The sequence below is a fragment of the Scardinius erythrophthalmus genome, assembly GCF_964197995.2.
Source record: "Scardinius erythrophthalmus genome assembly, chromosome: 23".
NCBI lineage: Eukaryota > Metazoa > Chordata > Actinopteri > Cypriniformes > Leuciscidae > Scardinius > Scardinius erythrophthalmus.
The window spans coordinates 9746994-10035351 of record NC_138243.1 but is presented as its reverse complement, the minus strand read 5'-3'; the positions used below and the strand labels follow the sequence as shown (position 1 = coordinate 10035351).

At 38.4% G+C, this 288358-nt stretch overlaps 16 protein-coding genes across 27 annotated transcripts in view; 11 read left to right on the top strand and 5 right to left on the bottom strand.

Moving 5' to 3' along the window:
• LOC308683260 (fish-egg lectin-like) overlaps positions 1-1873 on the top strand; it is a 2306-nt gene extending 433 nt beyond the window's left edge. Inside the window, exons 3-6 of the mRNA XM_081353619.1 lie at positions 127-354; positions 477-688; positions 894-1018; positions 1116-1873. Of these exons, the coding sequence (XP_081209745.1) occupies positions 127-354; positions 477-688; positions 894-1018; positions 1116-1260 (710 nt within the window). The 3' untranslated portion in view covers positions 1261-1873. The remainder of the gene's footprint in view (positions 1-126; positions 355-476; positions 689-893; positions 1019-1115) is intronic.
• A 4092-nt stretch (positions 1874-5965) lies between these two features.
• On the top strand, positions 5966-8452 carry LOC308683759 (fish-egg lectin-like). Of its 2 annotated transcripts, none has more exons than XM_081354469.1 (6): positions 5966-6398; positions 6495-6556; positions 6701-6928; positions 7052-7263; positions 7488-7612; positions 7710-8452. In XM_081354469.1, exons 2-6 carry the CDS (start codon positions 6499-6501, stop codon positions 7852-7854), a joined length of 768 nt encoding a protein of 255 aa, XP_081210595.1. In that variant the 5' UTR covers positions 5966-6398; positions 6495-6498; the 3' UTR covers positions 7855-8452. The 2 variants fall into 2 exon arrangements, with proteins under 2 accessions (XP_081210595.1, XP_081210594.1); XM_081354468.1 differs by having other exon boundaries at positions 6268-6398; positions 7693-8406.
• Positions 8453-12570: 4118 nt separating this feature from the next.
• LOC308683618 (fish-egg lectin-like) lies at positions 12571-14593 on the top strand. Its single transcript, XM_081354148.1, has 6 exons — positions 12571-13046; positions 13144-13205; positions 13346-13573; positions 13693-13904; positions 14089-14213; positions 14316-14593. The coding sequence occupies exons 2-6, from the start codon at positions 13148-13150 to the stop codon at positions 14458-14460; spliced, it is 768 nt and encodes a 255-aa protein (XP_081210274.1). The 5' UTR covers positions 12571-13046; positions 13144-13147; the 3' UTR covers positions 14461-14593.
• A 29963-nt stretch (positions 14594-44556) lies between these two features.
• Positions 44557-46244, top strand: LOC308683617 (fish-egg lectin-like). Its single transcript, XM_081354147.1, has 6 exons — positions 44557-44691; positions 44789-44850; positions 44984-45211; positions 45332-45543; positions 45735-45862; positions 45960-46244. The coding sequence occupies exons 2-6, from the start codon at positions 44793-44795 to the stop codon at positions 46102-46104; spliced, it is 771 nt and encodes a 256-aa protein (XP_081210273.1). The 5' UTR covers positions 44557-44691; positions 44789-44792; the 3' UTR covers positions 46105-46244.
• Positions 46245-51105: 4861 nt separating this feature from the next.
• On the top strand, positions 51106-52883 carry LOC308683758 (fish-egg lectin-like). The gene is made up of 6 exons (XM_081354467.1): positions 51106-51241; positions 51338-51399; positions 51536-51763; positions 51884-52095; positions 52309-52433; positions 52536-52883. The coding sequence occupies exons 2-6, from the start codon at positions 51342-51344 to the stop codon at positions 52678-52680; spliced, it is 768 nt and encodes a 255-aa protein (XP_081210593.1). The 5' UTR covers positions 51106-51241; positions 51338-51341; the 3' UTR covers positions 52681-52883.
• Positions 52884-73778: 20895 nt separating this feature from the next.
• Positions 73779-76305, top strand: sub1a (SUB1 regulator of transcription a). Its single transcript, XM_081354177.1, has 5 exons — positions 73779-73959; positions 74422-74491; positions 75183-75302; positions 75408-75516; positions 75816-76305. The coding sequence occupies exons 2-5, from the start codon at positions 74423-74425 to the stop codon at positions 75893-75895; spliced, it is 378 nt and encodes a 125-aa protein (XP_081210303.1). The 5' UTR covers positions 73779-73959; position 74422; the 3' UTR covers positions 75896-76305.
• Positions 76306-79191: 2886 nt separating this feature from the next.
• On the top strand, positions 79192-93597 carry pstpip2 (proline-serine-threonine phosphatase interacting protein 2). Of its 2 annotated transcripts, none has more exons than XM_081354246.1 (15): positions 79192-79348; positions 80006-80106; positions 81107-81181; positions 81852-81886; positions 81963-82069; positions 84312-84374; positions 85425-85523; positions 88376-88421; positions 90045-90124; positions 90342-90440; positions 90518-90614; positions 92079-92151; positions 92275-92309; positions 92403-92473; positions 92631-93597. In XM_081354246.1, exons 1-14 carry the CDS (start codon positions 79316-79318, stop codon positions 92456-92458), a joined length of 999 nt encoding a protein of 332 aa, XP_081210372.1. In that variant the 5' UTR covers positions 79192-79315; the 3' UTR covers positions 92459-92473; positions 92631-93597. The 2 variants fall into 2 exon arrangements, with proteins under 2 accessions (XP_081210372.1, XP_081210373.1); XM_081354247.1 differs by having other exon boundaries at positions 79215-79348; positions 81969-82069; positions 92631-93340.
• Positions 93274-98719, bottom strand: mcidas (multiciliate differentiation and DNA synthesis associated cell cycle protein). 2 transcript variants are annotated; one of them, XM_081354248.1, is made up of 5 exons: positions 98488-98719; positions 98346-98412; positions 98047-98117; positions 96575-96685; positions 93274-95981 (listed from the first exon to the last, which is right to left on the bottom strand). In XM_081354248.1, the coding sequence occupies exons 1-5, from the start codon at positions 98524-98526 to the stop codon at positions 95325-95327; spliced, it is 945 nt and encodes a 314-aa protein (XP_081210374.1). In that variant the 5' UTR covers positions 98527-98719; the 3' UTR covers positions 93274-95324. The 2 variants fall into 2 exon arrangements, with proteins under 2 accessions (XP_081210374.1, XP_081210375.1); XM_081354249.1 differs by having other exon boundaries at positions 98346-98409; positions 98488-98528.
• Positions 98720-103943: 5224 nt separating this feature from the next.
• Positions 103944-121534, bottom strand: dhx29 (DEAH (Asp-Glu-Ala-His) box polypeptide 29). The gene is made up of 28 exons (XM_081353793.1): positions 120950-121534; positions 120289-120472; positions 119944-120017; positions 119119-119232; positions 118882-119011; positions 118652-118791; positions 117602-117742; positions 117393-117519; positions 116739-116894; positions 115747-115918; positions 115541-115661; positions 114855-115457; positions 113476-113619; positions 113218-113394; positions 112957-113097; positions 112078-112222; positions 111762-111882; positions 111041-111125; positions 110504-110592; positions 110287-110415; positions 109473-109547; positions 108507-108732; positions 108176-108312; positions 108002-108092; positions 105979-106296; positions 104477-104608; positions 104227-104323; positions 103944-104110 (listed from the first exon to the last, which is right to left on the bottom strand). Exons 2-28 carry the CDS (start codon positions 120446-120448, stop codon positions 104055-104057), a joined length of 4101 nt encoding a protein of 1366 aa, XP_081209919.1. The 5' UTR covers positions 120449-120472; positions 120950-121534; the 3' UTR covers positions 103944-104054.
• Positions 120970-160536, top strand: mtrex (Mtr4 exosome RNA helicase). Of its 2 annotated transcripts, XM_081353794.1 has the most exons (27): positions 120970-121123; positions 121458-121595; positions 123553-123619; positions 123698-123760; positions 123843-123955; positions 126500-126674; positions 126754-126844; positions 126971-127095; positions 128908-129006; positions 129349-129466; positions 131129-131260; positions 133460-133539; positions 142584-142694; positions 143622-143723; positions 144975-145100; positions 146643-146793; positions 147086-147258; positions 147426-147494; positions 149325-149453; positions 150550-150660; positions 151284-151472; positions 154684-154847; positions 155017-155122; positions 156666-156722; positions 157198-157360; positions 158694-158799; positions 160236-160536. In XM_081353794.1, exons 1-27 carry the CDS (start codon positions 121026-121028, stop codon positions 160249-160251), a joined length of 3072 nt encoding a protein of 1023 aa, XP_081209920.1. In that variant the 5' UTR covers positions 120970-121025; the 3' UTR covers positions 160252-160536. The 2 variants fall into 2 exon arrangements, with proteins under 2 accessions (XP_081209920.1, XP_081209921.1); XM_081353795.1 differs by lacking the exons at positions 154684-154847; positions 155017-155122; positions 156666-156722; ... (1 more) ...; positions 158694-158799; positions 160236-160536 and adding an exon at positions 152356-152520.
• Positions 160392-175794, bottom strand: plpp1a (phospholipid phosphatase 1a). Of its 2 annotated transcripts, none has more exons than XM_081353796.1 (6): positions 175379-175794; positions 172850-173004; positions 166354-166634; positions 163874-163931; positions 162241-162417; positions 160392-160894 (listed from the first exon to the last, which is right to left on the bottom strand). In XM_081353796.1, exons 1-6 carry the CDS (start codon positions 175434-175436, stop codon positions 160775-160777), a joined length of 849 nt encoding a protein of 282 aa, XP_081209922.1. In that variant the 5' UTR covers positions 175437-175794; the 3' UTR covers positions 160392-160774. The 2 variants fall into 2 exon arrangements, with proteins under 2 accessions (XP_081209922.1, XP_081209923.1); XM_081353797.1 differs by lacking the exon at positions 172850-173004 and adding an exon at positions 169522-169673 and having other exon boundaries at positions 175379-175790.
• Positions 175795-184659: 8865 nt separating this feature from the next.
• Positions 184660-222493, bottom strand: csgalnact1a (chondroitin sulfate N-acetylgalactosaminyltransferase 1a). 4 transcript variants are annotated; one of them, XM_081354726.1, is made up of 9 exons: positions 221470-222493; positions 208855-210308; positions 205759-205845; positions 205090-205306; positions 201465-201566; positions 193036-193214; positions 192657-192751; positions 188824-188905; positions 184660-186518 (listed from the first exon to the last, which is right to left on the bottom strand). In XM_081354726.1, the coding sequence occupies exons 2-9, from the start codon at positions 209630-209632 to the stop codon at positions 186229-186231; spliced, it is 1830 nt and encodes a 609-aa protein (XP_081210852.1). In that variant the 5' UTR covers positions 209633-210308; positions 221470-222493; the 3' UTR covers positions 184660-186228. The 4 variants fall into 4 exon arrangements, with proteins under 4 accessions (XP_081210852.1, XP_081210853.1, XP_081210855.1 ...); XM_081354727.1 differs by lacking the exon at positions 205759-205845 and having other exon boundaries at positions 221470-222453; XM_081354729.1 differs by lacking the exon at positions 205759-205845 and having other exon boundaries at positions 222331-222441.
• hvcn1 (hydrogen voltage-gated channel 1) lies at positions 215547-234298 on the top strand. 3 transcript variants are annotated; one of them, XM_081354732.1, is made up of 6 exons: positions 215547-215630; positions 225894-226101; positions 226178-226282; positions 226416-226647; positions 233653-233765; positions 233838-234298. In XM_081354732.1, the coding sequence occupies exons 2-6, from the start codon at positions 225922-225924 to the stop codon at positions 233892-233894; spliced, it is 687 nt and encodes a 228-aa protein (XP_081210858.1). In that variant the 5' UTR covers positions 215547-215630; positions 225894-225921; the 3' UTR covers positions 233895-234298. The 3 variants fall into 3 exon arrangements, with proteins under 3 accessions (XP_081210858.1, XP_081210857.1, XP_081210856.1); XM_081354731.1 differs by lacking the exon at positions 215547-215630 and adding an exon at positions 222759-223020; XM_081354730.1 differs by lacking the exon at positions 215547-215630 and adding an exon at positions 224965-225086.
• An 86-nt stretch (positions 234299-234384) lies between these two features.
• tctn1 (tectonic family member 1) lies at positions 234385-240719 on the bottom strand. The gene is made up of 14 exons (XM_081354622.1): positions 240351-240719; positions 240157-240274; positions 239239-239372; positions 238910-239061; positions 238393-238495; positions 237339-237451; positions 237245-237265; positions 237030-237167; positions 236816-236935; positions 236633-236721; positions 235917-236054; positions 235617-235770; positions 235279-235410; positions 234385-234718 (listed from the first exon to the last, which is right to left on the bottom strand). The coding sequence occupies exons 1-14, from the start codon at positions 240691-240693 to the stop codon at positions 234572-234574; spliced, it is 1902 nt and encodes a 633-aa protein (XP_081210748.1). The 5' UTR covers positions 240694-240719; the 3' UTR covers positions 234385-234571.
• Positions 240720-241321: 602 nt separating this feature from the next.
• pptc7b (protein phosphatase targeting COQ7 b) lies at positions 241322-262869 on the top strand. The gene is made up of 6 exons (XM_081354623.1): positions 241322-241964; positions 247343-247522; positions 255958-256156; positions 258755-258878; positions 259533-259662; positions 259776-262869. The coding sequence occupies exons 1-6, from the start codon at positions 241763-241765 to the stop codon at positions 259832-259834; spliced, it is 894 nt and encodes a 297-aa protein (XP_081210749.1). The 5' UTR covers positions 241322-241762; the 3' UTR covers positions 259835-262869.
• Positions 262870-267797: 4928 nt separating this feature from the next.
• tbc1d10ab (TBC1 domain family, member 10Ab) lies at positions 267798-287945 on the top strand. 2 transcript variants are annotated; one of them, XM_081353854.1, is made up of 10 exons: positions 267800-267959; positions 268327-268689; positions 275838-275934; positions 276673-276780; positions 277574-277680; positions 277761-277875; positions 278801-278866; positions 281994-282183; positions 283413-283567; positions 284329-287945. In XM_081353854.1, the coding sequence occupies exons 2-10, from the start codon at positions 268496-268498 to the stop codon at positions 284743-284745; spliced, it is 1449 nt and encodes a 482-aa protein (XP_081209980.1). In that variant the 5' UTR covers positions 267800-267959; positions 268327-268495; the 3' UTR covers positions 284746-287945. The 2 variants fall into 2 exon arrangements, with proteins under 2 accessions (XP_081209979.1, XP_081209980.1); XM_081353853.1 differs by having other exon boundaries at positions 267798-268689.
• Positions 287946-288358: the final 413 nt, after the last annotated feature.

The window sequence follows — 288358 nt, the reverse complement described above, 5'->3', positions numbered from 1 at the left end:
TGATAACATCAATATATTATAAATCCATTTTAAAAAACACATTTTTTGATTGGTGTTTTATATAACAGTATGTAATTCATCTGTGAAAGTGTCTATTTGTACTCATTTTGCTCCATGTTCTCACAGCTTTAAACTGTGAAGTGAAGAATGGCACACTGAAGCAGATCGACGCTGGATCTGGTTTAGTGGTTGGAGTGAATGATCAAAATGAAGCGTTTATCCTAAATCGTAATGTCTTCTTAAAGCTTGACATGTCTCTAAAGCACTTCAGTGTTGGTCCTGCTGGTCTGCTCGGGGTGGATGCAGCTGACAAGATCTTCAAGGTGCAGGGTGGCAGCTTTGTGCAGATTCCAGGTGAAAAGAGAAATTACAGAGACCAATACATGCTTAATCTGTCATTAAAATTTATTTTAAGACATTATCTTATTGTTATTCTTAAATTAATCTTTCATCCAACCTGTTGATTGTATTGTTAGGCCTTCTCAAACAGGTGGATGCTGGAGGTGATCAGATCACTTCAGGTGTCAACGTGAATGATGATATATTCTGCTTAAATATGGATGTTAATAACAACTGGCCATCCAGCACTATTTCTTGGGTTACAATTAATGGAAAGCTGAAGTATTTCAGCTGTGGCCCGTACAGCTGTTGGGGAGTGAACAGCGCTGACCAAATCTACATCTTGAAGGTGATGTCATAATGTTAAATACAAAGGCATGAGTTCAAGTTTAAATACACCAGGTTTAACAAACTAGACCTCACACACACGTTTGGGTTTTTTTTTTGTTTTTTTTTTTGACATAACTAAAGAAACTGGTGTGGAAGCAGCAAACAGTTATTTCATGTGACTTTATTATGGTTGACTGGTTTGTGTCTCTTTGGGTCTGGTGCAGGATGTGTCTAGTAATTCCTGTTCTGGGTCCGGCTTTGTGAATATTCCTGGACTTCTGTCCATGATTGAAGTAGCAACTGATGGCAGTGTCTTCGGTGTCAACTCTCAAGGGAACTTGTACCAAAGGTGAACAGAATCTTCATATTAAACACTATGAACAAAAGTGATTATTAATTTTCTGATATAAATCAAATGCTACATTAAAGAAATGATGATTTTGCAGAACTGGTGTCACTCAATCCAACCCCGCTGGCACAGACTGGATCTCGATGGTTGCCTGTCCCAATGGCCACAAGCATGTGAGCTTTGACCTGGGATTACTGTGGGTCGTCTGTGTTGACGGCTCCATCCGTAGATGTACTTTATAGTCTGTTATGAGTCACCGCAGCAACAGAGGAGCCCGATCATTAACAGAAACCTCAAAGTAATCAGTCACTATTAACAAATCTAAAAGTTTGATTAATCTCTCCTCTCGTGAATCAATAAAAAGCATTATGCTAGCATCTTATCAATGTTTCTTTGTGTATAATTTTGTTCAGTGGATCTCCAACTGAGAAAAAAAAGCACTGTTTCTTGTGTCTGATTAGAAAACATGTTTGTCTATCATTTCTAGTTTATCACACTTTTAAAAGTTGCAGGAAGTTATTAGTGACAGATCTAAGGATTCAAACTAGCAACTTGTGTTTGTGCAGCATCAACAGAGCAAAAGTTAATCTGTTTAACTTCATTTATGTTGTTTCTATATCTGTCACATTCATATACGTACACTAATGTAGCAATTTGTATATTAATGGCTGTAACAGTTTGTTGTTGTGGGAAGGAGGTGGGAACTGGTGACCATTTAAAATGTTCAATAATAAAATAAACAAATACAAAAGTAAAGGCAGCTGCACGTCACGGATGACTGCTGCCACATATTATAAAACTAACATTAAGTCCAGGCCTGGCCTCTCTTGTCCTTCACTGTCATTGCTCCTCTGTGAGAGATACAAGACCGGCGCGTCACTCATCAGTAATCCCGCCACCGGCCTTGTGCCGTTCTCTCACGACCCTCTGCCTTGTCCTGCTTGACACAGTGGCTTTATTTTTTTTTCATAAATATTTGCGATTTGTTTAATCTTAAAGGCAGGGGAAGCAGGTGACAAAGTGAAAATATTTCTTAATTCTCATTTGTACACAATCAGCAAATGTTATTAGACTATACCAAAGCAAAAGCAGTGGAAGATTACGGCTTCACAACATCATTCTGTGATGTTAAAAACCTTATTTGTCACATACATATACAGAGTTACCAAAAAGACTTTTTAACAAAAATGTTAAATTACAACATTTATAAAAAAAATTTTTAAATGTTTCACAAACTAACAAAATACCAAAGAATTAACATTTGCAAAATTCTGCAATTTAAAATAAGTAAAAAAAAAAAAAAAAGAAGCTGTTTGATGACAACTTTCAAAATGACTGACCCGAACTAAACAAATGCAATTTTTTTTTTTTTTTTTACACTTTTAAAAACCTTATTCGTCATTGACCCGCACATACTCGGACTCCTTTATAATTGTGCTTGATACAATCAATCTATTAAATGCCCGACCAGAGAGGAAAACATTGTGGATCACTGTTATACTACATTAAGTAGAGCTTATCACGCTGTGCCACGAGCTGCATTAGGACAGTCTGATCACGTCATGGTCCATCTGATTCCTGCATACAGACAGAAATGAAGACTCTCCAAACCGCTTGTGAAGACATCAAAGTAGTGGACCAGAGAAGCTGTTGAGGAACTTCAGGCATACTTGGACTGTACTGATTGGGATGTATTCAGAACTGCTACCAACAATCTGGATGAATACACAGAGGCTTTAACCACCCTGCTTTGGAGAAGAGAAGATGAGTATCCTTAACTGAACAGAGCTGCTCACACTTACATGTTCAGTTAAACTAAAAAGAGAAAAAGACATGATTGTTAGGAAACCAGTTACAATTTTTAAAGTTATACTTTATAGATATTTTAAGAAAGAAATCATTTACCTGAGAGTATGTTGACAGTCTGTTACTACGTGCAAAGAACCTTTAAAGAACCATCTTTTTTAGAATGCACTTAGCATTATTGTACTTTTTTCATTTTGTGTTGCAGCCGCGAAAACCTTTGTGAACTTAGTGGAGAAGCCTTAGTCTCACTTAGTCGAGATGCAAGTCTCACCTCTCAGAATCATCCTAATCTACATGTCTTTCCCACTTCCCCCACTCTCTCTCTTTTATGCTATGATCACCTGAAATTCACCCAAAAATTGATATGGTTTGATGTGAATAATTATCATACAGTATTATACATGTTTGTTATCATTTGAAGTGTCTCAGTGCAACTGGTACAAATGTCTCATTCCCAAAGAAGTAAACCAAAAGGTAAATATAGCTGCAAGCAGCAATTACCGGGGCCAAGTAGAATAAGACGACAAGACATGCCAGCATTGCTGAAAGTGTCAGACCAACTGCAACAATGAGCAATTAAAGACATTTAAAGAGGATTTTAGGCGAAATGGCTGAATAATCATAAAAACAGTAATTAAAAATATTATTTAATATGATTATCACTTTCGACCAATTGGTGGCGCAGTTACAAAACTGATGTGATGTGGTCAGAGTGAAGTAACAATGACACATACAAAGTTTGGTGTCAATATATCAAGGCATTGCAGAGATAAAGCCTGAATAATGCTTTTGGCATCATGCCTCAACTTTGCAGCTGCGGTATATGAAAACAGTTTTGTCTATCGACACGAAATCCATAACTTTTAGTCAGCACAGTCTGGAGATGATACGATTCGATTTTGGTGGAAATCAGACAAACGGTCTAGGAGGAGTTCGAAAAAGTATGCATTGAATGAAAATCAAGATGGCGGACAGGAAGTTAGGCCATATAAGGAAAACTTGGTATCTATATTATCGGCTTGAACAAAGGAATCTATTAAGAACAGTGTCATAACGATAGGCAGATTTATTCAAAAGTTATTAGCAGTTTGGGGAATTTTGTTATAACTTTTGACCACAAGATGGCGCTGGTCCGAAACTTCTCATGCTCCTTCAGGGCATCGTGCTGATGACCCATACCAAGTTTCGTAACAATCCGTTCATGCGTTCTTAAAATACAGCATTTTAGCACAAAATTCAAAATGTCTGACAGCCAAAATGTTCTGGGATGGACTGGGCCACAAGCACTGACTCCTGGATGGTTCTGGCGGTAGGCTCAAAGGAAATTAACATTTGAACTCACTCTCGTGAAGGTAGCATCACCATTCGAGACGCAAGTCTCACCTCAGAATCATCCTAATCTACATGTCTTTCCCACTTCCCCCACTCTCTCTCTTTCATGCTGAGATCACCTGAAATTCACCCAAAAATCGATATGGTTTGATGTGAATAATTATCATACAGTATTATACATGTTTGTTATCATTTGAAATGTCTCAGTGCGACTGGTACAAATGTCTCATTCCCAAAGAAGTAAACCAAAAGGTAATAAGTTATTAAGAGTTTTAAGGATAACTTGTACACAAAAGAGGGTGTGTCTTCCAGGCAAATGGCATTCTGTTCCCAAAAGGTGTAAACTCTGAATGCAAATTGCCATTGTTAGCAGATGTTTCCATGTGAAAGAAGTTTGTCTATATAATGAAATGCAGCAAAAGGCTCAGGGCGATTCATGCATTTCATAATGTCAAGGTTTATTCCAGAGTATTTTGATGCACTTTTATGATGGATAGAGGCACTTTTATGATGGATAGACGCACTTTTATGATGGATAGAGGCACTTCAAAAAATATACCCATTGACTGTCATTATAAAGCTTGGAAGAGCCAGGATATTTTTTAATATAACTCTGATTGTATTCTTCTGAAAGAAGAAAGTCATATACAACTAGGATGACGTCAGGGTGAGTAAATCATGGGCTAATTTTCATTTCTGGGTGAACTATCCCTAGGACCATAGACATAAAACACAATAGGACTACCAAATTGCATATCACAGTTTTTGGCAAGTAAATCACGTGATGTGAGACATCCTATTGACCCTGTTCACATTTCTGGGTTTCTCAGAAGTGGAAGGCATCATAGTTGGGTAAACTTCTATAGCAGTGAAGGAAAGACTACATTAAATATATTTTTTTGTGTTCCAATTTATTCAAATAGCAAAAGAAAAACGCCACAACAGCGTTTTCACAACTTTCAAAAAGAGTAAAAAAAATAGATAATGGCAGTCGGAAGAGAGAAAGTTGTCAACTTTGTCACAGCCGCGCTATTAGAAACACCCTCACAGCAGTGTTAACTAGTTTGTGTAATATAATACAAATATAGTGTTATATGCGTAATTATCTTTTATTATGACAGTATGTGGCAACATGTAGCCTATGTTAAAAGAGCATCTTCTGTACTAAACAATGACATTGCAATATTCTAGACTCTTTCATGTATCTAACGCCACACTTACTCTCACACTACAGAAGACTGTACATTTTGTTTGTATTTTTGTATTTTCAAATTACACAAATTACTTGTATTTTAATTAAATACTTTTTTCACAGCAGTATTTTGTATTTTATTTAAATACATTTGATGAGTATGTATTTGTAATTTCTAATTAAATACTTTTTTACTTACTATACGTTTATCCAGACAACACCTGATAGACCTACCCCAACCCCGCCCCTAAACCTACAGTCACTGGGGTTACGACCAACCAAGAGCGGTTGTGGTCACGTGTAGTCAGGTGTGGTCCGGATAACCATATAGTACCCTTTTTGATGTATTTGTGCCCATCTCTGCACTCACATTTAATGATGAACATATATCATTAAAACCTTTTCATTTATGGAGTCAGATGAAATAACGAGTTAATGCATATGACAGAGTTCACCAGTCTCGGTCCTGGAGGGCCGCTGTCCTGCAGAGTATAGCTGCAACCCCAATTACACACACCTGAACCATATAATCAAGGTCTCACTAAGCATACTAGAAACTTTCAAACAGGTGTGTTGGAGCTGGTTGGAGCTAAACTCTGCAGGACAGCGGCCCTCCAGGACCGAGATTGGTGAACCTTGGCATATGAGAAAACCCTGGCATATTTCACCTAATCAAAATACTTTGCCACAAGGAAAGACAGTAACACACAAAAAACCTTCACCCGCTGATCAGATGCCTCCATTGGGCCAATTGAGCCAGGTTTACATGTCCAAACGAGAACCTACAAGAGATTAAACTAAGATGGGGGTATAAATACACTGTGCAAACAAAGGAACTAAACTAGGTGCAGGTGACAGCAATATGTAACTATAGAAACAAACGGCATAATTAGGCAACGTATCAGCCCCCAGTCTAATCAGGCAACATATTTCAGCTATTTAAATGACCTCTCAACAGCATTTGTCAACATTGGATGCAAATGTCTAGTACCTGTATCACAGAAGAGAAAAATCCACACTGACAGCTGAATTCGGGTCTATCAAGAGAAGGTTGTCTTCATTTATTTAATGTTAATTGAATATTCATTATGTTTTATCCTTACTTATATTGAACTCCCTTATATAAATGATTTATGTTATGAACAGAGCAATGAAGGTTTTTCAGAGCGTCCTGCTACTCTTCAGCTGCCAGTTCCTTCCTACTCTGGGTAAGCTATAATGTGATTTAATAACATCAATATATTATAAATCCATTTTAAAAAACACATTTTTTGATTGGTGTTTTATATAACAGTATGTAATTTATTTGTGAAAGTGTCTATTTGTACTCATTTTGCTCCATGTTTTCACAGCTTTAAACTGTGAAGTGAAGAATGGCACACTGAAGCAGATCGACGCTGGATCTGGTTTAGTGGTTGGAGTGAATGATCAAAATGAAGCGTTTATCCTAAATCGTAATGTCTTCTTAAAGCTTGACATGTCTCTAAAGCACTTCAGTGTTGGTCCTGCTGGTCTGCTCGGGGTGGATGCAGCTGACAAGATCTTCAAGGTGCAGGGTGGCAGCTTTGTGCAGATTCCAGGTGAAAAGAGAAATTACAGAGACCAATACATGCTTAATCTGTCATTAAAATTTGTTTTTAAGACATTATCTTATTGTTATTCTTAAATTAATCTTTCATCCAACCTGTTGATTGTACTGTTAGGCCTTCTCAAACAGGTGGATGCTGGAGGTGATCAGATCACTTCAGGTGTCAACGTGAATGATGATATATTCTGCTTAAATATGGATGTTAATAACAACTGGCCATCCAGCACTATTTCTTGGGTTACAATTAATGGAAAGCTGAAGTATTTCAGCTGTGGCCCGTACAGCTGTTGGGGAGTGAACAGCGCTGACCAAATCTACATCTTGAAGGTAATGTCATAATGTTAAATACAAAGGCATGAGTTCAAGTTTAAATACACCAGGTTTTTAACAAACTAGACCTCACACACACGTTTGGGGTTTTTTTTTTTTTTTTTTTTTTTTTTTTTTTTTTTTCTGACATAACTAAAGAAACTGGTGTGGAAGCAGCAAACAGTTATTTCATGTGACTTTATTATGGTTGACTGGTTTGTGTCTCTTTGGGTCTGGTGCAGGATGTGTCTAGTAATTCCTGTTCTGGGTCTGGCTTTGTGTATATTCCTGGACTTCTGTCCATGATTGAAGTAGCAACTGATGGCAGTGTCTTCGGTGTCAACTCTCAAGGGAACTTGTACCAAAGGTGACCAGAACCTTCATATTAAACACTATGAACAAAAGTGATTATTAATTTTCTGATATAACTCAAATGCTACATTAAAGAAATGATGATTGTGCAGAACTGGTGTCACTCAATCCAACCCCGCTGGCACAGACTGGATCTCGATGGTTGCCTGTCCCAATGGCCACAAGCATGCGAGCTTTGACCTGGGATTACTGTGGGTCGTCTGTGTTGACGGCTCCATCCGTAGATGTACTTTATAGTCTGTTATGAGTCACCGCAGCAACAGAGGAGCCCAATCATTAACAGAAACCTCAACGTAATCAGTCATTATTAACAAATCTAAAAGTTTGATTACTCTCTCCTCTCGTGAATCAATAAAAAGCATTATGATAGCACCTTATCAATGTTTCTTTGTGTATAATTTTGTTCAGTGGATCTCCAACTGAGAAAAAAAGCACTGTTTCTTGTGTCTGATTAGAAAACATGTTTGTCTATCATTTCTAGTTTATCACACTTTTAAAAGTTGCAGGAAGTTATTAGTGACAGATCTAAGGATTCAAACTAGCAACTTGTGTTTGTGCAGCATCAACAGAGCAAAAGTTAATCTGTTTAACTTCATTTATGTTGTTTCTATATCTGTCACATTCATATACGTACACTAATGTAGCAATTTGTATATTAATGGCTGTAACAGTTTGTTGTTGTGGGAAGGAGGTGGGAACTGGTGACCATTTAAAATGTTCAATAATAAAATAAACAAATACAAAAGTAAAGGCAGCTGCACGTCACGGATGACTGCTGCCACATATTATAAAACTAACATTAAGTCCAGGCCTGGCCTCTCTTGTCCTTCACTGTCATTGCTCCTCTGTGAGAGATACAAGACCGGCGCGTCACTCATCAGTAATCCCGCCACCGGCCTTGTGCCGTTCTCTCACGACCCTCTGCCTTGTCCTGCTTGACACAGTGGCTTTATTTTTTTTTCATAAATATTTGCGATTTGTTTAATCTTAAAGGCAGGGGAAGCAGGTGACAAAGTGAAAATATTTCTTAATTCTCATTTGTACACAATCAGCAAATGTTATTAGACTATACCAAAGCAAAAGCAGTGGAAGATTACGGCTTCACAACATCATTCTGTGATGTTAAAAACCTTATTTGTCACATACATATACAGAGTTACCAAAAAGACTTTTTAACAAAAATGTTAAATTACAACATTTATAACAATTTTTTTTAAATGTTTCACAAACTAACAAAATACCAAAGAATTAACATTTGCAAAATTCTGCAATTTAAAATAAGTAAAAAAAAAAAGAAGCTGTTTGATGACAACTTTCAAAATGACTGACCCGAACTAAACAAATGCAATTTTATTTATTTTTTTTACACTTTTAAAAACCTTATTCGTCATTGACCCGCACATACTCGGACTCCTTTATAATTGTGTTTGATACAAACAATCTATTAAATGCCCGACCAGAGAGGAAAACATTGTGGATCACTGTTATACTACATTAAGTAGAGCTTATCACGCTGTGCCACGAGCTGCATTAGGACAGTCTGATCACGTCATGGTCCATCTGATCCCTGCATACAGACAGAAATGAAGACTCTCCAAACCGCTTGTGAAGACATCAAAGTAGTGGACCAGAGAAGCTGTTGAGGAACTTCAGGCATACTTGGACTGTACTGATTGGGATGTATTCAGAACTGCTACCAACAATCTGGATGAATACACAGAGGCTTTAACCACCCTGCTTTGGAGAAGAGAAGATGAGTATCCTTAACTGAACAGAGCTGCTCACACTTACATGTTCAGTTAAACTAAAAAGAGAAAAAGACATGATTGTTAGGAAACCAGTTACAATTTTTAAAGTTATACTTTATAAATATTTTAATAAAGAAATCATTTACCTGAGAGTATGTTGACAGTCTGTTACTACGTGCAAAGAACCTTTAAAGAACCATCTTTTTTAGAATGCACTTAGCATTATTGTACTTTTTTCATTTTGTGTTGCAGCCGCGAAAACCTTTGTGAACTTAGTGGAGAAGCCTTAGTCTCACTTAGTCGAGATGCAAGTCTCACCTCTCAGAATCATCCTAATCTACATGTCTTTCCCACTTCCCCCACTCTCTCTCTTTTATGCTATGATCACCTGAAATTCACCCAAAAATTGATATGGTTTGATGTGAATAATTATCATACAGTATTATACATGTTTGTTATCATTTGAAGTGTCTCAGTGCAACTGGTACAAATGTCTCATTCCCAAAGAAGTAAACCAAAAGGTAAATATAGCTGCAAGCAGCAATTACCGGGGCCAAGTAGAATAAGACGACAAGACATGCCAGCATTGCTGAAAGTGTCAGACCAACTGCAACAATGAGCAATTAAAGACATTTAAAGAGGATTTTAGGCGAAATGGCTGAAAAATCATAAAAACAGTAATTAAAAATATTATTTAATATGATTATCACTTTCGACCAATAGGTGGCGCAGTTACAAAACTGATGTGATGTGGTCAGAGTGAAGTAACAATGACACATACAAAGTTTGGTGTCAATATGTCAAGGCATTGCAGAGATAAAGCCTGAATAATGCTTTTGGCATCATGCCTCAACTTTGCTGCTGCGGTATATGAAAACAGTTTTGTCTATCGACACGAAATCCCTAACTTTTAGTCAGCACAGTCTGGAGATGATACGATTCGATTTTGGTGGAAATCAGACAAACGGTCTAGGAGGAGTTCGAAAAAGTATGCATTGAATGAAAATCAAGATGGCGGACAGGAAGTTAGGCCATATAAGGAAAACTTGGTATCTATATTATCGGCTTGAACAAAGGAATCTATTAAGAACAGTGTCATAACGATAGGCAGATTTATTCAAAAGTTATTAGCAGTTTGGGGAATTTTGTTATAACTTTTGACCACAAGATGGCGCTGGTCCGAAACTTCTCATGCTCCTTCAGGGCACCGTGCTGATGACCCATACCAAGTTTCGTAACAATCCGTTCATGCGTTCTTAAAATACAGCATTTTAGCACAAAATTCAAAATGTCTGACAGCCAAAATGTTCTGGGATGGACTGGGCCACAAGCATTGACTCCCGGATGGATCTGGCGGTAGGCTCAAAGGAAATTAACATTTGAACTCACTCTCGTGAAGGTAGCATCACCATTCGAGACGCAAGTCTCACCTCAGAATCATCCTAATCTACATGTCTTTCCCACTTCCCCCACTCTCTCTCTTTCATGCTGAGATCACCTGAAATTCACCCAAAAATTGATATGGTTTGATGTGAATAATTATCATACAGTATTATACATGTTTGTTATCATTTGAAATGTCTCAGTGCGACTGGTACAAATGTCTCATTCCCAAAGAAGTAAACCAAAAGGTAATAAGTTATTAAGAGTTTTAAGGATAACTTGTACACAAAAGAGGGTGTGTCTTCCAGGCAAATGGCATTCTGTTCCCAAAAGGTGTAAACTCTGAATGCAAATTGCCATTGTTAGCAGATGTTTCCATGTGAAAGAAGTTTGTCTATATAATGAAATGCAGCAAAAGGCTCAGGGCGATTCATGCATTTCATAATGTCAAGGTTTATTCCAGAGTATTTTGATGCACTTTTATGATGGATAGAGGCACTTTTATGATGGATAGACGCACTTTTATGATGGATAGAGGCAATTTTATGATGGATAGATGCACTTTTATGATGGATAGAAACACTTTTATGATGGATAGAGGCACTTCAAAAAATATACCCATTGACTGTCATTATAAAGCTTGGAAGAGCCAGGATATTTTTTAATATAACTCTGATTGTATTCTTCTGAAAGAAGAAAGTCATATACAACTAGGATGACGTCAGGGTGAGTAAATCATGGGCTAATTTTCATTTCTGGGTGAACTATCCCTAGGACCATAGACATAAAACACAATAGGACTACCAAATTGCATATCACAGTTTTTGGCAAGTAAATCACGTGATGTGACACATCCTATTGACCCTGTTCACATTTCTGGGTTTCTCAGAAGTGGAAGGCATCATAGTTGGGTAAACTTCTATAGCAGTGAAGGAAAGACTACATTAAATATATTTTTTTGTGTTCCAATTTATTCAAATAGCAAAAGAAAAACGCCACAACAGCGTTTTCACAACTTTCAAAAAGAGTAAAAAAAATAGATAATGGCAGTCGGAAGAGAGAAAGTTGTCAACTTTGTCACAGCCGCGCTATTAGAAACACCCTCACAGCAGTGTTAACTAGTTTGTGTAATATAATACAAATATAGTGTTATATGCGTAATCTTTTATTATGACAGTATGTGGCAACATGTAGCCTATGTTAAAAGAGCATCTTCTGTACTAAACAATGACATTGCAATATTCTAGACTCTTTCATGTATCTAACGCCACACTTACTCTCACACTACAGAAGACTGTACATTTTGTTTGTATTTTTGTATTTTCAAATTACACAAATTACTTGTATTTTAATTAAATACTTTTTTTCACAGCAGTATTTTGTATTTTATTTAAATACATTTGATGAGTATGTATTTGTAATTTCTAATTAAATACTTTTTTACTTACTATACGTTTATCCAGACAACACCTGATAGACCTACCCCAACCCCGCCCCTAAACCTACCGTCACTGGGGTTACGACCAACCAAGAGCGGTTGTGGTCACGTGTAGTCAGGTGTGGTCCGGATAACCATATAGTACCCTTTTTGATGTATTTGTGCCCATCTCTGCACTCACATTTAATGATGAACATATCATTAAAACCTTTTCATTTATGGAGTCAGATGAAATAAGGAGTTAATGCATATGACAGGGTTCACCAGTCTCGGTCCTGAAGGGCCGCTGTCCTGCAGAGTTTAGCTCCAACCCCAATTACACACACCTGAACCATATAATCAAGGTCTCACTAAGCATACTAGAAACTTTCAAACAGGTGTGTTGGAGCTGGTTGGAGCTAAACTCTGCAGGACAGCGGCCCTCCAGGACCGAGATTGGTGAACCTTGGCATATGAGAAAACCCTGGCATATTTCACCTAATCAAAATACTTTGCCACGAGGAAAGACAGTAACGCGCAAAAACCTTCACCCGCTGATCAGATGCCTCCATTGGGCCGATTGAGCCAGGTTTACATGTCCAAACGAGAACCTACAAGAGATTAAACTAAGCTGCAGGGGTATAAATACACTGTGCAAACAAAGGAACTAAACTAGGTGCAGGTGACAGCAATATGTAACTATAGAAACAAACGGCATAATTAGGCAACGTATCAGCCCCCAGTCTAATCAGGCAACATATTTCAGCTATTTAAATGACCCCTCAACAGCATTTGTCAACATTGGATGTAAATTTCTAGTACTTGTATTGCAGAAGAGAAGAATCCACACTGACTGCTGAATTTTGGTCTATCAAGAGAAGGTTGTCTTCATTTATTTAATGTTAATTTAATATTCATTATGTTTTATCCTTACTCATATTGAACTCGCTTATATAAATGATTTATGGTTATGAACAGAGCAATGAAGGTTTTTCAGAGCGTCCTGCTACTCTTCAGCTGCCAGTTCCTTCCCACATTGGGTAAGCTAATGTGATTTAATAACATCAATATATTATATATCCATTTAAAAAAAAACATTTTTAATGGTGTTTTATATAACAGTATGTAATTCATCTGTGAAAGTGTCTATTTGTACTCATTTTGCACCATGTTTTCACAGCTTTAAACTGTGAAGTGAAGAATGGCACACTGAAGCAGATTGATGCTGGATCTGGTTTAGTGGTTGGAGTGAATGATCAAAATGAAGCGTTTGTCCTAAATCGTAATGTCTTCATGAAGCTTGACATGTCTCTAAAGCACTTCAGTGTTGGTCCTGCTGGTCTGCTCGGGGTGGATGCAGCTGACAAGATCTTCAAGGTGCAGGGTAGCAGCTTTGTGCAGATTCCAGGTGAAAAGAGAAATTACAGAAATCAATACATGCTTAATCGGTTATTAATTGTTTTAAGACATTATCTTATTGTTATTCTCAAATTAATCTTTCATCCAACCTGTTGATTGTATTGTTAGGCCTTCTCAAACAGGTGGATGCTGGAGGTGATCAGATCACTTCAGGTGTCAACGTGAATGATAACATCTTCTGCTTAAATATGGATGTTAATAACAACTGGCCATCCAGCAATATTTCTTGGGTTACAATTAATGGAAAGCTGAAGTATTACAGCTGTGGCCCGTACAGCTGTTGGGGAGTGAACAGCGCTGACCAAATCTACATCTTGAAGGTGATCTCATAATGTTAAATACAAGGGCATGAGTTCAAGTTTAAATACACCAGGTTTAACAAACTAGACCTCACACACACGTTTAATTTTTCTGACATAACTAAAGAAACTGGTGTGGAAGCAGCAAACGCAGTTGTGACTTTATTATGGTTGACTGGTTTGTGTCTCTTTGGGTCTGGTGCAGGATGTGTCTAGTAATTCCTGTTCTGGGTCCGGCTTTGTGAATATTCCTGGACTTCTGTCCATGATTGAAGTAGCAACTGATGGCGTTGTCTTTGGTGTCAACTCTCAAGGGAACTTGTACCAAAGGTAAATAGAAACTTCATCATATTAGACATTGTATGAACAAAGGGATTTATTAATTTTCTGATATAAATCAAATGCTACATTAAAGAAATTATGATTTTGCAGAACTGGTGTCACTCAATCCAACCCCGCTGGCACAGACTGGATCCCGATGGTTGCCTGTCCCAATGGCCACAAGCATGCGAGCTTTGACCTGGGATTACTGTGGGTCGTCTGTGTTGACGGCTCCATCCGTAGATGTACTTTATAGTCTGTTATGAGTCACCGCAGCAACAGAGGAGCCCAATCATTAACAGAAACCTCAAAGTAATCAGTCATTATTAACAAATCTAAAAGTTTGATAAATCTCTTCTCTTGAATCAATAAAAAGCATTATGAAAGCATCTATGATAGCAACTGTTTCTTTTGTGTATCATTTTGTTCAGTGGTTCTCCAACTGAGGAAAAAAAGCACGTTATGTCTGATTAGAAAACATGTTTTTGTCTATCACACTTTTAAAAGTTGCAGGAAGTTATTAGTGAAGGATCTAAGGATTCAAACTAGCAACTTGTGTTTGTGCAGCTTCAACAGAGCAAACATTCATCTTTAACTTCATTGTTGTTTCTATATGTCACATTTCTATATACATACACTCAGTGTTGGTCAAGTTACTTGGAAAAGGTAATTAGTTACTGATTACTTCTCCAAGAAAGTAATCCAGTTACTTTACTGATTACTTATTTTTCAAAAGTAATTAGTTACTTTACTAGTTGCTTTTCAAAAACATGATGCATGAAATGAATACACTATAAAGCAATAGACCTTTCTGCTTAATTCTATTCTTTCTGCGTATTCCATCTAAAACTGAATCAAATGAAACTTTTTTTTTAAACTTGTTTTAGTTTCAGTATTTTAACTTTATGCACATTGCATCAATGACTCGCTCATTAAGATGGTCGCCTGCTGCCTCCTACTGGCGGTTTATAAATATTTCTATGCACAAATAATATTTCTTAGTATATTCAAAAAATATTTTAAGACTCATTACATTATTTAATGCAGTTTATTTGATTGGTAACAGCCCTTTAGCATCTTATTATTCTATTGTAATTTATTGATCAAATTTAAGAATTTTAAATGAAAGATCAAGCAAACGATTAGGGGAAAAATGCCCTTTATAAAGGTTAAAATATAAATATGCCGATTTATATATGTTAAAGCTGACTGAACTGATGAGAATACTGATTCGGAATAAATTAAAAAAAATTTCCTGTTCTAACAAATGTTTTTACTCAGACAAGTGAATGACCGAAGGACAAATGAAAAGGCTTAAATGTTGAGCCCTCGTATATATTTTTTTATTATTATTCATTTATTTACCCATAAACCTGTCTTTAGGAAGCCATAAGTTACAGTGGCAAGAATAACTTAGTGAAGCCTTTGGGGGTGGTGGACAGGGTTTAAATTAAGACAGGAGTTTGCCTTAATCTAGTTGATCATGCATTTCTTTTCTTTTTTTTTCCACAGCTGATGTGTGCAGTTTTTTTTTTATTGCTTGCATTAAAATAATTTTCTCTTGTTTTTTAATTGCAGTCTTTTTCTTCTGCCATTCATGCTTATCAGCTCCATGCAATCTTAAGCTTTTCTTGGTTCAGCTGCACACAGTCTGAAAAGGTTTTTTGGCAGTTTGCTAAAATAAAAGAGCCATTCTAAGAGCTGTTGACTTTTCTACCTTGGGAAAGAACGTTAAACGAACAACTTAAAAAGGCATGACAAATCATGACATAAGACTGACATCAACGTACCAATGCATTATCCCTCATGAACAAATAACGTCTGATGTTTGCACGTGCATACCAGTTTACCATTACGACATCGTTCATGAATAAACATGACGTCTGAACATGTGACGCGTCAAAATTCACGCGTTTCGTTTAAAGACTTTTGAACGCGATCGCTTGTACGGTGTACATTTTAGGACATCGTCAGACCTCAGTCATACAATGACAAGGCGTCATGCCTCAGACTAAAAGGCTTCAGTCACAGGACAAAACGGCATCGTGCCTCAGAATGAAAGGCTTCAGGTCTCAGGAAAAACTACGTCAGGTGTCAGGTCTGGTGCAATTAGACATCGGACAAAACGGACTCAGATTAAAAGTTATCAGACAAAAAGACATCAGCCGAAAAGTTATCAGACAAAAAGACATCAGACGAAACGGACTCAGGTTAAAAGTTATCAGACAAAAAGACATCAGCCGAAAAGTTATCAGACAAAAAGACATCAGACGAAACTGACTCAGGTTAAAAGTTATCAGACAAAAAGACATCAGACGAAAAGTTATCAGACAAAAAGACATCAGACGAAATGGACTCAGATTAAAAGTTATCAGACAAAAAGACATCAGCCGAAAAGTTAACAGACAAAAAGACATCAGACTAAACGGACTCAGGTGGAGTGTGACGTGTCGCGCTGCCCCGCCCCATATGACGTCACGGGGTTCATAACAAGCAAACTGGTGTGGAACGGTAGATGATGGCAGATGGAGGTAAGTCGCTCCTGAATTCATTTTAACGATAACTTTAACTTGTTACTACAGTTTGCCAACGTACAAGCTAACGTTAGCTAATTGCAATATTACAAACTTTTAAACGTGCACACAATACTCATGAAATGCATGTTCTCCTGTGTGTACAACTGAATTAGTTTAGCATTTAATTAAAATCGTTAAAATTAAATATATCAGGAGCGACTTACCTCCATCTGCCATCATCTACCGTTCCACACCAATTGTTATGAACCGCGTGACGTCATATGGGGCGGGGCAACGCGACACGTCACACTCCACCTGAGTCCGTTTAGTCTGATAACTTTTATTCTGAGTCCGTTTCGTCTGATAACTTTTATTCTGAGTCCGTTTCGTCTGATGCCTTTTTGTCTGATAACTTTTAATCTGAGTCCGTTTCGTCTGATGCCTTTTTGTCTGATAACTTTTAATCTGAGTCCGTTTCGGCTGATGCCTTTTTGTCTGATAACTTTTAATCTGAGGCCGTTTCGTCTGATGTCTTTTTGTCTGATAACTTTTTGGCTGATGTCTTTTTTGTCTGATAACTTTTAATCTGAGTCCGTTTCGGCTGATGTCTTTTTGTCTGATAACTTTTTGGCTGATGTCTTTTTGTCTGATAACTTTTAATCTGAGTCCGTTTTGTCCGATGTCTAATTGCACCAGACCTGACACCTGACGTAGTTTTTCCTGAGACCTGAAGCCTTTCAGTCTGAGGCACGATGCCGTTTTGTCCTGTGACTGAAGTCTTTTAGTCTGAGGCATGACGCCTTGTCATTGTATGACTGAGGTCTGACGATGTACTAAAATGTACACCGTACGCTTGCCATAATGTTTACCACTGACTTCGCGGCGCTCATGTCATTGTCACTCACGAGTCACGGCTCACGTCGCGAGACAGTCTTGCAGAATAACGCAGTAACGCAGCCTGCTTACGGGGAAGTAACAGTAATCTAATTACTGTTTTTGCAATTGTAATCCCTTACTTTACTCTTACTTGAAAAAAGTAATTGGATTACAGTAACGCGTTACTGCCCATCAGTGCATACACTAATGTAGCAATTTGTATATTAATGGCTGTAACACAGTTCGTTGTTGTGGGAAGGAGGTGGGAACCGGCGAACATTTAAAGACTTAATAATAAAATAAACAAATATAAAAGTAAAGGCAGCTGCACCTCACGGACGACTGCTGCCACATATAATAAAACTAACATAAAAGTCCAGGCCTGGCCTCTCTTGTCCTTCACTGTCATTGCTCCTCCTTTTATGCTTCTGCTCCTCTGTGAGAGATACCGGTGCGTCGCTCATCAGTAATCCCGCCACCGGCCTGGTGCCGTTCTCTCACGACCCTCTGCCTCGTCCTGCTCGTCACAATGGCTTTATTTTTATTTATTTTCGTTTTTCATAAATATTTTATATTTGTTTAATCTTAAAGGCAGGGGAAGCGCGGAAGCAGGTGACGAAGTGAAAATATTTCTTAATTCTCATTTGTACACAATCAGCAAATGTTGTTAGACTACGCAAAAGCAGTGGAAGATTACGGCTTCACAACATCATTCTGTGGTGTTAAAAACCTTATTTGTCACATACATATACAGAGTTACCAAAAAGACTTTTTAACAAAAATGTTAAATTACAACATTTTTAACAAATTTTTTTAAAATGTTTAACAAACTAACAAAATACCAAAGAATTAATATTTGCAAAATTCTGAAATTTAAAATAAGTAAAAAAAAAAAAAAAGCTGTTTGATTACAAGTCGGTGATCCTAACTAAACAAATGCAATTTTTTTTTTACACTTTTAAAAACCTTATTCGTCATTGACCCGCATATACGCGGACTTGAAGGATTACAAATTTAAAAATCTATTTCAGATATGCTTCCTTACATAACATCACGGTGAAGAATACTGATGTGACCAGTGGTTAATTGAAACAACACAGGATACAAAAATTACTTTTGGGGCTTTATTCTGGCTGCTGCCTCTATGAAGGACAGCGGTCGAAAGGAGCAAATATTTATAAACAAAAATAATACAATTTAAATGATAAAGTCTTTGATTTCTTGGGTGTACTTATTTGGTATTAAAGACAATTGGTAAAACAGATGAAATACGGTAAAGGCTAATAGTCAAATGAAAGACTACATTAGTCTACCATCAACTTCAGTTATCTACACACACTTTAACATGCACATTACATCTAAACATTCACGCTGGACTTTGAATAAGGCAAACAAAACTGAATTAACATTTATTACAACACATACCCAGTCCTTGCACGTGTCCCACGTGTTATCAAACCAGATCCAGCTCGCACATACACTCACAGGCGTCCGTAAAAGACGATCTCACCAAACGTTAATTGGGTGTATATGACCAAAACCAGGAGCTCTCGTATGTTATCACTCTCGCTCTTCGCTGAAACTAGCACATACACATTACACGAGGCAATGCCGTAAACGAGTGTCGCAACACCATCTCTTAAAGGACCCATGACCAATTTATGCCTAGTGTCATATTTTGTTATAATCATCCCACTTGGCTACATTCTCCCCTGCTAAATGTCATTGTCCTCGATGACTAATACATATTCTTCACTTCTTTGACAGCTTCTCTAAAGAACACACTGCCTAAACTGGTTAACACCTGAGAAAAGACTTCAGGGCTAAGTGACACTGCATTACATGCTGATCTCGGCTCATTAAAGGGGTTCGAGTGCAGACCAGCATTGGCCCTTTTTGTTCTCCTAGGCATTGGTACAGGCCTTCTTGGTACTGGTTTATCCACTTCTAGAGCACAGCTAATGTCAGGAGAAATCTGCTCAGGCACAGAATCTTTTTGTTCAGTGCTAGTTGAAACAAAGCTGGATTGATCTACCAGTGATTCGTCTTCTTCCGCTGAACTTCCATTTGGTGTTGTCTCTTGAAAACTGGGGTAAGTGACTTCCTCTAACACAACAAAATCAGGATCAGAATGCACTTCAACCAGTTCAGAAACTTTTTTAGGCTGTGGTGTTGAAGGAGGATGGTTCTCCATCACTTCTGGCTCAGGAGTATAAATGACACAGGGTCGCAAGTCAGCTCTATGCACTCTCTTTATAGGGCCACCCTCAAGAGGCTCAACGGTGTGTGTGGTACCTTGCACATCTATGACCTTGTATACGGTAGGACCCCATGAATCCTGTATCTTATTCCTACTCAAAGGTCGGTGACGCAGATACACCTGCTGACCAACACTGATCACAGGACAATACACCTTGTCATTCAGAGGGGCTAACCTCTCAGCGGCCTTGTGTTCAGCATATTCTCTTGCCTTTTTGTGTGCTTCCTTCAATCTCTCCTGATGAACCACTAACCAGTCTTGTTTTCTGTCCACAGGTTGTTCATGACCTAGCAGGGTATCGACTGGAAGATGTGGATGGACTCCGAAAAGTAAGTAGTATGGTGAGTATCCAGTGGTCGCATGTGGCGTGACATTGTATGCATAAACCAACTCAGCAAGGTGTTCTGGCCAGCGTCTTTTCTTTTCAGGGGGAAGCGTGCGTAGCAAATCATGGAGCGTTCTATTAAAATGCTCGCACTGAGCATTACCCTGAGGTCGGTAGGGTGTAGTGCGGGTTTTCTTCACACCATACATTTTACACAGCTCAGCAATCACTTCGCTCTCAAAATTTCTTCCCTGATCAGAATGCAATCTTTCAGGTACGCCATACTTCATGAACCATTCCCTCAACAAGAGTTTAGCGGTAGTCTCAGCTTTCTGATCTCTAGTTGGGAATGTTTGTGTGAATTTTGTGAAGACGTCGGTCACGATTAACACACTTTCCCGACCATCAGAGGAGGGTTCAAGCACAGTAAAATCCACTGCCACTACTTCAAGGGGTCTGGACGCTAGAAAGGGCTTCATTGGAGCATGTATCCTGGGCTGTGGCATTTTTGTTAGGATGCATCTCTGACACTTTTTGATCCATTGCTCCACATCATTGTACATTCCCACCCAGAAGCATCGCGGTCTCAACAGACTAATGGTGGGCTCAATCCCCTGATGTCCCATGTTTTCATGCACACTTTAGAGGACAGGTTCTTTTAAACACTCAGGTAGGAGTAACTGTTCAATTTAACCTTGATGTTGATCCTTCACAATGCGATAAAGCAACCCATCTTGTTCCTGGATACTTTTCCACTGCTTTATTAGAGATAAGGTAGACTTCGAAAGCCGAGATCTTTCAGAGTGGGAGGGCTTTTCTTGCATTCCCAGAAGGTTTTGAAAGAACTGATGGTAGGATCGTTCTTCTGGAAATCTACCAGCTCTTCTACTTTATAGCCCGGCATGGTATGCGTACTTCCCTGGTTGTCATTGCCTGTATTTTCTCCACAATCCAAGGCACGAATTTGTCTGACCCTGCGACAGTTCTCACCAGCAATCACTAAGTCAGGCTCCAGGACTGTCCCTTTGTTGACTACATTACAAATAGCAACACAGTTGTCATACTCGTCGGGAATGGTAAGCTCCCCTGCTGAAGGGTGTCTAGACAGAGCATCAGCTACTGCATTGTGTCGGCCAGGGCGATATTTCACCTCAAAGTCAAAAACTGCTAGTTGGGCGACCCACCTTTGTTCAATTGCACTGAGCTTGGCTGTTTTAAGATGGCACAGAGGGTTGTTATCTGTGATAACTACAAATTTGGAGCCCAGCAGATAACCACGAAACTTTTCCGAGATGGCCCATTTAAGGGCCAACAGCTCCAGTTTCATGCTGCTGTAGTTTCGGTCATTTCTTTCTGCATTACGAAGTCTCCTACTAGCGAATGCAATGACTCTCTTAGACTCACCCTGCTGCTGGTGTAGTATTGCTCCCAGACCTTCATTACTCGCATCAGTCTCTAAGATAAACGGGAGACTAAAGTCTGCATAACCCAGCACAGGAGCAGAGGTGAGTTTCTCTTTCAGGAGCTCAAATGCTGACTGGCACTCAGATGACCACAAAGCACTAAAATCCTTCCTCGCACTGCCAAACTGGGAAATACACAGATTCACTAAATCATGAAGGGGTCCAGCAATCCTAGAAAAACCCTCGATGAACTTTCTGTAGTAGCTACAGAACGAGCGTAATTCCTTCACAGTGTTGGGGACTTTCCATTGCTTTACCGCCTCAATTTTCCCTGGATCGGTAGCAACACCTTTTGCTGAGATTCGATGACCTAACAAAGTAACTTCTTGCTGCAGGAAGTGGCACTTTTCAGGCTTTACTTTAAGGCCGGTTTCCTTCAACCTCTTAAAGACTATTTCCAATCTCTGCAAATGCTCTGGAAAAGTGGCAGAGTACACCAGTATATCATCTAAATACACTAGCATGATCTGAAAGATTAGGTCACCCATTGTAGTCTGCATCAGGCGTTGAATCGTTGATGGCCCATTACACACCCCAAAAGGCATACGGGAGTACTCAAAAATCCCAAAGGGAGTTGTAAATGCAGTCTTATGCCTGTCACGCTCGTTAACAGCAACCTGATGGTATCCACTCGCCAGGTCAATTGAAGAGAAGAATGTTGCTCCTTGAAGAGTATCAAAACTCTCATCTATCCTGGGTAAAGGGAATGCATCTCGGCGGGTCTTAGCGTTGAGCTGTCTGTAATCGACACATAGCCTGAGGCTGCCATCCGTCTTCCTCACTAGCACAATAGGGGAAGCATAAGCACTGGTGCTTTCTTGAATCACTCCCTTCTTGAGAAGCCTACTGATGTGTTCTCGAACTTCTCTGTACTGTGTGGGTGGGATACGCCTATAAGGCTGTGTAACTGGGACATCATCAGCCACATGGATTTCATGTTTCACCTTATCGGTAAAACCAAGGTCTTCATCTTCGAGTGCAAACACATCAGAGTACTGCATTAACAAATCACTCAGCGCTGCCTGCTGCTCAATGGTGCCACCAATATGAAGCTTACTGAGGAACTCTTTTGTGCTGTTCTCCAATACCTGACTGCTTTTGGCATTAACCGTGATCTCCTCCATATCAGCTGAAACACGCTGGAATTTCACCTCATACGTCTCATTTAACTTCATACTCTCAACATGCGTTAAAGTCCCGAGCCTGGTTCGGGCCTGTAACCAGATGTATTCTGAGGAAAGATTCACCACTTGCACAGGAAACAACGATGTCTCTGACGACACCAGAGAAGGGACAACAATGAGTCCACCCGGTAATGGTGTGTTCATGAGCTCCAACAGGAAATCAGATGAACCATCATGAAGCACATCTTTCACACCTTTGGCCATCACGGTGGCAACTGAAGAAGCAGGTATGTGGATCATGTCTTTTCCAGCTACCCGTACTGCTATTCTCTTCTCTTGGCTATGGGCACTGTGCAACTGTTGAAATGCTTCTCTCCAATCTGATTGCAATTTCCCACCAAGTGTGGTATCAAACTCTGCATGGACCAGTTGCTTGCATCTGCTGATAATGTTCATGCCAATTAGTGCTGGTACTAGAGAGGAGTTCTGTGTGTCTCTGACAACCAGGAAGCCACATTCTAGAAGGACATTACCCATGGTTTTGACTTCCAACTCCAGGTAACCAAGATAAGGTATGTCCAAACCATTAGCTGCAGTCAGCTTCAACCAGCCTGCTGTTGAAAGTATATCTTTATCTTCACCAGACAGGTGTTCCCTGAAGAAACTCTCTGAAATAGTGCTGACTTGGCTCCCTGTGTCCAGTAGACAAGCAACGCTCACTCCATTGATACTGAGGTTAGCAACAGGACATTTTCCCACAGCACGCTCGAGTAGTCTGTCACGGCTAGTATCCATGTTAGTTGAGCCAATGGACTGCCCCCGAACTGCCTGGCTCACAGCAAACGAGGGTGGGCATTTCCCGGCGGTACAGAGGTAGTAGCATTCTCTGCGACAGCCTGCCTGTTTTTCCTCACGCACCTCCTAGCGATGTGTCCTACACCATTGCAACGGAAACATATTGGTTGGCCATCTTCTGTGAACCTTGGTTGCACCTTGGGTCTAGTTTGGTTTATAGGTTCTGACTTGCTGCCCTGTGCTGTGAGTTTCTCAACTGCTCTTGTAAGCTCCCCTATAGCCTTTCCTTGTTCTGCTACAATTTTCAAAACGTCTTCCAGATTAACTGGTTTTGTTTCAGGTACATTAATAGCAGCACACTGAGCTTCAGGGGTCTCAGAAACAACATTTCGACTGCTGACCACTTTCGTGACACGAGGCTTTGGATCTTCTAAAAACCACATGAGGGCTTCGTCACGCACATCAATAAGTGTGGACTCTGGTTTGTCTCTTACAAGCTTCCGAAGTTCTCTTCTGAGGCTAGCATCTCTAATGCCCTCAATGAATTGGTCCCGAATAGCTGAACTCACGTTTGCCATTGCATTTGGTGACTGTTTCAGGATGGAGTTCTGAATCTGTGACAATGCATGCGAGTACGCACGGATATCTTCACCTTCCATTTGTTTACGACTATAGAAGGTCTGCAATAGCTGAGATATGCTGCGCTTTTCTCGAAAAGCTGCTCTCAGATAGTCAAAAAGGTCACATGTTTCGTCTGGCTCATTCCCCATTCGTAATCTGACCTCCTCTAAAGCTGCACCTCTTCGGACCAGTAGCACCCTCTCAACTTCTTCAATAAACTCGTCAACATTTCTCCCATCTTTGCTTAAATCACCACTAAATGGTTGTATCTGACGTTCTCTAGGTACATAAATATAAGACCTGGATTGCTCTTTGCTCAGATTAGCAATGGCTGCTCTAGTCTCTTCATGTTTACGGCTAAGTTCTTTAATTTGTCCCTGAATGTCATGCATACTACTTCCTGCACCCTGTGCATCATCATGCTCATGTGTAACTGAAGCATCATCATCTGACTGTGACATTTTTCAAATGTACAAATTAACTCAGCTGTACAGGACAAAAACAGTTGACAGAGCAAAACCAGTCTCTTAATCAGTTTGTCACTCTTTTGGAAGCAAAATGATATGTTTTCAATTCTTTGGATACTTCTGTATCTCTCTTAGACTGTCTCTGGATAGGTGTCTCCGCACACAGCACTCTGTGGATTCCGGTGGAAATAAAGCACTCTTCCTCTCTCCTCCAGCAGTATCGTCACCACCAAGTCACCTCCAACCGACTTCTGTTCACTGGACTACTGCCTGGACCCCAGAAGACAGCCTCCACTCCGCGTTCCACAGAAACCTATCTTCACCTCTACCGTATTTCAAACCGAATAAATTTTTTTTTACCTATAAGCTCCCAACAGCCAGATACCCCACTCCTGGTACCAAATTATGTGACCAGTGGTTAATTGAAACAACACAGGATACAAAAATTACTTTTGGGGCTTTATTCTGGCTGCTGCCTCTATGAAGGACAGCGGTCGAAAGGAGCAAATATTTATAAACAAAAATAATACAATTTAAATGATAAAGTCTTTGATTTCTTGGGTGTACTTATTTGGTATTAAAGACAATTGGTAAAACAGATTGGATTAAATCAAAATGAAATGAAATGCATTGGAAGAATGAAATGCTCCAATTGAGTATAGTACAAAATAACAGCAATGAAATACGGTAAAGGCTAATAGTCAAATGAAAGACTACATTAGTCTACCATCAACTTCAGTTATTTACACACACTTTAAATAAAGAGAAATGAATTACACTGTTCAAACAGCATTCAATAAGTTTCAATAGCTCTTAAACAGATATTAAATGTCTCAAGAACCCACTGTTTTTAACATGCACATTACATCTAAACATTCACGCTGGACTTTGAATAAGGCAAACAAAACTGAATTAACATTTATTACAACACATACCCAGTCCTTGCACGTGTCCCACGTGTTATCAAACCAGATCCAGCTCGCACATACACTCACAGGCGTCCGTAAAAGACAATCTCACCAAACCTTAATTGGGTGTATATGACCAAAACCAGGAGCTCTCGTATGTTATCACTCTCTCTCTTCGCTGAAACTAGCACATACCAGAGAATGTCTAATAGGAAGAGAATTGGCACTCTCTGCTTATTTCCGGTTTCTGGACTGGCTGCAGTAACACGTCTCTGTCCATGCGGGGGCGCTCGCAGGCTAGTGCAGAATGAATGGAGGTCTATGGCGAAAAACCCTCAAAATCCACTTTTCTCAGGATATAATTTTTTGTCTAGTAATTTGAATGTTGTATTAGAAAGGAGATGCAAAGAAATTACACATTGCTGGGTGTTAGATTTTTTTTCTGACGTCATTAGCAGAATGCTAGCGTGTTATGGGCAACAACAACTCAACCTGTAAGAAATTGAAAAGAAATAAGTACTCGTTCATTCAACTTTCGACCTATAACCCATGTTGAACTTGCAAAATCTACAATAAAATCTGAGATTTCTCAACGGTAATCGGGTGAAAGAGACACATTTAGCCGTCTAGCCCCATAGACTCCCATTCAGTCTGTACTCGCCCGCGATCACCTCCAGTGGAATTCTAATGGAACTGCAACCAACCATCTATACAATGGGGCTAATAGGAAGTGCCAAGGCTCTCCGTAGACGGGCTCTGCACATACACATTACACGAGGCAATGCCGTAAACGAGTGTCGCAACACCATCTCTTAAAGCACCCACGACCAATTTATGCCTAGTGTCATATTTTGTTATAATCATCCCACTTGGCTACATTGATTTTAGCATTTGAGGTTTTAATTTAGATTCCAATATAAACTGAGAAAGTTTAGCAGCGGTTATGATGATTATATCAAGAGATTCCTGCCAGTCCTGTTCTCTAAATGAGTCAATTGCTGGGACTCTCACCCTCACCCTTTGTCTTTATGCATTTCCTGACCATTAAGTTCAATGTACAGCTGTGCTTTTGTCTCTGTGATCATGTGAAGGTATGGGTGATACTGTCAGGCTGATTGGATCATTTGAATGATAGTGTTATGCTGATTGGGTCTGTTTCTATTGAGCAAGCCAGATAACCTGCCAAACTGGTTTTCACTTGATAGAATCAAATCATCCATATGCTTTGTCTTGATTTGTCTCCACCTCCAAAAGTCCCTCCTCCTAAAATGCCTATAAGATACCATGCAAAGTTAAGTTGGTTAGATTGTTGGACTGCAGCCACGCTCAATAAAGAAGAACTTCTGTTTGAACGCGATCCCAACGTCTCCTGGTCTGCTTTGAAGAAGGAAAAAGTTCCCAACAGACTCCTTTATAATTGTGCTTGATACAAACAATCTATTAAATGCCCGACCAGAGAGGAAAACATTGTGGATCACTGTTATACTACAGTAAGTAGAGCTTATCACGCTGTGTCACGAGCTGCATTAGGACGGTCTGATCACGTCATGGTCCATTTAATCCCTGCATACGGACAGAAATTGAGGGTGTATTCACACCTGCCTTGTTTGGTTCGATTGAATCGAACTCAAGTTCGTTTCCCCCCTTGGTGCGGACCTTTTGGGCAGGTGTGAATACAGCAATCGAACTCGGGTGCGGACCAAACAATCGAACCGAGACCCAGCTGAAGAGGTGGTCTCGGTACGGTTCCAAACGAACTCTGGTACGGTTCGTTTACGGTGTGAACATGAACCGACCCAACTGCAGAAAACTGCGCCTTTTTATTTGACTGCTCTTATGAGGATACTTAACAAAACGGACATTTTGGCATAATGCTGTGCATGTGTTATTGTTCGTTCAAGCGCGAAAGAGAAAGAGAATTCTGGCGCGCTGTCTAGTGCACGCGATACTGTTGCGCGTCTTTCTGCGAGCCGTGTGTGCATTCACAGACAGAGCGTTCTCTTTTGTCTTACCGCGCTTAAATAGTTTAAAAGCACGTTCTCTCCGCCGGAACCGTACTTGCAGCACATCGTCGTCTTCTCAAAATCTAATTACAACATCGTATAGATGACATTTTGTCATATGCTCAATAGTTTCTTAATATTGCGTTTGTAGGGAATAACACCAAATCAGTAAAAGAACAAATATTGCATTACGAAATATCTCCATGCTGAGCCTGTTTTTGCACTTCCTGCTTTTCCCTGCTTGAGAATTCTTTTTTTATTATTTCTTTATTTAAAAGGGACAGCGCACATTAATCAACATGAGGACAAAGTCCAAAATGTAAATGTGCCAGATTTAGCCATACAGGCTCATTTTCATCTGCAGTCTCTAGGTTGATGGTTAAGAGAAAACAATAAATACACTACAACAATACAATAAATGCATATCAATAAGAAAGCCTTAGATATAGATAAGTAAGAATAACACCACTATTCCCGATCAGGACAACTGGCAGGTTGATGGAAAAAAAAAAAAAAAAAAAATCCTGTCCAATGAATGGACGACCTTAGCACACGTGTGGTTTTGTTTACAAATTTTGGTTCACTTGCAAAAAGAGCAGTGTGAAAGCGAACCGTACCAAACAAAAAAAATCAACATTGCATTTGGTCCGGACCAAAGCAAGTGAACTATCGGACTTTCCTGGTGTGAATACACCCTAAGACTCTCCAAACCGCTTGTGAAGACATCAAAGTAGTGGACCAGAGAAGCTGTTGAGGAACTTCAGGCATACTTGGACTGTACTGACTGGGATGTATTCAGAAGTGCTACCAACAATCTGGATGAATACACAGAGGCTTTAACCACCCTGCTTTGGAGAAGAGAAGATGAGTATCCTTAACTGAACAGAGCTGCTCACACTTAAAACTTGCCCCAGTTCAGTTAAACTAAAAAGAGAAAAAGACATGATTGTTGGGAAACCAGTTAAATTTTTTAAAAAGTTATACTATATAGACATTTTAAGAAAGAAATCATTTACCTGTTGAGAGTATGTTGACAGTCTGTGTAGTTGTAGCTGAGCCCCAGAACATCAGTAATGAGGTGACTGACAGTTACAGATTTGAAAAACAAAAAGGCGGGAATAAAGAACCCTAAACTCGAACACAAAGAACCATTAATTTCATCACATAAAGGCTTCTTCAGGACGATACAGTTCTAAATAGAACTGTTACTATGTGTAAAGAACCTTTAAAGAACCATCTTTTTTTAGAGTGCACTTAGCATCAGTGTACTTTTTTAATTTTGTGTTGCAGCCGCGAAAACCTTTGTGAACTTAGTGGAGAAGCCTGAGGTGGAGCCGGAGAGCGGGAGAGCTTGACCACTGGAGGAGGAATGACTCTGGGTGGAAGCGGATAGTCCATATAGTCGGACAGGACCGGCAGAGAAGGAGAGATTTCGAGGGTGAAGAAAAGGGTGAGACATGGATCTGCAGACTACAAATCAATCAGACAGTAATCCGTTCCTGGTTCTGGGATGGACTGGGCCACAAGCACTGACTCCCGGATGGATCTGGCGGTAGGCTCTAGGGGACGGAAATGGTGACTGGCTCAGGCTCCGGGATGGACATGGTGGCTGGCTCTGGCTACATAGCGGGAGTGTGCTCTGGCTTGGGGTCCGTGGCTGGCACGGGGCAGATGTCCTTTTCCTCTTCTGCCTCCCTAACAGACGGTGAAGGGTGATAGCTGTAAGACTGGAAAAACTGGAAGAACTGGAAGAGAGGGCTACTCTCTGAGAGAACAAAGGAAATTAACATTTGAACTCACTCTCGTGAAGATAGCATCACCATTCGAGACGCAAGTCTCACCTCAGAATCATCCTAATCTACAGTACATGTCTTTCCCACTTCCCCCACTCTCTCTCTTTCATGCTGAGATCACCTGAAATTCACCCAAAAATCGATATGGTTTGATGTTGTGGTGATGTAATCAGCCATCATAGGGTTAATTCCCAAATATGGTGTGCCGCGAGTATAAAAAGATGCGACAGACATCTAGGCAAGCGTGCTATTCCGGGTCCGGGAAGTGACGTCATTTTGGGGTGCCGGTTTAGGTTCAGGAGGTAAGGGCTTTTGGTGGCAAGTGCATTTTTAATGTTTGGTTCAGGAAGGGTAATTTGGGACTCGCTTAACTTGCAGTGTGGCTGAGGAGAATGTGGAGTGAACACATCATTGCGAGCCTTTTATTAGCACGTCCTCGAGTGCACTGCGTGGCGTGAGTTATTTACTGCAGGTATGTGATGTATTTTTCTTATGCCTTAGCTAACGAGATGATCACCTCCTAAACCTAATCTTATATTTTAATAGTGGTATGAGGCGTAGAAGTGTTGCAGCAGGCTTTGCAGATTGTGGAAGCATTGAAGACGCTGTCGGCTCGTGCTACTTTCTGTAACCCTTATCTGTGTGTGACGCTGAACGACTCAGGATGGATTGGATGGTGTTTCACTCACAAGTCGCTGTGTTCGCCACCCTTCCGTCTCTTGTTCGAACTGTGCAGTTTCTGTGAACTTGTATGTGAATTCTAACTCGACAGTGTGACGGTCTCCATCCGATGGAGGACGACGTCTAAGCTGATCAAAATACGCGTTGAGCGTACAGCCTGCCAGGATACATCTAAATTGGGGCTGTGACAGTGTTCCTCGACGGGTGGACTGAGGATGGGGGGGGGGGGTAACCTTACAGCGACGAAGGTCTATGTGTGTCACCCTTATATTTTTATATTATTAGGAGTGTTTGGTTTGGTTTTTGTTTTGTTTGTGTTGAATTGATTTTCTGTTTGTGATTTTGGATATGTGTTTGTCAAGAAATGGGGGAATGACCCATTATCGCCCGCTATCGTGCTGATCATGGTCCACGAGCATCAGCTGGTTGGCTGGTATCGCAACTGAGAAAGACAGGCCTCTATGCTGTGATTATACGCTTCATTGACAGAGTTTTATGTGGAATGTGTATGTGGTTTTTTTTGTGTTTTTGTTTATTGTTTTTATATTGATTGTTCTTGTCTTTTCCCTTCAGAATCTGGGGTACCCGTGGTTCCTGAAGTCTTCTAGGTGTGGTGGTGGTGGTTTGACTGACAGTATGCAGTGTTCACAACGGGTGGAGTGTTGTGAGGGCACAAGTGGTTGCTGTGTTGATCTGATAGTCAGGACAAATCCCCCAGGTTCTGAAGTGGTAGGCGTGTGTGTATGTGTGATGTTTGACCTATCTGACTCTACGATTTATTACTGAAGATCGTGTTGTATTTTATTAAATGTTGTAGCATCTGGACCAAGCGGACACACACAAATTATTCATTTATTTAATGAATATTCCAGCAAACTCACTGTGAAACTTTCACCAAAAAGTAACATCCCAAAGGAAGCCAACACACTGGCAGGATGGTGTCTTGTTACAGGGAACACAGAGAGTTTTACAATCAGATAAGGTTTTATGGGTGTTAAAGAATGTGGTCACATGCAAGAAAGAGAGAGACAATGGGGAGACAGAAACAAACTTCCATGCAGACTTCGCTGAATTATCCAGAAACGAACTGATATAGAATGAAAGTGCATCCCAGAAACTGTGTGAATGAGTGTGATGTTTTGTGTACTATTATGTATATACTTTGATATATATTTGATGATACAACCAAAACGGGACTCTCACCTAATTCTCGCTGAGAAGGAGAGATAAACCCTATTAATCATATGTATCCTATGGATAACCTCTTGAGAAATGTGTAGACATGTATCTAATTCTCCCACCTCATGATTTTCAGACTTTGTTGCATACTATGGTTTACCAAAATCAGATGTGTGGCGTATTTGGTCTCTATAAATTCCAATCTGCGTCCCCAATTTGTTAATTTACATTACATTTTGCTAACTTTGTGACGCATTAGAATTATAAGAATCTGGAAGATTCTTTTCTTAAACCCCCAATGAAGGTACACGTTGCAAGTGAGCATGCTTAAGACAAAGGCTTGTAAATCCTGGTGACAGAGGAAACTCCCGCCAGAAATTCTACCCTTCTCATTGGGTGAACCAGCCTGCATAGGGCTGTCCTTTGTCAAGCTTTAAAAAGGCCTTTTCACAAGATCCGGCCCTCTTAGCTCTTGTCCTCGGACCTAAACTGCAGCTCCAAGTGAAACCTGTGTGGGGGGGGACCCCTTTCCTCCCCCACTGGGCCCAGCAGGCCTCTGCAGGCCGAGTCAGACTGCCTTTCTGAAATCCAACCAAGAAGGAAACGGACAACTCTTGCCTTAAGGATGCCGTGCGGTCCAGCGTGGCCTCAACAGGCCCAGGGCAGGAGGCTTCGAAGCATCCAGGACATGTGCTCACTCCAGCATCAAGGACAACCTCAGGAGTTCAGTGACGTCATTCAACACGGACAAAGTCCCTCGCAACTCTCACCATGTGCTCTTTGTGTCCTGCCGGCCCAGAAGGTTTAGGCCACAATCTGCACTCCAGCCATGAGAACAGCGACAATACCAGTTCATCCTATCTTCTTCATCCAACGGAGAAACAACGATTGCAACTTGCACCATGACTTTTGACACTCAAGGGCCCAACGACGAATTCAATCTTCAACCACTTCAAGAACTGACCATGCAAGTACAGTATATCAATTTAATGAGGTGTTCTGAAAATGATCAGCTGATGGTTCTTTTCATACTAAAATAGATCTTGCTCCATAGTTCTATTTCCTGTTTCCGGTTCCATAACACTCACCACTTGACCTATGCATGTATGTATGGATGAATGTATGTATGTTTGTTTGTTTTGTTTAGTTTAGTCATGTTTGTGATTTAGTTAATAAAACTTGTGCACAATTATGCATTTGGTTTCTGATTCTCTGTTTGCATACAAAGTCCCTTTTACGGTCTTGATCCTGTTACATGCTTTAAGTGCTGTACACGCTAAAGAATAATTATTTTTCAGTGACCATGAAAGATACACTTTTCTTAGAATAAATTAATAATCAAAGAGTTCTTTGGAACTGATAAATTGATTGTAATAATAATTTAGCTTACCTCAAAATTAATCTAATTAACTGACCCAAATATTAATAATTAATCATAATTGGTAATTATGGATTATTATTAATATTTCCCCTTTTAGTTAATGTCCTTACAATGTTGTTTTTTGAATAAACTGTTTTGTACTATCATCGTTGTCTGTTATCTGACTCAGCCACTACGTATCTGCGTGCTTTGTGTACCCGAACAATCTGTGGGTTCCCGGACTATTTCCGGGTGGCGTAGTCGGACTTAACCTAAAATTGCAAACTGCCACAATGTGAATAATTTTCATACAGTATTATACATGTTTGTTATCATTTGAAATGTCTCAGTGCGACTGGTACAAATGTCTCATTCCCAAAGAAGTAAACCAAAAGGTAATAAGTTATTAAGAGTTTTAGGGATAACTTGTACACAAAAGAGGGTGTGTCTTCCAGGCAAATGGCATTCTGTTCCCAAAAGGTGTAAACTCTGAATGCAAATTGCCATTGTTAGCAGATGTTTCCATGTGAAAGAAGTTTCTGTCTATATAATGAAATGCAGCAAAAGGCTCAGGGCGATTCATGCATTTCCTAATGTCAAGGTTCGCATCTTCTCTCTTTATTCCAGAGCATTTGATGTTTTGTATCTATTATCTTTGTACTGATTATTAAATTGACATTATACATTTACCTGACATACAGTGCTATGCATAAGTTTAGACACCCATACTAAAGTTGACTAAAAAGAGGAATAAAAAATCATCTTTTGGAAACTGAACTTAATGCCTTAATTTAAAAAATTAGGAAAAATCCAACCTTTAAGGACACCAATTTTCTTTGTGAATGAATAATGTATAGTGAATAAATAAATGTTCTTTCTTAAAATACAGGGTGCATAAGTTTGGACACCCCTATGTTAAATTCCCATAGAGGCAGGCAGATTTTTATTTTTAAGTATTTTTTTTTTTTTTTAGGATACTATGTATCCTGATAAAGTTCCCTTGGCCTTTGGAATTAAAATAGCCCCACATCATCACATAGCCTTCACCATACCTAGAGATTGGCATGGTTTTATTTTAGTTAGCCTAATAGCTAGTTTGATTTGCATTGAGAGATGATCTTATGGAAAGTACCCCATGCCAATCTCTATTTTAATTCCAAAGGCCAAGGGAACTTTATCAGGATGCATGGTATCCTAAAAAATAGATAAAAAAAATACTTAAAAATAAAAATCTGCCTGCCTCTATGGGAATTTAACATAGGGGTGTACACACTTATGCACCCTGTATTTTAAGGAAGAACATTTATTTATTTACGATACATTATTCATTCACAAAGAAAATTGGTGTCCTTAAAGGTTGGATTTTTCCTAATTTTTTTAATTAAGGCATTAAGTTCAATTTCCAAAAGATGATTTTTTATTCCTCTTTTTAGTCAACTTTAGTATGGGTGTCTAAACTTATGCAAGCACTGTAAATTGTAAACATTTAATTTTTATTCTAACGGACTGTGACATTTTCAGGAAAGAGTTAAAAAGAATAGTCAAACATTCCCATATGGAAAAGGTTTGCTAAAAACACCTGTGATTCTTATATGTTCCAACAGAATATTGTAAGGGACATATATGCTGCAAAAACCATATAAATTGCATAATATTAATGTATTTTTAATCATACTATGTCATATATGTCCTACATACAACTAAAGCCATATAGATTTTCATGATGTAAAAACATAGGGAAATAATGCTAATTTAATATGAATGTCCAGCATGGACGTGTATAAAACACAGTGCAGTTTACCAATAAGGCTGTACTTAACTCATGCATGTTCTTATCTCGTCCCAAGTCGAGCCCTATGCCTGTAGTTATATACTGTATAACCAGCCTTAGATGAAACACAACATCTAAACTACACACACAAGCACACATTTTAATTACAAAATTATTTATTGTATTCTAAAAGATACAGTTGCATATTTCACATATCACTAGTTTTCATTTTAAATCCTGCATCACCAGATTTCATTTTCATGTGTGACAATTTCTCTAAACTTTATCACAGTACTATTGTATACAATTCTTAACCTACTACTCTCAACCTACACTTAGCCTACAGGTTAATAATAATTGCTATTCTTAACCTACAAACATAAAACTTTCCTAAATGTCGAAGTGATTCTTATGCTTATCACTCTAAAAAATAAGTCAGTTGCTTAGGCACAGTAATAATTGACTTTATTAACTTAAATGCAGGGTTGGCAGTTTTTTTTTTCAAAAAATTTTTTTTCCAAATTTGTTTAAACTTTCTTTATATACCAATACATAATTAAAATATAAGTACTCTGAAAAAGAGAGTATAAAATCGAGTGTCTTCTCAGGGCTGCAATAAACAGCTATTCGGAACGAATGAAATGATTGGCTGGGCGACTGTCACTCTCCCCCGCTACCATGGCTACCACCCCTGCTGCTACAGGAGCTGCCCACATGCGCGCACCTGTTTGACTCGAGGAGGCGAAGAGGCACGGAAGCTAGGATGAATCACAATTATGGCAGAGAAAGAGCAGTCAAAATTCCCAGTACCTGCATATACAGTCAGCGAAGGCAAACAAGGCAAAAAAAGGAACTAGTAAGGTAGAAAGGAAGGCTACTTGTCACCTGAGTGTAGCGTTAGTCCTCATCAGAGCCAACAGTGCTTTCATCGTGGAAGCTCTTACATGCAAAACACCGTATATGTTATGAATCTTACACGAAATTCACCTTCATCACAGTGTAACTGATGGTAATGGGAAAACGTGTATCAATGCAACCTGTTTTTAGCTTTGCCTTATGTTACTAGCTCGTTACCGAATCAAACTCAATATATTTTAAACTTTACCAGTATCGATATGCTAGCTTGATAGTGAATACTAACAGCCATGTTAGTTGTTTATATTCATAATGATAAAGTTAGGTATTTTATTACATGTGATTCTGACATGATCATGCACTGCGCTCCTCTCCGCTCGGCGCTGGCAAACGCGTCCTCCAGCTGAGCGGTCGGCATCGCGCGTTCATGTGTTTTGGGGGCGTGGCTTTGGAAGTAGCCCAGAAGGGAGGGGGTGGGAGTGAATGGAAATAAGTAGCTGTGTTTATTGCAGCCCTGCGAGGACTACAGACACTCGATTTTTATACTCTCTTGTTCAGAGTACTTACATTTTAATTATGTATTGGTATATAAAGACAGTTTAAACAAATTTGGGGAAAAGTTTTTTAGAAAAATCCTGCCTACCCTGCCTTTAATAAAATCTCTGAATACTTGATAGTTTGAGTTGAACATACCGAAATAATTGACTAAAGCTCTAACAATTAATTTTGTCTGAAATTTACAGTTATATTTAAGTTTGAAGTTTTTCACTAAAATAATTTAGTATTTGACTAACCAATTATTTATTTAAAATGCACTTAGCTAATATATTTGTGAAATTTCCATCACAATAGGCTATTTGAGAATGGATAATTAAACTGATCTGTTTCAAGAACCACATATATTACTTAAATAAAATCAATATTATTAATATTTAACACGCATAAGAAATTAAGTTTACTCAATTAAAACAATGCACCCCTCCCCCACCCTCTGACGTGACGACAGTTCAACGGTTGAGTGAGCGCGCGCTGTTTGAACTCTCTCCAGTCCAGAACAGTTCTCCTCTCCTCTTCTCAGCGTCGCAGAATTGGTGCATTTCCTCTGTGAAATTCAAGTGTGTGTATGTTTTATTTTATCTGTATAATCATTAATGTGCTTTAAATCATTTTATTTAATGCGAAAGAACATACAGAGACGCAATGTTACTCACCTTAAACGAGTTAAATGAGTGTTGATTCGCGCCTGTCTTTTCGCACGATTGTAACGCCTTGCATAAAAAACACACGACTATATTCCTAAAGATAATTAATAAAACTAATTTGGATGATAAAATGTCCTCAGAACTGTGCACTGTTTGTTTATTGGCAGGTTATGGAGTCAGTCGCGTTGCAGCATTTTTCGGCTGAGTGACGCAGGACGGCGGTCTAAAGTTACTGTGCGTTCACACCGGACGCGAATAGCGCGTCAAATTCACGCCTGCCGCATCTAGTTATACGCTTGACCACTTTGTGTGCATTCGCGCGCCAAGAGCGAAATTTACGCGTGTAAAATCAAAAGTTTGAAGCGAAATTTACTCGTGTCAGAGACGAAAGTTTCGAAACCTGTTGGCGGCCATCTTTTTTGATGTTTATCGAGCATTAGCATTAGCATTAATCGAGAGAGTCACCGCTCGTATATGCTCTGGAGAGCAGAAACAGCTGCTTAGGGGACATCGTCGCTGTACTCGGGTCCACCAAACCCTCCGGAGGGTTTCAGGAGTTTCACAATTTGCTCCAGGAGGTAGGTTTGGTGGACCTAACGGTGAGGACGCTGACGAGGACAGCGTAGGCCGTATAAGCCTCGGCCTCGAGTGGTGGTCGCTGCCTGACGAGCCCGCGCTGTACAGCCCGGCACGAGGTTCACCCTCGCCCGCACCCACCTAATCTGTCATTTATTTTTGTTTTGATAATAAATGGAGCCAGCCTCCAAAAGTGAAACCTGTCCTGTGATTTTTTTTAAAACTTTTTATACACTAAATTGTGTTTGTTGTCTTTACATTAGATTAATAAAGTTTCATATAATCTAGAATAGATATGGAATAAATAGCATTCAATAAAAAATGAGTATTTCTCATATTGAAATCGAGTTTTTATGTGAAAGATTTGCTTTGTTGTGCATTTTAGTCATTTTAGTGGTGGCTAACCCTAACCCTAACCCAAACATAAAATAACTTTATAAACTGTCAGTTCACCACGTGACAGCAGCAAGCAGGCTCCTGATTGTTTAACGCGGCGCGAATTGACTCAGAAGTTCAGATTTTTCAACTCGTGCGGCAGACGCGAATTCGCGTCAAATGCGTGAATGCACAAAAAGCACTAATAAAATCATTCACGCGTAACGCGCTTAACGCGCCAGACGCTCAATTCGCGCCATTCGCGCGAACTTGACGCGCGAATGAGGCGAATTCGCGTCTACCATGCCGCGTTAAACGCCTCATTCGCGCCGCAGGAATTTTTTACGCGCGTAACGCGTCTTTGCATTGACTTAACATTGAAATCACTCGCGCCTGACGCGCTATTCGCGTCCGATGTTAACGCACCATTAGAGGTTCCCCCGCAGAGGCGAGTCCATCTCTGGCACGGGAACCAGCCAATAGGTTGGTTTCACGTGACGTCACACTGCTGCATCGCGAGAACGTGAAATTCAGATGAGGGGCAGGAAGTGAAATAGCCGAGGTGAAAGTGAAAAAATGCCAATGTTTTATGTAGTTTACGGCTGCTCCAATCGTTCTAATCGAGAAAAGGGAAAGGGTTTTTATAGAGTACCGAAGATTGTCACTCATAAAGGTGAGAAATGTAAAAAGCTCACAGAACAACGCCGTAAAAAGTGGATTTTTAACGTAAGTTATGTGCGTCCTAATAATCACGTGACTGAAACCCAGCTATAGCGTCTGGCTGCAGACTTGCACTTGCACTCTCAGACTTGCACTCTCAGACCTGCACGCTCAGACACCAGTGCTTCCTCTGCCTGTGACGTCACTTGCAATCGACACAAATTAACCGGAAATATGTTTCCAGCAGTAAATATTATTTTTATTTTTTTCAGGAAATTAAAAAAACGGTTTATTTTTGGAATTATTAAACATTGTATCGTTAAAGTTGGTATCGTTATATAGGCTACTTGTGATCGATATTCTGATGTAGAAATTACGATTGTGTCAACCAAGTAATGTCCTATCTCCCATCTTTCGCATTAGATGTTTGTGTGAAAAACTGTCAAAATAACAATTGTAAGTCCAAAATATTGCTGTGTCTCTTTTATTTTAATATTTTAGATTAATCATTAAAATGCTGTCAATTTCACAATCTAAATTCAGTATATGAGTCCATTTGTGTTGGATTTGCCATACAGGTGTTGATTTTTTAACGGCCACTGGTAGAGTCACCGATTGGTAAAACCCCATGCACTAATTTCTATTTTTTTAATTATTAAAATAAAATTTTGTTCTTTGCCTGAATGTGCAGACTCATGCAAATTCAAAGACCTCATCCTTAAATATTGATATTCTGCAATTCTGTAAATAAAATGAAATAAAATAGCCTATAAAACAAACAAATCGATGTAGTGAAGAAGACTCTTCGTCTGCTTTTCGCTTCAGCATGTCAATCGGAGTATCAGCCAGTAAAACAGTGGGAGATCTTGAGGCTGGCGCGACGCAACAAGCGCGCTCAATTATGGACAAAAAGAGCGAATAAAATGTAAGATAAGATGGCAAATAAGAGCAGTGTTTTAATGTCTGTTTGCACATGTACAATCGGAGTGTCTGGTAGATGTAAACAGTGAGAGATCTTGTGGCAGGTGCGACGCTATAGTGGCCGGAGCGACACTTAGTAGCCAAGAAACGCTCTCCATTACGGGCAAAATTAGTGAATAAAATATAAGATAATATGACAAAAAGGTAAATAAGAGCAGGATTGCACTGTCTGTGTGCTCTCGTGAATCAATCGGAGTGTCTAGTAGATGAAAACAGTGAGAGATCTTGTGGCAGGTGCGACTCTAAGGTGCCGAGACTGGTTATATCCGTGACTGGCCGAGTGGCAGGCGCATATAACGGTGACTGGTCGAGTGGCAGGCGCATATATCCGTGACTGGTCGAGTGGCAGGCGCATATAACGGTGACTGGTCGAGTGGCAGGCGCGGTGACAGGCACATATATCCGTGACTGGTCGAGTGGCAGGCGCATTTAACGGTGAAGGGTCGAGTGGCAGCTGCCTCTAGCGGTGACAGGTTGAGTGACAGGTGGAGTGGCAGCTCCCCCTGCCACGCAGAGATTTTACCCCTACTGCAAATCTGTGCTGGTTTGTATTGGCCGCCTCCAGTTTTCCGTTTGTTTTGCCTCCAGCTAGCGCCGTGACGTAACTGTGACGTCGGCGCAAAAGGGGTCTATACTGTTGTGTAACAACATTAACACAACATTTCCCCAAAATTATGTTTAATCGGAAATACGAGCAGGGAGATACGAGGTTACGCTGTCATTGATTAGAATACGGACACAGACGTCGCTGCTGCCAGCAGTGTTCATCAAAGTCTGCGGTCACTTTGAGCCTTTTGACGAGATAAGGCTTCAATAGTTAACCTAAGCTAACGACTGTGGTTACATACATCTTCCTAAACTCCATTTTGAAGGTGTAAGAGCTATAAGTGAAGCAGAACAAAAAACGATGAGGTAACTCTAATAGGCGGAAATTAGCCTAATCTGCATGCAAACTTACCTTCGTGGCTCACGGGCTTCCTTCTGCACCGAAGCATTACAGCTATCGATTTTTAACAAAACATGCCTACTCAAATGTATCTAACCTAACTATTTTCACTCGTTATTGTCTAAAAAACATACAGAGTTATCCAAAGATATGCTTACTTGGCGCCAGTAACTTAGACAGCCCTTTTTTCTCCCATAAATTAAAACCTTGCTACTTGGGGTATTTTACATAACTTACACGGTGCCAACTTCGAGTCAGTAAAATAATAATAAAAACAATAATTTAATGCTGGTATCCAAAACATTTAATTCAATTCAAGTATTATATTAGATACATTTTAAAACTTCATATAAACTTATAATAAGCCTAGCAATAATAAGCCTAGTAATAAGGAGACATTTAAAATATATCAATAACTGATATCATAGTTTAACACAGATAAATCAGAGTTAAGGCTTGCTTTACGTGTTGCTCGACGAGGATTTCTTTAATCGTTGCGACTTTCAATCCTGAGGAGACAAAATGCCGTGAGGCTCATGCCACAGAGTGAAGAAGAGGTGGAGTTACGAGGATTCTCTTCTCAGACAGTTGAAGTGTCCAATGGAGTTAAGAGATTTGCTCTCTAGCTATTTTCAACACTTTAGATTGGTTAATAATTTGTAAAAATAACAGAACCACGTGGGGACTGACCAATAGCATCGATTTGTAAAAAAAAAAAAAAAAATTAAATTGACAAAATTTGGACATAAGAGGTTTCCGCCCGACAGCGACGATATATATTTATTTATATGTATATTCCTATGGTATAGAAACGATTTTTGAACGACACTGGGAGCTGTTCTCAATCCGACACGAATCACTATGCGTCGATTGCAAGTGACATCACTTGCAGAGGAAGCGCTGGTGTCTGAGAGTGCAAGCAGAGCCCGTCTACGGAGAGCCTTCCCACTCCCTATTAAGTCCTATTGTACCAAATTTTGGTTGTAGTTCCACCGGAGTTCCACTGGGGGCGATCGCCCATAAGTACAAAATGAATGGGAGTCTATGGGGCTAGACGGCTAAATTTGTGTCTTTCATCCGATTGCCATTAAGAAATCTCAGATTTGATTGTAGGTTTTCTCTGGTCGTACGATGTGTATGACGTCATTGACACTTTAAAAGGCTTTTTAAAGCAAATGTGACTCTAAAAATCTAACACCCAGCAATGTGTAATTTCTTTGCATCTCCTTTCGAATACAACATTCAAATTACTAGACAAAAAATTATATCCTGAGAAAAGTGGATTTTGATGGGTATAGCGCCATAGACCTCCATTCATTCTGCACTCGTCCTGTGAGCGCCCTCATATGGAGCCAGAGTGGAACTGCAACCAGTTCAGAAGCCGGAAGTTTACTGAGAGTGAAACTTCTCCCCTTATTAGACATTCTCTGGTGCAAGTCTGAGAGTGCAAGTGCAGCCGGTGCTGCGTTCCAGTCCAAAATTGTCATGCCCTTCACTTGCTAACTTCCCTCCGTCTCGTTCACTCGGATGTACGTCATTGCTTACGTTGCACGAGTGCCCACTACTGGCGGAAACTCTAATGGGCTGAACTGGAACGTCCTAAGCCCTTGATCACTTGGAATCAGCTGTGGAGTTGATTTATTATTTACATTTTTTTTCCCTTTAAGAATTTGTTTAATGCAGCATCCAAATGTTTATATGTGTGTATGGGTTGTTTTAAATAAAAAAAAATCGAATTAATATATCATAGAGTTGTCTGTTGTGGTGGTGATTAGACGAGATCTGTGGTGACGTCACAATCGTACTGCATTGTGGGCAGTCCCGGGTCCAGGACAAACTACTTGGGGGGGCTTTTACAATTTTTAGGTGGGCTTGCGTGACGACGGGGGGGTGGGGGGGTGGGGGGTTAATAAGACGTGCGCGAAATGTGATTGGAAATATTTCGTGGGGATATCGCGGCGAAATGTGATTGTTGTCCATCATTCTGCGCAATTGTTGAAAAAGAAAAACGTCACGTCGCAACATTTGACATATTTGCGTTTTAAACTATGAAGGCGAGCACTTTGAGCGAAGGTGAGTTATGTCGGTGGAGAAGTACTATCAAATCCCATTCAATTTTTCACTATAGAAAGTGAAACTAAAAACTGACCAATGAGAGCTGAATCTACTTAACATGTGCTGATAACGTATAGGCCTAACCTTAATTTATTTTCTTAATATTTCTCTTGTGGCCCATGGTGAAAAAAATGAGAATTATTTCATGTTAAACACGTTGTTTTTTAAATGAGGACTAATATAACATCTTCATCGCTGCGCGTCGGTTATGCAGTGATGCGCTATATGAGATTATTGCGGGGCTAATTAATTGTAGCCTAATATTGATTTGATAATAAAAGTAGCCTAATAATTAACAGACCTTATGTTTGATTGTGTATATGCACATTAATTCTGGATGTGCTGGCGCTCGTTCTATGTGTGCAATGCATTTTAACCTCGGGGCTAGTAGATAGGCAATTAAGGTCATGCATTGCGTACTTTGGGTGTCACGGTCTTCGGATTTTCCTCTCACATGTGTGTGAAAAGACGTTTAATAGCCTAAAGTAAAGAACAGTTCAGGCAGTTCTCGTTTATTGTTATCTTATTCATAAAGTGTTTAGGCGAACCCTGCACGAACGCTCAGTCACATAATCATCATTCAGATCACCGCAAGGGGGGCTTGAGATCATCTTAGGGGGGGCTAAGCCCCCCCAAGCCCCCCCTTGACGCCGGGCCTGATTGTGGGACATATAGGTGCCTGAAGTGTACATTTGAAGTAGACTCGCTCCCTCGGTCAAAATCGAGGGAACAAGGGCCTGTCCATATAAACTTCCCTCGTCCACTTCACGAAGTGGAACGCACTTCAAAATGGCGGCAGGGATTCCCCCGAGGGGAAGTGCTTAGGGAAGTTCGCAAGTGCGTGTCTAAAAGTGGACTGGAACGCAGCATGGGTCTGCAGCCAGACCCTTCTTGAACCAGCGCTGATCTGGTGGATATTGGATAACAGACCGGTTGATTACACTTGAATTACTTGAATGTTTAGGCCTAAATGTTTCATTTTTACTTCGAAAATGTTTGTTACATGAGTTTAAATGTAGGCAATATTGTAGGCTATACATGTTAAAAATAGTATAAAATAACTTATTATAAATAACTGAATTGCTGTAGGCTACTCATGACAATAAAGGCCAATGTTATGTATTTATACCAGTTGTTGTATGGAATATTTTTACAAAGGTTTAGAGGAAATAAAAAAGTTAATATTACTCGCATATAAACACAGTAAATATTACTCATAAATATTTGTTTTTAAATGTTTCCCCCCCAATTATTTCAATTTTATTTGTTAATGTACCAAATGCAGTTACTCAGATCTATTTAATTTGTTTTACTTACATTTACTCAGGTAATGCAGTGTATGTAATTGATTCCACTGCTTAAAAATGTAATCAATATTCTAAGTGTAAAAATGTTTCACCAAAAAAAATGAGTAAATCATATTAAAAGTTTTTAGAGTACATCACCACCTCAGTTCGTCACATATACAAAAATATATTCCAGTCAATTTTCAACATTTTAATCACTGTTCTAGAAACATATTTGACTCAACTTTGTTCATTTGCAATAATATGTTATGATTTGTTCACAAACAACAGGCCCAGACAGTTCACAATTAATGTAAATACACGGTCTTACAATGTCATTGCTTTTCAACTGCTCTTTCAAATTCTGTAGGAAAATTAATAGTCTTCATAAAGATCAGTGATATTCTGACAATAATCCCCGAACCGGCTTCTGCACTGTACAATTTCAAATTTGCCAACTGCATATAAGTGAATCAGATGTTGGTCATCAAAACATGAAATCTGTATGAAACACATAAACAAATGACACAAAATGTGTATAAATTCTATATGACTTTAATTTGACTAGCATATGATTCAATATAAGAACTTTAAATGATTTATTTATGAATATCAGTTATTTTCTACTAATACCATACACATTACTTTTGTCATGTAAATATAATACTTTTTACAGTATTCATATATAATGCAAAAATCCCCTACAAGTTCTATGTATGCTATTTAGTATGAAATGGGCCATAATCGGTCTGATTTTGTATATGACATGTATTGGCCTTATATGAAACACAGCAGATAATTCTGGCCGATTTAAGTAAGGAAGATATATGGCTGCTGTATATGAAGCATGCAGGTTTTTTTCATATGGGTTCGCTCACATTTAATGATGAACATATATCATTAAAACATTTTCATTTATGGAGTCAGATTAAATAACGAGTTAATGCATATGAGAAAAAGTATTTCATTTAATCAATATACTTTGCCACAAGGAAAGACAGTAACGCACAAAAACCTTCACCCGCTGACCAGATGCCTCCATTGGGCCGATTGAACCGGGTTTACACGTCCAAACAAGTACCTACAAGAGATTGAACTAAGTTGGGGGTATAAATACACTGGGCAAACAAAGGAACTAAACTAGGTGCAGGTGACAGCAATATGTAACTATAGAAACAAACGGCATAATCAGGCAACATATCAGCCCCCAGTCTAATCAGGCAACATATTTCGGCTATTTAAATGACCTCTCAACAGCATTTGTCAACATTGGATGCAAATGTCTAGTACCTGTATCACAGAAGAGAAGAATCCACACTGACTGCTGAATTCTGGTCTATCAAGAGAAGGTTGTCTTCATTTAATTAATGTTAATTTAATATTCATTATGTTTTATCCTTACTCATATTGAACTCGCTTATATAAATGATTTATGGTTATGAACAGAGCAATGAAGGTTTTTCAGAGCGTCCTGCTACTCTTCAGCTGCCAGTTCCTTCCCACTCTGGGTAAGCTAATGTGATTTAATAACATCAATATATTATAAATCACTTAAAGACTCTTGATGGTGTTTTATATAACAGTATGTAATTCATTTGTGAAAGTGTCTATTTGTACTCATTTTGCTCCATGTTTTCACAGCTTTAAACTGTGAAGTGATGAGTGGCTCCCTGAAGCAGATAGATGCTGGATCTGGTTTAGTGGTTGGAGTGAATGATCAAAATGAAGCGTTTGTCCTAAATATTAATGCCTTCAGAAAGACTGGCACATCTCTAAAGCACTTCAGTGTTGGTCCTGCTGGTCTGCTCGGGGTGGATGCAGCTGACAAGATCTTCAAGGTGCAGGGTAGCAGCTTTGTGCAGATTCCAGGTGAAAAGAGAAATTACAGAAATCAATACATGCTTAATCGTTCATTAATTTGTTTTAAGACATTATCTTATTAATTTGAGAATAATTATCTTTCATCCAACCTGTTGATTGTACTGTTAGGCCTTCTCAAACAGGTGGATGCTGGAGGTGATCAGATCATTTCCGGTGTCAATGTGAATGATGACATCTTCTGCTTAAATATGGATGCTAATAACAAATGGCCATCCAGCAGTATTCCTTGGGTTTCAATTAATGGAAAGCTGAAGTATTACAGCTGTGGCCCGTACAGCTGTTGGGGAGTGAACAGCGCTGACCAAATCTACATCTTGAAGGTAATGTCATAATGTTAAATACAAGGGCATGAGTTCAAGTTTAAATACACCAGGTTTTTAACAAACTAGACCTCACACACACGTTTGATTTTCTGACATAACTAAAGAAACTGGTGTGGAAGCAGCAAACCGTTATTTCATGTAACTTTTATTATGGTTGACTGGTTTGTGTCTCTTTGGGTCTGGTGCAGGATGTGTCTAGTAATTCCTGTTCCGGGTCCGGCAAATTTGTGAATATTCCTGGACTTCTGTCCATGATTGAAGTAGCAACTGATGGCAGTGTCTTTGGTGTCAACTCTCAAGGGAACTTGTACCAAAGGTGACCAGAACCTTCATATTAAACACTATGAACAAAAGTGATTATTAATTTTCTGATATAAATCAAATGCTACATTAAAGAGATTATGATTTTGCAGAACTGGCGTCACTCGATCCAACCCCGCTGGCACAGACTGGATCTCGATGGTTGCCTGTCCCAATGGCCACAAGCATGCGAGCTTTGACCTGGGCTTTCTGTGGGTCGTCTGTGTTGACGGCTCCATCCGTAGATGTACTTTATAGTCTGTTATGAGTCACCGCAGCAACAGAGGAGCCCAATCATTAACAGAAACCTCAAAGTAATCAGTCATTATTAACAAATCTAAAAGTTTGATTAATCTCTCCTCTCGTGAATCAATAAAAAGCATTATGATAGCACCTTATCTGTTTCTTTTGTGTATCATTTTATTCAGTGGTTCTCCAACTGAGAAAAAAAGCACTTTGTTTCTTATGTCTGATTAGAAAACATGTTTTTGTCTAAGTTTATTACACTTTTAAAAGTTGCAGGAAGTTATTAGTGAAGGATCTAAGGATTCAAACTAGCAACTTGTTTTGTGCAGCTTCAACAGAGCAAACATTCATCTGTTTAACTTCTGTTGTTTCTGTCACATTCATTTCTATAAACATACACTAATGTAGCAATTTGTATATTAATGGCTGTAACCCAGTTTGTTGTTGTGGGAAGGAGGTGGAAACTGGCGAACATTTTAAAGACTTTTAATAATAAAAAGAACAAATCTAAAAGTAAAGGCAGCTGCACCTCACGGACGACTGCTGCCACATAAAATAAAACTAACATAAAAGTCCAGGCCTGGCCTCTCTTGTCCTTCACTGTCATTGCTCCTCCTTTTATGCTTCTGCTCCTCTGTGAGAGATACAAGACCGGCACGTCGCTCATCAGTAATCCCGCCACCGGCCTTGTGCCGTTCTCTCACAGCCCTCGGCCTTGTCCTGCTCGACACAATGGCTTTATATATATTTTTTTTTTAAATTCATAAATATTTTATATTTGTTTAAGCTTAAAGGCAGGGGAAGCGCAGAAGCACGTGACGAAGTGAAAATATTTCTTAATACTCATTTGTACACAATCAGCAAATGTTATTAGACTATGCAAAAGCAGTGGAAGATTACAGCTTCACAACATCATTCTGTGGTGTTAAAAACCTTATTTGTCACATACATATACAGAGTTACCAAAAAGACTTTTTAATAAAAATGTTAAAGGAGAACTCCGGTCAATTTTAACATTGAGCTCATTTTTTTGTAAATTTGGAGTGCTGTCAGTACAGAGAACAACGTCAAAAATCGGTGTTGCCTACACCGTGTTATCCTCTTTTTAAAATTTGCACCCTGTTGACTTCAATGGGGCAAGTTTTAAACCTGCTTTTAGCCTCTTAACATCCTTGATGTGTCATTACAAGTGCCCAGCCATGTGAGTGGTTCCTTTAGAGTTAACACGGGTGAATCTGACTGCAGTAGATGTGAAAGATATGAATAAAAGTGATGTTAATTCAGCCAGCGCACATACCTGTATTTTCTTCCTGTTTTCGGTCAAAGTCCACAGTAGTCGATTGTCGAGTTCACGCGCATAGGTTATCGCGCATGAACTCGACAATCGACTACTGTGGACTTCGACTGAAAACAGGAAGAAAATACAGGTATGTGCGCTGGCTGAATTAACATCACTTTTATTCATATCTTTCAAATTTTAAATCAATTGCTGGACATCGTAGTGTTATTGTACATACATCTGATTTATGATTTAGCATTGTGTTAGCCCCCATCTATGGCCCCATCTACCCAATGTAATATTGACATTGTATGCAGACATGCACCAGCCTGATCCACTGCCATATAAGCTTTACCCACCAAATCCGAAGTTGTTCTACACAGCTTGGTGTGTAATGTCGGGGCCTTCATGGACGATTGTTCCTCAGAGAGGTAGATCACAAGCATCTCTTCCACCCATAAATGTGTTCATTAAGCCCCATAATTGACTATTAGTTAGACACTTGAGGGCTGGAAAAAAAATAGCAGAAAATAGCAGAAAACAGTTCGCTCCAAGACCTTGACACCTTGGTGCCCAGCTAACTTAAATTTAATTGGGCAACGGCATGAGTAACAACCTCCACTAGCTCCTCATAGGCCGGAGAGGGAGGTGGCGAGTCTCTGGTCTTCCCTGCCTCGATGCTGAGCACATCCACCTCCTTAGAGCTGGATACATCAGCACCGGGCCTTCCCTCGGGGCAGAAGAAACCACAATTTTTAAAGTTATACTTTATGGACATTTTAAGAAAGAAATCATTTACCTGTTGAGAGTCTGTTGTCAGTTTGTGTAGTTGTAGCTGAGCTCCAGAACATAAGTAATGAGGTGACTGACAGTTACAGATTTGAAAAACAAAAAGGCGGGAATAAAGAACCCTAAACTCGAACACAAAGAACCATTAACTTCATCACATAAAGGCTTCTTCAGGACGATACAGTTCTAAATAGAACTGTTACTATGTGTAAAGAACCTTTAAAGAACCATCTTTTTTTAGAGTGCACTTAGCATCAGTGTACTTTTTTCATTTTGTGTTGCAGCCGTGAAAACCTTTGTGAACTTAGTGGAGAAGCCTGAGGTGGAGCCGGAGAGCTGGAGAGCTTGACCACTGGAGGAGGGAGGACTCTGGGCGGAAGCGGATAGTCTATATAGTCGGACAGGACCGGCAGAGAAGGAGAGATTTCGAGGGTGAAGAAAAGGGTGAGACATGGATCTGCAGACTACAAATCAATCAGACAGTAATCCGTTCCTGGTTCTGGGATGGACTGGGCCACAAGCACTGACTCTCGGATGGATCTGGCGGTAGGCTCTAAGGGACAGAAATGGTGACTGGCTCAGGCTCCGGGATGGACATGGTGGCTGGCTCTGACTCCATAGCGGGAGTGTGCTGTGGCTTGGGGTCCGTGGCTGGCACGGGGCAGATGTCCTTTTCCTCTTCTGCCTCCCTAACAGACGGTGAAGGGTGATAGCTGTGTAACGTCCCCTTCCTGTCAATGGGAATTTTTATGGGTGACGCCCAAGTTCTTTAATATAATGGGTTTAGTTTAATTTGTGCTGCTATCTATTTTACTCCAAACCAAAAGGAAAAATTAAATGTAATTCACCACAATACAAAGAATTAACTCCAAATTAAATGTAATTAATTAAATTGAATTATCTGTCAATATTGGGTAAACAAACAAACAAAAAAAACTAAAAAATAATATATAGCCTACTGTGTTATTCTTTTCAATAAAACTTCTGTCAAGACAAAAAAATTTGTCCTTTTCTCTTTCAAATGAAATTCACATGTGAATCAACAATCAATAAAATCAAGGAGACAAATAAAAGTTTTCAAACAAATAGATAACCTCCTAAGCCGGCAAATAATTCTTTAAATACCCCTTAGTTTCTGTTGCAGGCCTGTTCCGCTGCTTGGGTTCGTAGAGGCCAAAAACACACACGGCCGCTTCACTCAATTGAGCCACAAATAAAATAAAACAAAATAGGTACCTTTGCTGAAGATTTGGATCTATTAAATCACGATCGGTCACAGTCCATCGGGCTCCTAATCGGAATCCATCTCACCGTCGCGAGACGCACTCAACAGCCGTCAGCAGTGCACCATTCATCCAGCGGCTCGGACGCTTACCAACGCGGTATCTCGCTCCGTTCAGCAGTTCACGGGACTCCAGTCACCAAAGTCTCCGAAATAACATCCGTTGCCGTTCTCCTTCACAATGAACGCGACCATAGACGGTTCACGCCGAATGTACTGGCTCGCCGCCAGTGGTTCGTGCGTGTATGCCTGTGACGCACTTTTAAATAAACTCGAACTTCGCTGTCACGCTTGGCCAGCAGTAACTCAGTTCAAAGTCCACTCTAATATCCTTGAGATGAACTATAATACATACATTTTTTCACACAATTTACACTTTCCAGAGAATTGTCTCGCCGACATCTCACATCTGTCTTCCTTCCTATCTCGTGCATTCTCTGCCTCCCTTTCCGCTTCTCGTCCCGCCCCTCCTCATATCTGATAGGTTATTATTCACAAAGTACCCAATCACATTATAAAGAAAGAAAAATAACAGGCCCTTAGGTTATCTCTAAACACATTTTTCCACAGTACATTTAAACCAAACTTTATACATTTTTGTATACAACTTTGTAGAAAACTATTTAGATCTAAAACCTCTAACAGATTCCCACCTGGGCTACAGCTGTAAGACTGGAAAAACTGGAAGAACTGGAAGAGAGGGCTACTCTCTGAGAGAACAAAGGAAATTAACATTTGAAATCACTCTCGTGAAGGTAGCATCACCATTCGAGACGCAAGTCTCACCTCAGAATAATCTTAATCTACATGTCTTTCCCACTCTCTCTCTTTCATGCTGAGATCACCTGAAATTCACCCAAAAATCGATATGGTTTGATGTGAATAATTATCATACAGTATTATACATGTTTGTTATCATTTGAAATGCCTCAGTGCGACTGGTACAAATGTCTCATTCCCAAAGAAGTAAACCAAAAGGTAATAAGTTATTAAGAGTTTTAGGGATAACTTGTACACAAAAGAGGGTGTGTCTTCCAGGCAAATGGCATTCTGTTCTCAAAAGGTGTAAACTCTGAATGCAAATTGCCATTGTTAGCAGATGTTTCCATGTGAAAGAAGTTTCTGTCTATATAATGAAATGCAGCAAAAGGCTCAGGGCGATTCATTTATTTCCTAATGTCAAGGTTCGCATCTTCTCTCTTTATTCCAGAGCATTTGATGTTTTGTATCTATTATCTTTGAACTGATTATGAAATTGGCATTATACATTTACCTGACATAAATTGTAAACATTTGATTTTTATTCTAACGGACTGTGACATTATTTTCAGGAAAGAGTTAAAAAGAATAGTCAAACATTCGCTCACATTTAATGATGAACATATATCATTAAAACCTTTTCATTTAAAAATGAAAATGTATTTCATTTAATCAAAATACTTTGCCACAAGGAAAGACAGTAACACACAAAAAACCTTCACCTGCTGACCAGATGCCTCCATTGGGCCAATTGAGCCAGGTTTACATGTCCAAACAACAACCTACAAGAGATTGAACTAAGTATAACACTGTGCAAACAAAGGAACTAAACTAGGTGCAGGTGACAGCAATATGTAACTATAGAAACAAACGGCATAATTAGGCAACATATCAGCCCCCAGTCTAATCAGGCAACATATTTCAGCTATTTAAATGACCCCTCAACAGCGTTTGTCAACATTGGATGCAGATTTCTAATACTTGTATTGCAGAAAAGAAGAATCCACACTGACTGCTGAATTCTGGTCTATCAATAGAAGGTTGTCTTCCTTTAATTAATGTTAATTTAATATTCATTATGTTTTATCCTTACTCCTATTGAACTCACATATTTAAATGATTTATGTTATGAACAGAGCAATGAAGGTTTTTCAGAGCGTCCTGCTACTCTTCAGCTGCCAGTTCCTTCCCACTCTGGGTAAGCTAATGTGATTTGATAACATCAATATATTATAAATCATTAAAAAACTTTTTTTGATGGTGTTTTATATAACAGTATATAATTCATTTGTGAAAGTGTCTATTTGTACTCATTTTGCTCCATGTTTTCACAGCTTTAAACTGTGAAGTGATGAGTGGCTCCCTGAAGCAGATAGATGCTGGATATGGTTTAGTGGTTGGAGTGAATGATCAAAATGAAGCGTTTGTCCTAAATATTAATGCCTTCAGAAAGATTTGCACATCTCTAAAGCACTTCAGTGTTGGTCCTGCTGGTCTGCTCGGGGTGGATGCAGCTGACAAGATCTTCAAGGTGCAGGGTAGCAGCTTTGTGCAGATTCCAGGTGAAAAGAGAAATTACAGAGACCAATACATGCTTAATCTGTCATTCATTTGTTTTAAGACATTATCTTATTGTTATTCTCAAATTAATCTTTCATCCAACCTGTTGATTGTACTGTTAGGCCTTCTCAAACAGGTGGATGCTGGAGGTGATCAGATCATTTCAGGTGTCAATGTGAACGATAATATATTCTGCTTAAATATGGATGCTAATAACAAATGGCCATCCAGCAGTATTCCTTGGGTTTCAATTAATGGAAAGCTAAAGTATTACAGCTGTGGCCCGTACAGCTGTTGGGGAGTGAACAGCGCTGACCAAATCTACATCTTGAAGGTAATGTCATAATGTTAAATACAAGGGCATGAGTTCAAGTTTAAATACACCAGGTTTTTAACAAACTAGACCTTACACACACGTTTGGTTTTTTTTTTTTTTTTTTTTTCTCTGACATAACTAAATAAAGAAACTGGTGTGGAAGCAGCAAACCTTTATTTCATGTGACTTTATTATGGTTGACTGGTTTGTGTCTCTTTGGGTCTGGTGCAGGATGTGTCTAGTAATTCCTGTTCTGGGTCCGGCTTTGTGAATATTCCTGGACTTCTGTCCATGATTGAAGTAGCAACTGATGGCAGTGTCTTTGGTGTCAACTCTCAAGGGAACTTGTACCAAAGGTGACCAGAACCTTCATCATATTAAACGCTGTATGAACAAAAGTGATTATTAATTTTCTGATATAAATCAAATGCTACATTAAAGAAATTATGATTTTGCAGAACTGGTGTCACTCGATCCAACCCCGCTGGCACAGACTGGATCTCGATGGTTGCCTGTCCCAATGGCCACAAGCATGCGAGCTTTGACCTGGGCTTTCTGTGGGTCGTCTGTGTTGACGGCTCCATCCGTAGATGTACTTTATAGTCTGTTATGAGTCACTGCAGCAACAGAGGAGCCCAATCATTAACAGAAACCTCAAAGTAATCTGTCATTATTAACAAATCTAAAAGTTTGATTAATCTCTCCTCTCTTGAATCAATAAAGCATTATAATGGCATCTTATCAATGTTTGTGTATCATTTTGTTCAGTGGTTCTCCAACTGAGAAAGCATTTTATTTCTTGTCTGATTAGAAAACATGTTTTGTCTATAATTTCTATAGTTTATCATACTTTTAAAAGTTGCAGGAAGTTATTATTGAAAGATCTAAGGACTAACATTTAAAGACTTAATAATAAAATAAACAAATACAAAAGTAAAGGCAGCTGCACGTCACGGACGACTGCTGCCACATATAATAAAACATAAGAGTCCAGGCCTGGCCTCTCTCGTCCTTCACTGTCATTGCTCCTCCTTTTATGCTTCTGCTCCTCTGTGAGAGATACAAGACCAGTGCGTCACTCATCAGTAATCCCGCCACCGGCCTTGTGCCGTTCTCTCACAGCCCTCGGCCTCGTCCTGCTCGACACAATGGCTTTATCGTTTTTATTTAAATTTTTCATAAATATTTGATATTTGTTTAATCTTAAAGGCAGGGGAAGCGCGGAAGCAGGTGACGAAGTGAAAATATTTCTTAATTCTCATTTGTACACAATCAGCAAATGTTATTAGACTATACCAAAGCAAAAGCAGTGGAAGATTACGGCTTCACAACATCATTCTGTGGTGTTAAAAACCTTATTTGTCACATACATATACAGAGTTACCAAATTAACTTTTTAACAAAAATGTAAACAAATTCCAACATTTAAAAAAAAAAATTAAAAATGTAAAAAAAAAAAAAAAAGCTGTTTGATTACAACTTTCAAAATGACTGACCCTAACTAAACAAATGCAGCTGTTTAAAAGCTTGATTATGTTAAGATTGATTTGAAATGGTCCCCTCACAGATCCATCTGCAGACTGAATCACAGAGATGACATTATCACTCTGATGCAGTCATTCCAGCACCAATTTTTAAACTGTCACGGCACGGGCGCTCTGTAGTTGATTCTGAAGTGGCATAGAATGATCGATTTACAAGAGACTTTAATGAAACAAAGAATATACAGGAGTAACTCTTCAGATATAATGTTGACAAACCCCAAACTGAGAAAACTTTCTTATTTGAAAACTAATTTACACAATTTAACAATGCTGTCATGGAAGCAGACAAAAACAATGATGTAGGGGATCCAAGTGCAGAACTAGAAGGCGGGCCTGGGCCGTGGAGCAGTGGCGGGCCTGGATGGTCTAGAAATGGTGGGCCTGGATGATGGAGCAGTGGTGGGCCTGGATCGTGGAGCAATGGTGCTTGTATCTCTCTATTAGTGTTACTCGACCTTAGTGCTGCATTTGACACTATCTTCCACAACATTCTTTTAAATAGACTTGAAAATTATGTTGCATTAGTGGAATTGCATTGGCATAGTTTAAATATCTGACCGTTATCAGTTTGTAGCAGTAAACGAAGAGATGTCATATCGATCAAGGCTCAGTACTAGGACTGTTGCTGTTCGCTCTGTACATGCTACCCTTGGGTGATATCATTAGGAAGCATGGCATTAGTTTTCACTGTTATGCTGAGGATACTCAGCTGTATATTTCTTCTTGCCCTGACAAAACTTACCACTTGACAAAATTAACAGAATGCATGGCTAATATAAAAACCTGGATGACTCGTAATTTCCTACTTAATTCTGAAACAACAGAGATTCTAATTATTGGACCAAAAACCTCCGCACGTAATAACCTTGAATACTGTCTAACACTTGATGGCTGCTCTGTTAAGTCTTCGTCGTCGGTTAGGAACCTGGGTGTGCTCTTAGATTCCAATCTTTCATTTGAAAGTCACGTTTCTAGTATCTGTAAAACCGCATTCTTTCATCTTAAAATATATATCTGGAACTTCCTGTGACGTCATGGTTGTGGCGGCAGCCTGATTTTTAAGCTCCCTGAGGAGAATTTGTAAAAACTAGCCAAACCTTAATTATAAACCTTATTTTTTGCAAAAAACACTCACAATAATCAATCGAAATGGCCTGCAATCAAAAAGATACGGATAAGAAGGGTAAAGCGTCGAAAAAAGATTAACAACCGAACCAAAAGGACGAGGGAGGAGAAGAGCACATGGCGGCAGTGCTAGCCGAGCTGCGAATACTAAGAAAGGAGCACGCTGAAGCCTCTAAAGACACTAAAGACTCCTTAGCAAGAGTAGAAGCCGCACTGGCCGAAGTAGACGAAAGGATGACGAAATTAGAACAGCGTGTGACTGAATACGAACAGAGGCTGAGTGATGAAGAAGATAAATCGCAAAGAAACGAGCGAGCCCTTCATTACTTGCTACAAAGAGATGCCAGCTTGTCTGCAAAATGTGAAGACCTTGAGTCCAGAGCAAGACGGAATAACGTAGCATATACGGCGTGAAAGAAGACGAGGAAACCAACAAAGATATGCTGAGTTTCGTAAATGATCTCATTCGAACCTCACTGACATTACCAGAAGAGCTCAACTTAAATGTAGAGAGAGCACACCGCTCACTGACTATGAAACCGAAAGACGCAGCGAGCCCCCCGAGATCCATTATCGTTAGATTTCTGGACTACAGAATCAAAGAAACGGTAATCCAAGAAGCATGGAAACACCGCGGAGGAGTGCCATATAACAGACAGAGGATTTTCTTTGACCAGGACTACACGTCAGACATCCAGAAGAAACGCAAGCAAGTAAGAGACGTGATGAAATTGCTTAAGGAGAAGAACATCAAAGCTCAATCGCCATTTCCTGCCAAGCTGAAAATTCACCTGAAATCTGGAACGAAGACCTTCACGACCCTCGCAGACGCGGCCGCAACGCTCGGAGAGTTGGGTATCCAGGTTCAATTGAACAAACGTGAGACACTACAGGCGGAACTTTTGAAAAACAAATGGACCGAGACTTCAACGTCAAACAGAGCGAATTCAATGACCACCGCGGACTTGAAGAGCATTCTCCATGGTGGCCATCGATAAACAAATGAAACATTACTGAACTGTGAGTAAGTGATTTAAAAAAAAAAAAAAAAAAAAAAAAAAAAAGATTTACCCTGTAACACATGTTTGGCTAGTTTTATTATTTAAAGATAGCTAGCTAATAGGAAAGGAAGGGTTCTCCTCAGTTGAGCGGTTTTTATTTATTTTTTTCTCTCTTCTATTCTTTATTTTACTTTTTTATTTTTTCCGTCGGAGTTTACATTAGGCCATATTACAGGCAACTTATCGTGTAAGCTATACGTTAGTTGCAACAGCACTGTGTGCACATCCCCAGAGAGACCGGTCACAACTCTCTGTCCTTGTTGAGACTGTGTTTATGCTTGTTAGAACAGTCGGGTTTTTGGAAGTTTTTTTTTTTTTTTTTTTTTTTTTCTTCTTGTTGTATTTGTGAGTTCTTGTTCTCCACAATGGTGGAAGTTATATGTTATTCTTACAATTAAGCAGTCACATAAGATGCTTTGTAAACACGGGTATGGGTCTACATTTGGAAATTTAATGTCTACTATAAAGGTAAAAATCATGGGATACTGTTATCCACATGGATAAACTGATTGTAGTAAGCTATAATGTCCATGGATTAAACCATCCTATCAAAAGGAAGAAAATATTCAATCAGCTCAAAAAAATTCAATGCTCAATTGCATTATTACAAGAAACCCACTTATCAGAGAGTGAGCATATAAAATTAAGAAGAGAATGGGTTAATTTAGTATATAGTGCCTCAAATGGGAAAAAAAGAGGGGTGGCTATTTTAATCAACAGAAACTTGGCCTTTAATGCAGAGAAGGTGATACAGGATAAATCAGGTCGTTATGTCATGGTGGTTGGGACTGCTGGAGGAAACAAGGTATCCATACTAAATGTATATGCCCCGAACGAGTATGATCCAATGTTCTTTAGAGAGATCGCTAACATCATTGCAGGCAATGCAAAAGGGGTATTAATAATAGGAGGGGACTTCAATGCAGTGCAGGATGGGAAACTGGATAGGATGCCCACTGAGAAGGGATCTCAGTGCTCCAAAACAAAAAACTTAAATAACTTTATGTCTGAATTGGGTCTTACCGACCCATGGAGAGCTAAAAACCCAAAAGGGAAAGATTTCAGTTTCTTCTCTAATGTCCACAATAGTTACTCAAGGATTGATTTTTTCTGTCTCCCCCAACAATACATGCATAAAGTAACAGACTGTTTCATTGAACCTATAACTCTGAGTGATCATGCACCTATTGTGCTGAAAGTAGATCTAGGCATGCACTCTTTTTTCAGATATTGGAGGTTAAACGTATCACTGCTGAATAACTCTGAAATAGTAGAAGAGTTAAGCAAAACCATAAAAGAATATTTTGAGATCAATGATAATGGTGAAGTTAATCCTTCAATTCTGTGGGAGGGAGCAAAAGCAGTTATGAGAGTAAAAATAATACAGATATCATCAAAAATAAAAAGACAGCGACTTAAGGAACAACTAAATTTGGAAAATAAAATAAAGCTTTTAGAGATACAACACAAAACCACAAGATTGAGCAACATTGCTACAGAACTTAAGGAGACAAGAAAAGCCTTAGACAAACTCCTGTCATATAAAGCGGAAGGGGCTTTAAGATTTTCTAAACAGAGATATTACGAGATGGGGAATAAAGCTAGCCGCCTTCTAGCATTTCAACTTCGTAAAGCTCAAGCTAATCGTACTGTATGCAAGGTTTGTCATCCTACACTGAGTAGAACGGTATCTCAACCCAAAGAGGTAGCAGATGCCTTTGCATCATTCTACCAAAACTTATACAAAGAACCAAGATTACAAACATCAGGAAAGGATACTGATACTTTCCTCACTGGTTTAAATCTCCCCACATTATCAGAAGAAACATCTAAACAGATGATAACACCAATTACAGAAACAGAAATAAGAGAGGCTATAAAAAGATTGAAAAGCAACAAATCTCCAGGAGTCGATGGGCTTCCTGGAGAATTTTACAAATGCTTCATAAAAGACCTTGCGCCCATACTAACCAAGGTGTTTAGATACTCCCTCTCTAAGAACAACCCTCCGGAGACATGGTCACAGGCTATTATATCTGTGATTCATAAAGAAGGGAAAGACCCAACACTCTGTGAAGGATATAGACCCATAAGCCTGATATGCAATGATCAGAAAATACTGACAAGTATTTTAGCACATAGAGTTCAAAAACATATTACTACTCTGATTAAGCCAGATCAAACATGATTTATTCCTAACAGACAGGGTGCCAACAATATAAGAAGAACCCTAAACATAATTACTTGTGCTAAAAGAGACAAACAAACATCAATGTTAATAAGCTTTGATGCACAGAAAGCATTCGACACTGTAAATTGGGACTTTTTATACAAAACGCTATCAGTAATGGGATTCCACCCAAAATTTGTTGATTGGGTCAGAGTTATTTACAGAAATCCAAAATCTCGTGTCAGGGTAAACGGATGCTGTTCTGAGTTCTTTGATCTACAGAGGGGGGTGAGGCAAGGGGACTGTCTTAGCCCTCTGCTCTTTACTATAAATATTGAACCCTTGGCAGCATCTATAAGACAGAATGAGGAAATAAAAGGCATAAAAGACATGGGAAATAAGGAGCACAAGGTATCTCTTTATGCAGACGATATCCTGACCTATATAAGGGATCCAGTGCTTTCTGTCCCTGCACTGCTAGACACCTTAAAAAAATATGGAGAACTCTCTGGTTATCAAATCAACCAATCTAAGTCTGAGGCAATGATGCTAGTTGGACATTGGCCAACCCATTTATCAGAAAGACTTGATTTCCACTGGTCGCAAGGATTTAGATATTTGGGAATTATCATAACGACAGACCTATCAAAACTGTTTAAAGCCAATTACGGTAAATTGTTGGGCAACATAAAAGCGGACCTTACTAGATGGGAAATTCTTCCACTCTCCCTGATAGGAAGAATAGAAACTATAAGAATGAACATTTTACCAAGGTTGCTCTTTCTCTTCCAATCACTACCTTTATATGTTCCTGCCTCCACCTTTACTACATTAGATAAATGGCTATCCAAATTTATTTGGCAAGGAAAGCGACCCAGACTTAAATTTAAAAGACTATTTTGCCCAAAGAAAAATGGAGGCCTGGACTTGACTAGCTTTAAAACATACTATTGGGCAGCCCAACTGAGATCAATGGTTGCGTGGATGTCCCAAGACACTGACACTATATGGGTTGGAATGGAGCAGAGTAAATGCCCAAATTTCCCATTAGATTCAATCCCATTCCTAAACCAAGACGTATGGGGGAAAAATAAGATTACTAATGTATGGAGTAAAAACACCTTAAAAATATGGTCAATTGTGAGGAAAAAACTACAACTTCCCATGACTATTTCCAGAGCTATAAGGATAGCAAACAATTGTGAGTTCTCCCCAGCTAGGCTGGACAAGGGTTTCCTGAAATGGACAGAAAGGGGTCTAGTGGTTTTGGACCAACTGTTTGACGTAGCAGCCTTGAAATCATTTGAACAGCTCAAAGAGAAATATGATTTACCAAAACAAGATTTTTTTAGGTATTTACAAATTAGACATTACCTCCAAAATCATCAAGAACAGGAAAGGCTCTGCTCTCTACCAACAAAAATAGAGTGCTTCTTCATATCAATAACAGAAGGAATAGTGAAGTCAAAATTCATTTCACATATTTACAAAATATTGCAGGAAGAATTTAAAGGAAATAATTTAGATATTAAAGAAAAATGGGAATTAGAAATGAACACAATAATTACAGATAAGCAGTGGGAAACTTCATGCAGTCAAGGACACAGGGTAACCAGTAGTCCTAACTGGAAGGAATTTGGATGGAAAATTAAAATGAGATATTTTAGAACTCCATTCATAACATCAAAATGGAGTAACAATTCAGACGACTGTTGGAGGGGTTGTGGCTTGGTGGGAGATCACACTCATATATTTTGGGACTGCCCAAAGATAACAGAATATTGGCAAAATGTACAAAAAGAAATAAAAAAATGTCTTTGTATTGATCTACCTCTTGAACCATCATACTTTGTGCTGGGGATACTGCCAGCTGACCTTGAAGAGAATAACCAAACATGTTTGCTGAGAATCCTTCTTTTAATAGCGAATAAGGTAATCACAGCCTCCTGGCTGAAGCCACACCCTCCAACGGTTGCACAATGGAGGGAAAGAATCCAAGATGTTTATAACATGGAGCATACAACAGCATACTTGTAACACTCCCCTAAGCAACTAAGAGGAGCTTACACTGTAAAAGGAGAACCGTCGTCCCGTTGGAATAAATCAAAAAGAATGGAGGAGTAATAAACACAAAATAAGACAAATCGAATAGCAAAAAAAAAAATAACCAAAGTGTATTTATAAGACAACAGTATAAACCCAGTAAACCAATTTCACACTCGTGAATAAAGGTTCGTGTGTGTGTGTGTGTGTGTGTGGGTGTGTGTGTGTGTGTGTGTGTGTGTGTGTGTGGAAGTCACTCAGTCCAGCGTGTACTATGTACAAAGTCAGATCAGCCTCACCGGCAAGGATGGTAAATCCGTGAGCAGAATCTGTGTGTCTCCAGCTGTTTAAAGTCCCCTGGTTGAGTAATCCACACTCCAAAGATCGGATATACTCCACAAAGGATCGGCAATCCAAGCTCCCAAAACAGCCAGGCAAAAAAACAGGTAATCCACATACGACCGTGTCCGTATCGAGAATGAATGAGCGCGCTCCCGATCGCCGGTATGCCGGTCCTATATATTTAAAAACACCCTCTCAGTTCCTGTTTGGGTGACGTGTAATCACGTGACAACCCATCTCGCTCGGAACGCATCTCGCGAGACGGGAGATCCAGACCAACAACACATACAGGTTAGGGAGACAATACAGACAAAAGAGAAAGCATATAAAACAAAATGATCAACCAATCACTCAAAGGTCGATCTACTATAAATATACTTCCCCTTATGTGGCCACGCTACATAGATCCCCCCCCCCAGCCATCGGCATCGGAGGAGATCGTCCGAACCAGCGCTTCAGGTTAACCACATTTACAATGTCTGTTTTAGGTGGGTCACCCCAACGAACTGTGTAATTTATTGGCCCCATTTTTTCCATTATTTCAGCTGGTCCCTCCCACTTGGGCGCTAGCTTAGCAGAGAATTTATTAGAGGCAGAAGAGAGAGGATGAGTTTTTATCCAGACTAGATTGCCCGGCTGAAACTGCGCATCTTTCCGATGGGAATTGTAATATCTAGCTTGTCTGGCTTGCTGCACACCCACTCTTTGCTTTACTTCCTCTGCAATGATGTTTTGTCGTTCCAGTAGATTGTACGAGGTTTGGTCTGGTGTGGGGGGTTTGAGGATTAACCTCTCCAGCGGTCCGAGAAGCTGTCTGCCAAGCATCAACTCTGCCGGTGTTCTACCGGTGGTTTCTTGGTGTGCAGTATTAATAGCAAATCTTAACTCAGGTAACCACTGGTCCCAGGCTTGATGGTATTGTCCCACATATGATGCAATCATAGTTTTTAATGTCCGGTTTATTCTCTCTGTCAGGTTTGTCTGAGGGTGATAACTGGTGGTGAGTTTTTGGATACTTCCCCAGGTCTTGCATAACTCAGCCAGTATGTGGGAGGTGAATTGTGCTCCCCTGTCTGATATCAGGTATTTGGGAACCCCCCAACGAGTGAAAACTTCTTCCCTTAGAATTTTAACAATCTTCTGTGTCTTGCTATCCCTAAGGGGGAACATCTCTACCCATTTGGTGTAGTAATCTACAATCACTAGGAGGTATGTGTGCTGTTTCTTACTGCTGGGGAAGGGTCCCATCAAATCCATGCCCAATGTATGCCCTGGTTCTGTCACTTGGGTATACTGTAAAAAACCACTGGGTTTAGTGTTGTCGTGTTTATACTTTTGACAGATATTGCATTCCTTGACGTACTGCCAGACGTCTTTGCGGACAGTCGGCCACCAAGCCACCTCCAAGAGTCTCAATAGTGTTTTTAGTCGCCCCAGATGTCCTCCTAGGGGGTTGTCATGAAAGTAGTGTAGGAAGCCTGGAATTAATACCTGAGGAACAACCAATTGGAATTTGTCTCCGTTGTTCTTTAACGGTACCCGACGATACAACACTCCCTGTTGGACCTCGAAGGTAATCTGTTGGTCTTGTACCTTTCTGACTTTGGGGTCTGACTTCAGGTGAGCAACAGTGCTGTCAGTACTTTGTGCTAGTGAAATTTCTGCTAGGGTGTGGGGTATGTCTGATGAGCACCTCGTCGTTGTTATGGTCATACAATGAGCGTCTTCTCTCTCCTCAGGTTCACAGACTCTAGACAAGGCATCTGGACCTAGGTTGAGACATCCTTTCCTATGGTGTACTTGGAAGTTGAATTGCTGCAACCTAAGAGTCCATCGGGTTAGTCGTGAGGAAGTTTTGGGACTATTGAAAGCCCATGTTAAAGCAGCATGATCGCTGTAAATGTCAAACTGACTCCCTTCAAGGTAATGCCTCCATTTTTCCACCGCCCAGACCACTGCCAAACACTCTTTTTCTGAGGTAGAGTAATTTAATTCTGCTCCTCTTAAGGTCCTAGAAGCATAAGCTATTACTCTTTCCCCTTCCGGTGTTTGTTGGGTGAGAATGGCTCCTAACCCTACATCACTGGCATCCGTATGCACCTGAAAAGATTGGTTGAGGTCAGGCTGCGTCAATACCGGAGGGTCTTGTAGCACTTGTTTGATGGTATTAAAGCTTGATTGACACTCAGAAGTCCAGTCCCATTTTACTCCCTTCTTTTTTAGGTGATTCAAAGGGGCAGTGATGTCAGCAAAATGGGGAATGAATTTGTGGTACCACCCTGCTAATCCCAGAAAGCGTTGGAGAGCTTTGAGGTCTTTGGGAAGAGGATATTGGGCAACAGCAAGAGTCTTTTCCCTATCAACCTCCACTCCTTTCACTGAGACAATGTGCCCAAGGAACTTTAACTGTCTTTTAAAGAAGTGACACTTCTTCATGTTAAGGGTAAGAGAGGCCTGTTCCAGTCGTTGCATTATGGAGTTCAAGTGTTTGGTGTGTTCCTCTAAGGATCGTGAATAGATGATAATGTCATCTATGTATACGAAACAGAATTTTCCTCTCAATTCTGCCAGAACCTTCTCCATAAGCCTCTGGAATGTGGCAGCGGCATTCCTGAGCCCATATGGCATGGCTCGGAATTGAAATAGTCCCTGGTTGGTGATGAAGGCTGTCTTTTCTTTACTCCTTTCCTCCATATCCACCTGCCAATATCCTGACTGCAGATCCAATGTGCTGAACCAAGTGGCGCCGTCCAGTGATTCCAGGATGTCATGAATAAGCGGCATTGGATAAGCATCAGGTATGGTCTTGCTGTTGAGCCTCCTATAGTCCACACAGAACCTGTAGGATCCATCAGGTTTGAGGACCAGGACTACTGGTGATGACCATGGAGAGCAGGATGGTTCAATGATGTGGTCTTTTAGCATTTGGTCAACCTGGTCATCTATGATCTTCTTCTTGAAAGGTGAGACCCTATATGCTCTAGATTTAATCGGCACTTCATCCGATAGGATGATTTTGTGATGTTCCACTGATGTTTTGCCCAGGACATTAGATGTGGTGCGAGGCCAGGTATCCATCAGCTTCAGCAACTCCTGCGGATTGTCGGAATCCCAGCCCGGAGCAACCTCAGTTTCCAGGGTAGCGAGTTGTGTTTCCCAGGTGGGAGGTAAGGCATAGTAAAGACTCACACTAGCAGTTTGGGATCTTCTTTCACCCACCGGGATTGTACACTCTAAAAACTGCTGGGTTAAAAAATAACCCAACCTTAACCACACCGCTGGGTCACTATTGGACAGAACACGCGCTGGGTTGGTTTGACCCAAGTGCTGGGTTTTACCATTTAACCCATATTTCTGGGTCATTCATTTGACCCAACCAGTGGGTGAAATTAACCGTCTTGCTGGGTTAAGTCTTACTCATGTGCTGGGTTATTTCTTGTCTCATTGCCTTGATAAAATTAGTAACAAATATTTATTATATTACGAATGTAAAATAATTATTATCTCTGTAATACAATAAACCAGAGAGGCCACTTTATATGTGATTTCAATCTCATTTTTATTTTTATTTATTTGATACATTTCTTTAATACTTTTCTTTAACGAATACAAATGTTAATCAATGTCAAAGGTCTGACATGTCCCCCTCGTCTCATCCCTGAGGCACAGAATGTGCAGCAATTCTCTAGTCATCTCATTTTGTAAATATTCAACCATGTTGGTCCTCACCTGTTGATTATACAAGTCAAGTCAAGTCATCTTTATTTATATAGTGCTTTTTACAATACAGATTGTATCAAAGCAGCTTCACAGTGATACTGTAACATGAAAATAATACAACAAAGTTTGTTTATAGAAGAAAATTGCGCCATCGTCCACCTTAAGGCAAATCAATAATATTGTTGAATATTAAATGTCCCCAACTAAGCAAGCCAAAAGCCAAGGCAACAGTGGCAAGGAACAAAAACTCCATCAGTGACAGAACGGAGAAAAAAAACCTTGGGTGAAGGCTCAGTCGTTCAGTTCTCCTCTGGCCATCGAGCGAACAGTGTATAATTATGATTCAGGCAGCATTACAGGTCAGACTGAATAAGAACATTCAGAATATTTATCCAGTTCCATCTGGTTGGAAGTCGGAGTCATCACACCGGTATGGAGACGAGTTTGTTGAGGATCAGTCGTGTCGATGAGGCCTTCACAGGGCTAATGAGGCTGGCACTTCAGGGATGCGTCATGGATGGGTCCAGGCGCAGGTCCACCTTCTGATCTGGATACGGCCCGGATCCGGCTGACTTTAGTAAACTTTAGAATGAACAAAGACAAACATTAGCATAGATGCCATTCTTCTTATTAAATACGAGTACATCAGGTGTTATAGGAAAGTGTCCTAATAATCATTTAACTGATTTGAATAATATAAATGTATAATGTTCTATATGAATGCCAGGTAAAAGAGATGCGTTTTAGTCTAGATTTAAACTGATAGAGTGTGTCTGCTTCCCGGACAGTCACTTAGAGTGTTGCAATAAAACTGACATGCAAGTTAAGCTTTTTTTGTGGAAGTATCAATTTATTATTGAATATGCAATTAAAATTATTGCAAACATTACCAAATGACCAAATGTGAAAAATAAACAAAATGTGTATTCAGTATTTGTAAACTGAATTATAGTAATAGTAATAAAAGAGTAATTTGGACAAATATTATCAACATTAAGGCATTGAAATAAAACATTACTTTATTAAAAGTTAAATATTACTGTAATGTTGATAGTGTCTTTAACATTAAAACTCACAAACCCACAAAGTTGCTCATTAATCTCCTGACTGGCAGCGCTGATGATCGCCTCGTTTAGATGTTACACAATAAAATGAAAGATGACATGCATGGTGATAGGGTAGGCTATCATGTAAGTTTACATTTTTTAAGTTTTAAATATTGACGATCATTCGTTCAACTAAACGGGTATCATTTTCTTCTCAAAACCTGTCCATTTATTTCTCCTTTCCTCAGTCGCTGTTTATAAAGATTGCAAGTCATACATTTACTAAAAAAACTAGGCTATCAAGCTCTTGAAAGCCTTTTTTTGGCAGAAACGATGGTTCGAGACATTACAGAAGACACATGTAGACTGTGCTGGAACTTACCTCAGTCACTTCATCTGACGAGTATTTCTAAAACTACGCCAGCAGATTTTTCACTCACACTAGCTAGCCTACATTAGAGACTCATTTCCCGCTGATTTTACGTGCGAGCCCTGTGAGGGAAACTGCGCGTATGGATTTCATACAAAACGCTTTTCTCACTTTTAAATACGCAACGTCCACAATGAATAGGCCTACGATAATTACATGATGAATTTAGAATTTAAACGAATTTAAACTCAAAAAGGCTGCATATATAGCTGGTTTAATTTCAACTAAGGATTTAACGATGCAGCATTTTGTCAAAAATTCTAACCGGCTAGCTGTGGCTATTTAATGTTTCACAGAATAAATACGTTACCCATCACACTTCCACATCAAAGACTGTATGTTGAACAGTGAAATTAGCTTGCTGCTACCACCACAACTTATTAAAAATATAGGTAAACATTCATATTAACTTACCATAAAACACTGCCTGCTCCGAGTGGCGTGCTCCTCGAGTCAGAAGTGAAGAATCCAGAAAGTTCCGCAAAGAATGAAAAAAGTACAGTTGCTGGGTCAAAATAACCCAACCAGCGGTTTATTTGTGAATGACCCCCTTACAACTCATTTGACCCAGCATGAGCAACCCAATAATGTGTTTACAGTACCCCAAACAACCCAACTTTTTGACCCAGCACAATCAACCCAACAATTTGTTTACAGAAACAACCCAGCATTTTTTTGAGTGTAGACAGATCTGTATTCATCAGGGCAGATAAGAAGGGATAATATATATATCCTTTGCCCATTTTCAGGCCATATCTACTTTGGCCGACATCCACAATGGCCTCAGCTGCCCTCAGGAAATCCAAGCCAGCTATAATGGGAAACGCCAGGTGATCATCCTTCATTATATATGTCTCCACTCTGCATACCTTATCATGCCATTTATAGCAGATGGTTTTCTGGTTCATAGCTTGGTGCACCTTTCCATCGGCCATGATGAAGCGCTGAGGGGAACCTGGAGTGTCAGATGTTGTCCCACCTCCTAGCTGTCTCCAAAGGTTTTCCTGCATCAGTGTGTACGTACTCCCTGTATCCACCACTGCCTTCACCTCTTTACCTTTTACTATTACAGGCACCAGGAGAAGAGAATTTAGTGAATGGGGTTGAGCAACCGAGAGTCCTGCCAAGTTTTTGGGAAAATGACGTTCAGGTGGTTTTTTATTGGCCTTTTCTTTACCATTCAGACTGTCCACTTTCTGCCAGTAATCTTTTGCCCCCATACAATCCTTCTCTACCATAGAGCCCACCTTCACCAGCTGTTCCACCGTCCTCACCGTCCCTCTTAGACAGCCCGCGACTCTGGGGTTGATGTTATTAAGGATGCGGCTCACCATCTCTTCCTCCGTGATATCAGGCTTCCACTTGAGGCAAAGTGCTCGGTAATCATAGGCAAAATCTCTCAGACGTTGACGTGGCTGCTGAACCAGAGACCTCAGCTTATCTTCCACTTCCGTGAGGTAATCCTCTGGAAGAAATGCACACATAAAAGCCTCTTTGAAAGATTGCCAATCCGTTACCTTGATCTTCTCTGCCTTCCACCAGCTCAGAGCCGGTCCTTTCAGAACCGTGCTCAGGGTGCCCACAAGCTCCACACTGGGAAGTGGCCTGATATCCAGAAAGTTTTCGCACTGTTCGATGAAGTTGAGCACATCCGACGTCTCACAGGAGTCACCAAAGGTGGGAAACTCCAACCGAATCGGGGGCCGCCCGTAGAAGGACGAAGAACTTGGAACAACAGGAGGGGTAAGCACATCAGTAAGAGGAGAAGATACATGAGCGACGTCATACGTGGCATTGACAGTCTTAGTTGGAGGGAATTTCACTCTAGTTGCTGGTATCGGAGTCCTATGATCGTGAATGGATGAAATGGAGGTAGTTGGTGTATATGGCGGTAATCTAGAGAGAGAAGGGGTACTGGTGAAACGTAATTTTTTCAACTTATTTTCCCATCTTTCATCTCTTCTCAGGAAACAATCAGCCACAGATCTCTCCAACTTTTCCAGGGAGCGACGGAAATAATCCTCCAACTCTGCTAAGCCATTGTCCACTGCCTCCCGGAAACTAGTTTCCCTATTAAGTGAACTGTCAGCCGAGTGCTTATATTCCTGTTCAACTGATGTAACTTTTGAACTAAGAGCCAATAAATCCACTTTGAGTTTATCAATCTCTGTTTGCATCGTTTGTACCACATTTCCATTCACTACACAACTATCATCATCATCATCATCATCATCCTCATCAGAAATATACAATGAGCTAAGCATAGACGTTATTTCACCAGTTGGATTGCGTCTAGTGACAAATGGGCCTGCAGTAAAATCTGCATTGGGTGTCTCTCTAGATTTATTTTCTTCATGTACGTTATGGTCAGGGTTATCAGTGTCAAAAGCAGCCGGCGTGGTATTTTCAACATTTACATTTGTCTCCTCCTCCATATTTACAGACTTTTACAAAAAAAAAACATCCAAAAAGAAACAGAACGGTCCCCGTACGGGCCACCAATATGTAACACTCCCCTAAGCAACTAAGAGGAGCTTACACTGTAAAAGGAGAACCGTCGTCCCGTTGGAATAAATCAAAAAGAATGGAGGAGTAATAAACACAAAATAAGACAAATCGAATAGCAAAAAAAAATAACCAAAGTGTATTTATAAGACAACAGTATAAACCCAGTAAACCAATTTCACACTCGTGAATAAAGGTTCGTGTGTGTGTGTGTGTGTGTGTGTGTGTGTGTGTGTGTGTGTGTGTGTGTGTGTGGAAGTCACTCAGTCCAGCGTGTACTATGTACAAAGTCAGATCAGCCTCACCGGCAAGGATGGTAAGTCCGTGAGCAGATTCTGTGTGTCTCCAGCTGTTTAAAGTCCCCTGGTTGAGTAATCCACACTCCAAAGATCGGATATACTCCACAAAGGATCGGCAATCCAAGCTCCCAAAACAGCCAGGCAAAAAAACAGGTAATCCACATACGACCGTGTCCGTATCGAGAATGAATGAGCGCGCTCCCGATCGCCGGTATGCCGGTTCTATATATTTAAAAACACCCTCTCAGTTCCTGTTTGGGTGACGTGTAATCACGTGACAACCCGTCTCGCTCGGAACGCATCTCGCGAGACGGGAGATCCAGACCAACAACACATACAGGTTAGGGAGACAATACAGACAAAAGAGAAAGCATATAAAACAAAATGATCAACCAATCACTCAAAGGTCAATCTACTATAAATATACTTCCCCTTATGTGGCCACACTACATACTTACAACTGAAAGCAGATGTATTCCTAAATAAATGGTCCTCCATTGCCCAACATTTTCATTTGATATGACTATTATGCAGACTATATTTTTCTTACTTTTATTTTACTTATTTATCATTTATTTACCAATGGTCATTTGTATTGTAAAAAAAAAATCTGTACTATCTTCCAAATGTACATGTGGTATTGCACTTGCAGAGATAAAGATCTTTCCCCTCACATGTATTTTTGTTGGGATGGAAGACATCTATGGACTGCTATTCTATTTGTAGACTTGCCCTTGACACTTTACTGCACCATCAATATTGTACCATCAAAATGTTAATTCGTGACATACTGTATGACTGCACTTGATAATAGGAAATAAAAGAAAAGTTCAAAAAAAAAAAAAATATATATATATATCTAAATTACAACATATGCTCTTAAAGTCCAACTGAAATCAAAATTGACCCTATTTACTTTGTTAGCGCATATTACTAGTCTTGTGGTGAACAATTAATCCGTGCAAGTTAAAACACAGAAAAAAATTGTTTGCCGTCGTAGTCTTTAATCAAAGTCTGAAAAGTTACTTCCGGTCTGGAATGGCGTCCCTTCTCTGATGACGTAGGTTTGAGGACTTGGGTTGGGAAATGCTTAACCACTCCCCTCAAATCGTTAGTCTGTAATGAGCGAGAGATGGAGAGGAGGAGCGCAAGAGTAAAACCCTGCCCTCTGTTCAATATTCCGTTTCACTGGGAAATACGTCACAACACTGGAGAAAAGTCGTTTGCAACTTCCGGTTCATGCGGACTTTAATGACAAATGAGGAACAGTTAATTCATGCGTTCATGACATCAAGGCTAGATTATTGTAATGCTCTACTGGGTGGTTGCCCTGCACGCATAATAAACAAACTACAGCTGGTCCAAAACGCAGCAGCTCGAGTTCTTACCAGAACCATGACCATATTAGCCCCATTCTGTCAACACTGCACTGGCTCCCTGTTAAACATCATATACATTTTTAAATATTGCTGATTACTTACAAAGCACTAAATGGTATAGTATGGAATGATTTTCCGGACATTTTTCAAAAGGAATTGCAAATTGTATTTGCAATTGCGTTTTCAAATTGTGCACGCATAAAATGTGACATAATCCAAACGCAAATGCAAATCGCGCATTACCGTTTGCATTTTCGTTTAAGCGAACGCACAGTGACTGCCAAATTTAAAATGGAAATGCAAAGTCCGTTTGCAACTGTGTTTCCCATATCTTATGAGTCTTGACCCTGTCATATTTAAATAGCAATTTCAATTACCACTCTGCTTTTTCACTTTCTCAGCGTCGCGTATGTAGCCAGCCAAAACTCAAATGAAATCGCAATTCCCTTAGTATTTCCATTTCCGATGCCTTACACAGAAACCTGTCAATCAGCGTCAAGGGTGGGATTATGCTATGGGGCGTGTTCGTGTTGGGACGTGACGTCACTCACAGTCGACGGTTAAGAGGTGATGCCCTGAACAGACAGACGCCGATTTATTTTAAACAATGGAGGTAGTTGGTGAAATTGTGGAGGACCTTATGATGCTCGCAGCAAGTTGATGACAGTACATCCTCTACAGATGTCCTCTTACTCAGAAGCCATTTCATTTTGGATAAGTTAAATGTTTTCGTGGCCTTGACCAACAGCAACATAAGTAATGTTGTCTTCGCCAACCTCAGTGAAGTAGCTAATAATAGGCTTTTTGTGAAGGACAGGACAACTAAAGAACCTGGACGTCCTTTACTGGACATACCACAAGAGATGAGTGTCGGTGCTAGGTCTCACCCCTTCAAATAAGTGTTCTCAATTTGCGAAATTCAATAAAAATGCTGTCTGTTGCAGTTAAACCTGTGTGTGTGTGTGTGTGTGTGTGTGTGTCACTAGCGGCGCAGGATTTTGATTGTAGGTGGGCCTCCAGAAAACTGGATGGGCCAGTTAAAATAAGCCAAAAACAAAAAACGGGTTCCCCTTCATCTCCGTTTCAGTGCTTTTCTGCGGCACCGAGGACAGCGACTAACTATACCTGAATTTAATGCGTAGTTAGCATAGGTTTAAAAAAAAAAAAACTGATTTTTTTTGCTGCTTTTTTAAGACAATTACAGTTTAATTTAATTTATTGTTTAATAAAATTATAGGCCTATTATTTTTTTAGTTTATTAACAGCAACAACAGCTGTAAAGATGAAGTTGACGATCGTCATCTCCATATAGTGAACGCGCCTATAGAGAGAAATGCACATCATGGATTACATAATCAGAGAGTAGCCTTTTTCTTTTCGTTTTAAATTGTTAAAAATACATTTTGGGCTTTCTTAAGATATATTTCATGTCTGTGAGGCATACGTTGAGTTTCGTTAATTTAGGATGAGATGCGCTCCTGTTCACGAGCAATGCAATGACCGCGCGGGCGCCTCAATGATTTTATTGTCTGCTATATTTCCTTTTTAATTTATTAAATCCAGGCAATAAAAAAATTATTGGTTGATAAAAAAAAATATTAAAATTAAGATACAATTTATACAAAACGAAATTCACTAAAAAAGGCTTTCTACAAAACAAAAAGTGGTCAAAATCATGTCTGACCCACATCTCTCGATATATTGCGCATCCTATCTTACTCGTGCGGTTCACTTTTCATAATCAACATAGATGAAAAAATAACATTATAATATTTTAACAAATATGAAACTAAATGAGCTTATTTAATGGCTACAACATGTATAGTATACAGACTCTCTATTTGTACAAATTGCTGCACATTCATTTTATTCTGAATTTTGCATGCATAAGTTGAAAGGCATTTGTTTGCATGCATAGTAAAACATATCTGCAACATTTATCAAGTTCACTGATAATTATGTCACTAATTATTAATATCACTAATTATTATTATCACTTAATGAATAATGTAACAAGGACAAAGCATGTAAACTGCGTTGTTTAGAATTGAATGGATCGCAAATAGATCCGAATGAAGAAACGTACAAAACCATATAGAAATGGATGGGCCCGGAGTTAAAATGTAGCGCCGCGGCTGGTGTGTGTGTGTGAGAGAGAGAGAATGTTTGTTCCACTTTACATTTATGGTGTAGTCTATTTGTTTAGATTTATGTGGGATTTAATCATTTTAAATTAATCTCAACTGTGAAATGGACAAAAACAAAATTATACATAGGCTACTTTCAGACCAATTAAATCAAACCCAGGTTTTTTTGTGTGTTTAGACAAATAATGTAACAAAAGTCACAAAATTCCATGACACTGAGATAAGGGAGATATGTTTTTTTGAATGGGGGGAAAATATCAAATGAGATCCAAACAGAACCCAAAGACAACATGAGGGTTTAAGAAATATTAATTTTAAACTAAACCAAAACCAAATCTTTATCTCAGTGTCATGGAATTTTGTGACTTTTGTTACATTACCTACATCTGTAGAGGATGTACTGTCATCAACTTGCTGCGCGAGCATCATAAGGTCCTCCACAATTTCACCAACTACCTCCATTGTTTAAAATAAATCGGCGTCTGTCTGTTCAGGGCATCACCTCTTAACCGTCGACTGTGAGTGACGTCACGTCCCAACACGAACACGCCCCATATTAATCCCACCCTTGACGCTGATTGACAGGTTTCTGTGTAAGGCATCGGAAATGGAAATGCTAAGGGAATTGCGATTTCATTTGAGTTTTGGCTGGCTACATACGCGACGCTGAGAAAGTGAAAAAGCAGACTTGGTAATTGAAATTGCTATTTAAATATGACAGGGTCAAGACTCGTAAGATATGGGAAACACAGTTGCAAATGGACTTTGCATTTCCATTTTAAATTTGGCAGTCACTGTGCGTTCGCTTAAACGAAAATGCAAATGGTAATGCGCGATTTGCATTTGCGTTTGGATTATGTCACATTTTATGCGTGCACAATTTGAAAACGCAATTGCAAATACAATTTGCAATTCCTTTTGAATAATGTCCGGAATATCATTCCATAGTTTAGCTCCGCAGTGCTTGAGTGAGCTCTTAACACATTATAGTCCTTCATGTCTATTGCAATCTCAAAATTATGGCCAGTTGATAATACCTAGATTACCAAAATCAGGCGGTAGATCCTTTTCCTATTTAGTACCAAAACTTTGGAACAGCCTTCGTAACATTGTCCAGGAAGCAGACTAGAAATCTAGACTAAAAATAAATGTCTTTAACTTAGCATACACAACACAGTATCAACTTAATACATAAAACTAGGTCAACCGGAACCGGGAACATTTCCCATAACACCTGATGTACTCGTTACATCATAAGAAGAATGGTGTCTACGCTAATATTAGTCTCTCTGTTTATACCGAGGTTTAGCGCAATCTGCCATATCAAGACCTGATGAAGGACCTGCGCCTGGACACGACAACAACGCAGCCCTGAAGTTTTAACTTGTCTCTCCCCTGTGAAGGCCTCCTTCCCTTCACCTCTGTACAGATAAAACATTATAAAAATTATTCCAGTTCGCATGGATACGCAGAAGCGTAAAACAATTCTGTATTATGCAGACCAGACAAGTAATTTGGTGAGGTAAATTTGTAAAGAAAGACTACGCGCCTGTGCACATATATTAAAACGCGCATAGACCAAACACATAATATGCATGTGCACGCCGTCACCGTTTTCACAGATTCACGTTTTTGAAGTTTACACGGAGATAACGTTTTTAAAAAGAAATTCAAAACTTGCACCTTGTTCCTTAGCAAAACTAACCTATATATATATATATATATATATATATATATATAAATGACATAGGTTACCACAATTTTGACACTCTCGGTTCTTTGAAGACTTTTTCACAAGACAGAAAAGATTTCACGAAGCCCATTTCAAGCCTTTACTCAACTTTTTACCAAATATGTAGTTATTGCACTTTGGCTTTAGATGGCAGTATAGCGCTGGAAATGGATAATCAAAACTACACTTCCCACAATTCAGTTCTTCAAGGGCGCTTCCTGGTACAGCTTGCAAGCGCGCGCTCAGCAACACAGGTTTCGCAGAACGATCGCGCGCATTGAATTGAGCCTGTGTTTTTTTTTAAACTGAGTTTACCCTACATTTATCTTGCAACATCACGTAAGTATTTTGATACTTGCAGCTTCGTATAATTTTCCGGCACGACTATGTTATCAGCCGACATGTCGCAATAACATAATCTTTCATTGAAAGGAAACTATTGGCAAATGGCCATTTTGCTGCGCGTTCATATGTTCGGCCTTGTTTGTTCTTATAATAGTTGTAAACGACTGACGCCCTTGAATCAGGTTCTCTTCCACTAATTTAATACCTGCAAAACACAACAAGCGAAAATGCAAGCATTGCTTCTTCGGAAAATAAATGCATTTTTTATAGACTTAGAAAACATCATTGCAAAGCACGAGGATGCAACCATGATGAAATTATTTGCCTGCACCTAGATTATGAATATTTTTATTCCAAAATTATTTTCAAGCAATATAGTCCTTAATGTATTAGTGCAATTTATGTTTTTAACAATTGTGGTTTGTTTTTTCATTAAAATTGTGTTGTCCTTTTCAGAATGCCTAAGTCAAAGGAAGTGTTGTCTTCTTCCTCAGACAGTGACTCTGACAGTGACGTTGACACAAAGGTATGGACACGAATATCCCCCACATTACACCTTTAACTAACTGAAATAAATGTATATTTCATCCAAAAGTATTTGCATCTGCAAAATTTTCACCAGTTTCATGTTGTCAGAACACTAGAGGCATGACCGAACACAGGGTTTTAGAATTATGGAGGCCGGAAACAGCTTGTTGGGCCCCAGGGATCATTTTGATTCCCTTGATCTATTCTGCATTATGTGCATTTTAATTCTGGATTGCAAAGATTGGATAACAATAGCTTTAATACCATGTCGGTCCTGTTTTTCTCAGTTGAAAAATAATTAAAAAATAGCGTTTGTTTGACAGGATGAGTATTTTTTTTGTGCTGAGATTTCCACAGAATATATCTACGTTTATTTATTTTTTTGAGACTATCAGGAAAGTTTAACTTAGTTTATTAAATGAATTCACAATATTCACACATTCATTCTCAATTATATGCCTAATATGCTGAAAACGGATCCGGTTGAGCTGTTGTTCTGGATCATTTCTATAGCGCATTTGTCAAATATGAAAAGTTTAGCTATACTACTTGCATCTTAATTTTTGACTGTTAAAACCGAAGCGCCATTCTGAAATTCACGCTCGGCCATGATTAGAAGTACCATCTTCATGTGAAATCCTAAGTTCCTGTTAATGGCTTTCAATACAATGTAAAATTCTGTATTTCAGCCAAAGAGAAAGAAGCAGGCAACACCAGAGAAGCCATCAAAGAAACAAAAAAGTGGAGAAACTTCAAAAGTGTCGTCTGCCTCCAAAAGCAGCAGCAGTGAAAAAGATAACATGTTCCAGGTGAATGATCTAACAGGGATATAATCACATAAATGTTTAGCTTTACTTGATACAGCATTACCACACTGCATATATTGTATGTTATATTGCTTTTTTGTTTTTAAGATAGGAAAGATGAGGTATGTGAGTGTTCGGGATTTCAAGGGGAAAGTGCTGATTGATATCCGGGAATACTGGATGGACCAGGAAGGTGAAATGAAACCAGGCAGGAAAGGTATGTGTCTATTCTTCATGGATTCACATGTGACAGTAGAAATCCCAGTTGGTAGAGATTCAGCAATTTGTTTTTTAATCAGTGGGACAGGGCTGCTTGACTGGGGTTTGGTTTTTAAAGTCACCATGAAATCAAAATGAATCGCAATTCTTATTTCATTTTTTACAGAATTTATCCGTGCGCACATTTTTTTTTATTTATGTGCTCAAAAAACAAACTATTTATATTCAGATGCATTTTGTGTATAAGTGATCCGAGTTGTTTATTACCCAGAGTTCTGTTTGATGTGTTTATTACAGGTATTTCCCTGAACCCAGAGCAGTGGAACCAACTGAAAGAGCAGATAAGTGAGATTGACGACGCCGTGAAGAATATATAAGACCTGCCTGCAGTTCACTGTCAACATGGATGCTTTTTTTAACCGATTCTCACTCTACAATTTTGCTTCTGCTGCCCTCCAAAGCCCGAACACAGTATCCACACCTTCTCTGCATCCGTCAAGGGACAGGTCAAAGTCTAGAGACCTGATTTTAATCATGAATTTGAAGTAACACTTAATGTGTAATTACTATGTTTTTGCCCTTTGTAGAGTGTCATGTTTCACAAGGCAAATGTGGGGACCAGGACACTTTGTATGTATATTTTAGATTAGGTGTTTTTGAAGTAGTTGTTCATTGTATTTTCTTTTTTCTTTTTTGAGTATCGTGGTTGGGGTTTTCAAAGGGTTTTGCTAGAGAGATAGGGTGTGAATTTGTGCCCTTCATTTTCAATAAAGATGAGGAAAATTCACACACCAAGGATTTTGTTTTATTTCTCGCAAAACTATAAAGGTACAGGACAAACTGATAAAGTAATGGAAAATGATACACTAACATTTAAAAGAAATCAATACGGCTATTCTGCAAGGATGGATTAAATAGAACTAAAGTAAAAACAATGTTACGAAAGATTTCTATTTCAAATAAATAGTTTTTTTGAACTTCCTATTCAAAGAATATTGAAAAAAAAAATGTTTTCAACAGTGACGATAATTTGTTTTCTTGAGCATCAAATCAAATTAGAATGATTTCTGAAGGATCATGTGACACTGAATTTCAGCTTTGATCACAGGAGTAAATTACATTTTAAAATACAGTACAATAGAAAACAGTCATTTTAAATTGTAATTAGATGAAAGTTTTCACTGTATTTTTGATCAAATAAATGCAGTGTTGGTTATCATTTGGTGGGATTTCTTTCAAAAACATTAAAAGAATCTTGCTGGCATTAAACTTTTGACCTGTAGTGAGTTGAATTATGGGTGCTGTTAAAATGTTATAATGGATTGGCTGTTATAAATAAAAAGAGTAATTTAAAATAAATGCAATACACAACTTTGGCTTGTTAGCTTAGTATGACACATTTGGACATATTAAAATATTTTTTTATTAGAGAATTTTTTTGTTGTTGAATTTAGTTACACCAATAAAAACCATTTCTAAGGGTTAGGAGACACATTTTTAAAGCGCATGATTGCAACTTGCTTAAAGGGATAGTTCACTCAAAAATGGGTACGTAATCCTGTATGAGTTTCTTCTGCTGAACACAAAATAAGATATTTTGAAGAATGTTTGTAACCAAACAGTTGATGGACCCCATTGACCATTCCATAATACTATGGAAGTCAATGGGGCCCATCAACTGTTTGGTTACAAATAGTCTTCAAAACATCATCTTTTTCAAATTCATACAGGTTTGGCTGAGGGTGAGTAAATGACAGAATTGTCATTTTTTTGGGCGAACTATCCCTTTAAGAATAAAAGATTTTAATGTTTACTATCATATGTAGGTTGTGGTATTATTTGGGACATCTACGTCCGTTAGATTATTTTTATATAACTAGAATATTTGATTAGATTAATTTAGTATAACTTTGTTTAAATAGGCGTTTTGAGCAGGATGTGTGGATCACTGCAGCCATCTACTGGTCATTTCGCTCAATTGAGTCTAATTAAAATACCATAACATTTAAAGGTGCCGTAGAATGGATTATTTTATTATTTTATAATGTTTCCTGGGGTGCCCTTATAATGTTAGTATGTTTATTAGATCAAAATTTGTTATAATTTAGAAATAAAAGGCATATTTCCTAGCCTGATTTCATACCCTGATCTGAACACTCTGTGTGTTCAGGGGCGTGTCTGCTGTGAGACTTCAGTGTAAACGCCCACTGCTGTGATTGGCTGACATGCTTGCATATGAAATATCTGGCATTACATGTAGAGCTATCTGGAAAACATTTACTATTACAGCGATTATACGTTTTTACTATTACAGCTATCGGGATGAACGAATCATGATAATTTTTTTAAGTATTTAGATCTATTCCAGCATTGAGCAGATGACAGCCTGTCGATCGCGTGAATGAAGATCTTATCACTGCAACGCGATTTACTGATGCATAAACAGTGTTGAACGAATTTGAGAGAAAGATTATCTGTCTGGACTTGAACAATTACACATCATAAATTCACATAACCCACTGGTTCTCCAGAGGCTCGGATGAAGGAGCTAAAAAAATATTTTTGTGTTCATTTGTAGTTACATCCAAACACTGAACAACTGCCATGCTTCGTTCGCTCGTCTGCAAGCCACGATGTCTCTCGAGGTAAAAACAATATCGCGCTGGATCTAGATAACACAGTGTAAATTATCGTTAATAAAATCACTACTTACCGCTTGTGGGAATATAACGTTAAATTGCCCCCTTCGTCCGTTTGAGACGCCGAGAGAAGCCTGGCTGCTTGATATTGTTCCAGGTTAGAAAAACAGTCCGCGGTGAAATGGGCAGAGCAACTAACAACTTCGAATTAAACTGTAGCGGTATCCGATTATAGATAGATCTGCCATTTTCTCTATGATCCTCGCTTGTTTCTTCACCTGCAGAACTTCCGATGATTCGGCTGTGCAGTTTCGCCTGGCACTGAGCATGGGCTGGCTTATGCAAATTTTTAGAGGCGTACATATTAATGATCCCAACTGTTGCGTCACAGTTGGTGTTATGTGGAGATTCGCCTGTTTTTCAGGGGTGTTTTTCAAAAACGAGATTTAAATAAGAAAGAGAAAACTATGGTGTTTGAGACTCACTGTATGTCATGTCCATGTACTGAACTCTTGTTATTTAACTATGCCAAGATAAATTCAATTTCACATTCTAGGGCACCTTTAAGTGAATGTGAATACAAAATTAAGTGTTAATAAGTTATCATGTCTCATTTGAGTATGCTATTATGTAATTAATTATGTAAATAAGTATAAATGATGTTAGTATTATAGTAAGTTATCGTAGTAAATCTAATAAGGCTCAACAGACTCGCAGGAATGAGCAGGTCCACCATACATCATTGCTTCAACAAACATTATCTGCACTTACAAATATACAAGAAACTTGTTATATCATCGCAAGTCAACATCTGAAGTATTTAACACATCCATCCATAAACTAGAGGTTTAAAGCAAATGCTGTATTCAGTTGAAGTTGTGTTAAGTCGAAAAGTCACCGAAGGCGATTTGACCTGCAGCTCCACAGTTCGGCCACTAGGTGGTGGAAAAGTCTAAGAAAAGTCCGTTTGCTGCTCCACCGCAACTTTCGCTCTCCGGACAGACGTGAAAGTTGCGCGTTTAGGACCCTGAGGCGAGTGTTTTATACTCTCCATGTGCACCAGACCATCTCTGCTGAGTGAAATCAGTCACTGCGTTATTACAGCCTGATACGGAACTTCAGAGTCACTTTCTGTCTGAGCAAACAGCAGCCGACGTGATGAGAGAACTACACTTCAAGGATAATTTTTGGGTAAGGGTTTTGTATTTTTTGGGGGGGAATATGAATGAAGTCGATGTTTAGTGAAACATAGTGAAGATACTGTTTATTTACTCAATACTAAATGATAATCAATTTATCTGATGTGGTTTACGTTATTTAGCAAACGCTTTATTTTAAGCTCATATGTCACATATCGAAACAACGTCAATTCCCTTAAGGGAAGTATGGTCGGCACATCCTGAGAAACCAAGTAGTCCATAAAACAACCCAAATAGAAATTATCTTCTAAAATAATACATTGAAAATAAAAATATACCTGCATGGTCTTTAACTATTGCCCATGATTCCAGCTTGAGATCTTTGAGACCTTATTTGGCAAAGCAGGCACTAAAGTGCAATTTAGTTTTGTTTTCTTAGCTTTTATTTTGGGAGATGTTTCATGTTGACTGTGGCTTTGGGTATGATGCTATGTCTGCCCCTCAGACTTATAAATTACATAGACTGATGGGCTCTCATGGTTAATGATAGTCAACAGTTCAAACCACCATGTTTCTGAAGACTAGAGTGAGGAATTAGTGATCTACTATGTGGATTTCTGGGTCGCTCGTTCAAAAACTGAGTGACTTTTGTGAAGTTACTTGAATGTGTTTTGTGTATTTTTTGTTTATTCTTCAATTGTGCGTGCAGAACACTGATATCACCAGCACAGCTGGGTATGACAGCATCATCCAGCACTTGAATGACGGAAAAAGGACATGCAAAGAAATCGAGGACTTCATGAAAGCCAGGTGAGAAGTCACAGTCAACACTTTTAGTCTGACGGTCTCACGCGTATAAATTTACCTTTAGTGCATTCACACGAATATGATGTAATTTCACTGCCTCATGACGAGCATTGTTGCAAGATTTCCTGTTATTCATGTGAAAATGATTTACGGTTAAAAAAAAAAACGTTCCCATGCTCTGCTAAAGGGATAGTTCCCCCAAAAAGTTAAATTCTGTCATCATTTACTTGCCCTCAAGTTGCTCCAAACCTGTATGCGTTTTTCTTCTGCTGAACACAAAAGAAGATATTTCGAAGAATGTCTGTAACCAAACGGTTTCCCATTGACTTCCATATTATTATTTTTCTCATACAATTGAAGTCAATGGCTACTGTCAACTGTCTGGTTACCAACATTTTTCAAAATATCTTCTTTTGTGTTCAGCAGCAACTCATACAGGTTTGGAACAACATGAGGGTGAGTAAATTATGACAAAACTTTCATATTTGGGTGAACTAACCCCTCAGAGTTACATCAACAAATACTGGGTTTAAAGTCAACATGAAATCAAAATGAACCGAAATAGTGTTTTTAAAATGATGTCCCTAAAACCAATGTGATTGCATTTGTAAAGAAATGCAGTTTATTTGTAATCCAATCTCAATCTTATTTGCCTAGTCAGACTGATTAATGTCTTGATAGTGCTACAGAATTATGTAAATCTCACAAAAACTCTATGAATGATTTACTTATAGTTTTCTGCATGTTAAACAAGGATAGAGAACATATCAAAGCGGTGTGGAAATATTTCCTCAGTTTAGAAGTTATGAAACATAAAATCCTTCTTATTGCTATAACATGCTCAATATTCATGTTTCATACATTAGTAGAACATTTGATTATATTAACAAATAGATTTTAGGCAAACAGACAGACTGATTAAAACTCATTAGTAATATTAGTATTTCTTCTTGGCTTACATACAAAACATTTATCTAAAATATATAAAAAAAATACTTTTCAGAGCTGCTATAGAGGAGAAATACGCCAAGGATCTGCTTGGTTTGTCTAAGAAAGTGTGTGGACACAGCGAAATGAAGTAAGTACTAATGTCTAGAAATTACAGGTAATATTTTGGTTATGTTTTTACAAATTGCAATTGCTTGAAAGGATTGTAAAGGTAAACCGGTAACTCTTAAGCATTAGCATTTGTGCTACGGACATTAAATCATGAAGTTTCTTGTTGAGAAGTGTGCTATTAATATAATAAGAAATCAGACTATAAAATGAGGAACATGAGCCATTTTAGAGACAGTAAACAGTAATCAAGCAACCACATTATAGCACCATAGGAAGGTTCTAGCAACTGCCTACAACAATGTGTGCATGCCCCACTTACACTTTTTAGGTTTTTGTCTGTTTCAGTGGTTAAATTCTTTGATTTGTTTAGCCAGAAATTTCTTAAATGTACTTCACGTGACAGTGATTTGAAATATTATTGTGTTGTTCTGGTTAGATACAACTGATGCCCTTTAAGAAGATAACATTTGAACAGTGCCATGTTGATGTACTAGATCATTTAAAACCTAAACAGTCTCTGTGTTGGTCACATGTTTGTAGTTGGTTTGTGGTTTGTGTCTTTCCTCTTACTATGGGGTGATAAAAAAAGTGCAACTGTTCTTAACAAGTGACTGATGTCAGCAATTTTACAATAGTTTTATTGCACAAAATGGATGTCGGTTACTCATCAATATTTTGTCTGTTTTTAGCACCCTGAAACGATCACTTGACGTTTTCAAATTACGTAAGTAGATACTGTCTGAAAATGTAATGATTGCAGTTTATTGTTACCCTCCCTTATGTTTAAATTGAATGTTTAGAAACAGAAAATATGAGTTTGTCTCATCTGCATTTGGCCCAAACCATGAGGGAGGAAGCAAAAAAATTAGAAGACTTCAGAGAGAAACAGAAAGAGGCCCGGAAGAGGGTAAGATGTACAAGCAGCATTTCATACTTTCTAATTTACTTATTAAAAGTGAAGTGTGCCATATCTGCATTACCAGTGTCACTAAATGGAAAGACTTTTCATATCTGGAGAAAGTTATTCGTTAGCGTTTCCATTCATCTCGATGGTTGTTGCTCAGTGGACCTCTTGGAAATATGGGTGTCCAGTCCTTGGCACTGTTTTTTTTTTTTTCTACCCAGGTGTAAAAGCGCCAATTTGCTCTGGTGTTGCAAGGAAATTACAATACTGATGACACAACACAAACACGCAATTCTTCATGAACACTTCACTATTTCGACTATCCTGAACTGTGAAAACAAAAGCTGCATGCAGGGAAGAATGTATGTAGCCTCCAACAAACAGTGCTACTATACTAAAATGAAATATTAGCAATAGTGTGCTGAGAGTGATGAGGGATTTTTGTAGGCTAAACCTGTAGTTAGCATCACCCTAGGCCCCTCGACAAAAACCCAATAAGGCTTTTTCATTGGCTTTTGGAATATTGCATTAAAATAAGCTCTCTGACCAACAAAAGCTTATGATTCTTACACGTTTTATTAATTCCAAGAAAATTGGCATATAATTGCTAGAGTGCCTTCTTTGTTAACGCAAACACATCTCGGGATTGATCCTGGGATGGGGACCTAGTAACATTGCTGGGATCAGTCCTGGAACGCGTAAGGATCAATGCTGTGAGGGGTGTGTTGCATGCACAGATTCCTAAAAATCACTGGCAGTGTGAATGAACCAAAATCAAACGATCCTAGGACAAATCCCTGGACACGTTATCAGTGTATTTTCCGGAATCTCTGTGTGAAAGGGGCTGTAGTTTTCAAAAGCGAGATTATAAACGCAACGAGGCTGTGAAAGCGGACTAGTGAGTAGATAACTGTTATAATATAATGTCCCGAGTACCTCTGGTGTATTTTATGTCATAGAATAAAACATGAAAATATATTGAGCTTATGTTCACCACAGACCTTATAGGCAGTTAACCAAAAACCCATTGTAATTACTAATAATTAATAATTATAATTAATTAATTAATTAATAATTATATGTAATTGATAACGTAATACTATTATTAGTAACATATTATTATACACATTATACATATTTCTATGGCATAACTGTCGAAAAATAATTAAAGTTGTGTTTGATTATGATTTCACTTTTTTAACTTTAGTTAGAGTGTAATGTTTAAGCATAAACAACATCTGCAAAGTTACGACACTCAAAGTTCAACGCAAGGAAGATATTTTCTTTTACAGAAATCGCTTTTTAAGGACTACAACAAACCAATGAGCTTCTTCACTAACCCTTAAATTCTAGAAATTCTACAAGATCTCCACACCAATTCATCAACTAACCATTCAGAAATGTCCTGTTGTTGCATTCTATATGTTGTCACCTCTTCTTGAGTCTCTCCATCTTTGTCCAACTCCAGTTTGAACATGAAAGGCTAAAAGTTTTTTATATTTTCAGTGCGTGTTTGTGTGAGGTAATTAAAGCTGCTAACACATAAGCTTTGGAAGCTCCGCCCTCTGCACCGGGAGCAGCAGCTCATTTGCATTTAAAGGGACACACACGAAAACGGCGCGTTTTTTTGCTCACCCTCAAAACGTGACAATTTTAACATGCTATAAAAAAAACATTAGTGGGATATTTTGAGCTAAAACTTCACATACACAATCTGGGGACTTCAGAGACGTATTTTACATCTTGTGAAAAGGGAATTATAGGACCCTTTTAACTGGTGAAGTGGATTTACTTATTGTAGAGTTAATGAAAGTTATCATGAATATTGTAATGTTTGAAGCGGATGCAATAACAAAATGTTAGTAGACTGGGAAGATTTTAAAACGAGTGGTTTCTTCGTAAATCTTCATGCTGTGAAAATACAAACCGGGGGCAGCGTGTTGCAAAAAAATCCTCTCAGCCATTGGTCAAACAAACAGATAGCCCGGCCTCCAACTCACAGGATTGGCTGAGCCTGTGTTGCTATGCTGTCTGGTCGGAATGCGCTAAACAAACAGCACAGTGTTTTGATAGAGTTAGAAAATGTTTATACTTTCCAGGTGAATGAACCTACAAATTACTTGCTTATAGTATAGGAGAAAGTATTTTAATAAAGGAAAAAATAACACTTAATTTTCTACAGTACATAATGATACTCATGTTAAATTGAAGAAATGAAATTAAAAAGATGTTTTTTTTTTTTCAGGTAGAACAGCAGATGGACGCTCTTCATAAGCAGAAGGGTGCTCAGTATAAGAAAACAGCTGAGGTAAGCATACATCAGAGAGCAAAGCGTACTCAGGAACTATGTACTGTCTATATACTGCCATTCATCTGGGCTTTGCTATAATAGGTGGTTCAGCCCCACTTTTATATGGTACCTTATGCCCTTTATGGGAAGTGTATTTTCTGAAGCAGTGGCAGGAGGGAAGTGAATAAGTGCACCTGATTTTAGCCATACAAAATGGGAAGTGATCAGTGCTGAATGGCATTGTTCATTAAAGTGACAGCTTCTTATTCAAACTTAAAAAAGTTTTGAACTTGATATATTCAGGTTGGTTTCCTTTTTTTTTTTTAGCATCAAGGTTTCCATCTTAGCTGAGAAAACACATGACCCTTTTGTAGAAATAAACTAATTTATTTATGTACCTATCTAAGATAATTGTGCTTTCTAAAAATGACTTTTTATTATAATTTTCCACATTTAGAATAACAGTAAAGTTGTCAAAATAGTGAAATTACACAAATTTAAGTAATAGATTTGTTGCTTTTTCTTCACTATCTGCTCCAACTCATCCATTTAAATAAATATGATTCAAATATTAGAAGGTGATTAATACATAGACATGATTAGTCATTGTCTACGTTTGTTTATTCTATATTTTTCTGCCTTAATCTCTAGATCACAATGTTTTTGAGATAATGAGAAACATGCGTTCAGAAAAATGTGTCCACTTTTAGTTGGTAGTGTAGTATTGTGTTTCTGTATACAGTATAATAAAGATGCATAGACAGTTTTGGGTAACACTATATTTTAAGGTAACGTAGTTAAACGTTACTTCATGTACTTACTATAGTAATAACAGTAAATTATGCATAATTGCAAGTAACTTACCCTCAACCAAACCCTAACCGTAACTCTATAGTAAGTTCATGTAGTTAATTAATATTACTCAGTATTTATCTAAAGTACAATGTAACTACGTCACCTTAAAATAAAGTGTAATGCAATTTTGAACGGAATATTATAGCTCATATATAATATAGATTATAGTTAGACATAAGATACATTGGTTAAATGTCAATGGGTATTTTTAAGGCAAAGAAGACCTATGATCAAAAGTGTCGAGATAAAGAGGAAGCAGAGCAGAACATGAACAGAAACGCCACCACTAGCAGTTCCAAGCAGCAAGAAAAGGTATGCAAGTAGAAGAGTGAGAGTGCATCTGTTTTTTCCTATCCTGTATGACCGCTGCAAGAATCTGGCTTTCAATTACATTTTCTTTGCTGTTGTGCATATTTAGAAGCCTCTTTTCTTTTCCTGGCTTCATGCATTTTGCTTTTACTTGCACTTTTTACAGTGTTAGCAAGGCCTCACTTTATTGATATTCCTCTGGTTAAAGATTGATCCAAACCCTTAACTGTTAACTATTAAACTTCTATGAGTAATCTGAACCGATTTACAAACAGACTCCATTTTGTAATGGAATGTCAGTCCATGGATAGAACTACCCGACACAAAGCGGCTGCTCCACGAAATGCATTTAAAAAGTTATAGACTATCCATAGACTAGAACGGTTATAGAGTGTATCAGTGCCCGCCCACTTTTTCAGTGGCGTTGGTTCCGGACGTATTTTTCCCGTTCATTTCTCCCATAGGGATTTCAAAAAAGTCTTTGTTAAAGTGTTATAAGGCATGATGAACCAAGCGAATCAGCTAGGAGGTGAATCACAACATTATAACTTTGATTTGAAGCAAAAAATTATTTGAAAAACTGACAAAAATGTAAAGGTACAAGACTGTACTTAACAGCTTTAGTGAGGGAAAGAACTACAATCCCATGATGCATTGCAAACAACAATCAAATTAAAAACGATGGAGGAATTTAAAACTACTCATGGACAAATGTTGATTATGTATACATAAAAAACAATGTATTTAAGTTTATTGCAAAATATGCATGTTCAAACATTTAAGTATTTTGAGAGCGTAGGGAGACTTGATTACGTCATTCGCTGTGCTTCACTGGAGTGGGCGGAGCAAAAGAGCTCTTTTGGCACATTTTGGTTGTTTCGACTCTGATTGGTGTAATTTTCTGCACAGCATCATGGGTAATGTAGTTTTTCACCATGAATTCCACTGTTAAACACGATTATTTTAAAACTACATTGAAATAATGCGGGCTGACATCTTTAAAGGGATGGTTCGGAGTAATTTCAACCCAGGGTCCTTTGCACCATGACCTCGAGCCAAACACCTTTTATGAGTACAGAACCTATTTGTACTACTGTAGAAGTTTGGTACCATTCTGGGCATTATTAGGGGGGTCATTTACGAGATACAACCTTGGATCCATTAGCGCCTGCACAAAGCCATTGTTTGGCTCGAGGTCATGGTGCAAAGGACCCTGGGTTGAAATTACTCCAAACCATCCCTTTAACAGAAGCAAATACCAACGATTAACAACCCTGTAGCTCACAGCAAGTTTGTCTTTAAAGGTTTATAAGTTATCGTTAAAAATCAGTTTCTCAATGGAGAGAGTGATTGGCGTTTTACTTCCGGAACCAGACTGTTGCACTCTTACACTGTTACACCAAGACTTTTTAGAGGTTTTTTGCCTCTTGTATGTAGAGCTAGTTGCTTATGCATCTTATTTATAAAAAGCCCAAGCGTAATTTCTGTTTTTAATGAATTAAGCCTGCTTGTCATTTCAGAAGACATTTCAGTATGGGAATTACTTGAGTTTGTGCTCAGAAGTGTTGGACAGCGTTTCTAATAGAGAAGCTGTATGTTTAAAAAAGGAAAAGAAATCAGCCACCTCACTACTTGTCATTTAGCAGAGAAACTGAAATATGGAGGACAGCACTGACAAGATCTGTGCGTGCGAGCGTGTGGGGGCAATAGTGAGAACAGGAAAAAGAAATCGAAATAGAAAGTACTTTCTGTAGATAAAAGAGGACTTGTTTAGTTTAGTACATTTAGTACAGTGACTGTACCTGACTGGAACTTCCTCTGGATTAAAGGATTTCAACACTTTCCAGCCAATGATTCTAGAGCGACCTGATACAATCCAAACGTAGCTGACACTAGTTATGTTTCCATCCAAAGATGTGAATTTAACTTGGAATATGGGAATTGGAATATTGAAACATTTGCCAATAAAAATTAAAAAAGCAGCGTTTCCATCCCATGTATTCACGAGAAAAAACTCGACACTTCCTGGGATATTGGCACAAAATATCGAATAAAAATGGAAGTTGTTGCAATCACTGTGACTCTCTTATCCTACAGCATAAATGACTTGTGTCTCAAAGCGCACAGACGAAACTGCTGTCATCTTATCTTGTATTCGTTGTGACATTTGCATATGAATTCTCATTTGTTTTTCTTTCTTGCATCTGTTTTATCATTTTAAATCTGCTTTCACACTTCACAGATGCATTGCATTAAGCTAAGATACTTGTGTGCGGTCAACAGAAAACAAGCATAATGCATACACAAAACTGTAACACTATTCTTGTGCTGCCCTGCAAGCACTCATATGTCCTTCTGAAAATTAAAATCTACTTCTGTTTGGTGTGTAAGATGACGTTATTAGCATATTATGCCTGGAACACTTTCTTTTTTTAAATGGAGAGAAAAGCAAACATAAATTCAGGCCTAAATTCAGCATATCTCCAGAGAAGGCAAATGAGTAAGGACAGCAATGCAAAACAAACCAGCAAGGCCACGCATGGGAACAGATGACTGCCAGAGCATGTACAGTACTGTGAATCATCGTAAAACATTGCAGTAATGTTGGAAGTATTTGTGATACCCTGAGGACAAGACTCTTGAAAGGCTATAAAGCATGTGTAGCGAGTCAACCATATGTCTTCATCCATTCAGAGAGTAAAAATAGACGCGATAGGAAACTACTGTTTTTGGAGCACGGCTAAAAAAGAGAGAAGTGCCGTTTAGCTGTCTTTAATATGTGCTGGTATGATGTGAATGACTGTACAAAGACATTCTGTTGTATAAATGATGTCACTCTCTCATACTCTCTCAAGCTGTACGCCAAAACACAGCAAGCCAAGCAGACGGCAGAGGAAGCCGGTAAGATGATGCACTAGTACTTGCTAATAATAATATTCTTTAAATAGGGCTGGGCAATAGATTCAGTTTTTAATGATTCTTTTGGGAATATAAAACTAAGCAATATTGAATATTGTAAATTTTGTTTATATGCTCTTTTTTTTATCTGGCTATTAAGCTTCTTTAAAGACCCCCTGTGGTGAAAATACAGTTTTTAATGTTGTTTATATGTCTATGTGGTGTTTTTGATATGCTTTAAGACTAACCATGTGCAAATTCATAAGTCAACACCATTGCTGAGTATTTTTTCCTTAAAACTGCAGTGAACCAAAGACAGTCTCAAAAACGCGGTTTGAAATCGCTGGTGTTTCTGACGTCACAAACTACCTAGTAACCAATCAGATCAGCGTGCCGGCGGGCTTTAGCATATCATTAACTATTCTCTGAAGCAGTGGAGTCTCGAGAGAAGCCAGGTTATCCCCGTATATTTTTCTGTTGACATAAAAAATAGTTTTTAGTAATTTTAGTAATATAGCGGGTAAATTATGTATATGATGTATATTATGATGTTATGATGAACTATATGCCTTTCTCCACTGACAATCCTAGTTGTTCAAAGCGTTTTTAAGGATACTGATTTTTAGAAAAGCAGACTGAGATCTGAACTTGAACATAGTTTGTGTAACATTAGCAACACATTATTAGCTGTTTGCAAAAGGCTAATCGGTTAAATTACCGTTATGTGTCCGACGTTGTAAAGACCATTGTGCAGCGTTTACTACAGTAAAGTTGGCCGAGTGAATCGGTGAGCTGGTGTGAGTGAGTGGAGGCGTGGCTAATTAGCATATTCATAGATCCGCTTATAATAAATGAAACAAGGGTGTAGAGTTACATTCAAGCTATTTAAAGGCATGAAGTGACTTTTAAATATGTCGTTTTGGTGGTCATAGATGAGTTTTAAGGGATACAATTATTCTTTAGCGGCAACCTTCCTGTCTCTCTCCAACACGGAAACCAACACGGAAGTGACTTAAACTGCATTTCATCGACTGGCCGCTAGAGACAGGCTGCAAATGAGAGTCAATCCCATAGACCCCCCATATTAAAATCCTGTTTATCCGGGAGTGACGCGCTACCAAGATGGCGACGGCTGGCTCCGCCCACTTTGGGCTTCAAAAATGCTCTTCAGAAACCTACGAGTGAAGTCACGGACACTACGTCCATATTTTTTACAGTCTATGCTTTAGACTAATTCTGCAGCTTGTATATATGAGAGCATTAAGACAAGTGAATAATATACCGATATATTGGCCAGACGGATTAATTGTCTGATTATTGGTCATTTTGAGCACTGCTACTTAATATACAGCATGAATGAGTGTAGTCTGATTCCCAATAAGTCTTATGAGTCGGTTCTTTTTAGTGAATCAAACACATACATCTTAATCTTTAAAACCTACTTTATGTTGTTGTTAAGGCTTCTCTACTTAGTTACTGAGTAGTTGTTCATATGTCAATGTGTAGTTAATGTGTAGCAAAAGGCCTACAAATATTGTCTTTATTTAGTTGTATTGCCCAGCCCTACACACAACACAACTGTTCTATTTCATTTCTAATTATGCCCTTTGTTTGACTGCGTATTAGACAGGATATACAGTCAGAATGTGTCGGCGCTAGGGAAGATGAGAGAGGAGTGGCTGAACGAGCATGTCAAAGCATGTGAGGTGAGCGCTACGCCCGGCCTGCAACACACACCCGACACTGATGACTGCTATTGAACGACACAAACTGCCTGAATTCAAACATGCTTTAACAAGTTATTAGGTGGTTAGTGACTTACCGGCTGGTGTTCTAGTGTGAATAAGGAAAGACATTTTTATGGGGTTGTTTTATAATGTTATGCTCTTTCTACTTTGACATCTCATGTGCATGTTGCTGCAGTTTTTTGAGAAACAGGAAGTGGAAAGGATCAACATGCTGAGGAACGTAGTGTGGACCCATCTCAACCATCTCTCCCAGCAGTGTGTCACCAGCGACGAGGTAACCTGAGCTGTGCACCATCAGTTAAGACCTACATATGGAACTTGCCTTACCATATCCACTTCTGTTTTATGCAGATCTATGAGGAAGTGAGGAAGTCACTGGAGCAATGTAACGTTCAAGAAGACATTGAGCATTTTGTCAACCTCAGAAGAACCGGAGACAAACCACCAGGTAATCTCAGCGAGTTTTTTGTCACAATCCACAAAAAAAAATATTAATTCCACACAGATTTCACATTGGGTTCAAGTGAATTTACCACACTGACCAACAGAAAGCTGCTTGGTTTGAAAGTGACTTTCTTGTGAACTGAACTTCAAACATTAAAACCAGGGCTTGATATTAACTTTTTTAACTGTGACTAGTGGTTTTCCAAAGTTACTAGCCACTCAGCATTTTCACTGGCCACAATTTTGACATCGATATCATAGGGGGAAAACTGCCACATATATATTTTTAATATTATCCTATAATTTGGCTTCAGGAATATTAGGCTGCTGTCACTCTCAGACCTGACCCACGGATCCATTATACGTCTGTTACACATGCGTTTTCTTTCTCAACTGTTTACATTCACTGAAAACAAAACTTACTGTGTTTACATGAAAACTCGTCAAGACCGGCATTTGGACATTATTTTGTGTGTATTTGACTGTTTAAGCGCAATTTGCAGCGAAAAAGAGCTCAATTTAGTTCTAAGAGGCAGCTTTATGTGCGCTCACTTTGGGTATGAGCACAAATGTGCCGAAATTCAAACCCTGTAACACCAACAATAATTATCCGGAGCAAATGAAACAAGTGAGTGAGGGGAGGCAGGTTTGTGTGTCAACTCGCAAGAAAGTGCAGCTGGTATCGTATATCTAATCTGCAGAAAAAGAAGCATTGGAAGCATTAGGATTATTTCATTATCAATATGTATCGAAAAATCTATATTTTTGATAACACTACATTGCACTTTATTATTTCAGATGTCTTTTTAAAAGACTACAATTGAAAAGTGTATATATTATAAAATTCAACCCACCAAGGTGTCTAGTAGGAGTGACTGTTACACGCCACTGCTGAAATCCACCCGCATTTGGCGGGTTTTAATATCAAGCCATGATTATAACACTATTGAAAGGACAATGGATCTTTATTGCGCAAAATTGAGCAGACATTTCACCAATGTAACTGTACTTTTACTTTGTATTTTGCTATGTACACTTTTAGCTTTAATTTAAATAGAAAATAAATGTACTTATCCTTAACAATTTTTCTGTTCTTGTCCTTACTGTATATAACAAAAAGCATCATAAAAGCACCATAAAATTCATCTATATGACTTTGAGCATAAAAGTTTCTGATATTACATATTCCAATTTGATACACTGTGTTTGATTACAAGACAAAACCTAGTTTGAATATGCTCATGTGCAAATGAGATTTGAGGTGGTGGGGATTCAAATTTCCTCACATCAAGCTATCATGTATCTTCTGAAAAGTTTGGTCTAGTTTTATTGTGCTTTTTTGTCCTTATCAGAGCTTGATGGTCCGCAATAAAGTAAAGAGCAGCGTTCCACTCAAATATGAGCTTGATGACATTTTATGTTTGGTTAAACTATCCCTGTAATGTTTGTTAAACTGATATTTCCTCAGCACCTGTTCCATATGAGAACTTCTACAATCATCAGAGATCGGCTGGAGTTCGCTCACTTCCAACAGCTGGCAGGTGACCCCTCACTCCCTACAGCTGTTTCTTGCAAACTGACATTCAACGCTTAGTTAGTCACTTTATTTCTTACGTAAATTCCTGCTTTTATATTATCTTATGTCTTGCTGTGTTATATTTCAGGAGAGCAGCAGCTCCTCCACCGCCAACTGCAGAAAGTATGAAAATATTATGTATATAGCGATGTGTTTATGCATTCTCTTCTGTATGTTTGTACAATTCCAATTCTTGTTGTATCTTTCATCCTTCAGATGATCCTTTATACTCAACTGTAGCGGAACCAGGGTACAGCCTAATACGATACTAATAAGAGCGTAATTCGGTAAGAATTCTTGAAGGAATGTAACCTTGACGTACAGTTTACAAACAATAATATTAATGCTAGAGCAAGTATTATACAGTTACTAATGTTGTTTATGAATCCCTTGAATGTTTCCTTGAGGAAATGGTGTTTCAGTTATTGTTATGTTCTTTTCCAGTCTTCGCAAACCCTTCTGCTGCTCAATGGGAATACAGTGAAGGCATTTGCGACTTTTTCCATCAAGGGCTGAAAAGCACATTGGTTATCTTCTACTGCGGTTGCCGACATCCTCACACTGTGTAGTGAGAATATATATTGTGTCCTGGCATAAAGGGGTGTTCTTATCTCTGTGTAAAAAGCATCTTAACTACCACCCTTGCAAACAGAGTGAGTTTTGACACTATTGTGTTTGCGTAGTGGTAAAAAGTCTAATCTTGAAGTTCTCACTACATTGATAACAATTGATCATCAAAACAACATTGTATAAATCTTTGTATTTTAATCACTGTAAAAAAGGTTGACTAATTTAGATTAAGGAATTTAAAGGTGGAGTGCACAACATTGTACCTCTAATGGTTCCAAATGGAATTGCAGTTTGTTTGAGAAGCCTGTTTAGGCTCAACCAATGGCGTGAATTTGGGGGCGGGTCTACCAGTTTGGCTAGCCAATGGAAGACAGGAGGGGACTATTTTTTGTCATTATTTTTACATTTCTGTTCGGTTCAGCTAGTGGTACACACTTCACCTGTAAAGCAGCTTTTAAAAGACCACAAAAAGTATAATTTATTTCTTATGTAATATTCTAGACACTGTCAATACATAGTCCTGCACCACTGGATACGTTTCTTCAATAAATATATATATTATTTGATCCCATTGTCCATTGATGAACAGTGTGGTATGTCAGCTTTATTCCTCTGTTGAGGAGTGTCCATTTGAGTCATGAATAGAAAACATTTCCAAGATGGCTGCCGAGTGAACAAACTTGAGTGCGCAACCAGTCGACATCCCATAAGGCCATGGGAGCTGAGGAGCCGTCAGATTTGAAAGTTGAACAGTGAGTGCTGTACCTGTAGAAACTGAGAAAGTCCTTGTGGTTAAATTGTTTTTGCTAATATGTAAAATAAATAAAATTCTAAAATTACGGATATACTACGTCCGTAAAGGTATACATACTACATATAACCAGCATACACTCTTAAGGTCGGCATGAAACAGAAGTTGCGATAGTCTTTTCTTCCCTATTGGACGAATAACCGAGTGACACGGTTTCTTGAACAAGAAAAAATGTAGGACGGGACTTGATTTTGTACATGAGGAATTGATTGGATGATTGTGGTTTGCTATTGGACGATCTCATGTGAGTGACAGGTTGCCACGCCCTCACGTCAGTCAACACATCATCAGAAAAGAGAAAAGATGAGCCGCAAGAGGGAGGGGAAGTTACTTTGATTAAAGATTACGAGGACACATGAATTTAAAAAAATTATGAGCACAAATTAGTCATTTATAATAAATACTGCAATATTCCTTAAAAAATAAGAACACTCAATTTTGATTTCATGGTCACATCAAAATTAAAGGATCCAAAAGTGCATTGCCATGCAATGGAAACATTTTTGGTTCCCTAAAGAACCTTTCAGACAGTGAACAGTTCTTAGAAAAAAATAACCTTTTTTTTTTATTAATCTGAAAAATATTTTAATTATCTGAAGAACTTTTGTCCTCTATATGCATACAGCTTTTTATGCTATGGAAAGATTCCATGGATGTTAAAGGTTCTTCACTGAACTATAGATTATACTTTATTTTTAAGAGTCAAGGCCTTTTCACACCAAGGACGATAACTATAAAGATAAAGATTTAGTTCTAAAAATCATTCTAAATGTAACAGAATAGCAGAATCCACACTACAACTGAAATGAAAACAGCACAGAGGAACAATATTGTTGGAATCCCTTTCAGAATATTTTTTTCCAGCTGATAAATCCATCCTGCTTTAAAGAGCTCGAACATTTAAAGTGATGTACAACAAAACTGCAGTGCACGCTTGAAATAAACAGAATGATTCTGTCTCTTGGTGTGGACGCTAATATAGTCATCGTTATACAGGTAGTTATCACTCTTGATATGAACATGACTTAAGGTTGACCAATGGCTGAGAAGTTCTTGACAAAATTCAGTAAATACTATGAAGGTGTGTGAATTCAGAAGCATCCTTAATCAAATAAGGACTGGCTGGTCTAAACATGGAATACTCTTTGAATCTTAGGTCCTGTTAAGACTTGGAATTAAGATGCGTTTTGGTTGATCGGATCACAAGTGGACAACGCTAAATACAGGTGTAAACGGGGTCTAAAACGTTTTGAGCCACTTTTGACCACTTCCAGAGGTAGTCGAAAACATATTAGACAGGATTGTTTTCGTAGTGTAAACGCTCATGAGGTCAAATGCGACCGTCTTCTCTCCGCCTACTGACCTAACGCGTAAACATTATGGGAAGATCCAAGTTTGGTTTGAAGACGAAAAACGTACCAAGCATGATGTTCTCTCACCATTACTGATTTATAACACACTCACACACTCTGCTGCTCTACGCATGTCTTTCCGTCGTCTCCGGTCTCATTTATATGTAAATTGTGCAAGCTTATTTGTTCCATTAGATCAAAAAGATCTAAAAAAAAAAACAAAAAAAAACATACATTTACCCAGCCATAGACCCTCCCCTCAAATAAATCAGGACAGAAGTGGTTGAAAGTGGACAAAAGAGACAGATTAAAATACTAGGTGTAAACGGGTATGTGTCTCCCCCGTCTAGTAGTGATCTGATTGTTCAAAATGCAGGTGTAAACAGGACCATATACTGTATCTGTTCAATGCTCATTAGGAACCCAAAGGAACCGACAAGATCCAATTGGTGTGTGAGAGGTGAATGCCTTTCCATGCGGGAAAACCTTTGTCTTTACTGTACTGTGGTCTCTGATTGAGGTCTTGAAGCACACAAATTTCCAATCATCACTGTTCATGTTCAGATCAGATTTGATGGATGGGGTTTCCGTAACCACCCGAAGTCCCTGGAAAGCCCCAAATATGTTCTTCCTCTGTGCGGCCAGCCCTTCAGAGGACATCTCAAAGCTTTGATTCTTAGTCAGCACTGAATCTTCTAATAGTTGTTGAGGAGCCGGTTCATCCTGGTCCAGCTGGGCCTTCAGATGCTCCAAGTCTACCTGTGCAAGTTCATTATCAAGCCTGAGCTGCTTGGATCCTGACGGACAGTTCAAGCTGGTGTCCTCACTGAGAAGTCCTTCACAGAGAAGCTCATTCCAGCTGGACCACAGCTGCCGCTTGACCCCTGATGTCGGGCTTTCTGTGTCAGAACTGGTGGAGTTAGGTAGAGCTGTGGAAGATGGATCCGATGGCTCTTCCAGTGTGAGCAGAGAGATCCAGGAGTGTTCAGAAGAATGATCCTCTGTTGAGCTCACAGGCGTACAGTGTGACACAGAGTCTCTCTGGAACGAAGTTGTCAAGATCTAGAAGACAGGAAGTGGAACTGACAAACGTCATTTGTGGTTAACGTGATTTCACCAAGTAGGACATGTTCCTGGATCAACATCCTGGAACAACTTTCCAGTCCATCAGACAGATCTGAGGGATAGTTTTTTAGTTAATGTCAAGTTTAGGCTTACAACAAGGGTTAGGGGCTTCTACACCATTCTTATTCAACTATCGTTTTCTTCTGATTTTAAGGATAAATTATGGGATATGGTTAGGACAGGAATGTTGTTCCAGGATCAAACGTTCACAGTGCATTTTACTTCCAAATCTGATGTATTTATGGGTGAAACAGGATCTTAAATTAGAAAAATGGTTGGACGGGACTGGATTCGATCAGGAATTGATTGGAGGATTGTGTTGGTGGTGGATGGACAGTTTTTTCTTTGGAACAGATGAAATGTTCACAATAAAACCAGGGTTGTGCAGTAAAAAGGTAAATATGTTGACTTCAAAATTGTGATTGTCATTTGCCCTTCATGGATGGAAGAGTATTTCTTATTGTGTAATCACAATCATAAAGAACTCTGATTTATACTCTTATTTATATATATAAAAAAAAATGCTTTACATCTAGTAATGTAGCGTAATGCTCAGTCTGTTTCACCAGACTTCTCAGCTGGGCATTCGTCTCCTTCAGGGCGGATATTTCCTCTTGCTTTCTCCTGAGAGTGGCATGAAGCTGTGGAGAGAGAGACGCACATGATTATTACTCAGTAATAGTGAAGTATGTGAGCGCTGGTATGGAGACATCAGAGATGATGTGATTCATCTGGTCAAACATGTGCTGTCAAAACAACACGCACAGAATGAGCTCATTCAGAGTCACTCAGTTTGCATACTTGAAGAAGTGAAGAATCATTGTCACAGGCAGGAACTTTCATATAGGAAACTGAATTGGACGACATGCCACAGAATTTGAATAGATTACCCAGTTATTTGGATTGGATGGACTGACAAAGTGTGGCCTGAACGACTCTTGCTTGCAGTGATGAGATTTGATCATTTATGAGTCACTAAGCAATAAAACACAACAAATAGGGAAGTGGTCTTCATTTATGTCACATAGGACATTTTTTGCTTGTGGAAATCAGCAACTGCAGCGTGTGAATATTTTCTCATGACTCTGTTGTTCGCTGGTTCCCTAAAACGATTTCATCCCAGGGGTTACATTTGTGACTGACATTTATTGAATGGGTCAAAAGGGTGTTTTTTACACAACATAAAGCTATTTTATACCAGTTTGCTCCTCAGAAAAATATGTCTAGTTTTTTTACATTAAGTGAGACAAAGTAAAATTGAAAAGAAATATACTTATATTCTTGGCTTATCATTTATGTTTTCCAAACAATTGCCTGGTGGTAGTAAAAAAAAAAAAAAAAAATGTTTGCAACTTTGAAAAATTGTTGGGTTTGAGAAATTTAGCATACTTTTACAACTGTGACAAAGAATAAACCACAAAAGCTTGTTTAGAAAAGGCATACAGATTCAGTTTCAATTGTTTCATGTGTGCTTGCAAAAAGCCTAGGACCTGTGCATGCGTGGATGCATGCACACCCGTGCTACCGAACACACACACACACACACACACACACACACACACAGTATTTTGAGTATAACAGGCTTTATCACAGAAATGAACTTTATTCTCAGATCAAGGGCATACGGTCAGTCAGTTTAAAAAAGAAATACAAAACCTGTTCTAATTGAAAGAAACTTCTCCATAAAAACATAAGCCAAAAAAAAAAAATTGTTCTCTAAAATGCTTGATAGGGTTCTTGACATAAATGAATGGAAAATATGAAAAAGTGCAAAAAAAGTGAATCTCCCTGATTTTAACACTATGAACTATTTTAACACCATATATATGATACAGGGAAAACTATATAGTTTGGGTGGGGGACATGCCCAAAACAGAGCAATTCTGGCAAATTTAATTAGAGACGAAAGTAAGGCAAGTAATAATTAACGAAACACAATAAAACGTTTAAAGCAGTTATAGTATGATATGCTATTGTTAAAGCTGCACTGTCTCACCCCCACCTGTCTATTGAGCTCCAGAGAGAGATCTGTGTGTTCTGACACTTCATGTGTGGCTGGTGACTGACACTCGCCTGTGGAGAAGAGGAAGACTGTATTCAGTGTTTCTTTTTTTACAAAGAATATAAAATTGAAATAATACATTACCAGCTACTATATTTGTAGCCTAATAATAGTACAATATACAATAAAAACAATGACATATTTTCAGTTTTCAGATGTAAATTCATATCTGTATCTAACTTCTTAATTGTTTCTAAGTGCTTTGCATTTTCTCAGGTCTATAGTAGGCTACTTCTCACCTGTGGCAAAGTCCAACAACAGATCTTCATTAGATGACTGGATGCCTGGGCTTGCTCCATTATCCTGCTGATGAAATTTCATAAAATGACTCTCATGCAAATTCTTATGCCTTTTTCATTCGTCGTACTGTAATAATCCTACCATAAAATAAGACAGCTGAGTGTAGAAACAGGTCTGCATGGTGGAGTGATGCGAGTGAGGGTGTACGCACGCAGTGTTTCTGTCAGACCTGGAGTGACATCACGGCGCGACCGTTGTCGTCAGGTGCGCGTGTTTGTAGCGACGCGTCGCGTGCCTCGAGTCCGCGCGCTTCTGAGCGCCCTTCATTTCAGCGGCAACCGAAGCTCCTCCGCCTCGCACGCTGCTCTTGTGTACGTTGGAATCCTTCACATCAAGATTAATACTTCGTGAGTAGCCCATAGCTGTTTTTGTTTAGAAAACTACTCGTTCTTAGTACAATTTTAGAAGAGAATAAAGTTTTAGGCTTTCTCTAAATGTTCTTATAGTCCAACATTTTACATTGCAAAAGTTTCCTCCTGTCCTTTCCAGTCATGTGGTCTATTCTATTCTATTCTATTCTATTCTATTCTATTCTATTCTATTCTATTCTATTCTATTCTATAGATAATGTAACCATGACATGGTGATAAGAATTAGATTAGATTAGAAAAACTTTATTGTCTGTCACAAGTGACAGAAATTTGTCTTTGACAAGGCAGGCTCAGATAACATAAAAACACATACAAAAAGAAAACATAAATACACTCAAAACAATTTAGCTACATTAACAATAAAGACGTGCAAAATGCAAAAATGTGATGTGTTCTATATATGATTGTTCAGTGTAGTAATGGCCGTGGGAATAAAATCATTTTTGTATATGTTTTTCCTTGCAAGTGGGACTCTGTAGCGTCCACCTGATGGCAATAACTGAAAGGATTGGTTAAGGGGGTGGGTGGGATCCTGTGTGATTGTAGTGGCTTTCCTCAATACTGACCGGGTGTGAAGTTCTGTTTGGGGAGTTTGAGGGGAGCCTATTTTCTTACTGGCTTGATTTATTATTCGTGCAAGTTTGGATTTGTACTTGACGGTGAGGGCATTATACCAGGCTGAGATATTGAAAGTGAGTATGGATTCAATGAGTGACCTGTAAACCCTAATTAAAATATCCTTGCTCACACTAAAATCTCTAAGTTTCCTCAGCAGGTGTAAGCGCTGCTGGGCTTTCTTATACACAGTGTCTGCGTGCTGTGAGAAAGACAGAGATGGACACAAGGTATTTTAACTTGTTCAACTGGCTGACCATTGATGCTGAGGGGTTGAAACATTTGCTGTGTATTCTTGGTTTCCCTACTCTGACAGCACAGCTCCTTGGTTTTATCGATGTTGAGCTCCAGGGAAATTTCTTGGAATGTTGTGACCAGATTATTAACTGTCTGGTGGTAAACAGACAGTGCCTTAGTATCAGACAAATGGGCTACTAAGGCCATATCATCAGCGTACTTAAAAAGAAACATTCCATCCCTGTTGCAAGATATATTGTTTGTGTAAACAGAGAAAAGAACAGGAGATAGAACACATCCTTGGGGGAGCCCAGCATTTAAAAGCTGTTTCCTAGAATTAAAACCGTTCACACGCACCTGTTGTGGTCTGTCATGTAAAAAGTTCTTTATCCATAAAATCAATGTTGGGTGGACCTGAAGCTCGATTAGGTGTTGCAGAAGTGTGTATATGTGTACAGTATTAAAAGCAGAGGAAAAGTCCATAAATAAAATCCTTGTGTGAGTGTGTGATGAGTCCAGCTGTCTGGTCACAGTGTCCAAGAGAGTTAGAGTTGCATCCTCCACTCCACGTTTAGCTTTATAAGCAAACTGGAGTGGGTCCAGTCTTCCTGTCACAGAGCTGGAGAGGTGGTTACCCATTACTCTTTCCATACATTTGCAGAGTAGCAATGTCAGGGCAACTGGCCTAAAATCCTTGGGGTCTTTAGCATGTGTCTTTTTAGGAATCGGGATGATGGTTGATTCTTTCCACTGGTGAGGAACACAGCTTGAATCCAGGAGGCTCTGAAAGAGCTTGGTGAAAACCCCACTTAGCTGGGTGGAGCAGTCTTTGAGAAGGGCCAGGGGCTTTGTGTGGGTTCACTCGGCTTAGGACAGATGCCACTAGTATCTCATCTATGATGAGAACCTGGTTGGATAGACTGGGGCTGGGGGGATTCCAGCTGACGGATGTGCTACAGTTGTCAAACCTGCTGAAGAAGTTGTTTAACTGCTCTGCAAAAGAAGCAGGATCTTGACCATTAATCACTGCAGGTTTAGGTGTTCTCCCCATCTGGTGTATAGTTTAGTTTAGAATAGTTTTATATCACCTTCACCTGCTGGAAATCATGTTTATTATAAACCCAACAGATCACTCAGATCATTAGGATCACATCAGCTAGAAATACCAAGGGTTCACTCTAAGCATGGTGAGTCTGCTTTTAGCTATTATGCCGGAACCACCTTCCAGAAGAGATCAGATGTGCTCCTACAGAAGTCACATTCAAATCCAGACTCAAAACACATCTGTTTAGCATTTATTGATTGAGTATAAATCGCTGTCAGTCCTAGAGCCTCCGAACAAATCTTTGGGGTGCGGATTGGATCGATTTCTCTTTCCAAGAGCTCTTCCTGTCCGATTTTGGGTGAAAAATCGGATCTATTGGAGACGTCCAATAGATTACTTAAGCGCGCTGAAAGAACACCACAGACACTGTACAATCCACATGGGAAAATCTCACAGTAAAACAAGCAGCTGTGAAAAATATGATACACCGGTGGTTTACCAGATGAGAAGTTTACTCTTAATTCCTTTTATAACTGTATCATCTTTATATCTCTTTTAATTCCTGTTAATAAACTGTTTTAATTTTCCTTGTTTTTATTTTGTGATTATTTTAATTCCTTTCTGTGTAAAGTACTTTGAATTAGCATAGGGTATGGAATGTGCTATATAAATAATCTTGCCTTGCCTTGATGGGTTTGTCAGGAAGAACACTAATGTAATTATTATTCATATTTTATAGGCTTTTAAAGCAGATGGATGTTAGTGTGGAGCCTGAAAGCATGTAACTCAATTTCAACTTTAAAAGAGTCTGAATAACAGACTATAATTCATATAATGAGAGCTAATGCTTTTTTGTACGGAGCCCCTAAAGGGACACGGTGAAGGAAAAGATGAGATGGAGGAAAAAAATCTTTTGTCATTGCTTTTGTGTTCCAAAGTTTAGCTTTCCCTTGCAAAAATGTTTGCGTTCCGCCAAGAATCTTTGCGTTCGCTCGCAAAGAGCTCAAAGGTTTTGCTAGTGAACACAAAGCTTCTTGGGCGAACCAGAGAATGTCTAATAAGGCGAGAAGTTTCACTCTCAGTACACTTCCGACATCTGAACTGGTTGCAGTTCCACTCTGGTTCCATATGAGGGCGCTCACAGGACGAGTGCAGAATGAATGGAGGTCTATGGCGCTATACCCATCAAAATCCACTTTTCTCAGGATATAATTTTTTGTCTAGTAATTTGAATGTTGTATTCGAAAGGAGATGCAAAGAAATTACCCATTGCTGGGTGTTAGATTTTTTAGAGTCACTTATTTGCTTTAAAAAGTCTTTTACAGTGTCAATGATGTCATGCACATGATACGACCAGAGATACTGCTTTATGGCAATCCTTCAGTCACTTTGGTGCGTTCGCGCTCTGCACTTTCTTTTCACTCGAGGCATCGACAACACAGCTGACACATGTAAATACACGTTCTAGAAGAGTTTTTGTTTTGTTTGTTTCTGGTCCCGCTTTGGATGCCACGATGCCATCAAGCGGTATCTCTGGTCGTAATCAGTCCTTCTCTGACCAATCAGCGTTCATTAGCAGAATGCTAGCGTGTTATGGGCAACAACAATTCAACCTGTAAGAAATCGAAAGGACATAAGTACTCGTTCATTCAACTTTCGACCTATAACCCATGATGAACTTGCAAAACCTACAATAAAATCTGAGATTTCTCAACGTCAATTGGGTGAAAGAGACAAATTTAGCCGTCTAGCCCCATAGACTCCCATTCATTTTGCACTCATGGGCGATCGCCCCCAGTGGAACTCTGGTGGAACTACAACCAACATTCGGTGCAATGGGACTTAATAGGGAGTGGGCAGGCTCTCCGTAGACGGGCTCTGGGCAAATGCAAAGTTTCTTGTGGGGAACAAAAAAAAAGTTTCTTGGGGGGAACGCAAAGTTTTTTTCTCGGAGGAACGTAAATGTTTTGCTAGCGAATGCAAAGTTTCTCGGGGGATCGCAAAGGTTTTGCCAGTGAACGCAAAGTTTCTAGGGGGATCACAAAGGTTTTACCAGCGAACGCAAAGTTTCTAGGGGGAACGCAAAGGTTTTACCAGCGAACGCAATGTTTCTAGGGGGAACGCAAAGGTTTTACCAGCGAACGCAAAGTTTCTAGGGGGAACGCAAAGGTTTTGCCAGTAAACGCAAAGTTTCTAGGGGGAACGCAAAGGTTTTACCAGCGAACGCAAAGTTTCTAGGGGGAACGCAAAGGTTTTGCCAGTGAACGCAAAATTTCTCAGGGGAGCGTAAAGGTTTTGCTAGCGAACGCAAAATTCCTCAGGGGAGCGTAAAGGTTCTAGGGGGATCATAAAGGTTTTACCAGTGAACGCAAAGTTTCTCGGGGGAACGTAAAGGTTTTGCCAGCGAACGCAAAGTTTCTCGGGGGAACGCAAAGGTTTTACCAGCGAACGCAAAGTTTCTAGGGGGAACGCAAAGGTTTTACCAGCGTACGCAATGTTTCTAGGGGGAACGCAAAGGTTTTACCAGCGAACGCAAAGTTTCTAGGGGGAACGCAAAGGTTTTGCCAGTAAACGCAAAGTTTTCTAGGGGGAACGCAAAGGTTTTACCAGCGAACGCAAAGTTTCTAGGGGGAACGCAAAGGTTTTGCCAGTGAACGCAAAATTTCTCAGGGGAGCGTAAAGGTTTTGCTAGCGAACGCAAAATTCCTCAGGGGAGCGTAAAGGTTCTAGGGGGATCATAAAGGTTTTGCCAGTGAACGCAAAATTCCTCAGGGGAGCGTAAAGGTTCTAGGGGGATCGTAAAGGTTTTGCTAGCGAACGCAAAGTTTCTCAGGGGAACGTGAAGGTTCTAGGGGGAACGCAAAGGTTTTGCTAGCGAACGCAAAGTTTCTCAGGGGAACGTGAAGGTTCTAGGGGGAACGCAAAGGTTTTGCCAGTGAACGCAAAGTTTCTCAGGGGAACGTAAAGGTTTTGCTAGCAAAAGCAAAGATGTCCCTTTAGTGGACTGTTTTTCCCAGTCCACTGTGTCAGGAACATTACCCAAGTTAACCTTTAATGTCTATTATTTATGATAACTATGGTCAGACTTGAGACATGAATCTTAACCACTTTACATAACCTAGATATTGCATTCACTTCTATCAGTAACAAAACAATAACATTATCACCACAAAATTGTTCATCTGCATTCCTACAGTCTTTTAGAAAAAACACAACCCTGTTAGTCTATTATGGTAATGGATTTGAAGAATACCACAAACATTTTGTTTGTCTTAAAATATTTTTATAGTTTGGCAATATAATTTACAGTCTCACCCCTCGGTGAGGTTTGTCAGCATTTAATTCAGTCAATTCATGGTTGAATACAAACAGGCACTTCCTCAGGGCATGTTTTCTGACTTGATCAGTTCTGTAATGATCTGTATGGTCTTCTCATCTGAAGAGGATAAAAGTGTTCACAACAAAAAGACGAAAAGGTATGCGTATAAATATACTGACTGACTATGAATATAATGATTCATTCATTTAATAACCAGTTACGGTTAAAGTTACCTTCCAAATTCATTTTAGGGTTGGCCAATTTCCTCTCCAGGAGGGAGTCCATCAGCTTGCGAAGGTGTTTGAAGATCACGCCAATTCTGACTGGAGCCTGATGGGAATTGAAACAGATAACAGAGTTATCTCACATTTTGTGATGCCTCAGTGCTCCTGCCAATGAGGTGATCAATGCAAACTAAGCAGGTAACCAGCCAAGCATGGATAACCAATGAAACAGGACATGCATGCAAAACCTTTCCCTGACCTGGAAGTGGATCCATCCATCCAGAGAGATGAGCCTCTCCCTGTGTTGCACATCAATATCACCTCCAAACAGCAGCAATGATAAAGGACAGATCAACGTAGTGTCTCTTAGAAACACCTTAGAGTATTTCACCTGTAAGCAAAATGAGAAAATAGTGGTTCAAATACACAAATGATAAGGGTCAATGACATATAAGAGTGTCCATAATAATGAAAAGGAAAAGTCATTTAAAAAGTAAGGAAAAGCATCTGTTTTTATGTTGGTTTCATATGGTTTAAAAAAAAACTTTTTAAAGAAATGTTTCAGAAAACACCTTCAATTTTGTTTCCAAAATTGTTTTAAAATAAAAATGTCAAGGTAAAAGTATTTATTACACCTTTATTACCATAAATATAAATGTTTTTGAGTCGCCACACCATCTTGTTATAAAATAAGTATCTTTTTTTCCAGCATGTTGGTCACACCACATGATTTTGAGGACGTTTTTGCAAATATTAACAAGCAATTTTATTAAAATATAATATAACAATCTAATTACATAATTTTAGTAAAAATTTTTTTTAAGAAATAATAGAATATAATGCCAAAAAACATAAGGTTTTCTTTTCAAACATTTTTGTTTGTTTTTTACCTTATGATTAATGATTAATGAATTTTAATACATGTTAAAACTGAAATTAAAAACATGTCCATCATAGAAGAGGTGAATTCATGTCTACTTGTGACTATTGTACAAAAGCATGGGGTCTAAGATTTTTCTGGGGGGGAAATTGATGTTTTTATTCATTTATAATGTTACAAAAGATTAGTTTTTTCTCAAATAAATGCTTTTCTTTTTAACTTTCTATCATCAAAGAATCCTGAAAAAAATATATCTCGGTTTCCACAAAAATATGAAGCACCACAGCTGTTTTCAACATTGATAATAATAATAAATGTTTCAAATCATCGTATTAGAATGATTTCTGGAGGACCATGTGACACTGAAGACTGGAGTAATGATGCTGAAAATTTAACTTTTCATCACAGGAATAAATTACAATTTAAAGTATATTACAATAGGAAACTTCTTTTAAATTGTAATAATATTTAGCAATAATACTATTTTTACTGTATTTTTGATTAAATAAATGCAGCTTCCGTGAACATAAGAGACATCTTTCAAAAACTTACCCAAAACCTTTAAACAGTAGTGTATGAGTAACATTTTTAATGTATTTTCATTTAAATGAATAGATAGACCAAAAAAGAGCACATGATCGACCCATCTCTGTAGCACAAATTCTGCGGGCCGAATCACAAGTGTAGTATTGTGGGTTAGCGGTTTGTTCACATTAGTTAAAAAAGCAATACTAATAGTAATGCTTGCTTCACCCATAAATTCGATTGCCAAATAATAAAACGCTTCCACAGAGTTAGCCATGTACAAGAATGTAAAATGGGATGGATAAAAAAAAAACACAAAATGCCACAGGCATATATTAAAGCTAACCCCAACACACCTTTTCCTGGAAGAGCAGCCAACCGTGGGTCTGCAGGAAGCGGTTGACGGAGGAGGGGTGAACATGGGCCTTCCCCTGAGCCGTCTCAACCACACACACCACCCGATCTTGAACGTCCACAGAGGGGGTGTAGAGGATACGGCCCACGCTGTCATACAGACCCGCCGTCAGCACGGCATTGAGAACAGAGACGTCCTGCTTGGAGAGCGAGCCGAGGGCTTTGGGTTCGGCGCTGGGTCGAGAGCGAGGAGTCCGGCTGGGTTTGGAGGCTGTGAAACCGGCCTGCTCCACCATCCTAATGAGCTCCTTCTTCACATCCTGAGGAGGAAGTTCAACACTGAATAGTTAAAAGTCAGTTTAATGTATTGCCTCTAGTTATTCAAAAAACACACTCAAAATGCATACATTTAGTTGAATACACCTCACTTTCTGAAGTTATAAATTCATTCCATACATTTTTATATTTTTGTGATAGAGGCCCTGTTTACACTTGGTTTTAGTCGATCTGGTCTCTAGTAGACGAGGGAGACATACCCGTTTACACCTAGTATTTTAATCTGTCTCTTTTGTCCACTTTCAACCACTTCTGTGCTGATTTATTTGAGGGGAGGGTCTACGGGTGGGTAAATGTATGTTTTTTTTTTTTTTTTTAGATCTTTTTGATCTAATGAAATAAATAATTCTCCGTGCCCGGAGATGATGGGAAAAACATACAGAGAGCAGCAGCTTTTGTGGCCGTTCGAACACATTCGACCACATGAGAGTTTACACTACGAAAGCAATCCGGACTAATGTGTTTTCAACTACCCCTGGAAGTGGCTCAAAATGTTTTAGACCCTGTTTACACCTGTATTTAGCGTTGTCCACTTGTGATCCGATTGACCAAAACACATCTTAATGCCAACAGGGCCTTAGAGTAAAAAAAGAAAAAAAGACAAGGAGGTGGAACCATCTAGAGATTCTGAAAAAAGTCATTTTTTTTAAATATTACTAGTATTTGAAAAACGTTTTGCAACAAATGTAAAACAAAAAAAAGTGTTGTGTACCCAACATGCAGGAAGCCATTTTGTTATCATGTGACTGAAAACACAAAACAGGAAATAATAAATCACAGACAGGGACTCCTGTAAACCCTTATGGCCTCAGTTGACCAAAAAAGTGTCAACTGGACTAACTTCAGCAAACTTCATTATATTCGTGATTCAAAAATGTTGAGATTCATGATATTGTTTAAAAATAGCTTGTTCACCACAAGAGCGTGTTCAGTCTATAGGCGCGTAGTGTTTCTTTACAAAGTTACATCGCCATCTACTGGCCTGGCATGAATAATACAGCGTTTACGCAGATCCGTGTGAACGGGATCGTTGTCATCTGTACGCGAAAAACGCGAAGGAGAAAGTTTTAAATTAAATTAATTGTATATTAAATTACATTTACAGATACAAATTTAGATTTTATTAATGTATTAGTAAATGTTGAAATTAACCTTAACTAACTAATAAATGCTCATTGTTAGCTCATGTTAAATAATGCAGATAACTATTATTAACAAATGGAAAGTGTTATTGTAAAGTGTTACCGAAATATAAAAAATAACTAATAAAAATAACAAAAGCAGTTAAATTAAATATAAAAATAAAGGCTAGTTCAAAATATTAATTCATACTTAAATATCACTATTTTATAATACTAAAATATCACTGGATGGTTACACCACAGAGACATTAATCTAAAATAAACGGCAATATAAATGATGTATGAACAAAATGTACGAAACCAACAAGAATGCAAAGAATACATTTTTAAAAGCCTAACACTAGTGTTTTAAACCAGATTTTTAAATACTTCTCCTCCTCTTTATCTCGGACACACTTTTTATACCTTAAAAGAAACATTTCAAATTCTATTTTGCACACACGCGATCAACCATCGCCAGTTCTAGCAGGTCAGAGGTACATTTGTTAATTATCATGACTCTGCAAATTAATCAGCAAGTGCGTTCGTAGCTGTAAGAGGACGTCACCTCAATCGTCATGAGGGCAGTGCGATTCAGGAAGTGTCTCCTGCAGTAGGCCATTTCAGCACGCGTTCCCTCGCCCCGTGAACTCTTCCACCTGTCAATAAAACACTAACTTCATTACAACGTTTTCACTTCCTTTGTCCATGAAGTACTGTTTTGTTGAACACGAGTGATTACCCAAGGTAAGCATTGTAGATGGTCATGTGATCTGAGTTTACAACTGCTAGAGCAGCTTTGGCCAGGTTGGCCTCCTCCTTCCTGCTCATAGGAGTAGCAAACGGGGACTTCTCAGACATGGCCGCTGCAATGGTGGCCTGAAAAATAAACATTATGAATTTCTCAGTGTTGTTTTGGACCCCATTGACTTTCATTGTATGGATAAAAACAAGTAAAGCACACTAAAGTTCCACAAAAGAATAAAAGTCATACAGGTTAGGAGCAAATATGACAGAATTTTCTTTTTTTGTTTGTTTGTTAGAAATTAATAAAATGCTGAAAAAACGCTCACAATGGGTTCCAGGCAGCCAAAGATGGCACCAAAGATGAGCATTTTGCCAATCTTGACATTGACTGGAAGTGCAGCCAAGTGATGGCCGAGCGGTGTTAGGGTGTGGCTATCTTGCTGACAGGCGTTGATCTTCCTCAGAAGGCTGACAGCATTACACACGGCCTGCGACTGAGGGGCGTCGAGAGCTCGACACAGGAAATCCTCTGGAGAGCCATAATCACACTTCTATTAACACGAACAGAAAAAGGTCTCTGAGGCTTTATGCTTTCAAATGTTTGGGGTCAGTAAGACTTTTTTGAAAGACATTAATCCCTAAAATGTACGGTTTCCACAAAAAATATTAAGGAGCACAACTGTCGTCAACACTGATAATAATAAGAAAGGTTGGTAACTATTTCCATGACCCACTTTAGTAACTTTGCAACTACGTCAACTACCAGTCATTAGAGTATTAATAGACTCTCTGCTTATTATCTGCTAACACTTCATTATTAGATATTCTATTGACTGTAAGTACTGTTCCTTTGCAACTATGTGTCAACTTCTACTAACCCTAACAGTCTATTAATACTCAACTAATACTCTAATAAGAGTTAGTGGACATGAAGGTGCAACATTACGTATAGTCAACAGAATGTCTAAAGGGGAGCATCAAAATAAAGTGTAACCGAGCATCAAATCAGCATGTTCGACTGATTTCTGAAGGATCATTTGACACTGTAGACTGGAGTAATGATGCTGAAAATTCAGCTTTGATCACTGGAATAAATTACATTTCAAAATATATTATAGAAAACAGTGATTTTAGATAGTAGTAATATTTCACAATAATGTAGCTTTACCGTATTCTTGAGTAAATAAAAGCAGCCTTGGCAAGCATTAAATATGTTTTCTTTCAAAAACATTCAAATATCTTACCGAAAACAAAATTTTGAGTAGATTAAAGAGAAAAACATGGTACTTAACATAATATGAAGGCAAAGCTCCTCCAAAGGCACTCTGAGAATCTCAGGGATAGAGTAGGCAATGAAGCTCTCAAATCTGTTGTGGGAAAACAAAGAACATGAGAATGACATGTATACTATATATATATATATATATATATATATATATATATATATATATATATATATATATATATATATATATATATATATATATATATATATATATATATATATATATATATATATATATATATATATTGACAGTATATTAAATGAGATCTATTCATTTGATAATATTAGTTTTACTGTTTTGAGTCTTCCGTTTCAAGTATTGAATAATGTGAGGCTGTTTTTGCACTCTTTCAGGTTTCTGTCCACCAAATTGGACTAAATCGTCATGTACATTTACAAAATTTCCCCCCTAAAATATCATAGAAAATATGATATTGCCAACCAAAACAGGTCATTGATTCTCTGATGGAAGGTTAGTACTGTATGTGCCACAATCTTTAAAGTCACGAAAAAATTACGGTATTTATTATAAAGGATTTATCCATGTACATCATTTAAATTAATGTGCTCTCGTGATTTTTAATCAGAGTGACTTCCCCTCCCTTTTGCAGCTTATCTCTTCTCTTCTCTAATGATGTGTTTACTGGCAGGAGGGCGGGGCAATAAACTGTCACTCAAAAAAGATCCACCAATAGCAAACCACAACCATCCAATCAATTCCCTATAGACAAAATAAAGTCCCACCGTACATTTGTTCTTGTTCCAGAACTGGTTTCACTCAGATATACGTCACAATCAGGAAGAAAAGTCTATCATTGTACCTGAATTTGGGATAAAGGCGGAAACAGTAGCCCTCTCGAACACGTCCTGCCCTCCCCTGCCTCTGGAGGGCGCTGGCTTTACTCACAAACGTCTCCACCAGAGAGCTCATCTGGCTGCTTTCATGATACCTGAAACCAGAAACAGAAGACAGCCGCTAACATTCAAAACCATTCCATCATAGACAGTTAATATCAGATATTTTCTGCCCCGTCTCACCGATTTTCTTTTGTTTTTCCTGTGTCAATGACAAAGACCACATCAGGAATGGTGACGCCAGTCTCAGCGATGTTTGTGGACAGAACAATCTTAAAGAGAAATGAAGATGGTGCACACATACTATGCACTGCAGAAATAGTAATTCATAGTTTTCCGTCATGAGACCTGGAGGGCAAAACGTCCAAAGAACTGCAGCTTAAAAGAGGAAAACGTTTTGGGCACTTGTGATCCATGTGATCTATGTAATCCATGTACTGCACTATTTCAATTACTAATGCTAAAAGGTTCAATGTTTCTTTGAAGAACAATTCATGCTAACCTGCGCATTGTGTTTATATTCCGGGTTAATCTGCTTGCCTGTACGTAGTATGCATCATCAATGATGTGTATACTGAATTTGGTGTTTTAATACCAGTCTTACTACTTTAGTACTTAGGACAAACCTGGTAAAAATAATTGGCGGGAATGGAGGAAAGCCTTGTTTTGCCCTGCAGGTGGGCTGTGATGTCATGTGAAAATATAATATGCTCTTCTGACCTTTCTCACTCCAGGAGGGGGCACTGTGAATGCAGAAGACTGGTCCTGGGACGACAGTGAGGAGTGGAGGGCGACCAGCTTGTATCTATATGTTAACAAACACAACATAAACATATTACAAAATAAATAAAATAACATTTGAAAATAAATGCCATCTACAGAAATTTGTATTTAATTATATATTTCATTGTATTTAATAAATTAAGTTACTTATGGAGCATGGCCAGAATGCCTTATTTTGGAGAAAATGTAATGCAAGGTCTTTATATTAGCATATTAGAATGATTTCTGAAGGATCATGTGACACTAAAAATTATTAATGATGCTGAAAATTTTGCTTTGATCACAGGAATTAAATGACATTTTTAAATATATTAAAAAAGAAAACAGTTATTTTAAATTGTAATCATATTTCACAATATTACTGTTATTACTGTATTTTGATTAGGTGACAATAAGAGGCTTAATAAATACAATAAAATATATATATATAAAACAAATTATTCCAAACTTTTGAACGGTACACAAAACATGTTATGCCCCTTTACAAAGTCTTGATTTTGGTCTTGGGTTCTACTAGAATAGGTTTTCATGCTTGAATGTTCAAAAAACATAATTTTCCCCATATTTTACATGGTTGCAGCACCTCTCTTCTCAGTCTGCCAGTAACGCTCTGTTTAGTTCCTGTCTCTAAGAAACCCCGAATTTAGGCCGGAGTTACCTGTTCTTTGAGCTGAACCTCTTGTCGGTGGTCAGTAGATCATGCAGCTGTTGAATATGAGCCAGGCCAGGGAGGAAGACCAGAACCGCACCATCCACATCACGAAACTGAGGTGATTTATCTTAGGAAAAGAACCAGAGGTACTCCATTTATTCATAAAACCTTTAACGAGTACATTTTTACAGTCTTTAAGGAAACTGCAAGTGTTGCTTTCATTAGCAAACACTACTAATAATAAAGTATGCATTCTAATAAGGGGCATGTTCAGTCACTATAACTACTGACTGTGCATACAGTATATGTGTTGTTATCTTACCAAGGTACGCCAACAGGTCTAATATCAGATCCATATTTATCTTATTGGGATTCATGTACTGCAGGACGTGTCGTGTCCGGCTGCTGAAGTGATCCAGCTCAGGGCCCAGATCCCAGCCTGAACCAGAGTCCCTCACAATCAGCTCCTGAAGAGAATATTTGTGGGAAAGAAAAACGTGCCAAAAGTGTAAGCGCAGAAACAATACAGATCATATTTCTTATGCGTTAGCATGAAGCTGCAGTTTTACAATACATGAATTACACTTACGAATAACAGTAAAATGCTGCAAATATTTTTTTATTACACTTGAAAGGCGATTTACACCTATACATTTTTTCTTGCATATGCAAATTTTATGTACGCTTGCAATATTATGTACACTCTCACAAATCTTACCCTGCACATGCTATTCTTTACGGCATCATATTACCTTCATACTGATCTCTTTATGAACTTTTTAAAGCGTCAGAGTGTTAGTTGCGTAGACTGCGAATGGAGGGACAGAAATCTCAGATTTCATTAAAAAGATCTTCATTTGTGTTCCTAAGATGAACGAAAGTCCTACGTGTTTGAAAAGACATGAGAGTGAGTAATTAATGACAAAATTTTCATTTCTGGGTAAACTAACCCTTTAATTAATAATAAAATAAAAAAATCTGTAAAATCTTTAAAATGCCACCTACAGAAATTTGCATTTAATTCATTAATATATATTTCATTGTATGTAATAAATTAAGTTACCTGTTATGGAGCAAAGCAAGGAGAATTCTAATTTTGAAACACTATTAAGGACAAATAATATGTGAATGGGGACGCAGCATTAAACTTGGACTGATGAAATTCTTCTGCTGAAAAAAGAAAAGTGGATTTCTGTCTCACCTGGTGCTGAATAGTCTTTCCTCCTTTCTGCGCGATACTGATGCTGACCTCGTCTTCCTCCTCCACAAACTTCTGACTGTACTCCGAGTCCTGCTCCAGAACATATCCCGTCTCCTCCACGATATCCTCCAGGTGAAACACCTACAGTACCACCACAGTTTTTAGGATTTTTTTCTTATTTGGAATTTACTTCAAAATAAACAAACCATCATGTAAATATACAGTATTTGTTGATATTTATTTAGATGTATATAATCTTGCCTCCACAGGGAAGGTTCTGCCAGGTATGGTGACCACAGGACAGCGGTTGAAGTAGTTGGCAAACTTCTGACAGTCGACTGTAGCGCTCATCAGGATCAAACGCAGATCTGCACGCTTATGAACCACATCTTTCAGTATCGTGAGGAGGAAATCTGACTGTACGCTGCGCTCGTGCACCTAAAATATTGAGACATAATTTTTGGGTTACATGGTCCAGCCTTAAGTGTGGGTATATCCCCAGATGTATGCGAGCCAGACCTCGTCCACGATGATGTGAGTGAGGGAGCTGAGGAGCCGGTCCTGCTGTAGTTTGCGCAGCAGAACTCCAGTGGTGCAGTACAGCAGTCGTGTGGCGTCACCAGAGCGGTTCTCCATACGGATCTGGTATCCACACAGTGAATTCTGTAATGCAAATATTCCACAATATTGTTACTCTGCCGTCAACTACCCGTACGACACCTTTACTGGAGTTCTTTGGACTTATTTTGCAAGTGTCAAGTTCTTAGATATGGCTTTGAAAACCTTTTAGACGATTTTTAGGAAAAGTATTCATTTAAATCATGTGGTGTTTCCTTACACTTTGAATACATGTAAGTGCATCTTAATCAAGTTGAAAAAAAAATAAAAATAATAATAATAATAATAATAATAATAATATTATATATATATATATATATATATATATTTATAAAATGTATGCGCGCACCACATGATGACATCTTACAAAAAAAAAAAAGTCAAATTAACTGATATTTTTAGAGAAAAATTGACCTTGACAAACAGTCATGAGGGGTCCTTCTCTGTGATATTTCCGGTTTTATGTCATTGTTTTTTTTGTTGGTTGCACCACATGACTCAATTTGACGGACAAACGTTTTATACATTTTACATTTGTATAAAGTTTTTTTTTTTTTTTTTAAATGTAATGATTTGTTTAAAAATATGTTTTTGGGGAGTGGCTTAACATGTCATTTTCTCTTTTCTTCCTGTTGGTTGCACTACAAGATATTTATTTGGTGGACAAATGTTTTTCACACATAAATTTTATAAATTTTAAGTGGTTTTAAGTGGTAAAATAATACGAAGAAACAATAAAAAATAATTAATAATTAAAAAAATAAAATACTAAAAGTTTTATTTTCAAGAATTTAACTCTCACCACACCCTAAAAAAAATATCAAAATTAATTTTAATTCACAAATAAAAAACATGCAAATCATAAAAGAGTTGTATTCATTTTAAATATATTTCTGAATTAATTAAAAAAAATTAGCATTGCCATTGACACATTTAATAAAAGTATACTTATGTACTTATTAATTTGTGTCAATATTTATATTATTAATACTTATCAAAATATTTCTATAACAGTTATTATATATAGAAGGTATATAACATATACTTCATATATATTATTTTCACCTGAGGGACAATAAGTAAAACTACTTATTGCTGAGCCTTAAAAGGCAGTAGCTCAAGGACTGTCTCTTGTGTTGTTTGAACCTACAACTTTTAAGGTGACTGGCCCAAATGTTTGATTCCGATCACATACCACCTGACTTATTAGAGATGAAAAACATTAAAAGCAAGCTATTTCCACATACACAGTTTTATAAAGCATCTTCCAGAGATCTAACCTTGCCTCCCGGGCCGTCCTCACTCCCCAGCTCCTGCGACACCCTGCTGGCCAGACTCGTGGCTGAAATCCTTCTGGGTTGCGTCACCACCACATTGCACGGCTGCGCGGCCTCCCCAGCGGCCAGGAGCTCCTCCAGGATGAATTGAGGAATCTGTGTGCTCTTCCCGCTTCCCGTCTCCCCAGCGATCACCAGCACGCGGTGGCGCCGGAGAGCCTCTAGCACCTTCTCACGGTGCTGGAAAACAGGCAGCTGCTCCCTCTCAGCCAGAAGCCTGTGCGCCACAGGAGAGCCTCGCAGTTTGAGGAACAGCCTGCGAGACGCCTCCTCCGCCATCAGGCCTCCTCCGTGCTGAGGCTCGTGGTCCTCCTGCACGTCCAGGTTCTCCCAGGAGTCTTCCGGTTCAGCGTCCTGGACACTTTCCTGGGGCTTGGACTGCAGTTGGAGGGCCTGCTGCTGTTTGAGGCGAGTGAGCAGGCGTGCGATGAACTGGTCACGTGGTTTGTTGATGGCGGAGAGGGTTTGCTCCTCCTCTTTTTGCTCGTCATCTCGCCACTCAAGCCACACGTCGCGGTAGGTGGGCGGCAGCAGCTGATGCACAGACTAATGGAGATCAAAGATGAAATTAATGAAATACATAAAGCAAGCATGTATCTCCCTAATATGTGAACTGTTTTGAAACTCACCTGTCCTTTGACTAGTTTATAAAGGGCAAGCGTGGCTCCTAAGTGATGGGCTTGCATGCCGTCTTCAGTCAGGATAGTGGGACACACCTCCAAAACGTCATTAGGCCTATGAATGCGCACTCTGACATCAAGGACAAATAACCAGACAGTCAAATATGCATTCAGTACACAGTCAGAGTCAAAGATGCAATTTTAACACAACATACTTGCATTTCCAATATCTCCCGACTGCAATTTTGTCGAAGGATGGTGGAGGGCTCTTCGGGAGGTTTTTCCTGCACCAATCAATCAAAAACTGTTTAGGAGACTTGCCAGTCCAGCTCCTGGAGGTGTAGTCAAAGTTTCGGATGTCTTTGGGCTCCTTCTGCTTTATCTCCGCTAGAGCATCAACAATGATCAGACAAAAAATAATAATTAGTATTAATAAAAATAATGCAAAAAAAGACATATATCTGGACATTAAAGACATTAATATATGAACCTAGGCATTACCGAATCATAAGCACAAGCATTGAATAAAATAAATGTAAAAATAATAATAATTTTTAGCATAGCATAAAACAAAACAACAAAATAAGACAACAGCATGAAGTTAAAATAAAATGTTTTGTTAAAAAAAAAAGATTACAAAATTACATTATGACATAGCATAAAACAAAACAATAAAATACCAGCATTAATTTAAAATAAAAGATACATTTATAGATAATAGCATAATAAACATAAAATGACAAAATAATGTAAAACAACAAAAATTAAACAAGAAAGAAAACAATTAAACAGCATAAAATAAAATAAAAAAATAAACAGCATATGAGCATACAATAATAAACAGAAATAGCAACAATATAAAATAACAAAATAAAATAAATTAAAATATAAATAACAAAAACATAGAACAGCATGAAATAAAATATCACAAAATAAACTGAATAAAGCAATAGCATAAATGAAAAATAAAAAGATGAAAATGTAAAATAAACATGACAAATATAATAAAATAAATAACAATAAAACAACATAACATAAAACAAAAATCATGTAAAATAACGAAATACCATAAACAAAAACATAAAATAACAACATAGCATAAAATAAAATGATACAGACTAAACAAAAACAAAACAAAAAACACCACAAGACAAAAATAAAACTATTGAACTAAATAAATATACATTAAAAAATGTATTACTCTTACTTTTTTCTGCTGGTGGTGCGTCTGCTTGCTCAAAGAGGCTGAAGTTGAGTTCCTCCTTTCCATCAGTGAGCGTAACTGGCTTCTTTTCCTCTTTAGGAGTGTCTTTAACCTTGATAGCTGAATTAAACATTGGATGACACTCCAAAGACTTCATTTCTGTAATGCAAACAAACACTATTGAGAAACAAATTCATAGTAACCCTTCCTCACTGTGGCGAGGGGGGCGTGGTTTCGCGAAGTCTGTAGCGGGAGAGAAAGGAGGGGGCCGAGCGGTGAGTAAGTAGGTCAAGTGCAGATGATGAACACCTGTGTCTGATTGCAGTAATTGGCGTGGAGAGACCGCATATAACCGGGGAGAGCGAGAGAGAGAAGAGAGAGCTTTGGACTGGGACCTCACAAGGACGCTGATGTGGACTGAGAGAATTGAATGCTGAGTTTATTGTTGTTTGAGAAGCTGTGTGTTTTTAAACCACGGTGAAGGCGCTTTGTGCGCACCCTTTTGTTTATTTGAAACTGAGAAATAAAGTGAGTGTCCCAGTCAGCCGACCCCTGTCTTCTTCCTTCCTACACCATCACAGCAACGAACCTTATTACACTCACATTCTAGACAATTAACAAATACCCTAAAGTAGCGAACACTGCCGGCACAGAGACCTTGCTGGATGACTCTGATGCGATCTTGTGCGGTCCTCTGCCCTGCTTTGTCCTTCTTGGCTTTCGATCCTGTGGCCATGTCCTTGGCATCATACAGCTGAGCGCTCAGAAGCAGGTATCTGTCATTCTGCAGGAAGAGCATGGGATTTTATGGGAAGCTGCAGGCATAATACTGGCATATTATAGAAACTATACTCAGTAAAACTCACAGGATCAAACTTCTCCTCCAACTCTGGGTTATAAACACTTGTGTCTGTGTTTTCATCTTCTTCGCTGCTCTGATCTTCAGATTGTTCAGCATAGCGCAGGATCCACTCCTTCATACTGCCACCACCCTCTTTTACAGGACTCTGACATCAAATAAAATGTTTTTGAACTTTTTCTCTCAAAAGATTAAAGTGCCCCATTATGCTTTTTCAGATATTACGTTTCATGTAGTGTGGAATATACTGTAGCTGTTTGTGAATGTAAAATGTCAGCACAGTTTCAACGATCAAAGTGAATGATAAATAGCCTAGAAATCTAGATGCACCCTAGCGGCAGCAAATTGTATTTTGCAGCCAGTGTCGTCTAGCAACTTGTCATCTAGTTGGCTTGCGAGCAGGAAAAAACAAACTTTAGTCATGCCAATCATATTGTGTATAGAGTCGGTGGGCGGGCTTAACATAATGACGGCAGAGTTGACGGTTCCCTGCTACTGAAAACAAAGAAGATGGCGGCTGCTGCTGCTGACGAACAGTGGCCTTTCGAATCGGCTTTGGCTGCGACTCTGGAGGACTTGGAGTTAAGCTTTTCTTTGAGAAAAGAGCAAAGAACGGCACTGAAGTCATTCTTAAAAAAGGAAGATGTGTTCGTAGTTTTGCCAACCAGATACAGCAAAAGTCTAATCCATCAACTAGCTCCGCTGGTGGGAAAACGCTCTGGTTGGTTGAAGCGCTATCCTATTGCGAATTTGAAAGACAACCGTTTATCCCGCCCCTCGGATTGAGCCGTGCCAATGGTGTGTTTCCAGAGTAGACCAATCACAACAGACTAGGGGTTTAGAGAGACCAAATACTTTATCGAATCGTTTCAGACACTGTGAGAAAAGAGCTGGTGCTGCAATGTATATTATGAGAAAATTAAAGTGCTTTTTTGACCATGGATGCATGTAAACCTATTGTAGGAGACCTTAAAAAATTAGGAACCTTCAAAATAGCATAATAGGGGAACTTTTAAAAGAAAAAAGTGATTCATCATAAAATGACACTTTAACACACCTTTGCCTTAGGTTTCTCCTCCTCTTTGGGGGCTTCTTTCGTCACCGGCTGCTTCTTGTCCTCTTTAGGAGGCTGGTACTTAGGACGACTCTTCTGTTTCTCATCTTGCATCTTTTGGCTGAAACCCTCCGGCAGCTCATCTTTATTCACAGAAAAGCAAAACAAGGGTTTAGGTTTGAGGAGCAGAAAATGGGTTTATGAAGTTTATGACTGCAATCTGAAGCTTTTACCATCTCTGAGATTCAGACAGAGCCAGTCGAGCGCCGAGTGCAGATCTCCTCCATACAGCACGCTGCTCTTCATGGCCTCCTCGATGTGCTCCGTCTTAAACTGGAACTTCTGCAAGGCTGTGTACAAATCCTGACACACAATATATGATAGATGATGTTCTCTTAAAATTCTCAGATAATAAATAATATTCGTTATTTTTTACAATTAAAAGAAAAGAAAAAAAGGGAAAGAAATACCAGCAACTTCTTGGAGGTGATTCTTCCAGATATTGGTCCTTTATCAGCATTTTCTTGCCTGTAATCATTGATCAACTTGATCACCTTCTTTTCCAGTTCTGGATGGATAACAACCTACGAGACATGCAAAAAAAAAAACAGATATTAATATTGATAATACTACTAACAGACATTGATGTGTACAATAACTTTCAAAAGTTTTGATTGAAGTTTTGATTTTTTTATGCATATGCACACCCAAAGCAGCATATATTTGATCAGAAATACAGTAAAAACAGTAATATTATGAAATATTATTACAGCTTAAAACCACTGTTCTCTATAATGCATTTTAAACTGTAATTTATTCCTGTGATCAAAGCTGAATTTTCAGCATCATTACTCCAGTCTTCAGTGTCACATGATCCTTCAGAAATCATTCTATTTCTAATATGATGATTTGATGCTCAAGACACATTTATGATTATTATCAATGTTGAAAACAGTTGTGCTGCTTCATAATTTTGTGGAAACTGTGATATATATATATATTTTTTTTCAGGATTCTTTGATAAATAGAAAGTTCAAAAGAACAGCATTTTTTTAATAATAATAAAAAAAAAAAAAACGTCTTTCTATGCTTTTATGATCAATTTAAAGCATCCTTTCTGAAATATATAACTGACCTGAACTTTTGAAAGTGACTTTATGTGTTCAAATGTATTAATCTGTCTGCAGAAGTTATGTATGCAGGTCAGTTGTGTTACATAACAACTGTTATTTTTAGACTGGATAGGTTTTCAGTTATGAACGTATAAACATGAACTATATGAATGTGAGACATACCTTCAGGATAGATTTATCAGCCACACCGCTTGTGTCCGTCTGTGCATTAGTGTTAAGACCATATGTTTTGGGAGCTACAAGAAAAGAAATAACCATTTGCAGACAACTGTCAAGATTGTACTGGCTCTGAACATCACGTGAATCAGTGAAACAATGCAACACTTGCTGTATAATAACTCTCATTGATTATTACACTACACAGTGCCATCTGCATTCAAATAGGTAGAAATGTCATAAAAATGTTGATTCATATATTGTCATATAATTACATAATGCTTGTGAATGTCTAATGCATCAAACTCCTCACACATTAGAAGCAATGCAGCTTTTAAAAGGACGTCTGACCTCTGGGTTTGTTTTCCTTCGAGGCTGATTTCTCATGGTTTGGTCTCTGTTGGTGTTTTTTGCCCGTGGGTTCAGATGCTGCACTGGTCGCGTTCACAGCAACCGGCTGCACACACACACTCGTGGGAGCCGCTGCCGACTTCTTCTTCTTCCCACCCATCGCGAAAATAATCAGTTCAAGTGTCTGTTACGGATCAGTACACAAAACGATCAACATTTCTATAAACATACATTTTATAGCTGGAAAATGCTAAAGAAGACTGTGCTGACACATCCAGCTTAAGCCAACTCTATGAGAGTCTGTGAAGGCTGACACTACAGAAGCTTCTTTCAAATTAAAAGTTCAGCGGAAACCTTTATTTACTAAATGTGTATTTATATAGGGCCTCCACAATTCCTGAGAGAGAGAGAAAAACAGGACAAAACACTTAATTTAAAAGGACATTGGAATTAACATGTTCAAAGTTGCAGAGGCATTTGTTGCAGTCTATCAAAACCTATTAAAATCTCTTTAAAAGTTGTAGTCACTAAATAAAAGTAATTAAATACCAAACTCAAATCACGGCAAATTCGCTTTTTTAAATTACAATGTATTTTGGAATTTGTTATTGTGATTTTTTTAGAGAGAAATTTTGTTTGACTGTGTATTTTCGTTGCTCACTTCACACGTCCGACGCGGCGCATGTCATTTCCGGCACGAGGTCTGTGTGGGATTTGTGTCTGTAGGGTTTGAAGTCATGGCGGACGCCTTTGGAGACGATTTGTTCAGCGTGTTTGATGAAGAACAGGCCGGTTCCAGCAAAAAAGCAACTCCAAAGTCCGTCGCTCAGTCAGGGTATGAAAACGTTGGCGATATATGTTTGTTTTGCAGGACTAATCAATAGATATTGTAGTATTTGTCTGGTCTTACTGAACACATGTGACGAGTCATTGATAGAAACTTAAAATACCCAGTCTATCTGACTGTCTCCCTGTACACACAATACACTCCCTATGCTACACTATAGCAACCATCCCTAGATTATAGACTACTTGAAAATGCTTTAGCAGTAGCGTTACCCTGGAGACCGGCAAGAATATCCTACCAGCCACTTTATCTTAGTTTAATAATCTGTACAGATGCACTAGATGACTGTTGAGTGAATCCTTGTTGTCTTAACATCTAATAGGAAGACGCTCAATAAAGCCGATAAACCGCAGGGCGATTCAGCAGCGGTCCGCAAAAGAGATGAAGAAAATGACGGTCCAGACGAGGTGGTGCTTGGGAAAAGACAAAAGCTGGAAACGGTGTCAGCTGAGGAGATCAAGTAAGATTGGTGTACTTGATGTACTGTTTGTGTACTACGTCTGAAATACTTCATAAGGCCTCTTCACACTTGAACTTGAACTGGGTCATTGCAAACCCCGGGTTATCTTGCTTCACATTGCTCATAATTTACCCGAGTTTAAAGGGGTGATGAACTGAGAAATCAAATTTTCCTTGAGCTTTTGACATATAAGAGATCATCATACTATAATAATATCCTGTAAGTTTCAGAACTGAAAACTACCTTGTTAGTCCAATAAAAGCTTTTATAGACATCAGGCTCAGCAAACGACTCATTTTTCAAAGTGGGGAACAATGACGTCAAAGAGGATAAAACACCGCCTCCACAAAAGAAGATCAACGCCTACTTCAACACGGCCTGTTTAGCCCCGCCCACCGATTCGCCCAAACATGCTAAATAACATAGGACGACATGATGATTGCTAAACCGGATCGAGCTACTTCCAAGCAATAAACATGCGGTTTACAAAATATTGTGCAGCGCCTGTTTGTGGAAGAAGACAGTCTGCATTAAGCTTCCTTAGGATTCCAGCATGGTTAAACTTTATTAAATCAGTGAGTCGATCACAATTTCCCGACACGGATCTGCCAGCAACATGTAAGTAACCATGTGTACTCTAATGCCTGATCTGCGATCAGTGATTTCTGATGTGTAATTATTCAAGTTCAGATATCTTTCTCTTAAAATCGTTCAATACTGTTTATGCATCAGTGACTAAACGATCAACTTCACATAATTTCTCGTAGTATTATGAAAATAATCTTTTTTAAACTGTTATTAAATTAACGTACAGAAAGCGATCAAAGAACGATCCCTTTCCATTCGCCCAAGCTGTCAATCAAACAGCACAGCGCGAGCCGCGAGAGCTTATCTGGACACTTACCAAACTCGTGATGAAATAATGACACTGTTACACTACACAACGAAGCTCTTACTGTGTATTCACATCGTGTTTGCATTGTGATTTGGTGTAAGCATTTGTGAGAGTGCAAAAATTGCGTTGCAATGATAAGATCTTTATTCACGCGATCAACAGACTGTCTGTCATCCGCTCAGTGCTCATCATGCTGCAACCTTTCATGTGATGGAATAGATTTAAATATAATGCTTTAAACGATACTTTTCACGATTTGTTATCTCGATAGCTGTAATAGTAAAAACGAAGTAAAAGTTTTCGAGAGAGTTCATGTAATACTAGCTATTTCATATGCAAGCATGTCAGCCAATCACAGCAGTGGGCGATTGCACTGCAGTCTCACAGCAGACACGCCCCTTAAAACGGAGCGTTCAAATCTGAGGCAGAAATCAGGCTTGGAAAAATGGCTTTTATTTATAAATTATGACAATTTTTGATGTAAAAATCATACTAACATTATAAGGGCACCCCAGGCAACATTATAAAATAATAAAACAATCCAGTTCATGACCCCTTTAACAATTAATCCTGGTTATTAAAAGGATAGTTCACCCAACAATGCAAATTAGCCCATGATTTACTCACCCTCAAGTCGTCCTAGGTGAATATGACATTAATCTTTAATGTTTATTCCAACTTTTACTAATACTTTATTTTATTTTATTATTTTATACTAATACATTATTTTATTAAAATCAAATGTTGTATTTGTCAACATTAGTTAATGCACTGTGAACTAACATGAACAAACAATGAACATCTGGATTTTTATTAACTAACAAAAATGAACAAATATTGTAACAAATGTCTTGCTCATTGTGCGTGTTAGTTAATACATTATTAATGGTAACAAATGAGACCTTATTGCAATGTGTTACCATTAAATGAAATAGCAATTCATATTATTCATTTAAACTATTATTGGGCTGATTATTCATTTTGCAACCTTAGTTACACCTATGAGTGAAATCCACTCTTGGTTGACCTCTAGTAATTCTGTCCATCTGTGTCATCCTTCAGCCTGTCAGAGCTCATGCCTAAAGTGAAAGCGGAGCAGGTGGAGACAGTGGAGGGCTGCACTCATGAGGTAAACACACAAACGCACAGTAGAAATAAACATCTCTCTGTGGAATGATCATGTGGTGACCCCATCCTCCTCTCTCAGGTGGTTCTTCCTGCCAGTGAGGAATACACTCCGCTGAAACCACGCGTTGGAAAAGCTGCCAAGGTGATTTGAACCTCATTGAACATCCCATGACAACATCAATGCTTTGCTTCTGTTTGAACATGGTTTGCTTTCCCTCATGCAGGAGTACCCCTTCTTACTCGACCCTTTCCAGCGTGAGGCCATCCTGTGCATCGATAACAACCAGTCTGTGCTTGTGTCGGCCCACACGTCGGCAGGAAAGACAGTGTGTGCGGAGTGAGTGTCCGTTAGACTGAAATATATTCTCTGTGCGCACTTTTGCTTCAGATCAGTTCTTTAAATCAGTGGTTCTCAACTGGTTTGGTCATCGGACACACAGTTTCCCATTGTCGTTAAGCCACAACCTCAGTTTTTATGAATTTGAACCAAGCAAATTTATTTCTCAAAAATGGCTGACACACAAACAAGTAGCGTTCACATACACATAAATTGTAAGAATATCACTAACACTGATGAACAAACAGTATTACAAGATATATTAAATAACAAAGTTAGTCCGAATAACAAGTAAGTTGGGATGAACCACCACAGTCATCAAAAATATACAATTGGTAGTATTTTGGTAATATTCGTCACTGCAGCTGCAGACACGCAAGAGTGTTTACACTGGAAGCGTCTGTACAGCGTAAAGTGTGCTTTCACTTTAATTGAGCGTGAGCAGCGCAGCAAAAATATACTCTGCGCTGAAACCCCCTCTTCACTGCTGCTCATGTGATGCTCCTGCTCCTGGTGTGAATGCACTCACTGGTTAATGTGCACACCGGAAAAAATATGTGCCGCTTGCGGTGGGAAACGGCCGTTAAGAAAACGCATCTAATCCCACACCTCTGTAATCCCAAAACATAATTTTAGAGCTAGTAAAAGGAGGCTTGAGCCACAGATAAGACTAATGCAGTTATTAGAGGGAGAGAGAGTTATCAAGTGTGTATGCATTACCTGAGTCACCGCGTCTCTCAACAGTGTGCGTCTCTACTAATAGTGAAACTTAAGTTTATCTGCTCCAAGAACAGCGCTGTTATTAAATCGGTAGTGAGAAATGTCTTGTAGCTTTTAAGTTGTTAAACTATTTTACTGGCAAAATCGTCAGAGCAGCGCTGACAACACATTACCGTGTATGTGTGTGTGCGTTTGAAATCATTTTGCGAAGTGATATTGAATTGTAATGCGGTCATGCGTTTCCCTGAAAATAATTGCACACCTCAGAATGTTCGTTAACCAATCAGATTTAAGCATTCAACAGCCAGTAGTATAACTGTTAATAAAACACTGATCCTGATGAATAGAATAATCATACCTGCATGCAAATTAGGGCTGGGAAAAAAATCGATTTGATTTAAAAATCGAGTTGGTAGGTCAAATCGATTCATATTTTCAAAAAATCGATTTTTTAGATTTTTTTTCTCCCAATACATACATTTTGCATTCGCCAAATCTTCCTTCAGGGTTTCCGTAGAACGCTCCCTGCGGCGCAGCCCTCGATGCTTCACGACATCACGACAAAAAGACTAGCATGTTTGATGTTTTAACGGTCCTCCACGATGACGACGGCGCGCGCGCGAGTGAGTGAGTGAGGGAGAGTGAGTGACTGTGTGCGCGAGAGTGTGTGTGTGTGTGTGAGAGAGAGAGAGAGAGAGAGAGAGAGTGTGTGTATGTGCGAGTGAGTGAGTGTGTGTGTGTGTGTGTGTGTGTGTGTGTGTGTGTGTGTGCAGGCTATGTGAGTGACCTTGTGTAGCCTATATGTGCGAGTGAATGAGTGTGTGAGACGGCTCGCGATGACTGGTCGTAAAACAATGTGTAGTCTGACATGTTTCTTGTCCACGACATGACAAGATTTTTAGGAGTCAAAATCGTGTAATCTGACAGTGACTATCGTAACAGACAAAAAAATCGTGTAATCTGAACCAGGCAAGAGTTACTTCAGGATTTTTTGTTGTTTTATTAGCTCAATCCAAATACAGTATAAATAATTTGGATGTTTAACAATCTTTGTTGCACACTGACTGCACAGTGACTTTTCAGTTAGAGAAAGGGTTTGCCTTTGCAATTTTATGTTGATGCACTTTAATTAAATACAATAAATATATATTTTTAAAATATATTTACAGTTCGCAGTTATTTTGTTTTAAATGGGGGGAGAAAAATCGAATCGAATCGTAAATCGAGTTTTTTATAAAAAAATCGCAGATTTTTTTAGGGGAAAAAATCGCCCAGCTCTAATGCAAATCCTTCTTCGCTAACACATGTGCCATTTATGTACTGTATTTGTACTTTTTGGTAATTGACAATGTAACAACATTGCATCCTTAGAATTTTGACCGCAAAAATGCATTGTGTGAGCTGGGCCTGACAAGTTCTGAAAATAACATTAGAATAATGACACTGACATTTAGCCTGACATCAGGACCGAATCAGTACAATGTGAGACGCAGGTCGGTAGAACAAAAAACAGACGTCTAGAGACGTGTTTTATAAGTTTAACTTCCTTTGACTTCATGTTTTTAGAACGCCATGTCACACGCAAAAGACGTGAGATGCAAGCACTCAAACACGTCCGCCTAGCCTAGCGCATTTACATAGAAAAACTGTGGAAAAGTAGAGCAGTAGAGTGGAAAAACCCATTCTGTCTGACAGAGCAGTCAAACATGTAGAATTAAGTTGTTGTGTCTTTGACTACACACTGCTACCCACTCAAAACGGTCTTGTGATGCAGTGGTTGAGAAACACTGCCTTAGATCTCAGTGTGTTTCCTTCTGCACGCAGGTATGCCATTGCCCTGGCGCTCCGAGAAAAGCAGCGGGTCATCTTCACCAGTCCCATCAAAGCTTTGAGCAATCAGAAGTACAGAGAGATGTACGAAGAGTTCCAGGATGTTGGTCTGATGACCGGTGACGTCACTATTAACCCCACAGCTTCCTGTCTGGTCATGACCACCGAGGTGAGACAGCGGCCCGTTATCCGCCGCAACATCAACGACTGGTTCTTTATTGATTTATTGTTCTGTTGGGGTGTTTCAGATTTTGAGGAGCATGCTCTACAGAGGGTCAGAGGTTATGAGGGAGGTGGCATGGGTCATCTTTGATGAGATCCATTACATGAGAGACTCGGGTAGGTTGTATATAATGTTTAATTGGCAGAAAATACAAAAGTTCCCTGAAATATTATGAAGTGCGTAATAGTTTATCGCATGTTTGCTGTCATTGAGTTTGTCTTTCTGGGTCATGTGACCTGCAGAGCGTGGAGTTGTGTGGGAGGAAACCATCATCCTACTGCCGGACAATGTGCACCATGTCTTCCTGTCAGCCACCATTCCCAACGCCCGACAGTTTGCGGAGTGGATTTGCCACCTCCACAAACAGGTTAGTCATTGTGTTCATTCTGTTTTTTTGTTTTCCTGACAGATCTGGTGAGTTTCCTCCAGTGAAAGGTCTAATATCCCATAGACTTGCATTGAACATTCTTAATTTTAGTTCCTATAATTAAATACAAAGATTGATAGAATGTTCAAAGTCTGCTTCAGTGTTCATGAATTTAAAATCCAAATGTCAACACACAAACCTTTGATCTGCTTTAAATTGCTCTAAATTTCTTTCTCAATTAATAGCCTAGCAACCATCTAGAACACCTTAGCAACCTGCTGTCAACCACTCTTATGTTAAAGGGGACCTATTATGCCACTTTTCACAAGATGTAAAATAAGTCTCTGATGTCCCCAGTGTGTATGTGAAGTTTCAGCTCAAAATATCCAACAGATCATTTTTTTACAGCATGTTTAAATTGTCACTTTTTGGTACTCAGAAAAACATGCTGTTTCAGTGTGTGCCCTTTAAATGCAAATAAGCTGCTGCTGCATGGCAAAGGGGGCGGAGCTTCATGAGCTCGCGCTCAGTCTCATCTCACAGAATGATGATAATATCAGAAACTCTCAGTAACGGTGTTCATTTCGACCAGGAGTCGGACAATAATGCCTATAGAGTCAGAGTGCTGTATGGAGATGGAACAGGTATAGTTTAGTTTAATTACGGTTATAACGTATTTGTCATCTGCTTTTATGTATCCACTTTTGATAGCCTACAAGTCTGCTGTTTTGGACGCGAATGATGATCAAAAATATACTGATGAGTTTAATAAAGTTTATTGTACATCACACAAAAGATGAAGCATCAGTTTTACTCCAGAAAATCACCGTAAGAGCTGAGTTAACACAGTATAAGAAGTGCATAAGTACACAGGGGGCGGAGCTTCAACAGCTTGCACTCACACAGACATGCACTGAACATTTCTAAAACTTTTAGCCTTTTATGTTCAAACCGGAGTCAGACAATGATGGAGAGACTCAAGAAGAAGTGACATGTAGAAGCAACAGGACATTTCTGAATGGTTAGTTGATTAATTTATGTAGCTTATGTGTAGTCATTGATTAGCATATTCGGTCTTGATAATCACTAAAGCCGCATTCTGAAAACAGGTCGTTGGGAGACACTGCTGATGATTTATGGGGATTAATAAAAAAGGAGCGAGTGGATTTTTATCACTATTGGGTGGTTGTGTACACACACTGCCAACACACATTTATGTCCAAACAGCATGCAAAAGTGAATTTTGCATAATAGGTCCCCTTTAAACCAACCAGTCTGAACATGTTAGCCACCACCCAGAATGTCTTTCAACATTAACACCTATCAACAACCACTCAGGATGCCCTAGAAATCTCCTATCCAGTGGTATTGTGAACTAAAACATTTGAAAATTGTTTTTGGCATTTGAGATAAAATAAATATTAGATTCCATTTAAAATTCCATTTAAAACAATTGGAAACTGAAATAAGTTGAAGTACTAAAATTACTAAGGCTAAAGCTGAAATAAAAATAAATTAAAGCTAAGATGCACAACAAAATTATAACCTTATATTACAATTAAAATGTAATCTGAAAATATAAAAAAGCTAAAAAATATTAATAAATACTATAAGTATATAAATGATATTTATAAAACACTGAATGTTGTCAATCACTCAAAATGCCCCACTAACCCAGTACAGAGCAAGCGCAGAAGGTGTGGTCTAGTTTAATCAGCAATGTTTGCTAAAGCAAATGGATTCAGTTTAAAGGAAGTGGATCTGAGTTTTTAATGCCTCCAGGATGAATGTGATTTCCTTGTTTACTTGCAGCCTTGTCACGTGGTGTACACAGACTACCGCCCCACTCCACTGCAGCACTACGTCTTTCCAGCAGGGGGCGATGGACTCCATCTTGTTGTGGACGAGAATGTAAGTAGCCAAATACTTTGACGGAATAAAAGCTTTAATGCAACTATTCAGAGATGAAGGTTAAACATACCTGTGTGATCTCGGGTGTGTGCCGCCCTCTGTTTTACAATATAGGGAATTTGTGTAACATTATCTGAGATGGGTGTAGACTGGAGCTTTCATTCAAGAATGACACATCTACATGTAATTAAGCACAGATCCTGAATGCTGAAATATCAGAGTGCGTGTGTGTTTTGTATAACTGCCAAGCCACAGCTACGCAACAAGCTGATCAAGTTTAAAAAAATGTTCCTAGTATAACTGCAGTTACGTAATCATGTTTTTTGGGGCATTTCTTATCAGGGAGACTTCAGAGAAGACAATTTTAACACCGCTATGCAGGTCCTGAGGGATGTGGGGGACAGTGGAGGCAACACTGGGGGCAAATGGGACCCCAAAGGCAGAAGGGGTGGAACCAAAGGTTAGTATTTAAAAGCCATTATAAAATCAAAATGGCACAATGTTATTGCAAGGACAAAAAAAGTTGCTCTCTTCTGGTATCCGACGCCCACTTTTAAGATCCAATCAGTTTGATCCAACCCCACATTTTATTCCTTTTATTTGTTTAATGTGCCTTTTTGCACATCATAAATCAGATTATGGACACACAATGTGTTGTGAAATGTTCCATGTTGATTAAGGTACAATTGTGTAAGATTGTGCATTTAGGGGCCACAATTCAGTTACTTGTTCAGATAAATGGTTAACCTCAGATGGACTCCCATTGATTTACTGTGAATCGTTCATATTGAATTATCTGAAGAAACAATATGGCTCTGTTTACACCTAATATTAACCTTCATCTCAGGTGAGCTGGTTACAACTAGTCAGCTAAGATGGATAAATAAAGCACAAAGTAGTCTTCAGACTCCCAAACGCACTTCATTTAAATTCGCCACAAATGTGACATTTTGAGCAGGATTCTTATCAAGCTTAACTTACTGCCTAGTGATAGGATGTACAGCTTGATTACATTTTTTTAAAACTTCCTATCACTGAATTTTGCTGTCATGCATACCAACAATTCACAGACAACCAATAAATGGTTAATAAACACTGGATTACAAAATTAAATGTTTTACGGAATGAAAAATGAATTTTCAGTATCTCACATTTACGCTTGTTTTAGCAATATCCACATGTGATCAAATCGCCTTAGAATGGATATTAAAGGGATAGTTCACTTTGAAATTAATTTGTGATATGTTTTAGCTTACCTCAAGGGCATCCAAGATGTAGGTGTCTTTGTTTCCGCAGTAGTTTCAATTTTGATATTTTTAGGTCAAACTGTTCTTGTCTGTCAGTCATATAATGCAGGTCGATGGTCACTGTTTCAAAACACAAGCACAGAGTCCAAATTAAAACAATTCCCCATCGTCCAAATGAAACAATTCCCCATCATAAGTACACATTGATGGCCTAAGACACGAAACGAGCGGTTTGTGTGAGAAAACGAACAGTATTTATATCGTTGTTATCTCTTGAAAACAACACACGTCCAAATGATCTGACGGCGCGGGCGGGTATAGATATATACATAGATGTCGCTTGGCTACAGTTTCGTTCCAATGAACTGCAGTAGCCAAGGCGACATCTATGTATATATCTATACCCGCCCGCGCCGTCAGATCATTTGGACGTGTGTTGTTTTCAAGAGATAACAACGATATAAATACTGTTCGTTTTCTCACACAAACCGCTCGTTTCGTGTCTTAGGCCATCAATGTGTACTTATGATGGGGAATTGTTTCATTTGGACGATGGGGAATTGTTTTAATTTGGACTCTGTGCTTGTGTTTTGAAACAGTGTCCATAGACCTGCATTATACGACTGACAGACAAGAACGGTTTGACCTAAAAATATCAAAATTGAAACTACTGCGGAAACAAAGACACCTACATCTTGGATGGCCTTGAGGTAAGCTAAAACATATCACAAATTAATTTCAAAGTGAACTATCCCTTTAATATTAAGCATTAACAGGGCATTAGATGTTTGGAACCTGCTGATTGTTGTATTATATCATTGCTGCTTTTTATTTTTTGCTTTGGTGTTTTGTTTATTTATGGTATCTTTGGTCAGGTCCATCTAACGTCTTCAAGATCGTGAAGATGATCATGGAAAGGAACTTCCAGCCGGTGATCATCTTCAGCTTCAGTAAGAAAGAATGTGAGGCCTATGCACTGCAAGTGGCTAAACTGGATTTCAACACAGGTATTAATGTTATAATAATTAATAATGCTTCTTGCTAAGACTGTTACTGATGCTTATGCACTTGCAAGGGCTAAACTAGGCCTTGGAAGAGCATGACATTTTTCTTTGGAAAAATATTTGCTAGTTTTCCATTCTCGAACTTAAGGTTAATCAAATATTGGTGCGATGATGAGTTATCTTTCCTATTAATTAGAAAGAGATTTAAAACCAAATCATGGCCAAATAAAGTGTCAGAAAAAGAAATGAGCTAAGTTTTGTGTTGCTTTGGGGAATTTTTCCATTTCTAAAACAGTTCCAGGGAGTTCTTTATCAAGTATTCATCTAGTTGAAGCAGAATGTGTTACAGAGCCAAAAGCACGAACGTGGCCCTTCCTCTTCTGTCTATTGACGTGTCAAACCTTCTGTTCTCTTTTAAGGGAAATGGACAGCATGTGTGACTGTTAACATTCTCAAGTTTTGCCATTTCCCATACCGCTTAGGTTTACATGGCCTAATTTAATTTATTTTAAAAGTGACTGATGTGGTGACGCACAGAAGCGTTGCATTATTGCGGACTTTTAAACTTGTTTTGGTTGTGAATTGTGTGCACTTAAAACTCAAGTCCTTTGCCTTTGATGGTATATGGGTGAGCACTTGGTACCACACTAGCAGTCCTCCACACAGCTGTAACTGTTTTGCGAGTCTTGCTTTAGGTGGGGAGACCGTTTTCATTGGCTCTATCTGAGCAGATGTCATCATAAGAGCTTTCCAGCTCAAGTGTGATTTTATTTTTATTGGGTTTCCAGAACATTTTCATCATTTCCCGCATGCAAAAGTAGATCGGTCTCTTGGTTTTCTAATCTTTTGAGGCATTGCTTTAGCAGTGACCGCTGCAGAGATATTGTGGTCTCAAGTTATGCTGTGGCCTTACTACCATATTCAGATGCACTTGTTCCTCTCTATCAGTGGTTTTGTTCTGGTTGGTCTGTTCTTTTGTATATAAAAAGGGGAAAAAAACAGTAATGTGCATCTAATCATATTGTCATGCATATTAGAATAACTGAATAAACTGTATAAAAAAAAGTGAAGGTCGTTCAACTGTCCTGATATCATCATAAAGACAAAAAGTTTCATTAAAAGAACAACATTCTTGAAAAGAAAACCTTAAGTACTTTTGTCTGTTTTATTATTTATTCTTGGAAATAAAAAAAGCATTGAAGCAGCTGTTGAAATATTATAAATATTTTAAACATTTATTTGCCAAATCAAAGTCATGTGGTGCAACCAAAACGCAAAATCATAGGGAAAAAAGAGGACCCCTGCAGACCCTCGTGAGTGTGTCAAGGTCATTTAGTCTCTTAAAATATCAGACATTTTGATCTTGTGACTTGGAAAGGTAAATTGAGGTTGTTAATTGTAATTTGGTACAACCTGATGATTTTTATTAATGACATTTTTGAGAATTCAGAAAAATTATTATATTATGAATAAGATATTTAAATGTATTACTTTTTACTTAATACATTACACCATGACCATTAATGACTGCTAAATTTAACTGTTTAAAGAGTGCAAGTTAATTTGAAATTATATTGTGCAATTGAATTTTTATGTTAATGTCACAAAAATAGTTTAATACATTTTATTGCATGACTTTGAGAGCTTTTATTGCTGTTGTTTTCAAAAACTTCAGTATTTTATTTTAAAGACTTGTTTGTGACAACTTTGCCATTGTGTTGGAAATGCAGCAAAACTAGTTGAACTGCTGGTTTAAATTTAGTTTTTAATTTATGCTGTAAGTTTGAACGTGCTAAGCCTTGTGAGACCTGACTACACCACGTGCTGCAGGCAGAAATAGAGATGTTCTAATCCATCATGACACATTGTTTCTAGCCTCTGTTGGGAGCAGGAAAACATGGCAACTCTCCCTTTCCTCAATACCCTTCTTGGATATTTTCATTGTCTACACTGACCCTACTATGTCTATATCTCTCTGGTTTGTAGTGCTTTTCATACGATCATGGAAAGTCCTTTGAGCAGCTGTGTAAAGCGCACACACACACACACACACACCTAACTTTGTGATGCTGGCTGTGTTTCGGAGGCCTTTGAGCTGACACATGCACACTGAACTATCAAAAGCCATTTGCGCTTTCTAGCACCGGTCCTCTGAAATTCCCAGTTTGATGTCTGATTTCTAATTTCTCTATCCAATCCCAGATGACGAGAAAAAACTGGTGGAAGAAGTGTTCAGCAACGCCACAGACTGCCTCTCTGATGAAGATAAAAAGCTGCCACAGGTAAATTCTTTGCATATACTCATCCGCGGCTCGTCTGTAAGGCCAAGTGTGGCACCAGAGCCCCACCAAAACATTCATGCAAACATAGACCATACACTGAATTAATAATAAATTATGCATGTGCTCAGCATTCTGCAACACAATATTTCGTATTTTCTTGACTATTTTTTAGTCGTAAAGTGAGCAAGATATATTCAAATTTAGCGCATGGCTTCAGCAGGCATGTATCATGATACTAAGTGGGGCAGCGGATGTAAATCTGTGGAGAAAAATGGGGCAGATTTCTGGCTGTCCCGCTTATTTTCACGTGACCTTACGTAAACCTCGCTCCAAAACAAGACTCTATCAGTCCACTTCAGCTGTGTGTCTGCATCAAGTCAGTAACTTGTTGGCACGTCTGTTCTTCCTATGTGGAGTAGCGTATCAAATTACAGTAATACCCTTTAGTTTAAACTTGCTCATGTGAATAGCTTTTATATACCGTAGTTCTGTTGTGTCTGTTTTATGTTTGAGAATAGACATGGCTGTCTTTTCCTCACTGGAATTCCTCCATAACTTGTAATGTTTTAAAACAACATTCGGACGATACTTAGCAATTCCAAGATGGCATTCTATGAGTTTGTCGTGTGTACTAAAGTGATAATTTTGTCAGCTTTTTTTTTTAAATTTAGTCTTAGTCCTGTTTCAAAATGTACTTTTTAGTTTTTATCATATTTAGGCAACCTTAGTTTCCTGTTTTTGTTTAGTCAAGTTTTTTTACTATTTTAGTTTAGTTTTAGTCAATGAAAACTTAGTCCGATTTTCATCATGCTGCATAATGGTTAAATTATAATCAATTCTAATAAATAGAAATGTATTTTTACATTTTCATTACGATTATTGCATTTTGACCTACAAGCACAAATCAAGAGAATGTCAACCCATACACATGGTTTATTTTACCTCACCTAGTTTCCTTATTTATTATGGGCTATGTATCATATAGGCCTGCTGGTAAAACAGTAAAATTCCTAGAAATCCAATAATTCCAAATTGCATTAATGTATTAAAACAGCAGCAAAAAAGACTTGTGTTGTCACAATGAAGTTGCGTAAGTGCATTTATTCAGCGACCACAATCGCAAATATATTCGAGAGATCCATGTTTGGATTTATTACGGTTCATCACTGAGAAGGTTTGATCGCAGATTTTGTCGCAGCAAACAGCGCAAGCGACTAAAAGACACTTTCATTCAAGCAGAAAATCTCAAATGGAGATCACTAAACTCCAGCTTACTTGTTTGTCTGTCTGTCTGTATTTGTTTGCTTCTGCTGGCCCAGAAAAGTTAGTAAAAACATCGTTAAAATAGTCCAAGTGACTAGAGTTGCTCAACTTTAAGTTTATCAAGTGATGAGAATACTTTTTGTGTGCAAAAAAACAAACAAAAATAACGACTTTATTCAACTATACATTTTCTTCTGTGTGGGCCTCTGACACGAGTTCACTAGAGCGCCACGATGCATGCGCGAGAACTGAGATGATGACGCTCACGATCATTTGATGGGAAAGTTTGAAAGGGAAGCCATTCATTTTGTGCCATTGGTAAGGCACTTTTATGTTTTCTCGGTTTCTCACGATTCGGACATCCAGGAAATGCACGCTTTAGAACCATTTTAGACACTACATCGAGACACATCTGCGTCATCATCTCAGTTCTCGCGCATGCATCGTGGCGCTCTCGTGAACTCGCGTCAGAGGCCCACGCAGAAGAAAAAGAATAGTTGAATAATGTCGTTATTTTTGTTTTGTTTTTTCGCACAATAAGTATTCTCGCCGCTTGATAAACTTAAGGTTGAGCCACTGTAGTCACTTGGACTATTTTAGCGATTTCTTTACTAACTTTTCTGGGCCGGCAGATGAAATTACATAGCAGCCTATGAAGGAGTGAGACAGCTCTCAGATTTCATCAAAAATATCTTAATTTGTGTTGCGAAGATGAACCAAAGTCTTACGGGGTTGAGGGTGAGTAATTACTGACAGAATTTTCATCTTTGGGTGAACTAACCCTTTAATATGCTCCCGTTCATAGAGATTTTTAGATGGATGCTGTGGATTTTTAGGTCGGTTAGAATCTGCGATCTCTGATCTAGTTTGTTTGCGGTTTTCCTCCAACTGGCAACCCGGGGTGTGGAAATGCTACTGGGTAAATGGGCAGTGGGCGAGATCACACAGACCGAAACAAAAACAGACATTCCGACACGGAACACATTTCAGAGTAGAATAACTGGCTGTAGCATTGTTTTTCAGAGCAACAAGTATGTGAACTTAGCTTGTCGGCTTATTAAAAAGAGTCTAATGTTTTGTCGTCTCTTAAGTTTTTATATTTTAACTACATTTTAGTCTCGTCTTAACGATATTGCATGTTGATATAGTCACAGTTATCGTTTAAGGATGTTGGTGACGTCTCGTATTAGTAATGGAAAATAATGGTTGTAAACAAACTTTTTTTTTTGTCAGATTTCATTAACGAAATTAACACCAGTACTAGTCTATCAATCGTCATTAGAGCGCCACCCTCAGGCTGAATAACATAAGGACAATATAATTCTGCCAAAACTGTCTGATGTGTTCAGCAATTAGAATATAAAGCTTACAAAATGTTTATCATAAACTAGCAGATCCAGAATCTGCCTACCTATATTTTACAGCCAGAAGCTGCTACTGCATATACTTTTTGTACAATAATTTTATGGTCTATCATATCACATTTCATTGGTCTATGTTGACAATAAAATTATAAAATTGATGATGTTTAATTTATTTGCTTAGACAATAACGCTTATTGCTGCCTGGATATTTCAAAAAATTGTAAATGCTCATATTAATGTCATATTTCTTATTATTTTACTTGCATGACATTTGTTTAAAGTAGTCACAATCTTTACAACAGTAATGTTTTTTTTTTTAAATAAACCTTTTTTTTTACTAATCTAATTTCAGTAGATTGCTGCCATTGAGCTAATGCACATGTAACACCAGACTTGTGCAGTGTGGTGTGCACTCAAAGACCCAAATATTTTAATAATAATAAAAAATTTGCAACACTTGGAAGTGCCTGAGAGCACATGCCATCCCTATACACAAAGTACACAGATCATCACGAATTTGAAAACAAAATTGAAAAGCAAGCATGCATTCAAAAGTGATTTCAATACCCGGCATATTGATAGTGTCTCCCTGATACCCCTGGTGGTATCAGTATTGTGTGAATTTTCCTCACCGTGAAATCCCTACTAAAGTAATGATGCTAAAAACTCAGCTTTGCCATCACAGGAATAATAAATATGTTTTATTCAAATATAGTAAAACAGTTAGTTTAGATTGCAATATTTCACAATATTACCATTTTACTGTCTTTGGTAACACTTTATTTTAAGGTGACATAGTTACACGTTACTACATGTCATGTACTTACTATAGTAATAACAGTAAATGTAACTTCTTAAAATAGTGTTACCCTGTCTTTTTAATAAATTGAAAATAAATGCAGTGAGCATAAGAAATTTTCATATTTAATTATTTTTTTTACCTACCCCAAACTTTTGATGTTTTGGTAACACTTTATTTTAGTGTCCTTGTTACATGCGTTACATGTACTTACAATAGTAATAACAGTAAATTATGCATAATTACATGCAACTAACCCTCAACCAAACCGTAGTCCTACCCTAACCCTATAGTAAGTACATGTTGTTGCTTAATATTACTCAGTACTTAAAGCAACACTAGGATTTTTTACCTTCAAATAATGTTTCCAAAATCGTTTCAGTGGTTCATCAAGTCGTGACAGGGTGAAAGGCACTTATGCCACCGCTTTGCGGCCCTTTATCTGGTATATCCACGCTATGTAAGATTGCCAGATCGGGTTGCGTTTCTGTAGTTCTAATGAGACATAAGAAAACTACAAATTTGACTTGCTTTACAGCAAGCATTACAATAGATTCCAAAGCCGGTGCTGGATAAACATCGAGCGTGTGCGTGCGACTGTTGGATGCGGTAGGCTAAATTATTTACGACAGCGGTAATGGACAATTCCGCTTCCAACCTGTAGGGCGACCGCAGAGGAAAAGTTCCTTGGTGTTGCTTTAAATTAGGGGTTGCACGACTACTGATTTCTGCTAGTCGATTTCTTATCAAAACAATACTCGAGTTACTCGACTACTCGTCGTTCATGCTACTGTAAATGAAAAGACATGAAATAGCTAGATCTTATCAATAAACATTTATTAATGCATAGCCTAATGCAACAATTACATAAGTAAACTCTCAAAACATTGTAATTATGACATTTCTTTTTTAAATTTTCATGTAACAGTCTAAAGCCAAATAAATAGCCGTTCCTGCCTTTCATTTCAGACGTCTGCTTCTAGGGGCCGTTCACATATCGCGTTTTTTCTGCGCTCAAGGTCGTTTTTTCAAATGTAGGCGCGCGGCCGCGGCAAGCGTTGTACATGTTGCACTAGTTTTTCCAGGCGGGTTTTTCCTTCTCATCTCCAGAAATATATCTAGTAGTAAAGATAATGCAAGGGTTAGAAATAAATTAATCCTTTGCTGAATGATAACTACTTCGACGTCATCATGGAGAGCGCAGTTTGGTTGCATAGCGACGACAGACGCCACAGGAGCGCGAGCGCTTGTAGGAGACATCGGCACGGCCGCGCGCTCTTTCCACACGTTTTTAGACGCAATATGTGAACGGCCTCTTGCAGAGTTGGCCAATTACAATATTTTTTGTCATCCTTGATGAAATACTTCCACACAAATGACGTGTGGTGTCTGTTGGTGACATTCGCCATTTTTAATTCATTTATGGTTAATGGACGCTCGAGTAGTCGATTGTTTCCGACAGCGTCGACTAGTGGTTGAAGTAGTCAATCTATCGACTACTCGACTAGTCTATGCAAGCCCTACTTTAAATATATAATTACACTGTAACAATGACACCTTAAAATAGTGTAACTGATACTTTTAATGATAGTAAGTGGCACATACACAATTGCTAATAAATCTATTTTTATCTTTTTGACTACCCTAATATTTTCCTCACATGGACCACATTTAAAGATGTTCTTTCTTGTACTATAATTAAAATCCCGATTTGTAAAGTTTTTCTGTTTTACCGAAATATTCACTAAACTCATAAGTTCTTTGTTAATTGAAGACCTGCCACACAAACCACAGCAAAGTCAGGCTGTACATGTGAAACTTGTTTGAGGTGGATCTGTGTTAGCAATTCCCAAAATGGTTTTAAGAGGCTCGTAAAACTTTCCACTCTCTTCAGCCCTCCTGTTCACTGTTACTCCTACATCATTTTTGCTGTCATCCTTTTGCATGTTGTAGGAGAGCAGAGCTAGGCTTGTGCTCATGCAGTAGAGGTGCTGATCTCAGATCAGATGGTCTTCAAGGACGCTCTGTCAGTGTGAAGATAAAATGATCCTCCATCAGAATGCCTGCTGTTGGAGGATGAGAGATTACAGGACTGTTCAACTTTTCAGTTTGTGTAAATGTTGCCTTTATGAGGAACGGACCATCCTTCAACTTGACCCCTGCCTGTTTGTTCTCAATGCTACATTTCTGCAAGCTCATCCTGAGCTTTTCACGCTGTTGACCACGATTTGCATTTGCGGATATTTTCACTACCCTCACAAAAATGATAGATTTTAATTTGCTCCTCATTGTTTGAATTTTTTTTAAATATTAATTTTTATATGTATTAAATCTTCAATAGCGTTACATTTTAAATAAGATAAATCTCATTGTATGGAACAGCCTTTCTCAAAGTGGGTGCCGCGGCACACTGGGGTGCCCCCTGACTGTGTCTGGGGTGCCCCCTGACTGTGTCTGGGGTGCCCCTGACTGTGTCAGGGGTGCCGCCAAAAAATTACGTAGGCTAAAAAAAAATAATAATTCTGACATTTCATATATAAATATATTTTAATTTACATAAATACATTCTTCTTCTTTTAACCCTTTCGCACGTACGATCAGTCTAGGCTGGTCCCTGGAGCACCGGTGTGATTAGAACGGTCAGTGCATGACGTGATCAACTGCTAAATTCAAATATGCTTTCGCGCGTTGGCTGGAGCTGAGCCAGAGACAGGCGCGCTCAGCTGTCATATATCACAACTTTTCAGTGTTTTCATCCACATAATGTTTGTTTTAGGTTTCAGACATAATTACTAAAAAAACAATACATTTAGAGTTTGTAAAATACACACTGATGTCAAAGGAAGAGGCAATAATAATAATTTATATTAGGCTATAATTAGTTTTATTCATATCAGATACACATTGTGTAAGTAACTTTAAAATTTACTCTATTCTTCTCCCAGTTCACCTGCCACTTACTTTTATGTATTTCGGGAGAAGTGGATGAATTCACTTGTTGTAAATCCAACAGATCCGATTCTCTGAACTGCTCTGCGGCACAAACTAACATGGCGGCGCCCACGCGCATACAGCTCAACTAACGCGATCGTTATAATGGTGTTCAAAAAACAAAACACTTCCACTTGCATATATTTGACAATCGGAATATCAGATATTTCATGCCATATCTAACAAATTTGTGAATATTTTGAATAAAAAAGTAAAAATGACATAAAAGCAGATCATAATTCATTCATCTCTGTTGTTGCTGCGGTGTGTCACGTGACAAGCAATGACGCGTCACCATGGGAACCATAAAGTGACACATTCTAAATAACGGTCCCCTTGAAAAACTCACGCTGGGGGGGTCAGACAGAATATTTTAAATTTACGTGTGAAAGGGTTAAACATATTATGAACGGATTAATAAAATTGTCAATTCATTTTAGATAAATATATATACAATTTGCATTTGCATTTGGGTTATGCAGTGTTTTTAAATTATATTTTACACTGGGGTGCCTTGAGATTTTATGCACTTTTGAAAGGTGCCCTGACTGAAAAAAGTTTGAGAGAGGCTGGTATGGAAGAGATCAGTGCTGCCTTTTTTGTGGAAAAGAAAAAAAAAAAACATTTTTTACAATAAACTCTTTCTCTGCCAGCCACCGCCAGCATTTTTTATCGTGTTCACAATTTCATGGTCCCCAGAATATTTTATCGTATGAATATCTGAACATGCAATATAACAAAAGAACAGAGCCTCTGCCTTTAAACAAAAAAAACTTTTTATTCTTCCTTAATGCATTCTTTATCAACACTTGAATGTAGGGTGACCAGACGTCCTGAAAAATTCGGGACAGTCCCGAAATCTAAGCTGTTGTCCCGAATCCCGAATCCGGCCCTAATTATCCCTATTACCCTAATATTGTCTGATAAAACATTAAAAGCTGTCCGTGGAGGTTGAGTCGTCCTGCAGCCAGCCCCTGCCGGCTGCTCATTGGCTGCAGCATCTTTTTTTGTTTCTTTTTCTACAAAGATACCGTAGGCGCGAATTTAGATATGCATTGATAAGCTAATTTTCATTAATTCGTTTCGTTGACATGGCTGGTGGACCGAAACCCCAACACGCCGCTAAAAAGCTAAAACGTCTCTGCGGGTACCGGGAGGAGTGGGTGGGGAAGTATCCATGGATTGCCACAGCCTTAAGCGATTAAAGTAAAACGTTCTGCAAAGTGTGTAGGAAAGAGTTTGTTGGCCTATCCGAGTCCAACAACATCCCCAAAGCTTCACAGTCCTATAGCTCGTCCTAGGTCGACGGTTTTGATTTATATGCTGTTTGATGCTGGTGATCGCGTTATTTTACACGTGCAAATGATTACATATATCGCTTGTTTCTGCATCATCTTCGCATGCGTTTTGATCAGGAGATTCATTACTCTTTCAGAAGATGCGTAATAGCGCCCCCTACTGTATAACCGTGAAAACACTGAAAGCCAGAAAATTCCGTCAATGGCGGGGAAAGAGTTAAGCTTGACCAGGTGTGCGAGTAAACAATGACCAACTTTTAAAGTTCCCGTTCTACGTGATCCCATGTTTCAAACTTTAGTTAGTGTGTAATGTTGTTGTTAGAGTATAAATAATATCTGTAAAATTATAAAGCTCAAAGTTCAATGCCAAGCGAGATATTTTATTTAACAGAAGTCGCCTACATCGAACGGCCCGTTTGGACTACACCCCTCTACTTCCTTCTTTAGTGACATCACCAGAACCGTGTTTAGACTAACCTCCGCCCACAGGAATGCTCCCTCAACTCTACTGGCTACTTGCGCACTTCTTATAACTTAGGCTACTGTGTTTACTCAGCTCTTACGGTGATTTTCTGAAGTAAAACTGACGCTTCATCTTTTGTGTGATGTACAATAAACTTTATTAAACTCATCAGTATATGTTTGATCATCATTCGGACCTGGTCCGAAACAGCAGACTTGTATGCTGTTAATAAATAATGGATACATACAAGCAGATGAAAAATACGTTATAATAACCGTAATTAAACTACTAAACTATACCTGTTTCATCTCTATACAGCACTCTGACTCTGTAGGCATTATTGTCCGACTCGAAATGAACGCCGTTACTGAGAGTTTCTGATATCATCATCATTCCGTGAGATGAATTTGTCCTGAGAGACTGAGCGCGAGCTCATGAAGCTCCGCCCCCTGTGTCGTCCAGCAACAGCTCATTTGCATTTAAAGGGCACACACTGAAACAGCTCGTTTTTCTGAGCCCCAAAAAATGTCAATTTAAACATGCTGTAAAAAATGATCTGTTGGGTATTTTGAGCTCAAACTTCACATACACACTCTGGGGACATCAGAGACTTATTTTACATCTTGTGAAAAGGGGCATATAACGGGACCTTTAATTTTTAGGTCAACCATTCCTTGAAAATGTTGTTGTGCTTGTTTGTGTCTTGGAAAATTCGGCCTCGGTGTTACTAGGTCTTTAAGCTGGTTTAAGCTTTAAGCTGGTATTAGCTTCACTATGTTGATCTGACTGAGCTGTGATTTAAACGCAGTAATGGCCTGTCCGAGTCCTGAAGCTGTGTGTGTTTAATCGAGATCATTTCTCAACAGGTGGAGCATGTTCTGCCGTTGCTGAAGAGAGGAATTGGGATTCATCACGGCGGCCTCCTCCCGATCCTCAAAGAGACCATTGAGATCCTGTTCTCTGAGGGTCTGATAAAGGTGACTGGATGAACCTTTGTGTAATGTTGGATAAACACTTTCACATTGGCTGAACATGGAGTCATTCAGAGTTGACAACTCTGAGTCTGACAACTTTCAATTCACTCACTATCTTGTTTTTCCTGTATGAAAATTCTCTCATGGGAAACAAAATGTTTCCAAACAGCTGTCAAAATGACAACAGCTGTCTCAAGAATTTTGTTTCTAAATGTTCAAATCATGACAAATCTTCATTTTCAGGCTGGACCAGCCAGTGTGCATGTGGCGTCCTAGGCGTGCGTCTCAGAACACACTGTTTCTCTCTGGCAGCCAGAGCTTCTAGTGGCAGCTGCAGGGAGACGATGGCTTTACCAATGAGCGATTGCCTCTTATTTAGAAGGCGGGACTTATTCCGCCATATTACGCATTGCACTTTCTCCCATTCATAGTGATGAGTGCACCAACTTTGACACTTTACCAAAGACTTTAGATTTACATTGACTTTAAACTTAATTAATCTAATGCCACTATAATTTCTTGGAGCAATACCGTGAGTTGTGCGCTGCTCACACAAAATGATTTTATGGCTTCAGTTTTGTTTTTTTCTTCATTTCAACTCAACCATCCAATAGTAGAAATGCATCTACTGATATAATGTGTGTATGTATGCATACATGTGTATTTAAATTTAGGTTTAGCGTTCAGCGAAAATAAAGTTATAGACAGGTGCTGTGATTTAAAGATTTAGGTCATATCGTCCACCCCGGAAAAGTTTTGTGTTCCATGGAAGAAAGTCATACAGGTTTGATTAAAGGAATGAGATTTGTGTTTGGGTGCACTGTCCCTTTAAGACACCTCACTAGTTTCTAAGCCAAAATTCTCATAGCTTGTGTGTGTCTGTGTGGTAATGGTTTGGTGTAACATCTCTCTCTCTCTCTCTCTCTCTAGGCCTTGTTTGCTACAGAAACATTTGCCATGGGAATCAACATGCCTGCGCGAACCGTGCTCTTCACCAGTGCACGCAAATTTGACGGCAAAGACTTCCGCTGGGTAAATCACAACCTATCCTCTATCCTGCTTCTCACCAAGATCACTAATCAAATTTCCCAATGCAGTTCTTTGCCTCTTCGTCCACCGTTGCACAGAGAGGACACAGGGTCGAGCAACGGTGCTGTCCAAGCTGCCACGTATTGTTTGCGTGAGTGCGAGGCAATGACTCAAGCTGTTGTGAATAAAAGAGGCCCTTGGCTTAATACTCCAGCACAGAGCGAGTGAGCGATGGAAGCTGCCATCTAAAACGTTTTGTGAGGAACATCTGGTATCCATGAGTCTGCCAGAAAACGAACATTCAAAGTTTGCAGGCACTGAGCCCCTCTCTGGGACTTTTAGCAGTTAATAGAAGATGAGACTGATCTGGGGTCAGCTATGGGTTGCTGTAATATAGCAGAGGAATGTTAGGAGGGGTTATCAGGCAAAAACAATATTTGCAAAACTAATGGGCTGATATGTTACATTGTTTGAGTTTGGTTCCAGATTGTGATTTATCAGAACCGTACCAGTAAGGAACTTTCAGATGGAAACCTTATCATTTGGGCAACTGCAGATGTTTCCCTACAGCAAAATCTATTAACAACCACATCTTGTGGTGATTTTACCACCATTATGCACGTTAACAGAACGCCCATTTTCCTGATCTATTAAAATCAATGGAGAGAAATGCAGAATATAAAGTATAAACAACAGTTCAAAAGTTTGGCTAGTAAGATTTAACAACAACAACAACAACAAAAATTTTGTTCATCAAAGAATCATTTAAAAAAAAATGTATCACGGTATTCACGAAAATATTTACCAGCACAACTGTTTTCAACAGTGTGCACCAGTTGTGAACACTTCATCCATTTTAGTCCTTGGTAACTGTACAGTTTCGTAGCCATTTATTTTGAGCCATTTATTAACTATTACATTTCTATAAATATTAACAAAACAAAATGGAACAAAACAGGATATACATAAGTTAATTCATATTTAAATAAAATCTAATTAAATGTAATGCACTACATGTTTGGGTGTGTCCTTTACAGTTGGTTTGCTGTAAATAAGACTGTTTTTCTTGTCAAAATTAAATTTTTAATGTAAAGTACATGTTCAGTGTTTAATATAATCTTATAGATTTTTTTTGTAGTAGATAATTCAGAAAACCGTTTTTAGCCAACAGTGTGATTACACGTACTGTGTATGGTTAATTTAACTAACTTCTGCAATAGTAATGAATTCGTATTTTTCCACCCCCCACATTAGATCACCTCTGGAGAGTATATCCAGATGTCAGGACGTGCCGGCAGAAGAGGAATGGATGAGAGGGGAATAGTCATTTTCATGGTGGATGAGAAGATGAGCCCTGCGATTGGCAAACAGTTACTGAAGGTAAACATGCCAACATGACAATGATGAATCTGTATTTTTGTTTTCATATTTGGGTGAACTGTTCTTTTTAAGCAGTTCTCCTCAAGTTTTGTTCAGGTGATGGCCAACACACTCTGACGCACAAACTTTCTGATCCTAAACCCCTTATCCTCCTCTAAGCCTTGGCACCCTCTGTAAGGGGCCGCCCCATTCATTAATACACTCTTTAACATGAAGTCTATAAGCTCTCTCGGTCTCACATGCCTGCTTGCCAGGATTCGTCCCTGCAGACTCACGATTCCCCCCTCTGAAGCTTGGATTGCCACATCCCATCTCTACTTGGGGTCCTTTAAAAAGTCTTGCTCAATGCCCTTTTGACTGAATTCAAATTGTACTTTATTAGGGTCTTTTGTAAGTTTCAAAGAGAATACTGAGAAAGCCAAGTCACTAAAATGAGTTGTCTGGCACACATCAGTAGTGCCTTCTCAATTTTCTTCTCTGGGCCTGCGTAGAATCAGACTCTGTGTTGCAAAACCTGTTGATTTATAGACAGCTCTGTGGTTTTCTTACTCTTAGCGTGGTCAGTTGTTTACTCATGTATAAAGGCTTCATTGGTTGAACGTTTTATTTTATTTGCGTTATGGAATTTAAGAGATGTTTGCTTTGGTAGCACAAGCTTTTATTCATCCATTAGTTTTCTGCTCTGGCGTCTATGGCAGCCCATAAAACTGTGGTAAAAATGAAATTGTGAAATTTGTCACACAGATACAGGACAGTCCCAACATTAACCATAGCAAATTTGAAGTCTCTAACTCAGTCCCTCTATTGCCACCAACTGTCCAAATTCTTTTTCTTTTTGACATGTGAAGGCCAGATATGGTAATCCATACTCAGATTTTGTCCTCTGCATTTAACCCATCCAAGTTAGTGCACCAACACATTAGGAGTAGTGAACACACACACACTTTTGAACTAAAGGCTAGAAACAAAACAAAATATTCCCTCTGATTCCTTGGCTCAAGATGATTAGATTCCTTGATGTGTTTCTATGAATTTGTTCAAATTGTTTCAGTGATTCAATTCAAAACTCTGATTAGACTATTCATTTGTCCTCACTTGTAATGTTTATGCATGTGATTTTTCTGGCATTTAAGGTGATAAGTAAAAATTGTGGGTAAATGTGCTTTTTATTATATCAGTGTTTCCCATTTATTACCTAGACTCTGGCGGCCCACCATAGTTTAATCTGAATTGGCACAGTTTCATAATGAACCAAATATAACATAAAAAGTCTTTTTTTTGTGTGTGTGTGACTGCTTTGGCAATGTATCTGTCAAGTGAACAAAAACGTGATGTGGCTTAGTGCCCTTGTCAGATCTCAAAAGGCTGCATAAGTGTATAGTCTTTTGCACTGCATATTTCAAAGCGAAGCACTTTCGGCATATTCCACATCTCGGTTCACAGCGAATGAATGTAGCGAACTCCCTCATTCTTCCACCGTATGGGTGTCAATGGATTGTGTTGGATTCATGATTTATTGGGTTACACCTTTTATTCTCGTAGGGTACGGCAGATCCTCTGAACAGTGCATTCCACCTGACATACAACATGGTGCTCAATCTACTGCGTGTGGAGGAGATCAACCCAGAGTACATGCTGGAGAAATCCTTCTACCAGTTCCAGCACTATAGAGCCGTGCCTGGCGTTGTGGAGAGTAAGAATGATTATGATTTAAAGGACTATTTTCCATAGATAAATTCTGTAATCATTTATGCATCATCATGTTGTTCTTTGTGAAACAGAATAGCAGGAACATTTTTCAAAATGTCCTTGTTTGTGTTTGATAGAAAAGTCTGTTAGTCATACGGGTTTAGCACAACACAAGTTAACATTTGGTTAACTAGATTTTCTTGTTCATTAGAATTTACATAGAATCAGTAATTGGGTTGTTGTTACAGAACTTCTTTGTTTCTCACTTGTGTCTTTATTTTCTGTGATTCTCACAGAGATGAAAAAGCTGGAGGAGGAGTATAATGCAATACGAATCCCCAATGAAGAGAGCGTGGTGACCTACTACAAGATCCGTCAGCAGCTGGCCAAACTGGGCAAGGAAATTGAGGAGTTTGTTCATAAACCGAGATATTGCCTGCCCTTCCTGCAGCCAGGCAGACTGGTCAGGGTAAATGGCCAGTGGCTCTTTCTGTACAAAGACAGTGCAAATACAGTTAATGTTTCATCTAACTCTAGCAACCGTTTTGTTGGAAAATATAGCCCCTCAGACCTGCTTGGTTTTGTTGGTTTAGTGAAACTGAAATTGCTAAACGCTTTTTGGGTTTTCATTTCCAGGTGAAAAAGGAAGATCTGGATTTTGGTTGGGGTGTAATCGTCAATTTCCAAAAGAAGGCAAATGTCAAGGTATTATCTGTTTTTTTTTCTTTTTGTGGTTAAAGTGCCCAACTATAAGAGGTCATGTCGTGAGGAATCAAATTTTCCTTGATCTTTTGAGACTTGTACTAGTTCTTGTACTTTCAGAACTCAAAATGTCCTTCCAAGTGGAAAAAAGTAAACTAAAGGCTGTAATACACTACATGTCTAGACAACAAATCGAGGACAAAATCTGTGCAAAAGTAAAGTCAGTGCTAGTTGCTGAAAGTCAGAGACAACTTGCAGATTTTGGGCAGTCGAAGTTGTCCGAGATCACAAAACATATTATATCCATTCAGATTATATCAAACATGTTTGACATTTTATCCAATTTTAGAATAGTTTTTGTTTCTCCTAGCAATGAGACACATTTCTGCATGAGTTTGTGTTAGAAAGACTTAGGCTGTGTCTCCACCAAAGCATATTTTTTTCAAATGATTTGGTAGACTCACGCCCTTAAAGTCTGGCAGAGTGTGATCTTCAGTCGTTTAGTGTGTGATGTTCAGTTTTCTCTGTAACCATTTAACTAAATCAGCAGGTGTTTGATGCCTAGTGTTTTAAAAACTGTACGGTTTTTAAAAGCCGTGATGTGTATTCCAGGCTTAAGCTGCAAGAACGGGCAGCTTTCTTTCATCAGACATGATGACATGTATCACCACTTGGTTCTGAAATGCCCAGTAGCAAAAAAACAATTATTTTAAAGGGGTCCTATTTTGCTTTTCCACTTTTTCAACTTTAGTTAGTGTATAATGTTGCTGTTTGAGCATAAAAAAGATCTGCAAGGTTACAAAGTCCGTTCCAGAGAGAGATATTTTATTTAACAGAATCCACTTTACAAAAACTACATTGAACGGCTCGTTTGGACTACAACGCGTTTTTTCCGGATCTTGTGAGTCACAATGTTACTCGTTTAAATAATGCCCGCCCACGGAATGGACAAAAAAAAAGGGACAAGGCCTAGATGAGCTGCGTTAGAGAAGACAGTGTTGGCGCCATGTCAGAGACATTTTTTTTCCATCCAACATTTCGAAAACTCGATTTGTTTGACCTTCCTAAGGCTGACGAACTTGGAGTGGTTATAATTTATTTTTAATACCGTTCCTGAACATTGTAACCCCAACGTTTATCTGTGCGCTGCACATTTCTATGAAGAACAGCTTGTTTTCTGTTGCTTTTGTAAGCTCTCGCTTTTGTAAGACGCTTCGCAGATCCTTAGGAAAATTAACCATGGTTTAGTGATCGATTACTGTTTGTATTACCTTAGTTTTCCGACAAATATTACGATTTAATGGTGGATAACATTGCATCTATAATGTATAAGAAAGTAAAAAAAAACATACCACTCTGAAACTCTGTGAAGTCCGTGCATGAAATCCGTTCTGCACGATCCTCTTGTATGTTAACATTGTCAGGGTCTGAATCGGGCTTGAATTGGTTTGAAATTTACACCATCCTCAATATTTACACTAAAGCAGAACTCGCGGTTATGAAGAGGCGGGACTAACAACACACTGGGCCAGCTAACCAGTCACAGCACTTTTTGTATTTCGGAAGGAAAGGGCTTCATCGAAAATGAAGCGTTTGAGAGACACTGGGGAGAGGTGCTGTAATAATGTAAAATATGTGAAAAACAATGCATTTTTTGAAGCAAGCATGAAAACATTCTAGTACACCCGAAAAACATTCTAGTACACCCCAAAAACAGTAAAAGGGCATAATGGGACCCCCTTAAAGGTCATGGAGTCGGTGTTAAATGGTCATGAAAAAACAAATTGTCTTTTTTTTTTTGGTGCAGAAAAAAATTGTGTATGTTCTTTGTAGGCTGGAGGTGGTGATGTTGACCCGTTGTTTGTGGTGGAGGTTCTGGTCCACTGCAGCAAAGACAGCGTAAAGAACGCGGCCACAGAGGCAGCCAAACCAGCAGGCCCAGGGGAAAAGGGCGAGATGCAGGTGAGAGTGTTTGATGGTTAACATACTCCAGAATTGACACACCAGCTTAGATTACATATAGAAACTAGTGCTGCTGAAATTAACGCGTTAACGCATGAGTTTTTTTTCTCCAGTTTAACGTGTTTAAAAATATTTATTAAAATATGAATAAGTATTTACGCAATTACCAGAGCATTTTTTTTATATTAATATTATATTAATATTTTTTTATATTATATGATCATGCTATCATTCATTCAAGTGCTATTAAACCATTCAAGCACGATAAGATGCAAAAACGTAAAAAAAAGCTTAAATCTGTACTGACGTGTTGTCTGTGAATTTCCTGTCTGTGTGACACATGACTTGTGCGCACAGAAAGCCGTTTCTCGCTTTGGCGAGTATCCTTATAAAGTCTTAAATTAGTTAAAGTCTTAAATGACCTTAAAAAGTTGTGTCAGGTCCGTGACATGCACTTTCTGATCTTAAAGTGACAGCAGCTTAATAAACCTTGCTGCTGTCTGTGTCATTAATGTTAACCAAAGAACAAGACAGAGAAAATCACTCACTGTTCTTGACCTGAATACCTTTTGTAGCTTTAATAAAGATTAATCTATATTAAATGTATAATTTATGCAGTGGAGACTGTGAAGTGTTTGATTAACTTTATTAAATCAAAAAACAAAATTAAAACCAAACTTATGTGATTTAATGATCTAATATTTATATTTAATTTCAGGTTTATTTAAATTCCTGAAAATAGTTTTTTTGTCGACAACTTGTCACAGCATAAAAATCACAAAGTGCCACGATACAGCTGTGATTTTTGTCATTGTTTTCCTCTTTTGACCTCTTTCCCCAAACGTTAAGCAATTCAGCCGGCGCTCCAGAGGTTTGAGGCTCAATGGCTTTAGCTTATGGCTCTTGTTTTTCTTCCCCATCTCTGTGGGCTCGTAAACTCTGCTTTATGTCTGCGCCGGTCCTGCTAAATGTGTTTAGATTGACCCTCCTGCTTCTCGCTGTGTGTTTTGGTCATATATGGCCACGATGTGAAGTTCTTCATGCAGAGGCAGCCGGAGGAGGTTCGTCCAATCAGAACTGTCTGTTTATCGTTCAGGTTGTTCCTGTGATTCTTCATCTCATCACCTCCATTAGCTCTGTTCGGCTCTACATCCCCAAAGACCTGCGGCCCTACGACAACCGACAGAGCATGCTTAAATCCATACAGGTCAGTGCACGCACACACACACACAGTGGGTATATTTTGAATGGCATACTTCTCGTGTATTTTTTATTTTTATATATAAATTCTCATTTAAAAATTAAGATGTTTTTACACAATTCAATTCAAAATGATCAGTATTTAGGTATTAACTTAACACATCACTGTATTAAAGGGAACCTATTATGCCCTTATACAATGTCTTGATTTAGGCTTGATTTTGGGCTCTACTAGAACAGGTTTTTATGCTTGAATGTTCAGAAAACACAGCGCCCCTTACCATAACTGCTAGTTTCAACACACTAACAACACAACTCAACCAGGACTTGCCTCTTTTTTTGCATATGCCTTGGGTGGGAATTATTCAAATGAGGGATACTGAGGCATTTTACCACTTTTGCATACTACCGCACATGCACTACACTACAAAAAGTTAGGGCACATCTGTGTTGTTCTGTGCTGAGTGTAGCAAATTGCTTAATCTTGTTAATCCTGAACCCTTCCCTACACAATCACACAGTTCCTTTACACTTCACCGAATTGGCCTCAATTAGTTGCCGTTGAGTGATGATCTTTATAATAATGAGAGATTTTAAAGATTAAAGCACATGACTGCTTCTCATTCCTAGGAGGTGCAGAAACGTTTCCCAGATGGTGTTCCACTGCTTGATCCCATAGACGACATGGGTATCAAGGATCCAGCGCTGAAGAAGGTCATTCAGAAGGTGGAGGCGTTCGAGCACAGGATGTACACGCACCCCCTGCACAGCGACCCCAACCTGGAGGCAGTTTACACACTGTGTGAGAAGAAAGCGCTGGTGAGTCCTCTAGGATGTGCGTGAATGTGCAGAAGTCAAAGCTGGAATGATATAAATGTCATTTCTTTTCATAGACGCAGCCTTTTTCTGGTCAGTGTAGGAGTCACAAATGTCATTTGAAATATGGCTCCATTGTTTAGCGTGCTAGACGGGGTGGATGTCATTTCCTGCAGCTGAAATCTTGAAGGTCCACCAGAACCAAACAAAAGCTGGAAACTGGCTTTAGTGCAGGGTGAATAGGTGCTCGGATCGGATCACAACAATCATACGGCCACATAGTTGACCACATTGTGCAACGGTATTAAGAGGATAAGTGTTTTTGTTTTAATACGGTCTCTGTAGGCTTTGCACATGGGTTATGTTTGTTGTTGGGAGTATGCGTTATGGGATCAAATGGTCAGATGCATCATGGAGACTTGGAAAATCCCTCCAAACCAGATTAGACTTGGTTAGATCAACCCTGTTCTATAAAGATCTACAGGAACTAACCCAGAACTGAACCTTCACTATGGCCTAGAGAACCTAATACTTTCTGTATTAAACGCAGGGTAGCTGATTTGTTCCAGAAATGTTTTATGCTGATTGAAAGTCTCTTCACACCCTGAATAAAAAGTTCAAACGACAATCACCAGTGACAACTGGAGATTCACCCATTGTAAAATGCAAAAGACTTCGGAGTGGCTACAGAAAAAAAAGAGACTGCAACCGGGCCCATGCGAAAACACGGATAATATTGGAAGGGCATTAAATGTAGTCACGCAATGCGAATGTTGTTAACATTAACAATTTGAGAACAAAGTATAATTTGTACGGTTTGACGTGATATGATAAGCGATCGTTAGATTTAATCAGCGTGATTTACTGCGATGCTTTTTTCCCTTAGTTGGTCAGAACAAAAGTGGATGTTACTGTTGGATGCCAAAAGTTGGATGACATTTTCCAGTGAAAATCCTTATGTTGGTCATACTTCCAAAAAGTAGAATCTGTGATTGCGAATGCCAGGATCCACACCGGTGCGGCGACCGACAGCTGCACATTCTCCTCAAAACATTGGATTAATCCATGCTGTGCCGTGCCGAGGCACAACCCACGTAAAGCTGATAATTCCGCGAGTAACTGCAATTGCAGATTTCAAACAGAGATGGCGACAAAGAGGAAAAACTGCGGACTGCAGCTTTAAAATAAATTCTGTATAAATATTGTATGATATTTCATATCATGTGATTTTTATTTCTCTTAGTATATTATTTCTATACTTAAAATATTGTAAAAATATAAAAAAAAAATTGTTTACTTAAAATATATAATGTATATATTATAATTAATATATTGTTATTTCTCTTAGAATTGTATTAATTATTGGATTTATTCTTAAAATATTATATTCATTGGATTATCCTGAAATATACTTTAGCGTATCAGTATTTAAAAACTTAGTGTTTATAATTTAAAATTATATTGTGTTTGAGTTTAATTTTTATCTTTATATAATTTTAATATTTTAGAGTTTAGTTGTTTATTTTTTTATATTACATGTTAATATATTAAGTATTTTATTTCTTTGAATTAAAGTATACTGCTCATGACTTTCTTAAAACATTGCTGGCCAGACTTTGTCATATGTTTGCTTTTTAAGTCTATTATAAAATATTCAATGTATCTTATTTTTTGGGTGATTTGAATGACCTTCACTCTCTTTCAGGTTATTGACACATTTTCTGGTTTATCGTGAGGTGCAGATGCCCTCATTGTGAGGTTCATTGACCTCATGTCCTAGTTGTAGACTACTCAGACCACACATTAGCATCAGCAATACACCATACAGTGAGTGTGGTTATTAAATTCTAAAGCATGTGTTGATTGTTGGATGTGGTTTCTGGGGGAGTGAGAAATTCTTGCCCTTTTTGCTTGAGAACAGTTTGGCTCTTCTCAGTGTCCTGTTTTCAGTCTGAGCCTGAATCACTTTAGAAAGATCTCAGATAAGCTGTAAAGAGGGTAATGGCATTAGGGCAGAGTCTAGTAAGGGGTGAATCAATTGTGCCTTAGAAGGCCAACACCATTTAACCTTACTGTCTCAGCTGATATTAGCTATCTGGACTGATTTGGGTTTCCTCTTTTAGTGAATGGTAGCTAAGTGTTTAATATTGTCCTCTGTCACTACAGGTCAGTGCTGAAATGTATAGCACTCTGATGTTGATAGGATTTTAAGTTCAAAGACTATGAGTACATGAACCATAATTTATGACTTTTGATCCGTAGGTAATGCTGCAATCAAGTGTTTTTTGATATTTTCAGTTCAGGGCATTATCAATGTCTTAAATAAAAATAAACTATTAAAGATCATTTTCAGTAATCAATAATATAAATAAATAAAATATAAAAATAAATACTAGATGCAAAACTAAAAAAAAAGAAAGAAAAGAAATGTTGCCTTGGCAACTAAGTTCTAAAACTGAAATAAACACAAAGCTAAATAATAAACCAGCGATAAAAATAAAGCTAAATAGAAATATTAAAGAAGCCTAACTAATAAAAAGGATAAAAGCACATAACAAAATTACTTAAACTTTTAAATAAAATGATGTAAATGAAAACTGAAAATATAAAAAAGAACGTGCTACCCACTTCCTGTTTGCCGCCCTCTTCTCCATGAACAGCAGTTCCGTTTGGGTGTTTGTCGTACAGCAAAAATAAAGTGTGTTCTAGAGTAGTAACTTCACATGCGTTGGCTGATCTTGAAGAAAAATGTTCTGCATCATGTGGAGCAAAGAACCATGACTTAAGTTAGACAAATGTTTGCCCATGTTTTATGCACTTAGATGGTGGCGCTGTCTCCACTAGTTTTGTTTATTCAGTGTGTTGTGAGTGTGAAGTCTATGCGTTAAATCATTACACTTCAGATACCGCCTTGTTTTCTATGTGGCGCCTCTGCCGTCAAGTTTGTTGATGCCAAACGTTTTAACTGAGTGCGAAGTAAAAAAACTCATGTGCGTGTTTACAGATGCCGTTTGTTTGTGGAAAGCTCTAATGGTGTATTTTGTACGCAAGAGCGTGTGACAGGTGTGTTATGAGTAGCTCTACTATTTTGTTGTTTCTCTCTGGAACATGCGTCTTAATGTACGTTTGTTCCAGGAACATGTAGTTGTTGATGTGGTAAACCACATTTAAAGCAGTAATATGTGTGTTTTCTCACTGTGCTTGTGTGTATCAGATTGCAGGGGACATTAAAGCGGCGAAGCGTGAGCTGAAGAGAGCTCGCACTGTGCTGCAGATGGATGAGCTGAAGTGCAGAAAGCGCGTGTTGCGGCGCCTGGGGTTCGCCACTTCTTCTGATGTCATCGAGGTGAAAGGTCGCGTGGCCTGTGAGATCAGCAGGTAAGAAAAAATCATTCTAGTTCACAATTCTAGTCCTTGTTCTAAACAGTTATAGCTAACAGACATGCGTCTAAAAGCAAACAAAACTCCAGTTTTTCACCCTAACAGCCCTTGTGTTGAATACTCAGGTTTGTGTGTAAAGCGTCTTGTGTATTTCCTGTGTTTACAGTGCAGATGAGCTGCTGCTGACAGAGATGGTGTTTAACGGGCTGTTCAACGACCTGACGGCGGAGCAGGCCACCGCGCTCCTCAGCTGCTTCGTCTTCCAGGAAAACGTAAGGCCAAAATGTCGTCATGCACATGCTGAGATGTGGTGAGGATGTAATATGAGAGAAGTCAATGGGTTATGACAGTTATGGGCCCAAATAACCAGTTGTGTTTGTATTGAAACGGTCATGAATGCAGGGAATGAGGCTATTCAAAGGCCCAGCTTCTATTTGAGACTTGTGAAGAGCATGCCTCCTTCATTGAATGATTGCACTATATGGAAATTAGCTCATAAAAATTGTATCATATATTTGATTTGATACTGTATTGTAGGTCAATTTGTAAGAAAAGTTTTGTTAATTTGGAAGTTTTCAAATTCCATACATGCAGCCAGAATTAAAAAAAAAAAAAAAAAAACAGGATACATGCTGATGCCGAAAATTATGCCGTGTACACTGCAAATTAGCCATGGACGTAGTTTCACAGTAAAAAAAAAAAAAAAAAGAATATATATATATATATATATATATATATATATAATTTTTTTTTTTTTTTTTTTTTTTTTTTTTTTTCGGGAGAGATTAAACAAACTACTGAAAGACTGTTCGGCTGTATTTGCTTTGGGCTTTAAAGGTACAGTAGCAAAAACAGAAAATCACACACAGACAGATATTCCCACCCCAAACACGCCATTTGTTCACCCAGTATCATGTCTGATCCCGTTGTGCCGTGTGTTGTGCATGTTGGTTCGTGAAGCGTGTTGGTCATGGGACAGCTGCTTATTCTTGGTAGTCATCTGTCAATTTGAGCCTTGTCACCTGCCATACACTGGTGGGAAAGACTGGGATAGAAAGGAAAAGCATCCCACAGCAGAGAGAGAAGTTTAAACGTTTTATTTTACCATGGAACTGGGTGAAAGTGTCGAGTGAATCCTGGTGATTGAGATTTATGAATTTTCAATGGTATGGAAAAAAAAATGTATATCCTAAAACCTTATTTAAAGCAAAAAATAACTATATTGTGATCGTGTTAAATAAAATGACTTGCGTTGTGATACAAGATTTTGGTCATATCGCCCACCCTAGCCTAATCTATTAATTGATTCAAATGTTTAAGAAATGCAATTCATACATAGTGACTTGAATTAAGTTAAGTTTTAAGTCTAAAAAAATTTACCAAAATGTGGTTGAGCTGTCCTGAAATCCTAAATAAAAGGAGGAAATAGTAGTAGATGTATAATATAGCATAATCAATTATTGTTTCTTAGAAAAAATATTACATTACTGCTGTACTGCTTAATATTTAAGAACATTTTCCTGCCAAATTAAGTCTTTTGGTGTAACACACAAACATGTAATTGACATTTTTTGAGCCTTTAAATTTAAGGGGTTTTGTCACATGATGGAGAGTTTACCTGTTGCTTTTTACCTGTTGCTTTTAAGAAGTCAATCCATTTTAAACATATTTGATGTCATCCATTGTTCAAAACTAAAATGAAAGCCTCTCCCATGAAGCCTGGCAGATCACATTCCTATTATGCATCATTTAGACACTGTCACTGTGCACTGTGGTATATTTGTTCTGACAGTGTTCCTTTATTCCCGTCCACAGGCTAATGAGATGCCCAAACTGACAGAGCAGCTGGCGGGACCCCTGCGACAGATGCAGGTAGTGTGTTCGAGGGGGAGGACTTGTTCAACCACCCTGAAATTCTTCACATTACAAGCTCACTATCACACACACACTATTTACCAAATAACTCTTAAACTCCCTCCTCTGTTTGCATTCACGGATTATGCAGATAGGTCAGTCTGATCTTCCATAGACTCAGTTTTGAACAGTTTTTACAGTGTGTGAAGAGTTTCTGTGTGGTACATGTAGGTCAGTTTGATGGCCTCATTTCACGACTACATTTGCTGTATAGTATAAAATTAAGACATGGCACTCTTAAAAATAGGGATGCACCGATATGAACATTTTGGCCGATATTTAATTATATTTAAAAGCAGATACCCGATATATTGGCCGATAAATCTAAATCCACATTTTTATATAATATTCCAAGCTTCTGAAGCCAAATTGGCTGCGGTGGGAATTGTCCTATATTGTCTTGAATGTGTGTGTTCTGCTGCTGTGGTTGTAGGAATGTGCCAAGCGAATTGCTAAGGTGTCCGCAGAGGCCAAGCTGGACGTGAACGAGGACACTTACCTGAACCAGTTCCGCCCGCACCTGATGGATGTGGTCTACACCTGGGCCAACGGCTCCTCGTTCGCTCAGATATGCAAAATGACAGATGTGTTTGAAGGTACTAGCTCCCTCAGAACAACAGTCAGCCGTCACAAAAATACTGCATTTCTGCTTGTCGAGCTTTCGCATATTTGCGAATTAAAGCATATGTTAAACATTGCTGTGATTGTAAGGCTCTTTTCCTTTGGCCAGTGTTGTGTCTTAGGCTATCAGTATCAGTGAATCATTTTAATGTTCACTTAAGTCCATATAAGGTGTTGTGTAAAATATATTTATAGAAAATATATTTAAAATATACACAGTTGAATTTAATTTATTAAATATTAGTTATATTGGTACATAGAATGATATTTCATTTGTTATACTTTTTTGTTATATTTGTATATTACCTTTTTTTTTTTACTTTTTTTTTTTTGAATCAGTATTATAGTCGCTGTTTGCTCTATATTATGGCTCTCCATATTTGGAGAAATTACACTTTTTAATGCACTAACACAACTATTGATATTTGGGTAAAAAATATATAATTTTTTTACCTATATTGGCCAGCTCTATTTCCCGACAATGGCTTGTTTTGAGTTCTACTATAAAAAGACTATTTTCATATCATCTGTTTCCCAGAAATGAACAAATGTAATTAGGTTGTGAGAAAAGTGGGAATCGGCGATGTTGTTGTTGGTCCAGACTTAAGTGCCGCATGAGACATGTTGGGAAATGAAAGGGTTTAAGACGTCTCTTCAGCATGTCTTGTCCAGAGATTTGGCCGTGTCCACAGCATGACGCGAGCCTTGAAACGCGGATCTCATGTCTTTCTGTCAAAAAATAAATCAAAATCCCCATGTGTCCGTGCTCCAGCCCCTGAGTGAGATTTTGGCTGTGTTCGTGTGCATTAGCAAACAGCAAAGCACTTGTAGTGATAAATTGTGGTCAGGGAGAGATGTTATATGAAAAATTTAGAAGTTCCCCTATTTACTTTCTCTCCATCCCCCTTTCACCTCGTACTGGATTGGTCTCATTGGAGATCTTGGAACATCATGCCAGTAAAGCCCCTTGTGCCAAGAAAGGTTTCTTAGAGATAAACATTTCTAATGCAACTGGACATTGGAACTATGGGTTACAAGCACTGAAAATGACCATATGTGATTGGTATGTAGTGAGCACAGAGAGGACTTACTCTCTCTCTCTCTCTCTCTCTCTCTCTTCTCTCTCTCTCTCTCTCTCTCTCTCTCTCTCTCTCTCTCTCTCTCTCTCTCTCTCTCTCTCTCTCTCTCTCTCTCTCTCTCTCTCTCTCTCTCTCTCTCTCTCTCTCTCTCTCTCTCTCTCTCTCTCTCTCTCTCTCTCTCTCTCTCTCTCTCTCTCTCTCTCTCTCTCTCTCTCTCTCTCTCTCTCAGGCAGTATTAATCCGCTGTATGCGCAGATTGGAGGAGCTCATGAGGCAGATGTGCCAGGCGGCCAAGGCCATTGGAAACACGGAGCTGGAGAACAAGTTTGCAACGGGTAGGACATGCTGTAGACTCGTGGTGTGACTCATTCAGCTAAATAGAGCCATGTGAAGAGTATCCAGTTTATTGTGGGCAGCTTTAAGCACTTGACTGGTGAAGCATCTTGGAAAGATTGAATTATTGATCACATTCTGTGAACCTGTGGGCTTGAGATATAAGATAACGTTAACTATAAAGCCACAATCCAAGATCAAGTGCTTTAACTGTTTACAACAAAGACTTTATTTTTTTCCTTGAAATCTATAGCGCTGAAAGAAGTAATTTATGCAATTCAAAATATCTTTTTGCATTCATATGGCTGTAACAGACCTCCATACTCAAGGGGGCACAAGATTTTCCTTCCCTTCTGTTCCATTAAACCAGAAGTGTTTAGTTAACTAGCTATGAACATGTCCACTTCAACTAGTTAGCATGAAAGGGAAAACCATAGAAGAGCTCAAGTTTGTCATTATGAATTGCCATCTGACACTTTTCCTAATGCAACGACACGTTAAACTCCACTTGTGTAGCCATGAGCATCATTGTTCATGTAATTACACTACACGCCCTGCGCAAATGATCTTCACATGTAGGTAGAAGTGCGAGACTTGTTAGCATATTGCTAAGCTAATAATGTGTTAAGCATAAAAATGTGGCTCAAATTTATTCCAATACACTGTTTTAAGCATGTTGCTAAATCCAATTACACTATTCGATAAGCTAGCAAATGTCAAAATCAATTCCAATCTAGTTGGATGTTAGCATGCTGCTAAGCTAATTTAGTATTTGATTTGCTAGCAAATATGTAGGTCAAAATCAATTCCAATACATTTGAATGTTAGTATGTCATTAAGCTACTTGCCAATAATTTTAACAAGTCTAAATAATACAGCACAGACAAATGTCAAGTAAATAGCTGACCATTTTTAATTGGATTGCATTATCAATACTTTTCAATATAGAATAAAGTATATTTGTAGTCGTCCACCAGTCTGCTGCAATGCATTGTGGGACCCTCTATAAAAGATATGCAAATATGACAGTTCGCCCACCGTCAACATAAGCCCGCGTGCAGGACTCAGATAAGGGTTATCTTGAGTCCTGCACGCGGGCTTATGTTGACGGTACCCGTGGGTGACACGCTAATATTTGATGTAACAGGTGGAATAATATTTACGTGTCTGGTGCGGGCGCGCGGTAGACACGGGAGGACTGCGAGTGTCAGTGAGAAATATGATGGAATAACACAATTTAACTTGTATAACTTGATATAATAGTTATATAGCAGTGATATTTTCGGGATATTCTAGTAAGCTAATTGCCTGCACAAAATATGATAGCATTGTAATATACAATATAATATGTAAGGCTAAAGTTTACATTGGCTTCATAAATTAAACAAAACCAAACACACCTAATGCACATTCATTTTTTTTTCTTGTTTTTTCACAGGTATAACGAAGATTAAGAGGGATATCGTGTTGCTGCCAGTCTTTACCTGTGAATCCTGTGGTGTTTTTTTTTTTTTTTTGACCGCTCGCTTTTCCTAGTTCCTTTTTTTTTTAAAGTCATTGTTCATTTTGCATCAAAACACAGAAGGATAGAATGTACACGGAACATAATTGTTTTATTTGTGTTCATCAACGAGCATAATGGGTTCTTGTTTTCATCATAAAAGCGCAATATATTGTACATAGTTTTAACAATTTTAATAAAAAAAAGTCTGTATAGTGATTCTTTTTTTCATACAGATAAAAAAGTTTTTCTTTTGTGGCATAATAGAGGTACACTTATATTAGTTTTTGGAGATACACAGGAAGCTGTGGTAGCAGCAGAAGCAGTCCAGCCAAGGCAACGTGGGACAGCGTCCATAAACGGACCCCCAGAAAGGGGTATCTGGAGAACATTGAAAAGCAAGGCTACATTCACAGGTTTCCACTCTAGTGGTCTGCCCTCATAGTGGGTCTGAAACCCCTTCGGTTCGTCAGAGCTTAGCTTGGGTTCTCGTAATGATTTCCATTCGTCGGCGTCTCTTGTAAGGTGGTGTGTGGGATCTCGGCCTCTTTCTGAGGTTCGACTTTCTTTTTGAAGAAATCCGACACACAGAAAACCTGTAGGGGTGTGAGAGGAGGTGATGTAATTTAGTGACAGTGGCGGAGCCTGAAATATCAATGTCCTGTTTTAAGAAAATAACACTTGTGTCACTCAAACCCATATTTATCTATTTCCTGTGGAACACAAACACGGTTGCATTGAGGACCTGGGCTGCAGATTTTGACCTTGTTTTGAGCAGTGGAGGACGAAGTACACAAATCAAGTACTTGAGTTAATGTACAGATGCACTAATAAAATCTTGTTCATTTTACATGGTACATTAAAAATCAAGAACTTTTTATTTATTTTGCAAATAGGGAGTAAATGTACTAGCTTAAATAGGTTACAGGTCAAAATGTGTTTGTTTCAAGAGGAACTCTGTGCAAACATACTAGTTTTATAGCATTTGAAAAATAACAGCAGTGGAGATAAATGGGCATTAATTTGCAAAGTTTTTAGAACCTAAAGCATGCTTAAACAAGCTCACCCCTTTACAGTAGGTTTAGGTCAGAAACAGTTCTAAATATGATTTTATTAACAACAATAAATCCTAAAATTCGGCATTTGTAACTTTTCTTGCTGTTAGTCACGTGCACTCAAGCTCCAAGGGTCTCCGCTCTGACCAGATCACTTGATTCAGTGAGTTGTTGACTCGAGAACCGATGCGAACTCGTGAAAAGAATCGCGCTCGTTCACGTCTCGGAGCGGGTGACGAATTCTTCGGTTCAGACTAACGAGGAACATGTTTTTATAAAATGTAGTGGAGTAAAAAGTATGATATAATACTTTGGAATGTAGTGAATTCAAATCTTTCCAAAATACAGATACCTGAAAAATTAACTTAAGTACAGAAACAAAGTAAAAAATACTTTTTGTAAGTGTTTTGGCCGTTCATTTGCACGACAACAGCGCTTTGGGGGCCTAAAAATGCAATCTTTTGAAAACCTGTTTCAAAGTGCAAGTTTATGAAAACGATACTGTTATTCTCTGTGTAAACTACTACAACTTGAATTTGTGAAAATGGTGACGTCATGCACATGCGTATTATATGTTCAGTCTATAGGTGCGTAGTGTTTCTTTACAAAGTTACATCGCCACCTACTGGCCTGGCATGAATAATAGTTTTTTAATCGTTTTTGCGGAACTGTGTGAATGGGTATCGTTTTGACAACATAGTTGTATGTACTGTACATGAACCTACAATAAAAATGTAAGCTAATGCAAAAATAAAATAATAATAAAAATAATAAAATCAATTAAAATAATACTGATTCTGTTACACGGAGATTACACAGTCATAAATGTGAGGACAAGTGACTTAATTTTTGGGTGTACTTTGGTCAATTTGCGGTTAATCACTCACCACTAGTAAAGCCACGATGGCTCCTTGTATGAGGCCTGTGAGCACATCACTCCAGTGGTGTTTGTAGTCTGACACACGGGACAGTCCTGTATAGATGGAGGCGGCGATCAGGAAGAACTGGAGCGTGGGTCGAAGGAGCCGTGCCCAGTCAGCTTGCATTCTTGCTTGAAGATAAAGCTTTGAGAAAGAAAGGCTGTTCAAGCTCAATAGAATATGAGAGCAGTTTCAAATATGATGCCTGCTAAACTCACAGCACATGTGATTTGATGATCTCATTAACATTCTCATGTTTATTTCAGCAAGTGTTGTGTGTGTGTGTATTGTTTGTTATTACAGATACCATGCAACAAATTTTTTCCTGTTTATGAAGTGGCTAATTTTTCTTATCTAATGCTCAAGGGAAGTGTACCCAAAATGCTGGCATGACACATCAAAGCTGCCACATTCATCCGCTCCATCAACAAAGTAAATACTTCCTTTAACAGGAACCAAGTCAAGTAATTTTAGTTGACTATGCTGAGCTTCCAAGAAATGTAGATTATCCTTAAATTTTAATCATCATGCGATCACATTACAGGTCTTGTTGTCAAATTCATTACTCATTTAGAGGTTTGATGGAGTGATCCGAGTAGAACGATAGTTTGCAACAAGGAGTCAATGTGGGCAAAACACGGGCTGTTTAACTACCACTACATGTAGACGTGCTTGTGCAACTGTTTTGAAAACCTAAAATCAAAGCTGACATTTGTTTAGCAACTCTTAACACAAACTAAGGATTACTTTGACAAGTTGATGGGACGAAATCCCCCACGCTGGGCAAAGATTCCCAGAAATCTTTGGAGATCTCTAAAAATACCTCCTTTAAAAAGTGTACACAAGCTCAAGAATCGTTTCTGGTTTAGATTTATGTGGTTAATGCTTGTAATCTAAATTTGAACGTGGTTAGGCAGTTCATTTCCTTATCGAGGGGTCATTTTAACGCAAAAAATAGTACAATGTTATCTTTCTGAGTGGTGCTGAACATTGACCCCGGGTCAGATGTGCTGTGAACTTTGGCTGCATGTCTTTAAAGCTTGTACTCCCTTGATAAGATTATAGTAGGTTGCGTTTGCTAACTAGGCTGTAATGGAGAAGTTAAGCAGAATGACATAATAATCCTTAAAGATTGCTTTACTGAATCAATACACTGCACTGTGACATAATGGGGATTTTCCAATGGAAAAATCTATGTTGTAAAACAAATCTACATACATTTATCCCATTTCCTGGTCACTATTCACTGGACCAGTTTGGTTCTGGGTTGTTATTCGGTTATGTAACATTGTGGTTTAAATGTTAACTGATTAATCAAGGACATCAGTACTGCATACAGTGCAAGAATACTCTATAGAATTGAGAACAAAGTTTAATTTAAATGGATAGTCCACACAAAAATTATTATTCCATCATCATTTACTCATCCTCTTGTTGTTTCAAACCTGCACTCCTTTTTATATTTATCATAACAGATGTTCTGAAGAATAATTAAACTGTTTGTTCATTAAATGAAAGTCAGTGGGGTCCAAAATACCATTGGGCCCTATTGACTTTCATTGTATGGGATATAAAATGAGAATAATGAAAATACACTTACTGCCAGGAACAACATGCAGTACATGGAGAAAGAGGAGTGACCCGAGTAGAACGAGAGTCTGCAAAACAAAAAATAATCAATGTGGGTAACGCAGAAGGCCTGTTAACTACTTAATACATGTAAACATGTGCTTGTGCAACAGCATGAAGCCTTTAAGTCGAAGCTGACATTTGTTTTGCAACTCTGTAAAAACAAAATAACAATTACTTTGACAAAAGGAATCTTAACACTGAACCCCAGGCTGGGTGAAGATTTACATTGTCCCATTTGGTCCCATAAAACAGTCCTTTTACAAAAAGTAAGCACACACACACACACACACACACCCTTTTCCGGGTGATAAAGGCATGCTTGGGGGAGACGTGTGTTGACCGGTGGGGTCGGGGCAGAGGAAGTACGGAAAGCGTCAGAGAGGGAGGGTGGTCTGGCTTTCCGGCAGGCTTTTGTGTGTTCCTGTTTACTTAAGGTTAGACCACTTGTCGACTAGGAGTATCCGCCTAGTGAATGACGGCAAATAAATCTGGAAAAATACAAGCAGCACAGAACTGACTGCCATAGTCAACCACTGCGAACATGATGAGGCCAGATCTTCAATATTCCTGCTGATTGAATTACAGATCCAGTCATGAGACAAAGTAGAGCTAAAGTGAATTATCTGTGAGGCGGAGAAGCTACAATAAAGCATTGCAGACTGAATGTGACTGATCTGCATGAGGACAAAACTGCACTAAAGGGCAACAGACTCATAGAAATGAAGACATGCTTCAGATATTTGAACTGTTTTACTTGACCTAGAGGACTCTCTCACTCCTTTTACAAGCAAATATACTTGCTTGCCTAGTGAGAAGATCCCTTTTTCCAGAGGAGAACACTCCCGTGTGAAAGGTGATCCGGGTTATTCTGGGCTCAGACCCATACTGCTCGTTATTTGTTCTATAAATGGCATCGTCTCCTAGGCAAACACTAGACAACCACTAAAGAGGTGAGAGAGATGGGAACCACACCTATGTTAAATGAGAGCATTCTGAGAGGTCCTGGGATTCTGCTGGCCTTGAGTCTGTCCCAAGAACCCAAAAAGAAACCCTGCATGCTCTGAAATGGTTTACCACAGGATTAGAGACCACTACAGTGTGTGAACCACAGATTTCCACCAAGAGCCTGGGTGGTCAACTGACCCAAAGGGTTCACAATAAACGTTTCAGAAGAAGCCCTTCATTTCAATGTTAATGAGGGAGTTTCTTCTCAATGCCAGATACAAAGAACTCATGGCACACTTGAGAACACAACTGAACTGGTTCTGCTAATAAGACACTTTCCTGTAAATCTTTACAACTATGCCTAATTCCATGTAGAATCCATCTGTCCAAAAATGTTCTGACGCCAAGTCATTTTAAGGGACAGGCTTGTCTAATAATGTATGCAGATGCAGGCTAGACTGGTTAGGAAGTTTCCAGGATGGAACCAGATTAAAGAACAAATTTGAAGGATTCCTACTTCCACCTCAAGGACAAACTTCCCTTTCTTACAACAACTCTCAAATCCAGAGCAGGATACGCAATAGTCCAGGGGTGTCCAATTCTGCTCCTGAAGGGCCTGCAGAGTTTAGCGCCATCACACCAGCCTAGATGTTTCTAGTGATCCTCAAGAACTTGGTTTAGCTGGTTCAGATGTGGTTAATTAGGGATAGTGCTAAACTCTGCTAGAAGTTGGCCCTCCAGGAGAAATATTGGACAACCCTGCAGTAGTGTGTCTCGTCCTTCTGATGAGACATTAAACCGAGTTCCTGACTCTTTGTGGTCATTAAAGATTCCAGGATGTCCTTCGCAAAAAAGTAGGGGTGTAACCAGGCAATCCAGGCAAAATTTGTCCATTGGCCTCTGTCCATCATCATGGTCTCCTAATCATACTGTATACTGATTAGCTTCATCACTCCACTGAAAAGCTGTTGTGTGGTAGGCGTTCTGGCTCAACATGGCTGCCGTCGCATCATTCAGGTGGATGCTGCACATTGGTGGTGGTTGAGGAGATTCCCCCTTCCATATGTAAAGTACTTTGAGTGCAGAGAAAAGCGCTATATAAATGTATCAGATTAATTAATTTATGAATTAAGGGAGGGGTGTCCAATCACACTTCTGGAGTGTCTTCTCCCTGCAAAGTTTCTCTCCAACCCCCCAAATGTACCTGACCCAACTAATCACTGACCAACAAATCAAGGTCTTTGATCAAGGTCTAGGTTCATTGGAAACTTCCAGGCCTGCGTTTCCCAAAAGCATCGTAAGCGTAAGTTGATCGCAGAACAATTACCACAAATGGTCTCTACGATCAACTTAGGCTTACGATGCTTTTGGGAAACGCAGCCCAGGGAGAAATGTTAGAGCAGGTCAGAGCTAAACTCTGCAGGAAAGTGGCCCTCCAAGAGCAAGACTGGCAAGCCCTGTGAAGAATGGTGAACTAGTGAACCTAAAGGAAGTGTTACCTACCTTCCCTCATTGACCTTGGTTGCGTCCCCAGTACAGATGTAGTCCACAATGTAAGCCCCTCCTGTGCAGTTGATCTGTGACCAGTCCGGTTTGCACACATCCAGGAAGTGTGGCCGCAGTCGGCCAATTGAATACTTGGCAATGTCAGTGAGTGATTGGCTCATGGCGGCACCAAACACAAAGGTGCCAATGGCCTTATAGATACAGGCCACATAACTGTTGCAGAAAGACTTTGATTTGATGCAGTTTAGATAGACTGAAAGGCACTCCCCTATGATCATCTGTGATGGGAGAGGAAGCAATGAAGCATTACTTTTCTTTGTTCTGGTGAAGTCAATAATTTTGTTACAACCAGTTACAGATTTGTAATATGAGGATATTTGAGGATTGTTTCTCACAAGGATGTCCACACGTACAAGAATAGAAGACAAGATCGAACAGTAGAAGCACTTGACAATGCAGCTATCACAGGAATTTCCCTAAAATGTCCCTAACATCACAGTTACCCATGTTTGCATTGCCTCCTTTAGAGGTTATCCCTGTTGGCCTCGATCAGAGTAGACACCATATTTAATTTGACGTTAACAAGGCTGTGAGGGATGGGACAACAGTACAACCAGATAAATCTAGTTCGAATCTAATCAACTGAACAATCAAGAATGAAGTACACACCAGTACAACTTACTGAATGGACTGTACTTCCGTCTCTCTCGTTATATGGTGTCTACTAGGGCTGCACGATATTGAAGAAAAATGCAGATAACTCATTAAATAATGCGATATTCGATATGCGATACGATAATGCTTAAAGTGTGTAAAATAAACTTAAATTATCTTTAAAATATATTTAAAATTATAAAACCTACATACGTGTTTCACATTATTTTTGTGACAAGAAAACATCCCTACAACTCCTGACAGTGACCAGCAGTGTTTTACTGTAGCATAAGAAGTGTTTATTTAACAACAGAAACTGAATAATCAAATGTAAAAATAAACACTGCTTAGTTTTCACTGTAAGAATTAAATATATACTGATTCTTATTAAAGCTACTAAAGTCAGCCAAGAGCATATCGCGCATATATGCATATCGCGATATATACATTTGTGATATTTCGATAATTTCGATATATTGTGCAGCCCTAGTGTCTACACTGACCTCGGTCTAGTGACGGTAATACAGTTTTAGTTTCTCTAAACGGCAAAAAAAAAGAAGCATTTGTCCCTGTAGTTTTGAGGAGTTTTATTATATATATATATATATATATATATATATATATATATATATATATATATATATATATATATATATATATATATATATATATATATATATATATATATATATAATGCATATTAAGATGATACAATTTGTTGTGCTTTCTTTTTACCCTTACTTTACTAAAATATGCAGGTTAAAATACATAGAACTCTACATTTTCAAAATATACATTAGCAGTAACCTAAATCAAACGTTTTTTAAAAACATTATGGCAGAGGGACATGTGCTTTGAGCTCACATGGGTGACTGTGAGGTTATACAGATGTGAATGTGTGTATAAGTATGTATATAATGTTAACCATAATAGGTAAGCTCAGTTTAAACATGTTTTTCTAATACCCTTAAAAGGACAATGTTGAAATTGTAGATGGTATCACACAAGATAAAAAGCCTGCATTAAAGAAACAGCTATAAGATGTAACCACAGAGAGTGTCTCCAACTCTAGTCTAAACGTCTCACCACAAGACTGTCTGTGGTATAAGAGAGAATATATGTGGGTGGAAGACCAGAAAACATTGTTTCCACTTAAGTACTTTAAAGTCAAATATGGCTTCAATTGCAAATGTTAGTTCACCCAAAAATAATTTCAACACATTTGAGTACCTTTCTTTCAAGGGACAATTGGAGAAATTGACAAGAATGCTCATCTTTTCCAAACACTGAAAGAACACAGAAACTGTCAGGACTCAAAAAGAACCATAAAAGCAGTCCATGTGACTCCAAGGCCCTGTTATTAAGACACCTGGTATTAAGATGCGTTTTGGTCGATCTGATCAGAAGTAGACGACTCTAAATACAAGTGTAATCTTGGTCAAAAACGTTTTGAGCTTGGCCACTTTTGACCACTTCCAGAGGTAGTCGAAAACACATCAGATCGGATTGCTTTCATAATGTGAATGCTCATGAGGTCGAATGCGTTCGAACAGCCACAAAAGACCATCTTCTCTCCGCCTACTGACCGAACGCGAAAACATTATGGGAAGCGCGCTAGCCAGACGGGATTTAAACTTTGTCAGCTGAAGACCCAAGTTTGGTTTGAAGACAAAAAACATACCAAGCACAATGTTCTCTCACCATTCCTGATTTCTAACACACACTCGCAGCGTTTAGCTGGTCTTGCGGCTGTCAGAGCAGAAATGAAAGCTGCTGCTCTCCGTATGTTTTTTCGTCGTCTCCGGACGTGTTCATATGTAAATTTTGCTAACTTATTTTATACCCTCCCCTCGAAAAAAACAGGACAGATGTGGTTGAAAGTGGACAAAAGAGATGGATGTAAACAGCTATGTGTCTTCCTCTTCTACTAATGATCAGATCAACCCAAACGCATCTTAATACCAGGTGTAAACAGATATTCCAAGATTTCAATGTGCGCAGTTATTAATGTCACACATTTGTTGCAAGTTTGAAGTCACAACGCCTCGTAACAAGTAATAAAGAATTCAGTGAATAAATTAAATTTCGGTTCTGTTCCTCACACAAAGCTACTGTATGACTTCAGATGACTTGGAATACAGCACATGAGCCAGATGTAGCACTTTTGACACTTTTCTTTGGACCTTGACAGCTTCTGGTCACTGTATGCTTTGATTGGACAGAATGAAATCGCTTCAAAGCATCTCATTTTGAGTTCAACAGAAAAAAGTACATTATACAGGTTTGGAACAGGGTGACTAAACGATGACAGAACGTTCATATGTGATTGAACGATCCCTTTAAGCCTCTATCTACAGGACTGCGTGTCCTTTGTACTGTGGTTAGATCTTAAAGTTCTGTTTCTTAAGCTGGCATGAGAACAGTCGTACTGACCAGAGAAGCACACAAAATTAGAGGCACAATGAGAGGAGAGAGGGGTGAGCTGTAAGTAACAAACAGACGGGCACTTACAGAAATCACAGTGATAGGAATCATTACTCCTCCTACTAACTGATAGGAAATGGTGTCTTCTTTATATGGGTACTTGATAGAGTCATCGTTACAGAAAAATCCTCGTTTGAATGTTTTGTGTTGTATATTGAGTATTGCGAATGGGAGTCCAACTAGCAAAAAAAGAAGCATTGAGAGAGAAAAAAAAACAAAGGTTAAAAGTGTGCTTCGTACCCTATTCTCCCCAATTCAAGCAAATGGCGTTCTCCTCAGGGAGGTGCTCGTACAGAAAGGAAAGCTGTGGGTTAGACAGACATTAGATTTTCTTCTTGAACACATAATGAACAAAGGGTTAGAAAATGGCGTGGTGTGGTGTGGCAGCCCCGGCTGAATTTAGCTAAAAGTTACACTTTGTCTTTGCATAATGCAGGCTATTCTTGTTAAAATGCGTTTTATTGCTTTGTTTTCTTTCTCCGTTGGTTTTGAGGTCAACAGGGGAAGTGGAATGTGCCAAAAATAGCTCAAATTATTCAACAGCACGCTATGGTGATGGGTAGATCTTGTCAAAACATTGAGTATTTGTATGTCAGGACATTCTGATCAACAGATGGTGTGAAATCTTTCTCTCTCTCTCAAGCCCTGTTCACAACTGACAGCAATTTTATTGCTTGAGGTTGCTGACATGGTTTTCCATGCATCATTTTATTATATCACTGTATGTGGGCAGAGTCAATCATATTGAACACCATAAACACTTACAGTAAAATTAAGTTCTGTCTTATCAAGTCATGACTACAGTATATCCCAGGAGACAGATCATGTGAGCTTCACTTTCTACCACTGGTAGTCGCCACATTCCCTTAACACTGACGATGAATGCTGAACACTGGGTCGCTTTATAATTTTCCAAGTGTGAACAAGGCTTTAGTCCCTAAATATGCCTTTCCTGTGGTTTTTCACACCATCATGTTATAAAAGAGCTTTTAAATGCTGCTCCACCACAGTTAAACATTAAAGTGGCAACATAAACATCAGAAAAGCGCAGAGAGGGCGACCGTGGTAAGACCGGCAGAAACTTTACAAGCCTGTTGGGGACATGAAGGTTACTCAAGCGTGGCAGCAAAGCATGTGGTAGAGATTAAGACATTTACCCAACATGCAGTGAATATGGTCTGCTGAGACATTTGTGTGCGTGTGAACGTCCATGAACCGCTCAATCTGCCATGTGGATCAGAGCAGGTTACCTGAAGCCTCCTAACATTACACCGTATCTTCTTGCTATCTTCGGTGAAAGCTGCATTGTCATGGTCTGTAATGTGCTGTCTGAACGTATAGGATTTCAGAGTCATTGGGAGCATCGGTGTAACATTCACGGCGGACGGATCGCTCGTTTAGATCATCATTTTCATGCAGCCTGAACCGACTTGGCAGGCGAGTGGAAGCTGAGGGCCGCTTACGTAGAGGTCAAACCCAAATCTTGCACTATGGGAAGTTTGAGGTTTTCTCAATCATGAGGGTGATGTCATTTGGGGTTAATCAAGGAAAGTATTGCTGAAACTTTTGGAGAAATGTCTTAAAGGCAAAACTGTGGCATCTGTGCTCCAGAAGATATTAACTATCCACTGTTATCACATTCCAGACAGATCACAATATCCCAGATACGCCTTCAATCGGGGCGAGTTTTGTTGATTTTTTTTGCCGAATTTTGAGTTAAAACTGTTTTGATGCAAATATTTATGTCAATAAACTTGACATAAAAGCATGACCATGAGTACTTGACTTGTGTGACTAAATGGTGACCCTTCCTAAACATATTCAGGATGTTTCTGTGGTTTGGTGGGTAAACCCAAGAAACTGCTGCCTAATTTGAAAAAAAAAAAAAAAAAAAACAGCAGTGGATTAAAGGAGGGTGCGTTTCAATTCAAACCCCAAAATACCTCAAACCTGAGCTAATCTGAAACAGCTAAAGGCAATTTCTTGTACTTGGTGGACATCCTTGGCTAAGAAGTTGATGACAAGCAACATGCCCAGAGTATCCCTATTAGAGCTGCCGAAATCAATCCCAACACGATGTCTACACCGTACACAAGTAGTCCATCACAATACACAGTCTACATTGGAAGTGTCTTTTATGTCACACCTTTAGTTTATGGTTTCTATCTTTGACGTACACCAGTATTTTATTTTCCCCAGTTGTCTGAAATGGAATAATTTTATTTACAAAAGATGAATATTATTTGTTATGTATGTAAATAACTTCTGAATGAGCCAGCTTGTTAAGTCTCTGACCTGTCAGCTTTTGTTTTTAACTGTATGCATGCATATCATGTTTTTTTTTCACATTTACAAAGAAATTAGTTTTGCTCATGTTTAATATATAAGGCCTAGTGTTATGATGGGTAAGTAACACTGGTCCTCGTTTTTTAAACACAAGTAGACAGTGTTTCTTTGTAAATACGTAAAAATCATTCTTAAATTAATTGTAGCTTTTGATGTAAATTAGGGCTGATAATTATTTTTATATTATGGGTGATCATCAATAAATTGCCTGATATTAAAATTCAAAAATATTTTGTCTAAATAAAATAAAAAAAATAACTAAAAACAATTGTTGTGAATGCTACAGTACATGTGAATCTAGGCGGCACAATGTTATAATGTGCAATATAAAAATTGGAACATTAAAATTATTAACATTTAAATTATTGATTGATTAAAAAAAAAACTATTAACTTTGTAAATAAAAAATAATGGAAATGTGCATGCACTAATAAATGTCCAATATCAAATAATGTGCATCTAAAATTGCCCAATAACAGATACTACACTGATATACTGTGCGTCCCTAAAGAGTTCACACAGAAATTTGCTCTCCACATGTATTAAGTGTAACCTTATTTTGCTATTATAAAATAACCTATGCAAAGTTAAGGAATTAGAATTTTCAGTGTAGGCTTGAGCCCACAGCTGACTCCTCCTTTGATACTTCCAGTGTAGACAACCTCAGTGGACAGTGGTCTCTCTCTTCCAGTGTAGACACAATGTTAGACGGCCTGATGCGATCACAGATAAAGTGACTTGAACAGCTGCTTTCAATCCACCAAACAAAGCTCTACTGAAATTGCAGTTTGCACCTGTTCAGTGGTCAGGAGTCTTGTTGAAACAGCTGCTATTCGGTGTCTATTTGACTGTTTGTTCATTTACAATGAAGGGCCACTTCCTGTGACTGCAATAGTCAATTAAACTCTCAAGATGAATTCCTTGAAACAAGCTCGAGTGCACTACAGACTTTTGAGGGAGGACGCTGGGCATGTAGTGTGTATATGCTACTGTCTCTGGGATTACTTACACTACATATGGGAAGTGTGAAGCCCACTGTGTAGAGCACAGTGGAGGTGACGGTGCTGGAGTGGAAGGGATAGCTGATGCTCTCGTCATTACAGAAAAAGCCCCGCTGATACGGTTTGATTTTACCCAGGTTAAACGCTGCAAGCGGGAGGCCGGCTGTAGGTAAAGAAGGGTTAACAATGGGTTAACAACTCCATAAAGGGTCTACCAACCAATCAAACGCAAGGGCTGATTTCCAGTGTTGATGATTGGCTGCTGCCACCTAAGAGATAAGAATTACATAATGGATATGGGATCATAATGAGAAAGCTTGTTCAGAAAAGACAGGTGGTGTACTAGACTTAGGGGCTCTTGTTTACACAACACCGTTTTCAACTGAAACGGAAAACTTTGTAAGCGTTTTGGCCGTTCATTTACACGACAACAGCGTTTTGGTGGCCTGAAAATGCTAACTTTCAGTTATTGAAAACGATACCGTTATTATCTCCGTGTAAACTCCAAAAGCATGAATTTGTGAAAACGGGGACATCATGCGTTTACGTGTTCAGTCTATAGGTGTGTAGTGTTTCTTTACAAAGTGACATCGCCATCTACTGGCCTGGCATGAATAATACAGCGTTTTTAGTCGTTTTCACAGATCTGTGTGAACGGGATCATTTTGACAATGCAAAGGAAAAACTTTTCCGTTTTTAGTACATCATTGTCGTGTAAACCTACTCTTGGAATATCTGTTATTTTGACGTGAAATATGTAAAGCCAACAGTGATGACAGTTTTACAAGGGGTCAATGACATGTATTTATGTATTATATTTTTGAATGGTGCTAATTTCATAATCCATCTTCCAAATCCAAGGGCTAAATTGACCACAGCCACACTTCAAACACTTATTTTCCAATGTAAATGCTTTCTGTCATCCTTTCTTAGTGCCCGTACCAGACACATTGCTATTGTCACCTACAGCCTCTTAAATTTTAGCTGACGCTAATGTCTTTATCTATCCCGTATTGCACTAATGCGACCTGACGGTTTAAAGTCTAACATGAGAGCTCATATGTAAACTTTGAGTCCTCTATAGCCACGGGCTATTGTTGCAAACCATCATGGGAAAACAACACAAACCCTCATTCATAGAACCTGAGGCTCCTCTCCCAGTAAAGACTATGGGTCTGTTACTGACGCTGAGTGCATGTGACATACGCACACGTATAGATAAAGCTGGCTGCTCAAGCCTGAAAGAAGGAAGAGCTGAACTGAGGTAAAACTTAATTGTTCTGAGATCCACTGAAGCCTCATTGTAAATGCCAAAAGGGCGAAACCAACACTAGTGGGACGGTCTTCTGTGTTTAAACTCATCAGTTCTGATCTGCTCTTCTGTGTGTAGAGTCTCACAGTTTGAGTTTAGGTGATACCAGTGGTATATGTAAATATACATTTGCGAATGCAAAAACCCATAAGGCTTCCCTGTAAAGAAGAAAGACACGTGACACACGAGTGTGACAGCTTTTATGACAGCCATAAAAGCTACTTTTAAATGAGAAAAATAACCAGCATATGTGTTGGGATATTATACTTTATCATCCTTAATAATAATGCTTATAAAATGCTGACTAAAATCATTCCTCCATCTTGGTACAAAGGACAAGAATGAACATCCCTCATATGACTCAGATGGCTACTTTGTGGAAAGTCCAATCTGTTTGTTCTTTGTGTAAAAATCTCCAAGTGCGTGGGGAAAAAAATACAGATCAAAACTTCCATCGTAAATTCTGTAAGACTCAGTAGCCTGTTGGGGACCAAATAGATTAAGCTTATAATAATTAAGAATTATATTACACGGTTCCCACATATTTTGACCAATGAATTTCCATGAAGTGTTCAGTCAGTTGTTATTATTTGAATAAGGATTTAAAAATCATTATTATGTGATATAAGGGAGACCGGGGCTAGTTGCTAAATTGAACTGTTCTCAGGAAAATGGAAAATTCTCTGAGAGAATGAGGGGTAGTAGGCTATATATTACACTACCATGCAATAATAGCCTATACATTATTACAGTAGAGTAGGCCTAGATGGGTTGCTGTTTAAAAAAGCTAAGAGCGGTTTGAAAGGATTTTCAGTTGAGTTTCACGTGCCATTGTTGTGCATAAGAGAATCTCTGCATAAAGGTAACGCCCTGTTATTAGGGAAAAGTTGATAACGCAAGATGAGTGTATGACGAGGGCTCCCGTGTGCATTATGACGCACATTATATGTGTCTTACGAGGTTATTGTGTAATTGAGTAGGAAACTGTTGCAATGTTGAATACCATGCAATTAAAAAACGTGCATGGCAACATCTAAAACAACTGACACGTCCAGATACGCCTTTAGTGTATATTTATGCCTTTAAAATCTTTCTGAACAGCACTTCTGAACGCATAAACAGGTTATATTTGTCACTCCGCTATACTGCAGTCAAAACAATATCGATCCAAATTAATTAAATAAAAAGTAGGCTACATTAACGTACTTAACAAAATGATGCTTACCGAGTATTAGGCACGCGATGTCAAGCAACATAAAGGGGATTCCTCTGGTTTCGAACATGGTGTCAGTGTCCTTCTGTGTGTCAGCTATGAAGATAAAGGGTTTATTTAAGGCGTCCTCCTCGGTGTTCCCACAGTAAACAGCCTAACGGAGAGTCCACCTCTAGAGCTCTGCTGAAAGAGACGCGCACTAACGCGAGCACACACACTCTTAACATTGACTGCGTAATGACGACAAGTAATCAGCCGGAGAGGAGGTAGAGCGAGCTACTTGGTTGTAGTTCCTTAGATAAGATGACCATTTCACCGCATGAGGTTGAGAATAAGCGATGGCGAGCCGGTATATTGATGTCTCGGGTGTCTTCGGACTCACTGCCAGTGCAGAGAGCTTCAGCGAGCTGTCATGACGGACAACAGCTGAGGATTAGTACAGCCAATCGCGTCTCTCAGCATTAGCCACGCCCCTTCTGACCACGCCCATCCGCGCATATAATTTAATCTAATTAATCTAATCTTGAGTAGTGAGAAACGACCGCAGTCGATCTAAGAAAAAATATACATAAACCTACTTAGCAGTTTTGGTTGTAAAGAATTACTAAAGTAATTAATTACTGTCATTTGATTACTTTTCCCTTGAAAAAGTAAAGTAAGAGATTTTTTTTTTTTCTAATGCAAATGTATTAAATGGTAGCCTACTGTAGACTAAAACAATCTAGCCTTAGCCTTTATAAAACAATAGTGGATTTAACATCAAAATGTAACGTCTAATGATCAAATGTATGTTTTCAATGTAACCTTCGTTTAAATACGTTGGTCGGTTCAAGAATAATTTAAGCAATTTTATTTTATTTATTTTAATTAAAAGTGCCGTTTCATGTCTATCCTTGTATTGTTCAACTGGTCGAGGTTAATATAGGATTTAGAAAGTAATAAGTTTACTTTTTAGAGAGAATTACAAGAGTAATCCAATTACACGGTTGAACAGTAATTAATAGCTGTGATGCCACGATACCAAAAATCGAGTAGAGTCGATACCGATACCACCAAAAGTAGCCTCAACATTTACTTTAAAAACACTATGTATGTTTTTATGAGGTAGCTTATTTTGTTGCAATAGTCAGAAATAAAACAAGAATTAGAACATTAGAAGCAGTAGCATAAATATATAGGCTACAAATAGAATAAAGATACAAATTAAACAATGCTGTATATTTTTTCATGCAACAGTAGTAGGCCTATTCAAGTAAAAATACCACAGAAATTCATAGTCATAATTGTATAAGTTAAATATAGATCAATCCTTATTAAAGCTTTTTTGTTGTTGTTTGATTCTCACTAATAATAGGCCTACAGACAGCCAATAGTAGACAGTACAGGTTTTAATTCTGTCTGACACTCGCGAGAGGCGGCTATAAGTGACATGGTGAAGAGTAGCTACTTTTATTTTTAGTTTAAAATCGCTTGAGTTTATAAATTGGCATGATATAAAACGATGTGCTCTAAAGTCTTGTATTGCACCGTGCAGAGCAAAATCAATGTGGAGGACCAAGTCGGTAACGTTTTAAAATCCTGACGGTTTCTACAGTACCGTAAGGCTACCGATGGCACGAACATGTATCCACTATAGCCTGTAGGTTGAACCCAGACAGATTATGAGAGCAAATCAGTCATTTTAAAATGTTCTGTGTGAGACATAGGCAAATTTAATTAGGCTAAATGGAATTTATAAATAAATATTGTGTGAAAAGCCTATAATAATGATATCGTTAATAATAATGTTTATCGTAGCAAATGTCTATAATATATATATATATATATATATATATATATATATATATATATATATATATATATATATATATATATATTTTTTTTTTTTTTTTTTTTTTTTTAAATAAGAAGGTTCTGAGAAGTATAGTGAGCAGTAAAATCTAATGTTTACAATGTTTAAAGTAGGCCTATGTAAAAATAAATAATGTAGGCTAGTAATAATTTAATGACTGAATAAAACAAAAATGAGAAAATATGACTTTAAGGCAATACAAATGTTTAAAATAAAAAGTGTATTGGCATACATTTTCAAAAATAATAATATAGTATGCATAATCAGCAAACAGTAGGCCTACAGAATGTTCATGCCGTCTGAAATCATGCAATGCTGCCATCTAGCGGTGAAGGCCACACAACGCATTCTCAATCGCAGTCGATGATATTAGTAAATAAATGAAGACGTATGAACAGGCCCGGAGTGGGTAATCGGGAGAATCGGGAGTATTCCCGGTGGGCCGCTTCACTTTTGGGCCGGTCGAGGATTTTTTTTTTTTTTTTTTTTTTACATTTCAATGTCACATTAGTTACATTAGGATACACACGTTCCGCATTCTGCCACCACAGCGCGCAACTCAGCATGGGTTGTACCATGTGAGGGAGTTCTCCCCTCCCCTCCTATAGAAATGGTTGGGTCCATAGCCCGTCTTTTCAAAACGTTTTCTCAGGGAGGCTACCGCGGGTCCGCCGGCGCCTACTGATAGCTGGGCCGGCCGTAACGGTACGCGTCAGGGAGGATGGATGGGAGGAAGTCCAGGAGGTAGGCTATGGAAGCTTTGTTTCCGCCACAGAATAAAACATTTTAAAAGATAATTGCGACTTTTTATCTCGAGTTTACATCTCGCAATTCTGACTTTTTTTCTCAGAATCTATATAAAGTCAGAATTGCCTGAAATAAAGTCGCAATTGCGTGTTAAAAAGTCAGAATTGTGAGATATAAAGTCAGAATTGCCTGAAATAAAGTTGCAATTGCGTGTTATAAAGAATTGTGAGATATAGAGTCAGAATTGCGTGATATAAAGTCGCAATTGCTTCTTATAAAGTCAGAATTGCAAGATATAAAATCAGAACTGCCTGAAATAAAGTCGCAATTGCTTATAAAGTCAGAACTGCAAGATATAGAGTCAGAATTGTGTGATATAAAGTCATAAAACGTGTTATAAAGTCACAATTGCGAAATATAAAGTCAGAATTGTGTGATATAAAGTCGCAATTGCTTATAAAGTCAGAACTGCCAGATATAGAGTCAGAATTGTGTGATATAAAATCATAAAACGTGTTATAAAGCAGTGGCGGCTGGTGAAAAATATCTTAGGTGGGGCTGTGTCATATTCAAACCATGGGAGTAGGCTATTAGGCCTACTTTCTGCCCTTGGTATGTGTATTGTGTTTGATGTTTATTTTGTTCTATTCCTTAACCCACTCCCAGTGGTTCTCAAACTTTTTAGAGTTGTACCCCAAGAGGCTTAATGTCCTTCTGCGTACCCACACTCGTCACACCAAGGGACAATATTTGCCCCCTTAAATCGATTTTTTCAAGTGCATTTTTACCTTTACACATACCTTTGTAAAATAAATAATGCTTTAAAAAAAAAGTTAAATAGATAAATATGCAATGATGGTAAAAACGAAGTGATGCTTTTAAATATTAAATTAAAACCGCCAGTAGGTGGTGAGTCATCGAGTCATTCAGAAATGAAGCAAGTGGTAGTATTTATGAATTAATCATTGAATCATTGACTCTAATGATTCGTTCAAAGTCGCAGATTCGTTCTCAAACACTGCTGTGTGCTGCAGTTCTGCTGTGGCTTTGGAGCTATTATTTTATTGTAAAAATAATGACAACTGTGTTGAAAATGAACATCACTTAATATTAATATTTCGTTTGTTGAACTGTTGTATAAAATCAATGTGACATTTCCAATCGCTAACGCACATGGTCGAGAATGGCAATATAGCGCGATTTGCCGAGGCAGCAATCTGCACGAGACCTGTCATATAGCAGCCCACTACACGCTGCTTAAATGCAGACAGTTTTGACCGCAAAAGATGAGGTAATTTGATCGGATGTCATGTATTTACAGCATTTAACCTGAGAGAAATGCATGCTCAGTTTAAATCGTATTTTAAGATGAGGTAGTATTAAAGGAACGGCAAAATTCAGCATTTTGTTCCCGCACCACCTTCTGTCACCTCACGGTTTGAGAACCACCACAAACCCAGTTTGAGACCCACTGCCTTTACATATCTTTGTAAAGCGAATAATAATAATATTACAAATAATTATTAGTATTAACACAAACTGCACGATACCAGTGCTCTGTCAAAAAGTCAGTAATTATTTAATGCCATATTACAAGGCTGAGGCATTCTTACACAAAAAAAAACAAAACAAATTGCACAAACTTTCCATTTGCATTTGAAATTTAATTAAAACAGTAGTTACTTTCTCAGACAGGTCCCTCGCTCCGGTAACTGTCCATGCTGGATCTATCGCTGTTGTTTTAAAAAGTAATCACGGAAAGCAAAACAAGGCATTAGCATGACGCATCCAGCTAGCCAGCCCGATAGACCGCTGTCTGATAGAGATGGGCGTGCCTCGGCTCGGGCTCGCGCAGCTTTGGGCGCTAAACAGAAGCGCCCATAGCTGACTAGATTTGAGCTCGCTGATTGGCTACAGTTTATGTCAAACATGTCAAACTTAAATCAGCAATTGGCTAAACTGATCCACAGACCCGCCTCTCTGGGGCGCCTCTCTCCAGCGCCCCAGAGCTGATCGACGTGCACGCAGGTGGAGGAGACGTGTTGAAAAAGCAGATATTTTGAATTTCTATTATATTTTTCACATATACTGGGTGTATTTAATATCTCAAACACACAAATACTGACAATTTGTATGTATGATTTATGTATATATTTACTTATTTATTTAATGAGTGTGGCTCATAAACTGTGGTCTGGCTCATGGGGGGGCGGCGCCCTAGCGCCCTCTATTGGCCAGCCGCCCCTGTTATAAAGTCAGAATTGCAAATTATAAAGTCAGAATTGTGTTAAATAAAGTCGCAATTGCTTATAAAGTCAGAACTGCAAGATATAAAGTCAGAATTGTGTGATATAAAGTAGCAATTGCGTGTTATAAAGTCAGAATTGCGAAATATAAAGTCAGAATTGCGAAATATAACGTCAGAATTGCGAAATATAAAGTCAGAATTGCGAAATATAAAGTCAGAATTGCGAAATATAACGTCAGAATTGTGTGAAAAAGTTGCAATTGCTTCTTATGCTTCTTATAAAGTCTAAGTGAATTATTATTTAACCTTTACATTATTTGTTAACCCATGGTATTAATACTAACTACACAATAGTACGAGCTGAACTGTTGCTTCATTTATACAATTTTAAAAAAGTGCTAATTTGGAATTCCACCATGGAAAAAGTGGGCCGGTCTTGGGCCTGAAACTCCCGGGCTGAAAAGTGGCCCCACTCCGGCCATGCGTATGAAAATTAGTCACATTCTTTTGCTTTATTTTCTGCTTTGTCCTCACAAAATCTAAATGATTTTTCATTTACATCAAATGAGAACGAGTTTGTCCCTAAAACAACATATCTAAAGAATAGGCTACAAATAGACATACAAACTTTGAGTTTTGGGGTGAAAAAGGTCCCCAATAAATAATTATTTTAAGCCATTGTACACCGCTTTAGAAGTGCTTTGCACCCTGATGTCTTTTTATACCCGACAGATTTGTATTCTGCATGAACTTCAAAAAAAAATCAGCAAAATCTGAAGATTGTAAATTGTGAACAAATACAAGCATTTGGAAGAATAATTAAATAATCTCTAAACAATACTGTTAATATTCAGTACTCATAATACTCATCGAATCCTTCAATACAAATGATCAAGTATGATTCTTGGTCACTCTAAAAAATTAAATATTAGAATTTGATTTTCAATTTCAAAAACAATTATAAATCTGTGTTACGTTATCATTTGAGTATAAAATAAAGTCCTTCTTTAAAACCATCAGGTCACAGTCGATTTTAACCAGTTGGCACCACTAGGCGGCGCCACAACATTAATAAATCAAGGCTAACGTAAAATAAATTGCAGTTCTTTGAACCGCTCGTCATGTAAACTGTCAGGACAGTTGTCTAGATACATGCATGAAGACTCTTAATAGTCTTACGCAACGATTCACAATTCTACATTAACAGCAATAAGGCATTTTATTGCATTCCAAAAAAAAAAAAAATAATAATTGTACTAGTTAGTGTATAGTACAGAACTCTTTCCAAAAGACAGCAGTTTATCAAGTGCATCACAGACACAGCATGAGCTGCATCTCGATCATTTTGTAAGAATCCAAGGAGACTGAAGGTCCTCTGCTGCACACCCACGCTTCACTATCTTGTCTTTAGGGAACGTCTGTCTAAATGCTCTGTTCCTGTGGCGTCTCTCGGTTATCTCATTGTTTGGGTGTGTGCGTCAGTCTTACTAAAACCGGCTCTTCACTGAAGGCAGTACTGTATAATTCCTCCTCTTATCCTCTCATGCATAACATCAATTAATTCTGTCGCCATTTACTCGCGCTCGTGTCGTTCCAGCCGAATCACTGTGGAACACAAAAGGAGAAATTCTGAAGAATGTACAGGTTGCTCTTTTCCATGTGATTAATACAATGCCCAGTAGCAGTTTTAACATTAAGTGACATGGCATCTGACGCACAGAAGCCAATGGCACATGTCACTATGCGCATTGGCACATCCGGTGGCACATCCGGTCTTCATTGGCACGTGCCAGTGGATAGTGGCTTGTGTCACTGACATTATTGGCATGTGCCACTGACATCGCGACACACTGACACTGACATGACACCTGACTGACACCGAGTCGCGGAACATGCCACCGTGTTGCGACACCTCCAGTAGTGACTGACAGATTAATCGAACACCTATAGCCTACTGACGTAATTGTGCCATAAAATCCTAAATAAATAGCCTAATTTTGTGATATTTAAAATATCAATTAAACGAATTAAAGTAGGCTACATTAATGTTTTTTCAAACGTGTTATTTATGTCACGTCTGTATTTGATTGGTATGTGTCACTGAATGTTTTGTAATACCAGTGCTACTTTATGTTGTTTATCTCGCAAAGTCACAAACTGGCCATTCTAGGAAAGACACGAAATAAATCTATCATGGGTCACTACGAATAACGCATTAACAGTCGCGTCCGTTACTGTAAACCTTTATTTTTGCGTGATGCTGCACAGATGCACGCCAGTAGGTGTCAGTATAAGTGAGTGTAACACTGGCCAGCGCAAGATTCTTATCTGTGGCTTAAATATTTCAAAATAATTGTATCGAATTATGTATGTTGTAGGCTACACATTAACTTAGCGATGTTATAAATCATATTTTTTTACAGCATAAAGCAAATTGTTATGCAAGTGGCATATGACGCAATCCATTGGCACATCTCACGTTTTAGTGACACATGTCAATATCCACTGGTACATGTGTCACTAAAACTGACATCTCTTTATGTTGTGCCACCTCCAGTAGTGACACCTGCAGCTGTCTGCCGTAGTATAATGTAGATTATGTACCATATGCACATCGTTAATTTGTAGAACAAAAATGTATTTTATTTATTGAATAATTACATAAAATTATTTTTTAAATATTAAAGGTACCGAGGAAGGTCCTGCGCGACCGAACGTTTGTTGCACTGAGGACTTTTTTGCACTTGTACAAATAAAGAATATTGCTAGTAGCTCGGTATACTCCTTTTCAGATACATAGCCTAACAAACATATGATTTTTAATAATTAATTTGTTTACACTTTTTGGAAGGACTTGAAATATTTAAGCCACAGATAAGAATCTTGCGCTGGCCAGTGTTACATAGTTACACTCACTTATACTGACACCTACTGGCGTGCGTCTGTGCAGCATCACGCAAAAATAAAGGTTTACAGTAACGGACGCGACTGTTCATGCGTTATTCGTAGTGACCCATGATAGATTTATTTCGTGTCTTTCCTAGAATGGCCAGTTTGTGACTTTGCGAGATAAACAACATAAAGTAGCACTGGTATTACAAAACATTCAGTGACACATACCAATCAAATACAGACGTGACATAACACGTTTGAAAAAACATTAATGTAGCCTACTTTAATTCGTTTAATTGATATTTTAAATATCACAAAATTAGGCTATTTATTTAGGATTTTATGGCACAATTACGTCAGTAGGCTATAGGTGTTCGATTAATCTGTCAGTCTCTACTGGAGGTGTCGCAACACGGTGGCATGTTCCGCGACTCGGTGTCAGTCAGGTGTCATGTCAGTGTCAGTGTGTCGCGATGTCAGTGGCACATGCCAATAATGTCAGTGACACATGCCACTATCCACTGGCACATGCCAATGAAGACCGGATGTGCCACCGGATGTGCCAATGCGCATAGTGACATGTGCCATTGGCTTCTGTGCGTCAGATGCCATGTCACTTAATGTTAATACCGCCTCTCACAATGCGCTTTAAAACGCAGCAAAAGTAGGCTACCTATTTTAAATAGGACTGGGTTGAACATGTCAATTTGTCAATGTTAATAGATTCTCATTTTGATGAACCAGTCTTGAGTATTAAATCCCAAGTTGATGCGTGAACAAAACTTTAATATTTGTAGCGCACCTCCCATTCAATAAATCGCAATAAGCTTTTGCATTGCTACTTTTGATATGAAACAAAGTCTCAGCTTTGCAATTCTGTAAATTGCAATGTTCAAACAATAAATTGGCGTTTTGGCGCTCTTTCCTGTGGCGTGACAGATCGCTAGCCTAAAGGAAAGCAGCAGCACGTGAACACTGATCGTGAACACGTGTCATTAAGTCGACCAATCAGTATTTCAACTGCGGGAAAGACGTCAATAAAACAGCTTGCAAACAACAGGCTTGTTTGAGATGAGCAAAATCTGCGCAGAATCGATCACCGTTGATCAGCGCGAGATGCATGCCGGTTAGAAATGTGTCCGAGTGCGGTCCGCCTTGCTCTGATGTCATGCTGACGTATGTCAAAAATCTCTCGCGAGCGCAAGGCACACCTGTCGGATTCTGCAGTCGAGCGCAGTTGCTCTCCACCGACTGCTCTGATCAAAAGCATGATGGGAAACGACTTGCTGACGACACAGCTTAATGTTCATTGGTTTAAACAACCGTGATGTATCATTCTCTTTTAAAATGTTTGATTTTAAAACTCTGATATCATGTTTTATGAGTATACGTTATGTGTGAATATTCCCAAACTATCTGACAGTGCGATCTCTTTGGGTTATGCAATGTAATTTAAAAAAAAAATAAAATAAAAAAAAAATAAACACATATCTATTAAATAAAAAAGATTGATAAACATGTATTTGGAATGGAATTAAATAAGTAGGCTACTTTGGGTGACTTGTTTATCATATTTATTTTCATATAAAAGCAACAGAACTTAAATTCCATCCAGTTTATTATCAACACTGTGCACGAGCGTGAATCCCGTGAATCCCGCGATATCCGTCTTTGATCTCACAGGTGTCTGATCCACTACGAGAATAGAGAACTGTCCGGCTTGCCTGCGCTTTTTTCACTCCTCCTCTCACTGCAGCCGCCTACTCTCGACTACATTTCAGGCGAGGCAAGGCGCATCTCAAACAAGCCTGTTATCACTTAATGCTACGTCAGAAATGTCATTCATAAAATCGATAGTCAGCTAGAAAAATTAACTCTAGAGAGGAGCATTTTGCTGTACTATATTATACTTTTCCTTAACTTGTTCTTCAATAGGCTATTTAATGTTTTAATAAATCCATCATGAAAACAGTGTTTATGACAGGCACGTCCCTACTGACAAAAAACCCTAATAGAAACCCTCACTGAATTTGTAATGGTTTTAATGGCTATAATGGGAATTGTATTGGTTGTGATGGAAACTGTAATGGTCCCTGTGGGTCTCTACTGGTAATTTGTTGCCTTCTATTGGTGGCATGTTAAAATCACTAAATCCTAACGTAATATGGCTCAAAACAGGGTTGCCAGGTCTGTTTCACAAAACCAGCCCAAAGGCCAATCAAATACAGCCCTAAACAAGCCCAAATGACCCTATCCAAATATCAAAACTCAACATATGCCACACCCATACCTAAAATATTTTACAGTCACCTTTGTGTTATTCACAATTTCAACTTAAAAATCACAAAGTCTGTTTTCATAAAGGAGCTGAAAGCACAAGTCTCCTTCATAATCTAGCAGTTTTAGCATTGGTATGTAAAATATTTTAATACACTCATTTAATTCAATTACAATTTATGCTATGTCAAACCCTTAAACCGCAGAAAAACCCCCCCCCAAAAAACAAGTAACCCATTTGTGCCGGGAAACTTGCCAACTATGCTACTGGAAACCATTTGGTAATGGTTTTAATAGTTAACAGTTGATGGTTTGTAATGGCATTCGTAGTGGAAAATATTAGAACTTCTCTGATGGTTTCTTGCTGTTGTTTTTTTCAGAAGGGACTTTAAATATTCATATTTAAAAAAACAAACTGCAGTAATTATATCATTAAAAGTTATTATGATCATTTTATTAATATAAAAACTACCTAATGTTCAATTAAAATGTTTGTATACGCATTGAATCAAATTGAATCGTGATCAAACTGAAGCTTGTGAATCGAAATCGGAATTGAATCAGTCTGCAAACCGGAATCGAATCGTGAAACTTCTGTCAGTACCCATACAGCCCTAATGTTTGTGTCAGGATTTCCAAGATGGTAGAAACAGAACAAGATTTTGTAATGTTGGGCTTCACGTGGACTCCTTTTATGATGACTTTATTGTGCAGTGAAAAGAACAACCAAAACATTTTGCTTCCACAGAACAAAGAACGGCAAAATCACGAGCGCGAGTAAACGAGGACAGAATGTCCTCATGTGAACTATCCCTTTGAGAGCATGTAAAGAAGAGGTAACATCCATCAAGCTTTTTTGGCTCCGCTCCTCTGTTTCTGTTTGCGGAGGTGAGCCTCGATCTCGTGTCGGAAGAGCAGCATTCCCAGCTGGCCGTGCGACGCTTCGTTCATGGCCTTGGACTGCATGCACATCTTGTACTGGTCCGGGGGTAACTCGTCCGCGCAGCGCTTCTCATGCCACAGGTGGAAGAGGCCACGGGACGGGGCGCGCACTACTAGTAGATTACTGTGGAGGTACTTCCTGTACAGGTGCACGTCCTCGCCGCCCCAGCCTTTAATGTCCACATCGAAACCCCCTGGAAGAGTAGGAGACAGTCAATAGGGCCATGAACATTATCACATTTCTTGAATAGCAAAAGATGGAACCCTCAAGCAATAGAGATGTGGAGCTCAACATTTAATGCCAGTCTTCTCAAGATACTAAAATCCAAATTCTAGCAAATTCTTCTGGCCAAATGGTTCTAAGAACGGTAAGGAACGGTTCCAGTTATATTTCCCCTTGAGACTGGTTAGGCATGGGACAATTACAAACTGTTACAGCACACACAATGCCTCTGCACAAGATTTCTCTCGACATGGGGACATGAGACCTGTCATTCAATACATGGGAAAACAAAGTAACGTGTGTGTGTGTGTGCGTGCGTGCGTGCGTGCGTGTATATTTATTTATATTACAGGTGCTCTAAGCGATGTCACATGTTTTTTAGGCCGAAACATTTTCTGTCACATACAGCAAACAGCAGTCTCTCACAAACGGCAATAAAAACAAACTGGCCCAGCCTGGACCACGAAACATAACAAACAGTGTTCCAGCCAATAACCAACAAGAATGATTTGGGGGTGGGGGTTGGGGGGGTTAGTGCGTGTGCACATGAAGGGGGGTGTGGGGATTGGAGGAGAGAGAAGCATGAAGAGGGAAGTTAGCTAGAGGAGAGATGTCCTAACAACGACTATCGTTAGAATTATATTGTCTTGAATTTTGATTTGGCCGACACACGACCAAAGAGACGACGTTCCGATGAACAAATAGCAAAGAAGATGGAAAGGAGAAGGAACGTGCAAAATCCAGAATTTACATCGGAAAAGAGGAGGAGGAAGAGTGGAGGAAGACATCGGAGGAGGGAGTTTTGTTTGACAATACTTCGAGAAGTGACGTCACCCAACATCGCTTAGAGCACCTTTAAATATTTTCATATAACACATTTTTCTTAAATATATACATGCATGTGTGTGTATTTATATTTACAAAATAATTATACACCGTACATACACATATATTATGTAAACACAAGCTGTTATTTTGGATGCGATTAATCATTTCACAGCCCTAAAGTAATCTGATTACTCTTGTTACTTATAATGCGTTACCATATCCATACCGGCTGGGCCGGATCAGCAAGAAATGGAACAGTTAAGCAAAGAGAATGGTTCACCCTAATGGTGGGAAAGTGGCTATAGTCTCAACATGTTCAGTTGTTTTGTCCAATAACTTAAAAATCTCAATGACTTCTTAAAGGGACAGTTCATCAAAAAATGTACTTACTCTTCTCCTGTCCTTACAAACCTTTACGACTTTCTTTCTTCTGTGTAACACAAAGATGATATTCTGAAAAATGTTTCAGCTGTCTTTGTCAATACCCATCTGACATTTGAACGTTTATTCATGGGTGAATCAACATCATGGATAAAGGATTAATCAGTTAAATTTTGTACTTTCTGTACAGATCTGTACTTTTTTTGATGTATACATATTTAGTTTACCTTTTTATAACCATTTAGCACTAAACATTGTGTAATATTTTTTCCAAGTTGAAACAATTTACAACAAACATCATTGGTCCACAGTTCCAATGATTGAGTCCCACAGAAGAAAGAATGTAATTTAGGTAAATGATTAAATAATTGTCACTTTTGTGTAAACTATCCCTTTAAGAGAAGAAAAAGGCAGTCAAGAAGAATTTTATTGTAAAGATTGTTTTGTCAATCAGGCAGAAATAGCTTATTATTCCTGTCTATTTAAGGCAGCAACAGCGCATTTAAATCTGACCCCTGTATTGTTAATGCGGTCAGCTGCAATAATGCATCCGCCAAAAAGAAAATGTTGAATGAACACGTTGTTTACATGCATCATCTGTTGTTGTTAAAAGGAAGTTTGAACTTCCCTCAGGACAAACCGCTCTGTTGTCTGTTCCTGTGTCATTGTGTAGGAAAGCGTGTAAATGTGTATTTGTTCAGTCTGAATCTCCATTTGAACAGTTTATGGTGTAGATTATGTATTTGCTTAATTGTGCTTATGAAACAAAGTTTTGACTTCCCTTAATGGAGCATAGTATTTCTGCCATCTGTCTGCTAAGATGTCCATGTCATGTGACTCTACTAACTCTGCTGAAGCATCAGTATCAGCCCTTGTTGTGTCAGGTAATGTTACTCATGTCCACACAGGTAATCGGTTAAGTCATGAGAACTGCTCGATTCTCACAGGTCGGACCTGTTGTGTTCACTGAGATTGCATTATTATTTGATGGTTTGTATTTTACTTCTATATACTGTCTCTACATAAGTGCTTTTTACATTCAAAATGATCTTAAAAGGGACATTTACCTATATTGATGAAGTCGGATCTGTATTGGCAGGTCATTCCAAACCCAAAGTCCCTCCAAAAGCCAGTGTCCTTTTTAATGATCTGTAAAAGAGTGAATACTGATGAGTATGACTGATGGGTATCTTGTGTCTCATTCACGGTCCAATTTTATCACTTGCCAAGTCGCAAATGTGTGTAAAAATTGATTTGGTGAGTAAATAAAACTGCCAGTTGCCAGTAACTATATAACAAACTCAAAGAATGATGGTGATTTGAAAATTTCAACAAGTGTTATTATCGTTATAAGGTGCAGTATGTAATATTGACAGCTAGTGGTTGAAATGGGTACTGCAGTCCAAATTCAAAATATTGGAGAGAGTCGTTTCCCCCGCCCTCCTCAGACCCTCTGCCAGAGAGCCATCTCTCAAACGCATCTCCAATATTTATGCCTCTGGTCATGGAGCTTTTTAGATGAATGCCGAGGCTTTTTAGGTTGGGTAGAATCTGCGATCTCTGACCCAGTTGGCTGGCTTTCACGGCTGCAGTTACACCATGTTTTCCACCAATTGACAACCCAGGGTATTGAAATACTTCTGAGTAAACTGAAAGTGGGCGGGAAGTTGCTGTTTGACCATGGAAAAGGTTTGCAAAGTTACAAAGCACAATGTCACTCCAAAGGGAGTTATTCTCTATTTCAGTAAGCATGGTTTCTGAACTCCCTGAAATGCCTCCACTGTGGTCTTAAAGAGCAACTTGCAGGTTAAATTTATAACTTAATTAATACTTAATATTGTCTGAAGAGGTTTTTTAAAAACACATATGTAGAAATTACTAATGAAATCTAATTGGTTGTAGAGATTTTGATGAAAATGTGCTAGGCTCTGGAATACGCCTTTCCCCCTATAGCAACGCGTCATATGACGTATGCCGAGGTAAATATGAGCTCGCGTTCAGCCAGCGCTCTCATTGTGGGTGTAGTAGTTAGAGCAGTAGTGAGCGACAGAGAAAGTTTTAGATCGAGTTTTAGAGAAGCCATATTGGTAAATTATTGTGTTTGTGCTGGTTGCACAAAATCCAGCCTGTCAGGACATCGTGTCCATCATTTTCCCTCTAGGAAAAACAAGGCTTTTCGTTCTTGGGTGCGTTTTGTTCAGGTGAAGAGAGCAGACTTCACTGCCGCGTCTGTCACCGCACACTCGGTCGTTTGTGGCGCACATTTCACTCCGGAGAATTATCGACCCGGAGATTTGTCGGAATCATAGGCATGCTCGTCGGAGAACTCGGTTTCTTCATTCACATCCATTGTAATTTGTAACCTGAGCTCTTTCAGTGCACGCATCTTCGGGTTCTCCCGCCGGATGTAGGCGTGAGCACAACATCAACTGGCAAACGCAATGTAAGCGGAACGAAACTGAGCTACTCGTTATTGTGTTTATGTGGACCGTTTATCAGTTTGGACCAGTACAGCGTGAGCCTGATCAAACAACACTGTAACTGCGAGATCCAGTAAATAAAGCATTTGAATTCGCCACTGAAGTAATAACATCGCTGCGAGATCTAGTGAGAAATATTCACATTTCTCCGTTATTAACGGATCAAACAGCGCTGACGTGGAAACCAGGAATAAACATTGTGCCATGAATGAACGAACTATCCAGTGTCCATAGATCAGCAACATTCACCATGGCTTTACTGTAGTAACACTAACTGCAACCATGGAAGTTTGGCATTTTCCACTAAGGCCCGGTATGCATCCACCTCCCTGCAACACTGACTTTCCTCAGCTGTAAACATTGCCTCGCATTTCCCACACAAGCACCTATGGAACAAAAAATGTTAGCAGGAATAAATATCTCTCTGTCTCTCGATGAGAAACCGCTAAGTTATATCACGTAACGTTAGTCTGGGCAGATATTAATGAGCATGACAAACGCCTGATCAAAGCTTAGTTTCTGTTATTGTAAGTTCCAGTATGTTCTGTCTAACATTAATCCTGGCCTGTCCCTGCTCTCTTGGCAGCCTAGCAGGCTCATAATTGTATGGCTGTGGTCCGTCAACAATTTCCTCAGCGTCCGAAATGTCATTGCAATCCATTTTTCCCTGTTGTTTGAATCGACCGCTCTCCCTCGTGCTACGTCACGACTCTCGCCCGTCACGCCCATTTTCAGATGCGGAAGTAAAATTTTCTCACAAAAATGACTCCAGAAGCCACTGTAGCGTATTTAGAATTTTTTTTTTTAAGAAAATCTAGTTCCTACATTATTTTTCTATACATTGACTTGTAGGGTCTTCTAACCTGCAAGTTGCTCTTTAAAGGCACACTATGCAAGATTTGTACCTTAATATAACAGCTTCGAAATAACTCGTAGAAGGGCGAATCATCCCGATAACAAAGCGTGGGCGGGGGGGAGCCGCTGGCAGATGGCGTCAAAAAAACGCGTCTCTGTAGGCAGCCTAGGCTCTGAGATCTGCACACAAAAACAAATGGTTTAGCCAAACACTCAAAACCAAAACAAATAGTGTTCCAACCAATCACCGACAAGGGGAGGGTGTTGTGAGGTTTTGTGCACGTGCACGGCTGCACGCGAAGTCAGAGCTGAAGAAAAAGCTGACTCAAAACCTCACAACACCCTCCCCCTGTCAGTGATTGGTTGGAACACTATTTGTTTTGGTTTTGAGTGTTTGGCTAAACCATTTGTTTTTGTGTGCAGATCTCAGAGCCTAGGCTGCCTACAGAGACGCGTTTTTTGACGGCATGCTTATGGGGCGGGCAGCTAGCGGATCGTTAGAAAGATTAGATGAATGTGATAAAAATATTTTTGGGCCTGAAATCACTGATACCACCTTTAAGCTTTTCTGTCAGTTTGTTTGCTGGCTTCCATGGCTGCAATACACTGTGGCAACCCGGGTGTGGAAATACTACTGTGTAAACTGTCAGTGGCCAAGATCACACAAACCAAAAAACACATTTCGACCTGGAACGCACATTCAAAGTAGAATAACTGGCTCTTGCATTGTTTTTCAAAGAACAAGTATTTGAATCTTGGGTTACACTTTATTTTAAGTTGTCTTTGTTACAGTGTAATTATATATTTAAGTACTGAGTAATAGTAATTAACAACATGTACTTACTATAATGTTTGGGTAGGATTAGGATTTGGTTGAGAGTTAGTTGATTGTAATTATGCATAATTTACTGTTATTACTATGGTAAGTACATGTAACAAGGACACTGTAAAATAAAGTGTTACCGGATTTTGCATGTTTCTAAAGCTCTACAAACATATGGTACTTTTATGCTTTAGTACAGCCAAAAAAAGAAAAAATGAACATACAGCACTTTTAACAAAAAATAAGTATTTTCACGGAAATAAAAATAAAACCGTAACTAGAAAACTGAAACTAAAATACATTAATAGCCACTAGATAACATTGCATTAACCTATCTTGCATTAACCTATCAAAACGGATATATATGGAACAAAATCATGAAGGGTCCTTTTTGCAAAATGCAGTTAAGAGAGAGAGAGAGAGACTAACCTTCCTCCCATTTGTCCCTAATATGCATGGTAATAGCTAAATTACATCACTCTAATAATAGCAAAAATTTTTTTTTTTTTTAAATAAATATTGCTAAATATATAGTCCATTATTATTATAGGCCAATAGATTTTCTCAATTCAATCAGCATTTGCGCATTATCAGCACATTTAATCAAGCTCTTTATTATCTACACGTCCAGAATATCAATGCCATGCGACCGTGATGATTGTGTGTTCCATCACAATGCGGCAATTAATCACATCAAACTTGATGAAGCATTTTAATCTCCTGATGAAATGAGTTGCATTACCAGCTGCTGTTCCACGGGGGGGATGTGATCGTGGCTGCCGTAGATTACAGCTGGGTTGTACTGGCTGAAGAGAACTGGGTAAAACACTTTCTTTCCTAAGACAGAGTAAGACAATGCCATCACACAGCTGGCTATGATACCAACACGACAATAAAGCACTTTATTAGATGGCCATCCTCTCTCTAATATGGTCTCAGAAACAATATAAATGTATTTACACTACCGGTCAAAAGTTTGTCAAAATTATCACATGATCCTTCAGAAATCATTCTAATATGATGATTTGCTGCTCAGGAAACATCTCTGATTATTATCCAAATACTTATAAGTGTCCAAATACTTTTTGGGGCTATATGTAGCGTTTCCTCTTTTCTCTCACCGGGCTGGGCATTAAGACGACATGTGTTCAGGAAGTCGGCTGTGAAGAAGATGTCCACGTCACAGAAGAAGAGCAGGACATTGCCTCCCTTCCAGGCACGAGCGCCCACATCCAGCCCTCGACCCCGAGAAAACTCCTCGTTCAGCTGGATCAGAGTGAAGTTGCGGAAGTTCAGCTCCCTGCAAGAAAAATCACAGACTGTCTCATAATGGTCACTGGAATGTTCTCTCATTGATAAGCAGTATCTTATGTTGTTCTTTAACAACATCTGTTTTTCTGGAAACAACGCCATATCAACAAGAGACAAATCAGGAAACAAATCACAAGCATCTGCAGACCTTCATGTGTCCAGATCAATTAAAATATCAATGTTTTTTTTTACTTTAAAGATGACCTATGAGGGGAGCACGTAATTTTTTTTTGGTGTGGTTCTCTCACCTGGAGATGATGCTTGGTACTCTTTATGCGGCACACTTATCATACAAGCTTCTAACATGAAAAATGTAAAATGTAAACGCATGTTCATCTTTGTTAAAGCTGTATTTTTATGTTGTTTTATTAACATTAATGACAGCAGGAATATTAGGCTGCTGTCACTTTAAGACCGAATGCACGGATCGCATATACTGACACACATCCGGTTTCTTTCTCAACCGTTCACTTATGACATAACCGAGAGAATACTTGCCGAGACGGGTATTTTGACATCATTTTCGTGTGTATAGCCGCATTTCCACTGAAATTACCCGGAACAATTTGTCCCAGGAACTTATTTCCCCCCAGATCAGTTGCTGTTTGCATTTCCATCGTGGTCTAAAGTACCGTGAAGATTAGGCAAATAGTCTGGTGACGTAGGAATGCGCGTGACCAGTTCCCACTGGATTTCGTCCTCCGCATATAAAGCCTGAACCTCGTCGTCGGTCCATCGGTCGTATTTTTTAAACTCCCTTGTTGATTCGAATAGCAAACAACCCTTACTGCACGCACCGCGACAGACTTTTAACAATGGTGGTTGAATTAAAATGCTGCGTGGAGTCAACCAATCAAAATGCTGCGTGAACTCAACCAATCAGCATGGTCAGCACCCAAGTCCCACCCCCAAAATGAATATCCCTCATTTAAATAATTCCCACCCAAGGCATAAGCAAAATAAAGGGTTAATACGGTGTTGAAACTCGTGGTTATGATAAGGGGACATTTCCCAAACACGCTGGAAGTAGTTGACCAATCACAACACGCTGATCCAGCCGACCAATCAGAGCACATTGTACTTTTCAGAAGGAGGGGCTTCATAGAGACAGGAACGAAACGGAGCATTTCTGAGAGTCTGAGAAGAGAGGTGCAGCAACAATGTCAAATATAGGAAAATAATGTGTTTTCTTAACATTCAAGCATGAAAACCTGTCCTAGTTGAGCCCAAAAACTAAATCAAGACTGTGAAAAAGGGCACAATATGGCCTCTCTAAAACTTTTTATCTTAAAGAATTTAAAGACTGTCAAAAGATTTCAAATATTTTTAATGAAAATGGTACCAAAGTTTTTCAAAACCATGTGAATCCAACATGAATACAAAGAGTACATTACCACTAAAACTAAGCACGCTAAATATACACGTCTCACTGTCTGTTGGGGGGGAAATTAAGTCGATTGTGATGGCAGTGAAAGATGTGCTGTGATTGATGGCGGGTGCAGATTTTACAGCGTGACCTGCATCACTTCTCATGGATAGAGGGAATAACAGGCATCCTCAGCCAGTCTGTGTGACTATGAATACAATCAACCGCATAGACACAGAGACACACTAGATGATTAAAGTGTAATGTGCTGGGCTTGAGCCAAGCTGTATAAAAGCTCAATGCCACCACACACAGAGTGCAGGGATAATACCTGCTATTAAAGCCATACAGCTGTTTTAGCAGGAACAGGAAGAGACACTTCCTTTATATTACTGAATCACTAGCAGTGAATCACCATGTTATCAAACACTCCACTCTAATGGAGAGAGGATCAGTCTTTGGCCTGAGAAAGACTTTAAAAAAAAAATATATATATACATGTGTTGTTTTTGTTTTTTACAACGGTTTTGATTTTGGGCAAAGACTTAAAAAAATTTATACTTTTAATCAGGAAGTACTCATTAAATTACTCAAGATTAAAGACATTTATAATCTTACAAAATATTTATTTTTCAAATAAATGCTGTTCTTTTGAACTTCTTTTACATCAACGAATCCTGAAACAATGCATCATGGTTTCCACAAAAATATTAAGCAGCACAACTGTTTTCAATATTGATAATAATAATAATAATAATAATAATAATATTAATAATAATGTTTCTTGAGCATCAAATCAGCATATTAGAATGATTTGGTAACACTTTACTCAAAGCCTTCATACATAATGCTTTATAAAAGTATTTTAATACATGAATTATGCATTGTAATGCATTGCTTGGTCTCATGACTAAATGTAACCACAGTTATAATGCATTATAATACTAGATATAATATCTATTAATTGTTACACCTTTAGAAAGTATAATGCATTAAAACACATGACAACCAATTTCAGAAGTAATAAGTAATCTGCAAACATTATATTGCATTTTAACTTTGCTTACAATTATTTATGAAAAGATTTGATGCATTATAAATGTACATTATGAATACGTTTATAATGCATTATACATAAAGGCTTTAAGTAAAGTGTTACCAATGATTTCTGAAGGATCATGTGACACTGAAGACTGGAGTAATGATGCTGAAAATTCAGCTTTACCATCACTGGAATAAATTACAGTTTTAAATATATCAATACTAATATATAATAATAATTATTATTAATTAATTAATTAATATAAATATATTCATTTTAAATATAAACTATTTTAATTTATAATAACATTTCATAATATTATTGTCTTGCTGAATTTTTTTCTTTCAAAAACTAAAAATCTTACCAACTCTAAACTTTGGTTTGGTGGCATGCAAACATGAACAGGACACAAAAAGACAGAAAAGATGGTATTCATAAAAAAGCAATAAAACCCTGGAGCCACAAGCATTCAGACACTAGAAAAATGCTTGTAAAGCACCTGTCACATGTGGCTGCCCACTGCTCTCATTGGCCCAAAGCAAAAAATAGGCCAGAATGTCTGCCTGAAATAAAAAAAATAAAAAAAAAGCACCTACTTTCCCTGACCGAGATTCATAACCCACGGAAATATTGCTGCAACCCATGGGAGTTACACGGAATAATAAAACAGTCATTGTTAATATACAGTATAGCCGGCAAAAAAGTGTTCAAGAGCCACTAGTCGTGAAGATTTAGAGCAGTTACAAATAGCCATTTGTAACAAACAAGATTTGATTTAAGTCACATTAGCGGAACAGATTTGGAAAAGAGCCCGGGGCGTTTCAGCATGCATGTGATATTCAATTCACCATCAGCCACAAAAAAAAAAAAAAAACTCTCCAAATATTTCTTTGTATGATACTGACTTGTTTTCAAAGGCTGTCTAGGATATTTGTCATTCCGTCATTCATTGCATTTTTTCCATTTCACTTCAGCTTTGGAACAGACAGACAGATAGATAAGACAGATCTAAGTATAAGTATAGTGTATATACAGTATACTTAGCCTGGTTTTTATTAGATTTAGCTCAATTCTGGAGACAAATTTGTCCCCAAACTGTATCTAAATGAATCCACACACAGTTACTAGCATGTCTGATCACTTCAGGGTGATGCTTAATTGTGGTTATTTCATAATGCGCACTTGGATTATAAATGTCATCATCAATATTAACATGAACCAGGTTTGTATAATGCAGTGTTACTTACACTCTCTTCCCCTCTCAAATGAACACAAATTATTCATGTGTATGGATTGACTTTGCCCGGCAGATCCGGATATCACATCTACCTACTTCTGTGAGGACTGATACTGATGGTCTTATAGCAGTGAAGCGTCTACAGATTCTTAACAGCAATGTGTGTGTGTGTGTGTGTGGCTTCAAAAGAGCGAACATTTCTGTTGTTTATTTTTCCAGTTTTTTATAAAATTACATTCATTATATTTTTTACAATTCTACTTATTTTCTTGCTTTTGCAATGCTTGCTATTGTTGTTTAATCTTAAGATTGTGTGGTTTCAGGAGATCTTTATCTTCAAAGGTTCGAGATATAAAGGAATGTCTCCATCTCAAGGGTTTTCACGTAAACGGACGATGTTGTAAAGCTGCAATTTATGGAAGCTTGTTTCCGCCACAGAATATAATAAAAAAGGTAATTGCGACACAATTACCAATTGTCACAATTGTCAAAAGTCACAATTACCTTTCTTATTTTTTATTCCGTGGAGAAAATAAGCTTCCATTGTAATTTTCCATTTCTTTTTGTGCACTGTAAAAAATTAGCGTGATTTTAACGGTAAAAATGTGACAGTAAAAACCTGTTAACCGTTTGACAGTAAGTTTCCTTACTATGGTGAGTAACTTATCTAACCTTACCCGTAAAATACTGTTAAATTTCAAGTCATTGTATAATTTACAGTATAAAAAACATAAATTGACATTCCCAGAATTCCCTATGTGACACTTCAAATTTGATGTATTTCAATTGAAATAACAATTTTTCTTAGTTTTTTTTTCTAATCGGTTCTGTACATTAGGGTTTTATGTTACATCTACTGTTGTTAAATTAATGTTTATTGCATTTTTTCATGTCATGTGTGTTCCCATGATGGTGTTCAGTGTTTGTGTGAATGACACCGTGCACCTTCTATATATAAGTATTGACCTTCTCAGCTTGAGGAAAAGCTTCTTGTGATGAGCTTTGATTCATCATGTGACTTTCTCATTTTTGGTGGTTGTCATTGTATTACAAAGGTACAAAACAGATATTAGTAGTTAAATCTGTAAAACCTAAAATGCTTCTACTGTATTTTTAGGGTAAATTTCTGCCAACCACAGCTGCCCTGCCAGTTTTACATTGTGTGGTATAATAACACTTGCTGGATTTGTGCTGGTCAGACAAAGTACAGGATGAAGTCTGAGCACTGAAAAATTATGATAAATTAAGATGATAAAAAAAAAAATGACCCTGCTTATTGTTTATCATCATGATTTCGTCTCATGCTTTCTGCTATTTCGAGGCTCTCTCAGTCAACCTCTCTGGCTAATAGCAGGCATTTAGTTAAAGTAAGAAGTTGTTGGCGTTGGTCATTCAAGGCGACAAATGTGAAAGTGACTCTTGGTGATGTGGGATTCAAGCATTTATGCAAATGATCAGTCAGCCAATGCAGCAACTGTCAGATACTGTATGAAGTGTGTGCAAAATGAAGGTAATAACAACTGAGCAATTTTCCTCTTCTCAAATTATTTTTCTCTACCCACATATAGGGACATAAATCACAAAAATGATGTGTGGAAAATAGTGTCAAAACTTGTGGCCATTCCAAGTGGGTTTGATTCATGCATTTATAGTCATTCATCTTGTTTATGATATGATGCATTATCTACTGCAACAATACATTTACAAATGCTTTCTCCCTTAGAATGCTAATGGAGGGCTACACTGTAAAACATTTTTGTAAATATGATATAATGATTGATTAAAATGACTTTCTGTGGTATTTTTGGAATACTGATAATAATGAAATCTGATTAATGAAATCTGAGAGCTTTCTGTCCCTCCATCGACAGTCTACACAACTACCACTTTCAAGCCTCAGAAAGGTTGTAAAAAGACGTCATTAAAGTAATCCATGTGACTCCAGTGATTTAACCTCAATTTTATTAAGCTACGCAAGTGCTTTGTGTACTTTAATGACGTCTTAATACCTTTCACGGGCTTGAAAGAGGTAGTTGTGTAGACCGCCAATGGAGGGACAGCAATCTCTCAGATTCATCAAAAAGATCTTCCTTTGTGTTTCGAAGATGAATGGGGTTTGGAATGACATGAGGGTGAGTAAATGATGACAGAAATGTAATTTTTGGGTCAATCCTATAACTTGTATTTAAGGAAAATAACTTTAAGAAATGAAGGTATAAGCATTCAGAGCTGCTGGGAAGTTACAACCAATTAGCTCTAGATGTCTGGAAGAGAGCTGGAATGAACAATAAGGAAATTGTGGAGAATCCAGTTAGTCTAAAAGTACAGAAAGAGTTAAGTTAAGAAGCCCTTGATTAAGCCCTTGATTTCTGGATCAGAGAGAAGCCAATGAATTCCCACAGAAGGAACAAGAGCTGTGCTGATTATTGGCCCTTCCCTACCTTGAAAGGTACAAGGCCATGATTGCTTTCCCATATCTCTAACAATTCCCCTCCAAAAAGTGTCCTTGTATGTGGGAACAACCTGGTCAAAGAAGATAGATCTGAAAACCAATGAGTCCAGTTGCATTTCAATGCTTCTCCATAAAGAGAAAAGCCATTTTCTTCCTGTGAATTGAGAGATATCTTATCCGCTGCAATGCAGGGAGGTTTCCAGCATGACCCTGGCTGGATTCCAGGCAATCAACTGCTCTGTTGATTTCATCTGCCTCCGAGCAGCATCTGAGGTGACCTGTTATTTCCACACTGGATGGAGGTCAGAGTCACTGCAGTCTAACAGTGCAGATTCACTGACCTCCAATCTGTAATCACGACAGTGCCGCTAACCCCAGCTGTGCTCTCATGATTACAGATTTGAGGTGTGTGCGCCAGTGCGATTGATGATAACAAATAGTCAAAGAATATTAAAAAAGCATTTCAGGTTATGACATTAACCGATGGCTCCCTGAGAAAGGGACCTTCAACACTGCTCTTGGATTGACACTATAGGGGTACGCCATCTGAAGCACATGTGATAAACACGCCAATTTCATTGGCCGACGACGTCACATGCTTTGATTTATGATGGGCAGCATACTCTGCTGTGATGCGACTGTGTCCCTCTCCTACTGTCCCACACATATCTCTACATGCATATAACATGCTGTATATACAGTATATACACTGCCCGGCAAAAAAATAGATTTAAATAGGGAAATGCTTAAGAGTTTATGATTGGATCATTATTGAAATGTTTCTTACATGTTATATATTTGGTAACAGTTCTTTTAACCCTAATTGATGGAGTGTGTAGATTTTCATTTCTTAAACAGCCATGTAGGAAGACGCATCATGGCCATATCCCAGGATGACAAGGTCAACATTCATCAGGATCAGATTGTGAAAGAATGGTTGTTAGGAGAATGAAGAATCATTTTCACACATGAATCAACACCTCAGAGTCCAGACGTTAACTTCACTGAGAGTCTTTGAGATGTGCTGGAGGAGACTTTACAGAGTGCTGGACTCTTGCATTGTCAATACAAGATCTTGACCAAAAATGTTTGCACCTCTTGATGGATATAATTGTTGTGATGATATTTCTATTAAGAGGTATATACATTTTTGGTCAAGATCTTGTATTGACAATAAAATCTACTCTAGCACATCCCAAAGACTTTCAATGAATTTAAGGTCTGGTGAAAGGTCCTGGCAATTATGTTTCCATGTATTTTATAAAAAAAATTCACAGCGCTGAATATCATATGGTGATTGTGAAACATGGAACACCTCATTTGTTATGTTTCGTGTTAACAAGAACAATGCACTGAAGCTTTAATTCAGTGGCGAAGCAAAAAAAAACTCAGCGTCAAAAGGATCACGGCACCGCGCCGCCTCAGTGTGCAGTGTGAATGCTCCAATCTCTTAACAGGGAGACGCCTGTTATACATGTCATCAGCATAATATAATATAATAATAAAACATATAAAATAGAAATAATCCAATATATTTTGTTTGACCAAGAAAGTTATGAATTGCTTGTTTATGAAATTATTGTACTGTATAAAAGCTATATTATACTTGTTTTTGTACTGTTAAAGATATATTAATTACATATTAATGTCATGTATTCTACATCTTTATTTATATATTTATTACAAGATATATTATAATCCGATTTTTATTAATATCTATTGTAAAATTACATATATTTAACACCACCCAAAATTTGATGCATATATCTTGTTAAAAATTCAAGCTGACTGTGCATTTGATTATTACTCAGTATATCATCATCATCTTTTATTAATACAACTCGTTCAGCATTTAATATATTCATGAAGATGGGTATTTTAAGTCTTGCTTGCTCTATACATTTAAAGGAATTATTTATGTTGATTAGCACTATGTAGACTTTCTGATAACAGAAGCTGAGTGTGTTCATTTGATCAATTTATAGACCTACAGTTCGGTCGATACCCATAATGCATTGGGGATTACTGGAAGGAACTTATGAAACCCCTCTGGTTCCTTTTTGAATAACTATTTCTCAGCCTTAACCTCAGCCTTATCTGCTCCACTGTGTGGATACACACACATATATTAACATGCCATACCTCGATGTGTTCTCCAAGGTTCCTTTGACCTCGTTCATCTGGTCCCTTCCAAAGTAAACCACGGTGAGGTGCACCCGCCCGTCCTGCTTCACACACACCTCTCTGTAGACATGCACAGAAACAAACACACACTGAGGTCAGCACTCAACGGGACAATCTACAGCTGCACCAGCTCGAAAGGAACATTGACTGAAAACGGAGTAAGAGAAAACAGAGGAGGACAAATATAATAAGTGCAAAACACTTTAAAACCAAAGTATTATTCATGATTGATATACTGTGATGCCAAATCAAAATATTTTGCATTACTACAACAAAAACTATACAAAGCATCGTGGGTAGAGTAGGCATCATAAAAATAGGTAGCATAATTATATACATTATAAATCCCAGAATGCATTGCAATGAGCTCAGTGGGAAGAAATTATGCAAGATGAAAGAGCTATTGAGTCGGCCTTGAGAGAAGCATGTATGAAGATACTGTTGCAGATTTTGACAAAACAAGCTCACCCTACAGGGCCACTGCAATCGCAACACACAAGGACTGCAGTGCTAGCGGGAGATTCCTGATCTGAAGTAGCCACATTCTGACAGAAGTGTTTTGTGAAGATCCTGAACATGATCTTTTTATGTCCAACGCACAATAAAGGCATGGTTAGACTTCAGAGATGCTTCAGTTCTAAAGTGTGACATGATGATTTTTGATGGTTAGTGGTAGTTTAGCGGTTCAGATTTGGTTTAATCCCTGGGGGGGGAACTTGAATGGGAAAGAGACATCTTTTTTGTTTTTACCATTTTTAGGTCTTCTTACCATTTTATTGAACAAAAGAATGGAAAGAAGCATGGAAACTGGAATGGGCATATTGCCGTGCCACATTCAAACCTAATTTGTTTTATTTATTAAACATTTATCAACTTCTCTGGAGCTCATAGTTCTCCAATATAATGTGCCATACCTCTGTATAATTCTGAGAAAAAAAAAAACATAAATTATCATATAAATACACTACCATTCAAAAGTTTGGGGTCAGTAATATTTATTGCAAGGGTGCATTAAATATGACAGTAAAAGCATTCTTAATGTTAAAAAAAATTCTATTTCAAATAAATGCTGTTATTTTGAACTTAATCAAAGAATCCTGAAAAATATGTACAACGGTTTCCACAAAATGTTTCTTGTTCATTGACTGATTTCTGAAGGATCATGTGACTCTGAACAATGCTGAAAATTCAGCTTTGAAACAGTCAAATATATTAAAACCAAAAACAGTTACATTAAATTGTAATAACATTTCACTATGATCCTGATTTTATTGTATTTTTGATCCAATAAATGAAGCCGTATTGAGCATTAGAAACTTTTGAACAGTAGTTATGGGGTTTTGTTAATGCCTTTTTGAAATGGCACATCCAGTATTCATAAACACGAAAACGACTGAATGAATAACTTAGCGACAAAAGCGCATTCACACGAAAAAACTAGAAGCTGTTTTTGTGTTGAGTATACAAACACTATCTATATGCTGTGCTACCATGTACATGCCACAACAAATTACTGTGACGGTCTGCTGGCATTGAGCTCATTCTGATCACAACCCACAATCCCATTGTTTGTCCTCTCTTGTCTCTGAAACGAGAATGAGGTCAAAGTGTTTGCTCAACGCCTAATCTAAGACTCTTAAAACACTGCTCAGAGGCGCTAATTTAAAACACTGAAATTAGATGTAAAACAGGCTGTCGAGGTTAGAGAAAAATGATTCAGAAAGTCTAACAGATGTAGAGGAAAAAAAGGACTGAAGAAACTTTTCACAAATAGGGTAAAAAATAGGATCCAAAACCATTTCAAACACGACAACTCTTAAAGTAGTTTTGGCATGTAATGAATATGGCAATGTTAATATATTTAGATTTGGCGGACTATATCTGCTACACTGCTTCTGCGACTGTATGAACTTGCCACTGGCATTAGAAACACAGACTGTGAGCATGTAAGATCTGCTGCTTCTGCATTAATAGACATGCATAAACCACTTCAAACACTGAACCAGACGTTATTACGTCATAGTGCGATGAAAGACCACCTCTGCAGAAGATCAACATACTTCTACATCATTGCCTCTTTAGCCCCGCCCACCATTTAGCGTATGTCATGTCGTAGTAAATACGAGAGAGTCGCAAACACAGGAATACTCCAGCAAAAAAATGATAGAGATGCCTCTGAGGATTACAAGATGTTTTGAAGTGCCAATTTCTGGAAAAACCATCCTAAGAAAGCGTGGATAAACTTTATTTTTAACAAAGTTCCAGTCAGATCATGTCAGTAAGGCACTGTTCATTTGATCGCTTCATTTTACTGCAAATTCGTTTTTAAACTAGACAGCTCGACGCAGGCTTTTCAGAGACTAAAAATAAAAGATGATGCATACAGTGCCAACTACCGCAGTTTAATTTAAAACACAACACTGCAAATGACAATGTATATGTTTTTCACTTTATTGAAAATAATGAACTATGAATAGCCTATAAGAACGATAGTGGTACATTCATTCATAATTTGTTTACATGAAACACCGCAAGTTATCATTTGTCAATTATAACTGTATTAACTCCAAGTACTTAAACTTTATTTGACACAACCGAGACTTATAAAGCATATTTAATACGCATAAATGTTTCACATTGTTGGCAAGTGTTTGTAACTACGTAACAAGATATTGTTAAACATCGGAAGTTTTCAAAACAATTCCACACATGTAATGGCGGGGACATTGAAAATTATTGTAATATGCAAAACTGTTACCCATTTATAGCAGTGGGCAAAAAGAGAGTGTTCGAAAGAGGGTCAAAAACAGGATAGAAAATAGCTTATTTTATAAAATAGGATTTTTGGTGTAAAAATCTTGAGACCATTATAAATTAAAAACAAAAAAATGCAGGTCATGACCCCCTTAAAGAACACTTTATGCCAAAAAGATTCTATATAAGGAGAAATATGTTTATACGTTCATGTTTAACGGTTATTTTAGATTTTTTTTTCTAGAGATAAAGCGATTTAATACACACAATTGAATCAAAATAAAAAAATGTATTAAAACAAAATTAATTAAATTAAAACTAAATCCATAACATGATCCCATGATGGGAACCTGACAGAACCCTTTAAACGTTCTATATAGAACCTGTTCTTGTAAGAGTTTAAAAAACATTAAATACACGTCAAAATTAAATAGACAAAATATATACTACAAAATAATATATTAGCGTACTACAAACTCGGTGTGGACAGGCTAGTCTAGGACCAGATGTTAATGAAAATTATAAAGTACAGAAACATTTATTTGGTCATTTTTAACTCCATTGTTTGTGTAAAATTTGAGAAAATGTTATTAAACGTGTTTTATGTTTTGTGTGATTGAGTAAATCGTGCGAAATTAGGTTTGCATGCTAAAATGAACTGAATATAAATTCAACAAATAAAGCTTTAAAAATACTGGACACCAAAGCATACCTTATTCATGGAAAGTGCCAAGAAGATATGTATGAATGTGAGAAAGAAAGAAAGAAGGGGGCAGAGGATGATAAATAACAGATAATAACGGAGAACGAAAAGAATGAGAGGTGTCACCTGAAGTTGTGCATAAACTGTTTGAATTTGTCGGCTCTCTGGGACAGAGGCAGCACAATGTTAATGGGCATGTTGGCGGTCTCCACAAGCTCACTTTTCACTTTCACGAGGGGGCCGAAGGGGCGGAAGAGAACCAGCCTGCGGAACTCCAGCTTCTGCTCGCCGCGGAAGGTCAGCTCGTACAGCGTGCCCTTGTCCTTTTCAGTGCGCGCTATGCCTGCAGAGATGAGAAGACATTGAGAACAGTGAAGAAAAGGAGCGATTTTCCCGAACACCCACACGGACACGCACACACGCACAAGCAAAGCAAAATTCAAAGAAAACTAAAGCTCAAGGACAAATACTACAAAGATAAACACACAAACATGAAGGAAGACACGCAAATCAAGATTAAAAACGCAGACACTGAAAAGATTGTCACAAATCTCTTGACTGAAAAACCCAGAGGAAAGTAACATTGTATTTGCAACTTTGTCAAATTCAAGGACAGAGTGAGACATTTTTGGACTCTCTTCTAAAACTCTAAAAAGGAGACAGTGGGTCTCATTCACTAACATTTGCATGGATTATTTCATATTCATATGCAAAGGAGAAATTCTCACATTGTATGTGATGAAATATAATTAAGATGAAATATATAACATTTTATCTTAATATGATTATACGTACATTCAGACTGCTTTAGAAAACGTGGGAAGCTGATTTGTTGCCTCGCTGACTTTATAGGCAGCGGTTGTGCTGATTTCGGACAGACTTCTACAGCAAAATAGAGAGAGATTTGGTGATGACTAAGTGAATATTTAATAACTACAATAATAATGTCTCACTAGAAATGACATCAAAAGTGGAAAACATTGATCAAAAACACACAAACTGACCGGCAACCACAACTTTCAGATGCCATCTTTATTTTTATTATATTCAACTGGCACAGAATGGAAAGCACAGGATTGTGGGATATCAAAGCCAGCGAAGGATACATCTATGCTGCCATTAAACAAATCGATCAGATGAAGGCATCTCAGGAGACATTGGATTTAGACGTGCCTTGGAATGCTTTCTCGGAAGGCAGCATTTTTAAGCTTTCGGACGCAGCCAAAGAGCATGTGATTTGAGTATGTGTGGTTTAAGTTGTTCCAACATTTATGTATTTTTTGTCAATTTATAATATATTTTAGTATGAAAGGTATTTGTGAATCATGATTTGTTTGTGAAAATGACAATCTTTCGCAGGTTTCACAAACATATTTTAGCTTACAAATGCTTAGTGAATGAGAAATTGAGAAATTGATTATTTCCTATCAGAATATATGAAAATTCATAATTGATAAACAACAAACAAAGTCAAAAATTGACATTAAGTGTGACAAAGAACTAACTAGTCTTATAGGATAAAAATGAGACAGCAATGAAACTGAATGGAGAATGAGATTTCTCTCAAAAGTCTGCAATGAAAAGTCACACATTGCAATTTGAACTAACATTTCTCGTCAAATTCTTTAAAGATCAAATTATCTGAGCTATGCTAGGGAATTTCAGAAGAAACATCTGGGCAGATGTTGAGAGAGTACCAGGTCATCTGAGTCTTGGGTAACATACTTTCACGCTTCTGAAATGATCCAAATATACTCTTTAGAGAGATCTGCACTGTACAGCATCAAATGTGTAGGCCTATTGTTCAGGTTGCTTATCAGTGGTGCTGATAGTGCTATAAAAGGCATAATGACTCTTATTCTAGAGAAATAGAATATCATGCTCATTCAACGTTTGCACACAACAGTCCCATTTGGTTAAGAGTTGAATGAAGTATGTATACTTCACAGCTTCATACTTCATTAGCTTTGGTAGCACAGTGTGGTAATGGTATTATGATCTAAACTGGGAAGTATGTGTATCTAATTTTGTGATAAATTTGTATGAAAGTTGCTATGGTGTTGCGTGCAGTGTTTAGGTCATTTCTATGCAATTACTTGAGTGTTCTGGATGGTTTGCCTACTGGACAAAGTCAACAGACTCCACTTTTATAATATTCTGGTCCATTGATATGTCTCGAGATCTTGAACGGAAGTCTGAGGGATTTTTTCACCTGTTGTATTGTCTGCCTGGTGAAATTTGCAAGTTTGATCATTGAGATCAATCAAAGCACAATTCAACAAGCCACACAAGTTTGTCCAAATCTCGAACCCAAAGCAGCAACAGTGATGTTGTCTGCCTTAGCAAACTAGCAAACTGGAATAATGATCATGTCCAGCCCCTTTCCATTCCACACATAAAATGCTTTTATGGGAAAAGCAGGGCCATTAGGGAAGCCATCGGAATCAATACAAGCTACTAATAGCAAAAACATTAAAGCATAACCCGCAGGCTGAATTCCACCTCACTAAAAAACTAGCTACAGTAAAGACAACTCAACAATCACGTGAGTTACCAAACATTGGTAACATTATCTCAGGGAAAAATTGCACTTTTAGCATTAACCTGGGATTTCTTTCCCTCTCTAAATTGGACCGTGTCACCACAAAAAAGGTCTGGGTAAAGGAGCACTATACAGTTAGCCAACAGAGATAACGGACACAGGATAATGAGAGAGAAACATGTATCCCTTGAGGGGCGGGGTGGAAGAATTATTTTGTGGGTAGAAAAGACACGTTTTCTGTAAACATTCCAGTTTGCTGAAGCACCGTTTCAGGGGTAATGGTCAAGCTTCCTGTGTTTTTTCAGGGCCAAATATTTTTAGAATGTCCAACAATATTATTCAGTCTCGTTCAGTGTTAGCAAGACGTCTGGGTAAACTGACATTGTATCTGGACACTGCGTTGTAAGTTTTAACAGACAGGGCCTCTGGCTAAGACTTTGGCCTTGGCTCTCTTTGAATTCTTCACAAGCTCTCCATTGTTGATGTGAAGTAGAGTAGGTCTATTCAATTATACAGTCAAAAGGACTCAGAAGAGGCTCGAATTGACAAGAAATAGCCTAGTCTTTATAAAGATGCACAAATTTATTTTTTGTTTTGATAACACCAGCTAGACCAGCAACAAACCAGCATAAACTAGCTTGAAAATTCTATGCTGGTCTTTTCAAAATTATATGCTGGATTTACCTTAACAGGAATGTTTGGTAAATCTCACTTCTGCTTTCAGCTTAGCTATCTGATCTTGAAAGTTTGCAAATTTAACTATAGCTCAATTCTGCAGTTTCAAGTGCTGGGAACTGTTATTTGTGACTAAACAAGGTGCATAGCAACATGAATATTGTATTTCCTGTAAAGTCTATAACCACGGAGATGAGCCACTTTCTCTCTAGAGGAAATGGCAGAGATGACACAGCTCTGAATATAAAACATCTGTGTTCATTTCCTAGAGTCATCACAGGATATCCTGACTAACATGTTACCATGGTCTTACGGGATGCACTATTGTTTTACTGATTTGTTCTAAGGATGCAAGAAACACAGCATACAACTTCTGAAACATGCTTCAGATATCATGTTGAGAGATTTTTTTTCCAAATGTGTCCAACAAGCTCTAAAAACCTAAATCAATGGCCCAGAGACATGCAGATATGTCCTATGGTACATTATTTAAGGTAAAGTTTGTCATCTCTGCACCAACAGCACTAAATGGAATAGCATAAATAATGTTTCCAAACAGGCTTCCAAAAAACTCCTACCATCCTTTCCAAACCACTCTTAACTTACACCAAGTAACTCTAAAATTTTGTGGCTATACTATTGAAACTGATGAGCCTGAAATATTAGCTTCTTACCTTCTATAAAGTCTGATGGTGTGTAGACTTTACTGGCTTTCATTCTGTCTCCACCTTGATGCGGGGCATTGAGGGACTGCAGCGCACTCTCCACCACCTCCCCCAGCTCGTCCCTGCGGTCCTTCCTCACCGGCTTCTCCTCGGGGTGACGGGTCAACCCCATTTCCAGCTGGTAGACGCGTTGTAAGGTGAAGCTCTCAAAGGGCACCACAGCGTACTCGCTTGGCAGTCGCACACCACTGTGTACCTCAGCCCGGCTCAGCTGGCTGCGTAGGAACTCCTGCAGGTCGCTGTGACTGCGCTCGTCAGCCACGTCACCCCCCCTGCCCCTCCCGGCTGTCTTCTCCAAAGAGTTCTGCATGCCCTTAAGTTGTTCGCTCCGTTCCTGGAGAGCCTCTTTAAGTTGAGCAATTTGTTTTTTCAAGCTGGCAATATGCTGCCGGTGCTGCTCTTCCCGCTCTTGAAGCAGGGCCTGAAACCCTTCCCGTCCAGCAGGGCCAATAGGGGCACCTCCAACACCACCTGGCCTGCTTGGACCCCCAGCAATAGCCATCCCTCCAGGCCTGGGAAGGGGTTGCCCAGCCATGGGCTCATCAGCGTGGGGGCTGCAAGAGATGACATAAAGGAGGGAAAGGCAACAGCACACCACCACTAACAGAACACCCACACGTGAGAGCCAGAACAGCAGACCCCTGCGCAGCATCACAACTGACAACCTCAACAACAAGGCGGGTAAGATGATGTAGTTCAATAAAGTTGGGGCATCTGTGTGTACCATCAAAAACAAGACGTAAAGATCAGCCAAAGGCTGCCCACGCCAGAACTGCTTGTTAAGTCACCAGCGTATACGTCTTTGATTAAAAAGAAGAAGAACTGTTTGTGTTTTGTCTGTTGACTAAAGTCTCATATTTCCCAGGTGCAGACAACAAAGCCAGTTTTGTTCAAATTTTTACTGTCGATTACCATTTCACCCGCTCTTTAAGCCTGGCTCTTCAGCCACATACTTTGTCATGGGTCAAGTTACGGCCACTTCCTCCTCTTCAGGGTACTCTTAGTTCTCGGTCCAGACAAATAAACCATTTGACCAGTTCAGTAGCGACATGCGCATATCTCCATCTGGTGAAAATTGCTCATTCTTCTTGGAGGTAGCGTGACAGACCCTCGAGAGAATGTCTGGAATGGATCCTCCATTCTACAGCACTCCCAATGACCCAAAAGAGAAAACCATTCATTGCAGGTTTAGCCATTAAAAGTCAATGGCTTTGGTCCATTAAAGATTAGTTGGCTGCTCATATGCCATCCGTTTCTTTAAACTCCATATAACAGTCAAATGTTGTTGAAAACAAAAATGTTGTTTCCCAAAGAGTTTTCAGGCAGTCTCTATGACTTCCTTAATCTCTTCAGAGTCTTCTGCATGTTTCATCATGTGTAGCTTCTGATCTTCACAGATTTATCTAGAAAAAGGTAGAGAAAGGAAGATTAAATTCATTATGTTCTGTAGAAACAGACCCGTAGGTGGATGAAGGTCTCCTGTATGTTAATCAGTCAGGCTTCAAAGTACATCAATACTGATAGCTTTGCATTATCATACCATTAAACAGACAAAATAGAGATGAGGGAGACAGGGTTCAAGTTAGTCTCTTATTTGCAAACACACCGTGTTTTATTTTAAAGTGACCTGAAGGTCTAAATTCAGGACCTAGGCAGACAACAAAGCATTCTGGGACGGCTCCAGTTCTGGAGAACAGTGCTGTCACTGATGTGTGAAAATAAGAGATGTGTGTTAAAAGCAGTCTTATGGGAACACACCTGACAACTCACACGGGGGAAGAACAGCCGCACTGTAAGTTGAGCAAACATACACGAAAGGCAGAGCATTCATAGACATACACACGTGCATATGCACACAGTCACAAACACATGTGTATCTGTGATCACGGGAACACACAGGGACACTGTGTTACCAAGTTGGAAAGCTGTGGTGGTAAAAGATACAACGTGAAAAAAAAAAAAAAAAAAAAAAAAAAAAAAAAAAAAAAGAGCGTAAAGAGACGTAGGAATCTCTGAATATGTGTGAGTGCTTGTGTGTGCTGACTCACCACACAATTAGCTCTTTATAGGTTAGTGGGAGGCTTGATTTAATGAAAGGATTAGTTATGTTAGTGGTGAATACTGGACTGTATCAAGGGGAGTTGGACACAGGCCAGCACTGAGGAGGGGGATGTCTATTTATCTGAGACTGGCACTCAAATATGAACCCATTCAATTATTAAAACACTTCATCCACCCATCAATTCACTCACCCACCTATTTACACAATAAGTCACGCATTCATTCACTTACACCTTCATTCACTTACTGATTCACTCATTATTTTACTCATGGTCTAGTTAATGTAATCTCTTTTCTTTATTTTACTCACTCACTCACACACCCACAAACTCACTCACACAATCTCTCAGTCACACACTCACTCTTACTCACTAACACACACACTCACTCAAATAAGTGCAGTGAAAAGGAGTTGAGAAATTTTTATTGAGTTTAATTAGTCCCAGGTGTTGTATTTGTACACGACTGTTTGTGGCTACTGAGTGCACAAGATGCAACAGTTACAAGGCTGGCTGATTCAATCAATCAATTATTCGTTCATTTTTCTCACTTACTGACGGATTAATTTAATGACATACTCATTCATTCTTACACTAACTGATTAATTCAATCGCTTATTCCTTCATTCTTACACTAACTGACTGATTCATTCAATCACTTATTGGTTCACACTAACAATGTTTAACCTGTGCACAACCGCTGTCAGTATTATATATATATAATCTAGCCACTCTTATCTGGTGTAGGGTGCCATTCATAAACCTTTTCATTTATTCACTCACTCACTCACATGTATAATTGACAGACTTATTTACTCATTCACCCACTCTCTCTTTAAATTCTTTACTAATTTACACACTTAATTACACAATTATTCACTCTCAATTACTAATTTAATTATTCACTCATCATCACTCTTACATTAGGATTTCCTTTTTTGATATTGAACCTATTCGATATTGTATACAACAGCAAAGAGAAGTCAGTTAATGTATAATTCAGCAACTGAATCTCTCTTGACATGAGATGACAAATCTTTTCTTTCTCCTCCTCTCATTTAGGAGCTCACACGTGAGTGGTGCAAAAGACGCCTCACACCATGTTGTGCTGTTCCAGCTCACTCGTACGGCGGCCAGGACGAGCACAGCACGAGTCTGCCAGCAATTCATTCTCCCCGCTGTGTCAATGCCACACAACACCAGAGCCAAGACCACGGACCAAACACACGGCTGAACAGCTCTGAGGAAAGTTAGGAGGGGCTTGACAACCTCAAACAAATGAGAAAGGGACACTTCAATATTCCCTTCTGAAAAAGAGCGTTGTTGTTTTAATAGATGTGATTTGCCATCTTGCTAACAACAGCTTGTTCTTTAAATGTTGGCCTACTCTGTGGTCAAACTTTATCATCCCTGTTGGAAAATCCAGCTGTGTTTTGGAACAACTGGTATAAGCTGGTCATTCACTGGTTGCCCAGCCAACATGTTCTAATAAACCAGCCTGAGCTCCTTGAGCTAGTATGACCAAATGTTGTTTGTTTGGTTGCTGGTCTAAGACGATCTACCAGCTCTTAGACCAACTAAACGCCAAATACCTTGTTCCAAAACACATCAACCAGCTTATAAGCTGCTTTCCTAGAAGAAATAAATTAGGCTTAAAGTCTGTTTTGGGTTTATATGTCTATGTGGTGTTTTTAATATGCTTTAAGACAAACCATGTGCAAATTCATAAGCCGACACCATTGCAGAGTATTTTCTCCTTAAAATTGCAGTGAACAAAAGACAGTGTCAAAAACACGGTTTGAAATCGCTGGTGTTTCTGACGTCACAAACTACCTAGTAACCAATCATGTCAACGTGTGATCGTCAACGAGTGGATCTCTGAGCTGGTGGGAGTGAGTGGAGGCGGGGCTAATTTGCATATTCATAGAACGTGTATACTAAATGAGGCAAGGGTGTAGAGTTACATTCAAGCTATTTTAAGGCATGAAAAAAAATTCAAGGAAACGTTTAAGTATGTAATTTCAGTGATTAAAGATTAGTTTTAAGGGATAAAATGACTGGCTACTGGTGGCACTTTAAGTTTTACAAACGCCACTACATGCACAACATTTTGTGACAATGCTGGTAATGCCTTCTGTTTCAGGTCACTATTTTCTTACAACTTCCTCAAAGATCTTAATCAGTGTAAAAGCTCTAGCGTGTCTACGAGTATCGTCTGGTTTGAGAACCAAGCGCATTTACATTAGTTCAATTACTTTCACAAGCCTTCAACTGCAGAGTCAGCTGCAGTTATACTATCTGGCTGTGGTGTGCAGTCAGGAAATTGTGTTTTTTTCTCCTCATTTTGCAATTTTCATTTTCACAGGCTTCTGCTGACCCTTGCGCCTGACTGCAGTAAGAGCCTTACACAGAGAGGACTTAAACACAGAGACATTTTGCATGCCTGTGTATTAAAGCTTACAGTTATTTGAATACACCACTTATGTTCCTGAATTATAATATTTTTGGGATACTTAAACTATGCAAATATCAAAATTTAGAAAAAAAAAGCCTTGTTAAAACAATTAAATTCTTGATATTTTAACAAACCACAGCAAAGTCATGTGGTGCAACCAATACAAACATGCAAGAAATTACATCATAGAGAGAGAACCTCATGATTGTGGGTGTATCTGAAAACGCATACTTCCCTATACAGTAGGCGAAAAACTGTATGTGACAAAAGTGTTATGTCCAAATTCACAGTACTCATAAAAAATAAAAAATAAATAAAAAAAGAGTAGGCAAAAAGTGCCCGGATTGCGAGATTCTGAAGTGTGCATAAGATGGACACTTTACTATCCCATGAGGCCACGGGAGAGGATTTCATGAATGGCAGTGAAGCGACACAACTGACGCTGGTAGGTCACATGATGATGATAACATGGCGAATGTATTACATTCATACTACACACATTCATACTATATAGAACATACTTTTTAAGCGGTCGCGAAGTACGCACTTATTCAAAATAAGTACCTACTCAAGTGAGTAAGCGATTTCGGACGCAGCCTCTGTCTCAGGATCAAAGTCTTTTAAAATGTCAGATTTGTCCTTTTTATGACAAGGAAAAGTTAGTTCAAAAGGTGAACATGTCATGTGGTTTGACCAAAAAGGAATTATATATATTAATTCACAATATCTGTAAACATACTTTTTACCTTGAAAAATATATTTAAAAGCTCTTTTGACTCTAATGACGTAGCTGTATACACTCACAGGCTGTGTAAGGAAAAGGTGTTAAGACAAATACATTCTTTTTTTACTTGATGGTTGTGCCAGATGACATTTTTATGAGTCACTAAATTTAAACTTTTTTGAAAATGGTATAAAACCAGTTTCCCAATACCATATGAAACCAACATAAATAGAAATAGTACATTTCTAGGAACTTGACAGGTGTGACGTCCTTTTAAAATATTTTTTCTGAGCATCAACTACACCATCTGCACTACTTTTCTGGCATGACGGCCTAAAAATGGATTTTACTGCCAGACAGGGGATGTGAAGAGATAGACAGAGAAGGAAATAAAGAGAACCCCTCAACATCACTCTGTATGCAGCGACTTTGCTCTTAATTAAACTACTTCCTGTGTCCACAGGGCACGGGTGCCCGACATCGGCTTCCTGTTGGTCCCTCATTAAATTAGACAGCACCAGCTGCATGTCCATTTCCCTGTGTAAGTACAGCTCCCATCATCAAAGACAAGCCTGACGCGCACACACAAAAAAAGGCAAGGAGGAACATAAAAGAGCTTCGTATTTTTCTTCATAAATGAATGATCTAAAATCCTGATCCACGACTTTCCTTTAAACTGTCAATGCTTATATAAATAATAGATGCTTCGGGTTGTGTAACCGAGCAATGCTGCGGAATCACAACGACTGGTATAAAATATTTTATTGGAAATCTATTCTACACCCAGCGCCTGTTGTTTTTGAAAGAAGCACATCAGCACCACTGAAAGAAGACATCAGCATTCCCTTGAGGGTTGCAGAGATATCTTTGAAGAGGAACTGTCTGAACCAGATAATTTACCAAGGTGGGGTATCCAGATTGAGAAAAAGAGAGTCCACGGACGCACAAGCCAAGTCAAGTCCTGGTGTTTCACTGCTGCATTAGAGGGAGGACATCAGAGAAAGCAATTCCAGGTGTTGCTCATGTTCCTTTCATGGAAAACAAGGGGGAAGAGAGGCCCCTGCTGAAAAACACACAAGGTCACCAGCGCAAGGTATGTTTTGCATGCTGGGACCAGCATGGGATGCTGGTTGCTGGTGGACCAGATTTAAACAGCGTGGACCAACATGAATGTGTGATGGTTTGAACCGGATTTAAAGGGGACGGAAAGAAGTTAATCGTGGAAAACCAGGGAATGTGTGAGCTTTAGAAGAACAGAGCAGAAGAGAGAGAGAGAGAGAGAGAGAGAAAGGCCTCTTTGATGTCCTTCTGGGCCTCAGGTGATTCTCATTCCCCTTAATTAAGTTGGATCTCTTTGTGTGCGACCCAGATCATACCTATCACATGGCCTGCTTTTAAAATCAATATAAAACAGTGTTCACAAGCCATTTTATGTCTGTTTGTGACACATTTCTCAGTGAAACTGGATGTTTGCTGAGGAACAAAGGTAGGATGGGACTTGATTTTATCAGGAATTGATTCGATCGCATATAGATTGGCTTGTGCCAATATTTAAACAGTGAAATAGCTAACACTTCATGTAGTATTTAAAGTGATATATTAGCTTGGCAACATGCTTATTCCAAACAGTCGAATCTCGGCATATTAATATTTCCTCCTAAGAGACCACATTTTCACTTAGAATTCTTATCATTAAAAATAGATCTAATTAACCTAGACTTTTACACAGTATTTTTGTGTTATGATTTTTATAGTTATTAGAATGCATCCACATTGCTGACAAGTTTACCTGTTGTAGCTTTTCCACATTTGTCTGCATGAAATAGACGCCAAAACAATCAAAACGTGTCATCAGAAAAGTGCTAAATAAATGTCACTGTTTCATTGATTTTGGCCCTCCAATGCTATTTCAGCTAAAACAGAAAATTAATTATTTTTTTTGCTGTTTCAGCCAAATATTCAAGCCTGCCAAAATTCCAGTGCAACACTTATTAGTCACAAGTTAAAAGATTCAAATAGTTTTAATCAAGGACCTAATTTATACTGTTTTATCCAATATATGTGCGTTATGTATTTTTATACTTAGAGAATTGCTAGCAACATGCTAATGCCAAACTCTATTGAAATGAACTGTGAGTCAAGTCTGTCCTGTGTGATACTAGGAAGTTTATGAATATGAATTTGTAAATATGATGACACGAGTGTTCAAGTCACTTTTGTCGGAGCAAGATGGCAATGTACCTTTTCAAAAAATACAGTAATATTTTTTTGGTTCTACTTCTACAAAATGGTAAATAAAGAAATGCACACCAGGCGTGAGTTTTTGCTTAATGTAATTTAAAATACTACTGTAATTGTACAATACTGTCAGATTTTGTTTATGCAACAACTTAAATGTAATTTACAGACACTAAATCCATTCATATTTTTTTCTCTTACATGCTCCCAAGTCCCAACTCGAGGTTCAAAGAAAATCCAGAGTTTCCCACTCATAACTGTGACCCTGGATCATAAAACTTATGTTGCACGGGTATATTTGTGGCAATAGTCAACAAAACATTGTATGGGTCAAAATGATAGATTTTTCTTTTATGCCAAAAATCATTAGGATATTAAGTAAAGATCATGTTCCATGAAGATATTTTGTAAATTTCCCACCTTAAATATATAAAACATTTATTTTTGTGAATGGATGCAGCACAATCGCCAATAGAAATAGACAATTTTAAAGGCGATTTTCTCAATGTTTCGATTTTTCTGTACTCTCAGATTCCAGATTTTCAAATAGTTGTATCTCGGCCAAATATTGTCCTATCCTAACAAACCATGCATCAATGGAAAGATTATGTATTCAGCTTTCAGATGATGTATAAATCTCAATTTTTACAAAATTACACATAAGACTGGTTTTGTGGTCCAGGGTCACAATTACCACTTTATGGTGGCGTTCGTGTTCATTTAGCTCGAAAATACGATCTTTCAGACATGATCGGACCATTAGTTGAAGGAAAGCGGTTGGTGAAGTCAACGGAAAAGTCATTTTAAAGGAGAAGCAAGTTATATTTTAAGATTATGAAGACAAACATTTTTTTCTTTTGAAAAACATGCACTGTTTAATCATTCACAATAACACTTGGATCTCAAAAATGCAAATAGACTGAATTTTGATTTAATGTTAGCTTAATCACAAATACACCCCTTCATACACAACCACCACCATTCATACTCCTTCTGAAACCAACATACAACAAAACAAATCTCAAATTATGTCAGCACTTTAAAAACACACCGGTCTCTCATTACGACAAAATATCTGCACCTCCTTCAACTTGAGGTTTCCGACATCCAGCAGCCTCTTAATTCAGAGCCACTTCATATTTACGGTCAACCTCAGCCAAAAAAAAAAAGAACAATACGCCTTCAGAACTCACAGAAAAGGAGAATTAGAGGACACTTGTCTTCATTCCATGCAGTCTTAGAAGGACAACATTTATGTCTCTGTCATTCAGACCTCCCTTCCAAACAAGCCACAAGCATTTTTATACAGTATATAATTAATTGTGATATACATAACCAATTTGTTTCGAACAGCAGATTTGATTGGGTGTATGGAAGAATGAATCCTAAAAAAGAAAAAACATTTTAATGTCTAGAATGAGTACTGACAGACCATGGTTTACCATGAAGCCACTAGCCACATGTTTCCCACATTTCAGCCACAATTGAAGGACACTTGTTCATAAAAATGTTCTCAACCCTGAAATCTTTATAACACACAAATATGCTCTTGAACAGAGCAGCGAGAACAGAAAATCCTGCCTATTTGTCCAACAAGTGGCTCTTAATTCAGCCAGAAGAGAGATCCAGCAATGCATCAATCCAGCCTAGCACTAGAAGAATCTGATCTGGAATTTACAATATAACACTGGCTGTGCTCACAGATACATACTGTGCACCTTATGCAACTGTTCAATGTGTTGAATACTCATATGGCCAAAATGTGCTGTATATGAGATCACTGTGAAAAATACTGTATCCCATAATGCACTGCTCTTGACTTGATCTTCCATTGCCAGCATGGTGAATGAATGCAACTAAAATCATTTTACCTATGTTCTTGAGTCAAGATCAAAAAGGTAAGATCAACTTGGATTAATATGCAAATTAACCTTTCAGTACGCAAAGACATTTCTACACTAACTTGATCTACACTTGCAGAATTAAAAGGATAGTTCACTCAAAAATGAAAATTCTCTGCATTTTTTTTGTTTATACAATAGTAAATGGGGTCCAATGTTGTATGGTTCCAAACATTCTTCAAAATATCTTGATGTTCCACAAAAGAAAGAAAGTCATACAGTTTCAAAACAACATGAAGGTCAGGTCAATTTACATTTTTGGGAGAACTATCACTTTAAATGTTGCAAACTACATTCTGAACTATTGCACATTGTTGAAAATGGTTAATGCACTGTGCAATTTCAAACACAGCCTAATTAAATCACATGATATTGAATAACTCAAAATCAAAAACTGCACAAAAGCTTTCACATTAATAGACTATGAATGCAAGCTAAAAATAATATTTAGTAGCAATGCAGTGCGACGCGTCAGCTTGATTTTTAATTTTCCTTCTCTTTAATAAAGCTTTGTGGCATGTCTCAATTGGTCAACAGCTTCTTTCAGCCCAAAACAGCAGGACCGCTCATTGCTATAGAGATCACATAATTGAGGACACCTAGTCACCATAGCAATCTCCTCAACAGGTTGGCAAGGCTATAGTGACGGCTTTTTAAGCATGAGACGGACACCAGATTCGTCTTCTGGAAGCAAGAGAGAAACCTACAACATACTGGCTTTGGGGCTCAAAGAATTGACCATGAAGAGCAAAAAGATTCCCAGAAACTGCAGATAAATATGATGGAGCATTCCATGAAATAATTTAACTTAAAGGACAATTCACCCCAAAATTTAAATTCTGTAACCATTCGCTCACCTCATGTCCTTCCAAACCTGGACTTTTTTTTTTTTTTTTTTGAGGAACAACAAAGAAGATACTGTATGCTAAAGAATGTTTTTGTTCATTAAATGATTGGGCTCCAAAACATCACTGAATGGATCCCATTGCCATTGTATGAACAAAAAGTTGGGTGAACTGTCTCTTAAAAAGTGTGCAATCGCTGCGACACCAAATAGGGCTGCAAAACTCTACCAGTTCTGCTTCAAACTCACGCTACTGGACTCAGTCTTGTTTTGGTGATGCCAGCGGTGCAGAAAGCACACACTTTCACCTTCAGTCTCCATTTAGATTAGAAGATTTAGATAAGCCTTTGAATTTGCATGCCGGTATTGTCAGGGAATTAGCAGTGATTTGTTTCAGTGCCGCATAATGTATAATAAACACCTACAGACTGCTGCAAACACTCCAGATATTCCAAACCCAAGATAGCACAGGAAATTAATATTAATAAGCTTGTGTGTGAGTGTGTGTGTGAGTGTGAGTGTGAGTGTGAGTGTGAGTGTGAGTGTGAGTGTGAGTGTGAGTGTGAGGATTTTTTTTTTTTTTAATAATCAGAGAGCTAAAGTTTAATAAGACATTAGTTTTTTAAAAAAACTCACCGGTACGGGAAACTAAGTGGGGACTGAAATTAAAATGGAGTTTTGATTTAAAGCTGCCATTGAATGTTCAAATGAGTTTGATGTCTAGACGTGCAACAGCTCTCTATTAAGAATGAAATGACTATTTAACTAATGCAACATCCTATGCTTTGAGCAATACCCATCATTCTGTTAGTGCAGAGGAAGCAGATTAAGTTTGGCAGACAGCCCAACAGTTAAAAAGTAAAACGGTGTTTATCTGAAGGAATTCACTGTAAGTTCTGTAGATGTTTTAGTCTGCATTTCCTTTTTCAGATCAAATGACTGTTTGATCCTGATTTAACCTGCAACTGGAATGGAGGAACGCCTGTGTACTTCTTATTAGTGTGTTAAAAATCATTGTTTTATCAATGTGTGGCATAAAAGGCACATAGTAACATCACTTTCCTTGTACATACACTACAGTTTAAAAGTTTGAGGTCAGTTAGATTTTTTTTTAAATGAAATTAATAATTGTATTCAGCAAAAATGCATTAAATTGATCAAAAGTGACAGTAAAGACATAATTTATTGAAGCATTTCCTTTTCAAACAAATGCTGTTCTTGAACTTCACCAAAGACCCTAGAAAAAATGTAGCACGGTTTCCACAAAAATATTAAGCATGCAGCACTGTTTTCAACATTGATGATAATAAGAAATGTTTCTTGAGCATCAAATTAAATATTAGAAGGATTTCTGAAGGATCATGTGACACTGAAGACTGGAGTATTGATGCTGAAATTCAACTTTGATCACAGGAATAAATTATGTTTGAAAACAGTTATTTTAAATTGTATTAATATTTCACAATATTACCAAAATTCTAACATGCTTTATCACATACATGCAGCCTTGGTGAGCATTTAAGAGACTCCTTCCAAAAAATATTTCAAAATCTTACCAACCCCAAACGTTTGAACAATAGTGTATAATTTTTCACTTAGATAGGTTTCTGAAGTGACCGTTCAAATCTTCCTTCTTACAGGACTCAGATAACTCCCCTGAACAAACTCCTCTACAAGTGCACATATTTGGAAGTCAGAATCTATGACTTGGCTACAACATACACTTTTGAACATTTCCACTATATTGCCCCACAAGAAAGATACAGTTCATTTAACACACTATTGATCCTATAGTGGAACATGTTGACGCACTATATAGGGTAAGACGTCTCAATGGAGCCTGCCATTAAACAGCCTACAAAAAGGATTTACTGCAAAATTAAAACAGTAGGCTAAGACATTTATAAAACAGCGAACAAGTAAAATATAACATTAAAAAATATTAAATGACTAAAAAATACTGTAATTAATAAACTTTTTTATTGTGTTGACTTGTGTACAGCTATTACAAGAATAGGAAGATAGCCTACTGTAATTTTAGCTTTGGGGAATAGAATTAAATCCCTAATTTAGGATGCTTTAATAAACCAAAGGTGTTTGAAACCAACATACAAAAGCACTGTTAGAAAACCAATCATTTGTTTAATTGGACTTTATAGACTCGACTCTCCTATGCAGATCTTGAGACAACTTCCTCATGTGATAACTAGCCCTAGCGTTTTCATAAACCGTTCAATAACTGTTCCAAACAGTAGTTAAGAATGACAGAAATTGTTATTATAAGGACCACCAGTAATGCTTCTAGTCTGCATCTGTTGCTGAGTGTGATGAATATGGCTTACCAACACACCAGAGAAGATGAGCAGTCACTCACAGCGTGTCTCATTCACCAGAGTCCTCCAGAACAGCGCGCTGTGTGCTGGAACAGCGTGCGGTGGAGAGTGAGAGGAGAAACGGCGAACCAGTTTGTGTGTGTGTGTGTGTGTGTGTGTGTCTCTCTCTCTCTCTCTCTCTCTCTCTCTCTCTCTGCCGGCGAAACCGGATCCTCCGGTCCAGTCACACCCCACCCCAGCAGCCCAGAGCTGCTCCCGCCTCCAGCGCGCGCATAAAGGGTGCGTTGTGTTACCTGCAGCCGAGACCGACACACTCCTGACGCCCCGCACGCTTCGCTCAGTCTCTGGGAGGAGTAACTTATTTATCTGCAGCATTTATTACGTCGAACGACAGTTTCTTCTCTTAAGCTCCATCAGTATATTCATTTCTGCCCTGCACTCTTTTAATTTCCCTGTTTGATAAGTGAACGCAAATAGCCCACGCGCAATTTAAGCCAAATCACACGCGCGAGAGCGCTGCTGTACTGAATATCAGACGTAGTCACAACCTTGCAGATATTAACTATATTTGATGTTTTTATAGAACAGTTCTATAAAAAATAAGTAACCTATTATAGCCTGATTAATCGAAAAGCACATGTCTCCAAGCAAGAAAGCCGGATTTATAGAAATTAATATCTTACCCTCATGTTCGTTTTTTTTTTTTTTTTAGTTTTCAGCTCTTAATTAACTCTTCTTTTCTCATTTGTATTCTGATGACATTTAACACATTGTTAATGTCATAAACACGTCAACAAGTTTTGCAAGAAAAAAAAAAAGGAAAAACAGCCGGACTGGAGCAGCGTGTATGAGTGGAGCGGATTTACGCACTTTGCTAAAGGTGCCGAGTTCACATGGTGGAAATCCAATCATTTCTATAGGAATCCATCCGATTGGGAATTTTGCGTGAGAGTGAAAGATTCCCGAACACAGGTCCTGGGGACCCACAGCTCTGCACAGTTTGTATGTCTCCCTCATTTAACACACCTGATTCAGATCATCAGCTCGTTAAGAGCTCTATGAACTGAACTGGGTGTGTCAGATAAAGGAGACATAGTAAAATGTGCAGAGCTGTGGGTCCCCAGGACCTGATTGAAAACCACAATTACAATGCAGCTTCTTCTTTTTTTGCCTGCAAATTTTACTGACATTTCGCAAATCTGACCATACCTTAAAGGGATACTTCACCAAATAATGGAAAATTCTCTCATGATTTACTCACCCAGACAACATCAGCTTCACAGTAGTGACAGTTAACCGGAAGTGACGTTTAAAACATTAGCATTTTTCTCACACAGACCTTTTATTTAGAAGACACTATTGATTCATCTACTGTGGTCGAATGGGTCACCCTTATGTTCACTGTGGGTTTTGAAGAGTCAACTTTGAGGGACCCATCCACTTGCATTATATGAACACGCAGAGATGGAATAGGCCTGTTTTTCTAAAAGTTTCCATTTGTGTTTCACAGGAGAAAGAAAGTCATAGGCTACATCTTGGACGACATGAGGCTGAGTAAATGTGAGAGAATTTTCCATTTTGGGTGGAGGACATCCCTTTAAGAGAGTTCAGCAATAATGAATAGGATGCCCCCAAAATGATTCTGTTATTGTTTATTAAATTATTCAAGCGTCCTTGTTTTATAACTTAAAAAAAAAAAACAGAGTTCTACACAGTTACAGATTCACTGAGTTCGGGTCTCTGGACTGGTCTGTATGCACCCCATTCATACTGGGTAACAGTTGAAGCTATTCATCCCATACTGTTGAGGTCTATTTTAGGGTTTTACCCTGTTTGGATCAAGTTCGATGGTAGTGCTTTTTTGGACTAAACTAAACTGTAGTCTATATTTTCTAAAGCAAATAGTTTGCAGTAAAATTTGTATGACCTTGTAAATGCTACACACTGATTAAACTGGAAACAATGTGTAGAACTGCAATGAAAAGTTTGTTCATTCGCTTTTTCTCTAGTAAACAGCGCCTCCTACTGGCCAGCAAAAGTGACACAGCAGGACACTTTGGAGCAAAATGCTACCTTTTTATGTCCACAAAGTGCTTGACGATCAAAAAATATTTTTATATTCAATATTGATGGAACAACACAACGCAACAATGATTAAAAATCGTTTAAATGTTGCTCAGCGTGAGGCAAAAGTCCCCCGTTTAGTGATATACTAAACAAAAGATAAACCAAATTTGCCATAGCTAATCCTTAAACACTTTCATCCTTAAACTTCTACATGCCATCCATTAACTTTTAAGATAGATGTACTGAGGTGTATACTGATGGGAGCTTCTGCCCTTTCAGTTTGAACATTATTGACATTTTTGTCACACACACTGTAATATAGGCCTACCACCAACAAACAACATATGTTTAAATGCTCAATAGGGTGTACAAATCAACAGCACAAAGCATTTCACATTCTTGAGAAAGGGAACTCCGACTGAAGCTGAATAAAATGTTGACAGGCTGTAAAGGATTTCAAAGGTCGACCACAGAATTGGCCAATGTGTGTTACTGATCTCCAGCCAGTGTGTTTGCTACAAAATGTGAGATATGGGAGCTGTGACATTTTCAGAGGGGGACACTGGTTACTTCATTCATTCAGTTAGTAACTTAGTAACAAGCATGCTTACACACAGAGAAGCACAGCGCAGTTTAGCCTGAATGAAACTTACAGTTTTGGACCCCATTGACTTTTATTTTATGTGTAAAAAACACTGAGCCTTTTTAAAAACATTTTCTTTTTCAATGGCGAAAAAATTATTAAACACGAATCTGGATGTTTTAAAGGTTAAAAAGTTGAAAAGTCAGATAGCCGATAGATAGATAGATAGATAGATAGATAGATAGATAGATAGATAGATAGATAGATAGATAGATAGATAGATAGATAGATAGATAGATAGATAGATGGATGGATGGATGGATGGATGGATGGATGGATGGATGGATGGATGGATGGATGGATGGACGGACGGACGGACGGACGGACGGACGGACGGAAAGACAGATAGATAGATAGACAGACAGATAGAAAAACAGACATATAGACAAACTATCTATCTATCTATCTGTCTGTCTATCTGTCGTTCAATCTATCTGTCTATTTGTCTGTCTGTCTGTCTGTCTGTCTGTTAAATTAAATTCTATCTGTCTGTCTGTCTATCTGTCTGTCTGTCTATCTATCTATCTATCTATCTATCTATCTATCTATCTATCTATCTATCTATCTATCTATCTATCTATCTATCTATCTATCTATCTATCTATCTATCTATCTATCTGTCTATCTGTCTGTCTGTCCAATTTCTCCAAACATCCAAATTCGTGTAAAATTATAAATGTCATCGTTTCAGTACTTCATAAAGCCAGTGCCACAGTTCTTGGGTCCCGTGCATATCCCTATAATGTGTTCAAGGATTTGGGAAATGTCACTTCCTCCAGACTGTGTCCTGTGCAGAGGATCACGCTCATGTTGCAGAGGCGGAGTTTAGGGTCAAAGTTTTTCACAGAATTCGGATTGTTGCTCCTGAAAAAATGCTGCGTTAGCCGTTAGCAACATCGTTCCAGCAACAAAACTGGTAATTATTATTATTATTATTATTATTATTATTATTTGCACTGTAACTTTTCTCTCTTTTTGAACTGTGCCCGAATTAAATAGTCTGACTGTCTGAATAATCTGAAAAATTTAAATGACACTGTCGCCTTCAGCTGAAATCCCAAATTAAAATGACCAGATAAATCCAATGTCTTGCATTTAATTGTTGTCACTCGTAAACAGTGCACTTGTAAAATTCGTTGACTTTAAATGTTCAAATGGCACAGGAAATCACGAGTTAAGCTCAAGTCACGGATGAGAAGTGAGTGTTTTATGATGCATGTCGGCTGTGCCGTTTAATAGACAGAAAATACTATCATTTATTTACTCAGCAATACTGCACTTTTGTTATAAATTGTTTTGAAATGTCTCTTAAAATAAGACATCTGTTGAAGATTTCTGTAGATGTGGCATGCAAAACCTTTCTTCAAACCTTAGATTTGAATACTGAAACGCCATTTAAAGTGGCGATAACATGTAGGCAATTGAACTACTGTTATTTATGCATAGAATATAGGCTATTTTACATCTGATTACCTACGTGTGTTTGCCTCTTAATTTTGTTTTAAATCAGTCATCCAAACTAATTTCAGAATCATCAAAATTGTATGTAATTGCTAGTGGGGAACATACAATGAAATTTTTTTGGTTCTTGGTTCAAGTTTTTTGGAATTTGGTTCAAGCCCTCTTTATGATGAAATTTCTTTACAGTTTAAAACAATCGCAAATCTGAATACTGAATATATAAATCTGATTCATTCAGTCTGATGCTGTTCCGTTTGTTTAGCATTCAACTCATGTGATCCCTGAGGAAAATGTCCCGTTATTTGAAGCATTTCACAGCGGTGGGCGATGAGCAAAGCACCGCCGGACAGTGGCATGAAGAAGAACCACACGATGCCAGTGAAGACATCGAGCTCGCCACAGGGCAGCACTTGGACCCGGCCAGCTTCAGGGACTCCCTACGCCGCCTCTACAGAACAGAGAGGTTTCAGGTAAATGATCACACTCTTGATATGTATATGAATATTTACAATGAACGTAACTTTGGACTGTTATTTTGTTGATTAGATCGTTGTTGTGTGCTTGGTCGTCTTGGATGCCATTTTCGTTCTATGCGAGCTGCTTATTGACTTGTCTATCATTCAAGCAGATCATCACAGAATCGCCCCGCAGGTGAGTGCACTTCAGAAGCCCAGTCAGCACTAAATATGGATGGCAATGTGTCATGTGTGTCAACAGAAATATGAGATGTCAGCAATTATTCTCTAATTATCCACTATCCAATTTGTTGGTATCATCATTCCAGGTGTTCCACTATCTCAGCCTCGCCCTTCTCACATTCTTCATGGTGGAGCTGTGTGGAAAAATCTTTGCTTATCGCCTAGAATTCCTCCACCATAAGTTTGAGGTGTTTGATGGGATTGTGGTGGTGGTATCCTTTATCCTAGATATTGTATATATCACGAAGGAAGATGCATTTGATGCCATGGGGCTTCTGATCTTGCTCAGGCTGTGGAGAGTGGCCAGGATCATTAATGGTACGGGAATGATTTTTACCACGCAATAGAGTGCAACAATAATCACTCACTTTTCAGGTACCCTGCATCTGGATATGTTTTTCCCATTCATTTTCTTTTTAGGGTACTTAAAGGGATAGTTCACCCAAAAATGAAAATTCTGTCAGTAATTACTCACCCTCATGTTGTTCCAACCCCGTAAGACCTTCGTTCATCTTCAGAACACAAATTAAGATATTTTTTATTAAATCTGAGAGTCAAGTCAAGTCAAGTCAAGTTTATTTATATAGCGCTTTTCACAACACAGGTTGTATCAAAGCAGCTTCACAGTAATAAATTAGAACAATACATCAATGTTTGTTTCTAGTGGAACGTCTACGTTCGGTAATGCTGATCAATAGTATCGTTGATTGATTAATTAAATTAAATATCCCCAAATATCCCCAACTGAGCAAGCCAAAGGCAACAGTGGCAAGGAACCGAAAAACTCCATCAGGTGACCTAATGGAGAAAAAAAAAAACCTTGGGAGAACCCGGGCTCAGTCGGGGGCCAGTTCTCCTCTGGCGTTTATGAACTAGAGGTCAGATTTAACTGTAGAATTAAAAGTATTATATGAATGCCTGGCTGAAAAGATGCGTCTTTAATCTAGTTTTAAACTGGGAGAGCGAGTCTGAGCAACGAACAGTATCCGGAAGACTATTCCAGAGTTTTGGTGCTAAATGTGAAAATGCTTTCCCTCCTTTGGTGGACCTAGATATCCTAGGTATGACCAAAAGCCTCGAATTTAGTGACCTTAAAGAGCGCGATGGATTATAGGGCGATAGAAGATCCGTTAAATAGACTGGAGCTAAGCCGTTTAGGGCTTTATAAGTCAGTAGCAATACCTTGTAATTAATACGGGACTTTATAGGTAACCAATGTAGGGATGATAAAATCGGTGTTATATGATCATATTTTCTTGATCTAGTTAGAACTCTAGCGGCGGCATTTTGGACTAACTGTAGCTTGTTTATTGAGGATGCAGGACAACCGGCTAATAACGCATTACAGTAATCTAGTCTCGAGGTCATGAATGCATGAACTAACTTTTCTGCGTCAGAAACTGATAGCATATTACGTAGCTTAGCAATGTTTCTAAGGTGGAAAAAGGCTGTTCTTGTAACATATGAAATATGATTTTCAAAAGACAGGTTGCAGTCTAATATAACACCCAGGTCTTTTACTGTAGAGGATGAAGTAACAGGACATCCTACTATGTTAAAGTTGTATTGTGAGAGGTTTTGTGGGTGGTTTTTTGAACCGATAAGTAGGGATGGGAACCGAGAACCGGTTCTTCTTCAGAACCGGTGCCCAGTGAATCGATTCCTTGGAACCGTTAGCATGCCTGCTTAACGATTCCGCTTATCGGTTCCGCTCGTTCAAATGTGACACGACGTCACACACGTGCTGCGTTGTTTTGGTTCAGAACGTAGCAAACACTATGAGCAAACATGGCATCGAGGCAGAAGCGCTCTGACCGCGTCCTAACTACATATGGCGCGACACGCGATAAAAAGTATCATTTTCCATGTTAATTTCCATGTTAATGAAGTTTAACCAGCCGCGACACGCGACGATCCTATTTGAAACGGATCCTATTTTACAGCGACGTCGCGCTGGAACAACAATCTCAAAGTGTGACAATGATAATATCAGGTACTATTTAATAGTGTATAATGTGACTGAATATCATTTAGTGCTCCCAGCTTTGTAGCTGTAAAAACAACAATGGATTAGTCACATCACATCAGATCTTGAAATTAAACAAATGGAAACTAAAACGTTCAAAATGTGATGAAAACCTGTGTATTATTTGACAAAGATTGTTTTAGTAACTCAATAGCCTAATCCACATGAGCACTGTTAATATTCCAAAAGGCACAAGCTCTTCCTAAACTGTTTTCAGTCTGTGTTTTTAGTTTTTATGGCACATAAATGGCAGTTTTATTAATTTTTTTTGTCCGGACCAATGAATGTGAAAATGATCAATTTCCTAATCCTAAGGCACTCTTCTTGATAATCTTTCAAGGCACACACTAGCGTGGCATGGCATACTGGTTGAGAAACACTGCCCTAGGCTATAGGTCCCTGGACTTTACTTTGAGAAGTAGCTCACCTACTTTTAGGTTTGTTCTGAGGTTGCTACACATAATTTGTGTATACTCTGTGCTGTGTCTTCTGATCAGATATTAAAGCGAAAATTAAACAAATTTGTACTTATTCCCTCACCCAATAAGAATCGATAAGAGAATCGATAAGGAATCGGATCGATAAGCAATATCGATAATGGAATCGGAATCGTTAAATTCGTATCAATTCCCATCCCTACCGATAAGTAGTACCTCTGTCTTGTCTGGATTTAATAAAAGAAAATTATGCGTCATCCAATCTTTTATATCTTTAACACACTCTGTCAATTTGGATAATTTAGCGTTTTCATCTGGCCGTGATGAAATATAGATTTGAGTGTCATCAGCATAACAATGGAAACTAATTCCATGTTTCCTTATAATATTTCCAAGTGGTAGCATATATATTGAGAATAATAGAGGGCCTAACACAGATCCCTGCGGCACTCCATAGTTTACTGGAGTTATGATAGATTTTTCTCCATTTAAATAAACAAAATGGTAGCGGTCAGATAAATACGATCTAAACCAGCTTAATGCTTGTCCTTGAACACCAGTATAATTTTGTAGTCGATCTAAGAGTATTGTATGATCTATAGTATCGAACGCAGCACTAAGATCAAGTAAAACTAATATTGAGATACAGCCTTGGTCAGAAGCTAAAAGTAAATCATTTGTGATTTTAACGAGCGCAGTTTCAGTGCTATGATGCGGCCTGAATCCAGACTGAAACTTTTCATAGGTGTCATTTTCTTGTAAGAAAGAGCCCAGTTGAGCGGACACAACTTTTTCTAGTATTTTAGACATAAAAGGTCGATTTGAAATGGGTCTATAATTTACTAGATTATTCGGATCTAATTGTGGTTTCTTAATGAGAGGTTTTATAACTGCCAGTTTAAATGTTTTTGGAACATAACCTAAAGATAAAGACGAGTTAATAATATTGAGGAGAGGCTCTTCCACTACAGGTAACACTTCTTTCAATAGTTTAGTTGGTATGGGATCTAATAAACATGTTGTTGTTTTAGATGAAGTAAAAAGTTTATTTAACTCTTTTTGTTCTATAGTTGTGAAGCACTGTAATTGTTCTTGCGGCGTGATAATTGAGGCTGAATTATAAGGCGCGATTGAGGATTGAACGTTTACAATTGTGGTTCTGATGTTTTCTATTTTCTCAGTGAAGAACTTCATGAAATCATTACTACTAAACTGTAATGGAATACTTTGTTCAGGAGACATCTGTTTATTTGTTAGTCTCGCCACGGTGTTAAATAAGAACTTAGGATTGTTATGGTTGTTTTCTATTAGTTTGCGTAGATGCTCAGCCCTGGCCGCTTTTAGGGCCTTTTTATAACGTGACATACTGTCTTTCCATGCGATTCTAAAGACCTCTAAGTTGGTTTGTTTCCATTTACGCTCTAAATTACGGGTTTCTCTCTTTAGAACACGCGTAGTATTGTTGTACCATGGTGCTTTACTTTTCTCTCTGACCTTTTTTAATCTAATGGGCGCAACAATATCCAATGATCCAGAGAGAATGGTGCTCATAGTGCTAGTTAATTCCTCAAGTTCATCTGTTTGTTTGGGTTCACTGAGCAGCTGAGACAGATCCGATAAGCTGTTTGAAAAATTATCTATGGTGGATGGAAGGATTGTTCTGCCTAATCGATAACGCGGCGCAGCATGATATATTACAGGAGTACGTAATATGCAAGTTACCATGTAATGGTCAGTGACATCGTCACTTTGTGGAATGATATCTATATCGGTTGGATCGGTTCCATGTGATATAATTAAATCGAGTGTATGATTAAATCGATGAGTCGGTCCGGTAATGTTTTGCTTGACCCCAAAGGAGTTTAATAAATCAGTAAACGCAGCCCCTAACGCATCATTTTGATTATCTACATGGATATTAAAGTCTCCAACAATTAATGCTTTATCGAAGTTAACTAATAGGTCTGAGAGAAAATCTGCAAACTCTTTTAGGAAATCAGCGTAAGGCCCAGGCGGTCTATATACGGTAGCCAAGGCTAGAGATAATAGGGATGTTTTTCGAACATCTAAGAGCGTAACATTTAGTACAAGTACTTCAAATGAAATAAACTTATAACCCGTTTTCTGAGTAACATTGAGAAAATCTCTATAGATTGTTGCAACACCGCCGCCACGACCATTCAGACGGGGCTCGTGCTTATAGGAGTATCCTGCTGGAGTAGACTCATTTAAACCAAAATAATCATTTGGTTTAAGCCAGGTTTCAGTAAGGCAAAGTACATCGAAGCTATTATCTGTGACTATTTCATTTACAATAACTGCCTTAGGTGTGAGTGATCTAATGTTTAGAAGACCTAGCTTTAAAAATTGTTTTTGATTACCAATAGCAACATTTTCTGGTTTAATAACAATTAGATTTTTTCTAGATCCTGCAGTAGATTTATGATTTGATCTCACTAAACGAGGAATAGACACAGTTTCTATGCAATGTTCTACACTATTTATATCAGTTAAATTGGTGCAGCAGAGACTATGATTTGGACTTTTGTTTACTAGTCAAAAGGTATTTAACATTTTGGAGATGTTATCTGACAGAAGATCCGATCCGAATCTGTTTGGGTGTAAGCCATCAGCACGGTAAAGCCTAGGACGCTCCCAAAACAGATTCCAATTATTTACAAAGAGAAGTTTCTGCTCATTGCACCATGACATTAACCATTCATTAAGCGCAAATAATCTACTAAACTTTTCATGACCTAGTCGATACGTGGGAAGCGGTCCTGACACAATAATCGTTATATCAGGCGATGTGCTGCGTACCGTATCGATCAGATTCCTGAAGTCTTTCTTCAAAACCTCCGTTTGGCGCAGTCTGATGTCGGCCCCTCCCGCGTGCAGGACAACGGTTCCGACGCGCTCGTTCAGAATCTCGGGAACGTGAGCAGCGATTTCAGAAACACGAGCACCAGGAAAGCAGTGACTATGCACCTTACTTTTATTTAACGTAACGTGTACGTGTCGAACGATGGAATCGCCGATGATCACAGCATCGCGTTCTGTTTCGCGAAGAGGGGAGAAGCGGTTTTGTGTGGATATCTCGAAAACCGGGAGGGTCGGAGAGAGTTTTCTTGGTCTAGACCTGACTCGCGACTTCCGCTGCGGAAAAATCCAGGCTTCGTGATGGCATGTTGGAGCCGGAGTGAACGAGACCATGGCTGATCGCGACCTCGACGTTCGGGACCGATGTTGAGGAACGCACGGAGTAGACGAGGTCGGAGTCAGCGGGTTAGTAACATTAATCTCTGATTTGTGTGCCTCGGCACGTGATGTTTCGAGAGCCAAACGCCGGTCTATCAGCTCGGCTTTTCTTACTAAAAGGTCGTGGATCTGTTTCTCAACAGCTTCCAGCTCAGACTGCACCGCGTGCAGCTCAAATGTGTCCTCACCTGCACCAAAAGGTAGACTACTTACATTTGATATATTCGCCATTTTAACAGATGGACAGTAAGTTAAGTTAGCAACGACGCTACCAGTGGTGCTATCAATATTAATACTAATTTATGGCTTAAGTCTTGGATATAATCCGTCTTTTCAGTGGTACGGGTGTAGAGTAGACGCACGATAGGCGAAAAAATGTTTGTTTGTAACTTAAATGAGTGCGGAGAAGACGCGTTCAGCCGTGATCCACGGACGTAACCTATAAGAGTATCCAGCGTTGGATCACAAGGCTTGAGACGCGTCTGCTCAACAATCCGCGTTATAACTATGAGGTGAGGAAAAGTAGAAAATGTTCGTTGTAAGTGAGTTTAAAGAGAAATCAAGAATTATAAATCAATCGATGGAGCTCCAAAGACAACAACGCGCTCAGACGCGACGCATGCGCATTCGAAACAGTGAGAGTGAGAGCTGTCTCACTCCTCCATAGACTTCTAAGGGACTGAAACTTGCTGGCCCAGAAAAGTTATTTATAAGTTATAAAACAAAAAGTTATTCATTTCCTTCTCTCTGGGCCTCGAGAGTTAACGTAGTGCACATCACCACGTAGGCTCACTATTGGCCGACGCTGGTCATGTGTGTGACGCGCTGCGCAAAAACACTACTTTAACTCACTCGAGGCCCAGAGAGAAGGAAATAAATAGTGGAATAAAGTCGTTATTTTTGTTTTGTGTTTAGCACGCAAAAAGTATTCTCGTCGCTTGATAAACTTAAGATTAAGCCACTGTAGTCACTTGGACTATATTAACGATCTTTTTAATAACTTTTCTGGGCCAGCAAGTTTCAGTCCCTTAGAAGTCTATGGAGGAGTGAGACAGCGCTCAGATTTAATCAAAAATATCTTAATTTGTGTTCTGAAGATGAACGAAGGCCTTACGGGGTTGGAACAACATGAGGGTGAGTAATTACTGACAGAATTTTCATTTTTGGGTGAACTATCCCTTTAAAGTACTTAAATTCTTTAATAAGGAAATACATTTTTCATCCTATTAATTGTTGCAAATGTGTAATCAAGTCAAAAACATCAGTAAAATATGATATGATTGGCATTTAATTAATTAATAAAATAAATATATAACACTTTTGAAAACATTTGAAAGTCATAAATGTTTCGGTATGATTAACTGCTGGTATCAGTGATTATTGCTTCCATGATGCTCACATTATGAGCCTTGGGGTTCACCAAGGTTCTGTACTTGGGCCATTTTACTTAAGTAATTGATTATATGTATACAGTATGTACATTTTCACTAAAAAAAATCTCTACAGACAAAACGTATAGGTTGTTATACTTCTGGAACCCACTGTTGCACTCTAGTATCTTACATTTTTTGTGTCTTTTCTTACTTGTTTGCTCTCTTATAGGTATCTTGCTGTCGGTGAAAAATCGTGCCCATCACAGAGTTCAGAAACTAAAGGAGATCAATGGAAACCTTGTTCATCAAGTCAATGAACTTCAAGAGCGGAACACAAAAATGGTGAGTAGCTTTTCTTTAACATCAGTAATTATTCATTGTATTAATTATTAAATTAATTTAATCTTTCAACAGGATGAAGAAAATGCCAGGCTTCGCGTGCTCTTAAAACAGCACAACATTGAGTTTTGAAGCACCAGGGTTATTCATTAAACGCATCACAACATGAGAATGAGCTTAAGACTAATCATGTCTATTCATTCCTCATGAAATGTGAAGAAGGTCATGTTACAGTGATGTTTATTGTCATTCGATCTCCGTCCCCTGGCAGATCTTTATCGGAACAAATAAGGGTAGACTGTTAATAAAGCCAGTGACCCATGTAGGTCAAATAAAAAAATAAAAAACAAAGGAAATATATAAACTGCACAAGGTATATACTGGAAATTTAAACTCAATAGATTAATTGATTTTTTTTTTCTCCAAAATATCATAACCAATATTGCTGTATGAACTGCACTTCTCTTAACGTTTTTCTCATTCTAATTGTCAATGTGTTTGAGCAACTGAAAGCTATGCAATAAATACTGTTTTGTAAAAAATAAATAAAAATGAAATATATATATATAATATGTGTTTGTTTATTGATACCTATGTATTATATATAGTCTCAGATCAGTACACTGGTATGAAAGTATTCTTTATTTGTTTTTAAATATGAATCGGCACATTATATACAACATGACTTGACAATATACACCATATACAACCTTTTTCTGAAAAAAAGAAAAAGAAAAAAAAGACCTGAGAATGGACAGAAAATAAGTGGTCTTTCTTGCTGTTGCCAAAAGAGATTCAGAAATATTCCATTATACAAATGGAAAGAAAAAGTCAAAGGGCAGTTTAGCGTCAATTGTAGGAGGAACTTTGAATCCTGGACTGGCAGATGCAGACACATCAATAAAACGCACTGAGCTTGTGACAGACAGAAGACCACTGGCACTGGTAAGGAGGGCCTAAACAAAAAAGGTTACAATGTGAACTTTATATCTGTGGCCAGTTGCATAAACTGCTTAGACTAGTCTTACAATTTAGTTTTACAACTCAATAGATTGATTGATTTTTTTTTTTCCTCTGAATGACTATTTTTTACAATTTCTTCTGCTGAACAGAAAGGAAGATATTTAGGAGAATATCAGTAACCAGACAGTTTCTGGTCTCATTGACTTCCATAGTATATATTTTTTCCTACTATGGAAGTCAATGAGACCAGAAACTGTCTGGTTACTGATATTCTCCTAAATATCTTCCTTTCTGTTCAGCAGAAGAAATAAATTCATACTGGTTTGAAACAACATGAGGGTGAGTAAATGATGACAGAATTTTCATTTTAAAGTGGAGTATCCCTTTAAGACACATTCCTAACATAGTGGCTATGTTTGTGCAACTGGCCCCTGATTTCACGTATAATCTTTAGGTTTTAATAAAGACCTAAAAAAATGAGCTTGTGTTTTAATAAATAAAAGTTTAACATAATGGCTAAAGTCATGAAAAATGTTCTGGGATGTTAACTTACCAAACTGCTGGTGTTAGTAATGATTGTTGCCATGACGCTCACAATCTGAGCCTGGGGGTTCACCAAGGTTCCGTACTTGGTCCATTTTACTTCAAGATGATAAGACAGTGGTATGCTGCAAGCTTGTGTGCCCTTAAGTAAACCATAAAGTGACGCAAGACATTCGTTAGAAGAATAAACAGTGCTTACAAATCAGCTTTGCATCATCATGGTCACAGCCAGCCATGTTTACATGTCAACATTTCCCCTAACTTAGACACTTCTCTTTAAAGAAATTTCAAACTTCAGCATGAGTTCTCCATTTCACACACAGAGAAAATGACAAGTATGCTGTTTACCGATGTTATTGTTTGGTTTTGTATTGGCACCCAGTCCAAGGGGTTCTGAGGCAAGGAATTCCCAAACGAGGCCACGTGATCGGGGAAGCTCTGTCCTTTTAGCGTCCATAAAATGACTTCAGATACCAGAGAACAATTAACTCCATCAGACAGCCTAAGGAAGGGAGGGCATGAATGCACATTTAATAGTAATGGTGATTAATATTACATAATTGGTTGTTGGACAAAGCTTGTCTAATTCATCAAAACACAAATCATTATTCAATAATCATTATTATTATTATTACAATAGCCCCTTACTTCAGAGTGCAGCCTGATACCATGTCAATCCCAAACATGACAGGGGAGCGCTGAGACGAGCCAAGCAAGCAATCCTGATTCCCAGAGTTTTGGAGGATAGTGAGTGATCCTTTTGGGTCAGTGGACTGAACTATCCCAGTAAAACAGGGGTCAAGGACTGTGCCACAACAGTGGATGTTTGGATACATGACAGGCTGTGCATTTATTTATTAAACTCTATTATGGAAAATAAACACTAGCACACTTTTGAAATAATTCTAAATAAATAATAATTTTCACTGAATTTACATGATGCAATAGACCCAACATATTTTCAGAAACATTAATACACAATATTAATAATGATTGTTTGAAATTCCAGCAATATACAAACTATTAATGTAAATAATAAATTAACTTGTGGACTATGGTGAATGAACACTTTACACATTCAATTTACTGAATATATTAAAATTAATATTCAAATGTGGTGTCAGTGTTTAGTTTTTTAAAATATCCAAAACATTGTGGTGGACATTTTGTGGTGCTGTATTGCACAATTTAAATTTGCTATGATATTTGTGATCATTGTTATAGTTGTCTAAAAACTTAGTTTTGAGAAATATGTTTAAACAGTTGAATTATTATTTTTTTTTTTTTACACTTTAGGGACTAAATTAGTGGTGTTCAATAAATGATGTAAGACATCTGCCCAAACAGGTTCTAACAAAGGATATTCGGCTGTTCTTGTTCCGGCCACAAGGGGCCGTCCCACCACATAGCCAGGATTGCCACTGAAACGTAACCCCGCTGTGCTGGAGATCTCCTATCAAAGAATGTACACAAAACTATAACTTCCATCTTGATAAAATAAGATCCAAGAAGTTTCAAGAAAATATTGTAAGGGTAGAATTAAGTACCTGCATGAATGTAATATGAAACTCTTGTTGAATGGGCACGCTTTTAATGGCTACCAGCAAAACCGATGCCAACACATTCAGGATTTCCCCAGCTTCACTGTACCTGAAAGTGTATTTCACCTGACAGAATAGTCATGACCTTATTAAACAGTTTACGAATCCTGACACATTTCAGATTTCTGATATACTAGTAATAGGTGCATTATGTGCACACCTCCTGAACAACATTGTTGCAGACGTCACCAGACTCCAGGAGCAAAGGAAAATAGTCGGCACTGTCAGCCGGGTCCACTGGCGTCCGCGTGCCCTCCAAAGACTGCAGGGTAATGGCTGCCACTTCCACACCAATGACCTCAGGTAACAAACAAAACGTATATAAAGATACATGAAGATGCGAATAATTCATCATGTGAAATTCCAAACACTTACTTGAGATTCCTGTTTTTTCCCCTAGAGAAAACAAACAGAGGTTGTTATATGACATAGTAACATCAAAATGGTCAATAAAGCCCCATTAACTCACAGAACGGATGTTGAAATTAATATAAGTCCTCAAGCCCAGAGCTTCAAGAGTTGCACAGTCACGCGCCAAATCAAAGCTCCTCATACATCTGCTTGTCTGATCCTTCAGAAAACCTGTAAAATAACAGGGAAATCTGTTCAGCTAAAGATAAGAAGATCTAGTCTGGTGCAAGTGGCTCAACCCCAACATATGAACAAATATATGTACAAACCTCTAACCCTGTATATTACACTTTGAAATGTGAATTGTGATACACTGTTGCTGCTACAGATATGAATAGCTATGTTTCCATCCACCTGTTTTATGCTAATTTTGGGATATTGCATAAAAACATTGGATGGAAACGCCAAGATGTGCATAAATTCAGAGAATGTGCAATAAAAACGTACGCACTCAATTGAGGCACATAATTTTTTTATCCAATAAGAATACATGCGCATAAACTACAATGGAAACACATTTACCAAATAAATCCATCGATGCACACACAAAAAAAAGTCACATGGCTTTGCCATAAAAGATCATGTGAGATAGAATAACAGGACTAGACAGCATCTCAAATGTTGGTTTGATCGTTGTGACATTCCTGAGCCAAAGTCTATCATTAAAATGATATGGTATAATGACCTCACAGAAGCGTCTCGCATGATTGCGTTCCCAAACACCAGGCATCCGAACGCAATAACACGAGTGTTTATAGCGCTTCGTCTCTGAGACGCAAGTCATTTATGATGTAGGATAAATGAGCCACAGTGGCTTTCCCCGATTGCAGCAACTTCCATTTTTATTACAGATATTTTGCACCAGTTTCCCAAGAAGTGACGATTTCATCCTCTTGAACACATGGGATGGAAATGCTGCTTTATTCGCAAATGTTTTATGCAATATTCCAATTTCATGCAGAAGTTAAATTCGCAACTTTGGATGGAAACATAGCTAATATTACCTCAAACCGTGCAGCTTGCTGTTGCTATTAAAATGGATGAAAAAATCCCTTAGCTTAACTTTATGGACATGCAGCACTAACATTTTCTAAAATATTTGTTCTGTCTACCTGCAGGGTTTGCGTCTGAGCAGTGAGCCGTGCCCGCGGCGGCAGGAAAGCTGAAAAACGTCTGCTCCCCCTCCGCATTCACTGTGTGAATGACATCACCATACTGAGGGCAGAACAGAGACACGAGGACTGCTTAAACATTGGTAACAAGAGTGATCAGTTCAAGAGAGCATTAATCCAAGCCATCATGTTAAATGGGGAACAGACACAGTAATCAGATTCTTTTAAAGTTACGTATTCCACTTCTGCAGAAAAACAACCATCCTGACATTTTAAAAATCAATATGTTTTTTAACAAAAGTGAAAACATTGGCAGAGAGGGTGAAACTGTATATCAGTGCAGACACTGATCGGTTATAATCACATTAAATCTATTCCAGCGCTGCTTCCTACATGTAACCTGATGCTAATGTAAGTGTCATCCAGATTACAACTGGACATGACACACTCACAGAAGAAAGAAAGCCATACAGGACTAACGACAAATATCCCATTTACACATATTCAAAAAGTTTACCTGGTATCCTGATGAATTTCCCACATCAGGACTTTGAAGTGCAGTGGTCAAGCTCTGACGGCCAAAGAAGAATCCCAAAAATCGGCCAAAAAGGGAGTCAAAATTCTCCTCGGTGGGAACTTCTGGTGTCGCAAACGTCAAGCCTTCTTCATCTTAGAAGGAACAGAGGGAGACATTTAAACTGATTGAAAACATTTGCTTGTTAAAACCATTCACAGCTTACAAGTCCACTTTAAAATGTTTTAAATCCATTATTGCTTAATAGACTATAGGTGTATTAGAGCTTAAGAATGAAGAATGAATTGTAAAGATTTCCCAGATTGCCGTACAGTTAGCGGTCTGAATGCAGAAGACGTCAGGGTTGAGCTGTCGCTGGACAGTGGACTGAACTCGAGATAAACCCTCTGGTGTAGAGCTCAGGGAATAGACCACGGACTCCCGGTTGCACAGTCTGGGATCATTACTGGAAGGACCATAGAAGGATTTATTTTTTCACAGAATAATTATTTAATTACTGTCAAGAACAAAATACAAAAACAAACACAAAATATTTTATCATAAATATTTGATTGCAATATCACAAAAATGTTAGTCCTAATTAATCCCAGATCGTCATATAATGCAATGACCATTGAATTTAAATGACAAATTAGATTATAAATTACTACTCAGAATATGTTTTTATAAAAGGTTATTTTTAAATATGGTACTTGGTATTTAGATAGATAGATAGATAGATAGATAGATAGATAGATAGATAGATAGATAGATGAAGACAGACAGACAAATAGATAGATAGATAGATAGATAGATAGATAGATAGATAGATAGATAGATAGATAGATAGATAGATAGATAGATAGATAGATAGATAGATGTCATTTAATTTGTACTTATTTCACCTAATTGATGGCAACACTTTAGTTTAGGGTCCAATTCTCACTTTTAACTAGTTGCTCATTAGCATGCATATTACTAGGATATTGTCTGTTTATTAGTACTTATAAAGCACGGTTTAATACCGGCCTTATTCTGCATGACGATATTCTACATCCCTTAACCCTGCCCAATACCTAAACTTAACAATTACCTTACTAACTATTAATAAGCAGTGATTCGGGGTTTATTGAGGCAAAAGTCGTAGTTAACAGTTAGTTAGTGAGAACTGGACCCTCATCTAAATAGTGAGCGGATATGTAACGTTATATGAAAAGGGATAATGTGATCTAGTGTTCCGGTGTGTTGACCTGACAGTGTGCGGCGAGCAGCGAGTGAAGAGAGACAGCTCCTCCGCGCAGTCCGGGTCACAGCAGCAGCTGATGTCGCACTGCTCGCGCTGCACGTTACACGGGCACAGCTGCACGACTGCGGGAACACACACGGGGTTAGGCTGGAACGAGCACAATGTTTCGGTCTGAATACTCAGGCTTCACACCCCTACCGTCGGTGAGCGGGACGGGGAGGACACCGGACAGGAGCAGAGGCGGTGCTGACGCGGCGGCTCGCGGGGACTCGGGCGTCGCTTCGGGGATGACGCTCTCCGGGCTCTCGGTCTGCTCCGGTAATGCGGTCACGGATTCGGGCGTCCAGGCTGTTGAAGGAGGGACATCAGACGGAGCAGAACTGACTCCCAGCTCCGTGAAATTAAGCCATTCATCTCGATCGGAAGACGTGTCGTTTGTGTCTCTGAGTGCAACATTAATGTTTCCTGTAGTGTTCGTGTCTTCAATACACAACGCGGTTTCTAAATATGTCAGAATAATAAGACAGCACAACGCCGCCATGCTTGGTTACAGCGCGTTGTGTCACTGGTATCTAGGAAGTGAAATGCATTGTGGGATTGCAAAACTGCAGATCCCATTAAAATCCAAACAAAGCAATTTCCGTGGCTCATCTATATATAACAGTAAAATATAATTTAATAAACGAATAGGTAAAACTGTCTACCTGGTTATAACAATTCAAAAAATGCAATACTCTTTTGATTATTAATTATGCAAAGCGTGATCCAAGATATTGTCAAGTCTATGAATAGTTTTGTCAGAGACAATTTATATATTTTATATATTTTATTTTATTTTAATTTAGCCTAAAAGGACTGGTTTTGTTTAGGGATGTAATATTTGGCTACAAGAAAAATAAACCAGTTTCTATCTCTAGTGATTTATTTTTGTTTTCGCAACCACTACAGACTGAACTTTTTATTATTATTAATGCCATATACTTATATATTATAATTTGTTTATTATAATATGGTTTATTGATATAATAAAGTTTTTTTCATTTTTTTATTACATTTTATTATATGGTTTACTGATACACATATTTTTAAATATTTTTTATCACACACAAACAGGCTGTCTGTCTGTCTGTCTGTCTCTCTATATATGCACTGGAAAAATGAACCTTCACAGAAGTCGCAGGAGTAATCAATCCTCAGCACGTGTTCTTCCACTACGTCCTTGGGTTTCCACTACGCTCTGACGTCACCGCAGCGGGTCACGTGACGCCCCCCGGGTCCCGTATGTGCTGGTCTCCGGAACACGGGCGCTGCTGCTACTGTGGTGACCGAGAATGCGAGCGAGTACACGGGAGGATGTGCGATAGGATGGAGTGTGCTGGAGGAACTTTGTCTGTTAAATCCGCGAAGACATAAAACAGCCATATATTTAACGTGTCCGGCTTTCAGTAAAGAAGACCCTGTTTCACTTTTAAACGGGCTCGGTTTGACTTGTGTGGTTGATCTGCGAATGCTGGAGCACAGAGGCGCAGGTAGTGCACGCGCGCGCGGATACTAGACACACGGGACACGGGCTCGGCATCTAAACGCTTACCGTTTACCGGAGGAGGGGAATGTTATCGGTACTTTCCTATGGCAGGATCGTTGCCAGGGCTGTCCTGGGCGGACTCTCGCAAACGGACGGCAGGGACTACAGCCTGATCACGGCCAGCTGCGGCTTCGGGAAGGACTTTCGGAAGGGGATCCTGAAGAAAGGCATGTGCTACGGCGATGATGCCTGCTTCATTGCCCGACACAAGTCCGCGGACGTCTTGGGTGAGTGATCATGAACCTGATAACATGTATGTAACTGTTATGTATGTGAAAACATACACATGCATTGTTAGGGGCTTTTAACTACGAACATGACCTTCACGGGTTAATGTCAGCACTCATTTCATGATGGAGAGGGTGTGAGGGACGATCAGTCCAGCCCTCACCTTAATTAACCTCCCTCTTTTTCAGTCTTTGCGATTTTCCTGATCGCGTTGGTAGATTTAACATACTTTCTTTAAATACGGAGCAGCCGGGCAACCGATTATACATATTATATATCATATAAAATCTAAATTTAATGCAAAATGAGCTTGGGTAATCCGGTTTGACCTTTCACCCAGAAAGGCTGCTGAAACCCTTAAGCGCGACTAGCGGCAGAAACTAGAATCATTTCCATGTAAAACCTTTCCATCACGGAAACATGGATATAGATGACATGTTGTGAGGTCAGGTGTGCTGAACATGAATAGATTTCTCCGATCGAGTGCACTTTATTTGCCTCTATTGATTTGAAGACTGTACACTATGAATATTAATGTTTTAAGTAGTTTGATCACTTGAAAGAACGATATGAGCTATAATTTCACTCTATTATAACATGTAGGAGGCTTGAGGGCTCACTTGTACATTGTGCAGGAGCTCTTTGTAAAGGTCAGAATGGTTGAGCATGGAGGCCGCCATGTTGTTTATTCGCTTCCACGTGACAGCGACACACACAGGCGGCTTCATTGTCCTTACTTTGACCCTAAGACTATCCTCTTTATGTTTCTGCAACATAATATAGTAATCCTAAAAAAGAATAATACCGGGGGGTTTCATGGGGAAAATGTACAGTGATTCAAAATACAAGAAAACAAATGAGTTCCCCATGTGCTACAATGAAGGTTCTCCAGCTTTTGTTACAGACTAGTAAGCACGTGAGCAGCAGACCAGCTGTTCAGCCCTAAAATTACTGTGGTTGCACATAACTTAGGTCAAAATACAAGTTACTGCATTCATTGGCTTCTAAATGTAAGTGCAAAAACGTGCTGTACAAAACTGTCTCCATTCCAGGTCGTTGTTGTTAAGAGACTGTCACACTAACGTTACACTTTTCATTCCATTCATACGCAAATGCATCAGACCGGAAACGCAAGCTCTTTCAAAGAAGTTTTTCCTTAATTTAAGATTGGTGAACTATGACCTGCTAATTCGCATCATGTGAAGACGTGTGACCAATAGAAGAGTATTAACCTCACTGCGTGACCGCTTGACTGAATTTAAAGAATGCATGTTTTTGCTGTAGAGTCGATTGTATGTTTTGTTATATGTTGAATTCATGTTTGTAAAAAAAAAGATATTCATTAGATATTTGAGTAAGTTGAAACCCAATACTTAAATTTAAAAGTGTAATTTGGCAAATTCTCTCAAAAAAGTCCTGTCTTCACTGGCGCGCAATGAATTCTGGGATAGGAAATGCCATGAAGGATCCATCTGTTGAATCCTTAATTTCACGGGAAACGAAGGATGCATTTAGAGGCCGCGTTTGAAGAAGCCTTTGAATTGGGACAGCCTTCGTCGCACCGCTGTGACTCAGTCGAATGCAGCCTTTGAAGGATGCAGCCTCTGAATCGGGACGCGGCATTCGTGTGCTCAAAGTCTAGTGTCACCGCGGCTTTAGAGCGCAACGTTCGGAAGTAAAAATCACGTACGTTTTTTTCCATAGGGGAACTGATTTTAACGGTAAATTATAAAACGTTAACAGGCAGAGCTACCAGGTTGTTAATTAGTAGTCTGCAGAAGCCATCAGCACACTTATTTTTTATTTTTTTTTTTTAAAGACTTAAATTATAATATTTTGCAATAAACATAAAATATACTGTTTCTATATGTACTATAAACATTTAAATCAATAGTTTTATATTTATCCACCTTTTTTTATTTGATTGACAAATGCTTAATGGGATTGTAGTTTATTCACACAGTTTTGTACTTTTTTTGGGTCTGATTTTCAAATAACTTTGCTGCAAATCTAAGTTTGTGATATTTGAATTCTCCTTGTAGCTTGTTGGTTTGGTTCATGGCTTAGTTTCAAAAAAATTCGCTGTATGTGAAAAATGAATGGGAAACTACTGAAAGAGCGGATGGCCACTGTTGCACACGGTTTCTTGGTCCAATCATGTTTATAATAGTCCTGATCACCCTAGCCAGAGATGATTTTGCAATATCATCTGCCCTTTTATATACATATATACTTAATTAAATTTAAATGTGTGTCTGTGTCTCTGCCCACTTAGTCTGGTTAACTCCTACATTTCCTATCACAAGTCTTTAAAGGTCAGTAGTAGGTGCTTAATGAGCTGCCCTTGAGAAACAGAGGGTTTATTTGGAGCCCTTATTGTTGCAGTGATCTGTTATCTCAGCGGTTCATGTTGTAGTTTCAGGGGGGTGTGAACCTTAGCAGCTGGATGAAACACTTTTCAGTGTTGTGTTGGGATTAATTAAAACAATATTATTTAAGTTTCATTTGATAGGATTTATTTGTACTATTTTCAAGAATGTTTTAACTTTGATTAATGACTCTAAAAATGTAATGTTGTGCAACGAAGTATAACAATGTGTTTTTCTATACGTTTCGCTGGAGATGATGGACATTTCCTCAGAGAGCCGTTCCCTTAGCCATTTGCTATAGTAAATATGGCCGTCTCAGGTTAATGTTTCTGAAACTTAATACGAACTTTTGTTGAATAAAGATCTGAGTCATTAAATCACTCATCTGACTTCGCTATTTGACTTGGCTGGTAAAGACATTTAATGGACATTCTTCCTGCAAAGTCTTACGATACAGTATACGGCAAGTTATAATGTCACATTCTTTCTGCACTTTGAAGATTTTTTCCTACTCTAACTTCAGTATGTTTGCATCATTGTGATGAACAGTTGGTCTTGTTTGCAAAGCTCCATTGAGATGTTAATGGCCTTGACTTGTGCTGCTCTAAATCATGTTTGACTCTGATAAGTCGCCCTTCATTCCTTTTGAGCCTGGATCTCCTTTTGTGCCTATGCAATCTCTCAATTCTGTGTGTGGTTACAATATGAAGCGAGATGTCGCAGTATCAGGGTTGGATAGATGACATTTTCCAGCAGTTTGACAGTATCTCAGCTGTTTTCAAAACAGTGGAACTTTCCGGTAACAAGGAAAGTAGCAGTGTAGCGCATCATGACAGGGCTTTATGCTATGCTATAGGCTATTGGACACACAGATAAAAAAAGCCGGCAAGTACTAATATTTCGTCAGATAGTTATTTAACAATGTCTCCTTAAATATCTTCAACGTAAATAGCTGTCAGTTTGTCTGTTGTGTAGCTAACTACTTTTTAAAACAAATGGTGGTGATTTTCAATTATACATTTATAATTATCTTTGTGACAAATCCTAAATGGTTGAATTTCGTTAATAGTTTCTTTCTTTTTCTCTGGCAGTGCTTGAGTTTAGATTTTGTAAAGAATAGCCAGCAATTACTAGAAGTTTTCGAGGTTGTAAATAAAACAATTTAACATTTAATTCAACGTTTTGCTTGCCGTTTCTTTATCATTATTCGTAGAATCTAAATGTGAATTTTTTCAAAGTAAATCCTACACGAAAGTTCAAAGGCTTCACAAGATATTCGTCTAATAGGAGTGTAACCAGGGTCCGAAATTAACTTTTTGGCTCACCTGCCACGGGGACTGGTAGATGAAAAAATCCACCAGCCAAGCATATTTTTTACCGGCCAAAATAATAAACAGCCTTTTTTTGTCACATATACATTAATTTCTGTACCTTTATTGAGATAATAAGGTAACGTTAGGTCTATTATGTTGAATACAAACATAAAAAATTGTTCAGAGCAAAATTTGAAATGTATAATAATAATAAAAAAAAATCTATTGATTCAAATGTGAGAAATATATGAAATATTACTATCATTGCGGTGAAATATTTATTGTTTTTGTCAGTTTTGTTACCTGACTCATGTGGAAGGGAAGGCAGAACGTAGGCTACTCGGTTCCCTGAGAGATAAGGGATCGAGTATTGCGGTGCAAACGCTATGGGAAAACTCCTTTTCTCGAGAACAGATCAGCCATGGTGTGTAAAGCAGAAGCAGCCTGGCCAGCGGCGGAGTATGCACGATCCGCGATTGCTGAAGACGTTCTGCACGGCTGGGTGCGCGGCCTTTGCTCTCCAACTGCCAAGAGAACACAAATGGGCGGCGACCGCTTATTCAAGTTGCGGGAGCTTTTTCCTCAGCGCCGTCAACAGATAGAGCGTTAACTGTAGGCTACGCACACACCGCCGCCGACTTGAGCTGCAAAGAAGCTCTGGCCGCCCTGTCAAGGACGCTTGTCAAAAAGTACGGGGCAGCTTGACGCTTGACCGCTCTGAATAGTGAGTGCGCGCGCGCGGCCGGGGCTCTCTCCATAGACGGCTCTCTCTCTCTCTCTCTCTGCTCGTTCTTAAGAGGCAGAAGAGCGCGTGCGCCCTGAAAATTTCATATTTTGGTATGAACATTCACCCGCCAGTGTGGCGGATAGCCTTTTGAGATTTACTCGCCAAACGGAAAATCTACCCGCATTTGGCGCTTGGCGGGTGTTAATTTCGGACCCTGAGTGTAACGATACCCTCATGTCACGATTCGATACTTATCTTGATACTGAACTCATGATACGATATTATTGTGATACTCCAAGACATATGATAAAAGGTTGAATTTGTTTTTTGTTTGTTTTTAATTAAAATACAACATTTGGCGTTACATTGTGGATGTAAATGAATAGACTTGGACATGGTGCTGGTATCCCAATGCACGGGACAATGGTGACACCAGAATAAAAATATTCATGATTCTGAAGCTGAACTATTATATTATATAACTATATATTTATATAACTATACTATTATATAACTGTATATTATACATTATTTTACACTATATTCAACATTATTATATAGTAGTTTAATATAGTAATCATGACGCACATTTTTCTCACACAGTAATTTTCATTTTCGTTGAACTATACACAATACAGATTGTCACTATCCACAATACATATTGTTGCATTTTTGTTTTGCAATATATTGTGACATCATATATTGTCACACCCCTAGCATCTAACGACCTCTTTGTTGAATGAAGGCGCCAGTCACGCTGTAGCAGACACAGACAGCCGTTTTGCATTACCATCACAATGCGCAGTCAGTCGGTAGGCCAGGAAGGAGGTTTGTTACAGCTGCCATCTGTCTCTGCGGCATCAAAAACTGCCATCTCTTCCTTTCTTCTCATCTTTAGGTGTTGAAGCCTTCAGGTTAGCATTAACAATGCAATAAAACAATATCTTTCCCCGCTCTTTCTGTCTCAGGTGTTGCGGATGGCGTCGGGGGCTGGAGGGATTACGGCGTTGACCCATCTCAGTTCTCCGCCACACTGATGAGGACGTGCGAACGGCTCGTGAAGGAGGGCCGATTCACTCCCAGCAGCCCCGTGGGCATCCTGACCTCCGGCTACTATGAACTCCTGCAGAACAAAGTACCACTGCTGGGTAAGATCATATCCACACAAACACACACATACACTCACTGCTGCTGGGATAGGGTAAACGAATTAAACCACTGCAGGATGACTCACTGGCCTTGTGTCGTGATGTAGGGGATTGATTCTTGTCTCTGTTTTTTTCCACCATAACGTCAAGATTAGTTTTTTTTGACAATTGTAGAGCAAGATTTTGCTGTCAGGTGACTTATAGAGTGTTATTTTAGCTTTATTTAATAGAATTTATTAATATTTTAAATGAGCTTTTATTTTTTACATTGAGTTTTCATTTCAATTTTAAAATTTGGTCTTTGTCATTTTTATTAATTTTAGTTTTTTTATTTAGCTTTTATTTTTTTGTTTTTTAATTTTAGTACTTCAACTTATTTTATTTCAGTTAGTTTCCGAGTAGGGATGCTAACGATTAATCGATGATTGATTAATCGTTGATTATAATTGAATCGTTAAAACTTAATGATGGTTGATTAAGCAAGGTCTTCATAGAGTGCGTAGTTTTGAGGCGGGAAAATTAGAACTACAGACTTGTGTAAACGCCACAATAAAAGTACATAGAATAAAGAACAAGTAATAAGATCCTGGTGGATGAGTGATGATCTTCCAGAGCTGTTTCAGCTTTAGATCCTATTCTATGGCGCACAGTAAATCAAGACCTGTCAATCTGAGCGATTGATCCAATCCAAGCGCGCTCCAGCTGTAAAGCGGTGTCCGATTGGCCTCTACACATCGTCCCCACTATACCCACTCACCACACCTGAGATCCAGTTTCCAGTGACATTGGCAAATACTGCGTCAGGATCGCGATCGGATCCCGGAAGAAACAAATATGCTTGTTGTTTTCTGCTAGTTGAGACATTTTCAACGATATATGACACGTCTATCTGTTATGTACAATGATTTTATAGTTATTTTTTACGCTATTAAAATAGAGCACTTCTAATGTCCGCAAATTTAAAGCACTTGTTAAGTGATGGTCATATTCCCTATATTCACTGTAAAGCCAGGCTCCTAAGCTTTAAAACGACACCTATTTTGTGGGTTAAGCAAGTAACTTAGTAGCCCCCCCTCCCCCACTAAACTTCATATTTAAGAGGTTATGGTTAACAATGAATCGATTAATTAATCGTTAAACAACGATTGATAAAGGGAATTTATGTAAATTGACATGACATTTCCATGGCAACAAATAAAATTTTCATTTTAAGTATTATAAGTTTAAATTATCTAAATATAAATCTAATATTTTATTTCAATTAAAGGTACAATATGTAAGAATTTTGCATTAAAATATCCCAAAATCTCAAGGCCAGTGTTATATATTTTGTTAAGTTGATTACTTACAATATCCCAAATGTGAACTATGCAAATTGTAAAATGTTCTATTACAGAAATTATATAAAATAAATATTTGTTTGTGCTGTAGCCTAAAGTGGTTAGAAAAAATTCAATCGGAATCGGCTAAAATCGGTATCGGCAGGTCAAACTTAATGAAAAATCGGAAATCGGAATCGGCCCAGAAAATTGTAATCGGTGCATCTCTACACAACATTTATAAAAGTAGAACTTTACCTCATCCATGAACATGATTTTTCGCTTCCCGTCTGACTGTTCCCATCATTCCACGCTCCTTCACATCGTCATCAAGCTACGCCGTTGTTGTTGTTTGGAATGTAGCGCCCTCTAGCGGCAAAAAATTCTTGCATATTGTACCTTTAATGAAAATTATTTTATTTTTAGTTAATAAGGACACACAAGTGACTCAATTTGAACGCTCTACATTGGCAACAACTCCTCGCACTAAACTCCCAATTGTTTCTAATTTGCATAAAGAAATAGTGTTAATTAATTTTTATCACTTGATTTCTGCATTGAATGAAGTGTATTTATAATCCATTTCTCTTGATTCGTCTTCCATCTTGGAAAGGATTTCTGTAAGACTGAAAGTTCCTTAATTGATGCTTTTACAAAGGTCTCATCAGGAAAAGTTAAATTTTTTTCTTAAAATATTTTTGCATTAACGTTGTTCCTAAGTGTAGTGTTCCTTTTGTGTTACACTGCAGTTCAAGCTGGAATGCGCATGCGTCGCGTCTGAACGCGTTGTTGTCTTTGGAGCTCTATCGATTTGATTTATAATTCTTGATTTTACTCTTTAAACTTACTTACAACAAACATTTTCTACTTTTCCTCACTGAGAAGCACTACTGCTCAAACCTCATAGTTACAACGCGGACTGTTGAGCAGACGTGTCTCAAGCCTGTTAGTGATTCTACGCTGGATACTCTTATAGGTTACTCCCGGGGATCACGGCTGAACGCGTCTTCTCAACACTCACTTACAAACATTTTTCACCTATCGTGCGTCTACTCTACACCCGTACCACTTAAAAGACGGATTATATCTAAGACGCTTGTCAGAAATTAGTATTAATTGATAGCATCACTGGTAGTGTCGTTGCTAACTTACTGTCCATCTGTTAAAATGGCGAATATATCAGATGCAAGTAGTCTACCTTTTGGTGCAGGTGAGGACACATTTGAGCTGCACGCGGTACAGTCTGAGCTGGAAGCTGTTGAGAAACAGATCCACGACCTTTTAGTGAGACAGGCCGAGCTGAGAGACCGGCGTTTGGCTCTTGAAACATCACGCGCTGATGCTCACAAATCAGAGATTAATGTTACTAACCGGCTGACTCCGACCTCGTCTACTCCGTGCGTTACTCGGCATCGGTCCCGAGCGCCAAGGTCGCGATCAGCCATGGTCTCGTTCACTCCGGCTCCAACACGCCACCACGAAGCCTGGATATTTCCGCAGCGGAAGACGCGAGTCAGGTCTAGACCAAGACCCTCTCCGACCCTCCCGGTTTTCGAGTTATCCACACAAAACCGCTTCTCCGCTCTTCGCGAAACAGAACGCGATGCTGTGATCATCGGTGATTCCATTGTTCGGCACGTCCATGCTACATCAGGTAAAAATAAGGTGCACAGTCACTGCTTTCCTGGTGCTCGTGTTTCTGAAATCGCTGCTCGCGTTCCCGAGATTCTGAACGATAACGAGCGCGTCGGAACTTTGGTATTGCACGCGGGAGTGAACGACATCAGGCTGCGCCAGACGGAAGTTCTGAAGAAAGACTTCAGGAATCTGATCGATACGGTACGCAGCACATCGCCTGATATAACGATCATTGTGTCAGGACCGCTTCCCACGTACCGTCTAGGACATGACAAGTTTAGTAGATTATTCGCGCTAAATGAATGGTTAACGTCATGGTGCAATGAGCAGAAACTGCTCTTTGTAAATAATTGGAATCTGTTTTGGGAGCGTCCTAGGCTATACCGTGCTGATGGCTTACACCCAAACAGATTCGGATCGGATCTTCTGTCAGATAACATCTCCAAAATGTTAAATACCTTTTGACTAGTAACCAAAAGTCCAAATCATAGTCTCTGCTGCACCAAATTAACTGATATAAATACTAGTGTAGAACATTGCATAGAAACTGTGTCTATTCCTCGTTTAGTGCGATCAAATAATAAATCTACTGCAGGATCTAGGAAAAATCTAATTGTTATTAAAACAGAAAATGTTGCTATTAGTAAACAAAAACAATTTCTAAAGCTAGGTCTTTTAAACATTAGATCACTCACACCTAAGGCAGTTATTGTAAATGAAATAGTCACAGATAATAGCATAGATGTACTTTGCCTTACTGAAACCTGGCTTAAACCAAATAATTATTTCGGTCTAAATGAGTCTACTCCATCAGGATACTCCTATAAGCACGAGCCCCGTCTGATTGGTCGTGGCGGCGGTATTGCAACTATCTATAGAGATATTCTCAATGTTACTCAGAAAACGGGTTATAAGTTTATTTCATTTGAAGTACTTGTACTAAATGTTACGCTCTTAGATGATAGAAAAACATCCCTATTATCTTTAGCCTTGGCTACCGTATATAGACCACCAGGGCCTTACGCTGATTTCCTAAAAGAATTTGCAAATTTTCTCTCAGATCTATTGGTCAATGTCGATAAAATATTAATTGTTGGAGATTTTAACATACACGTAGATAATCAAAATGATACGTTAGGGGCTGCGTTTATAGACTTATTAAACTCTTTTGGGGTTAAGCAAAACGTTACCGGACCAACTCATCGTTTTAATCATACACTCGATTTAATTATATCACATGGAACCGATCCAACCGATATAGATATCATTCCGCAAAGTGATGATGTAACTGACCATTACATGGTAACTTGCATATTACGTACCCCTGTAATATCATGCTGTGCCGCGTTATCGATTAGGCAGAACAATCCTTCCATCCACCATAGATAATTTTTCAAATTGCTTATCGGATCTGTCTCAGCTGCTGCCTGAACCTAAACAAACAGATGAACTAGACGAACTAACCAGCACTATGAGCACCATTCTCTCTGGAAAATGGGATATTGTTGCACCTATGAGACTAAAAAAGGTCAGAGAGAAAATTAAAGCACCATGGTACAACAATACTACTCGTGTTCTAAAGAGAGAAACCCGTAATTTAGAGCGTAAATGGAAACAAACTAATTTAGAGGTTTTTAGAATCGCTTGGAAAGACAGTACGTCACGCTATAAAAAGGCCCTAAAAGCGGCCAGGGCTGAGCATCTCCGCAAACTAATAGAAAATAACCAAAACAATCCTAGGTTCTTATTTAACACCGTGGCTAGACTAACAAATAAACAAGCGTCACCTGAACAAAATATTCCGTTACAGTTTAGTAGTAATGATTTCATGAATTTTTTCACTGAGAAAATAGAAAACATCAGATCCACAATTGTAAACGTTCAATCTTCAATCGCGCCTTATAATTCAGCCTCGATTATCACCCCGCAAGAACAATTACAGTGCTTTACAACTATAGAACAAAAAGAGTTAAATAAATGTATCATTTCCTCTAAAACAACAACATGTTTATTAGATCCCATACCAACTAAACTATTGAAAGAAGTGTTACCTATAGTGGAAGAGCCTCTCCTCAATATTATTAACTCGTCTTTATCTTTAGGTCATGTTCCAAGAACATTTAAATTGGCAGTTATAAAACCACTCATTAAGAAACCACAATTAGACCCAAATAACCTAGCAAATTATAGACCCATTTCAAATCTTCCTTTTATGTCCAAAATATTAGAAAAAGTTGTGTCTGCCCAACTGGGCTCTTTCTTGCAAGAAAATGACACCTATGAAAAGTTTCAGTCTGGGTTCAGGCCGCATCATAGCACTGAAACTGCGCTCGTTAAAATCACAAATGATTTACTCTTAGCTTCTGACCAAGGCTGTATCTCAATACTAGTTTTACTTGATCTTAGTGCTGCGTTCGATACTATAAATCACACAATACTCTTAGATCGGCTACAAAACTATACCGGTGTTCAAGGACAAGCATTAAGCTGGTTCAGATCATACCTATCTGACCGCTACCATTTTGTCTATTTAAACGGAGAAAAATCGATCATAACTCCAGTAAACTATGGAGTGCCGCAAGGATCTGTGTTAGGCCCTCTATTATTCTCAATATATATGCTGCCACTTGGAAATATTATAAGGAAACATGGAATTAGTTTCCATTGTTATGCTGATGACACTCAACTATATATTTCATCACGGCCGGATGAAAACGCTAAATTATCCAAATTGACAGAGTGTGTTAAAGATATAAAAGATTGGATGACGCACAATTTTCTTTTATTAAATCCAGATAAGACAGAGGTACTACTTATCGGTTCAAAAAACCGCCCACAAAACCTCTCACAATACAACTTTAACATAGTAGGGTGTCCTGTTACTTTATCCTCTACAGTAAAAGACCTGGGTGTTATATTAGATTGTAACTTGTCTTTTGAAAATCATATTTCATATGTTACAAAAACAGCATTTTTTCACCTTAGAAATATTGCTAAATTACGTAACATGCTATCTGTCTCTGATGCAGAAAAGCTAGTTCATGCATTCATGACCTCGAGACTAGATTACTGTAATGCTTTATTAGCTGGTTGTCCTGCATCCTCAATAAACAAGCTACAGTTAGTCCAAAATGCCGCCGCTAGAGTTCTTACTAGATCAAGAAAGTTTGACCATATAACACCAATTTTATCATCACTACATTGGTTACCTATAAAGTTCCGTATTAATTACAAGGTATTGCTACTGACTTATAAAGCCCTAAACGGCTTAGCTCCAGTTTATTTAACGGATCTTCTATCGCCCTATAATCCATCGCGCTCTTTAAGATCACTAAATTCGAGGCTTCTGGTCATACCTAGGATATCCAGATCCACCAAAGGAGGGAGAGCATTTTCACATTTAGCACCAAAACTCTGGAATAGCCTTCCTGATACTGTTCGTTGCTCAGATTCGCTCTCCCAGTTTAAAACTAGATTAAAGACGCATCTCTTCAGCCAGGCATTCATATAATATTTTAATCTTACAGTTAAATCCGGTCTCTACTTCATAAACGCCAGAGGAGAACTGGCCCCCGACTGAGCCTGGGTTCTCCCAAGGTTTTTTTTTCTCCATTGGGTCACCTAATGGAGTTTTTCGGTTCCTTGCCACTGTTGCCTTTGGCTTGCTCAGTTGGGGATACTTAATTTGATTAATCGATTCAACAGTGCTATTGATCTGCATTACCAAACGTGGATGTTTTACACCAGAAACAAACACTGATGTACTATTTTATTTAATACTGTGAAGCTGCTTTGATACAATCTGTATTGTGAAAAGCGCTATATAAATAAAGTTGACTTGACTTGACTTGACTTAAAATACTGCAATAGTGTGTTTATTGTTGATCTGGTTATTTTAAACTATCTTGTTCTTGTAATGAAATTATTTAGTGTTGTCATGGAACAGTTTTCACAGAGCAGAAATGCTAATGGTTTAAGTTAACAAATGTTCGGGATGCGGTTTTAACCTCGCATGTTTCTGATGTGACACTAAGAGCAAAGCCTAAGTTAGATTCTTATTGGATTAACTAGCACGCAACTGGTCGTCTTTTTGCTGAAACCTGACATCAAGGGCTGTCAGAAATGTCACTCTATGTTCTTCGTCTTGCAGAGTTGTTTGTCTCTTTTATTTTGGGAAGGCATGTGGAGCGATAAAGGTCTGTAGGTGACAGTTCTAGGACAAGGTTGCTGGGTACAAGGCTTTGGCCAGGGATCGAGAGAAGGAAAAGTTGTGTTTAGTGATAAACTGAGAGACCCTCGTCTGTATTTTTAGTGTTAAACCTAAAAGCTGATCAATGCTATTTTTAAAGTAGCATTGAATTTTTCGTCAATTAACAAGTTAGGTGTCAAACTAACAATGAAGAGAAATACTTTTGCAGCATTTATGAATCATTAATGTTTACATGCACAAGCGTACAGAGGTACGGGACGGTTAGATTAGGCTATTTTCGCGTTTTTAAAAAGTCTCTTCTGCTCAGTGTTGTTCACCAAGGCTGCATTTATTTGATCAAAAATATAGTTAAAATATTCAAATTTATTCCTGCTGAATTTTCAGCATCATTATTCCAGTCTTCAGTGTCACATGATTCTTCAGAAATCATTTTTATATGCTGAACAGTTGTGCTGCTTCATAGTTTTGGAAAACAAATTGATAATTTTTTCAGGATACTTTGATAGATAGAAAGTTCAAAGGAAATGAAATCTTGAAATGAAAACAGAAATCTTTTTTAGCATTATAGATGTCTTTACTATCACCTTTGTTCATGCATACATTTATTTATGCAGATATATCTTTAAAAAAATGTTATTCATTAATTAAAATATAATGAACAAACGTTATTGAAAACGAACAATAGTATATATTTATATATTTAATGTTAACCTAGATAAAATTGCTGTAAAAAGTTGTTAATTGTTTGCGTTTAATGCTAACAAGCTGAACCTTGCTGTAACCCATTACTGATTGTGTTTTATAAAAGTACATGTTACATAAATTACTTTTACTTTGGCCTTACTTTTGTTCTTAGACGTGATTCTTTGCTTGTTGTTGTTTAGCATGTTACGTTTTTTTGCCATGGACATGTTTGTCTCCCTGACATACTTTACATGCAACGATTTGACCCTGCATAGGCGTCACGCTGCTCGCAGTGTACACAGCTTCTTATATAATAGGAGCCACAATGCATTATGTCACCCGTTTGCAGTGAGGACATGGTGTCATGCATAGTATATAGGTCACATGACTGTTATGGGGACAAAGGTTTTTAATTGTTTTTGTATGTAAATATTGAAATTAATTTATTTTATGTGCAAGCAAACATTTTCACATGTTATAGTGTAAATTCAAAAAATAATGTTTTCCTTTTGTTCGTTACTTCAACTTCAACTCTGATGCTAGTAGTTGATATTGATATTTCATTCTCTTTGTCTGTCCTCTAGGGAGTAGCACAGCTTGTATAGTCGTTCTGGATCGTCAGAGTCACAGGATACACACCTGTAACCTGGGAGACTCGGGCTTCTTGGTGGTTCGGGGTGGAGAGGTGGTCCATCGGTCGGATGAGCAGCAGCACTACTTCAACACACCCTTCCAGCTGTCCATCGCTCCGCCGGGGGCTGAGGGAGTGGTGTTGAGTGACAGGTGATAGCCGATACACTCACTGCAGTATCACAGATGGTGGCCTGTTACAGATCAGTGTCACAGATGTCTGTCTGTGGGGGCCGTGTGGCTTTTACTTCAATTAATTGTGTAAAATGCACCTGGTGTAGGAGCCAGCACATTCATCTAGTGCTTATGCAGGCCACGCGAGTTTGAGTTTAATTCATCATGTTCCCTCCTCTTACCATTGTCATTTCCTGTCTTTTCTTTCTCTACTGGCTCTATTATTCAAAAATACTTTTAAAAAATGCAGTTGAATACACCTCTTCAATGGCGAGCATGTTTTTCATTTCTGAATTGTAAGATTTTTATATTTTGGGGGAGGAGGTCATGGTATTATAATAAAGAAAAAGGATAATAATAAAACAATTATATTTATATATATTTTTTTATAATTGAGATGTGTAAAATATTTAAGGTGTAAGGAAATATGTTCATTTACTACTTTATCATGGTCATTAAGCGTAAACTTTTCTGAAAGTTTTTTTTAACCCTTTGAATCAAAAATGAATATACATAATACATTTCTAAAAACTTCGAACATGCATTTAAAACTAGATAAATATCTTTTTTTCTTAATCTTGGATGCTTATTAGATGAGTTTCCACTTGATTTAGATTGAGCAGTGTTAGCAGATTTTAGCTGGGATTCTCCTGAACCCTGTAGTACTGAGAACAGACAAATCATTCCGCCAAGAGCACTGTGTGTGTGTGTGTGTTCCCAAATCCTCAATGTCAAGGCCATGTGATTCTAGTTCCTCACTGCTGCAGTCTTGCCAGGGCACACATCCAAGCAAACACCCAAAACCTCCAATCAAAGAGAGAGGGCGGTGAAGCAAATCAGCCAATCAGGGATGTGCTAAAAACTTGTGTACATTTTTTTTCCCCCAAGTAGAGGGCGTGATTATTTTAAGCTCCTTGTGTCCTGCTAAATTTACGTGGGACCTTAAGATTTGTGTGTCGTCCGGAGGTCGTTATGGCAAACCCCCACAGAAAACACTCATCTAACTTTCTCATGTGCGGATGTGCTGCAGGGAATCTGACCTGAGCTTGACCTGAGTGTCACCCGAGTGCATTTACATGCATTTACTTTGCAGTCTCTTTGAGTTCCATGTTAATATTATTTTCATAGCGAAAATGGCCAATCAATGTTCTTTTGTTCAATGTTCAACAGTTTATGTGCTGCAGATATTGTAAGATGAAAATGCACTGGTCATTTAGCAGACATATTTATCCAAAGCAATTTACACAAAGTATAAGGAGCACCACAAGCAATTTATCATATCAAGAGTCAACAATAGTCTCAGTACCACAAAGTTATCAGAGTGCCTTTGTGGTTGAGGTTCAGTTAATGGAAGAGGTGTCTTCTTGAATGTTGCAATATTCTCAGCAAATCAGGTTGGAAGCTCGTTCTACCACAGAGAATCAGAGATAGTAAAGGTTCTGGAAAGAGACTTTGTACTTTGTCGGTTGATTAAGATTAAGGATTCAAACAATCTCCTATCCTGAAGTACATAAATTATCCAGTGCTGTTTGGGCTAAAGACATGAATAATACTTAAGACCTGTGTTTTCTTTGCATTCAGATTTACAATTTTTGGGCTAACAAATGCGATAGATTGACATAGAGCTTTGGAAAACAACCACAGTTGTCTAGCACAGTAGCAGCAAGTTTTAAACAGATTACAAATGTTTGTTTTTTTCTCACCAATGTGGCCAACATTGTGGCAGTTATCAGAGAGAGTATTTACATCAAATCAATTTCCATGCACTGATTAAAGAGCAGTCATATTGGCAAAACATTACCCAATGTCAAAAGTGTAAATTTTCAACTTGCTTTCCTCACCCAAAATTCCCAGTCGATTCCCATTGAGATGACTGCATTTTGTCTGTAGAATTTTGCCATACAAGAGTAAATGTGACCAGAGATTTTAGTAAAATATCTCTTTCTAAAGTCTTGATATTTTGTGTCCTCATTTTACCTTATATGTGACCTATAATCGGAGCTCCAATACTTACCCAAATGCACTAAGATGGATTAAACTAAACTTCTGTCTCAAGGGATTTGGAGCTAGAAGAGGCCAGTCTAGTTTCCAAGAAAACAACCTGACTGCTTGAATTTGTTCCAGAGGTCATGTTGGGTCTGAAGGAGTTCTCTTAAACCCAAGTGTTCATTACCCACCGTTTAGGTCAGACTGATCTGTGCCCTGTTACCCTCTTGCCCCACTACTTGAGTTTCAACCCTCATCAAGTGTCTCATTCTAATTTGGTGGATTAGATCATTATTTCCCCATTAACTTTTCTGCAAAATGACTGGACCATTGCCCATACAAATTAGGACTGTAGATCCTTTACACTTGACATATTAGATTTGTTTTTTTGTTTATCAGTGCAATTCAGAAGGTTACATTAAATTTTTCATAACAATGTTCAAGACTTGGCATCAGTTTCTTCATACGTGGGCGGCATAGTCATTAAAATACACTGGTATTGTAGAATGGTTGGTATGTGCCATGTACATCTTATATTGGGTTTAACTGTGCAGAAGTCTAACTGCATGTCTTTCTGTCTCACTCTTTCAGTCCTGAGGCGGCAGATAGCTCCTCCTTTGATGTCCAGTTAGGGGACATTATTTTGACCGCTTCCGATGGCCTCTTTGACAACATGCCAGATTACATGATCCTGCAAGAACTCAAGAAGCTGAAGGTACAGAAAATAATTGCAATAAAAGTGAAACTACTGGGGTTACAATCAACTGATTTGTATTTTGGCCCATACCAATATTATAGAGAATGGAGTGGCCAATATATATTGCATTTATACAGTATATGTATATAACACAATGTTATGATGACAACTAAGACAAAACTGGACCCAAGCAGACCAGTGTCCATGATTATCGGCCGATACCAATAATCTCAAAATAAAACTGTCTGGCCAATATATATTGGTCGAACACCATACTTGGTTAATTGTACACATTCCACCTTTTTCATTTGAATTATTTTCAGGTTATCGGCCCATTACAGTAATCTCAAAATGGCTGTATAATTAATGATTAATCCCCTTGGCCGATGTATCGTTCTAACAATATAATTGGATACTCTTGCACTTTCTATATATATATGGCCTGTTCTGATAATCTCAAAATGGCTGTATAATTGACAATTAATCCCTCTGTCTGATATGTCGGTCTAACACTATACTTTTGCGCTTTCTACATTTTTCTTTTTCTTTTTTCCTTCAGGTTATCGGCCGTTCCGATAATCTCAAAATGGCTGTATAAATGCCAAATAATCCCCTGGTCTAAGACTGTATTCTTACGTTTTCCAATAATTTTTTATATTTATTTTGCCTCAGAACACCAACTATGATAGTATCCAGCAGACTGCCCGCAGCATCGCTGAACAGGCTCATCAGTTGGCCTACGACCCCAACTACATGTCCCCTTTCGCCCAGTTTGCCTGTGACAACGGGCTGAATGTAAGAGGTGAGTCTACAAAAAGAGGTCCTTGATTTTCCATTACCGCTGTGATCCCAAAACTTCTTTGAATGTCCGTAATCGGAGAGACTGACCTTGCCATTGTTTTGTTGTCATTTCAGGGGGGAAGCCTGATGACATCACAGTGCTGCTGTCCATTGTGGCAGAATACACAGACTGAGCGCGCTCAGTGGAGCTTGCTCCTCTGGTACACCTGTGTCTTCCACCCCGTCCTATTGCACTGCTCCCCATCTCACATCTCCAAGCACCCCTTTCCATTCTTCCGTTTCTCGAGTAGATCTCCAGTCAACGCAGAGAGGAGAGCACGAACCTGTGGTCGGGTGGTGTGATGCAAGTGGTACTACATCGCCAACAAACAGTCCAAAATTGATGACCTCACTCCCAAAATGATTTTGAGAATCTTTCACCTGTGTTGTTAATCTGTGTCATTTCTAGTTTCTCAAGGGGCAAGGCGGGCCATGCATTACTACAAAAAAGGGTTTCTAATGGAAGGAGCTGTCATATTTCAAATGAAAAGTAGTTTTTGTTGTTAAATTGTTGATTGTCTATACCTTGAGAGAAAAATGTCTGAAGTTTATATGAGCTGAAGTGCTTCTATGTGCGTGTACGTGTATAAGTGTCCTGTTTGGTTGTTGGTCGGCTTTGGTTAAGCTGTAAACGAAAGGTCGGTTAATGTTCAGAAGGAGGCCTGGCTAGATTTAAACGTGTTGGGGAATGCAAGTGCTTTAGTATGTGCTGACTTGTTCTGTTCAGCCAGCATGTCTGCCTCTAGAGTTATACAGCCTTCACTGTCACTTTGTGAGGTCTCAGATAATGGATTGCAAGTTCAAAGGCGGGAAGGAGTTGGGTTATAAATGACATCGTGTTCGATTTATAAGAGATAGAAACTAAACTGCACAGACGTCATACCAGAGAATGTCACAGTCCGCAAATACACGGATCCACTCGCTCACGGGGACGGTGGATGTTGACTGTGTTGGATGTATATTTACATGACTTCACCTCTTGAGTTTGAAAGTCTACATGCACAAATGGCTAGCATCTGGCAATGCTTTTCATGAATCGAAAGGTCAGGTATATAAATAAATGTTTATTTTTATAAATATTTAGCTTTTAGTGGACAAGATTCAACAGAATGCATAAGCTAGGGAACTTTGGATCGACTGTAAGGCCTGTTGGTGTTTTCTGTGCTCCCTAGTGAGGCTTGGGTTATTTTTTTTAATTGATTGAAGGGTATCTAACACATTCATTTGTGTCGCTCTAGATTGGTTCTAGAGACCATTTTCACATTCATGTGCTGCTTTAATTTTTTGTAAATTATAAATGTGTGAGTGACTACATTTATTTATATGAATGTTTTTACCTGTAAAATATAAAATGGTTGAGCTGATGACGATTTCATTTCACAAAAAAGCGACAATTCAAGCTGATTGAGTGTTGAGAGTAATTGCCTTGCAGTCTTTCAATAAAGTGGAACACAGATTATGCTGTATGAAAAGCAAAAACTACACACAATGGTTATATTTTTGTCCAGTTTATTGAGATTGGGAAACCATCAAGCAATAGTTATTGAACAATGCGTCTTTTTAGTTCGAGTTTTTCCAGTTGCCCATCCATGCATGCATGCCCCAGGATGGCAAACATCAGTCAAGTATGCATTCGATTGGTAAAACTGATTGATGTTTGTATAGCCTTTGTTCCACAGAGGCATGGCTCTAGTTCTTCACCTACAGATAGTGAGGAGGACTATAATCAAGTCCTCAGTTGTGCCTCCAACACAATTAGACCAGAACTGTGGGTCGTGGTCATGTTAAAGTCAATGTCTCAAATCCACATTGTGTAATCTGTAAAGAAAACCAAAGCAGGAAAGCCATAAGACCAGCATGGCCATGGTCTCACCCGACGTCTCGTCCTATCATTGCCACCTTTGAAGACTGCAAACTAATCGTTAAATGTTGAGCGTATCTGCCGGAATCACCATTGTGTCCCATGTCTGCTTTTCTTTCTAGATAAATGAAATAGAAATCAACTGAACAGCCAGTAATGTGCAATGATTAAGATCAGTTGTGTACTTTATAAAATGAATCATTTTATTTTAGCCAAAGGTGATGTGTGTAATTGCAGCGCCTCTAGAGGCAGCGGACAGAAGTGCAGTCTGTCTCTACCAATGACGGCGTTGGCTAACTGTGATGTCAGTGTTTGGCTTTGTTCAGACAAGCAATAAGAATTACTTTTGTTTGTGTCTGGAACGAGGAAAAAAATCATTTTAATTAAATTATAAATAAAACAATACAAATAAATAAATCTAGTCTAAACTTTCCGTCCTCTCCATCCACACAGACCGCTACTCTCATTTGTTGTATCTGAAAGTATTTGGTATGATTTGATTACTTTACTCAGCCGATTAATTGACTGTTTGAACAATCTGATCTGATTCCTTCACTTCATTTTCTGCAAAATGGCGATGCAAAAATCAGTCCTAGGGATAGAATATGAAAGATAAATCGGACTAATGTGCAGTGTGAACAAAGCCAATTAAACTGGTTTGAAGACATGCAGTTCTGTTTGGCATCACTGGTGGTGCATAAAGTACACCTTTTTCCTTTAGTTAGTGTCATTGCATGAGATGATGTCGTGACTGAAACATTTTAGTGTCTGGGGTTTTGCCACTTTGTCTGTCATACACACACACATTTTTTTTCCAAAGGCTTTTGTTATGGCCCATCCCAATCAAATCAGATGCACTTTTAATATAGAGCAATGTTCTTACGTCCTAATTTAAGGAAACTTGCCTCCCTGACTTTGGGCTGAATGCTAATCACATCTGTGTTTCACTATGAGTCAACCCGGATGGCAGCGGCTCCATTATACAAATCAACATACCATAGACGCCTTAAAATCTCATACTGTCCCATCCAGAGGCCTTTGTGTGGCAAAGCTTGCGTGTCTCGTCTGGGTGTCGCTTTCAGCAGTGTCGTCACTTTCGGTTGTATCATCTGTCCTTCTCTTATTTTATCGTTTCTATGGTGCTTCTGCAGTCAAGATGAGTCTCTCAGTCTCTGAAGCAGACAATGTGCAAATGAGAACTACACTTTCTGTGTGTACAGTGTAACAATGCAAGATAAGTTCCTGTAAATATGTTTTCCAAGTTGTAAAATATTTAAATAAAAATATAGTGTTTATACTAAAATATGACTCTGAGTTATTGTTGTCACTGTTTTTGTGCAATGTGTATTCTTTGAACTCAACAGATTTGTTTCACATTAAAGGGGTCATATAATGGTACATGCACTTTTACAAGTTGATTGCACTGAAATGTCTGTTGGCAGTGCCTGTACACAACCATCCTATCATGATAAAAATCCATCCAGTGGTTTTGTTTTAATCTCCTTATATGTTTGACCCTCTCTGAAATCAAGCCGTTCGATATTGTGACGTCATAAGATCGTACGCCCCTCCCGCTATTGTGATTGACAGCTGTGTTGCAACACAAGACCCGCCCTGAGTGAGCTGTGACAGCCGTCATAGTAGTCCGCCATTGTGGATATGCTGGAGCAGAATGGCGTCTAAGCGATTGTGGTGTTCTGTTCTTAGATGAAATAAGGAACACAGCAGTAATTTGGATGTTCCTAAATCCGAGCCGTTGAAGAGTTTTGTTTTTGAAGCGATATGCCCAAAGGATTGACGCGGGGATTCCCTCACGGGGATTCCCCACGATCGTCCATGCTTTCATGTTTGCGCGAATCATTTCACACCAGACAGCTTTACAAACGAGAAAAAAACGGATCGGTACCAACATGTTCCTGCTGAACCTCCAGAAAATGTGAGTGTAATGTTTTATTAACCTATTAGTATTTATAATAATCTATGCGAAATTTGCAAACCTTGCTGCAGGCTTCACAATGAATGCATCTAAGGTTTACACTCAGGGTACATTACGGCATGTTTTCTATGTACGACCTTCTCAATATAATTCATAATCCCACGTTTATAATGAACAACGCGTGGTTATTGTGTTAGAAACGGTGTACGCACAGAACAGAGGGGCGGGGTGAGCAAAGCTCATTATCATTTAAAGACATATGCACTGAAACGGCGTGCTGAAAACAGAGCTGTTTTTGACCAGGTAAAATTAGTGTTTTCTTACAATACTAATGAGAATTTTTAATTAAAGTATATTACAAACTTTTAATTTAGACCCTAAAGAATCATATTAGCTTGTACAAAAATGGCATTATATGACCCCTTTAATATTAATGATTTTTTGCTTCTAGATATTTTGCATTTAAAGGGACAGATGACATAAAAATGAAACTCACCCTTATGTCTTTATGAACCATTATAATGCATGAATCGCACATATGTGGTGATACTGTCTTTGCATTTGGTTTGTGGTAAGAAGGTGTCAGCCAAAGGAAACGTACAAACAGCAGAGCAGCAAAGTGATTCATGATAATGTGGCTCAGCTTGCCTAAGAGTTATTGGGGAAAGCCCACCGCTACTTAAAGGCTGAGGGTGATTACTCAACTTTCCTGAAGGGATATTATTATAACTGAAATGAAAACTAAAACCATAAAAAAATCTAGGCTGTTTTATTAAAGAACAAAAGAAAAAGCTAGGATAAAAAAGACAAATGCACAAACAAAATTGCTAAAACTGAAACTTAAATAAAAGTACATAAGCGTACAAAAATAAAAGCTAATTCAAAGTCTAAAACAAAGACAAAAACTGCTTTTCTGTCTCTACATTTTTTTTTTTTTTGTCAACAACACTTTGTTTCAATAGTCCACTATAGATATTATACTGACTATAAGTAACTTTGCAACTGCATGTCAAGAGTATTGGTAAACTGTCTGCTTAATATCTTTACACTTTATTTTGATGCTCCCCAACAGACTTTCTACTGACTGTAAGTAACTTTGCAAATACATGTCAAATACTACACCGAACCGTATGCAGTCACTGTAAAAAAGTTGCTGCCTTAATTTTTTAAGTACAATCAACTTGGATGTTTAAGTCATTTCAACTTAAAGTGCATTAAACTAACTTTCAAATTTTGATTATTTTTTTATTACTTTTTATTTATTACTATTTTACTGCTATTTTAGAAATATTTATATAGCCTACAATTATAGTATTTATTAATATTTTAAATGAGCTTTGATTTTTATATTTTCCGTTTTCATGTTAAATTTACTTTTATTTTGCTGTGTGCTTTTTACAATTAAGCTTAAAAAATGTTGTACTTTTTTTTCAGTTTTAGTAATTTTAGGAAATTAAATTAAACTTAATTTAGTTGCCAAAGCAACATTTCTTTTTTTTTTTTTATCTTAGCTTTATTTCAATGACCGAAAACGATTTTTATTACCTTTAGTTTCAGTTAACAGTAACAACACTGGACCAGATTTTTTATTACAGGGCATGTGATAAATGTCTCAACATTACTAGTCACATAAAACATAATTTGCACAAGTTTTATTTTTCAAGTTTTCAGACACCTTGAAGAATCAGCCACAGAGGGAAATTGATCCCTGTTGTCCGCCCTGTATGTAGAAGTATCTGTGAGGAAACCCTCAGTCTTCTGCTTTGCTTGCTGGCAGCACATTGTCTCCGATCCTGTATTCTCAGTCGGAGAGCTGAGGCACGTGCCTGTGAGAGGAGAGAGAGAGTGAACACTGATCATCTCATCTCAGCCCGCTGGAAATCTCTCTCTCCTGTCACACTCACGTACACGTGTAAGACAGGGAGAAGAGTGGACAGAGCCTGCTAACTCTTACGTTTGGGGCACAAACTGCAAAGCTGCATTCATTTGCTTAGATGAAACACTTCCTGCCAGTTACACACTTACACACGTGAGGGAAGTGTTGCAGGACAAGACCTGGGGTGTAAGAGTCGATCTGCAGGGCCCACATGTGGACAGATGACCCAGATGTGATGCTCAAGGCTGGGGCTTTTATGTATATATATATATATATATATATATATATATATATATATATATATATATATATATATATATATATATATATATATATATATATATATATATATATATGTCTTACTTACAGAACCAATAACAAACAAAGAATCAAATAAAAAAAACATTCAACTAAAATGGTCAGAATTCTTCCCTCAAAAAGTGTGTTTATTTAGCCTCTCCTTTAATTAAATGTGTGTTTATTTTATAATTCATATATATATATATATATATATATATATATATATATATATATATGAAACTCTTAGAAACTGAGGTAATTTTTATCCTCTATTGTTTAATAACGCTATACAATCCAAGCTCTCCCTTACTTTCAGAGTCAAACTTGGCTTTTCTGCAGAATAAAACTTTATTTTTCTAAACACATGAAAAAAAAAAAAAACATAATTGTAATGCATTTATAAATAAAAAACAAATCACTGAGAATTTAAATCAAACTTACACATTAAGTAATAATTGTAGTAGCCTACAAAGAATGTCACTATTATAAAATTGCATTACTGCCCTGTTAAAATGTTATGTAACATGTTTCTACATTGCTTTAACAAAATAAGTTAAGCAATTTGAACTTTTTTTAACAGTTTTACAAATCTACTGACTCATTAACTCATTTTTTTAAAGTCAGTTTAATGTAATTTAAGTTGAAATGACTTAAACATCTAAGCTGATTGTCCTTAAAAAAATTAAGGCAGCAACTTTTGTTTTACAGTGTGTAATTCAGTGTGGTACAGAGTTGTTAACCTAATCTGTGAACAAAAATCAAAAGATGCTGAAAAATACAGATGATGAGGTGTCTTGGTTTAAACAGAGCCCACAAGAATGAAATATGTGTTTGTAAATAGCAAAAATACTACATAAATTCTGACATCATTTACTCATCCTCAACTTGTTTCGAACCTGTAGCGTTTCTTTGTTCTGCTGAACACAAAAGAAGATATTTTGAAGAATGTTGGTAACCAGCATTACCAACATTCTTCAAAATATCTTCTTTTGTGTTCAACAGAAGAAAGAAACTCATTCAGGTTTGGAACAACATGAGGGTGAGTAAATTATGTCAGAATTTTAATTTTTGGGTGAACTATCCCTTAATATTCTGCAACATTATAGACTGCACTGACACTATCTGATGAGACCACTGAGATGGATGATGAGATCATTGTTTTCTCCAGAGCTGCTTAAAAGCTGAATTGAACTCATTCCGTATTGATGAACTTTACACAGTTATTGAACTCAACCGAATCAACACTGAACTGACTGAATAATGACACTATTGTCTTTTTAGAGCTTCTTTACAGCAGAATTGAATTTTGTTTGCACTCGGCTCGATTATGATTCAGATTTTACTATAGATTTTGATTGTGCTATCCCATAATTTGCATTCGCCCTGCACGTGAATCAACCTTCACGTGCCTCTGGCACATGGTGATATTTGAGTCACCCACAGGAGGGCAGCCATTAGCTTCATTTGGACTGAATAATGACCTTCCAGCACTGAAATCTGAAAATATATCTGTTTATAGAAGATACATTCAAACTCCTTTTTTTTTTTTTTTGAATCACAAAGTAGGCCTACATCCGAATGTGTGTGTGTGTGTGTGTGTGTGTGTGTGTGTGTGTGTTCGTGCTCATGTGAACTGAATGAGTGTAAGAACGTTCATCACGAGTCGACTTCCTTAGGGCACTTTTATGACAATCATGAGAGCAGCATGTGAAGGATACACGTATAATTGCTTTGCCATAATGAGCGGCAATAATCAGTGCAGATGACATGGTTAACCATTGAGCTCGAAGTTACTGGAAAGCCTTTTAGGATGTAAAATAAGCAGTTAAATAAATAATAAATAAACATTATTAAATTATTTTAATACGCCAAATATTTTTACTATTATTTAATAATCATAATTATTTTATGTGTAGCCTAGCTACACCATACAAACATATTAATAAACATAAATTACAATACATTGCTGTTTGTTATGTACCGAAAACGATGTAAACATATCTATATGTCAAAATTTGTGTATATTATCAATCAATAGAGGTAATTATTATGTTTATTATGTTAATGTTTGCACTTGCAATTATAAGGTGATGTAAATAATACTGCATTGTGCACGCGCGCGCTGTACTGCGCATAATCAGCCACGCCTCCTTAAAGCTCGCGACTGCGTCTTTAGCTCAAGCCACTCAGTTAGTCTCATACAAACGCTCATAAACACAGATTATATGAAATAAGATTAAAGCCATCGCGTCAGAAACATTACACAAACGCTGACTTTACAACACAGTGAGTCTGAGTTTCATTCGTCTATACGGAGAGTTGTCAAGCTGTGCTTTTTTACGCCAGGTTAGCTTGTTAGCTTATAACTTACAATTGTGGTTTGTTTGACAGAATCTGACAGAAGACAAACATTAACTTACATTCAGTCGAGTTTCAGCCATACTAAACTAGCGCTAGAGATTCCCTCAGACGGAGAGATAGCCTATTATTACTTTGCTAAGCTAATTTAATACATTCATTAATAATATGTATTTATGTACGTGTCTTCTGTGAAACTGTCGTTTATAGATATAGCTGGTGGTAAATATCCACAATGGCCTGTCAGGGTCAGATAAACCTCAGTTTTACTTCACTTTAATGTCTTCACCATCAGATATGGCGTATCGTTAGTGTCACTGGAGGCTGTGAGGCTCAAATCTCAGTGTGTTGATAGTTTGAGGCGGTTGTCAGGAGGAAATCCACTATCTGTGTGTCAAAAGACATTTTATTCTTGCTTGGTCCAAAAGCAAGTTCATTTGTCGCGTTTGGAGCGCATATTCATCATGGCTAAGCTTCAGTCGGGGAACGGAGTGCAGTGGAGGGACGGCAGGAGTCCGCGGGCCACGCCGGATAATCTGGCCGAGCACGAGAGCTCTTCTCTGGGCTCAGACTCCGAGCTCAACGGGTTCGCCAACACGGAGACCCAGACCGACAGATATGGGTTCATAGGAGGAGCTCAACAGAGCGCAGGAGAAAAGTAAGTGGCACTCACATTTATGGAGGTTAAAGAGAGACATTAACCATAAATACCTGTCAGTTTATGCCAGAGAATCAGTAACACTATACTAACTTTTATTGATATTGATAACATTAACAAATATTATTCAGAGTCATATAATACCTCAATAGTTATAACTGTCATGTGATTTTGAAACTTTCACATATATGCATATATATATATATATGTATGTGTGTGTGTGTGTGTGTGTGTGTGTGTGTGTGTGTATGTATGTATATATTAAAATGTCCTTACTAATGTTTGTTAAGGATCTCCTCATGAAAGTTACTATGAAGCATATGATGTTTTTTTGTTTTGGTTTGTGAATTTGTGCCACATTTTCAGACCTGCATTAAGTGGACTCTGAGGACAGTCTTTGCTGAAAGTCCTCTTCCATGTGAGCGCAGATGAGTTGACAGGTCTTTAACACCACTAAAGTCCCCAGTGGTTGTTCTTGCTGAGTTCTTCTAAGCCGACTAGCTTTGAGAAGTGCTTGTTTAGCTCACGTTCCTCCAGCCATGTAATACCGGACGGATATTCTTATGTAATATCATAAGCTGTGTCTGTGTGATATCATTTGCTTTCCATATTCTTAATTTGTTTGTGAATTTACTATTTATTTGGAGGCCCAATAAAGCAGAAAAGTGTAAATATTGGTATAATTTACACATTACCATTCAAAAGTTTTGAGGTTGGTAAGATTTGTTAAATGTTTTTGAGGAGTTGAGTTTCTTATTTTCACCAAGACTGCATTTATTTGGAAAAAAAATGTTTTTTTTTATATTAAATATCAAAAACACAGTAAAAACAGCAATATTTTAAAATAACCTTTTTCTATTTGAATATATTTTGAAATGTGATTTATTCCTGTGATCAAAGCTGTATTTTCAGCATCATTCCTCCAGTCTTCAGTGTCACATGATCCTTCAGAAATCATTCTAATATGATGATTTGATGCTCAAGAAACATTTATTATTACCCATGTTAAAACCATTTGTCTAGGTTAATATATTTGTGGAAAATGTGATACAATTTTTTTCAGGATTCTTTGAAAAATAGAAAGTTCAAAAGAACAGCATTTATTTGAAATATATTTTTTTGTAACATCATTAATGTCTAACAAATTAATGCATCCTTGTGCAATAAAACTATTTATATCTTTCAAAATAAAAAGCCTTACCCCATACAACTAGTGTATTAGTCTCAAGACTGGATATATTGTACAAACTAATGTTCACGCCAAATTCATTTTTTCTTTAGATGATCAAGTAAATTGCCTGCATTCTCTTCCTATGCATCTATTACAAATAACTTGTCTGTTTTGCATTGACTTATGAGTGTCTCTAATGGCTCGGGACAATGCAGTTCTGTTTGGCCAAGGAAACATGCACTGATTAAATGAATCTGCTGTTGAATTAGTCACAGAAAGGCACATCAGTCCTCTACAGTTCACATGAAGAATCTCCCTTATTCCCTTTGTAACAGAATGTTTCTTTCCAGTCTCTCATTAGGCTCTCATGCAGGACGTTTCCCTTCTTGCTGTGAACTCCCGTTAGCACTCAGAATGGCTCATTGATTTGTTTTGGCAGAACTTCCCTGCAAGTGTTTTCAGTTGTGAAATAAAACTGCTCAGTGACTCATTCAGTTCATTCTACAGGCAATAGTGTGGCGGTCAGGCGTCTAAATAGTTTCACTCTCTGATAAAATAGCTCAAGACATTGGGTCTGCTTTAAACTCTTATGAGTGCTTGCAGATCCACACAAAATCTCCATAAGCTCTGTAAATTCTTTACATTCACTGATCCCCGCATGTTCACTTATGTAATACTTTGGCAGATAACACATCTTGTGTAACACAATGAAATGCTTGCGATTTACATTTTGCTTGGCAGAAAATGCATTTAATCTGAAAGGCCATACCTAGGATGGCTACATATACACCTAGTGAGTCATGGGATAATTTTCAGTTTTGGTTGAACTAACCCTTTAAGGACTGTTCTGCATGTGCAAAGAGTGTTTATACTTTCCAATAAAACTCTGTAAAGCTTATTTGGATTTTACAAAATTATCTTTAAAATACAGTATAAAATCAGATGTTTCTTTTTTTTTTCTTTTTTTTGCAGTTTATATATATATATATATATATATATATATACACACACACACACACACACACAATATGAACAGCACAACTGTTTTCAACATTGATAATAGTCAGAAATGTTTCTTGAGCATCAAATCATATTGGAATGATTTCTGGAGGATCATGTGTCAGATTTGAGCACAGGAATAAATTACAGTTTAAAAAATATATTCAAATAGGAAACAGTTCTTTTAAATTGTAATAATATTTCACAATATTGCTGTTTTTACTGTTTTTGATCAAATAAATGCAGCCTTGGTGAGAAAAAGAGACTTCTTTCAAATCATCAGAGACCTCACGACCCAAACTTTTGAAAGATAGTAAAGATTTTTTCATTTGTGTAAATACTCTCAGCTCCATTTTTTTTTACCATATCAAAATCCACTCCTCAGAAGTATGCTGATTCTCTATCTTATAAGAAATGCATTACATTGGCTTTGACTTCGACTGTAGGAAAATCTGCTTTAGCCCTTTATGTGCATTTTTATTGGAAAATAGCATTTTTCTCCAATTTTCCTTCTCTCTCTCACACACATCGCTCTTTCTTTCCCATCGAAGATCATATAAAAGAGGTCTTTGAGGATTCTTTGTTTTCTGTGGACCATCATGACAGAAAAATCATTCATGCTTAATGAAATTAAAGTCTGTTAAAGAGAGATGACTGTGCTTATGCTACGAGGACAGTTTGTCTGCACAATTGACAATGACAGTTGCACTTCTCTATGGAGAAGACTCATTTATGACATTTCACTTCTTGGCTTTTGTTTCCCTCCGTTTGTTTGCTACTGCCATGGAGATGAAACTGAGCGCCAAGCCTCTGGGGAGCGTTTTGGTGAACCTGTTCACGTTCGGCAAGCACACAACAGAGCTTCATCTGTATTTGTGTCTTATGATGTTCTCTGATTTTGGGATATTTTACAAATAGGAACTTTTTTATTCAAACTGACTTAACTTGTGGCCAAAAATAGTTCTCACTTTGAACATGGTTCATCCAATCTGAATTTAGTCTGAACTATCTGTATGATTAGGGTTGCCATCTAATAGTCGACCAAACATTAGTTTTTTAGAAGAGGCTAATGCTGCCTTCATGTGCTTTTGTTTTGTTTGTGTATACACTCAAATTTTGGTTGCAAAAATAAAAACCTCCACAGGAAGTGGCAAAGTCACACAGTCCGTTAACACGACTGGCCCATATGGTAATTATGTTGGGCAGGAAATTCAAATGTTCGCCTATCATTCATCAACCTCAAACATGGCTTATCATCTTATCTTGCTCTAACATTAACCTAGATAAATATGCGCTATTATTAGTGAAGTGAAGTGTAGCCAAGTATGGTGTCCCATTCTCAGAATTAGTGCTCTGCATTTCACCCATCCAAGTGCGCACACACAGCAGTGAGTATTGGACACACACCCGGAGCGGTGGGTAGCCATTTTTGCTGTGGCGCCTGTAGAGCGATTGGGGGTTAGGTACCTCAGTTGTGGGTAATGAGAGTGGAAGAGAGCGCATGTTCATTCACTCCCCATCTACATTTCCTGCTGGTACTGAGACTCGAACCTGCGACTTTTGGGTTACACTTGCCCCTATTATTAGGCGCTTGGTGTTTTCATCAAGTAAGCACGTCCCAGCCGGGTTTGTCACTTATTGGGGTCCCCGGAAACATTTTTGTTGTGGTCTGTTATTTGCAGTGCGTTTCTGTATTTGGTTGTGTTGTGAGTATTTGGAGCACACGTGTTGTGAAACTGATGATGATGTTTTCTTAATTTGCGGGTGTTTTTGTATTTGTATGTGTTTTCTTCAGTTGCAGCGCGTTGCGCTCTCTCGGCCACTGTAAAAACAACATCTGAGATGCTGTGCAATGAAATTGGTCCACTGGTTAGTCCCTTTATCCAATCAAATCATCTGTAGGGGCAAAGTCAAGCGAGTTTTTTTGTTGCGCATCAAGGTATATATTTGGTGAATGTGTTTCCATCATAGTTTATGCGCATGTCATCTTCGAACTAATAATCCGACTCAGTTGAGCGCATACGTTTTTATTTGCATCTTGGTGTATTCATCAATGGTTTTTGTTGTTGATTTCCCAAAACTTGCTTAAAAACAGGTTGATGGAAAATGGCTATTGTTAGTAATATTACATATAAAATTCTTTCTCAGCCAACCCCCAACCCCACACACACACACACACACACATTTAAGTAATTAAATTAACATTTAAACTTGCGACTAGCCGACTAATGGCTTAAACGATTGCTAATCAACTAGAAATCGGTGACAGCCCTTCATATATTAACATTGACACTTTCAGTTCTTTAATCAGCCAGTTTGTCTGTCTGCCTGCCTGTTGTTTTGTCCATATATAGAGAGTACCAGGAAGGGAACGAAGGGATTTTTCCCGCTGCAGTCATGTGCTTCCTGTTTTCCTCTACTAACTGCAGGCTTTCTGCTTTGACCTGAAGAACGTGTCTATACGGTGAAAGGAAACACTTTTAGAGTACTTATACGATACTTGTTGGGTGAAAGTGCACTACCCTACCCTTTCCATGAGACCGCTCCTCTTGTACTTCAGTCCGTCCTCCAGCCTACATTCATCTCTGTCTTTGTGTTTTCAGCATAACACTATTAGCTGGACCTGCGTACACGGGAAAAGTAAACAGGCGAGCGGCGGGCCCTGTTTCTGTTCTATAGATCTGAACAACCGCAGTCATTTGTAATCTGATCGCTGACGATAATCCAATCTGGACTGCGTAATCTGTGTACACACGGTGTGTGTGCGAGTATAATTGCTTTCCATTTCAAGACCGTGCGTGAGTGTGTGCCTTCAGGGTTTACGCAGCCTGTCCGGTCTCTAACCTTTTGCCAAAGGATTATTGGGTGCGTTGGATGGTTTCTCAGGGATGGACTTCCCCAACATAGTTTTCATCCATCAGTGAAAAATAAGATTATCCAAAATAAAGAAAAGAAAAAATATGTCTCACATTCTTGGAAATGTACTTTTTTATTTGTATTGTTTTCATATGGTTAATCAGCATCATGTCATTGTTTCTTATTCAACGGGGGCTTTGAGTAATAATCGTGTAATCTTTTATCATTCAGTGTATGCTAATCTTTTCCGATTTGATAAGTAAAAGCACTGTCAATATCTTCAGTGCTTAATATGTCGGATCTGTTGACCTGAGTCAGTCCACCGATCAGAGCTTCGGTCACTGCAGTTGTGACACACAGAAGCAGGACCAGAGCCAGTGTTGTTTCTAATGCTTTTACCCCTAACCCTAATTGTAGTGTCAGGTTTTGTACAGACATGCGCTCACGTTTTTTGAAGGAAAATGACTAAATCTCTGTATTGTAATATTTTCCTGTGTTTTATCTTATATAAAGCCACTCAATCTCATATGTAAGGGTGTGTCTGTCAGCTGGTTGTAATAAAAAGGCTTTTAGGCCGAGGTGCTGGGGTCACATGAACACAATCAGACAGAAAGATTCCCAGAAACAGGGCTTTCCCCTGTGATCTCCATCTGTCTGCCCAGAACATTCTTATAAACAGTCATCCCACATTAACTTCACATAGAGGTTGTGCAACCAAGTAATTTATTTGAAGACATGTTGCTAAACACGACGGTAGTAGTTAAAAATGGGTGATTTTTCTTCAGCAGTGGAAAGCAGCTTGTGTTTTGAGTTTCCGTCAGAAGAACTTCCTGTGAACATATGAAGACGCCTACAGTACTCTGATTCAGTTGAGCTAATTTTACACACACGTTATGCTTTTCAAACAGTTGGAGTGGACATATGAGGTCAAGAGTTAACAAGCTTCTAAATTATAAATATATATATACTGTATAGGGTTGGGTTTGTAAATGAATAGCAATTTAATAAGTTTCTAAACATAGGGATGCACTTGTAATATATAGGGATGCGTTTGTAAATACAGTAGTCAACATTGGAAGTGGATCAAAAAAGGTTTTGATCCACTTCAAATGTTGACTACTGTATATAGACAATGTATTGTAAAGACATCCCTGTGTTTAAGATGATTTTCTAAACACAGGGATGAATAGGGATGCATTTGTAAATATATAGAGATGAATTTCTAAACATAGGGATGAGTTTATATATATATATAGAGAGAGATGCATTTGTTAATATAAAGGCATGCATTTCTAAACGGGCATGAGTTTGTAATAGGAATGCATTTGTAAATATAGGGATTCATTTCTAAACATAGGGATGAGTTTGTAAATATATAGGGATGGATTTCTAAACATAGGGACAAGTTTGTAAATATATAGGGATTCATTTCTAATCAAAGGGATGAGTTTGCAAATATATAGAGATGAATGTCTAAAAATATAGGGACGAGTTTGTAAATGCATAGGGAATAATTTCTAAACATAGAGATGAGTTTGTAAATATATAGGGATACATTTCTAAACATATAGATATAAAGATGGGTTTGTAAATAAATAGGGGTGAGTTTGTAAATATGAAAGGATGAGCTTCTTCTAAATGTATTACATAGGGATTAGAAGCAATTTTTTCCCAATTCTTTAAATCTGCTTTTCAGATTTTTTTGGTACAACTAAATGTATATTTAACTACACATAACACAGTAACAGGTTTCTGGTTTCCTGTTGAGCTAGACATGAAGAAAGCGTGGTTCTGATTGGTGAAGAAGCACTCTGACCGGTTCAGTGAGGAAGTGAGTTGTTAGGCTGATTAAAACTGCCACTGTAGATTCAGTAGCAGGGATGCTCTGCTGGTGAATAGCTTTGCAGAAAACACTGTCAGGGTATTTTTTATAAACACAGATCAGATACACCATTACCATTAATAGAACAGATTGTCATGAACGTCTGTTCTGAACAAGGACCGGTTCTCTGTTCCTAACCCCATATTTGTTAGCATGCGTGATTTTGTATGTGTGGGTGTGCTTACATGCATATCATATCAGATAAATGATCTAATCTCTCTTTGTTCTCTCTCGATACAGTGATGATATTCCTCCAGACGTGATCCGGCAGAGAGAAGCCAAATGGCTGGATATGCTGAACAGTTGGGACAAGTGGATGGCCAAAAAACACAAGAAGGTTGGACTCTGGCAAACAGGCCTGTGTTTGTCCACAGGTTTTACTTTTGTTCTCGAATAGCTCAAATTCTTTAGAGAATGCCGTAACGTTCATAAAACGTTCAACAACAGCAATCATGTCCACTTGATGCTATCTTAGGAATTTGACTACACATCTCACACACCGTTTGCTTCACAAACTGTTTAATAGAATCAGATAAAGTTATGAGCAGGCCCGCAAAAAAACTCTGTGACACTAGTCTCTACAATAATGTTAGATGGCTTTTTACCATTTGCTTTTCTAATTCTCATTGATGATTATCTTGGTGCTGAATCTCACTTCAGTGACTAACCTTCCAGACAAAACACTGAGTTAGTCATTTCACAAGTTAACAGCAGCTAGACGCCACATCTGCAGCTCATGCATAATTACTGTAATTCAGCTCCACAAGGCCTGTTGCGAACATTTGCGATATCTATAATTATTCCAGTTACATTTTGCCATCAAAATGTCATTTTAAGCATATATAGAAATGAAATGCTCTTTCTTTATGTCTATTAATGCTGCTGTAGTGAGTTTTGAAAGCACACTAAATGACCACTCACACTCACACAGAAGTATAAATGAGGTTTATTAACACAAGTTCTCAGTTTCATTTAATATTTGTGTAATGGCAAATGTCACTGGCCATTAAGGGTCGTAGGTCATCCTAAAATACAAGTGTACAATCCCACTGTCTTTCTCTCCGCCTCTCTGAAGGTGAAGTTGCGTTGTCAGAAGGGCATCCCTCCATCACTCAGAGGTCGTGCGTGGCTTTATCTTTCTGGAGGCAAAGTGAAGAAAGAGCAGAATCTGGGCAAATTTCAGGTGAGACTGAGAGCATCTCCAAGGTTTGTCCACTCGAGCCTTTGGTAGCACCACACCACTGTTCCAAAACAACTCGATTCTGCCACCTTCTGAGACACCTTATTTCAGCTAAATGTCTATATTTTCAGCCAAATAATTTAATTATTTTATTAAGCAAGGATGCAAATTCGTCTAAAGTGACAGCAAAGACATTTAAGATGTTGCAAAACATTTCTATTTTAAATGCTTTCCTTTTGAACTTTCTGTTCATCAAAGAATCCTGAAAAAACAATGTTATCATGTTTTGATAACAGGAATAAATTACTATTTAACATATATTACAATATAGAACAGTTATTTTAAATTGTTATAATAATATGTAATAATATATGTAACAATATGATGCATTTTAATGCTATCTTAAATCTATTTATGTCAGTTTTAAGTCTTGTGCTGTCAGTTATCATTGTATTTTGGGGTTTAAAAGGCAATTCATATTCAGTAATATTATCGATTTAACTGGCACTGGAAACAAAAGTGGATGAGCACTACCTTGGCAACATCTACTCATTGAATCAATATTGAACTGACTTTAGCTGAATAATTTGAACTACTTTCGTAATTGATGAACTTTGCAACATTGACAGTTATTGAATTGAATTGAAACAACATTGAGCTGAAAAATGACAGTATTGTTCTCTCTAGAGCTACTTTACATTAACACTTATTTTCCTGTTTTGTTAAAGTGAATCTGCTTTGAAACTATCTGTATAGTATAAAGCACTATATGAATAAATGTGACTTGACTTGGCAGGAGTTGGACAGTCAGCCAGGAGATCCTAAATGGCTGGACGTGATAGAAAAAGACCTTCACAGACAGTTTCCGTTCCACGAGATGTTTGTAGCTCGAGGAGGCCACGGGTACGTCACCTCACCTACAAGCCTCAGCCTTTGAACCTCATCAGTTCTGTTGCACAACGCATTGATCTGTGTGTGTGCAGGCAGCAGGATCTGTTCCGGGTGTTGAAGGCGTACACACTGCACCGGCCGGAGGAGGGTTACTGTCAGGCTCAGGCCCCTATAGCCGCAGTGCTGCTCATGCACATGCCTGCTGAGGTTCGTGTTTGCGCTCCTCTCTGATCACTCACTCGCCCCTGGATGCCTGTCATCAATAATTTATTGATTTATACAGTTATCTATTGAACTGTTTTATGTGTTATAATAAAACACTATAGTAATCAGTAACACTTTATCTGAAGCCTTCTTGTATAAAACATTATAAAGGTATTCATAATGTATGTTTCAATGCAATGTTAAAATGCATTATAATATTTGCAGATTCTTTGTTACATCAATTGGTTGTTTGTCATCATGTTTTCATGCATTATATGCTCTCAAGGTGGAACAAGGGATATATTATATTAAGTATTCTAATGCATTTATTATTGTTGGTTGTAATTATTAGTGAGATCATATGTGCTTTACAGGCATAATTGCATTAAGGCATTAAAATACTTTTATAATGCATTATATATAAATGCTGCAAGTGTTATCAAATCATTAATATATCATTTATATGCATATAAATAAATACACACACAGATGTGACACAAATATGTACAGATGTGACTTTTTATCAAGCTCGTATATTTAAGTTCAGTAATTTCACTTAAATTACAATTAATGGGTAATTTTTACATATAAATAAACACACACATATATATATATATATATATATATATATATATATATATATATATATATATATATATATATATATATATATATAGACGATTAGTATTTCCAAGTTGACTAGCAGCAGTAGTATATTTTAATCGACTAGTCTCTCACATCCTTAAAATATATATACACACACACACACACACACACACACACACACACACACACACACACACACACACACACACACACGCCTACATTAATAAGTTTGCTTGAATGGTTTAAATGCTTTGAGTACAGAAGCAAATTAAGCTTATACCCCTATCTGGTCTCTTATTCTTTTATGGTCATGCTGTGGTAGGATGCATTCTGGGGTCTGGTCCAGATCTGTGAGAAGTATCTGCCCGGATACTACAGCGCAGGCTTGGTAAGAGCAGACAACACACAGTCCTCCTCCACTCAGAACTTCTCTGCATGCTGTCAACCCTCAGATCCACACGAGAGCAATCAATCATCCTGACAAAACACTCGATCGATCGCTGACAAGACTCTGATGCTCTCAGGTTGCGTTTGCACTGTTCTGCCAGGGGAAATCTGCTGATGTAGAGAGCTGTTGTTCAGTGTGATCAGAGTTCAAGGGTTGCTTCTCTTGTATGCTTCACAGCCTGTCTAACCCAGCAGAACTGATTAACCAGGCTCTCCTAGTTAAACTGCACCTGTAGCGCACCGTCTCAAAGACTTATGCAGAACAATTTCTACTTAACTTGGGATTTTATGGCTTCAGGTTGTTAGCAGCGTGAATGCAATTGAACAGAGGTTTCAGAGCTGCTACTCTAGCCACGTATAAACTGCAGTGAGTTTAATCCCATTCCCATTCATTCTGTGAGTTTAATCCCAAAATAAAGGCTGGCCCACACTAAAGGATTCTTATCAGATTTTCAAAATGTGAGAGACCACTAACATGACGATGAAAAGAGTTTTGTTCCTCTAGTGTGTGTGGAGTGCCGTGACGTGACCAGGAAAGCACAACACACACTAACAGATTCATTCACAAACAACCAGAGTCTCGACTGTGAACAAAGTGGCAAAATCTCACAGTCAAACAAAACTTTAGAGTAAAACAAACATGGCGGACGACGGGCAAGAAGAAATAACAATAGTAGTTGGCAATATCAGTGTTTGGACTACTTTTTACAGGGGGGGAAAAAGAAGGTTTGAATGAAGTCGCCATCTTCCGTCAGCTCGCTTTCTGATGGGTATCGTTTTGTTTCACTTGACAATCTACAGAGTGTGTGCCTGTTTGTCCTCGGGGTTCCCCCACACAACAGGATTTCTGATTGTAAATATTCAACATATTTGCATTCATATATTTACAATTTTAGATCAGTGTGGTCCCGATGATTCAGTCACTCTTAACACACCTCACACCACAGGAAAATCTGATAAGACAATCTGTCCATCAAAACAATTGGGACTTTACCTAGGATTGTCGGAAGAGGAGGATTGGGCCCAAAATTGGCCCGATTATCTTGCACTGTGCAGTGTGGGTGCCTTTTAAAAACATAAATCTCCACAGTTTTACAGAATCAAACTAAATATCTATTTGTTAACAAAGTTGACTAGAAATGTCCTAAGGTCTAGTTAGGGATGCACGATATATTGGTACTGATTATCTGCTTTTTATTTATCAGTATCGGTCAGTTATATATTGGCCGGTGTTGAATATTTAATTATGCATGCTTATTTCCTCTCTGATTATGACTAATTTCCTCATTTGTTTTTTAAATTTAAGTTACTTTTGCGCTCACTTAAAGTCCATCATTAAAAACATTAATAATTTGATAGCATTAAAGGTGCATTGTGTAATATGTAGAAGGATCTGTTGACAGAAATTGCATTGAAATGTGCCATGTTTCTACAGTAGCAACAAGAAACAATAATATTTGCAATAACATCGTTTTACTGAATAATTAAGTAAATCTAATTTCTTAATTTATCTTTGTAAAGAAACCTTTTGCTTAAAGGGTTAGTTCACCCAAAAATTTTAATTCTGTCAGTAATTACTCACCCTCATGTTGTTCCAACAGCGCAAGACCTTCGTTCATCTTCGGAACACAAATTAAGATATTTTTCATGAAATCTGAGAGCTGATCACTCCTCCATAGGTTTCAGTGTGATTGAAACTTGCTGGCCCAGAAAAGTTATTAAAGAGATCGTTAATATAGTCCAAGTGACTACAGTGGCTCAATCTTAAATTTATCAAGCGACGAGAATACTTTTTGTGCGCAAAAACAAACAAAAATAACGACTTTATTCCACTATTCGTTTCCTTCTCTCTGGGCCTTGTAGTGTTTTTGCGCTGCGCGTCTGTGTTGCACGTCATCACGCATAACACACATGACCAGTGTCGGCTAATAGTGAGCCTACGTGGTGACGTGCAACACAGACGCGCTGCGCAAAAACACTACGTGAACCAACTAGAGGCCCAGAGAGAAGGAAATGAGGAAATGACATCCCGCTCTGAGAGCACACTGTCTAAAAATAATTTGATGGTTCACAAACAGTCCTATTCTGGTCAACAATTCCTGACACAAAACAGGTTGAACTGTTGCTGTAGTTAGCGACATGGCAACCATCACGAGGTTAGGTGTCAGGACTGACAGAAATTGCAACAGTCACAGACAGTCATGACACATTTGATGTTTAATGTCAAGTTTGTGGACCAATAGGATTTCATTTTGTGTGGGGTTACCTATCGCTCTAGGATGTGTATTAGGGTTTCAGTTAATTGGGCTCTCAAATTGACCAGTACAATCTTTAGTATTAACAAAACTGCTGTCCTCAACAGTTTTGTTCAGCTTACTTGCAGGTTTAAGGAATACAATTGTGTCATTTTTTTGCGTAATGTTATTTTTTCTGCGGGGTGGCTGTTCCATTACCAGGAATCCAGTGTGATCCAGCATTATGTGAGGTCTTTTGTGTCTGACCCTAAGGAGTCAACAGACAAATGTTCCAGAGTGGGCGGCAGGACCCTGCCTGTCAGATAAGGAGTGAACTAGATTAAACCAACATCAGGTTTCTCTCTCTCTCTCTCTCTCTCTCTCTCTCTCTCTCTCTCTCTCTCTCTCTCTCTCTCTCTCTCTCTCTCTCTCTCTCTCTCTCTCTCTCTCTCTCTCTCTCTCTCTCTCTCTCTCTCTCTCTCTCTCTCTCTCTCTCTCTCTCTCTCTCACTCACTCACTCACTCACTCACTCACTCACTCTCTCTCTCTCTCTCTTTCTCACTTGCTTCTGCCTGCGGGGTTTCCTCTTACCGTTTCTGTTGTTAGCGTGTGAATTGTAGCTGTCAAAATTTGTTTAACACATCCATGGTCTTGTGTTCGCAGTGTCAGATTGTAGGAACTTATCAGCGAAACTGATCTTTCACCACAGATGATTTGCATGCTGGGAATCTGTTTAACAATGAAAGCGGTTATAGGAAAATGGATTCACTGCAATACATCCCAGACTTCACTTTGACATCTTTCTTTGTTTTTTCCCCATCTCTGTCTGCACAGGAGGCCATCCAGTTAGACGGCGAGATCCTGTTCGCTCTGCTCAAGCGCGTGTCCCCGGTGGCCCACCGGCATCTGAAGAAACACAAGATTGACCCTATCCTCTACATGACAGAGTGGTTCATGTGTGCCTTCTCTAGAACGCTGCCCTGGGCCTCTGTGCTGCGCGTGTGGGACATGTTCTTCTGTGAGGGTGAGACTTTAACACCGTGTGCACTTTGTCCATTGTTCACAGCTCACCCCTCCACAGAGGGGATTTGCACCTTTCTACTTGTGACATTTACTTGCAGAGTGCAATAACTTTATGCCAAAGCAGATGGGTAAATGTTTTACATGCTCACTTCAGAGGGGTTTCCAGAAAGCAAGGTTAACTCACTGTCACATATACCCTGAACTCTTGCTTGATTAACCCAAAGCTTGCTTACTCGAGGTGTGCAGGTTCCAAAACACACATACAACACTCAAACCTACTCCTTTTTATTATTACTTGGCACATTTTAGAATAATAGTAAAGCTATTCAATGTTAATAATTTTAAAGTAATACGTTTTATTTGTTGATTTTAGTTTTTCTAAAATCAGTTATGAAAACACATTCATTGTATGTCTGTTTCCTGTCGACCAAAGCTCCAAGTAAGTGATTACGCATTTATTTATAGTGTGATTTGCCGCCAAAGCCGAGGATGATGAATACCTCCAAAGACGAGGATGATGAATACCTCCAAAGACGAGGATGCAACAAAAGAGAGCAGTTTTTAAACATGATATATTTAACATTATAAATAGTCATAAAAATAAATAGTTAAAAAATCATACATTGTGATTTTTTGATTTTTTTTTTTAGATTTTGTCTCTCACAGTGGACATGCACCTACAATGACAATTTCAGACCCCTCCATGATTTCTAAGTGGGATTGTAACTTGCAAAATAGCAGGGTGTTCAAATACTTATTTTCCTCACTGTACATTGAAACATGTTATGAGCCCACATGTTTTGCATGTATAGAGCTGTCTCTGTAATGACACATCACTGTACTTCACTCACCACCTTTCGCACCTGTCTTGATAACGTCGGGTATGTAAAATCTTTGAAGTGACCATGAGCGTAGAATTGTGACGAATGTTGATCCAGAGTGACGTAAAGGTTGCATGAATTCCGATACGACTGTTCAGACTGAGGTCGCATTGCAAAACACCTGACCTGTATCGGAGGATTTAGCACAACACATGGACGTGGCACGAATTGGAATCGAAAAGATCATATTCCGTGTGGTTTGTGCCGTTCACACTGTCATGACAAAAACAGATCTGAGTCACGTGAGCAAATAAAAATCGGATTTGGGCCACGTTTACCTGCAGTCTGAATGTGGCCAAAGTTACATACACTGTTGCCTAATGGAAATGCATGTCTGTGTGTGATGCAGGAGTGAAGATCATCTTCCGCGTGGGTCTGGTGCTGCTGAAGTGCATGCTGGGATCTCAAGAGAAACTGAAGGCGTGCCAGGGCCAGTATGAGACCATGGAGCTGCTCAGATCTATTGAGCCACGATACATGCAAGAGGTTTTCCTAGTGCAAGAGGTATCGCACACATACCCTTACGTGTTACACTTGAATGGTTGCATATTGCATAGTTTTTCTTATAATTATGAATGAATGAATGATCATTTTGAATAGAAATAGTAGGCAGTGTACATTATACTCTGTGCAATGTGTAGACAGCAACAGCCAAACATAACCTGTGTCTCCCCCTGCTGGTTGTAACATGTCTTTTTGGCACATGCCTGCCTTTAGTACCATTTGATTTGCCTTAATCAGGAACTTTATTGACGCTGTTGGATGGAGACCTCGTATCTTGATATTGAGTCTCCCAATAGATATAATATATATATATATATATCTGAGGAGCAGAGAGGAGTGTCTTAGTCTAGCATTTGTTGTCGATTCATAGCCAAAATAGCATTTGTGAAGCACTTCACCTTTTATAAACATGAGATTTTGGCCAAATGACAGAAAAACTGAGCGCCCACATAGCTACAACAAACGCTATAACCCGTAAGTTGATGAAAGTTTAATGCGATGCACTTGCTGCCTCAAATGCTGCCGTTCTGATGACGGACAAAACATGCACGTCCAAAATTCTAAAAATTCCCTGGTTGAATACCTAATAACAACTTTTGAGTTCAATTTTGGTAAAATGTTAATAATATAATGACACGTGCAAGTGTCTGATCAAATATAGAGCCACAATATCAACTTTGACAATACAGTGTTTTTCCCTTTTCTATTATTGTTATTGACCATTTAAGACGTATATCTCCCTCTCTTTTGCCCACCGTCAGGTCATTGAATTGCCCGTGTCTGAGCGAGACATAGAGAAGGAGCACCTCTCTCAGCTCCGGCGCTGGAAGGAGACCCACGGAGAGCTGCACTGTAAATCCCCACCCAGAATGCACGGCGCCAAAGCCATCATGGTCGCCGAGCCGCCCAGTCGTCAAGAGCTCAAACAAAACCCCACAATTATCGTCGAGGCACCGCAGACCACCGAGAGCAAGGCGGACAAAGGGAAAAAAGCCAAGAAGAGCAAAACGGAGAAGAATAAAGACACCATTAACACCTCGCCTCCCCATAATCCGTACCCGTTACCCAGAGACCCAGCATTGCAGAGCGACAACCTCTCGCAGCTCCTGCAGAAAGACACGCTCCTGCAGAGCTCCAGTCAGAGTCTTAGCAGCGCAGAGCACGACACATACCTGTGAACCGCTGCTAAAACATCTGGCATCAGTCCGCCCCTGCCTCCCCACTCTCAGGATTTCGCATCAGAGGGGAGGTCACACGACCAAACTATACTTGTGGGAGTCACAGGTTATTACAGAGGATGAAACTTTACATCATGAGCTTTAAAGTGTGTTTACAGGATTATGTGTATATGTGCATGTTTGGAAATGAAATGAAGGACAAATAGCCAAAAGCAAGTCTCAGATCTCTCTGAATGAAGCGTTCATGAGATGTTCTCATGCGGTTTAAACCAGTCATGGTTCCTGCTAGCAAGTACAGAAGACACACTGTAGTGGGATGCAAGTACATTTCCTCCATCTTCCTCAGGAGATTACATTTTTCTGTTTTTGTTCGTTAATATTTATGCCTAAATTTAAGATTTTTGTATTTGAATTGCATATACAATTTTCACCCTTAAGGCCCTTGCACACTGAGTCCGAAATTCGCATCCGAAACACTCGTCCGTCAAAAAAAATTTGAATCAGGTTCAATTTTCTGCATTTTTTGCGTCCATAGCAAGCATTTTGAATGGTGTTTTGACAATGTAGAGCCACCGAATCACGAATATTCACGAATACGAAAAAACGCATGTGAAAATTTCGGACTAATACAATATGACGCAGATTTGTCAGTCATACAGACATGAAACGTGTAAGATTTAGTACTAATAAACTGAACGTTTTAAATGCACAATAACCTGGTTTATATATTTATCATCAGTCAATATGATTGTTACATTCATTTTAACTGATTGAATATTATTTGTTCATACTTTTTAACTGAATAAATGTAATTATTTTCACGATTTATGCTCATTATAAGCAATTTGGTTGAATATATTTGGAAAATATTTAAATAAAATCAAATAAGTGCAAATAGTTTGAGTGCAGAAATGTTACCCTTTTCTTTCCTGCTCTATTTATGTATGACTGACAAATATTCAGCGCATTAAGTTTAATAGGTTTTTGAAACTGCGTAATTCAAATTTCATAATTATGCAATTCAAATACATGAATCTTAAATTTAGGCCTACATATAAATTTTTTTTTTGATTGAATGGTTCTCCCAAAAATCCTCATCCTATTTCAAAATCTGCATGTTGTTATTTTTATCAGTGGAACAAAAAAGCATCAATTTTGAAGAATCTTTACACTGCACTTTTTCACAGTGACCCATCTGGCATTAAAATGCCTTACAAGTTAATATGACATCATATGTGTTTCCTTAACTTTTAGGTCAGAGCTGTGTAAATATTCTTCAGAGAAAATGAGAGTGAGTAAATAATAACGTAATTAACTCTTTAAGTACTTGTCATTAGCATCAAAACGAGTGGAAGATTTTGCATCTGCCTGGCAGAAAATATTTCTCTGAATTCAGTTGTAACTCATCGTCTTGACCACTAAGGGACTCTATTGAGCTTCTTTTTCTTTTCAATCCCAAATTCAGTTGCAGTTCACCTTCTCGAACACTAGAGCAGAATTGGGAGAGATTACATCACATGACCAAAATTTTTACAGATTCATGTTCTCTGACATTGCTGACAACATTAACTGTATAAAACTATTTAACTTAGTGCCAAAATGAAAACAGAATTCACTATTTTGCTAAAAAGATTTAATTCCCTGCAAAAGTCAATCGTAATCAATCCAGTGAATGAACTTTTGGGAGAATCATTATATAAGGCAAGCTGGTTTGCACACATTCCAGTGTGTGTCCATATGTTCCAGTTAATCATCTTGTATTTCTGTTGCGGTCCAATGTTATCTAATGTGTACATGACTTTTGACTGTCAAATTCTTGACCAAGAGATTGTTTTTGCACATTGCCATCTTGATTTACTAAAAATGAAGGCATGCTGTAGGGCACAATACTCTGACCTTTTGTAGGGTGAAGAAATTATATTTTTTAAATATCAATGATTTATTTTCTCTGATGTAAATAGCCAAGACAATTGTAACACTATGAGACTTTATTTCTTTTCTTGCTACGGCTTCTTGTAAGATATGTATATTCATGAGCATTTATGGCAAGATTTCCTATGTATTCGCTTATTGGTTGAGGTGTAGACATTATTGCTGCAAGTCTTCTTCTTTGAGAGGAAGTGGTCTAGCTCATATCAGATGTTATTTCATTTAACTGACACCATTCACCCAATATTTCACTATGAGGGACCGCAAACTGACACTTATGCATGCTTGACCTCTCGACTGCTGAATTGTATGCGCTGATGATCCAGGTGTCATATTTATTAAGCTTTTTAGAATTAGGTTCAATGCTCTTGTGGGAAATCACACGCATTGAGGTTGAGAAGGCATTCTCATATAGATTTAGTGCCAAAAACAATGCTGTAATAAAGCTATATTATATTTTTAATGAGAGAAGCAAGCATATTCTTAATTTTGTAACGCTTTGTTTTCAGTGTCCTTGTTACACATTACATGTAGTTCCTGTAGTAAAAACAGTAAAATATGCATAATTACATGCAACTAACCCTAAACCAAACCGTAACCCTGTACCGTGTACATATTTAATTAATTATTATTATTCAGGAATTGCATGTATAATTACACTGTAACACGGACACTGACATAAATTGTAACCTTTCATTTTTGTAATCATATATTGGTAACTTTACAATTAGGTTCCATTAGTTAACATGTGCATTAAGTAACAATAAGCAATACATTTGTTACAGGATTAACGGGTAACACTTTATTTTACAGTGTCTGTTACATGTAGTAATAGCTATACTTTATGCATAATTACATGCAACTAACCCTAAACCAAACCCTAATGCTATTATATAGTAAGTACATGGTTAATTGATATTGCTAAGTACTTAATGTATAATTACACTGTAACAATGACACCTTAAAGTGTAACATTTGAATGCTTTATTTCATGCTAACAGTTAACAAATGAAACCTTATTGTAAAGTGTTTGCCATATTTACTGGTTTCGTTGATGCAGTGGTTCAAAGATTTACATTTTAGAGCCCTTGAAAGGGACCAGCTGAATCCCAACACTATTTGGGAGAATCCACACGTCACTTTGATAAGAAATGAGTTATTTTAGATTCCATTTCCATGTTTTCTTTCTTATTCACACTCAAATTTTTACATCGTACTGTATGCAAATTAGAGTTTGAGCAGTTTTTCATGAAATAAATGTGATCCTCTCAGCGTGTCAGTTGGTGAATGGTTGTTTGCGTCAGTAATTAGTGAGTCAGGCAGGGTCCGGAGGGAAGAGTGCGAGGGAATGTGGGATGAGGAGAGGTGAAAGAGGGTACTGTGGCTGTGTGCAATGGACACCTGTTGTCTGAGCTCTCGCAGATTTGCATGTCAAAGGTGCTGGCGTGCTCCCCTCTCCTCATCTCCTCACCACAGCGTTTCCCAGAACCCCCTCCTGTCAGCGGATGTGCCAAAGTCATCCAAGCCCGTTCTGACAAATGCATTAGTCAAACCTCAAAGTCAGTAACTGGGGAGTAAAATTTGGTCTGAAAAGTTACATTCTAACTTACCTATACATCATATTTTAACGTAAGATCGGGTGTTGATATTGCAAATTGGTATTTGTTTTATTTGAATTTATTAT

Bases quoted from the DNA above. Each gene is read 5' to 3' on its own strand.
- tbc1d10ab (XM_081353853.1), top strand. From the start codon at position 268,496: ATGGCTAAGCTTCAGTCGGGGAACGGAGTGCAGTGGAGGGACGGCAGG. The intron at 268,690-275,837 runs GTAAGTGGCACT...CTCTCGATACAG, and splicing joins CAACAGAGCGCAGGAGAAAA to TGATGATATTCCTCCAGACG. The intron at 277,876-278,800 runs GTTCGTGTTTGC...ATGCTGTGGTAG, and splicing joins TCATGCACATGCCTGCTGAG to GATGCATTCTGGGGTCTGGT.
- LOC308683617 (XM_081354147.1), top strand. From the start codon at position 44,793: ATGAAGGTTTTTCAGAGCGTCCTGCTACTCTTCAGCTGCCAGTTCCTT. The intron at 45,544-45,734 runs GTAATGTCATAA...GGTCTGGTGCAG, and splicing joins ACCAAATCTACATCTTGAAG to GATGTGTCTAGTAATTCCTG. The intron at 45,863-45,959 runs GTGACCAGAACC...ATGATTTTGCAG, and splicing joins CAAGGGAACTTGTACCAAAG to AACTGGCGTCACTCGATCCA.
- hvcn1 (XM_081354732.1), top strand. From the start codon at position 225,922: ATGTCCCGTTATTTGAAGCATTTCACAGCGGTGGGCGATGAGCAAAGC. The intron at 226,283-226,415 runs GTGAGTGCACTT...TCATCATTCCAG, and splicing joins ATCACAGAATCGCCCCGCAG to GTGTTCCACTATCTCAGCCT. The intron at 233,766-233,837 runs GTGAGTAGCTTT...ATCTTTCAACAG, and splicing joins AAGAGCGGAACACAAAAATG to GATGAAGAAAATGCCAGGCT.
- LOC308683618 (XM_081354148.1), top strand. From the start codon at position 13,148: ATGAAGGTTTTTCAGAGCGTCCTGCTACTCTTCAGCTGCCAGTTCCTT. The intron at 13,206-13,345 runs GTAAGCTAATGT...ATGTTTTCACAG, and splicing joins CCAGTTCCTTCCCACATTGG to CTTTAAACTGTGAAGTGAAG. The intron at 13,574-13,692 runs GTGAAAAGAGAA...TTGTATTGTTAG, and splicing joins CAGCTTTGTGCAGATTCCAG to GCCTTCTCAAACAGGTGGAT.
- pstpip2 (XM_081354246.1), top strand. From the start codon at position 79,316: ATGAGAGAACTACACTTCAAGGATAATTTTTGG. The intron at 90,125-90,341 runs GTGAGCGCTACG...ATGTTGCTGCAG, and splicing joins AGCATGTCAAAGCATGTGAG to TTTTTTGAGAAACAGGAAGT. The intron at 92,310-92,402 runs GTATGAAAATAT...TTCATCCTTCAG, and splicing joins TCCACCGCCAACTGCAGAAA to ATGATCCTTTATACTCAACT.
- plpp1a (XM_081353796.1), bottom strand. From the start codon at position 175,436: ATGTTCGAAACCAGAGGAATCCCCTTTATGTTGCTTGACATCGCGTGC. The intron at 173,005-175,378 runs GTAAGCATCATT...CTTTACCTACAG, and splicing joins CATCGCGTGCCTAATACTCG to CCGGCCTCCCGCTTGCAGCG. The intron at 163,932-166,353 runs GTAGGTAACACT...TTTGTTTTGCAG, and splicing joins ACCAAGGTCAATGAGGGAAG to ACTCTCGTTCTACTCGGGTC.
- dhx29 (XM_081353793.1), bottom strand. From the start codon at position 120,448: ATGGGTGGGAAGAAGAAGAAGTCGGCAGCGGCTCCCACGAGTGTGTGT. The intron at 117,520-117,601 runs GTGAGTTTTACT...CTCTTCCTGCAG, and splicing joins TGGAGGAGAAGTTTGATCCT to AATGACAGATACCTGCTTCT. The intron at 110,416-110,503 runs GTGAGACGGGGC...TTCTGGTTTCAG, and splicing joins GGAAAAACAAAAGAAAATCG to GTATCATGAAAGCAGCCAGA.
- LOC308683759 (XM_081354468.1), top strand. From the start codon at position 6,499: ATGAAGGTTTTTCAGAGCGTCCTGCTACTCTTCAGCTGCCAGTTCCTT. The intron at 7,264-7,487 runs GTAATGTCATAA...GGTCTGGTGCAG, and splicing joins ACCAAATCTACATCTTGAAG to GATGTGTCTAGTAATTCCTG. The intron at 7,613-7,692 runs GTGACCAGAACC...GCTACATTAAAG, and splicing joins CAAGGGAACTTGTACCAAAG to AAATGATGATTGTGCAGAAC.
- LOC308683758 (XM_081354467.1), top strand. From the start codon at position 51,342: ATGAAGGTTTTTCAGAGCGTCCTGCTACTCTTCAGCTGCCAGTTCCTT. The intron at 51,400-51,535 runs GTAAGCTAATGT...ATGTTTTCACAG, and splicing joins CCAGTTCCTTCCCACTCTGG to CTTTAAACTGTGAAGTGATG. The intron at 52,434-52,535 runs GTGACCAGAACC...ATGATTTTGCAG, and splicing joins CAAGGGAACTTGTACCAAAG to AACTGGTGTCACTCGATCCA.
- mcidas (XM_081354248.1), bottom strand. From the start codon at position 98,526: ATGCAGACCTGTTTCTACACTCAGCTGTCTTATTTTATG. The intron at 96,686-98,046 runs GTGGGGGTGAGA...CTCTCTCCACAG, and splicing joins CTCTGGAGCTCAATAGACAG to CTTCATGCCACTCTCAGGAG. The intron at 95,982-96,574 runs GTAAAGCATTTT...CCTGTCTTCTAG, and splicing joins ATTACGCTACATTACTAGAT to ATCTTGACAACTTCGTTCCA.
- tctn1 (XM_081354622.1), bottom strand. From the start codon at position 240,693: ATGGCGGCGTTGTGCTGTCTTATTATTCTGACATATTTAGAAACCGCG. The intron at 239,373-240,156 runs GTCAACACACCG...TGGTCCTTCCAG, and splicing joins TGCTCGCCGCACACTGTCAG to TAATGATCCCAGACTGTGCA. The intron at 237,168-237,244 runs GTAAGTGTTTGG...TTGTTACCTGAG, and splicing joins GGAAAAAACAGGAATCTCAA to GTCATTGGTGTGGAAGTGGC.
- csgalnact1a (XM_081354726.1), bottom strand. From the start codon at position 209,632: ATGGTACACACAGATGCCCCAACTTTATTGAACTACATCATCTTACCC. The intron at 188,906-192,656 runs GTAATGCAACTC...ACTCTTTTACAG, and splicing joins CCCCCGTGGAACAGCAGCTG to ATCATTAAAAAGGACACTGG. The intron at 186,519-188,823 runs GTAAATGTCCCT...CTACTCTTCCAG, and splicing joins ATCCGACTTCATCAATATAG to GGGGTTTCGATGTGGACATT.
- sub1a (XM_081354177.1), top strand. From the start codon at position 74,423: ATGCCTAAGTCAAAGGAAGTGTTGTCTTCTTCCTCAGACAGTGACTCT. The intron at 74,492-75,182 runs GTATGGACACGA...TCTGTATTTCAG, and splicing joins ACAGTGACGTTGACACAAAG to CCAAAGAGAAAGAAGCAGGC. The intron at 75,303-75,407 runs GTGAATGATCTA...TTTGTTTTTAAG, and splicing joins AAAAAGATAACATGTTCCAG to ATAGGAAAGATGAGGTATGT.
- mtrex (XM_081353794.1), top strand. From the start codon at position 121,026: ATGGCGGACGCCTTTGGAGACGATTTGTTCAGCGTGTTTGATGAAGAA. The intron at 123,761-123,842 runs GTGATTTGAACC...TCCCTCATGCAG, and splicing joins GCGTTGGAAAAGCTGCCAAG to GAGTACCCCTTCTTACTCGA. The intron at 147,495-149,324 runs GTATTATCTGTT...TGTTCTTTGTAG, and splicing joins AAAAGAAGGCAAATGTCAAG to GCTGGAGGTGGTGATGTTGA.
- pptc7b (XM_081354623.1), top strand. From the start codon at position 241,763: ATGTTATCGGTACTTTCCTATGGCAGGATCGTTGCCAGGGCTGTCCTG. The intron at 256,157-258,754 runs GTGATAGCCGAT...TCACTCTTTCAG, and splicing joins GGAGTGGTGTTGAGTGACAG to TCCTGAGGCGGCAGATAGCT. The intron at 259,663-259,775 runs GTGAGTCTACAA...TTGTCATTTCAG, and splicing joins CAACGGGCTGAATGTAAGAG to GGGGGAAGCCTGATGACATC.